The following is a 233,701-nucleotide window of genomic DNA, read 5'->3' as shown; positions in this document are numbered from 1 at the left end:
CTCCCCAACAGCCTTCTAAAGGCATCCTCTTCAACAAGAGCCTGCCTCCTTCCTACCCTCCCTTTCCACACCCCAGTCCCATCCCTGCCTTTTCATGGGCCCTCACAGTCAAGGGCTCTTCCACATCTAATATCAATTCCACACATCATTTTCTCATTAGCCTAGTACACACACTGAGTCTCCTGACCTTCTCTCACTCACTCGGACATCCTCACAGATACCTCAAGACTGCAAAACCCAAATAGCAGCCTTACAGCAGTCTCTGCACGCAGATACTAGATGCTGACTCTGAGACCCTAGACCAGCCCAGTTCCTCAGAATGAGTCTCCTTGGATGGTCTTCCTGTTCCGTGTCCCCCTTTCCGTTTGTCAAAAGTAATACCCCAGTAATGCACACAGCAAGGATCTCCTGTGATAAGAAACTCCACACTGAGCCTTATTCCATTCAAGGTGTGCTGAAGAGACCTTAATGAAATAATGTGGTCATATGTTTATTCACTGAACAAATATTTACTGAGTACCAACTAAGTGCCAGGCATTGGGCTAAATAATGGCATACCAGTAAACCAACTCTCAAAAAAAAAAAAAATCCCTGATTTGAAGCATTAGCCAAATTACAGGGGTGTAAATACTCCCACCATAGTCGATATCAAGCTCTGTGACTTCTCTAACTATGGAATTGGGATAAAATGGGCACAATTGGTTCTTATGAGTCAGTTCAAACTGGTCCCAGAACATCACTGGACAATACACAAGATATATATTGACCCTATGTTCATGACCTTATATTAATAGTATAACAATAACTGAAATAGATGAGGAAATAGTGGAAACAGTGTCAGACTTTATTTTGGGGGCTCCAAAATCACTGCAGATGGTGACTGCAGCCACGAAATAAGGTCTGTCTAGTCAAGGCTATGGTTTTTCCTGTGGTCATGTATGGATGGGAGAGTTGGACTGTGAAGAAGGCTGAGCGCCGAAGAATTGATGCGTTTGAACTGCGGTGTTGGAGAAGACTCTTGAGGGTCCCTTGGACTGCAAGGAGATCCAACTAGTCCATTCTGAAGAAGATCAACCCTGGGATTTCTTTGGAAGGAATGATGCTAAAGTTGAAGCTCCAGTATTTGGACACCTCATGCGAAGAGTTGGCTCATTGGAAAAGACTCTGATGCTGGGAGAGATTGGGGGCAGGAGGAGAAGGAGATGACCCAGGATGAGATGGCTGGATGGCATCAAAGACTCGATGGATGTGAGTCTGAGTGCACTCCGGGAGATGGTGATGGACAGGGAGGCCTGGCGTGCTGCGATTCATGGGGTCGCAAAGAGTCGGACACGACTGAGCGACTGAACTGAACTGAACTCCTTGGAAGGAAAGTTATGACCAACCTAGATAGCATTTTGAAAAGCAGAGACATTACTTTGTCAACAAAGGTCTGTCTAGTCAAGGCTATGGTTTTTCCAGTGGTCATGTATGGATGTGAGAGTTGGACTGTGAAGAAAGCTGAGCGCCAAAGAATTGATGCTTTTGAACCATAGTGTTGGAGAAGACTCTTGCGAGTCCCTTGGACTGCAAGGAGATCCAACCAGTCCATTCTAAAGGAGATCAGTCCTGGGTGTTCTTTGGAAGGAATGATGCTAAAGCTGAAACTCCAATACTTTGGCCATCTCATGTGAAGAGTTGACTCATTGGAAAAGAGTCTGATGCTGGGAGGGATTGGGGGCAGGAGGAGAAGGGGACAACAGAGAATGAGATGGCTGGATGGCATCACCGACTCGATGGATCTGAGTTTGAGTGAACTCCAGGAGATGGTGATGGACAGGGAGGCCTGGCATGCTGCAATTCATGGGGTCGCAAAGAGTCGGACACAACTGAGCGACTGAACTGAACTGAACTGAACTATCTTATGCTACTATATACCAGCTAATATTCTAGTAACTTCATGGTTATAAACCGTTAAATTGTTACCAAAACCCTATAAGGTTCAATTTTTTTTTTTTTAAGATATAGGCCTATTCAGATTGTCTACTTCTTCTTGTGTGAGTTTTGGCAGATCGGACCTTTCAAAGAACTTGTTCATTTCATCTAATTATGGGCACAGAGCTATTCATAATACTCCTTTATTAACCTTTTAATGCCCATTAGTTTTGAGATGATGTCCCCTCTTTCATTTCTGATATTAGTAACTTGTGTCATCTCACTTTTTTCTTAGCCTTGTTAAAGGCTTGTTAATTTTGTTGATCATTTCAAAGAAACAGATTTTGGTTTCATTGATTTTCTTTATTGATTTCTTGTTCTTGTTTTCTGCTTTGATTTTTATTTGTTTGCTTCTTGTCATTTGGAATTTAATTTGCTCCTCTTTTTCTAGTTTCCTAAGGTGGAAGCTTAGATGATTGATTTTAGATCTTTCGTCTTTTCTAATAAATGTATTCAATGCTATAAATTTCTCTTTAAGCACTGCTTTTGCTTCACTCCACAAATTTCGATAAATTGTATTTTTTAGTTCAGAATATCTTTTAATTTACCTTGACATTTCTCCTTTAACCTTTTGTTATGTACAAGTGCATTGTTAAGCTTCCAAGTGTTTTGGGATTTTCCAGCTATCTTTCTGTTATTGATTTCTAGTTTAATTCTATTGGTGTGTGAGAGCAAATACTGTGTGATTTCTATTCTTTTAAACTTGTTAAGATGTGTCTTATGGCCCAGAATGTGGTCTACCTTAATGGATGTTCCACGAGCTAGAGAATATATAATCTGCTCTTCTTGGATGAAATAGTCTATAGGTGTCAATTACATCCAGCTGACTGATGATACTGTTGAATTAAACTATGTCCTTAATGATTTCATGCCTGCTGGATCTGGCCATTTCTGATGGAGGGGAATTAAAGTGTTCAGCTACAACAGTGGACTCATCTATTTCTCTTTGCAGTCATATTGGGGTTTTACCTTATGTATTTTGATAGAAGCATACACACAAAGATCATTGCAGCGTTTTGGAATACTGACCCCTCTATCATTACGTAATGCCCTTCTTTATCCCTGATACTTTTCTTGCTCTGAAGTTGACTTTGTCTGAAATTAGTATAAATACGTTTACTTTCTTTTGATTAGTATTTGCATGGCATGTCTTTCTCCATCTATTACTTTTTAGATAAAAAATATTTTATTGTTAACAAGATATATGCAACAGGGAAGTAAGCGAATCTTCTTCATTTACTTTTAACTTATATATGTCTTTATATTTAAAGTGGGTTTCTTGTAGATAACATACTGGGTCTTGTTCTTTGATCCACTTTGACAATCTCTGTCTTTCTTGGTGTTTTTAGGTCACTGACATTTACAGTGGTTATTAATATAGTCAGGTTAATATCTACCATAATTGTTACTTTTCTATTTGGCATCCTTGTCCTTTGTTCCTATTTTTGTCTTCCACACTTTTTTTGCCTTTTGCAGTTTTAATTAAACATCATATTATTATAACGTTTCATTTTCTCTCTTCTCTTAGCGTATCAGTTGTATTTCTTTTTCTACATTTTTTAACTGTTGCCCTAGAGTCTGCAATATATACTTACAACTAATCCAAGTCCACTTTCAAATATACACAAGAGGTAGCTCGTAATCATAAAATATTCCTAATCCCTCTCTCCTGTCCCTTTTATCATGACTGTCATTCATTTCTCTTACACAGAAGCACATATATACATATTCTTGTGTGCATATGCATGTACAATAATCAAATACATTGTTGCTATTCCTATCATTTTGAACAAAATGTTACCTGTTAGATCAATTAAGAGTAAGAAAACTAAAAGTTTTTATTTTACTTCACTGACTCATTCTCCAAAGCTCGTCTTTCTTTTTATAGACTAGAGTTTCTGACCTATATTACTTCCTTCTCTCTGAAGAACTGTTTAAAACATTTCTTCCAAGGCAAGTCTAATGGCAAAAAATGTCTTTATTTCTCTCTCTCTCTTTTTCTCGTCCACACGATGCAGCTTCCCGGAGCTCAGTACCCCTGCCGCTCTGGGGGTTGAACCTGGGCCCCCTACAGCGGAAGCACGGAGTCCTAACCACTCCTTCATTTTTAAAGGATACTTCGCAGTGTACAAGATACAAATTGTAGGCTGCTAGGTTTTTTCTCTTAATACTAAATATTTCACTCCACTCTCCTCTTGCTCGCATGGTTTCTGAGGAGAAGTTGTGTATCATTTTTATCTTTGGTCCTCTATAGGGAAGGTATTCTCCACCACCCCCATCACAGCTTCAGCGTCTTTCAGGATATTTTCTTTATCTTTGATCATATGAAGCTTAATATCATACGCCTATGTATAGTCTTTTTTGGCATTTTACTGTTTGATGTTCTCTAAGCTTCCTGGATCTTGGCTTAGTATCCGACATTAATTTGGAGAAATTCTTAGTCATTATTACTTCAAACATTTCTTCTCTTTCTAATATTCCCATTACATGCATGTTACCTTTTTGTATTTTTCCCACAGCTCTTGAACATTCTGTTCCATCTTTTTCAGTCTTTATCCTCTTTGCTTTCCTATTGTTGTATTCTCAAGCTTGAAGATTCTTTCTTCAGCTAAGTTCAGTCTACTAATGAGTCAATCAGAGGTCTTCTTCACTTCTGTTACAGAAAATGTGTTTTTGATCTTTCACATTTCTTTTTTAATTCTTTCTTAGAACTTCCATCTCACAGCTTACGTTACTATCATCAGTTCTTGCTTGTTTTCTATTTTTTCCCACTAGCGCCCTTAGCGTAGTAATCATAGTTTTCAAATTCCTGGTCTGATAATTCCAACATTCCTGCCATATTTGACTCTGGTTATGATGCTTATTTGATCTTTTCAAACTGTGTCTTTTTGTCTTTTAGTATGCCTTGTAGTTTTTTGTTGAAAGGCAAACATGATGTCCTGGGTGAAAGAAACTGAGGGAAATAGGTCTTTAGCAACATAGTAGTAAGGTCTGGTCGGAGAAGGCAATGGCACCCCACTCCAGTACTCTTGCCTGGAAAATCCCATGGACGGAGGAGCCGGGTAGGCTGCAATCCGTGGGGTCGCAAAGAGCTGGACACGACTGAGTGACTTCCCTTTCACTTTTCACTTTCATGCATTGGAGAAGGAAATGGCAACCCACTCCAGTGTTCTTGCCTGGAGAATCCCAGGGACGGGGGAGCCTGGTGGGCTGCCGTCTATGGGGTCTCACAGAGTTGGGCACGACTGAAGCGACACAGCGGCAGCAAGGTCTGGTAGGAGGGGAGTTGTTCTGTAGGTTAGGTCTGTCTTTTAGTGAGCCTGTGCCCCGGACTGTGAACTTCACCAGTGTTTCTCAAGTTTTCCCTTCCCTAAAGGGGGCTGGAGTTGGGTATTTTCCCTTCCCCCCAGATAAGTTAGGCTCTGATAAAGCCCCAGTAGGATAAGTCCTGGTAAGATAGTTTCTCCTGAAGGCATACCTTATTAAGACAGATTAGAAAATCCTCTTAGTGTAATTCAGAATGCCTCTTTTTCTGACCCCTAACCCTCTGCCGGAACGCAAGGGGATTTTTCTCCAGTATTCACTGTGAGGATCTAATAGAGTTCCTTGAGTAAAAACTCACAGAAATGAGTGCCCCCCTTCCACCTGTGACTGGGCACCCCTAGCGTCTTTAACTTATGGACATCCACACTGAGCCTGCAGCAATTTATCAATTACAGCTCAGGTTTTCCTACCGCAGCTCTGGTTCCAATGGAAGTTTCTGCTCATGAGTTTCTGCTCTGGTAAGGTGCATCTCTTTATCTATATATCTATTTCTTCAATTGGGTAGAGCGCCAATTTGCCTTGTGATGTCCCTCATTTGGTAGATCTAAGAACTTGATCTTGCCTTTTGTTCCGATTTTACTTTTTTTTTAATTTAAGGTGGAGTGGTGATTTTTAAGCTCCTAACATGCCATGCTGTTTTGGTTTTTTTCCCTCTCATCAAACAAGAGTGAGAAGGGATACGGTGGGGAAAACACCTGAGGCAAGAGGGGAGGTTTACAATAGCTGCTATGGCGAAGAGGGGAGGATTTGATACCTCTCAGAAACACACAAAATCACAGGAATTCGTTGTAAGAGACCATAATCTCTACTGGTGTTACATTTCATGTTTGGATGACTCCCTAGCAGTCCTCAGCAGCACAGATACAGTGTCAGAAAAGAGGAACAGGTGAGCTGCTCTCTGGTTAACGTTTGCAAGAAAGCGGTGCATTTGGGAGTATGGATAACTGAGTTATTGAAGTGATAGTTCACAGATCTAGAACAACTGACTAGAAAAACTGGAGGCATGATAGGGCAGGAAGTTGTAGCCAGGGGTACTGGAAGAATCAGGTGATAATAAGGCCCATGATATGGCCATAAGTGGATGCTATAGAGTAAAAGAAAAAAGGAGTTGAACATAAGAATATCAAAGGACTTAAGAACTTGAATATTGGACAGTCATTATCTTGACCCTGAAACTGTGCAGGATGATGGTAGCATCCACAAAATATAGAAAGACTATGAGCAAGATTCCAGAATCTTAGATATGACCAGTTCCTTGTATGTCAATTTCCTTGTAACAAACAGGAGTATATGGTCATGTAGCTAAAAGGTAAGGGTCTCAAAGAGTATGGACAACTTATGATCATCTCTTTGGGCTTCCATTTTCTCTTCTAGAAAAAAAAAAAAAGGAGGAGGCATTAAATTGAGTCATGTTTAAGAAATTTCACAGCTCTAAAAATCTATGAGCCCCTGAAGATGAGAGCCTCAAGGTTGCTCCCAACCTCCAAGTGAGGTACTCACCGCCTTTGCTGCCCACACTCCACCAGGATTCTCACATATCACTGCTCAGTGTTAGGCACTCCTCAGGCATGACCACGTGATTCCCTGGCCTGTGGGCCAAGCTCTACCACCTCAACTCCATGGACTCAACTCGGGTGCTCCTTGCTGTCTGTGCTAACCTGGCTTAGCTCGCTTGGTCCATCTGCTTAGCACAGCAATGGCGCTTTATTAACTATCCATCTTTGTACCCATAGCCTCCGTATCCTTCCTTCACTCAACTCCACTCAGGTGATTGGTCTTCTGCTGACTTCTTTGCATTTCTCACTGCCACCAACTTGAAGACTTGTAACACCATAAGGAAAGGTCTATGCTGCCAAGGGCTTCTCCCTCACCTACCTGAGAACCCCAGGACTGCCTCTTGTTTGATTAGAGCTGCCCCTTTCATCCAATGCCCATTTTACTCCAATTAATCTCTGCTCCTCCATCTTCATTCACTTTACAACTGAATTTTTGCCTGCCCCACAAATTCATTTTAGAACTCCCAGTTTCGGCTTCAGCCTTCAGCCTATCTCACAACACAGCTGTTCAGCCTCTCACTTTTTCTTCTTTAATATTTATTAGTTGGCTGTGCCGGGTCTTAGTCGTGACATATGGATCTAGTTCCCCCACCAGGGATTGAACCCGAGTCCTCTGCACTGGGATCTCCAAGTCTTAGCCGCTGGACCACCAGGGAAGTCCTCTACTCTCACTTCTGTCCTTAATGCTAACCTACTTTTCAGAAAAGGCTAGGTCTCTCCTCTTCTTGGAGTCCTCATGATCTTGGTGGAGAGTCTCTCCAGTCTGACTGCTGTGTGCTTGCCAGCTGTGAGGATTAGTGAGGCATCAGAATAGTCTGGCAGCCGTGCTGGGCTCTCTCTGCAGCTGCCATGCCCGCTTCTCAGAAACCCCCAGGCAGGGAACCTATCCTGCCAGCAAAGAGCTGCAGGCAGGAGCAGCTCCTTGTGACATTCCTCTCAAAATGCAGGTGGGGAAGGTCATCATGTGTGTCAGTCCTTGTGCAGGACTCCCCAAAAGCTTCCAGTGAAACTCATCAGGTACATAGAGAAGAAGTCATCAGAATATTTGAGTTTTATCCATCCCATTCCACAAATTGCTGCTAGAACTAAATTACCATATTTACCCTTTTCCTTCACCAGATAATATTGCTGTTTCCCTGCTGTCCTATATTAAAATTGAAACCTTTTAAAATATATATGAGATGTTTTTATACTTAATAAAGCTATTACAGAACAGTTGGAAAAAACAAAGTATAAAGATAATGTAAATCACCTGTGTGATATCATGATTTATAATAATACGTATTTAGTCTTTGTCCAGTTTCTGGCACAGAGCTCCTAAAACCCTTGAATATCCTAAGTGATGAGAGCAATAAGTGTGTCTTTCGTTATGTTAATGAAGCGACTTTTAGACCACACCTAAGGATGGGGGCTGGTCGCCAGTGGGGCCAACCTTATGACTAGAGGGTTGGAACTTTCAGTCTCCCCACTTAGGTCCCACTATCTCCAGGGAAAGGAGAGGGGCTAGAGATTGAGTTCAACCATCAGTGGCCGATGAATTAATCAATCATGCCTATGTAATGAAGACTCCATAAATCCCTGAAAAGACACGGTTTGGAGAGCTTCTGGGTTGCTGAACACATGCATGTTTGGGGAGAGTGGCATTCAGAGAATATGAAAGCTCCAAGGCCCTTCCCACACTTGTTGCCTTTGGCATCTCTTCCATCTGGCTGTCATCTAGCAAGTAAATTGTTTTCCTAAGTTCTGTGAGCTGCTCTAGCAAAGTAGTAGAATGCAAGGCACGGGGTGGGGGAGGGGAGTGGTAGTGGGAACCTCTGATTTATAGGCACTCGGTCAGGAGCACAGGACTTGCAACAGGTCAGGACAACCTGGACTTGCGCTTTGTGTCTGAAGCGGAGGGCAATCTTGTGGGACTGAGCCCTTGACCTGCGGAACCTGATGCTATCTCTGGGTAGATAGTGTCAGAATGGAAATGAATTATGGGACATTCAATGGGTGTTGGGCTTCCCAGGTGGCGCTAGTGGTAGAGAACCCGCCTGCCAATGCAGGAGACGTAAGAGACGCAGATTCAACCCTTGGGTCAGCAAGATCCCCTGGAAGAGGACATGGCAACCCACTCCAGGATTCTTGCCTGGAGAATCCCAAGGGCAGAGGAACCTGGTGGGCTACAGTCCACAGGGTCGTACAGAGTCGGACATGATTGAAGCAACTTAGCACACACGCACACAACTGATAATTCCTTGGTGTGTGGAACCAAGCCTACCAGTCCCCCACTTTGGAATAGGGTGACAGAAAGACAATCTGTCATCCCATCTCCTAGAAATATTATAATATTTTGGAATATTGCCTAGCAGCTGTGTGTGTATGTATGGAGGAATATTTGTGTGTTTCTTTAGACAATTAGGATACCTAACACTATTTCAAGATACAGCTGGACTGTAACTCAATTAATTGTTTCATATCAGGTATTTTTTCAACTGCTCCTTACTATAAACAATGGTGTTACAATGAACATCCTTGAGGAATTACTGGATCAAAAGACAGGAGCAATACAACGGAATATTATTCAGTGGTTAAAAAGAGGGAAATCTTGCCATTTGCAATGACATGGATGAAACTCCAGGGCATTATATTAAGTGAAATGTCAGACAGAGAAAGACAAAACTGTATGATTCCATGTATATATGGAGTCTAACAACACCAAACTCATAGACACAGAGAATAGAATGGTGGTTACCAGGGGCTGGGGGGATGGGTAGAGGTTAGTCAAAGGCACAAACTTGCAGATAAAAGATAAATAAGCTCCAAGGATCTAACATATAGCATGGTGACTATGGTCAACAACAGTGTGCAGTATACTTGACAATGTTATTATAGGAGAACTTTTATGTTCTCACCATAACAACAACAACAAAACTGTTACCCTTATGTGAAGCAAAGGATGTGTTACCTGATCTTGTTGTGGTAAACATTTCACTATATATACATGTATCAAATCATCACATTGCACACCTTAAATTTACGGAGCTGTGACTTCCCTGGTGGTCCACTGGCTAAGATTCCTTGCTCCCAGTGCAGGGGTCCCGGGTTCAACCCCTGATTAGGAAACCAGATCCCACACGCTACAACTAGGAGTTTGAATGTCACACCCTGGCACAGCCAAATATATAAAAAATTAAATAAACATTTTAATACATATATTAAACATTACATATACATAAGGTTATATGTAAATCATACTTCAATAAATTTGAGGAAAAGAGATATGTCCTCTTTAAGACTTTTTATTCATTGTACCAAATTGTCCCTCAAAAAGTAAAAATTAATTTTTACTTCATTTACTCAGTGAGTTTTTATTTCACGGAATCCTTCTTTGCCCACAATAGGTAATTTCATTTTTCTAGTGTTTTGCCAATTTGATATTTATAGGTAAACAGAGTATTAATTTGTATTCCTTGTTAGGAATTGTACATTTCTTCATGTGCTCATAGGTCTATCCTATCTCAATTAAACTCATTAGTGCCATCTCACGCCCTTCTTCCACTGCAGCCATCCAGCTTCCTAATTTCACTTCTTATGACTTCCCACCAATCTATAGCCTACACTAGTCAAGCTCATCTTTTTGCACTCTTCATACACACGACCAGCTACCATATAATAATCACCTGCTGTGTGTTAGGCAATGCACAGTGCTTTACAAGTATTAACTTATTTAATCCTCACAATGACCTTATAAGGAAGGTATTATGTTGTTCAGTGTCTTTGTGACCCCATGGACTGCAGCACACCAGGTCTCCCTGTCCCTCACTAACTCCCAGAGTTTGCTCAAACACATGTCCACTGAGTCAAATGGTGTCATCCAACCATCTCATCCTCTGCGGCCACCTTCACCTCCTGCCCTCAATCTTTCCTAGCATCAGAGTCTTTTCAAATGAGTCAGCTCTTCGCATCCAGTGGCCCAAGTATTAAAATGGACACATGGGACTTCCCTGGTGGTCCAGCGGCTAAGACTCTGCACTCCCAATGCAGAGGGCCTGGGTTTGATCCTTGGTCAGAGAACTGGATCCCACATGCCACAGCTAAGAGTTTGCATGTCACAACTAAGCATCCCACATGCTGCAATGAAGACTGAAGATCCTGCGTGCCACAGCTGAGACCCGGCACAGCCAAATAAAGAAAGAATATATAGAATAAATATGCATGTGATAAAAATGTATAATAAACTGAAAGTGTGGACACAGGCATAAATAGATTAATTAACATTCCCAAGGCCCCACAGCTTGAATCTTGGGGCATCCAAAATTCAAATCCAGAGAACTGGCTCAAACACCCACAACAGGCTGCAATGGTAACATGACAAGTCTTCCTTTAATTCCATCAGTGAGAAAATTTTTCAAATGTTAAGTCTAGAGTTGGGATTTAAATTTGAAGATAAAGGGCAAGCCAGCATTTCCACATCTCGCTAAAAAGGTATATACAGGGGCTGAGTTCAGTCGTTTCAACTGAAACAACTAAAAAAACAGACAAATAGAGCATGCAATTATCTTTAAGTTCAGCCGGTGTTTGGGCTTTCCAGGTGGCTCAGTGATTAAAAAAAAAATCTGCCTGCCGAAGCAAGACATATAAGAGATGCGGGTTCAGTCCCTGGGGTAGGAAGAATCTCTGGAGGAGGGCATGGCAACCCACTCCAGTATTCTTGCCTGGAAAATCCCATGGACAGAGGAGCTTAGCAAGCTATAGTTAATGAAGTCACAAAGAGCTGGACACTGAGTGGCAAAGCGTGCACACACACACACAGTATTTACTGCATATCAGCTTTACTCAGGCACTGCCAATCGCATGCTCTACTTCCCCATATGAGTAGAATATTCTACATGGGTTAGCTCAGTAATTTAACACCAAGCTAAATTTTGATGAAGAATATCCTATCATTGATCCACAAATTAAAATTTCTGACATTTCATTTGTACTAACCTGTATTTTATAGAAAAAGATTTATGAGGATAATGAACTACATGTGATAGAAATACAGAATATATAAACTTATATAAACTTTATATATTTTGTAATATCAGTTCAGTTCAGTTCAGTCGCTCAGTCATGTCCGACTCTTTGCAACTCCATGAACCACAGCATGCCAGGCCTCCCTGTCATCACCAACTCCTGGAGTCCACCCAAACCCATGTCCATCGAGTCGGTGATGCCATCCAGCCATCTCATCCTCTGTCATCCCCTTCTCCTCCTGCCCCCAATTTCTCCCAGCATCAGGGTCTTTTCCAATGAGTCAGCTCTTCACATGAGGTGGCCAAAGTGTTGGAGTTTCAGCTTCAACATCAGTCCTTCCAATGAATACCCAGGACTGATCTCCTTTAGGATGGACCAGTTGCATCTCCTTGCAGTCCAAGGGACTCTCAAGAGTCTTTTCTAACACCGTAGTTCAAAAGCATCAATTCTTTGTCGCTCAGCTTTCTTTAGAGTCCAACTCTCACATCTATACATGACCACTGGAAAAACCATAGCCTTGACTATACGGACCTTTGTGGACAAAGTAATGTCTCTGCTTTTAATATGTTGTCTAGGTTGGTTATAACTTTCCTTCCAAGGAGTAAGCACCTTTTAATTTCATGGCTGCAGTCACCATCTGCAGTGATTTTGGAGCCCAGAAAGATAAAGTCAGCCACTGTTTCCACTATTTCCCCATCTATTTGCCATGAAGTGATGGGACCGGATGCCATGATCTTAGTTTTCTGAATGTTGAGCTTTAAGCCAACTTTTTCACTCTCCTCTTTCACTTTCATCAAGAGGCTCTTTAGTTCTTCTTCACTTTCTGCCATAAGGGTGGTGTCATCTGCATATCTGAGGTTATTGATATTTCTCCCGCCAATCTTGATTCCAGCTTGTGCTTCTTCCAGCCCAGCATTTTGCATGATGTACTCTGCATATAAGTTAAATAAGGAGGATGACAATATACAGCCTTGACGAGGTACTCCTTTTCCTATTTGGAACCAGTCTGTTGTTCCATGCCCAGTTCTAAATGTTGTTTCCTGACCTGTATACAGGTTTGTCAAGAGGCAGGTCAGGTGGTCTGGTATTCCCATCTCTTTCAGAATTTTCCACAGTTTATTGTGATCCACACAGTCAAAGGCTTTGGCATAGTCAATAAAGTAGAAATAGATCTTTTTCCTGAACTCTCTTGCTTTTTCGATGATCCAGTGGATGTTGGCAATTTGATCTCTGGTTCCTCTGCCTTTTCTAAAACCAGCTTGAACATCAGGAAGTTCACAGTTCATGTGTTGCTAAAGCCTGGCTTGGAGAATTTCGAGCATCACTTTACTAGCGTGTGAGATGAGTGCAACTGTGCAGCAGTTTGAGCATTCTTTGACACTGCCTTTCTTTTTGTAATATATAAAGTTTATTTTTAAATATCAAGAATGAAGTCAATGCCTATATGTGTATATATGGTTTGTAGATCATACAGGTATGTTATGTACAACCCTTTAGTTGGAAATAGAGTATATATTTTTTAACAAAAAAGAAAATAAAATGTCAAAGTTCATCATTGGAGACGAAACATACAACACAGTTTATTACTTCTCACAAATAGCATCCTAGGCCAGAGTCTCTTGCAAGAATTTGTATTAACTATAACATTTTAAGTAGAGATATTCAACTTTACAGGTTTTTTTTTTTTTTTTTTAGATCTTAGGTAAATTACTTTTTGAGATACGTCTTCTCTGTAAGGAAAGCATGTTGAATACTATAAAACTTTATTTGACTCTATTAAAAATGAAAGTGAAAGTCGCTCAGTCATGTCCAACTCTTTGGAATTCTCCAGCCCAGAATACTGGAGTGGGTTACCGTTGCCTTATCCAGGGGATCTTCCCAACTCAGGGATTGTACCCAGGTCTCCCATATTGCAGGAAGATTCTTTACCAGCTGAGCTTCAGCTATAGCCGAAGCCTATAAAAATATGGGATAAAAATAAAATAAAATATATAATATTGAAAATCATAAAAATATATAATTTTTTAAAAACAGACAAAAATGTATGAAACAATGGTTCTCAAGACATTGGCAACCAGGCAATGCAGGATAGTGATTCCTGGGAAATAAAATACAAATGAGGTGAGTCCTACAGCTGCTCCAGCTTACTTCCTGGACAAAGTTTCCAGGCCAAGGTACAGGAGGGGGAGCCCAGGTGGAGTGCAGTAGTGCCCTGGAGTTGAGGAGATGAAGCTGAGAGTCCTGGAAGGCCAGTTGGTTTGCCAGAGGCCAGAATATCAGAAAGGAAAAAGCTGCATCGGATGAGGGCTCCAGAGATCTGCACGGGCCCTTCTAAAGAATACAGCTGAGCTTAGAAGAGTGCATGTGTAGGAGGAAATAATCCTAGACTGATGAAAGAGCAACCTGAAAGGATTAGAAAGAAGAATCCTTGAAACACACAGGCCCAGGCAAGGTGCCTGTTCCTACCAGGCAGACTGAAAGATCTCATGATTCATAGGACATCCTACAGTCAATTGGAAGATCAAACCTCAGCAGCTGGGGTGGGGGAGATCAACTTTAGACTAAATACTGTCCTTGTTCTGCCTAACAAAGCTTAAATGTAAGAACTGAAAGGGCAAAACTGCTTCCAAGAAACTTCACTGAGTTCTATAACAAAATTTGAGAATATTTACCAGTTCAGTGCAGTTCAGTCGCTCAGTCGTGTCCGACTCTTTGCCACCCCAGGAATCGCAGCACTCCAGGCCTCCCTGTCCATCACCATCTCCCGGAGTTCACTCAAACTCACGTCCATCAAGTCAGTGATGCCATCCAGCCATCTCATCCTCTGTCGTCCCCTTCTCCTCCTGCCCCCAATCCCTCCCAGCATCAGAGTCTTTTCCAATGAGTCAACTCTTCGCATGAGGTGGCCAAAGTATTGGAGTTTCAGCTTTAGCATCATTCCTTCCAAAGAACACCTACGGCTGATCTCCTTTAGAATGGACTGGTTGGATCTCCTTGCAGTCCAAGGGACTCGCAAGAGTCTTCTCCAACACCACAGGTCAAAAGCATCAATTCTTCGGCGCTCAGCTTTCTTCACAGTCCAACTCTCACATCCATACACGACCACTGGAAAAACCATAGCCTTGACTAGATGGACCTTTGTTGGCAAAGTAATATCTCTGCTTTTCAAAATGCTATCTAGGTTGCTCATAACTTTCCTTCCAAGGAGTAAGCACCTTTTAATTTCATGGCTGCAGTCACCATCTGCAGTGATTTTGGAGCCCAAAAAATAAAGTCTGACACTGATTCCACTGTTTCCCCATCTATTTCCCGTGAAGTGATGGGACCGGATGCCATGATCTTTGTTTTCTGAATGTTGAGCTTTAAGCCAACTTTTTCATTCTCCTCTTTCACTTTCATCAAGAGGCTCTTTAGTTCTTCTTCACTTTCTGCCATAAGGGTGGTGTCATCTGCATATCTGAGGTTATTGATATTTCTCCTGGCAATCTTGATTCCAGCATGTGCTTCTTCCAGCCCAGCGTTTTTCATGATGTATTCTGCATATAAGTTAAATAAGGAGGGTGACAATATACAGCCTTGTTGAGGTACTCCTTTTCCTATTTGGAACCAGTTTGTTGTTCCATGTCCAGTTTTAACTGTTGCTTCCTGCCCTGTATACAGGTTTGTCAAGAGGCAGGTCAGGTGGTCTGGTATTCCCATCTCTTTCAGAATTTTCCACAGTTTATTGTGATCCACACAGTCAAAGGTTTTGGCATAGTCAATAAAGTAGAAATAGATCTTTTTCCTGAACTCTCTTGCTTTTTCAATGATCCAGTGGATGTTGGCAATTTGATCTCTGGTTCCTCTGCCTTTTCTAAAACCAGCTTGAACATCTGGAATTTCATGGTTCACATATTGCTGAAGCCTGGCTTGGAGAATTTTAAGCATTACTTTACTAGCGTGTGAGATGAGTGCAATTGTGCAGTAGTTTGAGCGTTCTTTGGCATTGCCTTTCTTTGGGATTGGAATGAAAACTGACCTTTTCCAGTCCTGTGGCCACTGCTGAGTCTTCCAAATTTGCTTGCAAATTGAGTCCATATATATAGGAATACAAAAATATCTAGCATCCAACTAAAAATTGCCAGGTATGCAAAGAAGGGGGACATTAAGACCCATAGTATCAACTGGAATATATCAATCAACTGAACCTGATCCAGAAATGACATATATGATATAATTAGGATACAAAAATAGTTATTATAACTGTAATCTATATGTTCAAGAAATTAGAAGACTGGGCATACTAAGTATAGATATACAGGAAACTTTAAAAAGAATGTAACTGAACTTCTTGGAATGAAAACTCAAATGTTTGAGATGAAAAATATACTGGATATGACTAATGGTAAATCAAAGAAAGCAGAAGAAAAGATTAATGGATTTTTAGAAGAGCAATAGAAACCATCCAAAATGAAACATGAAAAGAAAAAAGGAAGAGTATCAGTGAGCTGTGAGACCCCTCAGTGGCCTAATATACATGTTGTCTTCAAAGGAGAAGAAAGAGATGGGGAACAGACAAAAATAGCTGAAGAAATAATTAACCAATAACTTTCCAAATTTAACAAGAACCGTAACCCACAGATCCAAGAAGTTCAGTGAACCCCAAGCTCAAGACAGTAGAAAAAAAAATTACACCAAAGACATCACCTACACTAGCAGACCTACACAGGAAATAACGATAAAGGAAGCATTTCAAACAGAAAGAATGATACCAGATAAAATTCCAATTTACAGAAAGGCATGAAGGGCATCAGAAATAGTTGCTGTGTAGATAAATACATTAACTTCCATTTAAAAAAATATTTATTCATTTGGTAGCGCTGGTTTAGCTGCAGCCCACAGGATCACTGATCGTTACGGCATGCTGGATCTTCAGTTCCTGTATGAGAGAACCCTTCGTGGCAGCACCTGGGATCTAGCTCCCCCAGGAGGGATCAAATCCAGCCCCCTGCACTGGGAGTGCAGTCTTAGTCACTGGGCAGGGTTTGATCCCTGTGTTGGGAAGATTCTGTGTTTGGAGTAGAAAATGGCAAGCTACTCCAGTATTCTTGCCTGGACAACTCCGCAGACAGCGGAGCCTGGCGAGCTCCAGCCCACGGGGTCGCAAAGGTTCAGACATGACTGAGTGGCTGAGCGCAGACATGCACATCTTCAAGAACCAGAAAACAAAGGGCAACTAACCCCAAAGCTGTGAGAAGAGAAAAATAAAACAGAGAATTTAAAAAACAGACAAAGTCAATGAAACTATCTTAGTCAGTTTGGGCTGCTATAAAAATTAGCATAGACCAGTTTAAACAACAAAAATTTATTTCTAACAATTCCGTAGACAGGAAATCCAAGACAGGAAATCCAAAATCAGAGTACCGGTGTAGCCAAGTTCTGAGACAGATCTCAAATCAAAGATCTCAACTTCAACTGTAAGAAACCAGAAAAAGAGGAGCAAATGAAATCCAAAGCAAGCAGAAGAAAGGAAACAATAAAAATCAGGACAGAAATCAACAAAACAGAAAAACAACAGAGAAACAATTCAGTGAATCCAAAAAGCTGGGTATTTGAGAAGACTAATAAAAGCTATACACACCTGTAGTCAGCTTGGCTGCATCCAGTTGGAAGCCGTGGGAGGAAAGACGTAGAAAAGAGCAAGAGTAAACTTTGAGATAATAAATAGGTTTTGATTTGTGGTGATTGTTTCAGTTCAGTTCAGTTCAATCCAGTTCAGTCGCTCAGTCGTGTCCGACTCTTTGCGACTCCATGAATCGCAGCAGGCCTCCCTGTCCATCACCAACTCCCGGGGTTCACTCAGACTCGTGTCCATCGAGGTGGTGATGCTATCCAGCCATCTCATCCTCTGTCGTCCCCTTCTCCTCTTGCCCCCAATCCCTCCCAGTATCAGAGTCTTTTCCAATGAGTCAACTCTTCGCATGAGGTGGCCAAAGTACTGGAGTTTCAGCTTTAGCATCATTCTTTCCAAAGAAATCCCAGGGCTGATATCCTTCAGAATGGACTGCTTGGATCTCCTTGCAGTCCAAGGGACCCTCAAGAGTCTTCTCCAACACCACAGGTCAAAAGCATCAATTCTTCAGCATTCAGCCTTCTTCACAGTCCAACTCTCACATCCATAAATGACCACTGGAAAAACCATAGCCTTGACTAGACGGACCTTAGTCAGCAAAGTAATGTCTCTGCTTTTGAATATGCTATCTAGGTTGGTCATAACTTTTCTTCTAAGGAGTAAGCGTCTTTTAATTCCCTGGCTGCAGTCACCATCTGCAGTGATTTTGGAGCGCCCCAAAATAAAGTCTGACACTGTTTCCATTGTTTCCCCATCTATTTCCCATGAAGTGATGGGACCGGATGCCATGATCTTAGTTTTCTGAATGTTGAGCTTTAAGCCAACTTTTTCACTCTTCTCTTTCACTTTCATCAAGAGGCTTTTTAGTTCACTTTCTGCCATAAGGGTGGTGTTATCTGCATATTGTTTCATGTATATAAAAACTTACCAAGTTATATACATTTTAAATACGTGTAATTTATTGTATGTCAAATTTTTTAAAGGACAATTTTTTTCAATTTTTAAAGCAGGCTTTGGGGACTTCCTTGGTGGAGTAGCCCCCATTCAACAAAGCTAGAGAGAGCCCAATGCAACTAAGACCCAGGACAGCCAAAAATAAAAATAAATAAATTAAACAGGCTTTGAGTAATTCTTTTTTTTTAATCTTCCTCTTGGTATCACTCTTTTTGTATCTTACATTGGATCCTGGTTACTTTTTCTTATTGGGATTTAAAAAAAAAATAACACACACACCCAACTTCCAAAAATATTAGCCTTCAATCTAAAACTGATTTTCTTTCACACATTTTCCGTTACAGCTTATCTTGGCACCTTCCCGTGTTATTCAGTTTGTCTCAGCTACTAGGGGTGTTGATGGGAGAGAGCTGGTTTCTAAGGTAACGACAGACAGGACGGTACCCCGCTTAGGAGGCTGGAGTGCACACCTAAGAGGTGACACCTCAGACAATGCAGACCTTCTCTCAGTGGGAGTCAAGGAGAGGAGCCCCTTCTCCACTGGATGCCTCGAGATCCTCAAAAGTGATGAGTGAGCAACTTTCAGGGGGTGATATCTCGAGGGACACTGAGAAGGGAGACAGAAGTGAGAGCTTAGGGTAAAATCTCCTGGTCACTGCTTAATGGGAAAAACGACTCTCTGGAGGGCTGAGGAGTTAAACTGCTGACCTCTCCTTCTAGCTCCACGCTCCCCAGTTTCTCCTCAATATGCCCTGCTCTTCTTCTTGCTGATAAGGTTTTGCCTATGTGTTGTTCCTTGCTTTTTGTTTGTTTGTTTTCACCAACGCCTGAAGCATACAGGCAGCGCAACTGGCAGTTAAGCATAGACTCTGCGGCCAGACTGCCTGCTTCCCCAGCTCTGAGACCCTGAGCAAGTTATTTCACCTCCTTGAGCCTCTGTTTCCCATCTGAAAACAAGGATGATAGTAATAACCACCTCCAAAGGCCGCTGAAATGATTTAGTGGTTAACACTTGCAGTTTGTTTAGAAGAGTATTTACCCCGTAAGCACTATGTATGTTTTGGGTGTTATTATTTTTTCACATTGAAATTTTATTGGGAACTCAACAGGTTAAACAGAGAAGGCAATGGCACCCCACTCCAGTACTCTTACCTGGAAAATCCCATGGACGGAGGAGACTGGTAGGCTGCAGTCAATGGGGTCGCTAAGAGTTGGACACAACTAAGCGACTTCACTTTCACTTTTCACTTTCATGCACTGGAGAAGGAAATGGCAATCCACTCCAGTGTATCTTGCTTGGAGAATCCCAGGGACAGGGGAGCCTGGTGGGCTGCTGTCTATGGGGTCGCACAGTCGGACACAACTGAAGCGACTTAGCAGCAGCAGCAACAACAGGTTAAATGATCAGGATGTTCTGAGTGACAATGAAATGATGTCTGTAACAGTTTAATGTTGGTTATTCTGGCTCTCCACCAATATGCTAGAGAAATCTGAATCAGCTAAAAATAAATCACAAAATTTTCTCACCCTTAGGACTAAACAACAACTTAATTAAGCGAACCTGTGCACATCATCTTTCCAACTGATAAAGGTTGAGGAGGGATAAAAGATCACCGATAAACCATAGCATCATGTTTTATTTGCTGGGCCTGTCTCCTAACAGCATCTCAGAAGAATGACTGAAATCCGTCTTTCTGAGTCCATCTTTCTAAGATGATACACTTGGTTTGGACTGAGGATGTCTGTGCAAGAAAAAGTTGCTTCTCTACAACTCACACTGTGAACCATTCAAGTTTCTCCACCACAGCTTTCCCTCAGCTATTCAATTAAATACTAAGTTTCTAGAATCTCTCTCTGTAAAAAAAAAAAAAAAAAAATGAGGTTTTTTTTTCTCTTTGCTTCTCACACCTGAAAATAAAGAGGTATAAACTCAAGCCTAAACAATCAGACTAATGGGATTTCATGCAAATCACCTAAAACCCCTCTCTGCCATAGTTTCCTGAGGTGTAAATAAATTTAACATAACAACTAATGAACAAAACAGGAATGCGCGACCCATCCCACAGCATGTTGGGCAGAGACCGTGCATTTTATTAACAGAGTTCTTGGGAAAAAGGTAAAATAATTATTAATTTAAGATAATATTTTTAAAAGTTTATTCATGTTTTCCTGCCCAGCGCACTCTAGTTTATAGCAGCGTTCCCCAACATTTCTGGTACCAGGGGCTGGTTTCGTGGAAGACAATTTTCCCATAGATTGGGGGTAGAAGGGGATGGTTTCCAGATGATTCAAGAGCATCACATTTATTATGCACTTTATTTCTACTATTATTACATTAGCTCCAGCTCAGATCTTCAGGTATTAGATCCTAGAGGTTGGGAACCCCTGGTTTACAGAGCCCAGGCTTGACTTTATTTAATCCATACAACCTGCAAACATCAGGTTACAAAGCTAGAAAGGGACACAGCCCAGAACAAACTCAGTTCTTTGGAGTCCTAGTCTAGTGCTCTTTTCATTCCCCAACAACTGCTTCCGGACTCCTACAACCTGGTTTGTCTTGGGTACAATCTAATTTTTTTTTCTCCCCTGAACTGAGATTTAGCAGTTCACTTACATGGCCAGCTAACTTCAGGGAGTTCTATCCTGCTAAGGCCACTCCCCACAACCCCACAGTCTTCAAGGTAGTGTAGACAAAGAGAGGCATTGCTCTACAAGAGGAAAATACTTCAGTGCATTCACAGTACCATTTAACTATAGCAAAAACAACTTCTTATTTAAGCTTTATATTAATAATTATTCGGAAAAGGCAATGGCACCCCACTCCAGTACCCTTGCCTGGAAAATCCCATGGACGGAGGAGCCTGGTAGGCTGCAGTCCATGGGGTCGCTAAGTCGGACATGACTGAGTAACTTCACTTTCACTTTTCACTTTCATGCATTGGAGAAGGAAATGGCAACCCACTCCAGTGTTCTTGCCTGGAGAATCCCAGGGACGGGGGAGCCTGGTGGGCTGTCGTCTGCGGGGTCGCAAAGAGTCGGACACGACTGAAGTGACTTAGCAGCAGCATTAATAATTATTAATAATATATTAATTTAAAATATTATTTATATTTAATACACAGACTGACCTAGCACTCTCACAGGATCACTACTTCCGAAGTCATCTGTCATGAGCAGTATGTGAGATGTTTCCAGGAACCAGCCATAATGCCACACACAGTTCAGGCATTCAGTTTCTTTATAACCTATGCCATTCACTGGATAAAAATAAGCCTCTTAAATGCCACAAATGTTACAACTTTTAGTAAACACAGGGAAAATGACCATGAAAATTCTCGTTCTGTGAGATTCATTGGTTATCTCCTGAGAGAGGCCTAAAAAGAGATACTGAGCAAGGCAGGGATACACATTTTCCTTTTACCAAGTTCTATCTGACAGGGCATTTTACAAAGTCCTATCAGAAATGGCTGGCAACAGTATACTATTAAGCATTTATTTTCAAAAACAAAACAAAACAGCAAAAATCCACTTAATCTGTCCCTTCAACATGAAGATGAGAGTCTATTAATAGTGAGAATGTTACTGCTTTTCTAAAGAAACTCATGCTTATAGAGAAAGTATTTTGAAAACCTAACTGAAATGGTTCCAAAATTGTTATTTTTTAATTTATTTTTGGCCACCCCATGTGGCATGTGGGATCCTAGTTCTCCAACCAGGGATCAAACCCACATCGCTTGCATTGGAAGCTGAAGTCTTAACCACTGGACTGCCAGGAAAGTCCCTGTTATTTTTTTAATTATCAAAAAGAATGTGTTTCATCAGTAAAATTTTTGTCTGCACACTTGAAAACTAAGAAACAAAATTTTAAATTTGTTTAAAAAATCTAAATGATACTTCCAAGGGGGTTTGAACCCATTCGCTAAAATATAAAATGTAAAACCTTCCCATCATCCAAGAAGGACTGATTGACTTAAGCTGTAAATTTACTAGTTGAATTTCAATCAAAAGTCTTTGCATCGTGGTGAATGGGACTGGAAGATGAGTATCATAATTTAATAAATGCAATCAAGAATGCACTTCTGCTTGAGTCTACCTCTTTGACAAGTATCTTTTCCAGTCATGATTCATTCCAGTCATTAACATTCAGTCATTAAAATATGATTTTAAAATGTACTTCATCTTTATTTTAAATAATCTTTCAATATTTCTACTCTAGAGCAAGATTTATAAGGTATGTAATAAAATATATACGGGCTTCCTGGTGGTTCAGAGGTAAAGAATCCGCCTGCCAATCAGGAAATGTGGGTTTAATCCCTGCATTGTGAAGAGCCCCTGGAGAAGGAAATGGCTACTCACTTGTTTCTTGCCTGGGAAATCCTATGGACAGAGGAGCCTGGCAGTCTACATTCCATGGGTTGCAAAAGAGTTGGACACAACTTAGGATCTAAACAACAACGATAAATTACATGTAAATAATTGCTTAAAAATATTACATAGATTAAGGAAGCAGGGGAAGAAAAATGTTTGGTGACCACTGATCTTTCACTACAGAGGAAGTGTACACAACTGGACCATTGCTTTTGCAGGTAGTATAGGAAGGGAATAAAGAAGCTCAGTAGCAATTTGAACTGTGTTGCCTGATTTCTGGCAGAACACCTGTCTGTGGGGGTTCTGGCTTATGGGTTGGTACAGATGGGGTGCAAGTCTTTCTTTTATATACCAACTTGTATCTGGTATAATTCAGGTTATTAGTTTCTTTTTTCTCTTGCTATTTGCAAACAGTGATGAGTGCTGAGGTCACTCAGCTCCCTCTTTATGGATGTGCATGGGTAAATACACATATACATGTATTTCACCCCAGAACAATCAAGGGGGTGTGGAAGGGAGAGACCACAAGCAAACACACCACCGCCTGCAGGGTATTTTACAATAGCATTCACCCAGGCGCAAAGACAAAGTTCACTTAAAAAGCTTCCTTTTGGTCTTAATTATTTTTAATCATAACGCTTGGGACCTTCTGACTAATGTCATGTTACTTGGAAAGATTTAGAAACTGTGATTCTATGAGAGAGGTTATGAAAATAGAACTGTCCTTGAAAGGATTTTCCATCGAGTTCAAAAACACTTCACCCAGACTGGTAATAAGATGCTCAAACAATCGGGGCGGCAAGACCAGAAGGGTCTCTTCAGTGGGTCTAAGAAGTGAGGAGGGCCTTCGAAACGGGGAAAAAACTGTTAAGAGAGCTCCTGGCACCCAGGCAGGAGGCCGCGACAAATGTTTGAAAAATGAGAAATGAGGTGGAGGTGAAGTGAGCAGTGGCGGGGGGCGGGGAGGGGGCGCAGAGGTGACGACCGTGCACGCAAAAACTGGTCCACGTGAGGAGGGGGCCTAGGAGCGCCGGGCACCGCAGCAGGGTGGCAAGGGAGGTAAAACACAAAGGTCAGGTCTTGAGAACTCAGGGCAGCAGAAAGGGGAAAAGCACCCAAGGGAAAGCAGCGAGTAGGTGGCCGCAGTGGTGACGGCGGCGGGGACTGCGCGCTGTGATTTTCGGGGTCCGGGCCGGGGTCGCCGGCGAGCTAGGCCGGGAAAAGCCGGGGATCCGGCTAAGCCCGGGATCGGTTAGGCCGCACCAAGGGCAGGGCCGGCGACTGTGGGGCCGCGGAGGGGACCGGCCGAGGGCCAGCGGCGAGGGGTCGCGGCGGCGCAGGGCGCGCAGGGAGACCCGGAGAGGGGCCGGCGGGGCAGGAGCCGCGGCCGCAGCACCCGAAGGGAAGGGCGGTCGGCTTCCCACCCCCGCCCCCTGCCGCGGCGTGAGTGGGGGGGAAAGGCCGGCGGGCCGCGCTGGGAGGAGGGGCAGGCTGCGGCCCCGCCCCCGCCGGAGCGAGGGAAGGAGAAAGGCTCGCGGGGAAGGCGGAGGGAGGGCAGCTCGGGGAGGGGGCGGCCGGCCGGGCCTGCGCCCGAGCGAGCGGCGAGCCGGGGCGGGGGAAGGGGCCCGGAAGGAGGCGAGCGCGGCCGCGACGCCGGGAGCCGGACGCCCGCCGGTGCCGGCCTGCCGCCGCCGCCTTTCCTGCCTGCGCCCGAGCGCGGAGTCTCGCGGCTGCCGAGGCCGGAGTGCGGCGGTCGGGCGTGGGGCGAGCGGGCAAGCGGGGCCGGGAGCCGAGGCCGCCGGCGGTCCTGCGCCAGGCGCGGTGGGCTCTTGCCTGCGAGGTTAGGCGAGGGGCGGAAAGGGAGGAAAAAGAGAGGCCGAGCGAGAGAAGCCAGGCGATCGGATTGTCCAGGAGGCTGGTGTGGAGGAATATCCCACCCCGAACTCAAATCCACAATAATAATCCAAACTATTAATAATAAGGGGCAGTTTTCCTGGCCAGGCGAGAGGGAGAGCAGGGGAGAAACGGGAAGAAGCGACAGCTCCGTTTCATGGAGGCTGAGGCAAGAGAAAATTTCGGAGCCTGGACGTGGAGGAGCAAAACAGAACTAACTCAGGAAATTGTCTTTGAGAAAAAGGCCGAACCTAGGCTGGGAATCAGGCTAGGGTAGGTGGAGAAACCTGCAAGTTTAAAGGAAAAAAAGAAGAGAATATTTTCAGAGATTTTTTTTCTGGTTTGTGGTATTGCTACCATTTTAAAGGTAAAAAGCATTGCATTCAGGTGTTCTTTTTTTTTTTTTTTTTTTTGGTGCGATTGGCTCATTTAAAAATTTCAGAACCTTTTCATCTAAAAGCTTTTTTTTTTTAAGGAAATTTATAATTTTGATTTCCCAGGGTTGCACTGGACTTGTAAGGAGTGCTGTTGTGTACATACTATTGTATGGTTTTATTTATTTTTTTACTGTGCAAATCAGCTGGAAGATTTTTTTCCAGGTGTCAGTTTGGATTTTTTCATCTTTTTTTTTTTTTTTTGGTCCCTCAGTATATCTGTTGTCGTTTTAGGCATTGGAGACCAGAGCATTATTTTTTTCCCCTTTGGAGCTTGAGGCTTTTGCCAACGTAAGGACAGCTGGGAAAACTGGATTAAAAGGATGTTTTTAATCTATATTTTGCAGTTAAGATTGATATTTTGAAGGCACATTCTTTCTGTGATTTTTTTTTTTTTTTTTAAAGCCCACAGCGCTATCCTTGAAGAGATTTGTGGTTGGGTTTTTGGTTTTTAAGAAGGTCATAGTTTTTCTCTTTTTCTTTCTTTCTTTTTGTTTTGTTTTTAAGAGAGGGGAGGGGAAAGGGGGGCTAAGAAAGGAGACCATGTTAACTGGTAGAAGTAGAATGGAGCTTCAGTCACCCGGGTCCTGAGAGCTGGAGGAAAAAAGATTGTCTTCAAGTTGGGAGGCCCTCCTCTCACCTTTTTAAAAATTGCGAGCGATTCAATCCTGATCAAGACATCACAACTACAGGATTCTGAAACCGTGGAGACACCGAGAAACCATGAGTGTAAGGTTACCCCAGAGTATAGACAGGTAAGTTTTCTAATAATGTGGTTTTTCAACACTTACTTAAGGAATGACTGGGAAAGAAGGTGTTGCATTTTGATAAAAGATTGCAAAATAAGGGTCTGGGTGGGCTGTGGGTGTTGGTGGGGTCCCTGGGGACTGTCTGGACATGTATGTTTATGTTCCCTCTGTGTGTGTCCATGTTCAAAACATAATCTGTTTAATCAGTGTTTTTTAAATGCAAGCAGCAGACAGTGACGCAAGGAGTGGGGAAAGAGGGGGAAACGCTTTCTAGCCGCCTTTGACTTTTGCCAGGCCAGAGGCTGAATTTGAGTCCCTAACTTGCCAGCTTAGGGGTGGGAGGCGGGCACAAGCCTGGTCACGTGAGACCCCTAGGGTGATTGGGACTGGCTTTAGGTGTTGGAGCTGCGGGGGGAAGGGCCCTGGCAGGGGCGTGGGCCTCCACCGACTGGTTGTTGTGGAATGGTGGGGCTTGGTGATGGGGTGGATCCCATTTCTAGAATGAGGAGGATGTTCTTGGCCTGAATGATGGGACAGAAACATACTTTGCACCCATACAGGTCTAGATTTTACCAGTGGCTGATAATGGCTTGCAGAATGGCATAGGTCAACCCTAGAATTTCTTCTTCTCCAAGCTTTGGGTTTAAATTAAAATCGGCCAACCAGCTAATGCTCTAGGTTTAATCTGCCAAGCCATTTTAATAAGCTTGACTCTGCAAAATGGGCCTTCCCTCTGCCTAGAGCCGGAAGGATTTGTTTTGGGCTCTTAGGCCTGATATGCAGAGGCACTGGCCGTTAGAGTCTGAGCACAGGATGTCCCACACCAGCCCCCGCCCCCCCCACCCCCGAGTTTGCCCAGCCTCCTCATCAGTACACTACATTTTAACAACTTCGAAAGGTATCTGCCTTTTCCTTTCCTCCCCTTCTCTTCAACCCTTAGAGAACCTAGAGGGAGGGTAGTTTTGTGGGTGCTGCACTCATCCTAACTGGATGGATGGGTGGTTGGAGGACTGAACAAGCAAATGAAAGAACTGGGCCTGGGGGGTGGGGTGGGAATTACTGGAGAGATAGGGAAGAATATTTGCAAAGGAGCAATGAGTTGTTTTCTCCCTGTCCGGTTAACCTTTGATTATCCATGCTGATAATTTCTTTTTGGCGGTGGAATGTGGCCTGAAATGCATATAATCTCTCTCGCTCCCAAACACTAATCTCTGTATTGCCTCTGAGCCCCGTTTAGATTAGTTCAGCAGTCCCTAGACGGGGACCTGACTTGGCAGTGGAGAGAAGGCAGACAACCACAAAGGACAGATAGTGTACGTGACTGCTTAAACCTCCATCTCTTCCCCTTTTTGTGGCTTCTATTTAGTTTGACTTGTCCAGGCAGGGAGTTGAAATGGTTACATGACTGCCCTTCTCTTTTACCCTCTTGGAATTTGAGAATTAACACACTTGCCTTTTTGAGATTGGGGATGAACTGTTCCTTTGAATTCAGAGTTGTGAGAAGGTAGAAACCCAGGTGTTGAGGGTGAAAGAGTTAATGAAGGTTCCTGGGCTGGAGTGAGATGTTCCTCTGGGAGTTTGAACACCCTCATAGTCTTCTCAGGGTGTGTATAGCATGGTTTTTCTGAGTGCTTTCATAGGAATGTATCTGTTTGAACCTCCCAGTATTTCCGTGAGGTAGACAAGACAGAGGTTTTCATTCCCATTTTACAGAAGAGGTGATTGAGGCTCAGAGAGGATACCTGGCTAGCCCAGTGCCATCTTCCCTGACTAGTGGCAGAAGCTGGACTCAGATGCAAGTCTTCTAAACTGGAGGCTCTTATTGTTATCCCACCCTAAGTATTGGGTTGGCCAAAAAGGTCATTCCAGTTTTTCCTTATAGTCTTATAAACCCAAAAGAACTTTTTGGCCAGCCCGAGATTTGTCTACTAGTCCTGTGGAATGGGAGCGGGGCAGTTTTATTCTTTCTGGCAGTAGAGTACGATGCTTTTTGGCACCCCCTTGCACTTGGGATAGTGCAGCTTTGCAGGTTGAGAGCATTCTTCACTTCCACTCCCACCCCAGTTCTGGGGCTTGAGTCCCCTTAAAGGTATTTCCAGCTGCATTGGATCTTTACCCCTTAGCAGTAGGTTTGTTCTGTTGGATCTTTTGACATCTCAGGTTCGATACCCCTGTGGATTTTAAATATTTCACAGTGTTGCACAATTTTATACTGTACTGGAGGGATTGAGTGGAAGGATTTCAGACTGTTGAGGCAGGGACTGTCTTTTAGTTTATTGATTTGCTGTGTAGGGAGCCTAGTGTAAGGTACTGTACTCCAACAGTTTCAGAAAATTTAAATGTGCAGTTCTTGTTTACAAAGAGCATGCAGTCTAACTTGAGAAACTAGGAAAGGTATGAGAGATATAAAAGCAACACTCTCCTATAAACTCTAAAGGCAGAAATTAGGTTTTCTTGGCTCAGGTATATCCCTGCATGCCTGGCTAAGTGCCTTCCATTGGATGAATGCTCACTAAATACTTGACATGAACGAATGTTGCAGTGAATGAATATGTCAGCACGTATACGTTCATCCATTTCAGATTTTTCGAGATTCATGTGTTAATTTCAAATGCAGTCAAAATAAGGTCAATTAGAGAAGGCTTCCTTGATGTATTTTCTAGGACATAAGCAACCTGATGGAGGACCACGTCTATGAAGAGAGATTGTGGCTCAAGGAATAGAAGGCTCTGGAGAGACTTTAATCCCCTTTTGGGGAGTGACTCTTGGTCCAAAGAAACATGAAATATTCACAGCTAATCTTGATCTTGCAGTGTTAATCAGTTGTTACTGAGAGATGGGCTGAATCGTAGCTCTTCATGTCCCTTTCAGTTTTTGCCCATGGACAATTTATTGCCCATTAGTGTGTTCTTCTCAAAAGTTTCTAAAAATGTGTTTGATATTGCAAGCGGAGATAATAATAGTGAATTATTTTTATAGGAATGATAATGAGTTTTGCTATGCCATGTATATCCATTTCCCTAGTTCTCCATGGCAAACGTTTTTGAGATGGCCAGATGGGTTAGGAGTTTGCATCCATAAAACAGCTTTTCTCTGTGCAGAGACAGTTAGCTCATGTGAGGACTAGAGCAGATGGAGAAGTGCTAGATTTAAGCCGAGTTCCTGGTTTGAGCCCTGGCATTCCCCTTAACTGTGTGACCTTGGGCAAGTCACATGCCTCCGTTGGTTTCCTCATATGTAAGGCAATAGCTCGTTTATATGAAATGCTTTCCAGTCACAAACATTTTCACATAGCTTGTCATTTGAGGATTATAATATTTATTGCATCTTTCTCATGGTGCTGTTGAAAGGAGCAGATCAAATCAGGTAATATTTCACATTGCTTTCTAAACTGTAAAGCTCTAGAAAATTTAGATGGTAAACTCAGGGATTTGATTTAGCCTTGGGCACGACTTTCTGAATTGGCCCCAAACGAATTAAGAGTGACCGAAAGGTCTTTCCATTGTTTTGAAGAATTTAACCATAGCGAACAGGCTTTTTTGTTGCAGAAGTACATGAGGTTAGAAAGAAGGCATACTTTTCCAATGGTCAGGGTTGGGTGATGATAGTAGAATATGAGAAGGGGAAGGTTATTGAATCTCGTTCCCAGGAATTTTGATGAATGGGAGAGGCTTGAGCTACCTTGGCTTCCTTAGATGGGGATAGAAAGGGTTTGTTTTATGATCTCTGGCTGTTCCTTGTTTTAGAAGCATATGACTTTCCTAATTCAGAATAAACCGAGACCCAAGCAACTGTTCCTTATCAGGGATCTGAGATTGAATGTAACTTTTCCCCAGCATGTAGCCTTTTTTTTTTCCAGAGGAGGCAAAATCTGGAGTGAGGTGTATGAAGGAGGAGGGGGAAGGAGGTGGAGGAGGGAGGAAAGAAGCTTCAGGCTGAGGAATGTTTGTAGAGAAGAAAAGCTGGTGGCCTAGGCTGAGGAGGAGGTGGGGGGAAAACCCTTTCCACCTCAGGCTCTCCGCTCCCACTTCAGGTTCTTGTTGAGCCCTGGAAACAAGAGTTTAGATGCTGGCCTCCCAGAACAATAGCTTCCCTGGTGGCTCAGACGGTAAGGCGTTTGCCTGCAATGCGGGAGACCCGGGTTTGATTCCTGGATCTGGAAGATCCCCAGGAGAAGGAAATGGCAACCCACTCCAGTACTGTTGCCTGGAAAATCCCATGGACAGAGGAGCCTGGTAGGCTGCAGTCCATGGGGTTGCAAAGAGTCAGACACGACTGAGTGACTTCACTCCCAGAACAATGACAGGGATCCAGAGCTCCAAATAATAAGTCCCCTGAAATGCTGAGTCTTCTCCAAAATGTACCCTGGTGCTCTCCAGGCGTGAGATTAGAGATGGCAATGGATTTGCACATGAAACATTTGGTGATTAATCACCATTATGAACAGGAGCAGTCTAAGCTTACCTTCACATACTCAGAAACATTTCTGAAAGAGCACCCTTTGATGAACAAATTCATTTAGTTTTTTTTTTTTTAATAGTCAAAGTACTGTCAGAGTCCCTTTCCGTGTATTTAGGAGAGTAGACCAAAAAATGTGAAGAGTTTAATGACAATGAGTTCATCAGAAATAAAAATGATTCTGTGAAGGTCACATGGCTAGTCCCCAAATTGGTGCAAAGACAAAGGAGTTCTGGAAGCTTGTAACCTCCATGGAATAGAGTTCAGAAACTTTTGGATAGTGTCCCTTACTGCTTTAAAGGTCTGGGCCTCCGCTGTATGTGAAAGGGCTTTGTTAACACTGAAGTTCCATGAAACCTAAGAGGACTGGTTTTAATCTATACTGACTGAGTCTGCTTCACATCTTCATAGTGGCACTACCTTTAAAAACCCATTTTATTGGGTTATTATTTTTAAAACTTCAAGATTTATCCTGTGGCTTGGAAACCCGTATCACCGTGGGCTGTGCATTCTACTTTTCTCAGTCGCAGTCCTTGGGAAAAGACTCAAGTGCAGACCTGCTTGTAGCCTCCAAGGTCACTCCTTTGCCCCATGGAGGGAAGCAGGACTGCAGAAAGTTGCAGGTTCCGGTTTGAAGAGAAAAAAGTATTCATTACTTTATGAAAAGTTGTGTTAGATCTCTTGTGAAAGGAGACGTGGAGTTCCTAGGGAAGACCCCACACCCCCCCAGCATCTGAGTAAATAGATGAGTAAATTAGGGTAGCCAGCCTCTCCGATTTGATTCGGTCTAGCTGTTAGGTTCTTTGAGCCTCTGAAAACATTAATGCCTGTGCCCTTTCTTTCAGTGAGCCAGGACTTTTTTTCAGGAACCCTATCTGCCTTCCTGAAAACCAGTGAAAAATGAAAGTTTGGAAAAAAAACCCAGAGAACAGAGTGGTCTGATGAAATGGGAGGGGAAATGGAAGAAGTACAGTGATGTAGAAGTGTAAGGAGGGGCCAGAAAATCTGTGGCCCCCAACAAACTTGGGAGTCAGATTTGGAAGACATTTTCAAGGCCTGGAAAAACAGCTGGATTTGTGGCCCTAGAGCAAATGAACAGAGTTGAGGGGAAAATCACAGAAGTCTTAAGTCTTAAGGGATCCTCTTCTTCACTCTTGACTCCAAATAGGCTATCTCTTGAGGTGGTTCAGAAGGTTGAGGGGCTCCCGTTTTCACTGATCCCCTGTGGTTCCATGAGTTGAACACTTGAGCATTCTTTTGATTACCAGATTTTCCTTCAGTACATTTTTTTTTTGGCTGAGCTGCATGGCTTGCGGGATATTAGCTCCCCGACCAGGGGTTGAACCCAGCCCTGACAGTAAAAGCGCCAAGTCCTAACCACTGGACCGCTAGGGAATTTCCTCCTTTGCTATAATATAAGCCCACCTTCCTGCCTTTTACTTCTGATTTCAGCACAGGCCCTAAAGTCCCTTGTATCCCTCTGTCATCTTTAATGACTTCTTCAAGATCCTCCTCTTTCTAAAGGATAGCAAACGAAGTTGTGGCTGTGTGAGAAGAGCTTCGAGAAGGGCAGAGCGAATGGCTTCATTCAGCCTTGATTTTCAGCACTTTCTCCTCCAGTATTTAAAGCTGCCATAAAATGGTGCAGTGAGATCTGTAGTCACCAGTCGTGGCCTGGCATCAAATCACGGAGGAAACAGGGCCAGTCTGACAGCCTTCCAGATGCTGACCTGTGATCAGAGGCACTTAGAGGCAGTCAGTTGGGTGGCAGACAGTTATCAAATAGCTCCATGCTCAGCTCAGTGCTTAGTGTTCTGGGAGATAATTTGCAAGAATGTGGAGCTTACATTCTTGTTGGGAAATGTAGTTAATGAAGCAACATGAAACAATAAAAAGATAGCACATGGTTGCTGACTCTTGATGTATACCGAAAAGGTACATTTAGAGACAAGGAAGAAGTTGGTGCTGATGGGAACAGCCAGGGGAGGGTTAGTTAGATATTAGTTAAGTCAAAGGAAGAGAGGAGGCCGTTTCAGACAAAGGGAACAACAAAAGCAAAGTTCTGGTGTAGAATCAAGCATGAAGGTGGCCTCAGGATGGTAAGAGTGTTGGTCCTTGTAGAGCAGAGAGAAATTAGGTTTGTGTAATACATGGTGATAAAAAGGATGTTTAAAGAAAGAATTCTGATATTATGTAAATGAGAAGACAGCAAAAGATAATGTGAGAGCAAAGAAGAAGGGCAGGATTTGAAAGACATTTTGGAGGGAAAATCAACAAGGTATGGTTGTTAAGGCTGAATCAGATTTGGTTCCGAAGTTTTGGAGACTGGCTCGGTAGAAGGGTAGTGCTATTGCTCAAGAGAATAAGACCATCATTATAAGTCATTCCACCTCCCCTGCTGCTGCTGCTGCTGCTAAGTCGCTTCAGTCGTGTCCGACTCTGTGGGACCCCATAGACGGCAGCCCACCAGGCTCCCCCGTCCCTGGGATTCTCCAGGCAAGAACACTGGAGTGGGTTGCCATTTCCTTCTCCAATGCGTGAAAGTAAAAAGTGAAAGTGAAGTCGCTCAGTCATGTCTGACCCTCAGCGACCCCATGGACTGCAGCCTTCCAGGCTCCTCCTTCCATGGGATTTTCCAGGCAAGAGGACTGGAGTGGGGTGCCATTGCCACCTCCCGTGGGTGCCCAGCAATTCACTGAACACAGCATATCAAATGATACTTATCTTGCTAAGGCCTTTAGTTTAGGCTGTTCCCACCAAATAGTATTATTTATTTATTTACCAAATAGTTTTAAGAGTTCTTCTAAAGGAAGGGAGAGAAGGGAGTGAGTTCTTTGAGATTCCCTTAGGAAATGGGTCATGATTTGAGAAGATTAACATGTATTTGAAATCCTGATTAATTAATCATACCCCACTCACAGCAGACGGTAACAAGACCTACAATTAGTGAGATGCAGGCTGAATTGAAGAAAGCATGGATCCTAAATTGCGGAGTTTGGGCTGGAAAGGAAAGACACTGAACAAAAGTTTCTAGCACACACACACACACACACACACACCCCACGATCTCCACACATACACACACACACACACACATACACAATTTACACACACACACACACACACACACGCACGATCTCCTTGGGACAGAACTCCAGGGCTCAAGGGCTGTCTCTGCAGAAACCGCCCTAGTAGCATGATTATAGAGAGGACGGGACTTGAAGCTAGAAGGGCTTTGTGTGAGCCCCAGCTCAGCCGCTAACTGGCTGTGAGATCAGGACAATTTGTGTAAAAGCGTTTGGTGAATTCTGTAGTGCCAAACATATGGTTAGTGTTGTTGAGGCATCTGGTTTGGCAAGGAACCCAGATTGGTCTGAACTCTGCTCATTTGCCACCGGAAGACCTGTGCTTAGGTGCTGAGACCTCTGCTGATTCTAAACAGGACTGACAGGCATGGCTCTGGAAACATACAGAACACACACAGGACGTACTAGTTAAAACTCAGATGCAGAAGGTTCTGTCCCAAGGAGATCCTTTTTTTGTGTGTGTGTGCTGGGAACTTTTGTTCAGTATCTTTCCTTTCCAGCCCAAACTCCGCAACTTAGGATCCATGCTTTCTTCAATTCAGCCTGCATCTCACTAATTGTAGGTCTTGTTACTCTCCCCTACGATCCCGCTTCAGGTAGGCCAGCCTGTTTCCTAGACTGCATTACTCTTTCCACATCTTTATATGCATCTTATCTTTCCCTTCCCAGCTCTCCTTAATTTTAGTTTCTTCAAGGAGGCCTTTTCTGGTTAGTATCATCAAACTCTGTAGTACGATTATATTATTCAGCATTCCTTTTGCACATCCATATAGCAAGTCAACCTTTCCTGCCTTTTTTTAAAAAGTTATTTATTTTTGGCTGCACTTGGCCTTCGTTGCTGCGCGTGGGCCTTCCCTGCGGGGGCCGCTCTCTAGTTGCTGAGCTCCGGCTTCTCTTTGCAGTGGTTTCTCCTGTTGTAAAGCACTTGCTCTAGGCCACACAGGCTCAGTAGTTGCGGTGCCCGGGCTAGGTTGCCCCATGGCATGTGGAACCTTCGAGGAGCAGGAACAGAACCTGGGCCCCCTGCCTTGGCAAGTGGGTTCCTAAACCTTGTGCCACCAGGAAAGTCCCTCTTAAACACCTTTCATATGTTGACATAAAATACTTCATGTCAAGTTCTAGCAGAATCACTAGCACGTGGTCTACTTTTACCAATAAATATTGGGTGGTTTTCCATTCTCTGCATGCTTTGTGTTGGGTATTGTGTCCTATCCTGTTTCTTGGGGTTCCGAAGCAATGTCTCTTCATTTTTTCATTTTTCTAGATGGTCTTCTAGTGCCCAGTAGAGCTCTCTTTATGAGTTGTGTTCCTCTCTGCAGTTACCTGACTTGAACTGTAGCTCATTCTTGACATTTCCAGCTCCTTCCATGCCTACTCAAGGGATTTCAAGAAAGCAGTACTAAACACGGCTTCCCAGGTGGCTCAGTGGTCAAAAAAAAAAAAAAAAAAATTAGTCTGCCAGTGCAGGAGACACAGGAGACTCGGGTTGGATTTCTGGGTCCGGAAGATCCCCTAAAAAAGGAAATGGCAACCCATTCCAGTATTCTTGCCTGGAGAATCCCATGGGTAGGGGAGCCTGGCGGGCTACAGTCCATGGGATCTTGAAGAGTTGGACATGACTGAGCAGCCAGCACACACTCAACTGGAAACACCGCTGCTAGGCCTGGAGACCGAGAATTCCATGTTCTTATTGGGCGCGAGGTCCTGGGCATTTGGTATTTCTTTTAGGGCCAGAGCAGCCTTGAGTTTGTTTGCCTCCAGCTTCTCCCAGCTCTCAGGGGATTTCCCTACTGGCCGCCTGATTTCAGAGCTGCTGTTCCCTGCAGGGGTCTGACGGCACTGGCCTGCCCTGCCATTGTCCTGCCTGCCCCAGGCTGGCCCCATTCATTTCCCAGAGCACAGCCCTCAGAAGCTTTCCTCCAAGAGACTGCTGCTGCAGAGAAAGGCCACTGTTGTTCTGGGGGGAGGTGGCTGGAGAGAGTGTAGTAAATAGCTTTGTGAATGGGACCTTGTATGAGGCTAGAACCGCAGACCCTTTTCTCCTCAGAGCCCTAGGGATGGGGGCAAAAAGCCACTAGGACTTCAGTGTGTTCACAGAAACAGGGTCTGAGGTTTAGGAATACTCGTGCTATCCCTCAAATAGTGGCATTGGTCCATTTAAGAAGTCTTCACTGGCTGGTGCCCCTCAAGGCACTAGGATTCAATATGCGTAAGTTGCTTACCCTGCCCTCTGGGGAGGCATGAGGGAACAGGAGCTGTATGATACCACCCTGAACTCTTGGGTGATATTGAGGCACGTGGGAGACCATCAAGAAGCTATGCTGGAGGAAGTGACCTTTAATTGAGGCCTGAAAATGAGAGCCAGGCTTGAGTGAGGGAAAGTCTAGGCAGAGGGAACAATGTGTACTGAAGACAGAAGGCAAGCAAGGGCCTGAAGTGGCAGGAGCTGAAAAGAGCTGTGGTCTAAAGAGAGGCGGTGGGCGGGCAGTCTTAGTCATTCATTCGTGTCCGCCTCTTTGCAACCTCATGGACGGTAGCCCATCAGGCTCCTCTGCCCATGGGATTCTCCAAGCAAGAATACTGGAGTGGGTTGTCATTTCCTCTTCCAGGGGATCTTCCCAAACCAGAGATCGAACCCAGATCTCCTGCATTACAGGTGGATTCTTTCCTGCTGAGCAACCAGGGAGGCATTGAGACTTTAGAGCAATTAATTAGATGAAACAGGAGAGTAGGCAGGGAGCTAGGGCTTGGGAACCATGTAATCTTCCTTGTTAGGGGTTTGCACTTTATCCAGAGGACAGTGCAGGACCATAGCAAGACAAGTAGAGAGTGACATGGTCAGATATGCTTTTAAAAAACAACAAGATCACCCCAACTGCAATGTGGATCTTCACATTGAAAGAATGAAGGAACAGAGAGAGGGAAGACAAATTAGGAGCCCTCTGCAGTAATGTGGGCAGGAGGTGAGGGTAGCATCTACTAGGGAAGTGACAGTGGAGATGGAGAAAAATGAAGACTAAGTGGTTGGTTTTGTGAAGGAGAGTTGAGGCACAGATGGCAATCTTATTCTTGGCTTGGGCTGCTGGGTGGTACTGAATAGGGTCTTAGTGGCAGCATGCAGTATCTTTGGCCCAGGGACTCTTGAGTTGTAGCCTGCAGGCTTAGTTGCCTCAAGGCACATGGGATCTCAGTTCTGAGACCGAGGAAACCAGGGGTGGAGCCTGCATCCCCTGCATTGGAAGGTAGGTTCTTAACCACTGATCCACAAGGAAAAGTCCCTGGGTGGTACTCTTCAGTGAAAAGGGGAACTCAAGAGGAAGAGTATGATTGAGGAAAGGAGTCCCTTTTGGGCATGATGATGAGTTTGAAGTGCCTGTGGGTGATCACAGGGAAGGTGTTAAGCAGGCCAGCGGCTGGTTACACAGGCCTGGAGGTCAGGAAGGTGTGCGGGGCTGTGGTCATCAGTATCTGGACAGAATAGTGGAAGTGGGAGGTTGTCCAGGGACAGGGTGTAGAGTGAGAGGAGAGCCTTGGACAGAACCCTGAGGGGCACTGCTTCAAAAGGGAGGCAGAGGAAGAGGATCCCCCACAGGAGACTGGTGGGGAGTGGCAGCAGGAACAGCAGCCAGGGCAGTGTGGAATCTCAGATATGGGGGGGGGGGGAGTGGCCAACGGCAGCAAGTGCTCCCAGGGGCAGAGGGTGGAGAGGATAGAGAAGTGTCTGGATTTAGTAACTAGGAGGCTTTTCATGGCCTTGGGAATGGGGGAGGAGCCAGTTTGGAATGAGTTTAAGAGGGAAGAGGAGGTGAGGAAAGGGAGATATAGTCTGGTCAGTTCCTGTATGAAATTTAGTCAGAAAGGAGGAAAAAATGTAGCCCATTAGTCTTCATTAACAGGCCTTTGAGTTCCTTTTTTCCAGGTAGAACTAGGTCATTTTTCAGTCAGAGTTTGGTGTATATGTAGAGTCAGCCGTGGTAGAGGCAGGAGGGGAGATGTGTGACAGGATTAAAGGAAAGATTAGAGTCAAGAGAAGAAGTCAGTTTTTAAAGTAGGAGAGAACACAACTGATGGAGAAGGATGGAGGTTTTAGGGCCAAGATAAGAGTGCCATAATGATGGCGCTCCTTTGTATTTCTGCCCTATGATGTGGAGTTTGTAAAGTGTTCTTGGTCTGTTATCTTTTTGAGATAGTCTAGGCAAGTATTTGCATTCCCATATTATAGGTGGGGAAACAAGCACAGGGAGGCTTTAATGACTTGTCTAAGTCTGTAAACTAGTAAGTAATGGAGTTGGGATTTAAAAAAAAAAAAAAATCTGTGCTTACAGAGCCCTAGCCTCGTGCTCTTTCCATTTTCCTGTCCCCCTGACCAAGCTCACGGTAAAAAATGTGGGCATCTTTGAGGGAGCCAGACATCAGGTTTGCTTGACACAGATAAAGGGTGCCCTCCAGGAAGATAGATTGGTTGATCAGGAACCAGTCTCCTGAGTGTGTAATCTCTTCCCGGTAAGCTTTCTTGTCCATGGCTCCCTGGTAGGACCTGAGGTTTGCATTCGCTGTTCAAGAGGAAGAAAACTTCCCTCCTTCTCTGCCTCCTGGTTGGTTAATGATGGGGAAAAAATGGCACTTAGGGGCCAGGTAAGTTCAGTGACATTGGGAAGAATAAAATCTCAGAAGTGACTCAGCATTCTTTCACTAAGCAATGTGGCCCCTTTAAGCTACTCAGGGATCTTATCTGTGTGCACCCTGTGGTACTGTGTAGTGAATGGATGCTCAGTGAAGTTTCACTAAATGGATAGATGTGTGTGTGTGCGCCTGTGCGCGTGTGTACACAGTCCAGTCTGACTTTTTTGTGATCCCATGGACTCCAGTCCATTGCTCCTCTGTCAGGGATTTTCAGGCAAGAATCCTGGAGCAGGTTGCCATTTCCTTCTCCATGGCATCTTCACAACCCAGGGACTGAACCCGAGTCTCTTGTGCCTCCTGCCTTGGCAGGCAGTTTCGTTACTACTACCCCACTTGCAAAGCCCCCTAAATGAATGGGTACGATTTTTTAATTAAAACCTTTATGATATATAACTCACATACCATCACTACTTTAGGATATACAGTTTAGTGGTTTTTAGTATATTCACAGAGTTATGCAAACATCTCTATTATCTCATTCCAGGAAATTTTCATCACCCCAAAAGAAACCTCATACCCCTTTGCAGTCATCCCCCTCACCACCCTGCTAGCCCTAAGCAACCAGGATCTACTTTCTGTCTCTGTAAATTTGCCTATTCTAGACATTTCCCCTACATGGAATCATATAATATGTGGTCTTTTGTGCCTGACTTCTTCCGCACATATTTTTCCAAGTTCATCCATGTATGTTGGAGCATATATCAGTGTTTTATTCCTTTTTATGGCCAAGAAACATTCCATTGTATGGATATACTGCCTTTTGTTTATCCATTCATCAACTCGTGGGCATCTGGGCCCCTTCCACTGCTTGGTTATGATGCATGATGCTGCTGTGAACATTTGTGTACAAATTTTTGTGTGGAGGTACCTTTCCATTTTCCTTGGGTATCTACATAGGGTGGGAATTGCTGGATCATATGGAATCTCAGTGTTCAGCATTTTAAGGAACTGCCAAACTCCTTTCCGAAGTGGCTAAACCATTGTACATTCCCACCAACAAACTGAGAATCCAGTTTTCCCACATCTTCACCAGTGGTGGTTTTGCTGTCTGTCTTTTGATGATAGCCATCCTACCAGGTGTAAAGTAGTGTCTCATTGTGATTTTGATTTGCATTTTCCTAATGACTAGTGGAGCTTCCCAGATGGTGCTAATGGTAAAGAATGCACCTGCCAACGTTCGATCCCTGGGCCGGGAAGGTCCCCTGGAGGAGGGCATGGCAGTCCACTCCAGTATTCTTGCCTGGAGAATCCCTTGGACAGAGGAACCTGGCAGGCGACAGTCCGTAGGATCACACAGAGTCAGGCGTGATTGAAGCGAGTACACATGCAGTGACTAGTGATGCTGAGCATCTTTTCATGTGCTTGTTGGCAGTTTGCATATCTTCTTAAGAGAAGAGAAATGTCTGTTCAGATTCTTTGTCCATTTTTATTTGTCTTTTTATTGTTGAGTAATGGATAATTTTTTGCTAAGTCACCTAACCTCGCTAGGCCTCACTCAGTTTCATCAATTGTAAAATGGGAAAGTTGGATTTGGTCTCTGAGATCCCCCCCAACTCTCATGTTATTTAATCTTTGGAACTTCAGTCACTCTTTTAAGGTTCTGCTCACCAGATTGCAGGGTAGACAGTTGTTAGGAGTATGAATTTTGCATCAAATAGACCTGGGTTTCCTGTTACTCAGTCCCTCTCAGCCTCAGTTTCTCCTGTTGGAAAGTATTTTTCTCATAGGTTTCTTGCAAAAAAATTAAGTAGTTTTCTTGCAAAAAACTAATGCATGTAAAGTGCTTAGCAAAATCCCTGACATAGGTAAGAGTTACCAGGTGGTACTAGTGGTAAAGAAGCTGCCTGCCAATGCAGGAGACGCAAGAAACACGGGTTCAGTCCTTGGGTTGGGAAGATCCCCTAGAGAAGGAAATGGCTACCCACTCCAGTATTCTTGCCTGGAAGATCCTGTGGACTGAGGCGCCTGGTGGGCTACAGTCCTGGAGGTCACAGAGTCGGATGCAGCTGAGCACATACACATCTCCTTACTGCCTCACATCTTAGTCTCCAGGTGGATGAGCCAGGTCCTCATTGCTTAGGTATGACTCACCTGTCCTGATCACAGAGGCCCTGCACAGCTCAGTGTTGTTCAAGTCATCCATTGCTGCATAGCAAACCACCCCAAACAGTGACTGAACATAACATTAATTATTCTGCTCACAGTTCTGGGGGTTGACTGGGTTGAGCTGAGCAGTTGTTCCCAATTGGAATCTCTCACCCAGGTGGAGTTATATAGGGCCCGACCTGGCCTGGGGCTTCAAAGGTCTCTTCACTATGGCCTCTGTGTTGGGAAGACTCAAACAGCTGGGAGCTGAAACAGCTGGAGCTCCTCCACTCTGTGTTTCTCTCTCTCGTTTTGTCTCTCTGGAATCTCCAGATTCTCTTTCCACCTGGTGGGATCAGGGTAGCCAGACTTCTTAAAGAGTGACTGCAGGCTCCCAGAGCAGGCGTCCCAAGTCATTTGCAGAGGCTGCATCCCCCTTTACGAGCTAGCCTCGGAAGTCACTTCATGTCACTTTGGCCTTACTCTCATGAGCTGAGGGAGTCACACAGGCCTGGCCAGGATCAGGGAAGGGAATAGACTCTACTTCCTGATGGGAAGTGGCAAGGCTCTGGAAGAGCATGAAGGATGGGAAATTTTGTTGTGGTTACTTTTGAAAAACTCAATTTGCTACAGTTACTTAACTTCTTTACGGTTAATTTTTGTTCCTCCTGTCCTTCAAATACCAGTTCAAAACTTCCTTACTAGTGAAGTCTTACCTGACTGATTCCTTGATCAGGTTTCTTCTTTTTCCTGTATCTCTCACCATATAAATTGCTGTTGATTTTTTTTATGTGCATCTGCTTATCTTTTCTGTCATCTATAAATACTCCCATAGTACGTACAACTGGACTCTGTACTCTTTAAATGGTGTCAGGTGAAAGTGGAAATGAAGTCACTCAGTCGAGTCTGACTCTTCTCGACCCCATGGCCTGCAGCCCACCAGGCTCCTCTGTCCATGGGATTTTCCAGGCAAGAGTGGGCTGCCATTTCCTTCTCCAGAAGTGGTGTCAGCTAGTGCTCTAAGTTCTCCAGTTGGGATTTTTCCAATAACTTTAATCGGTTAGTGTTCAAGTGTTGACTGGTTCTCTCTTGGTTAAAGGTTCTTGCAATTTTTCAGACTAACTGCTAACTCTGATCCATCTGGCTTTTTAGGGAAATCCAAGTTCTGCACCCTTTTGTTCTCTCTTAGGACACTACATCCAGCCGTGTAAGTATGTAGAAGAGTGGATAGGGAAAATCCGTAATAACAGCTGGCAGGTGTCCAGTACTTTACTTTTTTTTTGAAAAGTGCTTTAACAGTCGTTTTGATACACACTTATTACAGTTATTGTTCTCCTTTATATATGAGAACACCGAGGCCCACGGGAGTTGAGAATTGAAATCACCTCTGTAGTGAACCTAGGTCCCTGGCTCTAAATCCTGGGCTTCTTCCTCTTGACTGAGAAGCATGTCTAGTCTGGCGGTGCTGTAACACTCTTAATCACCCAGAGCTCCAGGGAGCCCCGCAGAACTCATCTCAGAAATGAGGACTCTGGGACTGAGTTGTGTTTTCCTCCTGTGGTCTTGCCTCTGCTGCTTTTATTCTTCATACCAGAGATTGAGTTGCTTGGGAGCCCTGTGAGCTTGGTTACTTTGGAAAGGGTGCTCCCAGTTGGGAAGTGTATGTGTGGGTGTCTGTGTGTGTTTGTTCCAGGAGGAGGGTCTGAGACATAGTGCTTACAGGACAGGAAGCACAGAATGATAGGAAAGTAGCTAGAGAAGATAGAGGAAGAAAATCTCTCAATTTAACTGGTTAAGTTTAACGTTGTCTTGTCTTCATTTGGGAGAGTAATGTCAGCTGCAGAACTGCTGCTTTCTCTGCATCTGACCCTGCTGGTGATTTGCCTCTGCCTCCAAATTGATACTTGTGTCATCAGGGGCTCTTCGCTAAGAAACTGCTTCATTTCATTTCCTGTCTTGGTAATCAAGTGCTTGGGGGGTTTTATTAGGGTGCTATTCGAGGAACTGGGACACAAAGCAGGCAAAGGATGAGAACCACTTAATATAATAATCCTTGCAGTACGAAGCATGTACACAGTGTTTTACTCTTCAAAGCACTTTCCGTCTACTGTTGTGCTTTAGCCCCACTGTGTACTTGTGGGGAAGCGCCCAGGGCGTGAGGGGGGCATCTCTCTTCAGTTGCCTTCGTTTCCCTCTCCTTCTCTCCCTCCTTGGTGCTGGGTTCCCCCAGGACACATTGTTTTGATTGCTTTTTCCAGCTTTTGGAATTGCCTCCTTTCTGATATAGCTTATCTCCTGTCTTTCTCATGAATGGAGTGTCTTCCCTTCCTGGTGGTAATTAACAGGGGAGCCTGCTCATCTGTGTGGCCATCCTGTTTGTCACTATCAATCTCATGGAGAGCCTTTTATATGAAAGCTACAAGATTAGAAAATAGATTGGCTGAGGCACAAGGATTACCAACTCAGAGGGCTAAGAACCCGCAGCTTCAGGAGGGCGTGGAGGAGGGGTGGTAAGGAGGGAAGGATGAGAAAGCTAGCTGGCAGCATGAGTCCTACTGGAATCTGAGGCTCTTCTCCCCTCTCTGCCAGACTTTCCCCTCGTCTCATACCCATCAGCATTTACTCCTGCCCCATGTTATGTGCTCATGACTCTTCCAGATGCCTTGGGAAAGAGAATGGAGACAAGTGGTCCCTGACTTTAGGGAACCTAAAGGCTGCTTGGGAAGACAGCTGCAAAAGACCTCAGAACCCTTAAGCAGCATAATACTTTACTAGAATGGGGAGTAAAGGCATCTTAGCCCACCCGCCAAGGAGCTTATTGGCGAAGAAAATGGCAACCCACTTCAGTATTCTTGCCTGGAGAATCCCATGGCCAGAGGAGCCTGGGAGGAGGGAGCTGCAGTCCATGGGGTCGCAAAGACTCGGACACGGCTGAAGCGACTTAGCACGCAAGGAGCTTACTATTGGTAGAGATAAGGAATCTCCTCCGCTTTCTGATCTTACCTTCAGGTCTTATTTGGCAGTTCACTGACCTCCAGAAGAAATGTTTATTGATCCCAAGTTGGTATGTCAGCATTGTGCTAGAGGTTATAGGGATTTAATATTTATCAATAGATATTTTACCTAAGGTATGTGTTCAAAAAATAGGAAATGAGTAATAAAGGAATAGTCACTCTGGATGTGAGAAGTGACATACCTGATATCCTCTTTAAGAGACTTTCTCTGTTATTAAGAATAGGTGTTCAGGAGAGAAGCAGGAAGGACTGGTAAGCTATTGCAGAAACCTAGGCAGATGATGGGCATAAACACTGTGTCAGAAGTCTCTGTGGTTTTTACTGTGGCGTAGATGCAAGCATCTTTTCTCCCCTTAGCCAACACACTGTGCTTTATTTTTTTTAATTATTTTAATTGGAGGATAATTACTTTACAATATTGTGGGTTTTGCCATACATCGACATGAATCAGCCACGGGTGCATAGGTGTCCCTGCCATCCCGAATCACCCCCACAAGCCTCCCCCCCGACCTCATCTCTCTGGGTTGTCCCAGAGCCCTCGCTTTGAGTGCCCTGCTTCCCGCATTGAACTTATACTGGTCGTCTATTTTACGTATGGTAATATACATGTTTAATTGCTAGTCTGTGGTTTAGTAAATGCTAAATCGTCCCACCCTCGCCTTCTCCCAGAGTCCAAAAGTCTGTGCATTGAACTCCAAAGTCTGAACTCCAGAAGCCTGTTCCTTACATCTTTGCCTCTTTTGTTGCTATGCGGATAGTATCATCATTACCCTCCTTCTAAATTCCATATGTATGCGTTAATATACTGCATTGGTGTTACTCTTTCTGATTCATTTCACTCTGTATAGTAGGCTCCAGTTTCCTCCACCTCATAAGAACTGACTCAAATGCAATCCTTTTTATAGCTGAGTAATACTCCACTGTGTCCATGTACCACAGCTTCCTTATCCATTCGTCTGCTGATGGACATCTAGGTTGCTTCCCTGTCCTGGCTGTTATAAACTGTGCTGCGATGAACACTGGGGTACACGTGTCTCTTTCAGTTCTGGTTTCCCCAGTGTGTATGCCCAGCAGTGGGATTGCTGGGGGTTTTATTTTTAAAACTGAGCTAAAATTAACATAATATAAAATTAACCATATGAAACGTACAGTTCAGCGGCATTAGGTACATTCATAGTGTTGTATAACCATCACTTGTTTCTAGTTCCAAAATGCTTCATCTCCCCAAAGGGAAACCCCTTACTTATTAGGGATCATTCCCTATTCTCCCTTCTCCCCTACTTCTACAAATATCTTATAGTTGGGAATAGGATAGGTTTCAATGGGGTTTTGTTTGCTTCCCCCATATGTCTTATCTTTAATTATCTTCATTGGTCAAAGATAAAAAGGGGATTGTTATAAATGTACCTTAAAGTCAGATAAAAAAATACATTCTGTGTAAAATACATAATAGGCTGGGCATCTCCCATACCTGCAGACAAGATTTTTGAGGATTAGTGAACTAGCTGATTTAATTGCTACTTCATCTAACCTTCATGACTTCACAATCCACAGCCATTTATTTGTATCATAATAATCCCTTGTGTTTGTGCATTACTTTGCAGTTTTACAGTTTGAATACTTTTATACATATGCCTTTTTTTTTAATAACAGCTTTATTGAAATACAATTCACATGTCATAAAATTCACCCTCAAGTGTGCAACCATCACCACTGTCTAGTACCAGACATTTTCATCACCCCAAAAAAACACCTCACACCCGTTAGCAGCCGCCCGCCATTCCCCTCTCCCCACAGCCTCAGGCAACCACCCATCTACTTTCTGTCTCTATAGATTTGCTTATTCAGGACAGGTCATGTAAGTGGAGCCATACAGTATTTGTTCTTTCGTATCTGGTTTATTTCACCCAGCATATTTTCAGGTTTCATCTATGTTGTAGCATTTATCAAACTCTTACTCCTTTTTATGGCTGAATAATACCGTATTCCATTGCGTATATGTACCATCTTTTTATCTGTCCCCTGCTGGTGGACACTTGAGTTGTCTCCACATTTTGGTGCTTGGTGAATAATACTGTTGTTAACATTGGCACACAGGTATGTTTGAGTCCCTCTTTGCAGTTCTCTTGAGTACATACCTCACAGGAGAATGACTAGATCCTATGATGGCCCTGTATTTAGCATTTTGAGAAACTGCTGAACTGTCTTCCAAAGTGACTGTGCCATTTTTACATCCCCACCAGCAATCTGTGACGGTTTCTATTTCTCTGTATCCTCTCCAGCACCTGTCATTATAATCCCATTGTTTTGATTTGCATTTCCTTCATGACTAATGATGTTGAGCATCTTTTCGTGTGCCTGCTCATTGTATATTTTCTTTAGAGAAATGCCTTACCAGCCTTGCATTCCTGGGGTAAGTCCCACTTGGTTGTGTATAATCCTTTTTACATGTTGCTGAATTCTGTATACTAATATTCTGATGGTAACCTTTGTACGCAGAGTGTTATTTAATCTTTGGAACAGATTGTGAGATTAGGGTTCTCATGAAAAAACTGAAGGTTAAATTAAGCAGTTTTCCTGTGACTGTGTAGTGTCAGGAATAGAATAGGAAAGCAAGACTTTTTGAATTCAGTCTAATTTTCTTACCACTGCTTTACTTTGCCCATCTTTTTAGCGTAGATAACCAACAGTTGTTTTTGGACTGATTTTTCTGTTTTGAAATCCTATCATGGTCAGTCAGATTTAAAACTCCCATTACACGGCCACACAATTAAGGCTTAATGTTAGGTGCATTTTGAATGATAGTAAAGCTTATATCGGTGGTGGCTATTAATTTGACTTTACATGTGTCCTTGTCACTGAGCATTGCTGAGCAAGGATGCAGGTGTGATTCTTCTTTCTTTTTTAGCGCTCAGCATGCGCTGTGCCCAAATAAATACTCAACAAAGGCTCCAGGACTGGAAGCATGCGTCTATGTAGCACCCCTCTGAAAGCATCAAGAACAGCATACTCTGCTGGCCTAAAGTCCTGGTGTCCTCTTGAACAGTTCTCTTCCACCTGAGCGGTGTACCCCGACCACACCTGGCTCTCTGCCTCCTTCCTAAATAGCAGCTGGAATATCAGGGATTGTAATTGCTGAGAGTTTAGTGACAGAATCTCAGCATTAGACCTTTGCTTTTTCATCTTTTCTGATGTGTACATAAGCAAGCTATAGCACATTCCACATTGAAGTACAAGCATTTAGAGACCCAGAAAAGCTCCTCTGGAGCGCTAAGGAGAGTGAGTGGGGAGCATGTGGGCAGACGTTTACTTGTAAGTGTATAACACTGGTGGATATGTATCAATGCTTTTGAGTTCTAATTGTCCACATGTGATTCAACTATTCTATCCATGTCATCTGGAGAAGGCAGTGGCACCCCACTCCAGTTCTTGCCTGGAAAATCCCAGGGACAGGAGAGCCTGGTGGGCTGCCATCTATGGGGTCACACAGAGTCAGACACGACTGAAGCGACTCAGCAGCAGCAGCAGCAGCAGCATCCATGTCGTCATTGTAATTTATTCTACCACCTGTGAACGCCTTTGCTCCTGCTCTAGTATAAAATGAGGGGAGAGGAGGAAGAATGTTTAACGTTAGCCAGAGCCCAGCATCCCTAAGCATATATCTTCTGTAAAACAGGGCCACATGTTAAATTACAAAGGGAAATGAAAATGCTTTTTGGATTATGTATTTTTGCTGATTATTTGTGCGGCCTCTCCAAATGTGGGTATTTGGGACTTGCCTGTGCATCAGTTGATTAAGTAAGCATTTGTTGTATAAACAGATAAAATTGAAGAGTGTACATATTGTGATTTTCTCCTAGTTTAAGTCCAGAAGCCATTGCCTCATTTTAAGGTCTAGCAGCACTGTGACACGAATACCAAACAGAAGGTCTTTGGATAGACTTGTGTTACCAGTTAATAGAGACTGCCCGCATGTCTGTCATTGAAAAGAGCAGTGTTTCGTTTCCAGTGGACCCAGAATATTCTTCCCCCACTTAAATGTCTTTGTTGAGGCGTTGTTGTTTTGTTTGTTTGTTTAATAGCTTTGTTCTGGTGTATTTGGTCCACAGTCAGTGCACACATTTAAGGCGCATAACTCTGTGCATGTTGACGTTGTGGACATCTGTGACGCTGTCCCCACAGTCAAGAAAAGGAACATGCCCATCAGCCCCCAGAAGTTTCCTCTTGCCCTTTTGTAATCTCATTCATTCTTTTCTCTTCCTTCCCATCCCCAGGAAACTGCCCTTGGGGATTTCTTTCACTGTAGATTAGTTCACATCTTCTATAACTGTATAAGTGGAATTAATTATATTTTATGTCCCTCTTTCTTGCCTGACTTCTTTTCACTCAACACAATTATTTGAGGTTAATCCATGTTTTTGTATGTATCAATAGTGTATTCTTTCTATTGCTGAATTTTATTCCATTGTGCTGAGTTTTAATCCATCGTATGGATAATTTGTGTATCCATTCTGTGGATGGACATTTGGGCCACCACAGGTAACACTGCCATAAATAAGTATGTATGATCCTTGTGCCGACACCTGTTCTCGTGTTTCTTCTGTGAACCCTAGGGAAGGATTGACTGGGTTGTATCTTAAGAAACTGCCAAACAAAATGAAAGAAAAGAAATTGCCAAATTGTTCTCCAAAGTGGTTTTACAGTTTTACTTTCCCACTGGCAGTGTATGAAAGTTCCAACTGTTCTGTGTCTTGGCCAGCACTTGGTATGGTCAGTCTTTTTAATTTTAACCATATTAATGTGCATGTAGTCGTATCTTATTGTGGTTTTAATTTGCATATCCCTGATGACCAATGATGCTGAACATTTTTTACGTGCCTGTTTACCATGCATATGTCCTCTTTGATAAAGTGTTTGTTTAGATCTTTTGTCCATTTCTTAATTGAGCATAATTGCTCAGTATTAACTCAATTATTAAATTGTAAGTTCTTTGTATATTCTAGATACAATTTCTTTGTCAGATATGCTTTTGTAACTATCTTCTCCCAGTGACCTACTTTTTCATTTTTGTAACAATGTTTTTTAAAATTTGTTTCAGATTTACGTGCAGCAAAATAATGTCTTTGAAGAGCAAATGTTCTTAATTTTGATAAATCCAATATATCAATTTTTTTGTTTTATAATTTATACTCATTGCATTTATTAAGTAAATCTTCGCCAAATTAAAAGTAAGATTTTCTCCCAGAAGTTTTATGGTCCTGACGCTTACATTAAATCTATGCCTTACTTTTAATTATTTTCAGTAAGGTGTGAGATAAGTGTTGAGGTTATTTGTCTCTTTTGATGTATGAATGTCTGGTAGTTCTAGCGCTGTTTATTGAAAGGAGTGTTCTTTCCTCACTGAGTTGCCTTGGAACCTTTACTGAAAATCAGTTGATCATATATGTGATCTGGACTCTACTTTGTTCCATTAATCTGTCAGTAACACTAGTTTGGTTATCATAATTTTATAGTCTTGGTATCAGAAGATACAAGTTTTGTAACACTCTTTTATTTTCAGAATTATCTTTTCATTTTCATGTAGATTTTTAAATCAGCTTGTCAGTTTTTACAGAAATGCCTTTTGGAATTACAGTTCAGATTGTGTTGAATCCTGTAGCAGTTTGGAGGATTGACGTCTTAACAGTATTCAGTCTTTTGATCCATGAACACTGGGTGTTTCTCCGTTTAGGTCTTTAACTTCTCTCAGCAGTGTTTTTTAGTTGTTAGTGTACAGGTGCTGCCCATCTTTTGTCAGATTTACCCCTAAATATTTCGTGTTTTGAATGCCACTTTAAATGGCAGTTATTAAATGTCAGTTTTCAGTTAATTTTTTGTCCGTATGTACAGATACGGTTGGGCTTCCCAAGTGATGCAATGGTAAAGAATCCACCTGCCAATGCAGGAGACGAAGGAGATGCAGATTTAACCCCTGGGCTGGGAAAATCTCCTGGAAAAGGAACTAGCAACCCACTGCAGTATTCTTGCCTGGAAAATTCCTGGCACAGAGGAGCCTGGTGGTGTGCAGTCCACGGGGTCACAAAGAGTCATACACGACCCAGCGACTGAGCATGCACACAGATACAGTTAATTTTTGTGTATTTTCCCTGAATCCTGCTACCTTGCTAACCTCTAATTCTCATAGCTTTTTTGTTAATTCCTTAACATTTTAGAACCAGCTTGTTTGATTCTAAATCATGTTTGTGTATAATGAGCTGGCCTCTTCATTTTTTAAAAAATTTTAATTTATTTATGGCTGTGCTGGGTCTTCACTGTCGCATGTGCTTTCCCTCTGTAGTTGCAGTGAGCGGGGGCTACTGTCTGGTTGCAGCACACAGACTCCTCACTGAGCTGGCTTCTCTTCCTGCAGAGTGCGGGCTGTAGGGCTCCTGGGCTTCCACAGTTGTGACACACGGGCTTGGTCACCCTGCGGCATGTGGGATCTTCCCAGACTAGGGATTGAACCCGTGTCCCCTGCATTGACAGGCAGATTCTTAACCACTGGTCCACCAGGGAAGTCCTGCCTCTTTATTTCTAATCTGTATGTTTTTTGAGTTTTGGAGGAAATCTAGGAGTTTATAACTTTTCGCTAGACATGTGAAGCAGATGTTGGATTCTCCCTCCCTAGGAATTCTTTAAAAATAAAAAGGAGATTATTAAATCCTCCTATCCATTCCTTTATTCATCCAGTGAACATTTAGTATCCACTGTGTATCAGTCAGTATCTAGTGACTGACAGAAGAGAGGGAAGTATAAACAAGTAATTTTTTTAAAAATTATTTGTTTGGCTGCACTGGGTCTTAGTTGCAACATATGGGATCTAGTTCCCTGACCAAGGATTGAGCCTTAGCCCTCTGCATTTGGAGGCTACAGTCTTAACCACTGGGCTACTAGGGAAGTCCCCCTGAACAAGTAATTTTAATTTAACAAATAAGTGTAGTAAGTGCCATAGTAGTTACGATACAGGCGCTCCAGTGCAAGGTGGTTCAGAATCAGGGGAAAGAATGAACGGTCTCTACAGGCCTGCTGCTCTGGATGAGTATGATTGACGAAGGAATGCTCAGAGACCACTGATAGGAAGACATTTAAGCTACACTCTCCTGAAAAATTAGATACCTCCCCATCCTGATTGTTAGTTGCAGTTCGCCCTCCGTATCCTTGGTTTTTGCATCCATGGGTTTAACCAACGTTGGATCAAAATTATTCAAAAAAATAAAATTCCAGGAAGTTCCAAAAAGTCAAACTTGAATTTGCTGTGCATCAGCCATTATTTGCATAGCATTTACATTATATAAGGTATTATAAATAATGTAGAGATGATTTAAAGGATGCGGGAGGATGTCAGGGGATATATGCAGATACTCTGTCGTTTTATATTAGGGACTTGAGCTCTCATGGATTTTGGTATCTGCCAGTGTGGGTAGCAGGTGGAAGGGCCCTGGAATTAATCCCCCATAGATACCGAAGTACAACTGTACTCACTTTATTATTATCAAGAGTCTGAATGGACTGCATCTTTATCTATAGTTGTTTTGCTCTTTCTTCCTTTTTTTAATCTTAACATGAAGGCAACAGTCTTTGCTTCCAGCCTCAATCTCACTGACCAGGAGCAGTGGGAGTAGAGATGTTTGATGCCATGGTTCTCTTCTACTCGTGTATTTCTGGTGTGCTGGGTCTTTCCTGCTGCTCAGGCTCTTTCTGTCGCTGCCGGGCTCCTCTCTAGTTGCCTCGCGCTGGCCTCTCACTGCGGCGGCTTCTCCCTTAGAACCCAGGCTCTGGGCACGAGGGCTTCGGGCGCGGCAGCTCCCTGGCTCTAGAGCAGGGGCTCGGGGTTTTGGCACGTGGGCTTAGCTGTGCCGTGGCATGTGAATCTTCCCTGACCAGGCGTGGAACCTGTGTCTCCTGCATTGGCAGGCGGATTCGGGGAAGCCCAATATCATGTTATTCTTAATATTAAACTATGCTGTGTATTCTTAAGAAACCTATGGTTTGGTACTATTGCCCCATTTCTGCAGTTTTGTTTTTTTTTAAGCATTTTAGCATGTATCCTATTATTTTTTAAAATTCTCATAGCAACTCCCGAGGTCTTTGCATTTCACCTGTCATATGCATTGAAGGGGAACTATGCTTCTGACTTTGTAGCCCCAGCATATTTCCCAGAATCTGGTGAGTGGGAGGTGCTAAATAGACACTGGTGTGTGTGTGTGTGTGTGTGTGTGTGTGTGTGAGCATAATTTCTCTTTAGTATAGTTGTCATGCTTTGGGCTCCTCTGAATAATATAGGATTATTCCCTTTTTACGGATAAGGAAAATTTTCCAGGTCACCAGAGAGTAAGTGATTGCAGGTACTTTTTCTTTTTGGTAGAGAATTTGGTATTTTACTGGTTTGCAAAGTGATATAATTTAAGAAATACTAACAGCATTTTTCATTTTAGAGGTGAGAAATTATGCTTATCATCATAGAGGAAGACTAAAAACTTAAGAGATCCACACTCCTTACTTGTTTCCAAAATCTTGGTAGTCGTGATCTCTTTCTTCCTGTCACCTTTTTGCAAAAAGAATCTCTCGCTTTCCAGAACTGAACATTCCCAGAAGGCAGGGACCAGCATAGGAGAGTGACTGGCACATGGTAGGACCTGAGTGAACAGTTGGCTGAGTGAGTGAGCGCGCACAGCTCACGGTGGAAACATACCCGTCGGGCCAGTGCACTAATAATCTGGCGGCCGATTTTCCCTCCCGGTGCTGCTTCTCCTTCAGGGCTAAGAAGTGAGCCGCACAGGCGTGTGCTGCATGTGTTAAGGCCCTCTGTGAGCTTATGGTTGTTAACACTCACACCCTGTGCCTTGTGGAGGGCTGCAGTGCGAGTGTGACAAGAGGCCTTGCTGCAGGAATGAAGAAGACGCCGCCTGCCTCACGGACTGTTAGACAGCTCAGCGCAGGGTGAGTGCAGCGCTGCGGCGTGCGCTGCAGGGAGGGGCGCAGGGCAGAGAAGACCGACCCAGTCAGGGGAGCAGTGAGATTGCTTGTTTGTTCTGTGTTGTGTTGTTTGTTTGTTTAAAGAAAACTAGCACAGTGTCTGTTGTGTACCAGGCACCGTTCTGCGCAATTTGCACGTAATAACTCCTTTACTGCTCATAACAACCCTGCAAGTTAGGTACTGTCAGTGTCCGCATTTCACACTGAGGATGAGGAGCTCACACAGTTGGTAAGTGGTGGAACTGGGATTCAGATCCAGGCTCTGTGGCTCTGGAGTCTGTGCTCCTAAGCACAGTGCCGTTTGGTCTCTTGTAAGTCCTAAAGTAAAGGCGGGGAAGGAATGAGAATTATAAACATTGGTATCAAATGGGCAGGATTTCTTGTTGAGCTGCATATGTGGTTAGAAGGAAGAGTCAGGGTTGATTGGTGGAATATCTGTGTCGGGTGAAAGAGAGAAGACAGGAGGAGGAGAGAAATGGGATGTACAAAGATGAGGGTTTCCGTGCTTTGAGTTTGAGTGTCTGTAGGTCACGGTGTCTCCCAGAAAGTTACATAGGAAAGTCAGAAACTTGAGAGAGCCTGAGGGCTGAAAACAAGCTTCGGGAAGTCATCAGTGTTAGAGGGGCTGCTCAAAGCACTGGGATAGACACTGTCCCCTGTGAGGAGAGTGCAGGCCCAAACAAGGGAGATCAGCACTGTCAGGGACAGAGAGAATTCCAGTGAAGTGAGATCTAGAAAAGACACCTTCAGACTTCCGGTTACAGGACTGTTAGCAGTTCAGGGTTAGCAGTCTCACCGAAGACAATCTCACCAGCGTCTGGAGGCAGAAGTCAGATTACGGTGGGTTGGACAGTAAGTGGGAGGTGAAAACGTGAAGAGAGTATGTGTAGACTCCTCTAAACTTTCCAGAAGTCTGGATCAGGAAGGAAATTACTTGGTAAAAGCTGAAGGAGCTTTAGGGCAGAGGAAATACTTTTTCTTCAGGTTAAGGGAGCTTTGCATAAATTTATAGGTTGAGCTCGTAGAGCCAATAGAAGCAGAGGAATGCTGAAGATTTAGGAGAGGAGGAGGGCCTGAGGAAGCAGAGAGGATGGCGGGAGGGGCCTCGTGAGAGGGTCCTGACTAGTGGAAAGCAGCTAAGGTGTGTGTGAAGGCCAATTGAGGAGCTCACTAGTAGAAGTAGGATACTGAAGCAGATGCCTAAGGACTCTGGTTATTTCAGTGAGGTCAGAGGAAAAACAATCTCATGTCAGACTGAGGGCAGACTTCAAATATGGAACTTGGGGAGCGCCATAAATGTTTGGAGTGTTGGTGGAAGGGATGTGAAAGAGAGAATTGGCCAAGGCCAGTGAAGCCCTGGCTGGAGGCACTAAAGGCCTGGCAAAGGCTGGAGACCTGGGGTCTGCACTCAGGACCACGTGGCAGTGTGGTCATTTTCCCATCTGAGTCCTCCTGACTGGCAGTAGGAGCAGAGGCCACAGATGGGAGCTTTGCTGCAGTGCTGGTTTGCTGGACAGATCTGAAGGCGTCTCGGGGGTACAAAGGATTCAGGATTGTGACTTTAGGTGATCAACTACAGGAGAGAAGCCAAGAGGCGACTGACACCGGAAGGAAAATGGAAGGGTCTGGTGAGGTCACTTACAGTGGAAAGAGCAGACCTAGCAGGACTGAATGGGAGCGAGAGTGAGGGGAGCTGGTGTTCGTGTCCTCGAAGATGGAGCATTCTGAACATTGTTAGGCTCCAAAGTGCGTAGCTCTGGGACTGAGTCGAGGAGGTGGAGTGGAGATGAAAATCATAGGAATTAAGGGATAAAGAGAAAATATGTTCAAGGAATTCCGTGTGTTGTAAGAGACCCATAGACAGAGCTTTGCTCTATAGAGTAAGGGGTGCTACAACCGAGGGAGGGAGAGTGAGCGACTGCTGGAGAAGAGACAGGGAAATGCTTCACTAGAGCGTTAGCGTGTGTTTGATATAAAGCTTGAGGAAGGAGCAGGAGTTTGCTAGGCATACAAGGAGTGAGCATGGCAAGCATGGCTGGGCTACTCAGAGCAGGAGAGGGAAAACCAAAATGACTGTGCCTTGGAAATAAACCCACCCCCTTGGACAAGGCTCCTGATCTGTGTGGGTTGGGATGGGATATGCAAGGAGTTGGAAACAGGCCCAAGTACAGGTGATGGGAGGGAAGTGGAATTCAGTCCTGGAAATAAACACGATTTCTCTAGAGTAGAGCAACCATGGCCAGTGGTCCAGGCCTGTAGTCAGTTATAGATGTTCAGCACTAGATAGCAGAGCGTACGGAGAAGGCAGTGGCACCCCACTCCAGCACTCTTGCCTGGAAAATCCATGGATGGAGGAGCCTGGTGGGCTGCAGTCCATGGGGTCACTAAGAGTCGGACACGACTGAGTGAATTCACTTTCACTTTTTTCTTTCATGCATTGGAGAAGGAAATGGCAACCCACTCCAGTGTTCTTGCCTGGAGAATCCCAGGGACGGGGGAGCCTGGTGGGCTGCCGTCTGTGGGGTCGCACAGGGTCGGACACGACTGAAGCGACTTAGCAGCAGCAGCAGCGGCAGCAGAGCATAGGATTAGGCGTCCACATAATATTGACCTGTGACGTCCACGTTCCCTCTCCCATGTCACTGTCCCATCAACCCCCCAAAACGGCACCCTTATCTGAATGAAGGCCCTCAATGACTGCGTCAGACAAGGAAGGAGAATCTGACTTGTGTCTTATTTTGCTTTTCTCCATGAAAGCTAGCAGTGCTTCTTCATACACGTTAGGCACTCAGTACATTTTGTTGAATGAATGGCTCAACAATTATAATGATGGTGATGATGGTGATGATAGTAACTAAAACTTAAATAGCATGTACTGTATACCAGGCACTGTTCTAAATAGTGTTCAATAGTTAACAACAATACTGTGAAGTAGATTCTCTTTTTCAGCCAGGTTCAACATAGATAACTGGGCAAAAATATCAAACTGATAACTAGACAGAGAAACTGTTTACTTTGGATACGTGAAGGATAGGTGTCCATCTGGAGTAGAGTATGAGAGAGGGAGGTAGGCAACTCCTCGTGTGAGTGTTCTAGGAAAGATCTTTGCTTCTAATGAGTGAGACCAGGAAAAGATAGGGGTGGGTGGCTCTTTGTTTTTTTGTTTACTCTATTGAGATACATTTCACATCCCGTAAATTTGTGCTTTTAAAATATACAATTAATTGGTTTTTAGTTTATTGACCGAATTGTAAGGCCATCACCATAGTCTTATTTTAGTATCTTTTCTCCCCAATATTAGCAGTCATTGCCCTCGCCCGCTGCCCACCCTTTGCCCTAGCTCCAAGAAGCCATGAGTCTGCCTTCTGTCTCTATGAGTTTGTTTTTTCTGAACATTTCACATACACGGAATCATACAACATGAGGTCTTCCATGTGACTGGCTTCATTCACTTAGCATGTTCAGCCATGTTGTAGCGTGTATCAGGGCTTCATTCCCTTTGTTATCTCTAGTTAATATGTCATTGTGTGGATACACCAGCTTTGTTATCACCTTACCAGTTGATGGACATTTGGCTTGTTTCCTCTTTTCATTTTTTATGAACACTGGCTGCTATGAACATTTGTGTACAGCTTTGTGTGTAAATATATGTTTTCAGTTCTCTTGGGTATATACACCTAGGAGTGGAATTGCTGGGTCATATGGTATTTCTGTGTTTAATATTTTGAAGACCTGCCAAGCAGTGTGTTAACGTGGCTGCACTGTTTTACATTCTCACCAGCAATATCTGAGGGTTTCCGTTTCTGCACATCCTCACCAATGCTTATTATTTGCCATTATTTTGATTCTAGCCACCAGAGTGTGTGGTGGGTGTGAATTATTGTAGTTTTGATTTGCATTTCTTTTATGACTAATGATATTGAACATCTTTTTTTGTGCTTATTGGCCATTTGTATTTTGTTAGAGAGCTGTCTATTCAGATTTTTTGCCCATTTTTTAAATTGAGTTGTCTTATCTTTGGTGGGATTCCCTCAAGCTCAGTCAGCAAAGAATCTGCCTGCTTTGCAGGAGACCTGGCTTTGACTCCTGGGTGGGAAAGGTCTCCTAGAGAAGGAAATGGCAATCCACTCCAGTATGCTTGCCTAGAAAATGCCATGGACAGAGGAGCCTGGGGGTCTACAATCTATGGGATCACAAGAGTTGGACACGACTTAGTCAGACATGATTTTTTTTAACTGATAATTTATATGAGTTTTTAAAAAATATATTCTGGTTACAAGTCCCTTATCAGATACGTGATTTGCAAATATTTTTTCCCATTCTGTGGATTGCATTTTTACTTTCTTGTTGTTGTCCCTTGAAGCACAGGTTTTTAATTTTGATGAAGACCAATTTATTTTTTCTGTTGTTTCTATTGTTGCTTATGCTTTCAATTTTATATCTAAGAAATCATTGCCTAACTCAGGATCACAAAGATATACTCCTGTTTTCTTCTGACAGCTTTATAGTTTTAGCTCTTACATTTAAGTCAGTGATTCATTTTGTGTTAATTTTTATATTCAGTGTGAAGTAGGGATCCAACTTCATTCTTTGGCATGTGGATTTCCAGTTCTAGCACCATTTATTGAAAAGACTGTTCTTTCTCCATTGAATTGTCCTGGCACCCTTGTCAAAAGTTGACTGTAAATATGGAGATTTAGTTCTGGATTCTCTGTTTTGTTCACCTAAATGTCTGTCTTTATGCTGGTCCCATTCTGACTTGTTTACTATAGATTTTGAAATTGGGAAATATGAATCCTCCAACTTTTTCAAGGCTTCCCTAATAGCTCAGTTGGTAAAGAATCCACCTGCAGTGCAAGAGACCCCGGTTCGATCCCTGGGTTGGAAAGATCCTCTGGAGAAGGGAAAGGCTACCCACTCCAGTATTCTGGCCTGGAGAAGTCCATGGACTGTGTAGTCCATGGGGTCGCAAAGAGTCAGACACAACTGAGCAACTTTCACTTTCACTTTTCACTTCCAACGTTTTCAAGATTGTTTTAGCTGTTTATTTTCATGTGAATTTTAGGAATAGCTTGTGAAGTTCTGCAAAAAAAAAAAAAAGACTTGGAACTTGGATAGGGATTATACCAAATCTATACATCAATTTCTGGAGTATTGCCATTTTAACAATCAAATTTTTTAACCCACAAACATGGATATCTTTTCACTTAATTCCTTTCAATAATGTTTTTTAGTTTTCACTTTATAAGTCTTCCAGTTCTTTTGTTAAATTTCAGTTCAGTTCAGTTCAGTCGCTCAGTCGTGTCTGACTCTTTGGGACCCCATGAATCGGAGCACGCTAGGCCTCCCTGGCCATCACCAACTCCCGGAGTTTACCCAAACTCATGTGCATCGAGTCGGTGATGCCATCCAGCCATCTCATTCTCTGTCGTCCCCTTCTCCTCCTGCCCCCCAAAAGCATCAGGGTCTTTTCCAATGAGTCAACTCTTCGCGTGAGGTGGCCAAAGTATTGGAGTTTCAACCTCAGCATCAGTCCTTCCAGTGAACACCCAGGACTGGTCTCCTTTAGGATGGACTGCTTGGATCTCCTTGCAGTCCAAGGGACTCTCAGGAGTCTTCTCCAACACCACAGTTGAAAAGCATCAATTCTTCGGCACTCAGCTTTCTTCACAGTCCAACTCTCACATCCATACATGACCACTGGAAGAACCATAGCCTTGACTAGACGGACCTTTGTTGGCAAAGTAATGTCTCTGCTTTTGAATATGCTGTCTAGGTTGCTCATAACTTTCCTTCCAAGGAGTAAGCGTCTTTTAATTCCCTGGCTGCAGTCACCGTCTGCAGTGATTTTGGAGCCCCCCCAAAATAAAGTCTGTTTCTACTGTTTCCCCATCTATTTCCCATGAAGTGATGGGACCAGATGCCATGATCTTTGTTTTCTGCATGTTGACCTTTAAGCCAATTTTTTCATTCTCCTCTTTCACTTTCATCAAGAGGCTTTTTAGTTCCTCTTCACTTTCTGCCATAAGGGTGGTATCAGCTGCATATCTGAGGTTATTGATATTTCTCCCGGCAATCTTGATTCCAGCTTGTGCTTCTTACAGCCCAGCATTTCTCGTGATGTACTCTGCATAGAAGTTAAATAAGCAGGGTGACAATATACAGCCTTGACGTACTCCTTTTCCTATTTGGAACCAGTCTGTTGTTCCATGTCCAGTTCTAACTGTTGCTTCCTGACCGGCATATAGGTTTCTCAAGAGGCAGGTCAGGTGGTCTGACATTCCCATGTCTTTCAGAATTTTCCACAGGTTCTTGTGATCCACACAGTCAAAGGCTTTGGCATAGTCAATAAAGCAGAAATAGATGTTTTTCCTGAACTCTCTTCCCTTTTCGATGATCCAGCAGATATTGACAATTTGATCTCTGGTTCCTCTGCCTTTTCTAAAACCAGCTTGAGCATCTGGAAGTTCACAGTTCATGTATTGCTGAAGCCTGGCTTGGAGAATTTTGAGCATTACTTTACTAGCGTGTGAGATGAGTGCAATTGTGCGGTAGTTTGAGCATTCTTTGGCATTGCCTTTCTTTGGGATTGGAATGAAAACTGACCTTTCTCCCGTCTTGTGGCCACTGCTGAGTTTTCCAAATTTGCTGGCATATTGAATGCAGCACTTTCACAGCATCATCTTTCAGGATTTGAAATAGCTCAACTGGAATTCCATCACCTCCACTAGCTTTGTTTGTAGTGATGCTTTCTAAAGCCCACTTGACTTCACATTCCAGGATGTCTGGCTCTAGGTGAGTGATCACACCATCGTGATTATCTGGGTCGTGAAGATCTTTTTTGTACAGTTCTTCCATGTATTCTTGCCACCTCTTCTTAATATCTTCTGATTTCTGTCTTTTATCGAGCCCATTTTTGCATGAAATGTTCCCTTGGTATCTCTAATTTTCTTGAAGAGATCTCTAGTTTCCCCATTCTGTTGTTTTCCTCTATTTCTTTGCATTGATCGCTGAGGAAGGCTTTCTTATCTCTCCTTGCTATTCTTTGGAATTCTGCATTCAAATGGTAATATCTTCCCTTTTCTCCTTTGCGTTTTGCTTCTCTGCTTTTCACAGCTATTTGTAAGGCCTCCTCAGACAGCCATTTTGCTTTTTTGCGTTTCTTTTCCAGGGGGATGGTCTTGATCCCTGTCTCCTGTACAATGTCATAAACCTCCGTCCATAGTTCTTCAGGCACTCTATCTATCAGATCTAGTCCCTTAAATCTATTTCTCACTTCCACCGTATAATCATAAAGGATTTGATCTGGTCATATCTGAATGGTCCAGTGGTTTTCTGTACTTTCTTCAATTTCAGTCTGAATTTGGCAATAAGGAGTTCATGATCTGAGCCACAGTCAGCTCCTGGTCTTATTTTTGCTGACTGTATAGAGCTTCTCTATCTTTGGCTGCAAAGAATATAATCAGTCTGATTTCGGTGTTGACCATCTGGTGATGTCCATATGTAGAGTCTTCTCTTGTTAAATTTATTCCCAGGTATTTTATTTTTCTGCTATTATTAAAAAGGAAATGTTTTCTTAATTTCATTTTTGTATTGGTCATTGCTAGTGTATAGATATATAAATGTTTTATATCAACTTTGTATCCTGTGACCATTTATTCTGTAGTTTTTTTGTGAATTCTATAGCATTTTGTATATACAGGATCATGTAATCTGTGAATAGAAATAGTTTTACCTCTTTCTTATCAATCTGAACGCCTTTTATTTCTCTTTCTTGCCTGATCGCCCTGGCTAGAACTCCCCATTCAGTGTTGAAAGGAAGTGGTGAGAGCAGGTATCTTTGTCTTGCTCCTGATCTTGGGGCAGAGGCAGTTGGTCTTTCACCTTTGAGCATGATATTAGCAGTGGTTTATTTGTTTGCTTTTGAGGGAAGGGTGAGATAGAATTTAATAGGTGCTCCAGGCAGCAAGTTCATGTTGGGAGAAGGTAAGAGAGGTTCAAAGTGAGAGTCAGCCGCTGAATGCTGACCTGGGGAGATGGCATGCTCTTATAATGGGATGGAATGGCTCAGAGCTGGACCACTTAGTGTCTTGCAGACTTTGCAGCCAGGGAGACTAGCTTCACCCTTGTAAAAGTTTTCCACCAGCTAGCTTAGACTAGCCAATGATTTGCATTGATCAGGAGTCCCCTTGTATTTAGGTCAGATCATGGTCACTTGGGTTTAGAAGCTAGGAGAAACAGAAGGAGGGCGTTTATCCCTTCTGGCCGCCCTGTAAGAGCTTAGTGCAACACCAGTGACCTCAGGATCGCTCTTCTTGAAGAGCCCCGTCCTCCAATCACTGTATTTGTTAGTGCTATTTGTATACAGTTGGCTCTTTGTGGATTTGCTCTTAACTTTTCTCTTGCCTTAAGTCTCTTTTGCCTTTGTCTTCCTAACTCCTTAAGATTGTAAATTTCCCAAGGATAGAAATCATGCCTCTACCATAATAATAATGCCTCAGATGTGTTACTCACTTCTGTGTACCAATAAGTAGTTATTAACTATTGATAAATATGATCATAAATACAAAGATTTCTGAACTGTTGGGAAGTTGGTAATAGTCAGGGAAGCCTGGCATGCTGCAGTCCATGGGGTCACAAACAGTCGGACACGACTGAGTGACTGAACTGAGCTGAGGAAGCATATTAAGTGTAACTCCCATTTTATACTCGATAAGCAAACTTTTGAAATGAAGAGGTTCCCTGAAAGTCATGATTTTAAACTTTAATATACACCCACTTGAGTTCTTATATATGTGCAGGAGTGTTAGTTCTAAACTGCCCAATAATTTATTTTGATTCATTCTACTTACCTGTAGGTGACATACCAGGCAGTCTGACTTTTCACTTTCTGGGGACTTCGTCTTTATTCCCAGTCCTGAGTGCGTCTTTGTGACTCAATAGCAGCTAGGAGGAAAAGCCTTTGAAAGCTAAGCCTCGCCTTGCCTGTTGTTTCTTTCCCCACTTTGCAAAGGCATGAAGCTGGAGAGTAGCTCTCATTGTATCTCTCCCAGAGGCAAAGCTGTCAGCTCCAAGTGTAGAGTGAGAAGCTCTGAAGAGTTGAATAAATGATGAGATAGAGACACTGAACCCATTTTTCCAGCTTCTCCCAGTGTTATTATCTCCAAAATGGCCAACACTCCTACACTGATGTGCAAACACATTCCAAGGCCTTGGGGTAATAGAAACGTCACCAACCTGGGAAAGGAGCCCTGTCACTAGAGGGCCCTGAAAGTTCAGTTAAAGGCTTCTGACTCGGCATAGGCTGCCATAGCAAATACCGTAGACTGGATGACTCAGTGGAAATTTATTTTCTCACGGTTGTGAATACCAGGCTGCCACCATGTTGGGCTCTGGCGAGGGCCCTCTTGCTGGCTTGTAGACAGCCAGCTTCTTGCTGTGTGCTCACATGGCCTTTCCTTTGTGTGTGCTCTCAGAGAGCAACTCTCTGGTGTCTTATCTCATAAGGGCACAAACACCATTACGAGGGCCCCACCCTCATGACCTCATTGAACCCTCTTTACCTCCCGAAGGTGCATCTCCAAATACCATTACACCAAGTGTTAGGGCTTCAATATAATGGTTTTGAGGGGAATATGGACATTCAGTTCATAATAACGGTTCTGATCCTCGGTTTTCTTGTCTGTGAAATAAGGATGTGGAGATTCTTTCCAGCCCCTTAACATTTATGATTCTGTGAGAAGTGCATTTGCATTATCTAGTTTTTAATTATATTTAATGCCCCCTGCTACATTCTCTCAGGCAGCTGAGAATTGAATGGGTTTCGATTCAAATGGAGTTAGGTTTATTCTTTAATAAGTATTTTTTGAGCATCTGAGCATCTCCTTGGTACCAGGAACTATTGTAAGCACTGAGACTGTAGCAGTGAACAGAGACAAAAATCCTTGCCTTCCTGGAGCTTACATTGTAGGTGAATTAAATAAAAATAAAGCAATAGTGTATTAGGTAATAATTGCTAAAGAGAAAAAATAGGAAGTTATCAGAAACCTGGGGTTACAGTTTTAGATATGGTGGTCGGAGAAGACCACCTTCAGTTTAGTTCAGTTGCTCAGTCGTGTCCGACTCTTTGCGACCCCATGAATCGCAGCACGCCAGGCCTCCCTGTCCATCACCAACTCCTGGAATTCATTCAGATTCACGTCCATCGAGTCAGTGATGCCATCCAGCCATCTCATCCTCTGTCGTCCCCTTCTCCTCCTGCCCCCAATCCCTCCCAGCATCAGAGTCTTTTCCAGTGAGTCAGCTCTTCTTATGAGGTGGCCAAAGTACTGGAGTTTCAGCTTTAGCATCATTCCTTCCAAAGAAATCCCAGGGCTGATCTCCTTCAGAATGGATTGCTTGGATCTCCTTGCAGTCCAAGGGACTCTCAAGAATCTTCTCCAACACCACAGTTCAAAAGCATCAATTCTTTGGCGCTCAGCCTTCTTCACAGTCCAACTCTCACATCCATACATTAGGTGGTATATGAATCAAGAGGGGAGAGAGTGTGTTTAATTCTGCATGGCCAGGACTTCCCTGGCGGTCCAGTGGTTAAGACTCCACGCTTCCAGTGCAGGGGGCACAGGTTTGATCCCTGATCAGGGAACTAAGGTCCCACATGCTACACGGTGAGGCCAAAAAAAAAAAAAGCAATTTTGCACAGTCACTTTGGAAACTGAGACCTTCCTCAGGAAAGCTCCTAATCCAGAAATCCTGCAGCAGTCCTGGTTCTTGATTGCCAGCTGCCCAGTTCTCTCTCCACTAACCCTTCTCCCCACCACCCCATCATCCTGTTTTGTGCCAGACACTGCACTAATTAATGATTTCACAGCGCTTTTCTAAATCGCAACCCAAAGACTGTAATAAGAAGTTCCATTTAACACCCCTGCTGTCAGAGACAGGGAGAATCTGGCAGGCTTAGAATCTGCACCAACTCCTGAGCTAATTTGAAGTTTAAATAGGTCTACAACTCCTTTCTCTACCTTTCTGAATGCTTTTCCTCTTTTGCTTTCGTTTTCCCCCGCCTTTTCCCACATCTTTGCAGTAGCCCTCGACCCCAACTCTTTTTATTCTGTCATGTCTTGCTTTACTCTTCCCTTTCTTTGTGACTTCCCTACTGCCTCCCCTTCTTCACTTTGTTCATCTCATGTCTGTGCTTATTCCAGCTCTAACTCTTCTTTTCTGCCCTGTATCCTTTCCATCCTCTCATTCTCCCCATGTCCTGTGATATGTGCAGAGAACAAGGTGAGGAGCTCTCTCCTTTCTCCACAGAATAAGTCACATCTTAGCCTATCCCTTTATCTTCTCTTAACTGCTGCTGAGCGCACAAAACCCCTTAGGGGAGAAATTCTAACACAGGTTGGTTAGGATTTAGAGGGCTGCTTAGTCTTGGCTAGGCTGGCCCTGCAGGAGCCCCATCCTCACCAAGCCTGTGGCACAGGCCTCATGCTACAGGTCTTGGGTTGCCACTTCATCCTCTGGCTCTGGCCGTTGGCACACTTACCGTTAGTGGATTATGGGGATGGTTTCACATACCAGTCAGATCACTAACGGTCCAGCATGATCCAGGCAAGAAGGCACCTGTCGGTGGTGGAGCCATTCATTGCTCGCTGCCACCTTTCCACGGCCTTTCTGACCTGACACCTGTCCAAGTACCTCTTGACTTCCCCTGTGTTACCAGGGATGGGAGCCCTGAAGCCCGTTCCAGAGCAGCCTTCTGCGCCAGAAGGCAGGCAGGATCAGAGAGCTGTCCCCTTCTTGCCCTCAGAAGCTTTTCCTCTAGGCCCTGGAAGGAGCGACAGAGAAACGAAATCCTACCATTTCTACCCTGCGGTTGCGGTGCTTTTGATGGGGTGGATCCTTGCTCCCTCCCTCCCTCAGTCCAACTTTGTCTTTAAATCAGAATCACCCCCAGGATTGGAAGGCATCTTGGCAGGCGTCTGATTGATCCGACCCTCTGACTCTTAGCCCATGTGGCTGTGTGGCTCCATCTTGAATGTCTCTAGTTTCTCTTTGGCTATCTGGTCCCTTAGATTTGTGACTTGTGTCAGCGGCCGTTTGTCAGCTGATTCGCTGAACAAGTGGACCGAACAGTGCTTTGTAGAATCCTGTATTTCACAGTGGATGCAGTGTGTGTGCGTGTGTTTCTGTGTGTGTACATATGTGCCTGTGCAAAGAAAAAAAAAAACTATTTTATCCAGGTGGCCAACAAGGGGGGAAAGAATGCAAAAATATTTCAGAAGTAGAAAACATGTTCTTTCCTCACAAGGAATTTACAGCTTAGTTGGGGAAACCAGAGATGTGGAAGTATATTGATTTAAGAATACTTAGAAAAAGAGTGTCAAAACAAGTGCCATTTAGTGCACAAGTCAGGTCTTTGTAGAATGAATTCCAGAGACGCGTTCATCTTTGGCCATGCTGGGTATGTCAAATATAACCTAAATGGTTTGAATGGCTATTTGTTTTTCACTGAGGTTGTTGTAAGTAACTAACCAGTAATACAGAGTGAATTTATGAGGGCTGAGGTTGTGCCTGCCTAGGGGGAGAGGCTGGTTAGGAGAGGCTAAATCAAGGAAAGCGTCTTGGGGTTAATACGTTTTAATTAAGATTTTGATGGGTGGAATTGGGTCGGTACCGGTCTGCTTTGGGGCCTTTCTCAGTTTGCTCTGTCAACCACAATTCTGGGGGTTCTGGACGGGCCTCAGGAAACTGCCATGACAGCCTTCAGGCCTGAGCCTTGAGCTATAACTGTTCAAAAGCCTTCTAGGATGTTGAAGTCCACTGCCTGTCTGGGATGCCACCCCATCCCTATCCTCTGCCCGATCCAACATTCACTTTACCTGCTGAGAGTTCTGCAGGTGATTCTGGGGTGCTCAGACTCACTGGAAACCTTCAGCATGGTGGGGACAGGAGGTGCGGACAGCCCTGAGGCCACCGGGAGCAATAGAGGACAGCGTTCTTTCCGTAATGCTGTATCCAGAGCGCTCATGAGAGCCTCACTGAGCAGGTCTGCCGCCCAGGCAACAGACAGTGGGCCCTGGAATGGGGAGGAAAGGCACTGCACAGAGTGCCCTTACGCTGGAGTTTGAAATAATCAGAACCTCAGTCCCACGTTTCAGGGTGGAAGAGCAGCACGTTTAGGAGAGAAGGCAAGATCTGCCTTCTTTCCTGTTTGCCATGATTAGGAGGTAGTCTGGGAGGGGTAGATGCCCTACAAGGCTCTGCTGGGACCTTAGAGATAGGAGAGTTCTAGAGCCCTTTGGCCTTCTAATGTCATCTTTTCTCCATCCCATCTCCAGCCAAGATTGTTCCATCTGGAGAGACTGAGGTTACTGTTTGCCATTCCACAAGATCCCCTTCATTTTCACATTTGGGAGGGTCTCATCTTCCCAGCATCATCCTTCCCAATGTCATCTTTGTGGGAAATAAGGGATGGGATGAGGGGAGGGGCCTCAAGAGTGCTTCTCCTTCTGTGAAGATTACTTCAACTCTTGCTGCCATTCAGCATTAGTTACATCCATGAGATGGCTTCTTTCCCCCTTAACCCCACCCTTCTTCGGTTTCCTGGAAATGGAGCAGGGCTGGAAGAAAGAAACGATGGAAATTCCCATTGCATCTCTCTCTGCTGAGCAGTGGTTGAGATGGGATTTGGATGAGGGGGATGGGAGAGGCAGAGAGATGGAGTCAGCCCTGGAGGGAGAGGCCAAGAGACTGCTGAGCCGATGGTATGGGCCTAATTACTCCTCTGCCTTGAGCTTGCCTGTAATTGTGGTTTCTGGGAGCCAGCGCGTCCTGGAAATCTGCTGGAACAGCAGAGATTTGGGGTTTCCGCCTGGGATGGAGTTGAATTTTCCACTTGGAACAACTTGCCCAGCACTCGTTTTTGGTTGGGGGGCAGGGTGAGTCCCTATAGCTCTAAAGGGGCAATTAGGATAGTCTTAAGGACCCCAAGTCTCAATTCCTTTGGAATTGAGAGAGGTGTATTCTGAAATTCTGGACATTTTGGAAAAGTGTAGAGAGGCAGCAGATAGCCAGCTCTGGTGAAGAGTTCTATCCTTAAAGTTAGGAGATGGACTCTATTCCTGCCCTTGGGTAAGGGACTTAATGTCTCTAGACCTTAGTTTCCCCATCTGTCATTTGATTGGAACATCTGTCTTTTTTTTACAGGAATTTTCCTAAATAATAGATGAGGAAATGCTAGACTGACATAAGGGAGCAGCTTAAGTCCCTTTCCCTGTGGTGGTGGTGATAAAATAGCTAATGCGCATTTTGTGTATTTATTGTGTGCCCCGTGCTGAATGTTTTAATGAATAGCACCGCATAATCTCACAACAATCCAGCAAAGTAGTTCCTAACCTCTGCTACCGATGGGAAAACTTGAGGTTGAGATTAAATATCTTGCCTGAGGTCATAGAGCCAGTGTCAGCGTCAGATTATCAACCCAGGGATCTGATTGCCAAACCTGTGTGTTTGGCCGGCAGGAGTATAAATGGTAATCCACATCGTGTTCTACACTTGTGCCAGGAAAAACCCAGAGCCAGCCAGGCTTAGTGAGGACTAAGCTATTGGACTTGGAGGCTGGGAATCTGAGTTCCAGGACTGGCATGAGCGATCATTAACCCTGGGACCTCAGGCAAGTCCTTTATCTTCTCTGAACTGCAGCTTCCTCATCTGGAAAATACATATGTTCAGAGCTCTGAGAATCAGATGAAATACCACTTAGCACTACACCTGCCACCTGGCATATGCTTAATGTTGGCAGAATCTGAGTTCATATATATGAAAAATAAGCGGCCAATCTCTGTCATCTCAAATCTGTGATCTGAGATTTCAGGGGAATACTGATGCAAGTTAAGGATAGATCTACGGCAAAAACAGTGTTATGGTCACTAAAAGCAGGGTAGGGCTAAATTAGGAGTTTAGGATTAGCAGATACAAACTATATAAAATAGATAAACAACAAGGTCCTAGGGTAAGCACGGGGAACTATAGTCAATATCTTGTAATAAACCATAATGGAAAGGAACGTGAGCAGAATATCTCTATCTGAATCACTTTGCTATATGTTATTGTGTCTTGACTCTTTGTGACCCCAGGGATTGCAGCAGGTCAGGCTCCTGTGTCCTCCACTATCTCCTGGAGTTTGCTCAAATTCACGTCCACTGAGTCGGTGATGATATCTAACCATCTCATTCATCCTGTGCTGCCCTCTTCTTTCTCAACATCAGGATCTTTTCTAGTGAGGTGACTCTCCATATCAGGTGGCCAAATATTGGAGCTTCAGCATCAGTCCTTCCAATGAATATTCAGGGTTGATTTCCTTTAGGACTGACTGATTGGATCTTGCAGTCCAAAGGATTCTCAAGGATCTTCACCAGCACCACATCAATTTGAAAGCATCAGTTCTACAGCGCTCAGCCTTCTTATAGCTTTGACTATACAGACCTTGGTCTGCAAAGTGATGTCTCTCCTTTTAACCTGTGGTCACAGCTTTCCTTCCAAGGAACAAGCGTCTTCTAACGTCATGGCTGCAGTCACCATCCGCAGTGATTTTGGAGCCCTAGAAAAGACGATCTGTCACTGCTTCTACCGCTTCCCCTTCTGTTTGCCGTGAAGTGACGGGACCAGGTGCCATGATCTTAGTTTTTTTTTTAATATTGAGTTTTAAGCCAGCTTTTCCATTCTCCTCTTTCACCCTCATGAGAGGAACGCCTCTTCACTTTCTGCCATTAGAGTGATATCATCTTCATATCTGAGGTGGTTATTTCTCCCAGCAATCTTGATTCCACCTTGTGCTTCATCCAGCCCCATTTCGCATGATGTACTCTGCATAGAAGTTAAATAAGCAGGGTTACAGTATACAGCTTTGTTGTACTTCTTTCCCACTTTTGAACCAGTCAGTTAGTTGTTCCGCGTCTGGTTCTAACTGTTGCTTCTTGACCCTCATGTAGGGTTCTCAGGAGACAGGTAAGGTGGTCTGGTATTCCTGTCTCTTTAAGAATTTTCCAGTTTATTATGATCCACACAGTCAAAGACTTTAGCATAGTCAATGAAGCAGAAGTAGTTTTTCTGGAACTCCCTTGCTTTGTCCATGATCCAACATATGTTGGCAGTTTGCTCTCTTTGAAACCTAGCTTGTACTTTGCTGTCTGGCAGGAAGTGAGTGTTGGTTGCTCAGTTATATCTGACTCTGCAAACCCATGGACTGGAACCTGCAGGCAAGAATCCTGGACTCTGGGGGGTCTTTCCAGCCCAGGGATCAAGCCTGCCTCTCTCGTGTCTTCTGTATTGACAGTCAGGTTCTTTACCCCTAGCGCTAGTGGTCACGTTGTAAGTCAACTATACTTCGTTTTTTGTTTTTTTTTTTAAAGGATGGATCTATGGCAAAGTAAAACGGGTGGTTAGAACTCTTCCTAACCTAAGAGAGCAGAACAGTAACAGAGAACGGTTTCTGAAGTTAAACCATTTGGGTTCAAATACCAGCTCCATCTCACTCACTGGACACATGAAATTAAGCAAGTTACTTAACCCCCCTGTACCTTAGCTTCTTACTGTAAAACTGCCACATTAATAGTACCAACTCATGGGGTGATGGTGGGAATTAAATAAAATAAATAAGAATGGCTAATATTTATTGATCATTCTTACTGAGGCCAGGCCCTGGCCTAAGCATTTTAGTTTTACATGTTTTAAATAATTCAAGCCTAACAACAGTTCCAAGAGCTGGGTCCCATTACTATCCCCATTTTAAGGATGAGGAACCTGAGGCACAGGTTCAGTAACTTGTCGGGTCACACAGCTAACAAGTGGCAGGATTTACAGCATTTACATCCGAGCGAGGGGCTCAGAGCCTGCAGTGCTAATCGTACTGGCTTGTCTCAGTAAGTGCTTGAGGAACGTGCTAGCTGTCATCATTGTAGCCATCATTGAGTATCAATCAGTTACTTCACAGTATTTGCTAAGTATATGCTTAGTACCGTGCTAGATATTGTGGGCTCTGTCAACAAAGAATGTAACAGCCTTTCTGCTCTTAAGTTTATTATCTGTTTGGAGGGAGACATGATGAATATGGATGAACGAATCTGGAAACAGTCAAGCACTAAGTGACAGAGTATGGACTCAAAATGCAGCATCAATGCACTGAGTGATGAAGAAGGCCCCTGGAGAAGCAGCGCTATTAATAAGAAAGCCTCCTAGAGAAGCTAGGACTTGACTTCAGCCTTGGAAAACTGGACCAGAGGCAAGGGTGCTGGGGCACTGGAGTTTGTTAAGAGTTAGAACTGCAAGGTCAGTCATTCACCATTCAGCACAGTTTTGTTGAGTATATACTATGTGCCTGGACAAGATCAACGCAAGCACTCCGTTGCCGTTGTTTCTCTCTTAATCAATCCAGGTTGGATTCCTAAAGATTATGTTTTGGAGACTGGCAATTTCCAAGTTGAAATACTGTTACTGCCGCTGCTCGAGGTGGTCCCTTGTTGATGTAATAAACCCTCATTATAATACGATTTGTGCCTGGATAGAATAAGAGTGTGCTTTCCAGTCCCCGGAAAGGAGCTGCAGGGACCATCAGGTTCATCCATTCCTTTCTCCGTCACTGCCCTCTACGCGTGCACACACATACCACCACACTCTTTGCTTATAAGGAAATTAAGGCTTAGAATTAGGGTTATAATCCAAAGGTCCAAACCCTCAGGACATTTTATTTAAAATACCTTACACTGCTTGATAGTAAACTGAGCCAGATTACGTGCTCTAAAATGTAGCTGCACATGCTTAGCATTTCTGCTTACCTACAGAGGGGGTTACAGTTCCATCTCCCAGCGCCAGTTATTTTTGCTTCTGGTGTGGTGGTGTTTTGGCCGAGCTGCGTGGCTTACAGGATCTTAGTTCCCTAACCAGGGATCAAACCCAGGCCCCCAGCAGTGGACGCACAGAGTACTACCACTGGACTGCCAGGGAATTCCCAATAATTCTTATTTTCTTAGTATATCTTTCACTGTGGTGCAGCCCCCCCACCCCCCACCCCAATATGAAAGGTTTCATTCCGTAGGAAAGTTATAAGAGACAGCACTTACTAGAAGTGGTAGCAGCCCTTGCTCTAAAAGCCCTTGTTTTGGGGACTTTGTTGGTGGTCCAGTGGCTAAGACTTCATGCTCCCAATGCAGAGGGTCCGGGGTCTGATCCCTGGTTGGGGAACTGGATCCCATATGCTGCAACTAAGAAGTTTGCATGGCACAACTAAAGATTCGGCATGCCTCAACTAAAGATTTGGCATGCCTCAACTAAGACCCAGTGCAGCTAAATAAATAAATTAAAGATAAAAAGCCGTGTTTTCCCACAAAACGGTCTGGCATCTCCCCTCAACAGAAAAGACAGTGGCTGGCTTCCTCTCTTGACATGTACGAGCTAGACCTGCAGACTCGAGAAGTGCCCGTCCAGCTGGGCAGAGCCAGGAGAGGGTTCCTTTGGTTTGTGGCCTGCCCATTCTGCCTGTTAGGCAGGCATATGCCTGAGTTGGTTGCTTGGAGTTGTCTTAGGCCAAGTTTATGTTTTAATGCCAGTGGCCTGTCCAGCCATCCCAGTCTCACCGGTCATGACGGGAGGGAGTGAGGGTCAGAGAGGTCCAAATGGATCACTTGGCAGTGAAACTGCGAGGAGAGCGACAGGGGGTCTGGCTACTGGAGAAGTTGACTCAACGTTTCTCTGGCTGGCTTTCTGTCAGCTTCCTAACCAACTATGTCTGTAAAGTATCCTTTGTGGAGCTCAGGTTATTGGTTGAGGGGCCCAGGACAGGTGACTGGAGATGAAGTGCTAAAGAAACAAGAAGACAATGAGTCCTTCTTTGAGACAATGAGTCCTCCTTATTAGAAAAAACACAGTCCGGTTTCCGGCGGAGCCCTAGGCGGACCGGTGCAGCAGTCATGGCAGCGGAAGAGAAGGATCCTTTGAGCTATTTCGCTGCTTACGGGAGCAGCAGCTCAGGCTCCTCGGACGAGGAGGATAACAGCGAGCCGGAGGAGACAAGTCGTAAGGCCCAAGATCCAGCGAAGTCGGCCGGCGGCAATGGGAACAAGGTGGAGAAGCGGCTGCCTGGACCAGACGAGCTGTTCCGGAGCGTGAGTCGCCCGGCCTTTCTCTACAGTCCGCTCAACAAACAGATAGACTGGGAGAGGCACGTCGTCAAAGCTCCAGAGGAGCCTCCAAAGGAATTCAAAATATGGAAGTCAAACTATGTACCACCTCCGGAGACGTACTCTACAGAGAAGAAACCTCCCCCTCCAGAGCTGGATATGGCAATAAAATGGTCCAACATATATGAGGACAATGGTGATGATGCCCCACAGAATGCTAAGAAAGCTAGGCTTCTACCAGAAGGGGAGGAGACAGTGGAATCAGATGATGAAAAAGATGAGCATACTTCTAAAAAGCGCAAAGTAGAACTGGGAGAACCAACAAAGAAGAAAAAATAGACAAGAATGACAAGAATCTTTGGACTGCAAAACTTGTGGGTCTTTTTGGCAAATTAAGTTGATACTATAAATTATTATGAAACAACGTCTCCATGAAAATATATGTTAATTAACTAATGAGTATTCCTGCTGGAACGTTCCACTGTAGAATTCATTTTTTATTTAAAAATATGTATTTAAAACTGAAATGGTGACTTGTGATTGTGTAATTGACAATGCTTGGAAGCATTCTTGCTACCGCAGAATTGGTGACATGCTTTGAGTTTCATCCCAAGTTGACATGCCAATGTTCTGTGAACCTTTTATAAAGGAGTATATTTTTAAAGTAAATACATTGTAATGTACTGTGAACTTGTAGGGTGCTTTTCAACAGTGTTTGTACAGTGTAAATAGATCATGAAAATAAATTTACCGATATTACTGCATAAAAAAAAAAAAAAAGAAAAAACACAGAATACTTGAGTTCCCTTTAAAGTGGTATGGAGGCAAGGGTCTATGTGTTTACGTTGCTGTCGTTCAGTCGCCAAGTTGTGTCCAATTCTTTGCGACCTAATGGACTGCAGTGCACCAGGCCTCCCTGTCCCTCACCATCTCTTGGGAGTTTGCCCGGGTTCATATCCATTGAGTCAGTGATGCCATCCAACCATCTTACCTATGTCGCCCTCTTCTTCTGCCCTCGGCCTTCCCCAGTGTCAGGGTCTTTTCTAATGAGCTGACTCTTTGCAGCAAATGGCCAGGTATTGGAATTTCAGCTTCAGCATCAGTCCTTCCAGTGAATATTCAGGGTTGATTTCCTTTAGGATTGACTGGTTTGATCTCCTTGCTGTTCAAGGGACTCTTGTGTGTTTATAGCACAAGTCAAATGCTTAAGGGCTGCTAGTGCTAAGTCGCTTCAGTTGTGTCCGACTCTGTGTGACCCCATAGACTGCAGCCCACCAGGCTCCTCCATCCATGGGATTTTCCAGGCAAGAGTACTGGAGTGGATTGCCATTGCCTTTTCCTGCTTAAGGGCTAGCAGGATGCAAAGAATAGAAATGGTCATCATTCAAGAATTAGTTGAGGAAAAGATTCTGGAAGGAGGGGAGTCTCCTGGCAGTTTTTAGAAGGAGAAACAGGAATTTGTAGGGAGCCTGTTGCAGGCTGGAGAGGAACCTCCCCCACCCACCCTTCTGTCCTCCTGAAGTCACTGGCTAAGAATGTGGTGGTGATGTTCTGGGTCCTCTCCCCCCATTACAGTTGGTAGCTTAGATGCGGTGGCTAGGTCTGCATCTTCCTTCAGTACCTCAGTGGAAGAAGAGGACACCCACCTCCTTGAGGAAGGAGGGGGATTGCAAAGAAGAGCACATGCTCTACTGTCAATTTGGGTGGCCCTTGCTAGTTACTAATTTTATGGTTTGACCTCAGCAGTTTGAAAATCAAAGACTAACTTTCTTCCGCCACCAAGTACTTTCCTATCAATTGTGTTTTGAACTCAGGAAGGTGAAACCACTAGTTTAAAGCCCACCTTAACAAAGTAAATCACAAAGGTGAATCTTCTGAGACAAATGGCAAAAAAAAAAAATGGAAGCAAAATGAAGACTTCTTGGATTGGCTGTTATTCTAGGTTATTCGTTTTATGATTTGTCCTTTTTATGCCAACAATTTAAAAAATTGACTCAAATAACACTTCTATTTTTATGATGTATAAAGCAAGGTATCCCTTGCTTTAAGAAAACCCAGGCATTTGAAAGTTTGTTTTGAAAGTATTAGCATCCCCTTCAGGAGGATTTACTTCAGAACACATTTGTTTATCTTTCTAGGAGAATTTTAGGTGAAACGAGATATACCTGTAGAGTGATTTTTGGTTCACAAATAGTTTAGTTATCACAGCTGCCTGTGAGGAGTGCAGAGCGTGGCCCTCCCATTTTATCAGTGTGAGAGCTGAAGCGTGAGGTGTTACGTGGCTTGTCCACCGTCACACAGTAGGCGTGACGCAGGGTGAGGAAGAAACTTCATTCCTCTTTTCCACTCCACCCTCCTAAGCCTTGAGCCTCATGACAGATGCTTACTCTTTATCTTGTGAATTCTAGGCTTTGCTTTTTATTCCTTTGCTTTTGTTAAAATTGGGAAACCAATAAAAAATATTCTTAGCCATCTTGTGGGCCTTACCAGTACAGTTCCTGAAGTGCTTCAAGACGATTGCTGGTGAGGCTGTCTACTGTTCTTTCCCAGTCAGATGAATTTAGTTCTGCCTGAGCCCCTCTGCTACAAAGACCTCATATGCCAGAAAAGCACTGTGAGAGACAAAGAATTACACGATGTTAGTACAGGAAAGGACGAGAGGTACTGTAGTCCGGCCCCTTCATTGCAGGACATTGATCAGGCCAACTTAAGCTCATGTCCTCACTCTGCCATTTAAGACCTGTGTGTCTTTCAAACTGTTTAACTTCTCTGAATCTCATTTTCTCATCTGTTAAGAAAAATAACAATGTCTACCTCACCAGGTTATTGTGAGGATTAAATGAATACCTGTACATATTAGGTGCTTATTCTATATAATTTTCTTCTCATTTTTCAAGGGTAAACAAAAAAAAAGGGCAGATTTGATCTAGAACTCACATGTCTAGACTGTCAGTCATGCCTTCTCAATACCTTGGCCTGCCCCCCCCCCCCCCCCCCGCTACTGTGGCAGTATCACTGATTTCTTTTCTTGTGCCCCTGCCCCAAACACATGCACACGCTGGGTCTTCCAGAGACTTGTTTTCGTTATTATCTAGAGTTTCACAGCTAGTGAGTGGCAGCATTGGCGCTGGGATCCAGGTCTCCTGGGTTTTCTCTTTGTGTCCTGAAGCACACTGTTTTCATCAGAAGTAACGTCTGAAGGATATTTAGACAAAAGCAAATGAATGTGAACTAAATAAAATAGTGGTAGGTCCTTTGCTTCAGAGGAGATCTGTGGGATGGTTGCCCCTGCATTAGATAACTCAAAATTTGTTTGTTTTGTGTTAAGTCTCAGGATATGATGGCTTTGATATAACTTACTGATTATGTTTGACTTAGGGTCTTACAAATGACAAGAACAGCGATCACTTTTTGAACATTGCTGTGTGCCAGGCATTGTGCTAGAGACTTCACATACACAACAGTTGCAGTTCTTACAGCAGACCTGCAGGACGGGTAGCTAGTATTCCCACTTTGTAGATGAGAAAACTGAGTTTCCCAGGAAGTAATTTTCCCTCAGCCACATGAGTGATCAGCAGCAGCCAGGTCACATACCCACTCTTGTTTAACTCTGCACTCCCCCCACACTGCTCCTGAGTGTTAGTTTGAATTCCTGGGCATAACCCGAGCGCTGAGCTTCCTCTGAAGGATATGTGACAAATTAGAGACATCAGTTGTGTGCATATACCTATGCTGGTAGAGCCTGGGGGGCTAGTGGGATGTTGGGTTCTGAGTGAAGAGAAGGGTGCCCAGCCAGGGTCGTGTGGCAGTGTTCTCTGCTCAGCACTGCCCATGGCCGCCCCCCGGAGTGGGGCCCACTGCTTCCTCCCGGGGGCTCCAGAGACACTGTGGCATGCCTGCAGGGGCTTACAGTCCAGCAGACGCGGAGAAAGGACAGCACAGTGTACACAGTGCTTAGGCAGAAAGGTGGACCGTGTGCTCTGAGGGGCAGAGAAGTTTGGGAGGCCACCTCTGGGCCGGCTTCTGGCTTCCTTCGAGTGGTCTGAGGGATAGGAGGCCCTCCGCGGGGGAGACGGCGCAGTGTGGCGAGGCTGGGCCAGTGCCGTCCAGTAGCAAGAGAGTGCAAGCATTTGTGTCGTTGAAAATTTTCTAGGAGCTGCCTAAAAGGCAGGAGAGAGAAGCTGGTGAATTCATTTTAATGTGTATTCCATTTAACTCAATATATTAAAAATATGTTATTTCGACATGCAGTCAATATAAGAAGGTACTCCTGAGGTCCGCTGCCGGCAGCCCATTCTCAGTGGTCTGTCTCCTGCCTTTGCTGTTGAATTCCAGCAGCTGGGCTCCCTGTGTGTGCCCCATTCAGGCTCTGGACCTCCAGCCTTCGCGCTTCTCATCCTGCAGTCAGGCCTGACTTTTTAGAGGCTAGGTCTGACCCTGTTAGTCCTTGTAGAAAGCCCTCAGCAGCTCCCCTCTGTAAAGAATGGAATCCGTAACCGGCCCTAACCTTTTCCTCTGCCCCTACACTTGCTAATGTGAGTGTGTTGTTTTAGTTCCCAAAGCCTTTGATGTTCCTTGTGTGCTGCGCGCAAAGTTGCTTCAGCTGTGCGACTCTGCACCCGTTTGGACTGTAGCCCGCCGGGCTCCTCTGTCCGTGGGGATTCTCCAGGCAAGAACACTGGAGTGGGCTGCCGTGCCCTCCTCCAGGGGATCTTCCTGACCCAGGGATTGAACCTGCATCTCTTACGTCTCCGGCCTAGGCAGGCAGGTTTTTCACCACTCGAGCCACCTTATCTCACTGAATTCTCACAGCAGCTCTGAGATAGGCAGAGCAAGGCACACGAGTTGTCCGCATTTTTCAGGTGGAGAAGCTAAGGCTAGGAGAGTTTGAGAGGGCTTCCTACGGTCCACCAGCTCTTCAGCGGTAGAACCAGGATGAGAACCCGTGTCTTTTCCGTTTTCTTTCCTGCTCGCACCTCTTGTCTGGCCCTTCCCGCTCTTCTCCTGTGGTGCATTGACAGGCTCAGCAGATACTCTGTGCTCTCAGCCTCCTTCTGTGCCTCAGCTTGTCGCCGTTTCCTCCCCTAGCACCATGACCTTGCACAGCACAGCTTCCCAACGGAGTTTGCCTCTCCCCCCGCCTCCCCCTCCAGATTCCTTTTAAAAGCCTGTCTCCTTTCTGATTCTTCCTTTGGCCATCCCCTCAACCACATCTACTTTGTAGTCACCAATACCAACTTAACATGCATTTTCTTTTTTTTTTATTGATTTATTTTTCACTGAAGGATAATTGCTTTACAGAATTTTGCTGTTTTCTGTTAAACCTCAACATGAGTCAGGTATACATATGTCCCCTCCCTTTTGAACCTCCCTCCCATCTCCTTCCCCTCTAGGTTGATACAGAGCCCGTTTGAGTTTCCTGAGACATACAGCAAATTCCCGTTGGCTATTATTTTACATATGGTAATGTAAGTTTCCATGTTACTCTTTCCATACATCTCAGCCTCTCCTCCCTTCTCCCCATGCCCGTAAGTCTATTCTCTATGTCTGGTTCTCTATTGCTGCCCTGTAAATAAATTCTTCAGTACCATTTTTCTAGATTCCGTATATATGTGTTGCTGCTGCTGCTGCTAAGTCGCCTCAGTTGTGTCCGACTCTGTGTGACCCCATAGACGGCAGCCCACCAGGCTCCCCCGTCCCGGGGACTCTCCAGGCAAGGACACTGGAGTGGGTTGCCATTTCCTTCTCCAATGCATGAAAGTGAAAAGTGAAAGTAAAGACGCTCAGTCGTATCTGACTCTTAGCAACCCCATGGACTACAGCCTGCCAGGCTCCTCCGTCCATGGGATTTTCCAGGCAAGACTACTGGAGTGGGGTGCCACTGCCTTCTCCAGTATATGTGTTAGAATACAGTATTTATCTTTCTTTTTCTGATTCACTTCAATCTGTATAATAGGTTCTAGGTTCATCCACCTCATTAGAACTGACTCAAACACATTCCTTTTTGTGGCTGAGTAGTGTTCCATCGTGTGTATATACCACAGCTTCTTTCTCCATTCATCTGTCGATGGACATCTAGGTTGCTTCCGTGTTCTAACTATTGTAAATAGTGCTGCAGTGAGCAATGGGATGCATAACATGCATTTTCTTGTTTGGTGGATGCTTCACTGCCTGTGTACAAAGCTGAATTCTGGAAATCTGGGAGATTGGAAGACTTTGTGAGCTTAACCAGTTCTTATAGCCAGGTCGATGTCACTCCCTGCAGTAAGTCCGTAGAGAGGCTGTCACCTTCCTACTTCATTTAGCTGTGTTTTGCAACCATGAAACTGAATTTAACCCTAACAAACGTGTGTTAGAGGTTACTCAGAGCTCTTCCTTTTGATGAGGTGTGTGTGTTTACAATATTTTGGTGTCTAGAAGATTCCTTTGCGTGTATTGTCTGGCTGCATCCTTCAAAATATATTTATTAAATGTCGACTGTGTACTGTGTTCTGAAGCTGCTGTGTGCTCTAGAGAATAAGAGACAGTGAAGTTTATCATTAAATGAGGAAAGTAGGTATTAAACAATCAGGAAAACACCCAAATAACTAGTTACTGTTGAGTTAGGCATTGCAATGGGAAATTTCGGGGGAGATTCAGCTTATTGAGTATCAGAGAAAACTTCACTGAAAAGAAGCGTTTGTTTATGGAGAACCGTGAAGAAAGTGTGAGTTAGCCTGGCCGAGGTGGGTGAGGAGGCCCCTGGGTTTGGAATGTAGTAAGCAAGGTGGGTGTGGGTCAGGGTGCTGAGTGACAGGAGGTGAGGACCTGCCAGGCCCATGCTGCAGGCTTGGAGCGTCATACAAGAACAGTGGGAGACCACTAAAGGGAGGTGTGCATTCTAAGTTATCTTTTGAAGAAACCCCTCCCAGCGTGTGTAGAGAATGGTTGGCTTCTGGAGGAGTGGAGGCTGGAGGAGATGTGAGGAGGCCAGTTGTTCTTCTACCAGTGTGTGTCAGGGCAGAAGCAGGTGGATCCCAAAAATGACGGTGAAGAAGGGCAGTGTCAGTCACTCAGCTGTGTGTGCCTCTTTGTGACCCCATAGACTGTAGCCCCCCAAGCCCCTCAGTCCATGGGATTCTCCAGGCAAGAATACTGAAGTGGGTTGCCGCTTCCTTCTCCAGGGGACCTTCCCGACCCAGGGATCGAACCCAAGTCTCCCACATTGCAGGCAGATGCTTTTCTGTCTGAGCCACCAGGGAAGGCCAGCATCTGTCAGGAAGGAGCACAAGTAGGTGGATTCCAGAAATAATGGTGGGTAATACCAATAGGACTTCATGGCTGATTAGACTTGAGGGAGTGTCAGACAGCTCAGGTTTCTGGCTTGAGCAACTGTGTGGCCCGGTCTCCTGAGGAGAAACTATTTGCCCAGGAACCAGGGTTAGGCTTAGGCTGGGGAGATTGATTTCAGTGTGAACATTTTAGCTCCGAGGGATTGGTAACAGGGATTTGGTCCTCCCAGTCACCCTTTGAGGAAAGTGTCATTATCCACATTTGTTACTGAGAAACTGAGGCATGGAAGGTCGGGTGACTTGCCTGAAGCTACACGGCCAGGAAAAGGCTAAGTTGAAGCTGGAGCCCATAGTTTACCCCTGAGGCTATGCTTTCCAGCCCTTACCGCACGGGCCGCATGCTAAGTCTGAAATGAGGAACCATGCTAGGCAGCCCTGTCACACCCCAGTTCTCTGTCTCCCTCCTCCACACACACTGTCTACCAAGTGATCTGCTCTGATTATTCAACATGTCCCCAGATCTCTTATTCTCCAGAATCCTTCTAAAAGTGGAAAGGAGAGCTTTCCTGGCCCTGCCTAGAATCAGAACACGGCGGGAGTCATTCCCACTTCTCCGTGTGTTGTCCACTCACTCTTGTCCTGCTCCCCTGACCTCTGACACATACTGAGTGTAGGTCACCCAAGCTGGATCTGGGCAGAAAACGCAATAGAACTGTTTGCAGAGGACTTCGCACTTCCAGAAACTTAGCCAACATCACATCTTTGACCCTCACTTCAGCCCTGGGAGAGAGGAAGGACATGTGCCTTCCCTAAGCACACATTTTGGATCACGTGTCCTCCACGCGCCGGACACTGTGCTGGACCTTGGCTGGTGATGCAAGGTTGAGTAAGATGCCGTCCTTCTTCTCAAGGGGTTTAAGATCTAATAGAGAAAGCAGACGGCATGGTGCAAGGAGTGTCTGTGTGCGCTCAGTCGCTCAGTTGTATCCGACTCTTTGTGATCCCATGGACTGTAGCCCACCAGGCTCCTCTGTCCGTGGGGAAATCAACCCTGAGTATTCGTTGGAAGGACTGACACTGAAGCTCTAATATTTTCGCCATCTGATTCGAAGAGCCGCCTCATGGGAAAAGCCCCTGATGGTGGGAAAGATTGAAGGCAAAAGGGAGAGGGACTGACAGGATGAGAAGGCTGGACAGCATCACTGACTCAGTGGACGTGAGTTTGAGCAAGCTCTGGGAGATGGTGAAGGACAGGTAACAACGGAACACGGGGAAACCAGGTGATAGACTCAGAAGCTACGGGACTTGTTTTGAGAGTTCCTCGAGGTTACGGTCCTCTGAATAAGGAATCACTTGAAATAGTATTCACACCACAGACCTGCTGAGTTGAATTCTTGGGGTTGAAGCCTCGCATAATTCATATGCTGCTCATCAGCTAGTTAATGATCCACTTGAGATGTGAGCCTTCTCTGGCTACATTGCCAGACTCTCCCACTCCATTTTTTTGCCCTCTACTTTTACAGAAGAATTGACATGTGAGGAAGTCAAGTGGGTGGTGGCCCACAGTGACTTAGAGACAGAATTGGAATTAGCACCTGAACTTCTCTGATTTCCAAGCCCAGCTCTTTTTGGCAATATCATTTCAAGTCTTAACTTTGCACTCTGGTTCTGATTGAAACCGCTGCTTTTATTTGATCTGTACCCTTTTCTACGTCTAAATGTCTTCAGTTACATAAGCTGTTAGTGAGCATTTGTGTCGTATTCTGTCAGCAAGGGCTGTCTGCAAACTGGCCTTTTTTCTGTGCTATAGGCATGTGCTGTGTTTCCAGTCTCAGACCGCAGGGAAAGTTCTACCCAGAGGCAGAATCCTTGGAAAGTTAGGGTGCCAGGAAGCTGCCTAAAGCTCCACCCTGGCAGATAAGGGAAGCCAGACCAGTAAGACCAGGTCAGGGTTCAGAGAGTGTGGACTTTATTTAGATCTAAGGTCCTGGCGGGGTAGCTCTTTCCTGGTTTACTATTCCTCACTCTGGGCAGGGATTCAAGATTACTTTGCCCCAAACTGAAAACACCTAGGTCAGCCTATGTATAGTGTGCCGTTTATATCTGTCATGTATTATAGCTTTATATACATATATTTATATATGTATTATGTATCTATATTTCATGTATATATCTTGTCACACATATTCGTCTGCACATGTGAGGTGTATATATGTGTGTTTATACATTGTATGGGGTTCCCTGGTGGCTCAGACGGTAAAGCGTCTGTATGCACGCAAGCATGTAAAAAGGAAAATAAAGCCCAGTAAAGACCAATTGGATCTGTATTTGGGCATAGCTTTTTGTTTAGGAGCACAGACCCTGCAGTCAGATCAACTTTATGCACATTTTATCTTCGTTTACTTAAGCTCCCTGTTCACTCACCTGAGAATGGAGATGTGCTGCCTGCCTCACCAGGCTTCTTATGGTTATTAAGTAGGATAATGTATGTCAGATGTTTAGCACAGTACCTGGTAGGTAATAAGAGATAATTATTATCACAGAACAGGGATATTCTCAGCCTTGTGCTCATTCTCACATTTGTGGTGGGACGGGGATGAGGATGAAGAGACCAGCAGTCTTCCGTCGGAAGGGGGTGCTGCCACGCAGCTTCAGCCAGTTGTCACTGCATGAGACTCAAACCCAGCAGTGCCAGAACTTCGGCCTTTTCAAGAAGAAACAGAAACCTGTATTTTTAAAGATGAAATTGCCTGACTTTTAAAGTTTTTAGCAGTTAATTTTAAACATATATATACAGATCAGTCATTAAGTCATGTTTGATTCTTCTTGACCCAATGGACTAGCATGCTAGTCTCCTCTGTCCTCCACAATTTTCTGGAATTTGCTCAGATTTATGTCCATTGAGTCGGTGATGCTATCTAACCATCTCATTCATGCTCTGTTGATGGCCTCTCCTTTTGCCTTCACTATTTCCCAGGCATCAGGGTCTTTTCTAGGTGGCCAAAGTATTGGAGCTTCAGCATCAGTCCTTCCAATGAAAATTCAGGGTTGATTTCCTTTAGTATTGATTGGTTTGACTTCTTGCAGTCCAAAGAACTCTCAAGAGTCTTAATTGGAAAGCATCAGTTCTTCGGTGCTCAGCCTTCTTTATGGACTAGCTCTCCCATCCATATATGACTACTGGAAAAACCATAGCTTTGACTATATGGACCTTGGTCTGCAAAGTGACATCTCTGCTTGCTAATATGCTATTTAGGTTTATCGTAGCTTTCCTTTCAAGGAGCAAGTGTCTTTTAATTTCCTGGCTGTGTCACAGTCCACAGTGATTTTGGAGCCCAAGAAAAGAAAATCTGTCACTACTTCCACTTTTCCCCCTTCTATTTGCCATAAAGTGATGGGACTGGATGCCATGATCTTAAGTTTTTTTCAGTGTTGAGTTTCAAGCCAGATTTTTCACTCTCCTCTTTCATCCTCATCAAGAGGTTTTTTAGTTCCTCATCATTTTCTGCCATTAGAGTGGTATCATCTGCATATCTGAGGTTGTTGATGCTGCTTCTGGCAACCTGAATTCCACCTTGTGAGTCATCCAGCCCAGTGACTTCACATGATGTACTCTGAATGGAAGTTAAATAACCAAGGTGACAATATTCAGCCTTGTCGTACTCCTTTCCCAATTTTGAACCAGTCAGTTGTTCCATGTCTGGTTCTACCTGTTGCTTCTTTATCCTTGTACAGGTTTCTCAAGAGTCATGAAAGGTGGTCTAGTACTCCCATCTCTTTAAGAATTTTCCAGTTTATTGGGATCCACACAGTCAAAGGGCGTAGTAGCAGTCAGTGAAGCAGAAGACGACGCTTTTCTGGTACCCCCTTGCTTTCTCCATGATCCAGCGAGTGTTGGCAGTCTGATCTCTAGTTCCTCCGCTTCCTCAAAGCCCAAAGTGCACATCTGTAAGCTCTCAGTCCACACTGGTAAAGCCGAGCTCAAAGGATTTTAAGCGGAACCTTGCTAACCTTGCTAATATGTGAAATGAGCACAACTGTGATAGTTTAAACATTCGTTGCCATTGCCCTTCTTTGGGATTGAAATGGAAACTGACATTTTCCAGTCCTGTGGCCACTGCTGTGGTGGTGGCAGTTTGACTCTTGCAACCCAGTGGACTGGAGCCCGCCAGGCTCCTCAGTCCATGGTATTTCCCAGGCAAGAGTACTGGAATGGGTTGCCATTTCCTTCTCCAGGGGATCTTTCCAAGCCAGGAATCGAGCTCGTGTCTCCCACATTGCAGGAGAATTCTTTACAGCTGAGTCACCAAAGAAGCCTAGTGGCTACTGCTGAATTTTCTAAATTTGTTGGCATATTGAGTGCAGCACTTTAACAGCATCATCATTTAGGATTTTAAATAGCTCAGCTGTAATTCTGTCACCTCCACCAGCTTTGTTCGTAGTGATGCTTCCTAAGGCCCACTTGACTTTGCACTCTGGGATGTCTGGCTCTAGGTGAGTGATCATACCATCATCATTATCCGGGTCATTAAGATCTTTTTTTTTCACTTCTCCTCTTTCCTCAGCTATTTGTAAAGCCTTCTCAGACAACCACTTTGCCTTCTTGGATTTCTTTTTCTTTGGGATGGTTTTGGTCACTGCCTACTGTACAGTGTTACGAACCTCCGTCCAAAGTTCTTCAGGCACTCTGTCTACCACATCTAATCAGTCCCTTGAATACACACACACGCACACCCCCCCCATATCCATAGTTGTTCGAGCATTCTCTCTACCACATCTAATCCCTTGAACAGACACACACACACACACCCATCCACACACAAATACCATAGGCCAGTAGAATGATATGTGGGCTGGTCACCGCCCTTCAGCTTTGCTGTCTGAAAGATCACCAGCCTTTTCTTGCTTCATCACCCACCCTCTAAGCTCGGATGAGGAGGCTGTTTCTCCTTATTTTCACAGAGCACCTGTCCTGTGTCTGCTGCTGGGGAGCATACTGGGAAGAACACCCTGTAACCTTTGCCCTCTGGCAGGGCTAACACACCAGATGCTCAGGAGCAGGGAGGAACATCTGTGTCAGAATGTGGGTTGCGTTGTAAAGAAAAGGATGAGGAAATGGAAGATTTCTGGGAACTGATAGGGAGTTTCTTTGAAGGTCTATTAAATGAAAAAAGCAAAGTGTAAAAAGTGTAGGATACTACCTGTTGTGGAAACAAGAAAGGAAAATAAGAATATTTATATGTGTTTATTTAGTTTTTACAAGAAGAAACACAGAAAACCAAAAACAAATGGAAGTGGTTTCCTGGGGAGGAGTGGGATGAAGGGACAAGGACACTTCTGAATGTGCCTTTTAAATTGCATTTTGAGTTTTCAACCATGTAAATGTTTGACAGATTTAAAAAATAAATAACCCTGAAAAAGCAAACCCTGAAGTTAAGTACAGATATAAACAGAAACCTAAGGACTTCCCCGACGGTACAGTGGTTAAGGCTCCATGCTTATCGTGCAGGGGATGCAGTTTGGAGCCCTGTTCAGGGAACTAACATCCTGCATGCTACACAGCGCAGCGAAAAAAAAAAAAAAAGAACGAAACCTAAATGCATTTCAAATTGATAGCATAAAAAATTCATCCAAAGTGACTTTCACAAATAGTACTGGCTGTATATACCTAGTGGGATACAGTCTAAGGAGGAGAAGAATTGCAAACTCTAACCTCTGCCTAGTTTGCCGTTACTGGTGTTACCGGGACAGTAAGTCTGGAAACAATCTTTGATGTGTAATGGAGAAGAGCAGATGATTATATTATAATAAATATATAAATATATTACTGTTGTTTGTGAACAAGGTTCTCACTGTGGGAAAAGAAGGATAAAATACGGAATTGGGGGCGATGAGAAAGAACCCTGTAGTGTTGGAGTCAAACAAGATTTCCTTGTAAACTCACAATTTCTTAATATGTCCTGGCTCTGTCCATTGAACGGGCTGGGAACCAGTGGCAGCTTAGCAACAATGAGCGCCTAGCACCCAGTCTTGTTTCTACACACATTTCCTACTAAAAGGAACCAGGGCTCCTTAAAAAAATGTTTGAGTCCAAGTCTGACATAGGGAATGTACAAGGTGAGCCTGGAGTGTTTTTGTTGTTTTTTGTGCCAGAAAATAAGGCAGATGGTGACACTTTAAAGAACACAGGAGCTGGCTTGTAGAAGCTCCCACCAGCCAAATTGAGACAACTTATGGCAACCCACTCCAGTACTCTTGCCTGGAGAATCCCATGGAGGGAGGAGCCTGGTAGGCTACAGTCCACGGGGTTGCAAAGAGTCGGACACAACTGAGCGACTTCACTTTCACTTAACGTTTTTAGAAAAGTAGTAATGGATTCTAATGTATTTGCATTGGAGGGAAAAAATTCATGAGTTCATAGCACTGTTTCAGAAGAGGGATAAAATGACCTTCTTCACAAGATTGCCAGCTAATAGATGCAGACGGAATGATAGACTTAGCAGAGTGCCGTTTGCAGCCTCCAGTGCGGTAAGTGGTTCAGGCAGGGACCTTTTGGACTGTCGCCTGCCGGGCTCCTCTGTCCATGGTATTCTCCACGCAAGATATACTGGAGTGAGTTGCCATGCCCTCCTCCAGGGAACCTTCCCAACCCAAGAATCAAACCCGAGTCTCCTATGTTCCCTGCATTGGCAGGCAGGTTCTTTACCCACTGAGGCATCAGTCAGTCCCCAGGGAGCATCAGTAGGTAATAAAACTGTTGTGTGGGAAGCTGTTGGACAACAGGATGGTCATACAGTCTCAAAATAGCACTCCACCCATTTCCCACTAGTTTAAGTGGGAAAATGTAGTTTTGCCATTGAGAAATCTTAGGAGCACCAGCTCACCTAAGTAATCAAACCTATGCTCACCAGAAATGGGCGAGCTGTGCCACATCGGATACCCAACACTCTTTTAGAATGCTTAATTTGGACCTGATCCTAAAGAGACAGACAAATCTGCTATAGGCCGTTCAATAAGGCAACCGGCCTGAACTCTTCCGCATGTTGGTGTTAGGAGAGAGCAAGAAAAGTAGGTTGGGGTGGGGGAAAGGGGGTGATATTCTAGATTAAATGAATCTAAAAGCTATGAATAAATGCAGTTCTAAGATCTGTGACTGGATCCTGTATTGAGGCAGTTGGGAACAACTGTATAGGCAATTAATAAAAGAATTAGGGAAATTTGAATACAGACTATATACTAGATAATATTATATCAAAGTTAAACTCATTGGGTTTGCTGTTGGCATTGTGGTTATATAGAATTTTAGGGGTCCCAGGGGATATATGCTGACATAGTTAGGGGTAAAATGTCATGTCATCTGCAACTCTCAAATGGGAAAAAGTGTATAATCATAAAAAGATAAAGCAAGTGTGACAGATGTTAATTGGTGAATCTAGATGAAGGGTATGTACGTATTCATCATGCTGCTCATTTAACTTTAATATGTAGGTTTGAGATTTTTCCCAGAAAATATTGGGATAAGTCAAATGCTAGCTGCAGTGGTCAGGGAAGGCTTCCTAGAATCAATGCCATTTGACCAGAGCCTTGAAAAAGGAGGAATGAAGAGGAGAAGGGATGCAGGCCATGATAAAGCAGAGGCAAGAATGAGCGCAGCATCTTTTAAGATCCAATAGAGGCAGGACAGAGTGAACAATAAGAGTGAATTTGAAAAGGTACTTGGATCCACTTGATGGAAAGCCTTTAATAGTAGGTGACATACATATCTGATCATATAGAGAGTAACAAGGGAAATCCTAGGTTCTTGATCTGAGGGGACCCAAAGAAATAGTGTTTGGGAGAGTTAGTCCATTGTGGTAGAATACTGGAGGAACTGGAGAGTGTAAACAAGAGCTGTTTTTTTTTTTTTTTCTTCTTATTTTTTTTTAGTAATTTGAGGCAATGGACATATGGCTTAAAGTGATGGATAGCAATGATAATAAAAAGGAACGAGCAACTCTGGGAAAACATAAAAGGACTTAGCAGTCTCTGACTGGATAAACATGGGGCTTAATGAGACGTTGGATCAGCAGATCTGTCTCAGTGATGCCATTTAGAGGGCCACAGATTTGGGGGAATTTCTCTACTTTCCGGGGCCTCCTGTGTTCCCATCGGGTTTAGGCTGGTTGGAGTCTGATCTCTGCTGCTGAATTTTAATGGGAATGTCATCACGAAGGGGAGAACCTGCATGATAGTCTCAATCTGCTAACACAAGCGTTTCTCCCTCCTCTAATTCAGTGGTGGTTTTTCTTCCTTTAAGCTCTAAAAGAGGAGAAAAAAAACCCTGCACCTGTTACAATTATGTTGTAATCCCCCTTGTCCTCCACTGTCTCTGCCCTATGCTGTGATTTTTTTTCTTTTTTTTTTGAGAGGAACTTTCCATGGCTGCTGAAATGATCCTTGTCTTTGCCCCAACAGTCCTTTACAGCCAGGTGCATAAACCTTGGCCTAGTGTGCCCTTAGTTACGTTGAACAGTTCACAACCCAGCCCAAATGCAAAACCAAACCAGGTTAAGTTACCAGACCATTCATTCCTTCTAAGCTTTAATGTGGGCATAGGAAACCAGTCTCTCACAGAGCCAAGCAGAACAAGGCAAGGAGGAAGCCCAAGCTGTGCTAGGATGGGATGGGTTTCCTTCTGAGGTAGTGAGCAGGGAGGAGTTCAGGCCCGTTCTGGGTAACCCAGTGATGGGATGTGATGGATCTGGCCGAAGACAGTAGATGAGCAGCTGGAATAAAAGACCTTTAAAAGTTTACTCTATGAATCCCTCATTGCTGTGGGAAGTAGATCTGCCCCTTGGCGTTTGTACTGAAGTTCTGCGTGTTCGCCTTATCCATTCCCTGCAAGTGCCTGTGTCTTGCTCATTTCTGCACCCCCAGCACCAGCGTAGTATCTAAAGCAGCACTGTCCAATAGAACTTTCTTCAGTGAAGGAACTGTTTTATTCTGCACTATTCTATAAGGTAGCCACTAGCTGAAGTACAACTGAGAAACTGAATTGTAAGTTTTGTTTTAAATTTACATATCTGTGTGGCTAGTGGCTATTGTATTAAATAACACAGGTTTGGATTCTGAGACTCTCCCTCCCCCATTTTATTGAGATCTAATTGACATATGCTGCTGCTGCTGCTGCTAAGTCGCTTCAGTCGTGTCTGACTCTGTGCGACCCCAATATAGCTCTACCTAATTTTAAGATGGACAGCATAAGGACTTGACACCCGTGTGTTGCAAAATAATTACCACAGGGATCTTCCCTGGAGGTCTAGTGGCTAAGACTCCATGCTCCAAATTCAGGGGGCCTGGGTTCAACCCTGGTCAGGGAACTAGATCCCCCATGCAGCAACTAGGACCACCCCTCCACACAGCCACAGTTAAATAAAACGATTACCACAGTAAGTTTAGCTATCATTCAGAGATTCTAGGACATTTACTCAATGATAAGCTAAGTTGAATCTTTACCTTGGATGAGGAGGTGGAGGTCAGGGCGGGGCATGATAGACGAGAATAATTTGAAGATAGCCAGAAGTTGTAGCTTCTGGAAGTTTCCCTTGTCCGGTTGACAGATGTAGTAATGGGGAGGAGAGAAGAAAGAACATCTAGGAAGAAGGAGCAGTATGTGCCACACGTAACATGAGGCGCGGGAGCCAGAAACCGTGGCAAGTGAAAGAACAGGGAAGAGCGGGGACCGCAGTCAGGACAGAGCGCTTACCGTGTCAGGCATGGGGCGTGCTGACCAGCAGGACCGCCGTGACCTGGTGGTCCTTAAGCCCAGAGACAAACGGACAAGCAGTCCCATTGGGTGTTCACGCTGCAGTTAGGATTGGCACTGGGAGCTGCGGAGACGGTGGAGGGGCCAGCTAACAAGCGCTTCCTCTTTGCTGCCGCGTCCGTGACCTTTCTCCCAGGTGCAGTGGTGAAACTCGAAAAGGTTTCAATCAGCAACGAGGTGCAGGTGAATCTGCAGTGTAGCAAGCTGGACCTACTGCACTGTGGCCAGCTTCCACCCCGGGTTCTTCTTAGCCTGCTAGTGGTTTTTCTTCTGAACCAGCCGTCTCCAGTGTCTTGTCTGGTTTATGTCTTGTTTTGTTTTCCTTTCTTCCCCTTCTCCTGCGTCACTCTCTCCTGGGCCCCACGCTTTCTTCTTCCTTGATGTCCTTCTGTCTCTGATCCAAAGATCAGCCAGTAAAAAGCAGTCTCACCTGTCCAGGTAAGTGGGGTGCCAGGGTGAGGGGGGAGGAACCGCCCCCTTTTATATGTGAAACTTATGTACTTGTATTGTATGTATTAGTTGAATAGTTAATACTTTCACGTGACTTAGAGTTTAAACGGTAACAAATGAGAAGATAATGGAAAGATTCCAACTCCATCCCTTTGCCCCGGCAGTTTTCTCCCTCAGAGGCAGCCAGGGATATATGTTTCTTTTGTACCCTTCCAGAGATATTTTGCACGTTTTATATATATATGTAAACAAACACATAAGCAAATCATTTTCTTCTCTCCTACCATCTACATAATTCTGCATCATGTATTTTTCAATCAACAACGTTTCTTGGAGACCATTCCTTATCATATATAAAGAGACCCCTCATTCTTTTATAGACTGAAGGCTGTGTCATTATATTGATATCCTGAAGTTTATTTAACCAGTTACCCACTGCAGACACTTAGATTCTTTGCAGTGTTTTGCCTCTGCACAAGGGCCTCCGTGAAGACCCTTTTACATAGTCATCTGCTGGATATGGCTAGGAGACGCCCTCTGAAGGGGCAGCGACTATTGATTAGAAACTGGCAGCTCAGACGCTTTTCTAAAAAGGAGAGGCATAGTAAATCTCTGAGCTTCTCCTGTTCCTGCAAGGTCCTATTATTAGATCTGGTTTGGTGATCCCTGGTACTTTGAGATTTTAGGGCTGTAGTAGTTTTTAAGCAGGGTGCCCTAAGCTGGCTGTAGGAATGGGATTGGAATACTACCATGAAACAGACCCGATTTCTGTTCTCCGTCGTACACACGAAATAAATGGAATCTCAGAAGCTTGGGTCATCATTCTACTCCACCTTTCTAGAAAAGTGTTCAAATTGCCAGTTATCCAACAGGTGAAGTTGCCAGTTACCCAACTAAAGGCCTGGTCACCCTCCTAGAGACACTTGTTCTGGAGAGGGACGAGGAGACGAAGCTAGTAGAGTGAGGGCTAGTGTCTCTGCTCCTGCCCCTTCCGTCCTTGGCTGTGCCCTGCAGGCCTGTCTGTGGTTTTGACCCTCCCATCCGTGGCTTGCAGTCTCCCCTTCCTCGCAAATCATCGCCTAAAACTAACTAGCTGTTTGTTTTTTCCTATCTTTTTCTCGCATTCATTTTCTCCGCCGCGTCCGTTCTGTTCCATCAGCCCCATTGCAGCCTGGTAAGACCCACCACGTGTGTGTCTGTGCACACCCTGTTCTTGCTATTGTCTCTTTGTCTCCTGACTCCAGGAAGGGCTATTTCCCTTGACGCCTTGCTGGGTAATAAAGAGATCATGTCTGCTCTGCCCGCCTAGCATTCCAGATAGGTGGTATTGCCCATGGTGCAGACATGGCCAGTCTCCCAGCAGATGGAGCGGGGTACAGAGTGAGAGGGTCAGTCTCCTGTTACCCAAGACTCAGGGCCCCTGTCGACATAGCTTCCTTCTGCTACAAGGGTGGTCCCTCCCTGCGCACTTCGTTGATATGCTTTTCTTACTCTTTCTCCAGGTTAAGTAGCCTGTCTTTGGGAGATTCAGCACCTGAACGCAAGTCCCCTTCTCACCACCGCCAGCCCTCTGACGCATCTGAGACAACAGGTAACCTTCTCAGGGCATCAACACATCGGCACAGAGGTGTTCACCCTCACAGACAGACCTGCATACCCTAGATACAAGACGACTGAGCCTTTATATTGAGCTCATGATGTGCGCAAGGCATTGTGTTATGGTTTTACCGATTGTCTTATTCAGTCCTTTTATCAGTGGTAGAAAGTAGATTTTATTGTCCCTCTTTTACAGATGAGGGAGCTGAGACACAGAGTGGTTAAGAAATTTTCCAAGTGTGCAGACTTGTAAGACACAAAACCAGGACCTGAAACCAGCGGGGTTTTAGCACTGGAGCCCCTGCTTTCTACTGGAGCCCCTGCTTTCTCCATTAAAGGAAACAGCACCACACACCTTCACAGTGTACAGTACCTAACACATGCCCGCAGGGATGGAGTCTGCGGGCAGTTACAGCCTGGCTGTCCTTTTCCCTACATTCTGTGTGTGCTTGTGGCAGAAGGGGTTTGCTCTAGTCGTTTATCCTTCCTTGAATTTTGGCACAGGGCCAGCCTTCAGTTGCCCCCATGAGTTATCTCTGCAGAGTCAACACGCAGTGGTGACCCACCTTCTGTATTCGCTGAACGTGATTGAATGGAAAACTTCCAGGGTCACTTAGGCTTTGGTCCCAGGGTTGCTTCTCTGAGACATTAGTCTTCAGCCTAGAGTTGGCCAGGCCCCTTTTTTGGCCAGCGCCACCCAAACAAGCCTAAAAAGAGAAGCACGCACAAGAGAGACAGACATCTCAACACCTCAAGAGGGGAGTTTCTTGTATAGAATACAGAGTAGGTGGCAGGGCTTTGTCGATTGCTGAGAGGGCTTGCATTGCAAGAGTGTGTTTGGACAGGCTGTCTAGGGAATCTGGAAGGGCTTTCTGGAGGAAGAAACGCACTAGGGCTCTGCTTGTTTGGCCCTGGCTTGTGTGCACTGACTTCCCAGTGACAGACCCAGCTGAAGCCCCTTCTCCTTCTCCCCCCCTGCCAGGTCTTGTTCAACGCTGCGTCATCATCCAAAAGGACCAGCATGGCTTCGGCTTCACAGTCAGCGGGGACCGCATCGTGCTGGTGCAGTCTGTGCGGCCTGGTGAGTGTTGTGTCTCCCTCGCCAACAGTGGACAGTTCTTAGAAAGTCACCGAGGATGTAACGGTGCCGCATGTGCTTTTACTAGAGGATTAAGCGTCCTGTGGCGTGCATGGTTCATTCTAGAACTGGTTCCCTGAGCGCGTCTGGGGAAGCCTCCACAGTACTAAGCGTTTCTAGGGATCACACTCCTGGCTTGATTCCCTGTTGGAATTGTGAAAAAGGCAAAATAGCCCTCAGGTCATCAGGCAGGTGCCTCACTGCCCTCCAGGGGAGCTCCTCGTCCCGGGTTGGAAGATGCCATGGAGAAACCGAAGACCCACTTCCCTCTTCTCACCTTCACATGACCTCGCTCCAAGCATAGACGGTTGCTGAGCTGCAGCAGTTCACAGTTGAGGCAGGCACTCTGTTCCCGATGTCTTCACAGATACAATTACACTAAGTAATAAATGACTGAAAGATGTGTGTTGGACAGTACACAAGGAGAAGGGGTACTTGGAAGGTTGTGTTGAGCTAGTTTGTTCGAAGCATAGTATCTCCCTTCTTATTAGTTTGGGGAGCCTTCTTAGAAAGGAGATTTCAGGAGTAAATCAGATCTGATGGAAAATCAGATTTCAGGAGTAGTTTGAAAGATGGCCATAGAGAACACATTGCCGAGATGGGAATTTGGTGGGAAGACAGGAGAGAGTGGGTGGGCATTGTAAGCAAATCAGTTGTGTATGGAAAAGCTTCAGGTACTTCAGAGCTCTGTAATGTCCGGTGGTAGAATCACTGCTGTTAAGTGACACAGACTGAAGACTGTGAGCAGGAAGGAGATGGGAGTGGTGAAGAATATGAGGCAAGTATCTCCAAAAAGAGTGAACTTCATTGTAGCAAATGGGATTGGGCTTGGCAGCACTGGACATCCCAGGCAGGAAGAAGAGTACAGGAAAGGGGTAGGTAACTGGCCAGCATTTTCCTACTAAGTAGAGTGCAAAATGGAAAGGATATGTGCTTTATATAACTTTGGAAGAAATATCTGGAATTTATTTACATGAAAGGTGAAAAGAAAATTTCAAATTCATGACCAAAATGAGGTATGTGGGCCATATGAGGATATAAATAATTAGCACCCCTTATGTTTGGGAGTTAACTTTTATCGGGGGGAGGTTTGTTTTTCATATCCTAGGATAGAACTCTGAAAAGAAATTTCTTTGCTTCCGTATTCTCTCAAGGTTCCTGGACTAGGGTGAGAGAGCGCGTGGGCCTGCCAGTAACTTGTACTTTGCCTCTGTGATCTCTTTGATACAGAATGTATGAGGATCCGCTCCAGTGAACTATGAGTTCAGGGCTCCTCCAATTTTTACCCCCGTCTTAGGCCTGAGCAGAGTCAGACTCAGAGAGGAAAGAACAAAAGGATGGCTTGCAGTGAAATATGAGTTTTGGAAAATATGCGTATGAATGTGTATTTTGGGCAGGAGAGAGGAAGAGACCTCATTTGGATTGGCATCGAAATCACAAGAGCCACAGCGCAGCTGCTATTATCTTTCCCAGAGTGTAGGGTTCTCAGGCCACTGCTCCCCAAGTGCAGTCTGTGCTCTGCTCCGTCAGAATCACCTAGGCCCTTAGGGTGATGGAAATCCTCATTCCAGGGCCTGAGTCCCGAAGCGCTGGGTCACCCTCTCACAAGGGGGCCAAGCAGTATGCTTTCTGACAAATTCTTTTGGTGATTCTCATGCTTACTGAAGTCTGTAACTTCTCTAATTCCTTTACTCTGAAAAGTTTAAATTTTTTTAAATCACTAAGTTATTAGTGTTTCATGCATTCAGGCAAAATCACTCTTCCTCTCCACCTTTAATTTTTAGATGACAGTGTAAAAGAGAGTTTTCAAGCTAGTACTTTTCCCACAAATAGCACACTGTAGATTGGGTAGTCTGGGTCCCAGTACCGAAAAGCCAAATTGGAATGTAGTCATCACTGTAATTTCTCTTTTTGGACTAGAAACATATAGATGTGCTTTGTGGGAGTTTTGTTTTGATCAGACAAATGCAACTTACGGATTTAATGATCATCAGGGTAAATTTACAAAAATCATAGTTTTTATGCTTCTCACAAACTTATTTCAGCAGAAGTGTTTCCTGTGCTTTCTGAGTACTACTTAACTCATTTAAAACGACATTTTGCCCTCCACATCCGTGAGTTTCGAATCTGAGAATTCTGCATCCATAGATTCAACCAACTGTGGCTCAAAATTTCCATCTGCAGTTAGTTCAATCATCAAATGTGAAAACGGAAGGTATTGTACTATGCTGTTTTAAGTAAGGCACTTGAGGTCCTAGAATTAATCCCAGTGGATGCCCAGGGATGACTATACATGGTGGTCAGAACCGCTGTGGCTACAGAACCATTTTTTAACAGAAAATAAAGCATTATCTTCCTTAATGCTAGGAATACCCAGAATGTCTTTATGAACCTCTCAGGGCTTAGGGACCATGATTTGAAAACTCTTGTTGCAATTCTTTTCTCATATTCCTCTTAATAATTACTTCAACAGTTATTTAATACGGTAAACTCATTCTTCCCACTGGATAATAGAAATAAACTCTTATTTGATCTTGGAACATATCCAGACACATTCAAATAAAACACACATTGCTCTCCCCGGAGTCTGGGCCCTGCCTCTCCGCCAGTGTGGCCTGGCGCTCAGAGGAGAAGTCTGCTTCTGAGCCAGGTGGCGAGAAGAACAGGAGATGTGACCTCGGACAGTCCAGTCTAGCTCAAAGGTAGTTGTGGCACACTGGAGCAGAATAGGATACGCACCCAACACGTGAAATGCTTAACACAGAGGTGAGAAGAAATTTGAGGGGGAAGGTGATTTGGCAGGTTCATGGTTGGAGACTCAGTGACCTCTGGAAAGGTGGTGGGTCTCCTCTGACCGGGCCTTCTGCTTCCTCACAGGAGGTGCAGCCATGAAAGCCGGTGTGAAAGAAGGTGACCGGATCATCAAAGTGAGTGAAGTTCCCTCTCTGGGCAACCCGCCCCCCTGGCGGGGGAGGGGGAGTGCAGGGTCACTTCCGTTTCCATAGCGTCTGTCATCAGCCGCTGACCAGGAGGGTGGTACCGTGAGAATGAGTGGTATACCGTGACAGAGAGTGGGGCCTAAGATAGCTGGATTCCATAGTCTAGGTCCGTCTCGACTGTGGCTAAGTTCTATGACAAGCTTCACTGAAGAGCCCTGATAAATGGCTCCCTGAAGAATGGCTTTGACCTCAGAACACGGCCCCCTAGGCTCCCACTGCCATTTCTCAGTCACGTCATTTGTCCCCCAACAGGTGAACGGCACCATGGTGACCAACAGCTCACACCTGGAGGTGGTGAAGCTCATCAAATGTGAGTCGGAAAGAGGTGCCAGTGAGAGAAAGTCGGGGAGCAGGTGCATGGGGGCACAGGGGGAGCGGGCCTGCTGACCCAGCAGGGTTCCTCTGTAGACGTGGGAGGCGGCTGAAGTCTTCTTCTTGGCCTGGTCATCATGGACTGCCCCGGTTCCCTCCTGTCACTTCAGGTGGAGACGCTGTTAATCTCTCGTCTGAAATGTTCATTTTTCTGCCCGTCTTTGCACTGCCTTTTAGATCATGTTCTCCTAAGACCAAGTCTCACTCAAATACCACTCACTCCCCTCTCCCAGTCCTGGGAAGCGAGGGACTGGGTGGGCAGCTCCCGAGTACTGGTGGGTGGGGCTTTGGTTGAGGCCTCTGCCTGAGGAAAGGGAGGGAAAGGAGCCTGGTGCCGGTGCAGGATGGAAGGGCAGGAATTAGAGAACAGGGGGGGCGTTAACCGTGCGGAGAACTTGACCTGCAGAATTACAAGCGTAATGGAAGGAGAGGGGAGAACTGCCTCCTTTGTGCCTGAGTGTCTGCTGTTGCAAACAGCACCACTTGAGCAGCCCTCTGTTTGTCTTCCTCCAGCTGGGGCCTATGTTGCTCTCACCCTCCTGGGCTCTTCGCCCTCATCCGTTGGTGTCTCTGGGCCCCAGCAGGACCCAGCCCCAGCAGGAGCTCCCCGAGTCGCCCCCGTGGTCCCCCCACCGCCACCTCCTCCACCTCTGCCACCTCCACAGCGCATCACGGGACCCCGACCTCTGCAGGTAACGGTCCTCCTGCTCCTCTCCTCATGCTGGTGTCCCTTTAGAAGAGCTGCCCTTGGATTGGAAGCAGGTTAAATCGAATGGCATGCCAGTAGGAAGAGACAAGAAAAAGAACTCTATGACGGCCATCAAAAAAGTGGAACAAAATGAGAACTGCGTTAAAAGGGCGTTTCACGCCGTAGTGCCCTCTTTCCACGTGAGCGCATATGCGGTTTATCAGGCAGCGGCATGCAGTGTTTCCTGTGTGTGCAGGACTCTGAAGAGGCCCTTTGAGAGTATTCCTCTCCATCAGGGCGAGGGTGCACACCTCCAGGCGTGCTCAGAGGAGTTTGTAAAGACTGTTAGCAGTCACTGTTGCAAAGGGGTGGAATAAGGTAAGGAGTAAAAGAGAGGCTTCCTGGGGAAAAAGATGGCCTGGAGGAATGAAATATGGAGCCCAGTCTATAGGGAAGAGAATCAGGAAAGAGCAAGACTACTAGGGGGAGAACCCAAGGACCTGGATAACCTGTGTGAGGAGTTAAAAAAGGACTAGAGGCAGATAGTAATAGTGAACAGGATTTTCCGATTGGAAAGAAGACTGACCAGCAAGTCCCGGAAGACTTTAGAGAGCAATTTGATACCAGATGTGATTATAGTCAGGGTTTCTAGGAAGGTAGGCTGAAACCAAAATAAGATTTCACGTTTATTGAATTCCAGTGAGATAGTGAGTGTTATACAAAACATTCTTACAACCCAGGCTGTCCCGTCATAGCTCTCCTTGCCTAGGAATCACCTGGTGGAGGAGAATAAAGCTGTTGATTGGGTCCCCAACTCTGACCACCATCGTGTTTTCCACTCTTAGGATCCCGAATTTCAAAAACATGCCACCCAGATCCTTCGGAATATGCTGAGACAGGAGGAAAAGGAGTTACAGGTAAGGTCGCTGCTGTGGGTAGACTGGCTATTGCCTTCATGAAATAATACTTTATCAAAGCAATCTACCAACGTATACAACTTAATTTGCAGGCCATACGCTATCACAGGAACCTTAATGTCAAACCTCAGGACCTCTAAAGAATTGTCATAGGCCAGTGGAATCTGTTAAAGCGGATTTGACCGATGCAGAGAGATTTCCAGGCCTGGGCAATGATGTGCAGGGAGAACAAGAAGTTTAATTTGGGGGAAGGAAATGACCAGATTCTGATAATAGCTGTGGCTTACAGCGAGCTCCTGGCCCCTTCATTTCAGTTCTGTTGTGCCCACTGTATGTAAAGCATTGGTTTAATTCCTAAAAGATTAGATAGTTCTTGCCCTCAACATGTTTATAATCTCATGGGGAAAATTCATATTACAGTAGGAAAGAGAATGGGAGGGACAAGGAAGAGAACAGATTATTATTATTAATTAATAATGGGAGATGTGAGGGAAACTTCACTGAGAAGATTGTATTTCAGCTGGGCCTTGAAGAGTAGGGCTTCAATAAGCAAAAGGGATGGGGAAGAGAATGCTGAGAATGGACAGCATAGCTCCAAGGCACCAAGACATGAAAATAGACTCATTTACTTAACAAACATTAAGTTCCTGCTGTGTGCTAGATACCGTGTGTGCTGCAGTGGAGTTGGGGACCAGTGCTAGGGACGAAGGTTAGAATGGTTATAGAGATAAGGAGAGATGAACCTTTCCTTTAAGGAGTTTATAATCTGGTAGAATATCAGTGGATGAATGAAGGAAGAGTTGCATTGCAGTATAATAAGTGCTGATACTAATATTTTGACACATGTCATAGAGTAATCAAGATAGTGTGGTACTGGTATAAGGATAGGCCTGTAAATCAGTGAAATAGAATTCAGAGTCCAGAGATTAACCCATATATCTGTGGAAAAAGTGTCAAGATAGTTCAGTGAAGAAAGTACAGTCTTTTCAACAAATGGTTCTGGGACAATAGGATATCTGTGCAAAGAATGAGTTTGGATTCTTATTTCACACAGTAAGTAAATTTAAACACAGTAATAAAATTTAAGTCAAAATGGATCAAAGACTTAAATATAAGAGTTAAAACTATTTTTAAGGACTATAAAACTCTTAGCAGAAAACATGGGTGTTTATTCCTTGATAAACCACTTAGACTAAACAGTGGTTTCTTAGCTGTGATACCAAAAGCATAAATAACCCAAAAAAAAAGAAAAGATAAATTAGACTTCGTCAAAATTGAAAGCTATTGTGCATCAAAGGACACTATCAAGAAAGTAAAAAGACAACCACAGAAGAGGAGAAAATATTTGCAGCTCATATAGATCTCAGTTCATTTCGGTTCAGTCGCTCAGTTGTGTCCAGCTCTTCACAGCCCCATGGACTGCAGCACGCCAGGCCTCCCTGTCCATCACCAAATCCCAGAGTTTACCCAAATTCATGTCCATTGAGTCAGTGATGCCATCCAACCATCTCATCCTCTGTCGTCCCCTTCTCCTCCCACCTTCAATCTTTCCCAGCATCAGGGTCTTTTCAAACGAGTCAGTTCTTCACATCAGGTGGTCAAAGTGTTGGAGTTTCAGCTTTAGCATCAGTCCTTCCAATGAACACTCAGGACTGATCTCCTTTAAGATGGACTGGTTGGATCTCCTTGCAGTCCAAGGGACTCTCAAGAGTCTTCTCCAACACCACAGTTCAAAAGCATCAATTCTTTGGCACTCAGCTTTCTTCACAGTCCAACTCTCACATGCATACATGACCACTGGAAAAACCATAGCCTTGACTAGATGGACCTTTGTTGGCAAAGTAATGTCTCTGCTTTTCAATATGCTATCTAGGTTGGTCATAACTTTCCTTCCAAGGAGTAAGCGTCTTTGAATTTCATGGCTGCAGTCACTATCTGCAGTCCCAAAAAAATATTTTGGAGCCCAAGAAAATAAAGTCTGACACTGTTTCCACTGTTTCCGCATCTATCTGCCATGAAAATGAAGTTCTGCTGCTGCTGTTGCTGCTAAGTTGCTTCAGTCGTGTCCGACCCTGTGCGACCCCATAGACAGCAGCCCTAGTACCTGAATATGTAATAGACACTTAAAAATCAACCCAGTTTAAAAGTTAGCTAAAGATTTGAATAGACAGTCCAATAAAGAAGACATACAAATGGCCAGTAAACACATGAAAAGATGCTCAGTATTATTAGTCATTAGAAAGAGGCCAACCAATGCTTTGAGATACCACTGCACACCCACTCTGATGGCCAGAGCCAAAATAACAGTTGTTGGTGAAAATGTGGAGAAATGTTTGTTTATATTTTGTCTCCGTATTCACTATCCTACTCTACTCCCACCGTTGATGTGAAAATGTAAAATGATGCAGCCAGTTTGGCAATTCTTCAAAATGTTAAACACAGAAATATGATCTATCAACATGAACCTAAGTATATGCACAAGAGAATTCAAGGCATAGACCCTCTTATGTGAACATTCATAATAGCATTTATTAATTGCATAATAGCCAAAAGGTGGAAACCGCCCAGGTTCTCATTAACTGGTGTGTAGATGAACAAAATATGTTCTCCCCATAAAATGGGATATTATTCAGCCATATGAAACAGTGAGGGACTGATGCATGCTTTGACATGGAAGAATCCTGAAAACGTACCAAGTGAGAGAAGCCAGACACCAAAGGCCACATATTGTATGATTCCATTTATGTGCAAGTCCAGAAGAGGTAAATCCATAAAAACAGAAAATAAATTAGTGGTTGCCAGGAGATGGAGGAAGGGAGAAATTGGGAGTGACTGCTTTCTTGTAGGGTTGAAGGAAGTGTTCTGGAATTAGATAGTGGAGATGTTTGTACAGCTCTGTGCATATACTAAAAATCACTGAATTATATATTTAAAATGGTGAATTTATGTGAATTACATGTCGATAATAATTTTTAAATGATTTAAATTATAAAGAGGAGGGATGATTAATTATACAATGATCAGAGAAGGTTCATGAGATGACACTTCAGGTGGGCTCAGTCTGTTTCACTCTGGAAAGTGCTTTGGGCCTTCAGTAACATGATGAGCTTGAAGTTTATTCTGAAAGCAGTGGGAAGTGATCCAAGGATTTGAGTAGTGGAGTGATCATATCTTCAAAACAGTGTTCTTTAGAAAAGTATAGTAAGTGGACTGACACCTAAGGAAACCTTCTCGGAGGCTGTACAGTACATAAGAAATTTATCAACTAGAAGGGAGAAGTAAAGGAAAGGAAAGAAAGGATAGCCCCAAGTTTGGCTGCCTGGATAGATGGTGACGCCACTGATGGAGTGAGACAGAGGAGAGGAGAAGGATTTAGGGGAAAGAAATGGCGGTCAGCTTTGGATGGACTGAGTTTAAACCAGCCATGGGAGGTTCAGGTAAAAAGACCATCCTCCAGGCACATGGAGGTAACAAGGATGAACCTCAGAAGAAAAGATTGGATTTTGAAATACTGATAAAGATCCGGGTAGCCTCAGCATACAGGTGGCAGTTGAAATTGGGGACTAGATGATATCACCAAGGACAGAGAAGAGGAGAGAGCTGAGGGTGGAATTTCAGAGCTGCTGTGCTTCTGTGACACACTGCATCAACCTCTAAACAGCCGCTGCTGTATTTGTATTTTAATTATTTGTTTGTCCTCCTCTATTGGACTGAGTTCCTGAAGGCTGGGAGCATGCCTACGTTGGCATATTCCTCCTGCACAGCTGGCACAGGGCCTGGCATGTGTCAGCTCTCTGTAGATGTTTGCAGAGCTGCAGGCTCACCTAGATTTAAGAGAGGCAGGGGTAAAGCTACAGCTGGGGGGAGGGGTGTGACCCAAGTCAGTGTCAAGATGAGAAGTCAGAAGGGGACAGCATTTTGAGGAGGTGGGTATTTAAAGAGCTCTGGAGAGAGGACTAAGAAGTCGCTGGATTTCAGAAGAGCATGGTGATGGAGGAACTAAACTGTGTGTGCTGGTGAGTGATGAGAAGACTAAGAAGCCTGGGCTCTACATAGAGACTCCTGTTGGGAAGCATGTTAGCTGTAAAAGGAGGGAGAAAAGAATGAGGCGGTGGCTTGAAGACTGATCAGAGTTGATGGAGAAAGTTTTAGTGTAGTAGTTTGTTTCGTTTTAGGACAGGAAACTTGAGCTTTTTTATAGGATGAAGGGAAGGAGCCATTAGAATGAGGAAACTTTGAGGATATGTAAATGATGCCCAAGAGGAGCCCGAGGCTGTTGGAGGCCCTAACACTGTACAGGGATTAGATGGAGTTTCTCTTCTAAGGCAGAGGGTAAGGGTAGCTGCGGATGCTTTGAAATGGAGTGAAGTTGGGAACATTCTTACCAGATGATATTATCTGCAGAGACTAAGAGGAGGGCTGAGGGCTTGAGAGGCATGGAGAAGATGAAACAGTAAGTATGAGGGGTTGCAGGGAGGTTCCAGATGAGTTTGGAGAAAATGTGCCCCCAATGTCTATGTAACTATTTAACCTACCAGCTTCACTGAGCACTTCCTATTATAGTAAAATAATAATAGCTGCCGTGCATTCAGTCAAGTAGTTAGGCACGAGACCTTCTGCTGAGCACTTTACATACATAATCTCATCCATAGCCTACATCCATCCCCAGAGGCAAGGACCACATCTCCATTTGATCTATGAGGACGTAGTCAAGCTTGCCCAGGTCTACACAGCTAGTAAGTAGAGGTGCCAGCGTTCAGAGGCAGGCCTCCCTGATGCAAAGCCCAAGCTGTGTGCTAAAAGGATTCTAGATAAGTGTCAGTGGTTCCCAGCTGCAGGGCTGGGGGACGGGGGTGCTGGCTTCCTTGGTCCACGCTTCTTCGTCTCAACTCCTGTGGTTCTCGCTGTGTGTGTGTTTCCTCCTTAGCATTTTCTGTGTGTGCTGCTCTGGCCAGTCTCTTGAGTTGCAGTCAAGGAAGACCTCATTTAGCATGTAGGCCTTAAGAGCAGGTCAGATCAGGACCGGCCTCTGTCCTGTCTTCTCTCTGCCATCGCCTCCTGTGTTCTGTTCTTACCACGTGTACCTCTTCTTGCTCCTGCGTGATGGTCAAATGACACACACCTCCTCAGAGGCAGTGATCTCCTTTCTCTCCCCTTTGTTTCGGGATAACTGCCTACTCTCCCCACTGGTGAGTCGTCCATTCTCTACTAACCGCTCCTCTGCCTTTTCCCCTCCTCCTTGTCCTCCTCGCCCCCTGCCCACCCCACCCCCAGCGTATCTGTGAGGTGTATAGCCGGAACCCCGCCAGCCTGCTGGAAGAGCAGATCGAAGGCGCCCGGCGGCGAGTCACTCAGTTACAGCTGAAGATCCAGCAGGAGACTGGTGGCTTAGTGGTGAGTGACGGCAGGCTTAGCTCTAGGAAGGGCTCGTGCAGGCGGACGGAGGGGAGTGTGAGGGAGGAGCCTAGGACAGAGGCTTCCTGAGTCACACAGGACCCTGGGGCTGAACCAGTGTGTGTTGTGTTTCACAAAGCAGCAGAGGGCAGCAGCTCCTCATTTAGCACCGTGGAGACCGAGCGCTGTCGGACCCTGTGAGAAGGGGTGGCCTGTTTCTCGCCCTCCAGCAGCTTACAGTTGCAACGGAAATGGAAAAAAAAGGCAGTAAATCAGACTGCCAGCTTTAATTTGCTGATTATCCATCCCCTGCTGGGTAGTTGCCTCATAGCTTAGGTATATTCCAACACTAATCTTACCCATTATTCGTCTGGTAGCTTTTCCTGTCACCTCGCCCTCCAGTAATAGGTCTTCTCAAAGTAACGCAAGCATTTTTAAAAGTCAGCCTAAGGGACCCCAGGCAGTTGAGAGGGATCTGTAGCGGCAGCCAGCCACACTGTGCAGGAAATCCTAAGGAGGAGATGCCTCCTTATCTGTCCTAGTCAGGGACTTGACGCTTCATTAGTGCCTTACTTCTGTCCATCAGGCCTTCATTCTTGGGGTAAATAAGTAACTCTCCAAACACTTTAAGATCTCCGAGAACAATATTTGCCAAAATCAATAGAAATTATTTGAGGATTATGCACTTTCTTTTTTAGACCATCCAGATCAAAACAGTCTGAGAAACACAAGCTAAACAAATTTAAACTTTACTTTCTGAAGAATTTCTCAGTATCACATGGTTGATAGAAGCTCAGGTTTAGGATTTAGACCATCTGGATTCACTTCCCAGCTATAGTGCTCACCAGCTTTAAGACTCTTGGGCAGGTGACTCAGTGATTCCCTGGGAGGTGACTTCCCTGACAGTCCCGTGGTTAACCTCCCAATGCAGCGAGGGTACAGGTTCAACTCCAGGTCAGGGAATTAAAATCCCACATGCCCTGTGGCCAAAAAACCAAAACATGAAACAGAAGCAATACTGTAACAAATTCAATAAAGGCTTTAAAAAATAAAAATAATAATCCCTGGGAGCCTTGGTGTCCTCATTTATGAAATGGAGATACGGCAGGATCTGCCTGATGGCGTTACTGTCGGAATTAAAGGGTGCCCTCAGGACGGGGCCAGTGTGTGTCTGCTGCTGCCGCTGCCTCTGTGCTCACGTGCTGTGTAGGTGATGAGTCTGAAACACTCAGCTTGGAATCTAGGGGTCTGAGCGTCAACCCTTGCTTTATAGTTTACCTGCTGTGTAGCTTGGGCAAGTTACTTAAGATCTCTGGGCTTCTGTTTCCTCATTTATAACATGGGAGTACTATACCTGCCTCCGAGTTGTTTAAAAAAAAAAAAAACTAAATGAGATATAGACAAGAGTGCTTCATAAACAGTAAAGCATTAGCAACATTATTCCCTCCGCAGTGGCTGGTCAGCCTCAGGCCAATGCCTGTCAGTCTTCAAAGATGTTAGAGGCAGAGTTTGCATCCGCAGGAGCTTTTCATACTCCTTGATGGTTCGGAAGTTCTTTCAGAGACGAGCCCAACTGAGGCAGTAGATGCTTTGAGGTCCAGGGTGAGAAAGCAAGTAAGTTTTTGGAAATTTTATCACTAGTAAAGCTCCCTTTTCACCATTAGGGGTCACCATTCACCTTAAATTGTACAAATGAAGCAATAGCTCTTCTAACTGGGCATTTGTAAGGCAATGAAGCAGAAGAGGCCACTAATTGTAAGCAGATGTTATCTGCTGAGACTGAGGGAAGGGTTGATTGGAGGAAAGCAGTAGGGGGAGAGGTTCACAGCATCGCCCTCCCTCCGGACCGCTCTTCTTTTTAGGACATACTCCCAGTCTATGGGGACGCCAGCCAGAGATCGTCGGAAGGTGAGTCCCCTCAGCACCCCTTTTTCCTCTGGCACCTCTCTAGTTCACACCTCTTATCTATCGTCCCCTCCCTCTGGGGCAAATTCAAGGGGGGAAATACAGTCCCTGCCTCCAAGAAATAAAGTAATAAGAGAAGGCAGTCCAGGTAACAGGGAGACAAATGTGTAACCCGTAGCCCTGGGTAGAGAAGTGCCGAGGAGGTGCTCGAATGGTGGTGGTCTAGACAGCAGCGTGCCTGCCAGCGCCTGGCGGCTCGGAGCCCAGGAGATGCTGTCATGAGAAGAAATGGATGGGAACCAGGAGAGGGTGGGGATGAGCTGAGGGCCAGGACTTGCTGGGAGGTAGAGCTATGGAGGGTCATTCTGGAAGGTGACAGGGCCTGGGCACAGGTGTGTGGATAGGGGAAAGCTAGATGTCAAAAGTCTCAGGAGAGCTAAAAGGAAACTGGGAAAGAGAGGCCAGTGGCAGCTTCGCCCTCCTGCCCTGGGCATAGGTTCCCGGAATAAAGGCCCTTCTCTCCCCCAGGCCACAGCTCCTTCCTTACCATGTACACTGTTTCCTTCCCAGGCCGACTCTCTCTAGATTCCCAGGAAGGGGATAGTGGCTTGGACTCCGGCACAGAACGCTTTCCTTCCCTCAGCGAGGTGAGTGCCAAGGCGGGGGTTGGGGGGGAGCCCCATTTGAAACCAAGCGTTCAGTGTTCCTTCTCTGGGCGTTGATAAGTTCTCTGCTCACCGCATGCACCGAGGCCTCTAGCTTGTCATCTGGGCCCTCTGCTGTAGTTCTAGTTCCAAGGGTTTTAGTTCTAAAGAAAAGGGGGGGTTAAATGCATCCTATATGCAAGATCATCAAATCTGGCTTCTGTTTTATCATAGTCAACTCTGTTATATAGAGTCGGGTGGAGAGAGAGGCTGTAGCATTAATCGTAGCAAGCCTTGTTTCAGTGTAAGAGAGCAGAGACAGAAATTCTGTACAACAGTAACTGGACCAAAAACATATCTCCACCTGGCTGCAGATAGCATCATCTTGGGGTAATACAGCAGATCTGGCCTAATTGGAAGTGGCAGCTCCTCTTTCTTAGTCATAGATCTTTCACTTGAACAGCTTGTCTTCTCTGGAGTGGTCAGAAGAGCTTCAGGCTTTGGCCTCAAAGGTGGGCTTCTTGGTGTTCTCAGGCTGCATATATTAATTGCAGACATGAACTAGGAATATAAAAATTAGAGTGAATGAAAGAAGTCAGAACAGTGTTATCAAAATATTTACTTAGCCAGCTTAATGAAATAAGTAAGTAATTGAAAACATGTTTAAAACCTGATTTTAAATAATGGTTGGAATTTTATTTCTTTACTGCTCCTTCCCGTTGGTGGGAATATGATGAATGTATGTGGAAGGCTCAGTATGTCGGAAAGACACCAAGGGCGAGGAGGGTCCTAAATAAGCCGCAGTAGGCATGCCCCTGCTGGCTCCATGCCTGGAAGCAGGGGGCCTAGCGGGCAGTGGGGTGAGGCTGCCTGGGGAATACCGCATTACTGACTATCCGATCTTCAGCAAGTCTCGGAGCCCCTCCAAGGCTTAGTTTCTTTGTGCGAGAAGTGGGAGGAACAGTAGCTTCTACCTCGGAGGGCTGCTGTAAGCATCTAATGAGGTAATACACAACCAAGGGCTAGTATAATGCCAGGCACAGAGTAAGTACTAAATTTTTATTAGCTGATGAGCAGACCCCTGAGGATCTCCTGGGCGAGTTTCTTTCTCACGGAGTCCTCTGTTCCTCTAGTCCTTGGCGAATCGGAACTCGGTGCTGTCAGACGCTGGGCTGGACAGTCCTCGGACCTCCCCTGTGACCGTGGCCCGGCTGGCGCAGCGCCACCGGCGGCAGGGCTCCGACGCACCGGTTCCCCCCAGCACCGACCAGGTGGGTGACCAGAGCCACGCTGGGCTTTCTCCTTTCCCTCTTTTCGGACCTGGGCTCCCCATGCATGGCCCAGGATGATCAGACTGAACCCTGTTTAGACTGACTAAAGGACAGATAGTGAAGGAAGAACCTGGTATAAACACATACACAGGAGAACGGCTGTCTTGAGTTTTTGGGTGAAGAGTCAGTGAATACATCTGTAGGGAAGTGATGTCCAAGGGACAGATTGCTGCTCTTTATTTTATTGTCTGTATAGAACAGGAAATAGATTTGTTCAGTGTTTCTCCAGAATAGTAACTTTCAACCTTCTGTTTCTTTAGCAAAGTTCCTTTCTTGAGCAAAATCTTATTATTTGGCACCCTGATATAGAAACACAGTAAAGCTCACTACCTGGAACTTTTCCTAATCAGCCACCCCACTTTGGCCCCCGACCGCAGGAGTACTTCTCTGGAGCCCTAAGGTTCTGCAAAACCTGATTTGAAAGCTACTACTTTCAAGGGTAACTAGGTCCAGGGGGAGATTTCAGGGAGACAAGTTTTGGCTCCATGCAAAAAGCTTGCAAAGAATCTGAGCTATAAGACAATGGAATGGTCTGACTTGAGAGCCAGGGAATTGCCTGTCATTGTTCAGACAGGAGCTCAGTCATTCCCTGTTAGAGACATTGGCAAGAAAGCTCTGAGTTTTGTAAAGCCTCTTAAAATTCTTTAAAGGTTCTTAAAATTCATATGCTACCGCCATAATTTTTTTCCATATTCTCATACTAACTGTATAATGTTACTTAATATTTTTCTCTATGCTGCTAAGTCGCTTCAGTTGTGTCCGACTCTGTGCATCCCCACAGACAGCAGCCCACCAGGCTCTCCCATCCCTGGGATTCTCCAGGCAAGAACACTGGAGTGGGTTGCCATTTCCTTCTCCAGTGCATGAAAGTGAAAAGTGAAAGTGAAGTCACTCAGTCATGTCAGACTCTTGGCGACCCCATGGACTGCAGCCTACCAGGCTCCTCTGTCCATGGGATTTTCCAGGCAAGAGTACTGGAGTGGGGTGCCATTGCCTTCTCCGTTTTAAAACTTGTTTATTTTTAAAGGAAATCTGTCATTACCTTATGTTAAACATCAGACACGATTTGATGCTCTAGTTCTCCCTGTAGAATAGGGTGTAGTTACTTTACAGGTCTTGGAGGGGAGAGCAGGGAAGTGGATTGCGCATGTATTGAAATGCTTAGTGCACCAGCTGCTGTGCTATTTCCTTTAGGAAAAAAAAATTCTAACTTAATTGTCCCCACCAGAAAAGGAGACAGGCATGAGAATCTTCATTCAGTGAGAGACTGAGACAGAGAAAGGCTAAGGGACCATCCAAAGACTCAGCTTGCTAATGGCAGCATCAGACTAGAATTTGGTTTTCCTGAGCCCCAGTGCAGACCTGCCTCCTGTCCTGGATGCTCTTTGAAGACCTCTCCCACTTCTGCACACCCCATCCCACCCCCCCTTAGTAGTACTACAGGGCCAACCAAGGAGGTCCGGCGCACATCCTGTTCTTAAAGGAAGTTTTGCTTTAGGTGGCTAATAGGAGCAGGTGTGGAATAATTGGTCCCAGAGTCCTTTTCCTCCTCCTCTGAACTTGTTTCAACTTGGAAAACTATTTAAATTGTTATTTTTGAGTGATAAGAGCACATATAGTATAATTCCAGTTGCTTAATAACAATTTATGTTCGTAAGAACACAGGTGCAAACGTATACCATCCATGAAACTGTCAGCAGCTAGAGGGTAGAATCATAGGGAATTGAAACTTTGTTATATAATTCTGCAATATTTGATTTTCTTAGGAAATGGCAACTCACTCCAGTATTCTTGCCTGGAGAATCCCATGGACAGAGGAGCCTGGCGAGTTATGATCCACGGGGTCAGAGAGTCAGACATGAATAAGCGACAGAACGCACACACAGCTGCCTCTACAGTAGGTTCAGGATGAGCTGCTCAGCCGCTGCTTTCCTTGGAAGAGGCTGACAAGCTCTTAGATCGAATCCCCAGCAGTTTTCACACCACCTGAGTACCACTGCGATAGAAACCCCAGGTGGCACTAATGGTAAAGAACCCACCTGCCAATGCAGGAGACATAGGGGACACAGGTTCCATCCCTGGTTCAGGAAGATCCCCCTGAAGGAGGGCATGGCAACCCACTCCAGTATTCTTGCCTGGAGAATCCCACGGACAGTAGAGCCTGGTGGGCTGTAGTCCATAGAGTCGCAAAGAGTCAGACACAACTGAAGTGACTTAGCATACACGCACACATGATAAATATATTCTGCTTTTGCAATCAGAAAAACTGTAAGGTTTGTAAAGACTTTAAAAAAATAAATCCTTCTCCCAAACATGCAAAAAGCTAGTGCTTTCAGACTTCACTAGAGAGCCAAGTAGAGCCAGAAGCGGTCATCCAACACCCCCTGGAAATCCTGGACCTCAGGGGAGTGAGTGTCAGGGGAGAGGAGGATACTCAGGGTGTGTCTGAGGAATACAGGTCCAGCACATGAGGCCTGACTCTGCAACTTCAAACATGCCTTTATAATTGGGTGCTAGACTCTGATCTCTAGATGTATCCTGAGTCTCTCGTGTTCTATACTCAGTCATTCTGAGCGCAGAGTCTGTAAATATCCAGGAGAACAAAAATGAGTGAGGAGTATTGGGGAGAAACTGTCAGGAGAAGTCTCTCAAGAAGGTGGAATAGGAAGGTATCTTAGACCTGAGAAAAAGGAGGCATGAAAAGTGCCTACTCTAGACGGGTTCCAGAACACAGACCTCGTTAGGGAATCACTGAATATGAGGGAGAGTAAATTGAGTGAAAAGTATAATTGGGAGGAGAGCTTTGAGAGCTCAAGTCACCTTTAGGAGAAAGCCTAAACTGAAGCATCTGAGAAGTGTGCAGTGTGAAATCTCTCATAGACCTAATTGGTGGCGGAAGAGGGGAGGCTAGAAAACCCATGCTGAGAAGCTTGCATTTTAGACAGGATGTGGGGGTTTGGCCCGGGAAATGATGGCAATGATGTTGGAAAAGGATCGGCTCCATCCCCTTTCACTCAGGGAGGCGGAGAGGGACCACAGGGCTCTCCTCCAGCAGAGGCGGAGGGCACCTGGAGCGCGTGGAGGCAGTGGGTTTGGAGGCTGTGTGTCTGGGGAGTGGGGGCTGCTGAGGAGAACAACAAAGCCCCCAGCCCACCCGTCCAGCAGGAGCTCTAGGTTCTTACTTTGCAGGCTGACACTCCCTCCTCATATCTTTCACAAACAGGAAGTGAGCACTTTCTCTCGCTTCCCATCTTCATAAGTCATGTGACCAGGCTTCTCTGAGTCTGCCCTGCCCCACCCAGGAGCAGTTGCCTTCCTGCAAGTAAAAGTCATTGATTCTGTCCTCTGAGATTTGGGGGAGGTGGGGAGGTGCCGATGTGGAGCAGCCCTGTGTGGCTTTCCTTGTCAGCCCTATGCCGTCCCTGAGCAGACTCCACCGTGGAGGCCAGATTCCTGTCCTCTGCCCTCTCATGTCTGCAACTTGACTCTCTCCCCCAGGGTGTAGATCAGAGCCCAAAGCCTTTAATTATTGGCCCAGAGGAAGATTATGACCCGGGTTATTTCAACAACGAGGTAACAGTTTCCTGATTTTTCTCCTTTCATCATTCTCTGTCATACCCGCCGCTCTGCACTGGCACCAACTGGGAGGGAGCGTGGGGGAGGGAGCCACGCTTATCCGGCAGGGACCACGGGAGCTGAGCTGAGGCAGGCAGCGCCCTCCCTCTGCGCCCTCCAGCCCTGCCCATCCTTCTGCCTTCCAGAGCGACATCATATTCCAGGACTTCGAGAAACTCAAGTCGCGGCCAGCTCACCTGGGGGTTTTTCTGCGGTACATCTTCTCTCAGGCGGACCCCAGTCCCCTGGTAAGTCGCAGGTGTCTGTCTCAAATGAATGCCTGCTTGTGCTTGGCCTCTGTCCCTGCGCTCTAGATATGGTCAGTCAGATCCGTGGGCACGACCCAGCATCACGAAGACAAGACAAAATAGAAAAGAAGGGGCAACCTAGGTGAAACAGACTCTTGCTGCTAGCTGTATCCATAACACAAGGAGAAGGAGGGAGGGCTAGACTAAGAAAGCGGTCATTCTGAATCTGCTTGGAAGAGATGGTCTTTCTGGGTTTTTTGAATGAAGGTGGATACAGATGAATCATGGGGGATTTAAAGAGCACCCCTTGTAAATATACAGTGTTGCCACAAGAAAGCTTGGCAGACAGGCAAGGTGATAAAATGTCTTCAGTCTGAAGGTGATGACAAAGAGGATCGATCATGAAGGGTGGAGATCAGGGTCCCCGGCGACAGTGCTTTGAGCCAGCAGCCTTACCAGGTTCTGTCATTCTGCTCAGCTGCTCATAAAGGAAGGGAGAGGAAGGAGAGAGACTGGTGTCGTGTTCTCCAGAATAAGCTTCTTGCCCTTGGCACGCACTGCCGTCTTTCCTTTCCGCGGCTGTCTCTGTTAGAAGCCGGAGTCAGCATCCGTCTGCTCAGCAGGTGTTCTGTGAACACCCATGTGTACGTCCCGAGCACTCGTATCTCAGGAGCGTTCCTGAGGGAAGATGAGGTACAACAGAGAGAAACACAGGCCCTTAACAACAACAGATGAACAAATACGAGACAGAATGTCACGTGAGGAGAGGAGTCAGAGTGGGGGAGTGATCGTGTTGGGGGAGGCGTGTGCACACCAAGGGCTGGGAATGATCAACCACAGGTTTCTGAAACACTCTCAGCCAGGGCTTCTGAACCTCATCACCACTGACCTTTTGGGGTGCTGGCGTGTGCGTTGCAGGATCTTAGCTGCATCACTGTACTCCACCCACTAGATGCCAGTAGCAGACGTAACAGTCAAAAATGCCACTGGACATTACTAGGTGTCTCCTGGAGGGCAAAAAGACTCCAGGTTGAGAATCACTCTAACCCATTTTCTCTCTCCTAGCTTTTTTACTTGTGTGCAGAAGTTTATCAGCAAACAAACCCCAAGGATTCCCGAAGCTTGGGAAAAGACATCTGGAATATTTTCCTAGAGAAAAATGCGGTAAGGCAGTCATAAATTGGACTACAGTTTGGTTATATTGTTTCGACCACTCAGAAGCAGAGGGAAAACTAAGCAAAGCATTCAGGCCAAATTTAGACAGGTTCTTAAAGAGGATTCCTGGGTTCTGCTCCTAGCTGTAGTCTCTAAAGTTTGATCTCCTCTTGTACCTGTTTTGTTCCACATGTGGCAAGGTAGAATGCACATTGCCTCTCTCTGAAATGTTTAGAGAAGAAAAGAACTTACATCATGTCCTAATTGGTCTCCTCTGGATCAGTGCCCTGGTTTCCTTCAACTCTCCTTGCCTTGCTCATCCCTGGGATGAAGACATCAGATGATAGAAATCAGTGAGCCAAGAGGCGAGCCCAGATTGCTGAAGCTCAGCCTGACTTGCTCTTAATGCCCAAAGGCAGAGTTCAGAGGGAGGGGACCCCAGAGCGTCTGGGGCAGATGAGCACTCTCCCTCTGGACGTAGCTCCCAGGGATGTGTCGGGGTTACCTGGTGGCAGTGCCCTGGCCTGCAGAGGGTCGTTCCCATCTTGGACTTTCTAATCTGATCAACTAAAGTAATTCCAAAATGAGTTTGTTCATCTGGCAGTAAGCTACTGAGACTAATGAGATTGGGAAATAAACTGTTTTTCCTCAAGATTTTTATTTTTGTTCCCTTCAGCGGGTCTTGAGTAAGGAGGTCAGAGCTGCCAGTTGTTCCCTGTTGGTTGTTAGGGAACCGCCTGAGGATCGAGCTGTCAGGCACTTGTAGAGCAGAGCCAGGCAGCGCACTCATGGGAAGACTTGGTAACAGAGGCCAGCTCTCCTTTGAGAGTGAAAGAAACGGGAGGCGGTCAAATCGCCTCATAAATATTTCTCCCTCGCGGCTAAACTGGTCCCAGGTCACTTTTTTGGACCTTTCCATTCTATGCACCCTGATGTCCCTGAAATAAGAGTGGGGAGAGTACAGGGGCCACCCTAGAGTGTGGCCCTAGCTTGCCTTGCCACCTCAGAGACCACTTCTCACATCGCTAGCCTAGAATTCAGTTGGCGGGAGGTGAGGAGGGCGTGGTGGTACAGGGAGAGGGGAGCGCAGGTGATGTTCCGAAGCCCCTCCGACCCTGCATGGCACCGCCCACCTCCGCTCGGGTGTGTGTGTGGACCTCACCACTTCTGCCCCCACCTCTGTCTTTCAGCCTCTGAGGGTGAAGATCCCAGAAATGTTGCAGGCCGAAATTGGTAAGTTGGCTCCTTGGTCAGTTCGTGTCCTTTTGGGTCCGTCTTGTGCTGGCCCCTCAGGATGGGGCACAGGGAAAGGAGGGGACGCACACAGTCCCTGCCTTGGGCAGCTGTTCTCAGATTGGAGGAAATAAGGACAGTTCCTCCTCGCAGTCGTCCATGGACACGCACAAATAGAGGACACACCCTGCCTGGAACTTGTCATGGGGAGTCACGACTTCATCAGGAGACCAAGGTCTTTTCTCCCAGCCTTCCCTGTGACCTGTCTGGGCCTCAGTTGGCTCAACTGTTCCAAGAGGAAATTGGATTGCTAGACCTGGTCACTCATCAGGATCCCTTGGGGAATTCTTTCTTAAAAACACAGAAACCAGGGCCTCACTCCACCCCACCTGCAGTCAGAACCCTGGAGTGTTTTTGTTCTTTTGTTTTGCTTTGTTTGAGTCCCTTAAGTAACACAGTGAGGAGCCAGTGCACGAGCTGGTTGCTCCGTTGCCTCCTCACTCAAGTCTGAGTAGAAGAGCTGAGGGGGCAGTGTGGAGAGGATGTCAGTCTGAGAGGCGAATCCCAGGAGCTTTCTGGAGGGTAGGAGTTTGAAACCACCCTCGAAAAGAGGCACTTTCCAGGCCCGGGTGACAGGAAGCTTGTGGGCACAGGCAGAGGGCGAATGTAGGGCCAGGAAAGGCACCGTCCAGTTTCTGGTGGGGAGCTGGGGCAGCCTTGCTTTTTCAGCTTTGCGAGCTGGGCCTGGGGCCATGGAGGAAGACTGGGCCTCTTCGAGGTTTGCCCTAGATGTCAGAGCACAGCGTCTGGACACATCCAGAGACGAGCTTTAATGCTTCCCCACTTAATGAGCGTAGAACACCCCGAAAATACTTTAGTCCTTGAGGCTTGGACATCAGGATTCCAGTCCTGAGTTGAGAGACCTGGTAGGTCCAGGCCTCCCTTGCCTTAGTCAGCAGGAGGACAGAATACCAGCTTGCCCTCTGGGACCACAGGGGACTTGGAGGTCCTGAGCTGATGCAGCCTCCTGCTCCCCACCGCCCCTCCCCATGCTGTCTTCCCTCTGCCCCGCCACAGACCTGCGCCTGCGAAGCAGTGAGGATGTGCGCGCAGCTCTCTGCGAGGCTCAGGAGGCGGCCGTGCCCGAGATCCAGGAGCAGATCCACGACTACAGGTACCCTGCGCGCCCCTCCTGCGCCCTCCCTGCCTCCTCGCCCCTTTTCTTTCCCCTGGTGTGTGTGTGCGCGCACCTCACTCCCTGTCCAGTGTTGAACGTTGGTATACACTTGTTTCTCTCTGTGTGTCTGGCTCAGAACAAAGCGTACCCTGGGGCTGGGCAGCCTGTACGGTGAAAACGACCTGCTGGAGCTGGATGGGGACCCTCTCCGTGAGCGCCAGGTGGCCGAGAAGCAGCTGGCTGCCCTAGGAGACATCCTGTGAGTCTCCAGTACACTGCCACCCCCAGACATGCTGCACAGATTGATGTGGTCCCATGGGTCTGTTCCCCAGCCTCTCCCCCTCTTGCGTTGCTTGCCTGACCCGTCTTCCCCTGGAAGATGGGGAGAGTCCCACCCTCCTACTTCATGTGCCAGGCTGGGGCTCCTGGCAGCAATCCAGTGGTTGTGACAAACCACAGGCTCCAGGAACGCAGGGAGCCTCCTGCTCCCTTCGGAGCCTCCCCCTGACGGTTCTCTCTTCTTGCTCGAAGGTCATATCTGGCACTGAGTGTGAGAGCTACACTGTGATTCTCCGGGGGATGAAGTTCCTTCAGGAGGCAGATGGCTCATGGGAAATGGAACCATTCTTAACTAAGTACACCAGAGTGCTGAGCTAACTGAACTTAGGCACTTCTGGAACACCTGCTGTGGCTATCTCTTTCCAGTCCTGTTTTCTGAACATGTCCCAGGCTCCTGGAATGACTTTGTGGGGATGCTCCCAGGCATAGACGTAGATTTTCACCCCGCTACTGCTTCTCCACTCAGTAGATGTGCGGCTTGTTTCGTTTTGGTCACACCATGGGCATGGAGGGTCACCTGTGGCCCCTGCAGTGGAAGTGCTGAATCTTAACAGCTGGACCGTCAGGGGATTCTGAGTAGTTGTCTGACCTTGATCAAGCCATTTCATCCACCTTGAAAGTGAAAGTTTTAGTCATTCAGTTGAGTCCTACCCTTTGAGACTCATGGACTGTAGCCCACCAGGATCCTCTGTCCATGGGTATTCTTCAGGCCAGAATACTAGAGTGGGTGGCGATGCCCTTCTCCAGGGGGGATCTTCCCAACCCAGGGGTCAAACTTCAGTCGCCTGCGTTACAGACAGATTACTTAGCGTCTGAGCCAGCAGGTCTCATCTAAAATGACAAAAGTTGGGCTAGAGGATCTCTGCTGATATTTCAATTCAGCAAATATTTGTGGAGTCCCCACTGGTGCTAAGCACTGTCTAGGCTCCTGGGATACATCAGTAGACAGCAGCGCTTCTGGAGCTTATGCTATCGTGGGAAGAGGATGCAGTGTATAATAAGTAAACTGTACCTAGTGCAGGCTGAGGGAGGTCAGGAGCACCTAAGCCAGTGGGTTACGATTTCAAATAAAGCCTGATCCAGGAAGAAAACGGGGACATCCTCCTTGGAAACGTCTTGGGGGACGAGCACCCCAGGCAGAGGGAACAGCCAGGGCATATTTGAGGAACAGTAGATGAGTGTGGCCAGAGCAGATTGAGAAACTCAGTGCTGACATCAGAGGTAACTGGAGGTACAGCCTCGCAGAGCCTGTTGTAACTCCTTTGGTTTTTCTCTGTTGGTGAACAAGAGCCACTGGAGCGTGAGGCTCGAGTGTGGGTGGAGGGTGGTGGGAGAGCATGGAGGGGTTCCAAACAGGGAAGTCAGCCACTGTAGCTCACACAGTAGGGCTCAGGCCGGAGCCTTGGTGATGGGGGCTGTAGAAAGAAGTCAGCTCCAAATGTGTTTTGTCTGTAGAACCAACAGGAGAAATTTCCTAAAAAACGATGTATAGGATGTGAGAGAAAGGAAAACCAGGGGAGACTCCGTAGTTCTTGCCTAACCAACTGAAAGGACAAAGGAGCCATCAGCTGAGTTAGGGACCGCTGTTTGGGGGACAGTTTGGTGGCAGAAAGTCGGGGGCTCAGTCTTGCAAGTGTCAGAAATCTCAGGTCTTTGCAGACATCAGACTGGAGATTTGAATAGGCAGCTGAGTGTGTGAACCTGGCGTTTGACAAGAGGTCCGGGTTGGAGATGAGACTAGATGAGGCCCCGTGGGGCGGGCACAGTCTAGAAGCAACCCTTGGGCCTCAGCCTGAGTCTTTCTGGGCCTTCGTTTCCCAAACCACAGCCAGGCGATGGCCGCCACCCCAGTGATCCAGGGGCGGAGGCAGAACGCAGCCCAGCCTGTTCTGAGATCGTCGGCACCACAGAATTGCATGAAATGATTACTGACAGCACAGGTACCCTACTTACAGCGGCTCCTGTTTAAAAGAATGAAGCCTTTGCCTCATTAAATGGATATATAATACTGACTCATGGGTTATTTTGAGTGTAAATATTATACATGTAAATAGCTTAGAATCGTGCCTGGCCCATAGTGAGCACACAGATACTAGTTGCTGTTGTCATTTCTCTCTTGTAAATGGGTCCTGTGAATCAAGTTTCAAGGTATTATCTCTGCTTCCTCACCTTCTTTCCTCTTGCCTCAGTGCCCACCCAACCCTTCTAATTAGTCCTAGGTAGACACAAAGAGGAGCCTCTTCCTCCGTAATAGCTGCAGAGGCTGAAACAGACACCAAGCAAGAGGCTGTATTTGCCACAGTCCCCGTTCCTTTTAGCCAGAAGGATACCATCATCACTGTCACTCTGCTGAGTCTCTCAGAGGAGTGAGAACCCCCACCTTCTGAGCCCCAGGCTGGCTCCAGAGCTGAGAACAGGGGTCTGAGTCTGACCTTTCATCAGCTGGCTCCGCTCCCAGACACCCTCCCTTCCTCTAGGAAAGGACTTACCTTCCTCCCAGTCTTGCACAGGCGGACGAGCCTCTGTCTTTGCAGTCTGAGTCATTTGTTCTCTCTTTTGTTCCAGGTCCAAATACGAGGAAGACAGGAGGTGAGTGAGTCTGTATGGTTTCAAGGTGGAAGGAGTGGGGCTGAGCTACTGGGCGGTGCGTCTCTGCCAAGGACAGGGGACTCCCTAGCGTCAGAGCTTAGTTCCCACGTGTCTGTGTCACATAACACAGGGGGGGTCACAGGTCCAGGCCTGACTGCCAGGAACGTGGGCCTGCTCTTCAGTGTGAGGACACCAAGCTGCCAGCACCCCCATTCCTGGCCTCCTCTTTTCCACCTACATCAGCCCTGGCTCTGCCTCCACTTCTTTCTCGTAAACCGCCGAAAGAGGGAGCGGTGATAGGATCAGCCTGTGTTAGCAGTACCTACAGAGGGGAGCTGGGGTACTCCGTTGGCACTTTTTTTTTCCCTTGCAGCCTTTGTTTCTCAGCAGCCAATGTTAGAATGAGTATGCATTCCTTGAGCATACATACACACATTTCATAAGGGAGAGAAGATGGGGATAGAAGTCTTGTTTCAGAGAGGAGGAAGGCCAGGGCTGAAGCATTTGCTTCACTGAATCCACAAAGTGGATAATCTCTCTACTGCGTTGAGAGACAAATACATTTTTAAACACAGAACTCTGGACAGTTTCATTTCTGGCAGTTGGAAGCAACCGGACAGATCCTTCCTAGTCTTTACTCCTTGTGCTTGGGGTGGGTGGTGGCCAAGCCAGCTTACCTGGACTTGCCGGGGCCGGGTGGCTTTTCTTCCCATCCGTCTGCCATCCCAGCCCTGAGTATATGCCCGAGGACCTTAGCTGTGAGCTTCCGCCATCCTCCAGGCATGCCTGTGGCTTATTTGCTTTTGTTTTGATGAACTGATACATCCTTCCACTGCCCACTCTCCCTTGGTTGGGAAGAGTTCTGCATAGGAAAAGAATTCTGACTTCTTCTGGGAGTCATGCAAGTCAAAACACCACCAGCACCCCACGCTCACACTCACCCTGCCCACAGAGTCCCAGCCCTTCCACCGGCTTCCCATTCACCGCCTGCTCCTCTCTTACAGCGGCCCCATGGGCTTCGCCCTCAATACCTACATGAGCCATGCGGGCATCCGTCTTCGAGAAACACGACCTCCCAACACGGCTGAAAAGGCCCAGTCCGCTCCTGACAAAGACAAGTGGCTGCCCTTCTTCCCGAAAACCAAGAAGGTGATGGAGCTCCCGAGACAGGAGCATCTCTTGGCGAGATCCCTGCACTGAGGCAGCTGGGAGACCCCTCTCCGGTTGCCTGGCTCGTCCTGCTGCCTTTGGACATGGAGTCATTGAGAATCGCCAGACTAGATCTCTCTCTCCCTCCCTCCAGTCCCTGGCCAGAAGCAGATGTGCTAGTTAGGGTACAAGCATGAGTCTTCCACCAGCTACTTGTTTAGGGCCAATCTTAAGGGAAGTGGCCAGGTGATCAGGGCCCAATCTGGCTCCCGAGGCCTTCTACAAACCCTAGTGTTTCTTGTCTCAGCAGAGCAGCAATTCCAAGAAAGACAAGGATGCCTTGGAGGACAAAAAGCGAAACCCCATTCTCAAGTACATCGGGAAGCCCAAAACCTCTTCCCAGAGCAGTGAGTATTCGGGGAGCAAAGCCTTGGGCAGGGGCCCCTGGCCCTTCAAGGCCAGCACGTTAGCAGAGGGCCTTCCTGTGCTCTGGGAGCCAGAGGCCTGAACTCCGCGGTCAGCTTCCCCAGTGCTCCTGCATCCTTGCCGCACCCAGCACAGGCTCCTGAGGTGCAGGGAGCTGCTCCAGAGCCACGGAGCTCGCGCCGGTGCCTAGGTCTAGGAGCTCAGAGATACCGAATAGCCATGCAGAGGGGTATCCCCGCCTTGGAAAGACTGCCCTGTTGACAGTCAGGGCCTCCTTCATCTTCACCCATGGACTTATCTGTCCTCCTGAGGGCCTGTATGTTGGGAGCAATTATAGGCCCTTGATGGAGGGTTTCACTGACTGTTAAGCTGAACTGAGTGGAAAGAGGGCAGGTTTGGGACCCAGAGGCTCCCTCATGCCGTCAGAAACCCAAACCTCCATGGATCCCGTCACCGATCTCTTCCCAACTGTGTGTCGTTTGTCTGGACATTGCTGCTGGCGCTCCCAGTTATTATCTTAAGATCCCCATGTTAGTCTTGGAAATCTGGGAAGGACCGTGGTGCAGGCCTCCTGCCTTTCCTGAAATCGCTGCCTGAGGAAGGCGGGGAGGAGGGGGCTCTACTGGACCAGTCCTGGTTTTTGCCACTACCTTTCATTTTTCCAGCTTGATGTAATTTTTATTTTGACTCTTGAAACATTAATTCGATTCTTCATGGTTTGCTTTTGTTTTTGTTTGTTTTCTTTTAGCATTTTATATCCCCTTGTCCCCTGTGGAAGGTAAAAGGACCATTTTATTTGGGTTTTTCTTTTCATTAGCATTGAATTTCCATTTTCCAAGTCCTGTCTGCCCTCCTTCCCCTCTCCTTCATCTTCTCCCATTCTGCCCATCCTTCCTCCCTTTCCGCACTCCATTGCTCCTGTGTGTGGCTCCATGCTGCTAAAGCTCCCCAGGACAAGCCCCTGCCAGGGCCTCCTGCCCTCACGCTGGGCACAGGAGTCTGCTGCCTGATGCAGGGTGGGAGGGGCCGGGCCGCTGCCCCCCAGGTACAGCTCCTCCTGGCGGTGCTGGCAGAGGCCAGCTCCTGGGCCCTCCGGGATGTTCCGCGACCTGAGGCCTTTCTCTCGTTCTGTCACCTCCCTGTGGGCGGCTCCAAAAGTCCAGGCTCTGTGTAAGTGAGGGGAGCTCTCACACTGAAATGTCCTGCACAAGCTCCCCAGGTTTTCGTTCTCAGTTGCTGTAATAAAATCCTCATTTTTTGAATGTTTTATGTGGGGTTTTTTGTTTGCTTGTTTTTCAGCTGCTAATGGGTCTTCGGCAGTTTCACCCTGAGGCATTCTAATTTCTGCCACCTCCTTTGCCTAAGCCCTTCTGTGCAGCACTTGCATCTCTTCTGACTCTTTAAAACTCTGTCAGTGTCGCTGCACCATTTAAGAAGCATGACTTTGATGTATGTGTATTAGAGGACCTAATACCTTCTAAAATCTGTGTATTTTTAAAGATAAATACATATATAATTGGCATTAACCCAAAGAAACTTAGAACCTGGAGCCAGACAGGTTCTTTTCCCATCCGTGAAGTCCATAGGCTTAGATTTAATTGAGTGATTAATAGTCTCTAGGTTCGGTAGTAAATCAAAGGGAATAAGAGCAGTGAGATGCAATCAGAAGTTTAATCAATTGCTAGAATTCACTTTATATAAAATGACGATTTAGAATAATGATTTGCAAAGTTATTTTTAAAGTTAAATCCCTAGCCTTGTTATGCTATTTTAAACAATAAAAGTAGAGAATTATTGGGACAGGGGGAGGGGGGGAGTCTGTAAAACAATGGAAAAAATGAAAGAATGGCCTTGAAACCCAGACTTTTATTTCTTAGCACATACTTCCTCCCATCCACCCTCCTTGAGGTGGGCATGAGGTAAGCAGCATGCCTAAGACCTGCCCCGGCTGCTTGCTTTGAGTCAGCCTGAGAGGGGCCAGGAACACCCAGGGTGGAGTTGCTGATCCCAGGAGCAGGATAAGGATGCTGGGTATTCACCATCTCTTTGAGTCAGATCTTTCTGTTGTCATCGCATGATTTGATTTGATGTTCTCAAGTTCCCAGGACATCAGACAAATCTGTATGCGCATCTGAAACCAAACACCCACCAAAGCTAGAAAACCTCGTTTACTGAGAAACTTGCCATTTATGATCATCAGCTGTTAGCCTGGTTTATTAGTTAATGTATCTGATTGTTAGTGACAAATAATTCACTTTTACTTTGTTTCATTGTTATTCAAAGAATGGAGGAAGGAGAGCAAAGGCTGCTGGTCAAAACTTTGGTCTTTTCAAAAATGCGTTCCTTTCGACGTGTTTTTTCCCCTGTTACTCTGGGTTATCCAGTTATACCAAATCTCAGGGCCACACCTGCTCCTTGTCTGGGGTGTAAGCTAGGGTGTAACTATATCCTAAGAACTGGGCCTTTTCCAGGTGGCCCAGGGGAGGGGGAACAATGGGCTCTGCCCAGAGTTGCTGTGTTCTAGGACGTTCGCAGGCTCCCGCATCATCCCTCAGCCAGGGATGCTCCGGGCTGTGGCTGCACAGCTGCCCCTGGCTCCTGCAGTTGCCCCGGGGCCCAGGTGCACATTCATTCTGGGACAGGCAGCTCTGACTGTAACCTCCAAAATGAGAGTGACAGCAACAGCCTCGACTCCTACCACATACACACAACCTCCTATTCTGCAGTTTCAGAAAAGCGTTGCCTCTCTAAAGGGTGTGGAATGGTGAGCTTTGAAGAGCCCAGTTAAATGTTTTCCTGTTTCTTCTGGCTTGGAAATTTTCTTATGAATCTCAGGTTTAGATCCACAGGGAGATTTAGATTTGTGTATGTCAATGGCAGAGTCTCTGGTTAGTACAGATAGGATCAGGGCCTGGTGCCCAGGGATATTTGTCTTGCCTTCTGCATCCCACTTATTTCTCCTGTTGGTCCAGGCAGAGTGGCATCTTTAGCCCATCTCGTTCTGACAGCCTGGACCTGGAGCTTAGCAGATCCTCTTTGAAGATGGGAGCCACTGAGCCCCCAACCTGAGCTTTCTTCTCCAGGGTCTCCATGTGGTAATACCACCTATGCCTTTTTGCTCTTAACCTGCCCTCTCTACTTGGAACACAGACAGCTCTCTTTTGTCTTAGCTTTGAATGCCATAGCGTGACATCTGTCCTTCTAAGACCCACTCCCCACCCACCACTGGTAATGAAGTGTCTGATTCTTTAATGATAGAGATGAAGAGGCAGGGGTGGAGGCAGAAAGGACAGGAAGGCAAGTCGAGGAAAAACACAATGGCGAACTCTAAAAGTGGTATAAATTTGAAAAGTGCTTGGTATAATTTGGCAACCTCGCCAAATTACAGGTAGATGTGTTTTTGGTCTTCCTGGATATTTTTTAAGCCTGTATATGGCTCTTGGGAAAAACCTAGAAATCTAGTAACGATTCTTAAGTGTGAGAGTCATTGTAATAAAGAATGTGCAAACCAAAAGAAATACGCAGTGCAAATGTATTTCCAAAGCCTCTTGTTTTGCACCTGAAGAAAGAGTAACCCCAGAAAGGTGGGGGCGCTGCGTGCGCCACACCCCACAGTGGAAGAGCCAGAACTCGCACCGTGTCTCCTGACTCTCAACCCCATACTGTTCTCATCCATGCTTACTCATCCCTGTCTTCTGGGCTCGAGGGGAGTGAGGGCTCTGAGGAGTCGTCCCTGAACCAAAAGCAGAGTATCTTTCATTATCTTTCTGCTTACAGTCAAACCCGGCAATGTGAGGAACATCATTCAGCACTTTGAGAACAACCAGCAGTATGACGCCCCGGAACCCGGGACACAGCGCCTCTCTACAGGAAGCTTTCCCGAGGACCTGCTGGAGAGCAACAGGTAACAGTGGCTGGACGGGGCCTGCTGGCTGCCCAGAGAGGGGAGCGCTGGCAGGGCCGGAGCAGGGCTCAGTGTCAGCTGCTTTACCCCCACTATACTGTAGGGCTCCTGCTGTAGCGCCCTCTCCCTCTCCCCCAACCTTCCTGCCTGGATATCTCCAAAAGAAGACATACCGTGTGCCGGTGGTCAGGCCAGCAGGCGAGAGAGCAGGGCCCCTGACCTTCTGGCAGGAATCATGTGCCTTTAAAATTCCTTTGGATTCACTCCCTGGCCACTCAGCAGCCTCCACACTAAGAATGAGCTAGATTGTGTTATAAAGCGACCAGTCAGGAAACCCTAAATGACACAGCTAGAAAAGAGTCCAGGTTAGGGGTTGAGGGTGTGGAGGGGGCTGGCGAAGGGGAATCTTGGAAAATAAGGAAGTTGAGTTAAGACAGTCTTTGGTGCCCATGAAGAAGAGAGCTAAAGATGAGGTTCTGTTGGGTGCTATAAAGGCAGATAGCATAATGGGCATCAGATATCCACCTCACCAAAGAGATACAAAGGCCATTGATTCAAAATGAACTGTTCTAGAGGAACAAGGGGAGCGGAGACTGTGGTATTGCTCACGTTCTCCATCTTTGGCCGGGTTCTAGGAATCCTTCTCTAGCATTGACACGTATTCTTGGACTTGCTCTTGACTGACGTGACAACCGTCAAGTTAGGTCTAACATTCTACAGCCAGCCTTAAAGTAAAAACTGCCTGTAGTCAGAAACATCCTTGCACCTTCCTTAAGTCACGCTTGAGGTACAATAAATGTGGTCTGTGTGTCCAAAACTAGTTCTTGTGTACACTGCTGAGCTGCACTATACGCAGGCCCAAAGGCATGAATCAGCCTGCACAATCAAACCATTCATTTTACCCCTGAAAAAACTAGTTATCAGAATTCCTGCTTGTGCGCAGGGCTACTCCATTCTGTTTATACTAAGCCTCTACAAGCTTAATATATGTTAAAAGGTTTTGCCATAGTGAGAATTAACAAAGATTTAGGCAAAATAAAGGTTAGATTTGTGCCTGGGTCAGAGCTGAGATCCCCTGGAGAAAGAAGCAGCAACCCCCTCCAGTATTCTTGCCTGGGGAAGTCCCCTGGACAGTGGGCTACAGTCCATGGGGTTGCAAAGAGTCAGACAAAACTTAACACCTAAACAACAAAACAACAACAGAGGTTGAGTTCTAATATTATTGAGTAAGTTAAGTATACAAATTATATGATTGCTGAGGTAGGTGTGATCTTATAGATGTGTCAAATATACAATTATAAGATATATTGTCAGCACTTTGAGGAAATATTTGAGACCATTTGTCAACATATTCTTAAAGTTGTTAGGTAAATTTGCCCTGAGACATTGGTGAGGATCCTAAATCCACTCTTAGCAGAAGCATTTGGATTTGACGATTATAAATTCACTGGCAGTCTTGGAAGAAATGACATCGGCAGCATAGTGTGTCACAGGTTTTTGTAGAAACTAAACAGGTATAGTGAAGTGAAGTCGCCCAGTCATGTCCAACTCTTTGCAACCCCATGGACTAGTAGCCTACCAGGCTCCTCCCTCCATGGGATTCTCCAGGCAAGAGTACTGGAGTGGGTTGCCATTGCCTTCTCCAGGGGATCTTCCCAACCCAGGGATCGAACCCGGGTCTCCCGCATTCCAGGCAGACGCTTTAACCTCTGAGCCAAAAGAAGCCCCCAATTCTAGACAGCAGTAACCTAGGAACTTTTGGCTAGAGAAGGGTTGTATGCCTTCCTTCTTCTTGGGATCGTTGCTCACTTCTGGGTACTTGAAAGAAGCCCCAGGAACCTCATTGCACAAGGTTTGATGAGACGCTCAAGTGACCCATTGTAGGGCACTGGCGCAAGTGTTTTGAGGTAGTCTGTGTTGGCATTGTTCTGACAGGCTTCAAGGAGTGAGTTCAGTAGGGGATCAGCTGACAGTATGGGTTCTGACCCTACAGGCAAACTGTGGGGACCCAGAGGGAGCGGCATTTGGATCCTTTGGCAGTTCAGAGAGACTTGATGAATGGAGACCAAGCCATTTGGCTCCTTCTCTGCAGCAGTCTGCTGTGCTATTAAGAACTCTCCAGACTCCCCAGGCCTTCTGTGGTCCTAGATGCAGAGCAGGAAATAGATTAGCAATAATGTCAGCAAAGAACCAGCCCAGCAGGGCCATGGGGGGAGGCGCCATCCTGGGGCAGCTAGGGGTCAGAGATGCCAGCTGTCACTGGGCTGATGCACTGCAGGACTTGGAGAAGAGCAGCACCCAGTCGCCAGCATCTCAAGCCCCACAGACACTCAGTGAGCAAGAATGGCAGGCCAGAGAGCAGGTTTCTGCCCATCAGTAAGCATGCCCCTGAAGGACCCTTCCAAGCTGCTCTGCTCCGAGGGGGCTGGAAGCCTAGAAGGGATGCTCTCAGGATAAGAACAGAAGAAATCCACAATCCACATCACAACTGGAGGCATGGGAATTCAGATAGACTTTTCTGACAGTATGGAGAATGCTAAAGAGTATGTTCAGGGGGTGCTTGTACTTCCTTCTTAGAAGCAGAGTCCATGGTGGGCACCAACCCATTCCAGAGCAGAGGGCCAGGTGGGCCGGCCAGGAGATGGCGGGGGCAGGGAGGGTAGGACCTCATGGTTCCTGGTGTTAGACTTTGGTGTCCACAGCAGCCTGATGGGGACTCGGGGTCTTTGGCATCCAGACACCCCACAAGTCTGATTCTGTTAAGTCCCAGACTTTAATTTCCTTTGGGTATCCCTTTCTGATCAGTCAGGAGGAAGATGAAGGCTTCCCTGGCGGCTCAGTGGTAAAGTATCTGCCTGCCAGTGCAGGAGACGCGGGTTCGATCCCTGCTCTGGGAAGATCCTACACGCGGCAGAGCAGCTAAGCCCGCGGGGGCCACCACTGTTGAGCCTGGGAACCACGGGTGCTGAGCCCAGGTCTGAAGCTCCTGAAGCTTGCATGCCCTAGAGCCCGTGCTCTTCAACAAGGGAAGCCACCACGATAAGTAGCCCACGCACACCGCAGCTAGAGAAAAGCCCGCAGAGCAATGAAGACCCGGCACAGCCAAAAGATCAATAAATAAAAATTTTTAAAAAGAAAGAGGAAGACGAGAGGCTCTGTCCATCGAGCCTCGCTAGGGAGAGGAAGGAGTCTGTAGTAAAAGCAGTTTGTCACTGAGCAGCGGTTGCCGCCGGGAGTTTGGGCACATTGGGTCTGGTGTTTGGAGTGGACGCCTACAGAGCAGAGGCAGGCCCTGAGAGGGAGTAGCAGGTCAGAGCTGGTCAGAGGTGAGACCCCCACATCTCTTGCTATTTCCACCCAGTTCACGCTCAGAGATTCGCCTGGGCCGCTCTGAGAGCCTGAAGGGCCGGGAGGAGATGAAGCGGTCCCGGAAGGCGGAGAATGTGCCCCGCTCTCGCAGCGACGTGGACATGGACGCCGCCGCGGAGGCCGCCCGCCTCCACCAGTCAGCCTCCTCATCTGCCTCCAGCCTCTCCACCAGGTGGGCGGGGCTCGGGGAGGGCTCCGCCCACTGGTATCTTGGGGACCAGGCAGCAGAGGGTGGCTGAGAGTTGACATTCTCTCCACAGGTCTCTTGAGAACCCAACCCCTCCCTTCACCCCCAAAATGGGCCGCAGGTGAGTGATGGGTGTAGCAGCGTCTCTGTTAGGTGTCCCTGACCCAGCCGTGCCTTCTGCTGGCCTGTTGGTGGTGCAGCTCCTCTTCCTGGCCCCCTGGTTTCCCAGGGCCCAGGACAAGCAGGTTGGGCAGGAGAGTGGGGGACACACCCCACGTTTGCCTCTTCCTCCGTGTGGCACTGAGCCACCACCTCTTTTACCCCAGGAGTATCGAGTCCCCCAACTTGGGGTTCGGCACAGATGCCCTCCTCCCTAACCTGCTAGAAGACGATCTGGGCCAGCTGTCTGACCTGGAGCCAGAGCCAGATGCCCAGAACTGGCAGCACACAGTGGGCAAGGATGTGGTGGCCAGGCTGAGCCAAAGGGAGATTGACCGGCAGGAGGTCATCAATGGTGAGACCAGCTGCCTCTCCCTACTTCCACGCTGACTTGTGTGGTAACAGGTGCAGAGCACCTCGGACACAAAGGGTGGTAGAGAAGAGAGGGTGGGGCCTTAGGGGCACAGCCGGCCCATGCTGTGATTCCTGTGAGGACCGCCTGCATCCTGGCCTTCAGGAGAGGTCCCAGTATAGCCTTGCTGATGGCTGTCCCGCTGTCTCTCTGGCCCTCCTTATCCCTCCACCTGCTCAGAGCTGTTCGTGACCGAGGCGTCCCATCTGCGCACACTCCGGGTCCTTGACCTGATCTTCTACCAGCGGATGAAGAAGGAGGGCCTGCTACCCCGCGAGGAGCTGGCCCGGCTCTTCCCCAACCTGCCCGAGCTCATCGAGATCCACAGTGAGGAGCCCCCAGCCTGCCCCCACCCCCGGCCAGATTTCTGCCCACATGCCAGGACCCCCGAGCACACAGCCCCTGCCTCTCCTCTTTGGTGGGAGAACCTGATGCCCATCCTGAAGCCAGCATTCCAACTCCCCCACGAGTGAAGTGGCTCCCAGACCCTGCCCGGACAGCACGACCCTCAGAGCCCTCTTCCCCCGTCACCAAGGGCCTGGCCACGCAGCTCAACCCCAGGCGCTTCTGTCTTCTCTCCTTGCCCCAGATTCCTGGTGTGAAGCTATGAGGAAGCTCCGGGAGGAGGGCCCCATTATCAAAGAAGTCAGTGACCTCATGCTGGCTCGGGTATGGCTGCCCAGGCCCCGGGGAGGCCTTGGAGGAAGAGGGGGAGAGGTTCCAGGCAGGGGTGTGAGGTGGGCTATATGGTGTCCGTTCTCCCTGTCAGTTTGACGGCCCTGCCCGGGAGGAGCTCCAGGAGGTGGCCGCACAGTTCTGCTCCTATCAGTCCGTCGCCCTGGAGCTGATCAAGACCAGGCAGCGCAAGGAGAGCCGGTTCCAGCTCTTCATGCAGGTACGCTTGGCCTCTGCTTGTCACCGCTGAAACCAGCCAGTCCAGTCTTGGTTCAGTGAGGCTGAGGGGGAGAGTTTACCAGGTCGACCCATGATCTCCCAGACTGCCCCGCTGGCCCCCAGCTCCAGGCACCCTGGCCTCCTCTCTCTACCAGGGTCGGTGACCAGCAGTTCTGCTCGATCCACACCGTCCCCGGCCCCTTCTTCAGAAACACCGACATATAACTGCTCTCAAGACAGAGACACCAGACTTGCCATCAGATGGCCCTGCTCACCTACTAGTGCCTGTATTTACTCAGATGGATCTCAGTTTTTTTGTCTATAAAGTGGGAATAGTCCTTGCTTTACGTGGTTTGACCATATCCCTTTCTTGGGCTGTTGTCCCCCCCCCGCCCCCGCCGCCCAGCTTTTTCCTAAATATCAAAGCAAGAAGCTGCCACCACCATTTCTGAGTGACTCTTCTGGAATTAGGACCTATTTAGCATCTGTCCCATCCTGTGGGTCCTGAGCCCACAAGCCAACTCCTAACCCGGGCTGCCGTCTTCCTCTGTGTGCCCTTCCACGTAGGAGGCCGAGAGCCACCCTCAGTGCCGGCGACTGCAGCTGCGGGACCTCATCGTCTCCGAGATGCAGCGGCTCACCAAGTACCCGCTGCTGCTGGAGAGCATCATCAAGCACACGGAGGGTAGGGCCCACGGGCGCCTGGCCCGCAGCCCGGCTCGGGCACAGACCTGCTCTGTGGCCTTGGCAAGGCACTTGACCTCTCTGGTCTTGAGGGTCTCCATCCCTGTGTTCTTACGGTCAGTCTCAGAGAAGATAACCATTGTAACGTGCTTTGGCAATAAATAAGGTGCTTGGCACAGGAGGAGGTACAGGCTGCCGCCGGCCTATGTGGGGCCTCTGTGCAGATGGGAGTGAAGCCTCTGATGATGTGGGGTTGGCACACAGGGCACCTTGGCTCCTCTGAGGGGCATGGTCCTGCACCAGAGGTTGTGACTGGATTTCAGTCCCATTCATGCCCCCTGCTGGACTTCTCTGGGGGCGTTGTGATGCACAAAAGATACAGCCGTGCGTGGTGAGTTACTCCAGAGGAGTAGGGGACCAAGCTGAATAGGGAGTATAGCCCCAGGTCGTCACCGTCCCTGGGATCCCGAGCACCTTTCACCACCCTCAAGTTGGAGACGTTGGCGTCAGCATGGAGAAGTGGGAAGGACCCGCAACCCGCTGTTCTTAGAGGGAGGCGCCATCGCTCCCTCAGTCCCTATCCGTGTCCCCACACCTGTAGAGCCAGTTGTAGCTAGGCAGGAATTCCCAAGAGCCATCAGTGTCTGCAGAGCAGAGGTCTGAAGCCTATGGATCCTCAGAATATGTCATCCTTATGTTTGAGGTCCAAGTTGGCCAGGTGGCATATCTCCACCATGCCCGTGATGTGTGACTAGCTGGCCCTGGTGGCCCGCTAACGTCGGTCGGTAACCAGCTCCTGGCAAGCTCTGGCAGACTCATCTGGCAGGAGCCCTAAAAACCCCTTGTTACCCTGTGGGCAGGCGGCACCTCCGAGTACGAGAAACTCTGCCGGGCCCGGGACCAGTGCCGGGAAATTCTCAAGTATGTGAACGAAGCGGTAAAGCAGACAGAGAACCGGCACCGTCTGGAAGGCTACCAGAAGCGCCTGGACACCACCTCCCTGGAGAGGGCCAGCAACCCCCTGGCAGCAGAGTTCAAGGTCAGGGCCCCACAGGCACACACACTTCTCAGGCCTCCTCAGGAGCAGCAGTCTGCTCAGACCTGGAGAGTACTGGGGGGACGAGACCTGTGCCCATTTGTAAAAGGATGTGTGATGAGAGCCCTGGAATTACACAGCACCGGTTACTGTTGTCACCTTGTCCCTAGACAGACAAGGGCAAACAGCCCGACTACAGAGGCTGGATGTGAGAACTCAGCCTGGGAGAGCAGGAGGTGGGAATAGACTCAAGGTAACAGTGAAGGCCGTGTGGGAGGAAATAAAGCTGAAGGCACGGGCAGGACCCCCTTAGGAGGATCAGCAGCGTGGGGTAGCGGGTAGGGAGACCCCCGCCAGGGCCACCAGTGTATCCCCCGGCACAGCACGTGGCCCGTGACCTTGCAGTTGCCTTTTTACTTGTCTGCATCCCCCACAAGAGCGTGAGGGCAAGGGACTAGTTCTTGTTCACACCACCGATGCCCAGCACCTTAGCATAGAGTCTAGGTTTTCAGATGCTTGTTGAATGAATGGTGTCTCTTTAACAGAGTTTGGATCTTACAACCAGAAAGATGATCCACGAGGGGCCTCTGACCTGGAGGATCAGCAAGGATAAGACCTTGGGTAAGCGCCAGGGGCCTGGGGCCAAGAGGGAATCTAGGGCATCACCCGGGCTCTTCCTCTCTGGATCATCAGCCCTGTACCTGGCGCTCTTAAGGTAGCTGGGAGGCAGCTCCAAACACCACTGGGGTTGAGAGCTCAGGGCACCTGGAGCACAGCATGGGGAGGGAGGACCAAAAACTAAGCAGGTCACCAGACTCCAGGGCTTCGCAGACCCTGAGGATGACCATCCAGGAGCCTCTGGTGTCCCAGGTGTTGGTGAGGGCGGAGCAGGCAGCGGGGAGCCCCTCACCAGCACCGCCCTCCTCCAGACCTCCACGTGCTGCTGCTGGAGGACCTCCTGGTGCTGCTGCAGAAACAGGACGAGAAGCTGCTGCTCAAGTGCCACAGCAAGATGGCCGTGGGCTCCTCAGACAGCAAGCAGACCTTCAGCCCCGTGCTCAAGCTCAACGCTGTGCTTGTTCGCTCGGTGGCCACAGGTACCCACAAGGAGACGGCCCCAGCTGGCCCAGGCCCCAGGCCATGAGCCCTGGTACTCACGTCCAGTGAGCGCTGGGCGATGAGCTTACTGGCCTGCCTGTGTGACTTTCCTTCTACCCTGACTCGTCTAAGCAGGAAGATGTGGTTCAGTATGGGGTAGGTTGGGGATGAAGGGGGACAGCCTGGCGCAGACAGGATGGGACGTGAGCACCGAGGGCGGCCTGAGGATGAGGAAGCAGAACTGGGCAGAGACGAGTAGGACACGCCTTCCTGCTGCAGGAGGGACAGGCAGAGTTCACACCCACAGGCCAGAGCCCAGCCCCGTGCTCGGAGCACGTTAGTGGGAACCGGAGCATGTACAAGAAGGGCTCTGGGCTCGCTTTCCTCAGCTGTAGCGTGGGGAGTGATGCAATGCCTGTCTCTTGGGGAAGGTGGAAAGGGAGGATGGGTGTGATGTGGTTTTATAACCCTCAGCCCTCACCGTGAGGAAAGCGGGAGGCAGCGACTGTGAAAGTGGCATTAGAGGAACCAGAATGGCCTCTGCCCTTCTGTAAGTGGAACCCAATGACCTAGGTCCAGCTAGCGCTGCATTCTCCATCCGGTTGAGGGTCAGGGTTTCAAGTCCACACTTTGTCAGCCGACCCAGGCTGCAGTCATGCCTCTGCCGCCCCCAGTACAGACCCTTCTGCTTCTGTCTTCCGCACAGATAAACGGGCCTTCTTCATCATCTGTACCTCTGAGTTGGGCCCACCTCAGATCTACGAGCTGGTGGCTTTGACATCATCAGACAAGAACACGTGAGGATTGCTGGGAAGCGGGGCAGTCCCGCGTAACTGCCATCCCCGTGGGACCAGGGCGGTGTGTGAGGACTTGGACAGTGAGACCAGGCCTGGGCCCAGAGTGGTTAGAGGATGGGGCCTTGACACAGAAGAGGGAGATAAGACAGACGCAGAGAGGCTTTTGGGATCGCCATCCCTGACCCCATGAGCGGCCTGTCCGAGGAAGGAGGCGCCACTAGCGGTCTTCCAGCCAGCCCGCTGCGCCTCTCCTTCCTCTGGCCCTCTCCCTTCCCTTGGGTGGTTCTTCTCTTTCTCTATCAAGTGTTTTAAATGCCCGCATTCTTCAGAGGTGTTTGCCTCCAGAACTCTCATCTCCACCCCACGGCATCCACCCGCCTGTGTTCCCGACAGTAGCCAGCCTCAGTAGTAGCCTGTCTGACCCAGAGGCCAGAGACAGCTTGGGTCAGACAGTTTCTCGGGGCGTTCATCTGTGACTGCGGATGGCGCTGCCTCTTGGGAGTTACATTGAGCGAGAACAGAATGCAGAGCGCAGAGCCTAACAGTGTTGGTGTTCAGCAGTTGGTAGCTGCGAGTAACATAGACCCGCCCCAAGTGGGGCAGCCAGTCAGAACTGCACGGGCGGCGGGCCCCCCGCTGGGCAGAGGGTCCTCAGGGCAGGTTCTGGCAAAGGGCCTCACAGCTCTGACTCGGGGTTGGTGGGGGAGACGCTGCTCCTCTGTCCTCTTGTCGCCACCAGACCTCTCTTTTCCTGCCGAGCAACAGGTGGATGGAGCTCTTAGAAGAGGCTGTTCGGAATGCCACCAGGCTCCCCGGAGCTGCCCCGACACCCATCCACCCCCCGCCCCCAGGCCCCCAGGAGCCAGCCGACCGGAGCCCCACACCCAGCAGGTACGCAGCCCTCCAGGCCCGCTCACCATCCCCACTCCAGGCCACTCATGTGCTGCTTCTGAGCACTTCATCCCTGGGCTGGACAACCTCAGCTGCCAGGTGTTAGCGGGCAGGCGGAGTAAGGCACGCCTGCACCTCCACCTTCTGTCCCTGCCTGGCCTTCCCCCCATTGCCCTGCTCAGACTGTGCCTGAATTGTGGGTGTGAGGGGGCAGAATGCACCCACCCTGCTCTCCAGGTTGCTCACCAGACAGCAGGTCTGAAATCTAAGCCACTGCGTTCCTGGGCCCTGCTCCTGCCTTGCCCCTGTGAACTCAGGCGGCCAGAGTGGAATTTCATGACGTGGCCACCTCCCAGCTGGCAGAGAGCCAGAGTTCCAGGCAGGCAGGCCTCTCTCACCGTGGCGGTTTCTCCCTGCAGGGCAGGACCGGATGACTCCGAGGTGTTCCGTGGTGAAGCGGAGCCTGAGGCAGCCCCAGGAGGTAAGTCCCTGAGCTGTCTCTGTGGGGGCCCGATCCAGCTCACTCTCTGTAGGCACAGGTAAGGAGGTGGCTGGGGTGGTGGGAGAGAGCTATAAAGGGCCATAAGAACAGAGAAAAGCAGAAGGAGGAAGGAGGGCTGGAAGAGGAAAGAACAGGCTCAACTGAACAGAGCTTCCCCCTGAGGAGGAAGAGGGGGCAGTCGGGTAGAGTCTGGCGGCTCCTGATGGAGAACGGGATGCTCTTAGAGATGAGCTGGCACGGGAATCCTGCGGGTGGGGGTGGGGAGTGGCGCTCAGAGGGCTGAAGATACAGTCAGTAGGATGGGGTCGACAGGGGCACGAGGGTCCCCAGCAGAACTCTTGTTGAGTTTTTAGTGTGAAGTAACTTACCGCCTCAAGTTTAGAGAGGACTCTCCGTGAGCAGGCCCCCTGGCTGGGTCTGTGTTCGCTTTCCTTCTGCTGGAATGCCTCTCTTAACTCCCGCCCCACTTCAAGTGTTCGTGCAGATAGATCGTCAGCTTTGCACCTAGTGCCTTCGTTGACCACTCGGCTTAATACCAGCGTTCCTGATCTCCCATACCCCGCGTGTGGTTTTTTCTTTCCTATCGTACTTCTTAGCTAATTCATGTAGTTAATTTACTTATTTTCTTTTTCTCTGTGTTCGTCAATTAGAATTTAAGTTCCACAGGGCAGGGACCTCTGTTTTTTTCTGCTGATGTGTGCCGGGAGCCTGGGACGGTGCCTGGCCATGATTGAAGCTCAGTAAACACTGTGGAATGAGTCAGGCAGTGTTCCTAGCCCCTTGAACCCGAAGCTGGACCTGGGATCAGCCTGTACATGCCCTCCCTCTTTCCCGGCTTCACACTGTCCTCCCATCCGAAACAGGCATGGGGTGCCCGCAGAGGGTCCAAGGGAAGCACTCGGCCCTGCTGGCAGATGCTGAGCAGGAGGGCAGCGTGGAGGAAGAGGAGCTGGGGGCGCGGCCTCACTCTTCTGCCTCGCTGGACAGCGAGCACAGGGGAAGCAGGACGAGGGACCCCATCCTCCTGCCCCTCCCAGGCCCTCTGTTCATGGAAGGACTCGCCGACGCAGCCCTGGAGGACGGTGAGTGCCTCCTGGCCCTGGCTGTCAGCCCGCAGTGCCCCAGCAGCTTGGCCAGCGTCAACAGGCCCGTACCCAACTCGGCCTGCTCAGAGGCTCGCCCTGAGTTGTGCTCGAGGAGAGAAGGATGCAGAGAGACCATTGTTGTTCCTGTGCCCCCGCCCCAGCCTTCAGCCCGCCCCCCAGCTGGTTGGCCAAGGTCCCCCAGCTCCACCCTGTGACTGCAGAGGCAGTGTCACTGGGGGGGGGGGGCGGGCAGGGAAGGGAGCAGCAGCCCCCCACCTCCTCTGCACCCACCCCTGCCATGGCCAGGTGTGCGGTCCTGTGTCCAGGAAGCCATCCCCCCGTTTCCCCTCCAGTGGAGAACCTGCGGCACCTGATCCTGTGGAGCCTGCTGCCTGGTCACCCCATGGACCCACGAGCTGCTGGGGAGCCCGAGGACGACCTGACCCCTACACCCTCCATCAACAGCATCACTTCGCACCCCTGGGACCCAGGCTCCCCAGGGCGAGCTCCTACTGGGGCTGAAGGGGACAAGGCCCCACTCTCGGGGCCAGAGTGGAGCCAGCCAGGGCAGGAGGACATGGCTTTGCGTTCTCTGGAACAACTGCCCCCAAGGACCAGGAATTCTGGGATCTGGGAATCTTCCGAGCTGGATAAGAATCCGGAGGAAGAAGCTTCAAGCACAGAGGGCACAGGAAGTTACAAAGTTGTAAGAAAAGGTAAAGTAAGTTGGGGTGTCCCCTGGGGGGCACATGGCCAGCTTTGCTAGGGGAGCATTGAGTCTTCCAGCTGGCTGCTTCCCGCGCCCCTGTCTGGAAGCCCTGTGTGCAGAGGTTTGTCCCGATCCTGGGCAAGATGACACGCTGACATCGTGTAAAGGCTTTGGGGTCAGACAGCCAAGGTGCAGAGTCCTAGCTCCGTTACTTAATACCCCTGTGACCCTGGGAGAAATTCTAAAGCCCCTCTGGACTTCATTCATTATGAGGATATCACTGTGGCACAAGTCAGCTGCCAATAAGTTTCTGCTAGCGTTCTTTACTGCTCTTGCAGTCCTGAGGAGAAGTGGGGTTCTTCTCAAGGTCTTCATCCCCAGAAAGACACAGGCAGAGGGCTCCAGCTGGTAGCTTTAGAGAGCAGCAAGGAAGCGCTGATGTGTGAGGCAGAGGCGGGGTAGGTCTGGAGGCAGAGCCAAGAGGAGGGGCTGCAGGACAAGGCTGGGGAGCCGTGTGAGACTGGGGGCTCTGGTGAATGAGCAGGGCGCTAGGCGGCCCTGGTTTTAAGACGGGAAAAGCCAGGACTGGCTGGGGCGGGGGTCAGGGCAGGTTCGTCTGGCCAGAGCTCAGAGGACAGAGGGAAGAGTCAGCTGAGGAGAGGGCAGCCTGGTCTGAGGAGTGCAGCAGGGGAGGAAGTGAAGCGCAGGGTGCTCTTGAGGGGTGGGGGGCGTCCACACCAGTGCCAGGGCGTCTCCTTTCCTCCCCCAGTGCCCAGCTCTGCCTCCTTTTCCAGGAGCATTTTTCTCTCCACCTGCCCGAGGTGTGCGCTCTTTCCTGGGTTTCTGGGACCTGGCCTTCCTTCTCTCTCCTCTGGTGAATTGGTGAATTGGTGAATTGGTGAATTAGTGGAGCGGTTCTCTGTGGCTCCGCGGGGTATAATCATGTGTGATCGTGTGTTTACTTTGTTCTTCCTTTTCTCTTTCTCTTCACCCCCCCGCCCCGCCCCGCCCCACACCCGCCCCGCCCCGCCCCACACCCGCCCCGCCCCGCCCCACACCCGCCCCGCCCCGCCCCACACCCGCCCCGCCCCGCCCCACACCCGCCCCGCCCCGCCCCACACCCGCCCCGCCCCGCCCCACACCCGCCCCGCCCCGCCCCACACCCGCCTCTTCTTTCTCCCTCTCCTTCCGGCTCGTCTCCCCTCCCTTTCCTTCTCTCTCGGTCTCTGCTCTCCCTGGTGGTGGTGTTGGTGCAGCGGAGGTGGCAGGCAGCAAGGTGGTCCCTGCACTACCAGAGAGTGGCCCGTCAGGGCCTGAGCCACCCGAAGCGGAAGGCGGAGCAAAGGCTGCGGGTAACGAACCTCTCCTTGGAGCCAGAGGCAGGCAGGGCTGGAATGGGAGCCCTTGAAGGCAGAGCTGGGCTTCCGGGGTTAGACCCCTGCCTGCAGTCACGTGGACACGCACCATATACACACTCCCTCAACTGTCTGGAATCAGAGAGAGTAGGCCGTGGGCCTCAAGGTGGGGGGCCCCCTTTCAGAGCAGCAGAGTGAAGCAGCTGTGCTGAGTCACAGGAGGTGGGGGAGGTGAGCGCAGTGTCCTTAGCCTGACCTTCTGAGCCCCCTCTCCCCCAACACCAACCACCACACTAGTCAGTGTCACTGTGGAAAAGGGCTTGCGAGGCCTTCCAGGCTCCTGGACATCTACCTATGCTGACTGTCCTGTCAGGGACCCTTGGCATCTTTCTCTAGCTGTCCCTGACCCCCTCTGATGAGTTGAGGTATCTCAAAGATCACGAAGTAATTGGCCACTGGGGAGGGGGCTGTGCTGAAGTTGAGCACAGCCTGAGATGGGGCAGAAGAAGGAGGCGCCCAGCTACCTCTTTCAAAAGCACCTAAAGCCCTTACCCCCCTCGTCACCCTTCCTTCAGGGAATGGGGGCCACTGCAGTTTCCCAGAATAAACGCAACCGCCCTGCCCCTTCTCCCTTAACCTCCACCACTAGCTCCTTAGTCTTCCTCTGGTGTGGGCCCCACTGGGCAATATCACCATCTCAACGGTTCTCAAGGCGAAGGGTTTTGGGAGACTGGTAGGCAGCTTGAGGCCAGCCTGCTCTGAGCTCATGTGCAGTGGCTTCCCTGGGCCCATGGGTCAGCCTGGGAGACACTGAGGGAGCAGAAGACGGCTTAGACTTCCTCTGTTTCCCTCCTAATCTCTTTGTCTTGCTGGGGACAGGGAACTGCTTTTACGTCAGCATGCCGGCAGGACCCCCTGACTCAAGTACTGACCCGTCAGGAGCACACACGAGCCCTTCCCAGCCCGACGGCCTCCCTGCCTGGCAGACAGAGCCTCAGCCCCCACTTCAGGGAGGCCATGGAGATCAAAAGCGCCCCAGCCGCTCTCCCCCAAGTCTGGCCCTCAGGGATGTGGGCATGATCTTCCGCACCATCGAGCAGCTTACCCTCAAGCTCAACCGGCTCAAGGTAAGGGCTCGGGTCCCCAGAGCACAGTCCATCCCCAAGACCTGTCACCCACAAGAGCTGTCTCCGCAGGAGCCCTACGTCCTGGCCTGGGGCTCTGGCCTCAGCCCGCCCGCCACCCCCAAGCACAGCCTCTTCCCCAGAGGGGCTGGAGAGCAGATGTCCCTCTGCTCCTCTTCCAGGACATGGAGCTGGCCCACAGAGAGCTGCTCAGGTCCCTCGGGGCTCAGTCATCTGGCGGCACCACACCTGTGGGCAGTTTCCACACAGAGGCAGCTAGATGGATAGAAAGCTCCCTCTCCCCTCCAGCCAAGGAGCCCCCAGCCTCTGACTCCACGGACAGCCGCGACCTGGGGCCCTGTCCAGAGGACGGTGAGTGAGGTCCTCTGGGGTTGGGGGGTGGGTGCGTGGAGAAGGCCGTTGGCTCCTGAGGAAATATCACCACACGGCTCTGAGAAGATGGGGGAATTCTGAGAAGGGGCCCCGTTTTTTCCCCCTCAAGTACAATTCATTCACTCATTTCCTCAGCTTCAGGAGGAGGAGGCTCCCCTAAAAGTGGGAACCTTGGAACTGAACCCTCTTTTCTCCTTGAGTTCTGGAAATAACCAACCCGGAGGAACCTAGTCTCACATCCGAAACCCATCCTTAATAAGTGGTTCAGAAGCAGATTCTGTGGGCTGGGGCCGCGGCTGTGCTCCCACTAGACAGGCAGACCCATACCTACTCATGGGTTTGGGGGCGAACAAAACAGAAGTGGGATTCAGCAGACAGCCCTTTCCAGGCCCCACGGGAACTCTGAGGTTTCTGGTAGAGAACGCCTGTCACGGGAGGATGGCACTAAAAAGCTGCTCTCACAGGCCTGAGGACTGGCCAGGAGAGACACGGGGGAGGGCCGTCTCGGAGGCCAGCTCCTCACCGCCGTCCCCACTCCCCACAGGCCCCACTCCAATGGAAGACGGCACGGCAGACACAGCCACATCCCCAGGACCGTAGCTGTCGGAACCACTGAGTCCTCACAACCCCACTCGTCCGCTAGGGACTGGCCTGAGGCAGGGCGCAGGGTGGGGAGACCCCAGACCTCCTGCCCTGGTGAGGCGGTTGAGGAGAAGGCTCCAGCCGAGACCCTGGGGGAGATCCGCATGTTGCTTGGTCTGCTCAGATTGGAGTCAAGTGTCAGTGTCTTTCCCCCCTCCCTTCAGCCCACCCCTTCAAGGCCTCCTGTCTCCTAAGCATGCAGACTGCATCTGAAAGGCCCTCCTCGTCCCCACGTGCTTGTGCGCGCCTGTATGTGTGGGTGCCCTCAGACGAGCCAGTGTGAGTGTAAGGAGGCAGCTCCGGTGTAAATGCACTTTCTCCTTCCCCTCCCTTCTCCACAGGACCCCAGGCTGGGGTGGGTGTCTCCACCTCCTCTTTGTCACTTTGGTCTCCTATAAATATGTATGTATTGTATGTGTATCTCTGCGATTGTAAATAGCTTCACCCTGTTTTGTTTCTGATCCTGGAGCACTGGGGGCAGTTACAGAGGGGCTGCTTAGGGAACAGGAGGTTCACTTGGGCCTCCTAGTTGGCGGCCCAGCTCCAGGATCAGGGCCCAGAGGTGGAGCCATCCCTGAGGCCTCCAGCTTCCAGCCTCCTTGGCCCGGTGCTGAGCTCCTCCCTCCCTCCCAGGACTTCTCATCTTCAGGGGAACTTCTTACCCCACCTGTGTCCACCCTTCCCCACCCTCTCCCTGTAGAAAACCAGTGTATCAGGTACAGAGCTGAAAACTGGGCCCCAGGACGGGGGGTAGGGGGTTGAATGCTGGAGTCCCTAAACTAACCTAGGACCATCCCCAGGGGCTACCACAGCCTTGGCCCCCATTACCACACCCACTCCACCCCCCACTGACTAATAGAATATACACACTGTGCTAGGTGTATATATACATATATATATATAAATATATATATAATATATAAAATATAGATATGGAAATGGCTGTTTTGCTGTTAAAATAATGTATACTCTTTTATTTTCTTCCTTTCATGGTTAAGTTTTTTTTTTCTTTTTTTTAAGAAAAGTTAAATATTCTTCAACTGTGGTGGTATGTGTGTGATTCTTGGAACCACTGTGATCAAAGATACTGTAGTTATTCCCTCTGAGACTGGTTAGCATTGGATAGAAGGAATGGAACGCAGCCCCCAGACCCAGGCCTTGCCATATTCTCTCCCGAAGCTCCAGGGCGCACTTCCTGAACTTCAGCTGGGCAAACCAAGTGACACAGCCCCCACAGCCAAGACATACAAAGACACTTAGCTCAGTCTAAACACACACGCACAAAGGAGCAGTGGTCCCAGAGTCAAGAGCCCTCGTGGGCTGCCCTCAGTGAGCTTTAGGACTTTAAAGGCAACACACAGGGGAGGGTCATCTCAGAGGCCTGGCCAGATGCTGTCCGAGTCCTCTGGCAGGCTCTGACACCCTCCGGAAGCAGCTCGTCAGACACGGCCATGCCCCCAGGACTGTAACCATTCAGATCTCCTCTCTTTGCTCTCATTGTTGGACTAAGGGACAGATTCTCTTTCCCCTCTGTTTTTTTACCTCCTAAACCCAGAGAGCTTACGGTCTGGTTGGGCATCAGAATGAATACGTGACCCATTCTTGATAAAGTGTAGGGATGAGGACATGGGCTGTAAGGCTCCACGCAAGCTTTAGAAGGCTTCAGACTTACCTCAGTGTTTAAACTGAGATAAGTGTCTCCTGCCACGCACAGGAGAGGCTGGAATGACAGGTCATCGCCAAGCACCTGTGATGTCCTCAGCGTTGCAGATTCAAAGAGCTGCTCCTGCACCCTGCTCCCTTCAGCAGCCAGCTGCCAAGAGGCCAAGCAGCAGTGCTGGCGGCTGGAGGCAGAGAAGGGACTGTGGGGGCCACAGAGCCTCACAGAGAGCAGATCTCTGTTGAGGCAACGGAAAGCGGAGTGGGGGTCGAGAGGATGTGACCAGGTTAGACGTGCTCAGAGGTGAAGAAGGACACTTCTCGGGCAGCTCCCAGAAGAGTGAACGTCAGCTCCCCAGAAGCCAGCCCTGGGCTCCGGAGGCATGGTCAGGCCATCGCGGTGGATGCAGCACTGAAGGGTGCAGTCAGGGCCCCCGCCTCTCCTGCCCCGGCACCGTCTGGGTGGCTCTGGTTTCAGGTTGCTGGCGGCAGTAGGCAGTGTTGTCAGGGTCCACGTTCAGCGCTCCGCCTCTGCTACAGACGTGATGAGGGACTCGGCACCCTCTCCAAATGGAGCAGCGCACTAGCTCAGCATGCTTTCACAAGCTGCGCCCTTGCCTCTCCAAACCAGTCCAGAGGGGGACGGGGTCTGAGAAAGTGGAATGGTGGAGCCTGGGCTCCATGCTTCTGCCCCACCCACTCTTCCCTCCCACTGTGTCTGTTGGCTGCTCTCCCAAGACTTTTCCTTCTGCCTCTTAAGTCCAGAGACACTGCAAACCCTGGCATATCACATGTCCTCTGGTGGTGGAGGAGGGGGTGACCGTAGGCTGGGCAAGCGAGAACTAGGTCCTGAGGAGGTGGGAGAGCAATGCCCCTGGCCCGCCACAAGCAGAGGGGCTGAGATCACCCCCCACCAGAACCATACAGCGATTTGGCCATTTCTGGCCATATTAACACACTTTCAACAGGCATAAAGTCTAAATATTCTGAGCAGTTCTGGGACAGAGCTTTCAGACAACCTCAAGGAAAGAAGTACAGCAATAGACTTTGTTAATGATCTGAGCTTTCCCCAGGGAGGTCCAGCCCACTCGTGGAAAGGAGGCACTTCCGGGGCCCAGAATCTCTGGGGGAAAGCAGGGGGTGGGGCTAGGTGGAACAAGCCACGGGCTCCTCCTCTCTGTGCTTGCATTTACTGATGGGGTCCCTTGGCAGCATCAACTCCTGGATCATAGTGTACGTAGGACATTGTGGGGAGAAGCAGTTTTTCTGAAAGAAGAAAGGGCACGCTGATAGCTAACAAAAGCAATGAAGGTGAATCATCCGAGGAAAAATCATTTCCTAGGATAAGGTGGGTTAGGGGCTAGGGGCGGGGGGCACGGAAAAAAAGGTGAAAAGGAGCCTGACTGCCGATCTCAGGGCGAGAGGGATGAAGGCTGTGTAGTGATAAAAGGACAGGGAAGCTACAGGGCCTGCCTTGGGAACAGAGAGCAGGAGAGGTTGATGGGGACTCACCGCCAGGGACAGCCACAGCAGCCCCACGGGGCCCTTGGACGCGCTCTTGGATTTGGCGAATTGCGCCTGGTACTGCACCACGGTGAGGAAGGCCTCCAGCCCCACCTCTGTGATGCGGTTTCCTGGCGGAAGGAGTAGACAGGTGGCCTCGGGGCGCCAACCACCTCCTTGCCGACACCCTACTAACCCCTTGCTCCTCCAGCTCACTCGCCCAGACTAGCACCCGACCTGGTCCTTCCCCCGAGCTCTCCTTTTTGTCTCACTTCCCTCAGTCTTTCATCTTGCTCCTCTCTGCTCTCTAATCGCCTGACCCAGAGCCCGGACCCGCCCCCGCCCCAAAGCCCCATGCAAGAGGGCCTTCAGGTGATGCCCAGCCACTGGAGAACCAGGTTCTGCCCCATGGAGCTCCATGGGGCCACCTAGTGGCCGCCGGGGGACCAGCCAGCCTCCTGAGGAAAGCAGGGGGCACTGGCAAACGTACGGAGAAGATTGAGGTGCAAGAGGATCTTGTTCCCAGGCATGAAAACTTTGCCATCGCGGTGCTCCACAGGCTCCAGGAGCGGGTTGACCATCTCAGCACCTTCCCCAACCAGCTGCTAAGGCAGAATACTAATTGCAGCAGAGGAGAGGGGAGCTGGTCAACAGGCCATTCATTCATTCATTCAACATACATGTTTTGAGGGCCGGTTATAGTCCAGGCTTTGTCCCGAGTGCTGGAGATACAAAGATAAATTAAGCCCATACCCTCAAGAAGCAGCTCTGTGCGGGGAAGCCAGAGAGTTGAGACTAATGCAGTATGGTGCTGGAGCTGACAGAGGGAAGCAGAACTGGGCAGGGGGTGGGGGCGGGCAGACGGGAGGGACAGCTAGCCAGGCTTGGGAGCTGTCTATCCTGCAGGAGATGGCCTGGGAGCTGGCGTCTTGGTCGTGTGTGGTCCTTAGAAAGGAAGAGGGGAAAGTGCCAACAGGTGCAGAGGTGTGAAGTAGTGTTGGCATTCAAGTTCAAGATTTTCTAACAGGGAGATCAATGAGGATAAAGGACTGCAGGGAGATGGAGCTGAAGGCAGGATGAGAGGGAAATGCAATCATCCTGGGGAGAAACAGCAGCTGCTCCCTGCCTAGGGTGGGGAGGTCTTGGAACACAGGCATACATCGGAGATGTGGGTTCGGTTCCAATAAAGTGGCTTCCCAGTGCATATAAAAGTTACGTTTATATTACAGTCTAAATGTGCAATGGCATTATGTCTAAAAAAAGCAAGGTATATACCTTAATTTTAAAATACCCTTGCTAAAAAAAAAAACCTAACCATCATCTGAGCCTTCAGAGAATCAGGGTAGTAATATCAAAGATCACTGATGACCATAACGACTGTAATAATAATGGAAAAAACCTGAAATACTAAGAGAAGTAGTATCAAAAGGTAGCCCAGAGACACAAAGTGAGCAAGGGCTGTTGGGGGAAAAAATGGCACTTGCTTAATGCAGGGTTGCCACAAGCCTTCAATTTGTAATTTAAAAAATGCAGTATCTGAATCGCAGTGAAGCAAAGCACAATAGCCCATGTGTGACTGCGTAAGTGCACACAGCCCTTGGGCAGCTGACTCCACTGTGGCGGGCAGTCGCTACGGAGTCAGCAGTCCAGGAAGGTTTTCAAAGCAAGGGACAAGTTGGTCCATGTTGAAAGAGGAAAGGGAGGCTGCAAGGGCAAAGGGGAGGGTCTCAAGTTGCTGTGAGGGCAGTGCCACAACCAGGAAAACACCCTGCCCCTCCCCGGGGAGCTGCTGGCAGGGCCAAAGGGCTCTGTCCCCTCTGCAACTGTGGGTGTGGTGGAGACGAACAGATGGCATTTGGGGAGCAGACTGGAGGCAAGGATCAAAAATGGGGCTCCTAATAGAAGGCGAGGGGCACTGAGCTCTGTTACCCCCTGCAAGCCCAGGCTGGGATAGGAAGCAGGCAGGATCGAGGGCACAATGCCAGGTGAAGTGGCTGCTGCCACAGGACAGGACTGGAGACTCCTTCCCAGGAGGGGCTGGGGGCCTGGACCCCGGGGACGTGCTCCCCACCCCACTTCTCCCAGCCTACCTCAGACTCCATGAGGATGCTGCGCTTCTCTTTGCTCCCAGTCTTGGCCCCCTTTCCCTTGCTTAGTTTCTGCTCAGGGATGGTTACTTCTAGAGTAGGAAGAGGAGCCAGAATGCACAGGGCAGACCTCTGCCACCACCCAGTTTCCCCAGAGAAAGGCTGGGGCGAGGAAAGGGTCTCCTCGCACTGTGGGCTCGGGTACAGTAGAAATAGAGCCGGAGGGGGGCTCCAGCCAGGCAGGGTGGGGGATTCCTCCTCCGAGAGCGGAGCCACAGGGGTCCAGCCCAGGGAACTGGTGTGGAGTGCAGTGAGTGGGGCTGGTTGGGGTTTCCAACAGCATCCACAAGAAGGCTAGCTCAGGGCAGGCGGCTCCTCCTGCCCAGGGCTGCGCCTTCATCCACAACCTGCAGGCGGTGCCAGCACTTACTCCCCTTGCCTGCCTTTGCGGAGTCTTCTTTCTTAGGGGTTCCTTGTGTAGGTGACTGCCCAGGCCCTGACTTCTCCTCTTTCTTCACCACTTCCTGTGGAGGAGGTAACAAGAGAGATGAGAGTCCTGCCTCTCTGGGGGATGGGAAGCAGATATGGGAAGAGGTCGGCACTAGGACCCTGGGCCTGAGATGGACCTTCAAAGGCCTTCCAGCCTCCACCCCACTTGTTTATCAAGGGAAGCTTCCTCCCCTATTAGTCCAGCGCCCAAGACTCTGCTGCCCCCACCCAGCACACCTACCCCCGACTTCTCCTTTTTCTTGCCCAGACCCTTGGGTGTCTTCACTGTCTGCGTCTTGTCCTTCTCCACCAGTGCAAAACTGCTGACCCCCATCAGCTGGTTCTTGTCACGCTCTGTTTTGGAGTCCCCGTGCCGAGAGGTGGAAGGCTGTGCTCACAAATTGGGGGTGGGGGGGGGGAGGATGGAAGAGGAAGAAGGCAGTGTCCCTTCCCTTGTGCCTGGGTGGCAATCAGGCTGGCAGCATCCCCATCCAAGTCTCCCTGCCTAAATGCTAACATAATTTGTTTGGGACTCTTACAGGGCATTTTGGGGACAAATAGCAGAGGGATCCTGGGATGAGTTTGGGGGTGGGGGTGGGAGGGTAGGAAAGGCATTTCGACTCATACTGAGGGGAGAAAACTGTAGCTAACATTTTAAACTAAGTGCTAGGCACTTTTCCAAGTGCATTAGCTGAATTTATTCATTTAATCCTCTCAACAATCCTATGAAGTAGACACAGTTATCCCCATTTTACAGATGAGGTCTCTGGGGCCCTGAGAGGTTCAGTCACACGCGCAAGGTCTCAAGCTGTTTCGTGGATGAGCCAGATTCCAAGTCCCTGCGGTCTATAAATCTAGTCCTTTCTCTTAACGAACACACTCTGCCCTCAACGGAGTGGCTCTGCGGTTAGAGACCAAACTTTTGTTAGATGTGTGCTGAGGTTGGAGAGAAAAACGGTCACAACACAGGAAGAGAAGACGGGTTAGGACATGTCCAGCCGTCTGAAAGCGGCCGACCTGGGAAGCAGTTCAGCTCTCCGGCTCGGGGCGCTCCTCACCGATCGCGAGCGCTCCTGCGAACCTTTCTCCAGCAGGAGGCGCCGGCGCTCCACCACCTCGGTATGTGTCAGCTCGAACGGGCGCAGGACCTGGGGTGGGACGGCACCTCGCCATCAGCCATCCGGGGAGCGGGGACTGGGAGCCGGGGGTCTCTCCCTGGCCCCGCCTATCCCGTACACCCACCTCAGCCAGCTTCAGGGCGCCCTTGTCCTGGATGCGGTTGTGGGCCAGGGACAGCCAGAGCAGGGAGCGATTGAGCCGGAGGCCCTGCAGGGGTGGGGAGGGGCAGTGAGCCAGCCGGCTGGTCCCGGGCGCCGCAGCTCGCGTGGGACCCTGCCCGCTGCGCACGCACATCTGCGATGTAGCCCGCGCCCTCGTCCCCGATGTGGTTGAAGCCCAGGTTGAGCGAGACCAGGGTCCGGTTGCAGCTGTGCAGCGTAGACAGGGCCTGACCCAGGAGCTGCGCCCCGCGGTCGTCGATGTTGTTGTTCCGCAAAGACAAATGCGCGATCCTGGGCAACGGGAGGGAGAAGGCGGGTCTCGGGAAATCTGGGATCCTGGGCGGTTCGGTAACCTCGGAAAACTTGGGGGCATGAGGAGGGCCATTCGGGTCTGAGGGTGGAGGAACTGAGGGTTCTTGGGGAGGTGCTAGAGAGACAAGGCAGGGTGGGAACTAAGGATGACGGGATGGGGGACGAGCCCAGAGAAAGGGGGTGAGGGGAAGGAATCTCACGTGCTGTCTGCTGCCATGAGCTTGTGGTAGGACTGCTCCGGCAGTGGGTTCCCCTCCAGAGACACCTTCCTGAGGGTGGGGGAGATCTGAGACCCAAGAGACACCACTGAGGCCAGGTGAGGGGAAGGGACAGAGGGAGGGTGGGGTTCTGGCGAGCAGCTTGGGAACATGCCCCACCCCCCAACTCCCTGACACAGGAAATTATCTGTGACCCTTCTCCAGACTAGAAATCCAGAAGTGTGCCATGTGAAGGGGTTGCTCTCCAGAGTTAGTGACAGGAGCCTCTAAGATGGTACAGGAGCCCCTCAGATGACCCCAGTGATCCCCACTTCTTGGTATCCATGCCCCAGTGTAACCCTCTCCCCTTGAGTGTGGCTGACCTAGTGACTCACTTCTAATGAATAAGCAAAGGGCAAAGCGATGAGAGGTCACTTTCAAGTTTAGGTTACAAAAAGGCTGTGGTTTCCAGCTGGGGTGCTCTCTGGTACTAGCTGCCGGGTGGTGAGAGCACCCAGACAACCTACGGAAGGCTCACAGGTGGAGGCACTGCAGCCAATCAGCTGCTATGTAAGTGAGCCTGGCTCCCGATGCCCCACCACCACCACCCTGCACCCCCCAGAATGACGGCAACCCCAGCCAACAGCCTTACTGCAACCCCACTGAGACCCTGAGCCAAAGGCGCCAGCTAACCTACACCTGGATTTAACTCACAGAAACTGTAAGATAATAAACGTTTGCTGTTTAAAGCCACTATAATTTGCGGTAACTTGTTACACAGCAACAGTTACCCAGTACATGACCCCTCCACAGGGCAGCGGCTTCTCCAACAGTACTGACAGGTTGGAGGTCTTTTTCCAAGTCACAGCAAACATGGAACTAACGGCTGTAAATTCCTCTGTTAAAAAATTTCTCCCATGGAAAAAAAATTCTTTCATATCTGCCCAACATTTCAGCCTGGCTCATCTAGCATCTGAACCTGATTGCGTTTATTTTTTATTATTTTATTATGTTGATCTGACTTATTTTTACATATTAAGATGAATTCAATAGTTTTTTTTTTCTTGCTGGCTAAATTGTTTCTAATTACCCTGATAGAATGAACAAACAGCTCCAGCTGAAGGAGACAAAAGCCCTGCCCTCAAGAAGCATCCCTTCCATCCACGGAAGACAAGTGGGGAGCCCAGCCAGTGATGGTGGGAAGGTCTGTAAAGCAGAAGTCAAGGGTGCAAGGGGAGCCTCAGTAAAGAGCAGCCAAATCAGCTGTGTTCTTTCTACAACAACCACGCCTGTAGTCATTACTTCACACTTGGCTCTGACTCCCTCCTATACAGGAATGCCCCTTCCAGTTCCCTGCCTGGCCTCTTCCTATTCCTCCTTCAAGGCTCAGCTTAGTAACCGCCTCCTCCAGGCAGCCTTCCATGTCTCCCATAAAATATCCACCACTACAGTCCCCACACTGCCCTGCAGTATTCATTGCTATGCCCTTTTCCCTCCCTCACAGGACTGCTAGTTCCTGTAGGAGAAGAACCAGTCCCTGGTTCAGTGTCAGAGCCCAGGCAGTGAGGAACCAGGGAGGCAGGACTGATGAACAGGAGATGAAATAAGGCCCCAAAGGTAGGCTCTTTAGGTGCTGGTGTAGACAGAAAAGGGGACTCTACGGCTTGTCAGATGGGAACTTCAGAACCCCCACAGACACTAGCAGCACCCTCTTTCCACAGGGATGCCAGCCCAGGCCACAGGAGCTGGAACTTGTCCCGCTTGTTCCCAAACTGCTCCCTTTGGACCACCCAGCCAGCCCGTCTACCCAGGTCTCCTCCCCGCTTGCCTGTTCCCCTCTGCTGACCTGAGCGTGGATGAGCAGAGAGGCAAGAGGGCGATGAAGGTAGTCAGGGTCTTATCAGTCAGCCCCACCTTCCACAAGCTGGAAACGGTGGAAAGCACAGAATCGCAGCTGGAGCATCACCTCCTTCCCATTTGTCCTTCCCAGTCGCTGTGATAATCCAGCCACACCCTTCCTCATTCCCCTCTTCCCTCAACTCCCCAGGGTCTTCCATGCCCCTTCCGTTCTTTCTCCCATAGGAGCCTGCCGCCCCCACTGGCCTCCTGCCCCTTCCGCAGCCCCGGTCCCCTACCCCTATGCCCCCTCACTTGATGGCCTGCAGCTGGCTGAGGGAGGGCAGACACTTCGAGAAGATACCCAGGATCCGCTCCTCAACCTTCCAACCTGCGGAGAGAGAAGGAAGGCACCTCGGGCCGGAGGGGTGCGGTGGGGTGGGGACGGCGGGTGGGAGGGGCAGTGCGCGGAGGAGGCCTCACCGCGAATGTAGATTTCCTTCACGGACTTGTCCTCCGGCTCCAGCTCCACCTGGATGGTGGGCCGGAAGAACACGTATTTGCTCTCCAGGCTGTTGAGGCTGCAGGACCCCGACAGCCGCTGGTCATCTGGAAGGCAGGGAGGGGTGCGAGGAGCCGGGGAAGGAGGGAGAGGATAGAGTCACCGCCCCGGGCCCCACGATCCGGCCAACCTACCGGTGCAAGAGAGGCCGGGACAGCCTCCACGGAGAGACAGGAGAGCCCCCGCAACAACCCCCCCACACCTGCCTCCCCACCCACCCCCTTGAATTCCACCCCCTCAGTCACACGCACAATGCCCTGCGTCCCCGCCGTTCCGCCCGCCGTGCCGTGCCGTGCGATGGGAGGCTGGGGATGGACGCGGTGGCCCTGGCAGACACCCTGGCGGCTCCGCTGTCACTCACCTACTGTGGGCTTCTCCGACGTAGAGGCCGAGGGGGCGAAGGTCGGCTGCGGGCGGGGTCGGGTGACCACTTTGGGGAAGTCCGTGTAGCCCCACCGCGTGCAGAGCTCAGCGAAGTCCACCTCGAGGATGCCAGTGCACTGGTACTCCTCTGCCGGGGCGGGGCGAGAGTGGGCGGGAAAGGGCCGAGCCGCGCGGAGCTCGCCGGCTGGAGCCCAAGGCCGCCACCAGAGGGCAGCAGAGACCAGAGGACGCCCCACCCAGCCCCGCGCCCCTCCCGCCTGGGATCCGGGCCCAGCGCCGCGTTCCCACGCTCGCCTGCGCGGGGCTTCTGGCCTCGGGGCGGCCCGGAGCCCCTCCATAGAGGCAGACATCCTTACGGCCATTTTTAATATGTAAGATGCGTTCTAGAGACCGACACTGAAAACACTTGGCAGGAAACTGGGAAATCGAGACCTGGAAGAAGGGACTAACGGGCTTGGAATGTCGACCAGGCGGGCGCCTCGGCTCCTCCTCCCACCCCGTGGGTCAAGGCCGCTTCCAGAACTCCGGCTCTCCGCTCCCTGGGGTTGGGGGGAGGGGACCTCTGCCTCCCGAGCCCAGCCACCTCCCCTGTTGCTTTCTTGTGGGGACTGCCCAGGGCCACACGAGGAAAGACGGCCCAGGCCTGATGTGAGAAAAGGAAGGAACCCACAAGGACCTCTCCATCTCCCCACCCCACTCCCCCACCCCTACTCCCCCCACCTGACGCAGACTGAGGCCAAGCAGGGCGGTAGGCTTTATTTAAGAAACATGGATAGAGCCCCTACTCCTGTCTCACACTGTTCTAAGTGCTTTGGAAATCTTAACTCGTTCAGGAGTTGTAGTAATTCAGGCAGATGCCCAGCACTTCCCATCCAAAGGGGTCTGCAGGCCTGAGGTGTCAGTACCCAAAGATGCCTGCTCTTCTCTGCTCCTACATGGGCCTCCCAGCAAGAAGTGGTTCCTTTAGATGGGAAGGGGTGTCCCAGCAAAGGGGAGACTCTGGAGGCAGAGGGTGGGCTTGATGCCAGCCTGAAAGGCAGCCTGGAAACTCTGCAGCAACATCACCCAGGCCACAGGCTGCAGGGGCTGTGCCCAGAGAATTCCTGCAGCTGACAGCGGGGATGCTGCGCGCAGGGTGTGGGCCACTGGGAGATTATGTGCTCAGCACGGTGAAGGCAAATGAGAGGAGGTACAGAAACATGGAATCATTCTTGCTACCTCCCTCACTTCCCCTCCCCCCACCATCCACTACTTCACCTACTCTTTTTCTACCATGGAAGTATTTTTTCAAGAAGCCTAACCCAGCTCCCCATCACCTTCCTCCAGCTACAACTGTCCCTCACCTGGGCTATTAAAATGCCTCGTAACTCATCTCCCTGCCCCCATTCTCTCCCTCTGCTACTCCATTTCCCACACAGCAGCCAGAGTGGGGTGTGTATGTGGGTGTGTGTGTGTGGGTGGGTGGGTGTGTGTGAGATGTGGCTGGGTTCACATCAATAGGAGATTCTAAACTGTCTTGTTTTTCCTTCTAGAAAATGCTCTTTCTCCAGCTCCTATAGCTCCCCTCCCACAGCCACCAGCACTGACAAGGAGATGGCACCTGACCAAGGTCTGATATCAGAGCGTTTTCTCCAAGTTGTTTTTCTGTGAGTCCAGAGATCGCAAGTTCCTGTCTGTCTTCAATGCAGAGTGGTGGTTTGAATCAAGAAGGCTTCCAATCAATTCCCCTTTGTGGATAATTAGTTTGGGTTGGGGTTCTATCACTTGCAACACAAAAAGCCACACTCATATGCATACTTTTCCAATGATGTTTGATTCCTAGAGAATGCATATTCCATTCCAGCTGGACTGTGTCCATCTCATTCTGTCTCTATCGGACCTGGCTACAGAGCAGACATCAAAAAAGTAATTGTTGGAATAAATGTCTATAAAACTCAAAGTCACTCTTGGCAGTGCCGCTGCATCTTCCCATCACTCCCTGGACCCTCTTCTCTCATACAGATTGGCACATCTTATTTTATTTGTCAGCATCCCAAACCAGTGTGGGTTCTTTAAGATCAAGTTCAATACAAACATCTGCCAAACTGGGTTGTAGGAACTGTGCTGGGACTGAAACTGATTCATATCCCAGGATGGAGCAGGGCGCTTGAAATGGGTGTGCAATGTATGTTTGTTGAGTGAACAAGTGAATTTGCAGTTTATAAAAATACTCTCACCATCAACTCTATTGTGCCTCCTCACAATAGGCAGGGCAGGACTCCACAGTACAGAGAAGAAACAAGCTTAATAACACGTGAACACCCAATAGTGTGACCACTTACAACACTCTTACCACGTGCCAGGAGCTATTTACATTCACATACCAAACTCTATTCTGAAGGAGATCAGCCCTGGGATTTCTCTGGAAGGAATGACGCTAAAGCTGAAACTCCAGTACTTTGGCCACCTCATGTGAAGGGTTGACTCACTGGAAAAGACTTTGATGCTGGGAGGGATTAGGGGCAGGAGGAGAAGGGGACGACAGAGGATGAGATGGCTGGATGGCATCACTGACTCGATGGACGTGAATCTGAGTGAACTCCGGGAGTTGGTGATGGACAGGGAGGCCTGGCTTGCTGCGATTCATGGGGTCGCAAAGAGTCGGACACGACTGAGCGACCGAAATGAACTGAACTGAACTGAACGGAACTTCCCGCCTGTGGAGTCCTTTTCCACACAGCACTCCTTAGCACTAGAAATTCTATTATTATCTGCCAGTATTTGGTAGTATATTACTACTACTTCGCCCGCTAGTGCCTGACACAACGACGACGCCCCATCCAGTCTGGCTAATCCGAGGGACGAGGGGCTGGTGGGAGTCCGTGGAGCCGAAGCCTAGAGGCCTAACCCCCCAACCCCGTCACCAACGTACCAGGGTTTTTGGGCTCCTCCTCGCCCACCGGCGGCAGGACGGTCGCCGGCTTCTCCTTGGCCCCGCGATCCCCCTTCTTGGTCACTGCACCCGATGATTTCTGGATCCCGGGACGCGGGGCCCTGGGTGAGGTCGCGGGTGGTGCGCTTGCCTCGCCCGACATGCCTCTGCCGTCCGCAGCGACTCTGGGGACCCTCACGGGGGCGAGGAGGCAGGACCAGACCCTGTGGGGCTTGCCTTGGAGGTGCCTGAATCAAGGGTCTCTACTTCCGCCTGCACCAGCTGGACCCGCCTGCGGTGGCGTCGCCTCCGCGTCCCTCTCCACGACAACCGCGCGAGGTGGGCCGGCCCGCGGGCAAAGGGCAACCGCGGAGCGCACGCGAGGCCGCCAGAGGGCACCACAGAGTCACTAGTAGGAGGCGGGGCCCGGAGGGCGGAGCCACGGAGGAGGCCACCCAGGAAGGGCGGGGTCAGGGCAGAGTGAGCCCGACTGGGCGGCAGGGGGTCACAAGAGCAGAGGAGCCCGGGAGGGCCGCGGTGAGAAAGGAGACGAACCTGGGCGGGGCTGTGGAGGAGGGAGACGAGTGGATCCCGGACTGGACCCGACCGGACCAAAGGAGGGGGCGGGGCTAGGGCAAGATCAGGGCGGAGAGGTGGGGCTGGGGGGGCGGGGAGGTGGGGCTGGGGGGGCGGGGAGGTGGGGCTGGGGGGGCGGGGAGGTGGGGCTGGGGGGGCGGGGAGGTGGGGCTGGGGGGGCGGGGAGGTGGGGCTGGGGGCGCGGGGAGGTGGGGCTGGGGGCGCGGGGAGGTGGGGCTGGGGGGGCGGGCTAGGAGCCTTCCAAAGTCATCCGCGAAACTGACCCAGGGGTCAACTCAGCGTATTAGGGGTCATGGCTGTCGGAGGAACCTAGGAAAGAGTCCGGGCAGGGACAGATCCAGTCTCCGGGGTCCGTCCTCCTCTCCTGTAAGGAGACGGCCCTTGGTGGACGAGTCCCAGAGAGACCCGCAGAATTGGCGAGTTGGCGTGGCTCTTGGTTTGTAATCTCGACCCCATATATTTAGCTTGCTGGAGGTCTGGAGACTTAGTTGATCCACTGAGTTAAGGAGGCGGGTCACGCTTCCTAGAAAGTTGGATTCGAAGTCCTCGGGTAGTCTAGACCCTACCGGGCCCCCGTCTGAGTATACCCTCTCCCTGTCCCCTCTGCTGTCCTGCCCACTCCATTCCATGCCCCCACCCCCACCCCCATTCCCAGACCTTCCCACCTTTGAGCCTTTGTGCTGTTCCACTGTAGAAATTCTACCCTTTGGGAAAGGCTTCGACCTGCCCAGGCTTGTAGCTCTCAGAGCAATTTGCCCATCTATCTTAGCATTTGCCAGTATTTACCATTGGTACCTTTAACTCACTCAGCCACTCAGCCTTTGGGGGAACATTTATTGAGTGCCTACTATGTGCCAAGGGGAACCAATGTTGAACATAAACATGGGATTCCTGTTTTCAGGGAATTTACAGTCTGGTGGGGAAGGCAGAGAATAATCAAATAATCACATTAAAAACCAACACATTAGAGAAGTGCCTGGCACCCTGTTGGCCTTTTGCAGGTATCTGGTGTATAAATACATCTGTCATCAATGCTATGAAAGAGAAAACGGGATGTGGAGTACAAGCAGGAGTTAGCAGGTGAGTGGGGCAGGAAGAGCATTCCAGATGCGCTAAGTCCCTGTCATAGGAAGCCATGTCACTGCGAGAAGGACACAGAGGCCAATGTAATTGGAGCAGGGAGAAGGGAACACCGTTTAGGGTAAGGCTGAAGAGACAGACAGGCCAGGCCAGCAAAGCCTTTAAGGCCTTGGACAATTTTGACTGTAGCCCAAAACCCATGGGCCACCAATGGAGACTTTCAGGCAGAGGTAACCTAAAACCAGCTTGTATTTTGAGCAGCTGATTGGAGGGAGGACCACATGAATGCAGGGATGCCAGTCAGGCTATTTCTAGAGCTAACTGGGTTTGGGCTGCCTCTCCATTATAGTGAGTGTCCCAAGTCAGGATCAGTGCCTGGTACCCCTCTGAAACCACACACACATACAAACACACACCCCTACACACACACACACACAGAGCCTAGGCCAGGAATGCACAGAAAAGTTACCCAATATACATTTTTTACATTGATTTGAAATCAGTTATCCAGCAACACTGAACCCAGCAGTTTATGTACACAGGGCCCTGGGGGCCATTGGGGAAAAGGAACACAGACTTCTTGCTGACTGTGTTCCCATGATAGAACCTGGGAGCCAGGCTCCCATCTCCTCTCCATTCACTTCTTCTATTAAACATGTTCATATTCATGGCCGGCCAGTCCCCTCCCTGCTCCTGGCAGGGTACAGTGGGCTCTGTCCTCAGCCTCAAGCAGCAAAGAACAGGTACGCTGACTTCTGCACACCCTCTGGGCTCCTCAGCGGTCCTGGCGCCGAACTGGGGGTGAGGGGGGGTGCCGAACTGGAGGCAAGTCGTAGTGTACAGGGATGTGGCTGTTCTTGGGGGAGTCATAGTGTCCAGCAGGCAGGCCCGGGGGCAGAGGGGGCTGGGACCCCACAGAGTCTCGGTCTAGAGACAGAGAGGGGGACGACAGAGAGGGAGGTGACTCCTCCCCTCCTACCACCCTCCTCCCCTCTCCAGCGGCTCCTGCCCAAAGCCGATGAATGGTGCCTGGCTATCCGTAGCTCCTCAGATGCCAGTGGGGAAGGCCACCTCAACCTGCCCACCTCACAAGATAGGAAGACACTCTGTCACCTGCCTTGTTCCCAGCTTTTCTGGGTATCAAGTTTACAACTCAGGTGCTGTAAAACCACCATTTCAAATCTTTAGCGCTGTGAGGTGGGTACCACCACCTACAGGCTCTAAGAGGCAGTATGACTTCCCAAACATCACCCTTGGTTTAAGCATTAAGTCTGAGCCCCAAAGAAGGCTTTCCTGATAGCTCAGTGGTAAAGAAGCTACCTGCCAACACAGGAGATGTGGGTTCGATCCCTGGGTGGGGAAGATCCCCTAGAGAAGGAAATGGCAACCCACTCCAGCAGTCTTCCCTGGGAAATCCCATGGACAGAGGAGCCTGGTGGCTACGGTCCATAGGCTTGCAAAGTCGGACACAACTTAGCGACTAAACAACAACTGATGCCGAAGACCTTGCTCTTGCTACCACTTCATGCCACCTCCACATTCTTGTCCCGTCCCTTCTCTTTGCCCTCGTCCCTGTTCTCTCTGCTCCAGTGGAAAAGGAGGGCTCACCATGGACCAGAGGGCTGGGCTGCTCATAGGTACCACTGTCTCTCTGTGGCTGGGGGTGTCGCCGCCTCTGGCTGTCCGGGAGCTGAGGAAGCTGCCTGGGGGGAGACCCTGAGGAAGGGCCTTTCATCTCCACGTAGCTGCTCTCCCGGGGGCTCCCTAGCAGGCTGGGCAGGTCCCGGATGGTGGCATAGGGGTTTTCACTGCTCAGGGAAGCCATGCTGGCCCCCAGCCCCTCTTCAGAGATGGGTCCTAAAGATGGGGGAAAGAAGTCAGGCTCAGTGGAGGCACTGGCTCCTAAACCCCAGGGCAGCCCCCTCCCACCCCCACCCCCGTGCGCTCACCTTTACTGTAGAATGGGCTGGGGCCATTACTGTTGCTGTAGCTATAGCTGTAGCTTCGGTCCAGGTGGCTGCTACCTAACAAGGAGAAAGCAACCCGCAATCAGGCCGCTGGTCCCCACCCCAGGGTCCCCTCCTCTAGAACTGGGGCCCAGAACCTCTTCTATAGACATGCGCACTCAGATGGAGCCAGATGCTGGGCTGCACACGTCCACCCTCACCAGAGGCCTTGGCCCCCAGGCTTCTACCTCTGTCCAGAGGCCCTGGCGGGGGCTCCCGACGGTGCTTCCAGTCTGCAGGTAGCGTGGCATGGTTATCAAGTCCGTGGGCTCCACCTGATCGCTCAGAGGCTTGGAGGCTGGCAAAGAGCTGACTGCCTGGAACCTGGCAGGGGAGGAGGGGTGGGACAGGAACACACAGAACTGGAGCTCTCCGGAAACCTGGAGATGCACCCACCAGGCACCCACCGTGCACGCCCACCCCTAGCACCGACCTTCTTAGCGGGCGGGGGGTTCGGTGAGCACTGTGATAGGGTGTGGTAGCTGGGGTTGGAGTAGTAGTGACTGTAGCTTGGAGGGACATCTGCACAAACAGACACAGGTGCGGGGTGGCCTGCCAGGTCAGACACAGGCCTGGGCCCAAGACAGCCGTTCTGTCCCAGGAGATCCGCAGTCGGCCTCGCTGACCTCCCTTCCTCTCTCCAGCTCCCCGCTGCCCATCTCCTAGGTCCAGGGAGGGAGGCAGAAGCCCCGCATCCCATCTGCCCTATGCCGAAGAGTCAGCCACGCACGTGAGTCCCACCCCAGGCCAGCTCACCTGGCATGACATACTCAGAACCATCCAGTCGTCCGCTACTGTAGCCCACTGCCAGGTGCTGATGCTCCTTGCCCTTTTGCCAGTGACGGTAGCCAATGAACAGCGCCACCAGAGCCACCACCAGGGACCCCAGCACCGCGATGCCAATCACTGCCCCGAGCGAGTTATAGGCCACTGGAGGGGTGGGCATCATGGTGAACGGCTCCTGGCTTCCTGTGTGGGATGGAGTGGTTGCTCAGGACAGAGTATTGGCCCTGTTGGTGAGCTTTGGATGCATGGATGGGAGAGGCCCCAGTAGGAAGCCAGGGTGATACAAGAGGACCACTTACCACTGGACAGGTACCTATGTCCTGGTTCCCTGGGGACAGTGCAGAGGCAGGGGCTAGATGAGAACTCACCGATCCTGCAAGGGGCACCACTGTGCCCTGGAGGACACACACAGGCCCCAGTCTCCGGGTGGCACCTCTCTCCAGGACCACAATGACATGGTTGGGAGCAGTTAGCACCAAACATCCCTGGAGAACAGCCTGGGAGAAAGTGGAAGAGGAGGTCAGAGGGGCAAGGGAATGGCAGTCCCCTCCTCGGGCTGGGGCTGGCGGTCGGGGCATGGAGTTGCCCTTCTGTTGGTACCTTCCAAGCAGAGATGTCCGGTCCAGCCTGGGGGACAGAAACAGCTCCCATCCTGGGGGTGGCAGGTCCCACCGTGGCGACACTGGCAGAGCTGGGCACAGTTGGCTCCCCAGTGTCCCAAAGGGCATGCTGCAGGAGACAAGGTTGGAGCCTGTCTGGCGGGCAGGGCCAGCATCTCCTGGGGGAATTCTCAGTCCCCAACATTGCTGAAGCCTTCCACTCAGCTTTGGTCTCCCCAGAGACACCAAGGCTTCAAACAGTATCTACACACTGATGACTCACAAATGCTTATCTGCAGCCGTGTCTCTAGCCTGAATTTCAGTCCCACATGCCCAGCTGCCTGCCTAACCTTTGCACCTGCCTGTCTAACAGCCTTTCAAAATAACATGATCAGGGCCAGACAACCAAAGGCTTCCAAACTACCCTACATCACTTAGCTCTGGACTTCTTTTTTTTTTTTTTTAATATAAGAGAGAAGTAAATGCTCACACTATTCAAGGCATAATTTTTATGTATATGATACTAGCAGATAATTTAATAGTAGTTACCAAATTCTATGGAAAAAGTCATCTCCAAGATCACTTCCCTCTACCCTGCCCGTCTTTTTCACGGTAACTGCTTCTCATTTTCCCTTTTCAAAATTTGCTTTATTCAGTTTTTTGGACTAATCTTTTCCATGATGTTCTTCATATGTTTATGTGGGAAAGAGGCCATTATAAATAAATAAAAAATAAATTGGCAATGCAAAAAAAAAAAAAAAGTCCGCAACTGAGCTTATGGTTTTCCCATTTTTCCCATGCAGAAGGGCAGGGACCTTTCTTCCCTGACCCGTTCATTGCTGCTTCCTGAGCATCTAGAACAATACCCAGCATGCAGGTGATGCCCAATACATATTTGCTTATTGTGTTTACATCAACGGCCGAATCAAGGTGGGTCCAGAGGCTTTTATGCCCAGGATCAGGGGAATGGAAGCCTCTCGGTCCTCAGCCCATCCCCTCGGCATGCACTCAGACACACGGGCCGCCACATACGTTGAGAGCAGTCAGGGCTGGTCCAGCCAGCCAGGCAGTAGCAGGTCCCATTCGAAGGGTGGCAGGAGGAATGGTTGGCACACTTGCAGGGCACACAGCGTTTGCCATAGCGGCCAGGCTGACAGGCTGGGGGAAAGGGGCTCGTGGTGACTGGGGGCAGGGGCCAACCCTCAGTCAGCCCTTGACTCCACCCTCTCCCTGCCTCCTTCCCACTGTGTGCAACCACCCCATAGACTGGAGTCAGCAGAGCAGATCAAGAGGGGAAGAGTGGGGGCTTCTGGCATCTGACACTGGACTGAAAGGCAGGGGGAGGGGAGGGAGCCTCACATTTCTGGCAGAAGGGGCCTCGGAATCCGGGTGCGCAAACGCAGTTGCCATTCTTGGGGACGCAGGTGCCCCCGTTCTTGCAGGTGCAGGTGTTGCTACAGTTGGCTCCCCAGAAGCCCTCAGGGCAGGGCTGGTGGCAGCGGGTACCTGTGAGAGGAGAAGGCTGAGCCTGGCCTGTGTCCCCTCTCCTCATCCTTAAGGATTCTCTGCATGCATGTCCTGTGGGATACATCCCCCCACCTCCACGGTAAGCCTGGGGCCTGCCCACCATAAGGCTCACCTGTCCACCCGGCCTGGCACAGGCAGTGTCCATGAACAGGATCGCAGCCGTCAGCATGGTCACAGTCACAGCGACTGGCACAGCCTTCGCCAAACTGCCCCTTCTTAGAGAGGGAGTGGGGGGTAGGGCAGGCCCGTAAGCTGGGGGATGTGGTGCCCTCCCTTCCACCCAGGCAGGCAGGCGATTGCACACTTACTGGGCAGGGGAGCTGGCAGTGGGTCCCATGCCACCCGGGGGTACAGGTACAGGCTCCAGTCTGGGGGCTGCAGGCTGCCTCATGGGCACACTGGCAGCTGGCATTGCAACCGAAGCCCCAGGTTCCAGGTGGGCAGGGCACAGAGCAGTTACCACGCTGCCAACCTGGAAGAGGAACTTGTAGGTAGGCATGGGGACCCAGCTGCCCTCCTGAGCAAGCACACACTGGGCAGTGACTGTGCCAGACTCTGAGCTACCAGCACGGGGTGGGGATGGGGGTGTTCACGGCCCCATAGAGGACAAGCATATGAATCATTGGATGTTGGACAGAAGGCTGAATGACCATGGGGGATGCACCACCCCCTTCTGGGTCTTGGTTGCTTCTTCTGCCAAAAGAAGGGGGTTGGCAGCAAACCCAAATGCTTACCGAGGCCCCATTAAGTAACTAAATGTGTTCTCCAGGTCATGTGTAAGACAATAGGGAGGAGTGGGGACTGGAGACTGGGAGGTTTGTTAAATATGATGGAGAGCTAGTCAAACAAAACGTGTGTCAGAACCCAGCCCTAAAGACTGCCAACGGGCCACTCCTGGTAGATCTGGCGCTGGCATTCTGTGATTCTGTATGACTGAGGATGAGGAATGTTCAGCGAAGAAATGCCTCTGGCCTGGGCCTTTAAGGACAATTGGGATTTTTGTGGTTGAAACAAAAGCAAAGTGGATATTCCAGGAAGGAAGTAGCCTGGCTACTTTCCCGCCGTCCAGCTGCTGCCCAGTGATTCCGCCCTTACCCTGCAGCCTCTCCCCTACCCTTGGCCTGCCCCTGCACTTGGACTCTCCCTTCTTCCCATGGCCCCGCCCCCAAATCGCCCTTCCAGGAGACCCCAACCCAGTACCTTCCTTGCAGACGCAGGTGCCGTCGATGGGCGAGCAGGCGATGGCATTTTCGCAGGAGCAGCGTGCGGAGCAATTGATTCCGTAGGTGTCAGGGGGGCAGAGGCTAGCGCAGTGCGGTCCCTGAAAGTGGGGGGTGGGTGGGCGCACTCATGAGAGGGGCGGGCGGGCTCCCTGGGCCTCTTCCGCACGTCCCTCGCGGCGGGGCTCGACTCACCGTGTAGCCGGGCGCGCACCGGCAGAGGCCGCTGTCGGGCTGGCAGACGCCGCCGTGAAGGCAGAGGCAGTGCTCCTGGCAGCCCGGCCCGTGCGTGTCCTGCGGGCAGCTCTCGTTGCAGTGGAGGCCCGCCCAGCCCGGCAGGCACGAGCACTCCCCGCTCATCGGGTGGCAGCTGCGGGCGGAGGCGCGGGCGCGGGGCTGTCTGAGCCGGGTCCGCAGGCCGACCTCCCCCCGCCCCACCCCCGCCTCCTCGAGGTGGAGGGGGTCATCAGGGAGGCTCCGCGCCGTTCCGAGGGCGGCCCCCCGACCCCCGTCCCCGAGGCCCCGCCCGGTTCCCCTCTGCCACATCTGTGTCCCGCCCCCGCCCAGGATATGCCCCCGTTGCTTTCCGTGACTCCGGTGGCTTCAGCACTGAAGGTCTCTCCCACTGGCCTCCTGACCCCTTGACCACAGCGTCCCACGGCCTACCTGAGGCTGTGCTCCGGGTCGCAGGTGCAGGGCACCTGGCAGCTGAGGCCGTAGAAGCCGTCGGGGCAGAGGCGCTCGGCGCAGCGGTCCCCGGTGAAGCCGTGTTCGCACAGACACGCGCCGTTGGCCGGGAAACAGCGGGCGCCCGGGGCGCAGTCGCACGTCTCAGCACAGTCCTGCCCGAAGCGGCCCACGGGGCACTCCTCGCGGCACCTGGGCGCCTCGGGGGAGTGAGCCTGGCAGACGCCGTCCACAGCTGCCCCTGCACCCCTCATGCCCAGGCTAACACCACTCACCGGTCCCCCGTGTATCCCGGAGCACAGCGACACTGCCCGGTGAATCGGTCACAGAGGCCTCCGTTGTGACAGCGACATTCCTGGGAGCAGTTGGGTCCATGGAAGCCCTCGGGGCAGGGCAGGGAGCAGATGGTGCCCTGTGGGGGCTGAGAGGTCAACAGAGCCCCAGGAGCCCAGCCCCCTCCCCATGGCCAGAGGACCCACCAATACCCTATACCCACAAACACTCAAACCTCTCCAGGGCCCCCAGAGCCTACCCCCCTCACACACATCCCCCTCAGAAGCCCTGGAGAGAACCACCCACAGAATTCATACCCATAGGCCCCACCCTTCATACCGTCCAGCCAGGTGGGCAGCTGCAGGAATCCTCAGAGGCCTGGAAGATGCCCCCATTTTGGCAAGGCGGAGCGCTGGGGCAGGAGAAGCCAGCGCTATGGGGTGAACAGGACACCTCGCAGCTGTTGAGCAGAGGGGGTGAGGTCAGTCTGTAAACAAGCAGTACCTACGGAATTCCCCCTTTGCCTCCCAGGCCCTCCGGACCCCAGGGTTCAGGGAGCCACACCCACCCGTCTCATTCCCCTTCCCTGTTGGGTAGGGCAGGGATCAAAAGTTTCCGGGACTGGAAGTGGCAGGAACACACAGCCCATCACACGGGACAGAGTGAAGAGCCATGGGTGGTCCGTCTGCTCTCCACATGCCCTCCACTCCACCTTTGCTCATGCTGGTCTCTCTCTGGGGGGAACATCTCTGCCTGCCATAGTTTTCATCCCAAGGGCTCAACCCTGGAGCTCCTCCATGAAGCTGGATCTTCGATCTCCAGCGAGATGGATGGTCTCCCTGCTGTGACCCCCCAGCGCCCCCTGCACCCTGCCTTGCAATAGGCTCTCTGTGACTCTCAGCGCCACTTGGGGACATACTTTCACTCACATACTGGCTCATGTTATCTTCACAGCAACACTTTGAGATGGACAATACTGCTCCCATTTTATAGAAAACCAGCTCATGAAGAGATAGCAATGTGTTCAAGGTTGCTCCTCCAGGGAACAGCAAAGCTGGGGCCAGGATCTTGGCCCCTTGGTTGCACCCCCAAACTGAGGATCCTGAGTCCCCGGGTTTCCCCGTATGCGCCCATGCATCCGGGCCTGCGATCCCATCAGTGCGCATTCCTCCCGTTACATACGTGGGCCCAGCTCTCTCTGGGGGGCAGAGGCAGGCTCCGGTCTGGGGGTTACAGGGTGCCCCATGGCACTGGCAGCTGAATTGGCAGGCAGGGCCATAGAGGCCAGGGGTGCAGGGCTGAAGGCAGTGTGGGGGCTGCAGGCCAGAGGGACAGGAACATGCCCCACTCTTGGGGTCGCAGGAGCTGCCGTTGCCGCAGTTGCAGGGCTTGTCACACTTCGGCCCCCACACTCCTGGGGCGCAAGCTGGGGGATGAGAGGGTGGAAGGGGGTCACCAGGGGTCTTGCCCCTCCCCAGCTCCTCCAGTTAGCTCCTGTCTCTGTCTCCTGGTCCCCACACATGCCCCCATGCCTGGCTTTGGCCCATCCGCTGCACCACACCCCCAGAAGAGGCAGCTGGCTGCAGTGGGACTCTGCTGGGTGGTTGCCCTGGAGTCCTAAGCACCTGTCCCCTGGTAGGGAGGGTGTGCCTCCTTGGAGGCACAAAAGGACTCGCCCTGCAGTCACCAGCCACTCACCACTGGAGCAGTCGTCACCTCGCCAGCCTTGCACACATTGGCACTGATTGGGTGCCACACAGCGGCCGTGGACACACTCCTGAGCACAAAGCGCTGGGGCAGAGACGGGGGTTGGGAGTGAGAAGATGCTTCCATTCCTGCCCTACCCACCTTTTATCCTCTGAAGCCCAACCCCAGCTTCCTCCCATACCAGGGACCTGGAGTTAGCCTGCCAAGCAGCATTTCAGCCTCTCAGGTGCAGAAAGACTGAAAGTGAGCAACTCAGGTCAGAGCATGCCAAGACCTCAGGGTTCTGGACTCCCCAGCTCCTGTCTGTGAACTTCTCAAAGCACCTTGCTGGGAAATGAGCGTGGGGGTGAGGTTCCTCACATAGGAACCAGATATGGATGCTGTCCAGACAGGAGCTGGGGTGGTCAGGCTGGGGAGGAGTCTCTGTAGCGGGCTGGTGATGGTCCAAGCTGAGGAAAGGGGAGAGAGAGCGAGCAGGCTCCGCTCCGGAGATTTCAGGGTACCGGGGACAGGGGACAGGAGAGACTGGACAGAGACAAGTCAAAACAGATAGGGACAGGCAGAGTCAGAGAGAGAAGCAGACGCCAAGCCCGGAGACACAGGGACTGAGAGACCCAGGCGGCCCCAAGACAGAGCTGCAGAGCCAGAGCCAGCTGATGGACGTGGGAAGACGGAGTCGGGGAGGCCTGGGGTCAGCTAAAGGCAGAGGTCTGAAGTGGCAGCTCTGTCCCTGGAGACAGGGCCGTGGAGGCGGGGGGCAGGGGAGCAGCCCCAGGACTCACGGACACAGGCCCCGCGGCTCTCATAGAAGCCTCGGCAGCACTGCAGACGCATCCGGTGCTCCGTCTTCACCACTTGGCGGTACACGGTCCGGTAGACAACACTGGGGAGACCCAGAGCCGGCCCTCAGTCTCCCCAGCAGAGGCCCCGGCCTCCACCCCGCCCCAGCGTGGCCCTGGCAGGGCCTGGGGCGCCTCCCAGCGCTCTACACTGGCGGAGCAGAGGAAGAACACTCTCTTCGCCTCCCGCCCAGCCATACACCCACACAACACACCACGCCTGCCCACGGAGGGGGCCGGGCACTCACGTGGGCCGGGGACAGGTGTGCGGGCTCTCCCAGGGCCGGCCGCAGGGCTCCGAGGGGAGCAGGCTGAAGGGGCGGGAGTGCGACTCCTTGGTAGTGGTGGTGAAACTGCAAGGCAGGGGTCAGGGTCAGGCCCAGGGCAGGGAGAGCCTGAGCTGGCACCCAGGGGCGGGGGTGTGGGGGCTGAGCCACAGTGGGGAATATTCAGCTTTGCTCCTCCTAGCCGAGGATGGAGCCCCATGCTGTCGTCCTTCGATCTAGAGGGATCCTCCCTGAGTTGGAATATTCCTGAGAATATGCCATTCCAGCCTTCCATTCTCTACCCCTGCCCCCCGGCCTCCTTCTCCCTATATGGGGAGATTGAGCTAGAACTGACTTCTGGGCCCAGAGGATGGAGATAGGTTGAAGAAGCACTTCTGGCCAAATCTGGCCTTGTTCCCCAACCCCGTCCCCTTTGCTCTCCCTGGGCGAGACCCTCTGCTTGCCCCATAGTGAATAGCTCCTCCCCTGTGCTTTGTCCTGCAGCCAGCCTCACACAGGGACCAAGGAACCAGAATAAAGAGAGGACAGGGTCAGAGCTGAGATGAGAGAATGAAACGATCAAGATGGGGATGGAGTCAGAACATCCCGGTGAGGGGGCAGAGGTACTAGATGCAGAAATAGGAAGGGGGTGAGGCTGGAGAGAGGGAGGTGATGAGGAAAGAGGAGCCCCAGCGGGGAGAATAAGGAGCAGGGGGCTTGGGGCCCTCAAGGTGCAGCAGGGGCCCTCTCTCACCTTTCCCAGAAGCTGCAGGTGTTGGGGTCCTTGGGGTTGAGGGTGGCAGCCAGCCCCAGCTCCAGGGCCAGGAGAAGGAGGGCCCGCAGGGGTGGTGACATTGCAGGGGCCTGTGACAGGGCCAGGCGCAGAGCAGGTGAGGGGCACTGTAGCCACAGACCTGGAGGAGCAGGTCTCTGCAGAGACAGAGCCAGGCTGAGAGCGGAGATGAGGCTGCTGCCTCTGGTCCTTTGAGCCCTGCTGCCCGGGCTCCACTCTTGCTCCTGGCCGCGTGGAGCACTGCCACGCTTCTGAGTCTTTCTCACACAGCTTCCTCTGTCTGGACATCCGCCTCTCATTCTTCACCTTGAGCACTCACCTTTCAAGGTCTAGCCCAAGTATCACCCCTCTTTCCTTGCCCTGCTCCTCAGCTTCTGCTGGCAGACAGCCCCCACCCATTCTTTCAGGGACCCCCAGCACCATTCACCCACATACCGCTGTTCTGGTGCCTGTTCCCTGACCACGACTTCTGGAGGCAGGGACCTGTACGTGAATTCCCAGGCCCCAGCCCAGCCCCTACCTAGGGTACCTGGATATTGCACCAAGGTTCCCTGGTGGCTCAGACAGCAAAGAATCCCCCGGCAAAGCAGGAGACCTGGGTTCAATCCCTGGATTGGGAAGATCCCTTGGAGGAGGGCATGGCAACGCACTCCTGTATTCTTGCCTGGAGAATCCCCATGAACAGAAGAGCCTGGCAAGCTATGGTCTAGGGGGTCGCAAACAGTCGGACACGACTGGGCGACTAAGCACAACACAGTGAAATAGGAGCCGATGAAGGGAAGTTACAAGAGAAGCCGGCCTGGGCTCAGTTAGGGAAAGAACTTTCCAACAGTAGAAGCAGTTCTGTGACAGAATCAGCAGCCTTGCATGGTGAGCTCCCCGTCCCTGAAGGTAGGCAGGCAGAGGCCAAAACCACCCTGTTTGGGGGCTTCCAGCAGTTAGGGGCTTGCTACTGGGGAGGAGTAGCACTGGGTCCCAGTGACCCTGAAAAAGGCCCCTCCCACCACTGCCCGGGCACAGCTCCTACTGTCTCCGGGGAACCAACGGTGACTTCTCTTCCCAACTTCTTGATCAGTGCTATCACATCACTAGCGTGAAACCAAGCATGGGGGGATTATTTACACCACAGAAATCGGCAAACACCACAAATCGGGGCCTGCACCCCTCCCCACCAGAGCCGGTTGTTAAAGCCCTGCCAGCACACCCCTGCACCCAACTCTAGGCACTGTCACTGAGGAGGTCCCCAACCTGACCTCAGCCTTGAGAAGCCCCCAGCTCCCTCTGACCACCCACTCGCCATCTGGAAGTGGGCTCCTCCCCCTCTTCTCCACGCCTGGCCTCACCCGGTGGGCGGGAAGCGGCTCAGGACCTCAGAGGAGTCTGTTCTGGCCCCTGAGCTCAGAAGCAGCTGAGCCCCTTGAACAGCCACCCCCGCCACTGGTTTCAGATTCTCTGTTCAGTGTTCCTAAAACTTGCCCTGGCTCCCTCCTCTACACCTCCCTGAGGCACCCACATCTGCTTATAATTTTCCCTGGAAGAGAGAAAGGTCATGGTAGCTGGCCCCTTCCCCCTGAGTATCTCTGGAATGCCTGCCGCCAGCCCTGGCCCCACCCCAGGCCCCCCACCCACACACTCAGCTCCCAGCACTCTCAGCTCCCATCAAGGCAGCCTCCTAGGGATGCTCCCCACCGTGCGTTCTGCCCCACCAGTAAACCCTCCAGCGGTCTGTTCACCACCTTCTCAGCTACAGGGCTGGCCCACCTCTCTTCCCCAGGTTTCCTCATCCCACCCCCTCCAGCCTTGCAGAGCTGTTAAGGCCCTCGCAGGACTCTGGTTAGAGGCCCCATCCCAGCTCCCCCGGGGCAGATCTCCCACCTCCAGTCCCCTCTGTGTTCTTCCTGGCCACCCTCAGTCCCCAAGTAACTCACCAGGCCTCTACGGCATCCTGGGGCCTGAGAAACTCAGTTGAGCCAGGGACAGGGTGTCACGGTACTCAGGCCCCAGGGCCTGGGGGCATCCAGAGAGGATCCTGGGGGTCCCGGTGCTCAGGATATGGAGCCTGAAAACAAGAAATGGAGCCCAGCTAGAATGTGTGCATATGGGGAGGGCAGCGGGGAGCATGATCGTGGGCTGAGCATGGGGTGGCTCCATCCTCCCACCATCCTGAACTCAGAAGGTAGGATGGGGAGAGGTAGGGGGAGGGCCAGAAGCCACCTTCCCAGCCCACTCTGAGGAGGTGAGGGAGGGACCCAGCCTGGCCTCAGAGTGCCAGGCTGCAGTTAGGAGTGTCCTTCAGGTGACCCCCACAGTCTGCCCCCCGACACACACAGCCCCCCAGCTCCCTCCCCAACAGATTTGGCTCCTCCTCCCAAGGTTCCAAAACTACAGCTCTCCTCCAGCCCCCCTGTCTGGTCCCAGCTGACTTTCTCCCCTTCTCCCTCGAGTTTGCTTGGCAGCAAGCCCAGGGACAGGACCCCGAACCTTCCATACATCTCCCCCTGGTCACCTGTCAGTTGGTCCACACTCCCCTCTTCCTGGAGCCTGGCCTGGGGTCCCGTCCTCCAACTGGAGCCCAGTCTGCCTGGATGGAAGGTCATCACCATTGTTCCTGGGTGAGCCTCATCTCCAGCCATTCAGGGACCCTTCACTTCACCCCCAGGCTTCCCATGGCCTGGATCCATCTCCAGAGCTCAAGGCTGCAGTGAGGTGGACAAGACCTGCAGCACGAAGGCCCCAGGAGGTGGAGCGGGGTGGGGGCTGCCCTCCCAGAGAGAGAGAGTCCTTCCTTTCACCTACATCAGCCCCGTCCCACCGGCCACCTCCTCTTAACCAGCTTCCAGAGGAAACTGTTCAAGGGAGCAACTGGAGGTTTAGTCGCTAAGTCATGTCTGACTCTTGGGACCTCACGGACCATAGCCCACCAGGCTCCTCTGTCCATGGGATTTCCAGGCAAGAGTACTGGAGTGGGTTGCCATTTCCTTTTCCAGGGGATCTTCTCCCACATTGCAGGCAGATTCTTTACCAACTGAGCCACCAGGGAAGCATGAGGGGGGCTTAACCCTAACCCTAGGGGTTGACTCTAATAACTAGAGGGGTGGGGTGATGCCCTTTTCCCAAAGGGCCTCAGGGCAGGACTGGAGTGCCGAGGAGGCGGGGCTGGAAGCCAGGGTGGGGCGGGTGAGATCAGTGGGTGGTCTGCAGGGAAGGGAGAGATGGGATGCAGATCCTGGCAGGGAGGGGCAGGGTTTGGTCTCACCAGCCTCAGCCCCTGAGGAGGGAACACAGGCCAGACCCGGAGCCCCCGCCTGGCACCATAGGGCTTGTCTACATCTGAGCCTTTGTCCCTGAGGGGCTGGGGAAACTGAGACCCTGGCCACTCTCCCCCAGCACCTCCAAGCCCAGCAGCACTGGGGTCCATGTGCCCCTTCAAGGGGTTTAAATCAAACAACTACCAGCTCCCCATTTGAGCCCAGAGCCCACACTGCAGGCTCCCTTCTTCCCATACAGATAACCTCCCCCTCCACCCCCTTTCCCCACTTCACTTCTGGACTGAGAGACCCACACATCTTTCCTCACAACTGGAATACCAATGTGACCCCATGGATCATTTACCATGTTGGCACAAGCAGTGGGCTGAACAGTTTATATGGATCATCTCGGGTAGAGCTTATGTCAACCCACTGTGGTGAGGAGGGCATGGCAACCCACTCCAGTATTATTGCCTGGAGAATCCCATGAACAGAGGAGCCTGGGAGGCTACAGTCCACAGGGTCACAAAGAGTCGGACACAACTGAAGCGACTTATCACGCATGCAACCCATGGTGGTAGCTATTGTTATTCACTTTACAGATGAGGAGACAGGCAAGGACAGGGTAAGTCCCTTGCCCAAGGCCACATGGAGAGCAATGTCAGAGCTGGGATCCAAACCCAGACCAGAAGAGCCCTCCCCCTGCGGTTCTAGTCTCTCCCGAGCCCAGGCAGGAATCCCCGGGGCTTTGCATCTCTCTTTAGTAGCCTTGATTATGGTGGGGGGATGCCTGGCAGGGGTTGGACAGGGAAGGGGATGGAGGGGGTAGTGGGCTGCCGCAAGAACTTGATCAGAGGCGTGGGAACCCGGATGTGTTTACAGTCAAGAATGAGCTGACATTTCTCTCTCCTCCACCTCGAGATGCAAAGCAGCTGGGCGCCTGGCCAGGCCTCCCAGTCCCCAGTCCCGCCTGCGAGGGCCCCCCAGCATCCCTGCCCTCTCAGCCCCCAGGCCCACGCAGGGCCCAACCCAGCTCGTCCTCCCCTGCTGTTCTATTCAGAGCAGTCCCCTGATCCCCTCTGGTGGGAAGCCCTTCCACCCTCACTGTGTTCCAGCCTCTGCTGGAAGGAGGGCAATGGGTCCGAGGCCTCTTGGAAGGGAGTGGAGCTCCTAGTGGACCGGAGATGGTCCATTTCTATGGAAGGCAGAGAGCAAGAGTGGGGCTGATGGAAGTGAGACAGCAGGAGGGGCTTCCCCACCAGCTCCCTTCCAGCTGCTCTTCTCTGGGTGGTGGTGCAGCAAAAAATACCGTCTGAACTCTGCAGCCCCCGCCACTCTTGTTCAAACCTGGGTTCGAATCCCAGCTCTCAGTTCTCTCATCTCTAAAATGGGGAGGGTGATAGTGCTTGTCTTCATAGGGTTGTGCGGAGTCATAAATGAGTTCATGCAGACAAAGAGCTTAGAGAACTACCTAAGAAGCTCAATGAACAGCCACTGTTCGCTATAGCATCCTTAGAGCCAGTCCTCCTGCACCCAGAGTGGCCCCTTCCCCACTCCACCTGGCACTGTCATACTCTTTGAGTATAAATTCCAGGAAAAACTGTTTCTCTTTTTTTTTTTCCTGCCAAAGAACCCCTAGGATGATCCAGGAATGGGCCCTAGATGCTGACAAAGAGAAAGGATGTGGGGAGGGAAGGGGATCACGCTTCCCCCGAGAACTCTATCCCCCAGAATGATGGGCTGCCCGCCAGTCTTCAAGCCAAAGGCGGTTGATGAGGCAGGACGCCTGAGTTCTGTTTCCCGCTGCCCCAGCTTTCAGCTTGAGCACCAGCTCCAGCTCTTTTTCTCGGCTCCACTGCCCCCCACCCACCCACCTCCTCTCTTCTCTGTCTCTCTCTTCCCCTTTCCCATCTTGGAGACCAAAGTTTCTAGTACTTACAAGCTGTACCATCTCAGGCACATCACGTGAGCCCTGAGAGCCTCCATTTCCTCATCTGTAAAATGGGAGAACAGCCCCGCATCTCCCAGAGTTCAGTGGGAGTTGGAACTGCTGGTTCCAATAACCATCCTAGAACAGAGCCTCAGGCCACAGGCTGCGCAGTGGAGGACGCAAGAACAGAATCCCCCAAGTTCTGGCTCTCTGCCTCTTTCTTTTTGTCTTTTCTTCATCAGAAACCCTCCGCTTTCTGTCGTTTTTTCTTTCTCCGTCACTTTCTTGGTCTCCTTCTGCCTCTCTCCTTTCTTTCTGTTTCAAAGCTGCCATGTACAGTCATATAGTGTGTTCACTGCGCTAGGGAATCTGCCTTCAGGTATGGAGTGGAGGCTGACGCCAACCACGACCCACACACTGAGCCCTCGGTGCCAAGGTTGCCTCGCCCTGTGGCTCTCTTGTCTCCCAGGATCTCCCCCTTGTCTGTCTGTTCTCTGTGCCCCTTCCTGACCTCTCTTTGCCTTGGAGACAGGCTGGCTTGGTCCTTCCCACTCAGCAGAGAGATCTGAGTCCAAAGACTTCCATTCCCTCCCCACACAGCGATGCCCTCTGACCCAGCTCTGCCAGCAGCCTAGACTGCTCTGCTCCACGCGCCACTCAGAACACCCGTGTACACACTCGTACACACACGCATAAAGCCCCTCCTACATCCAGCCAAGCCAGGCCCCCCGGCACGCCAGGCATGTCTGCCGGATGGAGGGACAGGAAGCCTGCGCACTCCTCGTGCTCCAAAGGCTGGGCGGGAAGCAGGGGTGAGGGGCCGGTCTTGTGTTCTCTGTGGCTCAGGAAACAGAAGCTAGAGGGTCCTCAGCCCGACCTGTTTACTCATCAGGAAATAGAGAAACTGCAGGAGTTCTGATTCACCAAACATTCACCACATGCCTGCTGGAGGCTGGAGCCAGTCCAGACCCTCACCATCACCCACAGGTGGAGTGACCGTCACCCCCGTGTCACAGAAGAGACCAGGGAGGGTCTCTGGTAGAAGGACTTGTCCAAGGGCCAACCTATCAGCAGAGGTGCCAGCAGGATTCAAATCTGCTTTAAAGAACAAAGCAGTGGAGGGGTGGGGGTGGGAGGTGACCTCTGGGGTGACCCAGACAGGGAGTCGCTCCCCCTGCACGTCGCCATCCCCAGATAACCCCACAAAGTGCACCTCCGCTCTGGCCACTGCCCCGCTCTAACGCCTCTGGGAAAGGGCACCCAGGGCCCAGTGGCCGGCCTCTGCTCCTGGGCTCCCATCACACTGGACGTGTCTCTCACCACACGGTCACCTCCGCCCAGGCCACCTCTGGAATATCCAGGTCCTACCCCTCCTTCCAGGCCAGCCTCATCCAGGAAGCCCCCTCAGTGACTCCACACCTCCGCTGTTTTCCCCTTTCCTGGGACCTTCCTCCAGGCTCTTAGCACCTTCACCGCTGTGGCCCAATGGAGCCCTGGGTTGTTCCCCAGTTCTTCCCTGAGGCCAGCTTCAAGCTGGACATGGACCAGTCCCCAGCGGCCAACACTCCTCAAACTCCAGCCAGAGAGACCAGTGTCCTTCCTCTGGGGCCAGGTGGGACTAACCTGGGTCAAGCCAGGAGTTCACAGCCCCCGGAACCCCTCAAGTCTGATGACCTGATGAGGTAGTGGGGACCCCATCCTGTGACCGCCAGCTTGTGAGTGAGGCTGGTTTCCCCGCCAGACTGGGACAGCCTCTAATTCCAGTCCTGTCTGAGGCTCTAAGAGTGGCTGGGCTGCCCCCCGAATGTTCCCTCAAGGCTCCCATCCCCTGGTCATTATATTCTTATTAAAGGCTGTCTTCCCCACTGGAATGGAGCTCCGTAGGGTCAGGGCACTTCTCTGCCTGCCTTACCACCACGTCCCCAGCTCTGGCCAGCACCTACAGGCACACATCCAGGGTGTGTGGCACCCAGCGAGTGGTAACTGAAGGTTGCGTGGAGTGGATGGACTGATAAACTCTAAACCCTTTTTGACTTGGGTAAGCCTGACCTTACTTGGTGGGAAATGGGGGAGAGGGAGAGGCTGCAGCTTGTTCCTGGCTCAGCAGACACCAGGGCCTCCCTTCCAGGGCCTTTAAGACCCAACATTGCTAAGTCCATGGAAGGTGGAGTTGAGAAAGAACTTCCCAACATTACAAAGTGAAAGGCAGCTCCAGACCTGCCCTCCTGAAGGCAGCGGGCAGGAATTCCTCAGGGCTGGCCTCCAAGTTCCTCTGGGATGAGGCCACCGGAGTGCCGGGCACTGAGTCACCTGGAGAGGAGGGGGTGTGTGCTTATCCTGCACTTCCACTCAGGGACCACGCCCACCCCTCACTGTCTAGCCACACACCTCCTTCTACACAGAGGAGGGCGCAGATGCTACCAGGTGGGGGTGGGCTGGGAGGCCCAGACGGGAGAGGAACTCAGAAGGCTCCATGGCCCAGAGCCCAGCTGTGTGCTAGAGACCCCCATCTCGCCATGTGCGGGCGCTGTGACACCAGTTACCACCCCTATACGGTGAGCTGGATCCTTTCAGTTCCTTCTCTCAGTAACCCTAGAAAGTAGGTGCTATTACACTGCCTGTTTTGCAGATGAAGTAATCCCGCTTTCACTGCCCAGGGACCGGGTTCAATCCCTCACTGGGGAACTAAGACCCCACAAGCCATGCAATCCCCCAAAAAACAAATCCCAAAGAGGGTTAAGTAATTTTCCTAAGGGCACACAGCCAGTCACGGGCAGGGTGGATATATGGACCAAGTCCATCAAGCTCTAAAGACAAGGCTGCCCCGTAGGTCCTTCTGTTTGGTCTTTAGACGCTGTCTCTCCTATTTCTACCTTCTCTACCTCCTTCTTGCTCTTTCTCTCAGTCTCTGCTCTGTTTTTCCAAATATTTCTGCCTGCATTTTTCCATCTGTTGGTCTCTGCTTCCACATTCCCGATTCTCCTTATCTCTGTCTTGTCTTTCTCTCTCCTTCCCTGTCTCCTCTTGCTCCTCCCGCTAGCTTCTCTCTGCGAGGTTAGGTGACTGGACTAGTACCAACACCCTCCCCAGAGCTAGGATGGGCCCCAGGGCCCCTCATGCACTCCAGGAAGGGTCTTTTTCAAGGCTTTCAAGGCTACTCAAAGGAGAAGTTCAGAGCGCTGTGGTGGAGGCCCTGCCGGACCCAAGTCCCCTCTCTAGCAGTGTGTGTTGATGGCAGGGAGGCAGACAGCGGCCCAGCGACCAGGTTTCCGAACTGTGGTCGGGGCTGCCTAGAGAGCCAGTTTCCTCTTCTGGGAACGTCTGATAGGGAATGGAAGTGGGGGCAGTGGGTAGTGGAGAAACAGATGCCAACCCTCAGCTTCACCTCCCGGTGAAGACTGGAAGACAGAGGGGAGCCTGGCCAAACCAGCTCCTAGGTGGCAGGGAGGGTAGCCCCAACTGCAATGGCAAGTTTGCTGGGTAGGCTTTGGGAAACCGAAAAAACAGCAGAGACAGCAGCAGGGGACAAATGGCTAGAGAGAGGAGAGTGGTCCCACACCTGGCCCCAGGGACTATCGCATGGATTGGGATGGAATGGGATTCAGACAGCTCCCTGACCCCGCAGGCCCAGTAAGCTGTAAGGCCAGTAAGCCCAGTAAGGCCAGGGTTGAGAGCTGACCCCTTGCCCAATCCTGCCTGGAACTGGGGTCTGGCTGAGCTTGGGAGCCTGGGAAACTCGGGCCAGCACAAGCTGTTCCCATCCCCGGGGACTAGGGTCACAGCCCAGCCTCGGGAAAGGCCACTCATAAAAGGCCAGAGCAGGACAGCTGAAAGTTCCCTACTGGAGGCTAGAGATGCGGCCCCCTCTGGGACCCCCTCCCCCTCCTCCCCCTCACACACACCAGCCCATAGGGCTTTCTGAGGATCCACACGCCTGAGATCTTTGGCCAACTCCCTGCTCCTCAAACCAGCAAAGCTGTGAGCCCCAGGGACCTGAAAACCTGGGTCCCTTCCCTCCATACTCCTCAAAGACTTCTCCTGGTGGGGAGAGGAGGGACCCTGTAATAAACACGGAGCAGGCACAGTTCTAAGCAGGAGACATGTGTTTGCTCTCTAAACCTCACAACAATCCCATAAGGCAGGCACTGTATCTTATCACTCCCCTTTTAGAAATGAGAAACCAAGACACAGGTCCTACAGCTAATACGGGGACAAGTCGAGATTCGAACCTGGACAGCCTTGACTTCAACGTGGGTGCTCTTTAACACTAGGCATCCCTTCAGCCAAGAAGAGGGCCTGGTAAGTGCTTCTCTCTCCAGCCCTCAGAGGGGGCCAGTGGGGTGGTGGCTGCCCCTGGACTCACAAAGTCCCATACAAGGGGCTGGGAAGCGGCCTGACTTGCATGTCATTTACATGCAATTTCATTATGGATGGCAACCCCCAATCCCCTTTGGCCCATCTCCACTGCCCCATCCCCTTCAGGTCTCTCTTCCCCATCACACACTCCACCCAGAGGCCCCCCAGGGCAGAGTGGTCGCGGGACCAGGGCGGCGCCATCACTCACCTGCCTCGCGACCTTATTTCTCCGTTTGCCTGGGATGGGGAACGCCCAGGTGGGCCCAGAGGAGGACAGGGCAGGGGTCCCTGCGTGGAGCCCCAGCCCAACTGCGGGAGCGGCGAGGAGGTCGAACGTTGTGGATCGCTGGGCGGGGAGGGGCGCGGAGGGGCGGGGGGCAGGAAAGGGGTGGGAACTCGGGCCCTCGCCAAGGCAGGAAGTTTTGACAAGGAAACCGGGAGCCGGGGGAGGGGAGATCCAGAGTGCCCGGGGAGGGAGGCTGTGTAGGGGTGGGACCACGGAGGCCAAGCGGCGGCAGGGACGACCTGGCAGCCTGGACCGGGTGCAGAGAGGGGACGAGCACGGGACAAGAGCAGGGGTCCCGGCCCGAGTCCCTCCTTGGCTCTTCACCAGCTGTGCGGCCAGGGAGGACTCTGCCTCTCGGGCCTCAGCTTTCCTGTCCGTAAAGTGGGGTGGCGGAGGGAAATTAATGAGATCGTCTACGTCGGGCACCTTCCCAGTGAGGCCCAACAACTGTTATCTTATTAGAGGCAAGACCCGGGGATCGACCGGCGCATCCCAGACTGGGAGAGCCGCGACGGGAAAATGTCTCTCCTCTTCTCCGGCCTGAGGAGGGTGTGATCCTGGGAAGCAGAGTTCCGCGGAGTCTCCGCCTCTGCCCGCCCCCTCAGTCCAGAGCCCGGGCGCTCGGCTGCACGGCGCGCGACGGACTCTGCGCAGACCCGACACGAGCCGGGCGCCACCTGGCGGCCAGCGCCCGCTTCCGCACAGCCCGCGATTCCCGGCCTGGGAGAAGTGCATCGCCTCCGAGGTGGACAACCTGTATCTCATCCTTCTTAGGGCACTTTTCTCTTCTCAGCCTCTGAGAGGACAGAGGCAGTTTTCGTTAACAACTAATATTTGTTTTCGACGTCGTTAGATCTTTAGGAATTGGTTCACTTAACCCATCGGTTCTATTTACATGACGATGTTCATGTAATTGCTATTGCTAAGTCACTTCAGTCGTGTCCGACTCTGTGCGACCCCATAGACGGCAGCCCACCAGGCTCCCTCGTCCCTGGGATTCTCCAGACAAGAACACTGGAGTGGGTTGCCATTTCCTTCTCCAATGCATGAAAGCGAAAGGTGAAAGTGAAGTTGCTCAGTCATGTCCGACTTAGCGACCCCATGGACTGCAGCCTACCAGGCGCTTCCATCCAAGGGATTTTCCAGGCAAGAGTACTGGAGTTCATGTAATTAGGCACCAGCAAGTGGCAAAAGCAGGATTTGAACGAGGTTCTTTGGTCCGTCTGATTACAGGGCTCTCTCTACAAACCCCCGGCCCGGGGCAGAAAAAGATACAATAGTTCAGGAAAAGCAAGACAAGCACATTCCTCTTTGGCGACTTCAACTTTATTAAGGTAATATGACTGACATACAAGTTTTAAAAACACCCACTTAAAAGTGTTCGATGAGGTTCTTTTACATTTTTATGGTGGCAAAATATGTGTAATATGAATTTTATCATTTTAACCATTTTTAAGTGTACAGTTCAGTGGGCATAAATTACATTCATATTGTTCAACCATCACCACCAGCCACTTCCATAAGTTTTTCATCATCCCAAACTGAAACTGTGTACCCATGTAGCTATAACTCCTCATTCCTCCTCCCCATCCCCTCTAATTATACTTTCAGCTTGCATGAATTTGATTCGGTACTTCATATAAGTGGGATCATACATTATTTGTCCTTACAATAGGTATCTGTCTTGTTCACTTCATTCAATGTCTTAATGTGATTATGTTTTGGTTTTGGGTTTTTTTAATTTGTTTTTGTTTTGTTTTGGCGTGCCATGGGGCTTGTGGCATCTTAGTTCCCTGACTAGGAATTGAGTCCAAGCCATTGGCCTGGGCTGTGAAAACACTGAATCCTAACCACTAGGACTTTCCCAGGGAAGTTCCCCAAGTTTGATTAGTTTTGACAAATGTGTCATCTGTCAAAAACTTTTTCTGAAAAACGTTTTCCTCTCTCCAAAACTTCCCTGTGCTCCTTTGCTGATAATGTTCCACCCGCTACTCCATCCTCACTACCCAAAGCCAGCCCTATGAAATCTCTAATCTGCTGTCACTGTAGATTTTTTGTTCTAGAATTTCATATAAGTGGACTTATACAATGTGTATTCATTCATGTCTAGCTTCTTTCATTTACCATAAATTTTTTGTTCCTTGCTTACCACTGAGTGATATTCCATTGTACAGATATATCACAATTTGTGCCTACACCAGTTGATAGGCATTGAGGTTTTTTTTTCCAGTTTTAGGCTATTACAAATAAAGCTACTATGAACAATCATACACGAGTCTTGTGTGAACATGTTTTCATTTATTTCTGTAAATATTTAGAAGTGGGATTGCTGGGTTATAACAATTATGAATTCTTCGTGTATTCTGGTTTCAAGCCCTTTGTCAAAAATATCTATCGAGAATATTCTCTATCAGAGAGAAAGGCTAGTGTCGTTTAGTTTGGTGCTTCAAGTGATGGGAGGTGAAGGGAAGGCTTGGATTGGACAGTGCTGCTCTCTTTGGGGAAAGAAGGCAAGGTTGGATGTTGCTTCTCCTGACTCCAGAGTTACCAAAAGTCTCCAGCAGGGGACAGCAGAAACCAGAGGACAGATTCCGGGTCCGGAGGCCAAAGACCATAGAGTGGCAGTATGTCTGAGGCCAGAGGGGCTTTGAAGGTCCTTTGATGGATCACTTTCATGGGGTAAATGGGGAGACAGAGGGCTAGAGAGGAAGACTCTGGGCTCCTCCCTCCTTCACCTGGCTCACTTGTGTGGTGACCCAAGGATGAAAGAGCAGATAACCAAGGAGGGTCTTGGAATGCAGGAATAGAAAAAACAGACCCTTATCATCCTTCCCTCCCCTATGTTGTAACTATTAATGGAACAATATAACCTGTCTCCCCTCCTACCCTATAGGGAGGAGGTATTTGCCTTACTCTACCCCCACCCCCCACCCAGTACACGCGCCCCATCCAATCAGCAAATGACACGCAAGACCCCACGCCTTGTACCCTGGGTATAAAAGTGGATTAAGGATCCCCATTGAATGTCGGTTCTCCCTTGAGCTGGCCCGCTGTTCTAACAGCGTCTCCCATTCTGATGAACTTTATTTCCCTCTCATTCTGTCTCATGTCTGGAAAATTCTTTTCCAACATGCACCTGGACCATGACAACTTGTTCTCATCTTTTCACATTCAGCTCGACTGCGCTTTCTCTGGGAGACTTTCCAGCTTCTCCCCATCCCAGTCCTGTTTATGAAAGCTTAACTTGCCTCTCTTTCGCTAAACTCTTAGTTCTTCAAGTACTGGGGCCAGGTTGCTATCGTCTTTGAGATCTCAGGGCCTGGTACAAAGTAAGTACTCCATGAACTTTAGAGTGAATGGCTGCCACCCTGTGCAAAGATCTTCCAAGCCTCTGCACCAACTCTGCCTCCTGGGCCCAGCCCTGTAGCGAGAAGGATGGAAGTTCCCTTGTTGCCTCCCTGGAAGGTACAAGGGAGTCTAAGGTCCTCATTTACCCTTTTGTTCAATAGCACCAGTTTTTGTGTGTTCCCATTGTTGGGCTGCATACCACAGGCCTGCAAACCCTGTCATTTCCCAGCCTCAAGATCAAAGAAAGAGCCCAGAGTTATTGATAAAGACAGCGGTGGTTTAATAGATGGAGGATCTTACACATCTGAAGCAAAGTCTTGGAGCCACTGGGGAGGTGGATGTGGTTCCAGTTATAGAGGAATTGACGTCAGGTTGGTTCATGGGTTAGCAGGGTAGCCAGCAGAGGGGCTCCCCTTTTGATAAACTACCACAGTGAAGATAGTTCTGACCTAAAGATTAGAACAATCACTATCTGGGGCCAGAGATGAGTATGTAGCCGTTTACTGATTAGGCTCTATGATTAAGAGGAAAGGTCAGTCATAGGAGCAGGATGTAGGTGAAGCAGGGACTGGTCAAGCAGATGTACAGAGAGCAAGAGAACAGCCAACTTGGGTGGCCTGATACTGGCGCCTAGTGCCCAGAATACAGAGGAAATGACATCATGATGATGTTGAAGGCAACTACTAACTTCTATTAAACAAACCCTACTGATTACTAGACACACTTAGAAGACCTTTTCATTTAATAACTTACTAAGAGGAAAAGAGTTTCTCCCCTCAGAGAGCTCACATGCTAATCCAGGAGTTAATTATTCCTTCATTCATTCATGAAAAAAGATTCGGTGAGCAACCATTATGCACAGGCATAGGGTCTAGAGATATGAACAAGACAGGCAGAAACCTCTGCCTAAATATGAAAGGGAATAAAATGAAGCTTTCATCCCAGTAATAGTGCCAGTGAAGAGCTGAGAACAAACTCAATAAAACCGTGATGCGTCAGAAGACAGTGTTATTACAAACAATAAAGAAAAACAAAACAGGAAGAGCCATAGGGAGCAGTGGGGGTACAGTTTTTTTTTTGGAAAGGTGGTCAGGAAAGTCCTCACTGAAAGGGTATCCTCCAGGTGAAACCCCAAATGAGGTGAGGGAGGGAGCCATGCAGATTTCTGGGGTAAGGGCATTCCAGACAGGGGAAGAGCATGTGCAAAGGCCCTGGGGCCAGACTAGCTAGGAGACTGGAACCTAGTGAGTAGCAGGAAGCCTGCTGGGAGTTGTTGAGAACAGAGGAGCCTGGAGGTCAAATCTGCAGGCCCTTGTAGGTTGTAGTAAGGCTGTTGATTTTTCTCTGTGTAAGACAGAGGTTATGAGACAGAGGAAGGACGTGATTCAACTCAGACTTTAAAAAGAATGACTGTTGTGTTAAAAAAAAAAAAAAAAAAGCCTGTAAGGGGCATGGTTGGAAGCAGGGAAACTGGGGAGGAGGCCCCGGCACTGATGCAGGGAGCCGTGTGATGGTATGGATGAGCAGAGGTGTCAAGAAGCGTGTGAGCTCAGAGCACAGTAGCAAGTGCTAATAAAGGGCATGGGTGCCTCTTCCCTCCAGGATGGGGAGGGACTGCTGAAGCACTCCAGAGGCCTTAAAAGAGTTTGGAAAGGGCTGGAGAGGGCTCCCTGATCCAGCTTGGAAAGAGGGGCTGAGAGTTGACTCTGGGCTGGTCCCACGGTCACCTGGACATACAACTCATCTCAGGCCACTCTCTGTCTCAGCCACAGCCACACCGAGGTGCTCCAGATCACACAGACACAGGGAAGCAAGGGGCCTGCGGTTCTGCCCCAAACACAGCCCATGGGAGCGGAAGGGTCCCTGAGAGCCTCTCGGGAAAACCCGAAAGAAGAAAATACAGCAGGCTCTAGCTGCTCTCCCTGCCTCTCCAGCCGAGCTCGTTGTAAACAGTTGGCAGCGATGATGATGACACCGGTTAGGACGACCCCCTCATAGGGCATGTGCCCGGCTGACCCTTTTCCTCTCCTTTCTGGATGTTAGTGGAGGGGAGGCTGAAATACAAGCTGTGGCACACACACCCCACCCATTGCCCGCCTTCCGGCCTGAACTTCCCTCCTTATTTCGGGCTCCCATGTTCCTCCCTGGGTAGTCTCTGACTTGAATCTGCGCAAAAGTCCCCAGCCCTATACTCCTCCTCCCAGCCCTGCCTACGGCCTGCCCGCCAGGCTGCCTGGCACTCAAGCTCCGTCCCTCACTCCCTCCACTCTAGCTGTAATCACAGCTCAGCCCAGACCGCCCCCCCTCTTGTGAATAATTGGGGCTGATTTAGGGGCTATCAGGGGAGAGAGGGGGGGCTAATGGAGTTCGTGGGGGGCCGCCCTGGTGATGAGGGGAAGGTTGAGAGGCAATTAGCAGGGCTGACAGCCTCGGGAATCACCTAACGTGCATGCCTGCCCGCAATAAGGGCTAGTGGAGGGGTGGGGGCGGGGGCCTGCTCCACCCCCACATCCCGGGGTGGACTTGGACTTAAGAAGGGAGCTGGGCCATCCATCAGCAGGAGGTTGGAGGACAGACAGCAGAAGGGACTTCCAGAAAAACAAGGGCAAGGGAGGTGGGGGGCACTATGGGGAGGGAGGGAGGCTGATGGGATGAGCCAGGAGCTTCTGGTCCTCCATTGCCCCCCACTTCCCAACACACACACACACACACAGGGCCCAGGCTGAATCCTATCCGTCGCTGGGGACCAGCTCCTGATTAATACCAACATTAGTCCTGAACACTCTCCCCTCCTGGCCCCCCTGTCATTAATTACCTCCTCTCCCAGCCCAGCGCAAGGGAAGCCAGCTCCTTCGGGGGAGAAAGAACAGAGTCTGCCCCCCTGCCCAAGAAGCCACCCTTGCCCCCTCCTCCCTGCTGCTGGAGAAAGAGAAGAGAGGAGTCTGGAGGGAGGGACGGAAGGAAGGGAGGGAGACTGTGCCCCTCTGTCCCCAGCACCCCCACAGCGTCCTCTCATCCTGGGAGTCTAGGTTTCGCCCCCACCTCTGCAGCTGGCCTGCCAGGAGCTGAAAGACCTCTGGCTGGGAGAGAGGCCCCGTGGATGAGGCGGACAGTCAGATCCCCGAGCTCCCTGCCCAGCTACATCTGGTGGTGTTTCCTATTCAGGAGCAAGACGCTGCACAGATGTGGGCAGAGAGCCCAGCTGACACAAACCTTCACACAGGGATGGCCACATACAAACACAACCCCTGACACACTGGGGCCAAAGTCGCACTGAGTGTGAAGGGGCTCACACACTCTGCTGCGGGGACTGCCCTCCACCACACGCAGAATCACACCAGGAGCGTTCAGTCAGCTGTGTGGAGAGGGGCACGTAACGTGTCACAGAACATTCGAGTGTCAACGGAGGAGGCTTTGCCTCACGTGAAAGTGTATGAGCCTCAGAAGAAGGGATGCCAGCCTTATCCTCCCTCCCTCCCTCTCTCTTACACACGCGTGCACACACACACACACATACACCTTAAAGCAAAGGGTAGTGAACTGAAACCAAGCCCACATCTACCCCAGCTGTCCAGCCCAGGGCACCAAACCCTAACTCCCCTCTCAGCCCTTGCCCCCCAAACTGTGTCTCTGAGTGCTTCCTTTGAGAAACCCCAGGCAGCCCAGTTCCCACTCAAGGATAAGGGGTGCAGTGGCTTCATGAGATTTTTTCTGAGGCCCTCCCAACACCCCCGTGAGCCCCGTTATAAGACTGAGTGAGCCTGGAGACTCAACAATCGATATCCCTCAAAGATGAAGATGCTAATAACTTTATCCCCTCTTGTCCTCCAACTCCCACCTACATTAGCTCTGACCACAGGCCCCAGGCAGCTGGGACCTGCAGTGGGCGGGCCTGGAGCTGAGTAACCCCTTCAGATCCAGGTGGGAAGCAGGAGGGTAGACCGCTGAAAGGACTTCCTGACACTCAGGATCAGAAGGCCACAGGGATAACAGATAGAAAGCCTCAGAAGCATGTTTCCCATCCCTGGTTGTATACACTGGAGACTCTACTCAGAGTCTGGGAGGATTCATGGCCTCAGAAGCACCCTACAGAGGTGCCAAGGTCTGAGTAATCCCTGAGGGCTGCCCAGAGGAGGTGAGCCAGGAGGGGAGTTCCCACCTGGGAGCTGACGGAGTGGTGAATGGGGGCTGCTCTGACCCTGCTCTCCCTGCAGACCTGGCGCTCAGCCTTCACCAGGGCTGGAGACCCACAGCCCACGGAGTTTCGGGGAAAGAGAGAAGCCCCTTCCTCCCTCACACACTTCACAGCCAGGCTGGATCTCTCTTTAAAGCTGCTGCAGCTGGAGGGGGTGGCTGGGATCAAGGGACAAGAGCTCCTTTTTGGTGAGCACTATCCCCCCAAAAGGCTCCCCAGGTGGTGCCAGTGGCAAAGAACCCACCTGCCAATGTAGGAGACATAAGAGACGCAGGTTCGAGTCTTGGGTCAGGAAGGTCCCCTGGAGAAGGAAATGGCAACCCCCTCCAGTATTCTTGCCTGGAGAATCCCATGGACGGAGGAGCCTGGCGGGCTACAGTCCACAGGGTCGCAAAGAGTCGAACACGACTGAGCGTCTGAGCGCTCACCCACACGCGTCCCCCCAAAACATTCTTCCTGCCAGCCTGGCCTATCGCACCCAAAGACCAGGGCCAGGCCTGGGACTGGGGGTGCTCAAAACCTGTCACAGCGAAGAGAGGAGGAGGCGGAAAAGGAGGAAGAAGGGTGTTGGGAAAGGGAAGAGTGAAAACAGCAGGCACTCACAGAGCACCTCCCACCCGCCGCTCAGGCCCCGCTGGAAGGGGCGGTTTGAACCTCGTAACGAGCCTAGGAGATTGGCGCTGTTATCATCTGCATTTTGTAGAGGAGGACGCTAAGATACAGAAAGCCTGAGTAAGTTACTCAGCATCACCCAGCTGGTAGGTGCAGAACCCGGCATTCTGGCAGCAGAGTCTACAGGGGAACCAAACCCTGGAAAAAGAGGAAGGGACCCAGCTGAGTGGAAGGGGAGCTGAAGAGCCTTAGTCCAAGGCACCATTAGAGGCAGGGCTCAGAATAAAACACACTGCCCCGGGACTCTGGCCCGAATCTGGCGCTCTCTGGCTTTTTTCTCTGCCCCATGCGTGCACCTCTTGTTTCTTTGCGTGGCTCCAGGCTGCCTCTCTGTCTCCTTGGCCCTCTTTGCCCCCGTGAGCTCCACCAGCATCTCTGGCCCCGTCTTATCTCTGTCTCTCCTGGCTCCAGGGCTCTCTTCTCCCTACTGCCCCAGAGCTGAAGCTGCTCAAACTTTCCATCTCAGCACTGGAGTCCATCAGAACTGGGGTGGGGGTCTGGGGACAGAGAGAAACGGTCTGGGAGGGAACTGATGCTTAGAGCCTTGGAGTCACCTCACTCCTCCTGGAGGGAGGCTGAACTGCCTGGTGGTTCAGCCTGGCTAGACTGAAAGTTGGTCTTTCTGAGTCCTGGCTCCTCCTGGGACTGTCAGCCTTTCTCTCATCAAGCAGGTCACTTAGGAAGTGGGCAGGACAGGCTTTCTCCAGCTGGTACTTGGAGAGTCCTTGGCCTGTGGAGTCCGGAATTTTCTCTAGGCTCTCTCTTCAACTTGGGGGTTCAAGCAGACCCAGGACAGGACGCTGCCTACCCAGGCTGCCCCAGCACTCTGCCTGCACTGTTCCTGGAAACCTAAACGGATGCCCTGTTCTCCTGTCGGGAACCTCGCCCCCGAGGGAGCAGGCAGGAAGGAGGCAGAGGCTGGTTGGGAAAGCTGGAAGTCTTGGACACCTGGGTTCTGTAGAGAGCCCATCCCCCTGCTGGGGCGCCTGGGGACCCACGCCGGCTGCTGCACTGCTGTTTTCTCCTCTCGGTGGTGGATTTGGCAGAAGCCTCCTTAGAGAAGGGAGTTCTGGGTTCTTTCCTCCATGCTGGGTGTTCTTGTAGGACCCACCAGCTCATCTGAGCCTCTGATTCCCAACCGAGACAGCTCTCCATGAGAGGAAGGGGTAGAGGGGGGAGCCACGAGAGATGCAGAGGCCTCAGATGTCTGATCCCCACAGCCTCAGGTGGCTGTCCCTGGCCCAGGTCCCCATGGGGTCCTCAGGGCCCCATTCCACTGACCCCCTGTAGGCGCTCATCTCATCTGGTGCTCAGCCCTTGGTGTGTGTGTGGCAGCAGCAGGGGTGGGCAGTTAATGGACCTGGCACAGTCAGGAGGCGATTAACAGGGGACGGGCAAGTGTCATGTCATGGTGGGTGGAGGGGGCACCACTGAACACAACGGGATCCAACAGCTGGGGCAGCGGGAACTGTGTGCCTCCCAAGTTTGCAGGGACACGCGTGACTGTGTGGAGCAGGCAGCTGTGCCTGTCAAAGCACTCATCGGCGAGTCCATCAGTGAAGGGGAGGGACTAGGCGGGGCTCCCTCCGCACCACCCAGGACAAAGCCGCAGACCCCAACTGCCCAAAGGGATCAGAGTGACTGGCTTCACTGGCTTCAGCGCCTGTTCCCAGATTGATAAAAGCTATCCAGTGCCCTCTCCCACACCGTCACAGAAGTTTCCTTTTCTTGTCTTAACCTTGTTCCCAGAACCCCTCGCCTCACCTGCCCAGCTCTCCCAGCAACACCTCCAGCTGTGGTATTAAAAGCCTCTGATGCTCTTAACCTTGGAAATGCTCCACATGCCCTGGCAGGTCCCTTCTGCTACCTGACCTCCATCCCCTCTGCTTTAGCAATGCTCAATGCCAGCCAACCCCAGGCCCCCTATGCCTCTACGGGCAGAGTCTCCAAGGCTGGAAGTGTGTCCTACCTCCCTCCCCAGCCTGGAAGAGAGGCTCAAGGGGCAGAGGAGGTGGGGGTGATGGGAGTGTGGATGAGCCAGAAGGCGTCCCCCACCGGAGGCCGTGCTGTTCCCCAGGACTGCCTGACCCAGCTGCTCGTCCCACCTGCGTCTGCTCGCGCCACTCCTCTCGCCTCTGTCGCTCCACCTGCGTCCATCCAGCCGTGTCTCTTTCTCCTTCTCTGCAGTCTCTTGGCCTGTCTCCACGTCTGTAGGTTTTCTCCCTTTGTTTTTCCGCATGGTCTCTCTCTTTGCACCGTCTCTGGGTTCACTTTTTGGATCTGATCCTCCGACCCTGTCTCTCCCAGCATATTTCAACCTCCTCTCCTCCCAATCACTTCTGCTTAAGCCCTCCCTCCCCAGGAGTGGTGCCTCGCCAGCCCCACCCAGCCCAGTACATGAGAAGAGGGCTTTTGAACTTGGCCTTCAGGGACCAGACCCCCCCATCAATCAACCTGCAGCCTTGGGTCAGACCTCCATTAGCACTAACCAGCCTGGACAAGAGGCAGACACCATCGGGCTAGGCCTCGGGGTGATAAGACCCAGATTGAATCACCAGGTGGGGGGAGCTGGACACCCAGGGACAAGAGACAGCCATGCTGTCGGCCCTGAGGAGCCATGGAGAGCGTGGGTTATTGCAGGAGCTGGGCAGGTGATTGGAAGTGATGGGGCTGGAGTAGGGGGGTGGAATTGCTTCTCCCTGCTCCTGGGTGAGGAAGATGGGGACAGGGCCCAGGTCCTGGGGTGGGGGACCTCACCCGGCCTCGGAGTTGATAGAAGCCTCAGGCCACTCAGTAAGACCAGTGGCATTCCAAGGGACAGAGGGGCAGGGAGAGCACACCTCCTCCCTCAGGCAGAGTGGAACGGGGAGATGGCCCACCTGGTCCTTAGGAAATAGCCACCTTGCTCAATCCCTGCCCTCCAGGAACAGACCTCAAAGCACTTAGAGCCAAAAGGCTTGACAAAGCGGAAGGAAGAAGGGGTCCTGCTTCCCTCAGCCACCCCTTTACCCTACTCCTTCCCTGTCCCAGCCACACGTACACACACGTGCATACATGCACCCATATATGCAGGCTCTCCCCACCTCTCCTTCTTTCTCAGCCATTTCTTGTATTGTGTGCTTGCTCTGTTCTAGGAACTCCAGTACAAGGAAGACTCACCCCAGCAACGCTTCCATCCTGTCCACCACCCCATCTAACTTCAATCCCTCCCACTGCAGCCCTCCTGAATGAAATACAGAGACAGGCAATTGGGGTCTGAAGGTCTAAGAAACTTGAGCCAAGGCTCCTTCACCACCACACAGACAAGATGGCCATGGTGCCAGGAGGCAAACCACAGCCCCAAGACAGAGGTGACAGCTGCACATGGCAGGGGCGGGCGGCTGGGGTTCACCAGCTCAGGGGAGATCCCACAGAGTCATCCCCTTCCCTGAACCCCAATAACCCCCTCCCAGAAGGACGTCATCCCAAGAACTGGCAAGAGACACAACCAAGGGATAATAAATATAATTGCTATGACGGAACCCTGCCTAGAGAAGCAGGAACATCCTGCACTCCCAGACCCCACCTGTCCCCTCCCGCATGCTGAGGGTGAGTTAGATGCTTTGAGATCACCCTGGGGCTGCTGGGAACCATGGCAGTTGCTGAGGGCAGGCTGCAGTACTCCGCATTTGGCTACCCAGCCCCAGGCCCTGGGCCAGCCTCCTAGCCCAGGACATCCAAGTAGACAGGAGGCGCCTGGGCCAGGGCTTGCAGCCGGGCATGCACTTCCTTGATGCTGTGGCGTTGTTGGGGCTCCCGCTGCCAGCAGCCCCGCATAATGGCGTAGACCTCCGGCGGGCAGGCACGCGGCCGCTCCAGCTCACGTCCCTGGGTGATGCACTCGATCGCCTAGGGCCACCAGAGGGAGAGAGGAGAGGGCACACTGGGCTAGGGGCAGGAGAGTGAGGCCAGACCCAGCACTGCCTCTGCCTCACTGAGGCTCCCAAGGCAGCCCATACAATATGTCTGGGCCTCATGGCACCCAATAGTTTAAAAGGAGGCAGTGAAGCCTAAGATTCCTTTCCACTCCGACTCTGAGCAGTGACAGGGATTCGAGCTAGATAGACCCTGTGAAGGCTGGACTAGGGTAGAATTGCATCCCAAAGGGCTGGAATCAGACCCTCAGAAGACTTGCCAGGTGGGTTGAGGAAGGAGAGGGGCCAAGACATTTGCCAAATCCATCAGCTAAGTGTTGAGGGCTGCCTGGAAGAAGGGAAGGGTTCTCCATCTCTCAGCTCCAGAGGGCAAAAAGAAAATAGAGCAGGGTTGCAGGTAAAGGACTTGAAAAGTGGATCTCTTGCATTTTAAGGTAGAGGGCAAGGCCACTTTTTCCCTCTTCTGTAGGTACCACTCTGTGGGGACCTAGCTCCTCTGACAAGACACTGCAGCGGGAACGCTCAAAGTCTGGCTCCAGGAAGGACTGCTAGAGAAGCTGAGGGATCCAAAGGAGAGAATGTGGCAGGGAGATGGTTGAAGGGCTGGAGCCTCTTCATCCCCCGCTTCTTCCCTCCCTCCCCATTAGAGGACTTGGGTTATGGACGGCACTAATTCCATTCCTTCTCTCAGTGCTTGAGAAAATTAAAATCTATAACCCTCTCCCCCACCCCACCAGCCTCCAGGGAGCAGACTGCATTAGGAGGAGAAATGGAAACTGACAGCTGCGAGCCAAGGAGCGGGTGAGGGGAGCTGCTCTGGGAGAGGGAACACCTGGGCCCTGCTCTGGCTGTGTCCAATCCGGGGGGCTAGGGGAGGCGGGGACTGTCCTTCTTACAGTCTAACCTCCAGCCTTCCTGCTGCAATGTCAGGCGCGCCCGGGCTATGTTCCTCTTTCCACGCCTCTCCCTTTCACTCCGATAATGCCTACTAGGTCTACAAAATGCAGCGAGGGATGGGGGTGTGGGCTCCATTTATAAAGTGCTTTGAGGTTCTCCCAGGAGCCGGTTAAAATAGGAGAAGGTGTCCGAGAATAGGGTTGGGATGGAGGGAGCAGGGCTGGCAGGATGCCGGATGAGTGCCGGCGGCGGTGGGACGAGGGGCAGAAGGGGACAGAATTCCCCAAAACAGGAACCCAAAGGGACAGGGAAGGGGTGGCAGGCAGGGAGCGACCTGCGGAGCGGTACTGACCTCGGTGTTGGAGAGCTGGTACCAGGGTTGCTTGCCGTAGGTGAAGATCTCCCAGAGCACCACGCCGAAGCTCCACACGTCGCTCTCGGTGGTGAACTTGCGGTAGAGGATGCTCTCGGGCGGCATCCAGCGAATGGGCAGCATGGTGCGGCCTCCCACCTGCCGGCGGGCCGGCGGACGCCGCGTCACCTCCAGGGGGCGCCCGCCCCGCCGACAGCCTCTCCCGGCGCAGACCCGCCCCCCGCCCCGTTATTAAAAATAAATAGAAGCGGCTCTCCCTCCCAGGGCTAAGAGGGAAAAACCGATGGTGCCGTGTCCGTCCGGGACAGTGGAGACAGACCCTCCTCCACTGAGGGCCAAGGGAGTAGGAGGAGGATTAAAAAACCAGAATCAGAGAGTCTCAGACCCCACACCGCCCGAGGAAGAGGACGGCGTGGCCAGCAAGGGCAAGCCCTCTGGGGTACGCGGCCACGTGTGTCTACCGTTTGGAGGCTGGGGGAGGGTTTGGGATGAAAGACCCTTACGCGGTAGTAGTCGGTGCTGTAGATATCCCGGCTCATACCGAAATCGCCGATCTTAACCACTAGTCCCTGACCCACCAGGCAGTTGCGTGTGGCCAGGTCCCGATGCACGAAGTGCAGGCCTGCCAGGTACACCATTCCCGCAGCGACCTGGCTAGCCACGGCCAGCAGCTGCCCCAGGCCCAGGGGTCCCGGAGCCACGTCCTCCCCGCCAGCCAGCAGCTTGGCATCAGGCCCGTGGGACCTTCGTGAAAGAGTGAGGGAGAAGGGATGGGCTAGGAGGAGGCAACCTCGGAGGAGCCTGAGAGTGAGGGTGGGGAGGAGCTGGGGGAAATGCGGGAGGGACTCAGGGAAGGTAGGAAGGAGAGAACAGGGGACGCAGGTGTCTGGAGGGGCTTGGTGGGGGCCGGCTGGCGTGCCCACCTCCAGAGCATACACTAGTGCCCACATTTCCCAAGTGCATGCCTTCCTCTCAGGCAGCCACCTTAAACTCCAACCTCAGCATCTCGCTGCCCACTGGCTCCTACACCTCTTGCCCAGCTACATGTCCGACTAAACCCCTGCCAAGATGCTCAGCATCCTCCCCCAGGTGTGGCCCTGACTCATGGAAGGGAATGTCCCTCACCCAGGCTGTGAGCCTGAAACCCGGGAGTCCTCCATTTCTGTCTTGCTCACCTTTGCCCTTAGTATTCAGCCATTCCTGAGGGATCTGCCCTCCTTCCCACGGCTTCCAGGATGCCCTCCTCCTCCCCACACCTACCCCTCCAGACCATTCCCCAAATATTCCTTCTGAGGCTGTGTGAGCTGGTGGTTTTGTCATTTTTGCCCTTTTCCTACTGGCCAAGCTTCTCCTCATCCATCTATTTCTTCATTTATTCCAGACATTTGGTAAACACCTCCAGTGTGCCAGGCACCAGAGCCACAGTGGAGGGTAGGAGGCAAATAGACGGGTTACAGCAGTGCAGTGTGAGGGGCGCCTGGGGGCACTCAGGGTGGGGATGGAAGAAGTTAGGGAAGGCTTCCTAGAGGAAGAGTCATCTAAACAGAGACTCAAGCCCTTAGGAAGGGAGGCTGATAAACCACTCGAAGGGATGGGAGCCATGAGTGGGTTATGCGGCTGGGAAAGGAGGCCCCGTGCACCAGGCAGAGATAGAAACCCAGGGGCAAGGAGAGGCAGACGGCCCCTCCTGGGGAAGTCTTCAGACTCATCTAGGAGCTTTCATGAGTCCTTCCTCTGGTTTCCTCGTGTGCTGTCTACCATATAAAACTGCTCTCCCCACATCCTGGGCCCCAGATGGGTCCTCGCTGATATCCAGTCCCTAGCAGGGAGCCCACACCATGTCTAGTGAGCAAGGGGAAGGGCTTCTCTCTGGCCTCCTCTTGACCTGGATTCCTCTGAGCCAATCCACCTCCACACATAACCTCAGATCTGACCTTACCTCCCTCCTGCTCCACATCCTCCCGGGGCTCCTCCCCATCCTCAAGATAAGCTCAGACTCTGAGGTCTTTTCCAGCTGAATTCTGCAGCCTGGCTACGTGAATGACCCAGCACTCTCAGTAGGGATGTTTAGAGACCAAATCACAACCATCAACTGTACAAAGACACTCATTCAAAACCACAGTCCCCCATTGTCCCTCTTACTGGTGGGGAAACTGAGGCCAGAGAGGGAAGCTAGTTGGCAAGGAAGGCTCAGTTAACAAGTCACGGTTGATCCCAAACCCTGGCCCTTTCTGCTCCATCCTGCTCCGACCTCAGGGGCGGAGGGGGGGGGTGGTGTCCACCTCGTCAGAGAAGAGTTCAGCAAATGGAACACGTGACCATCACACATCTGGATCATTTGTTACCTGTGTGTCTTTGGGCAAGTCACTGGACCTCTCTAAGCCTCATCTGAGAAATGGGTACATTTCTAGAAATTTAAGTTATTAAACCTATCAGAGTTGTTCTGTCTCAAGCCAAAGAAAGGAAATTTGGGGGAATTTTCCTCAAGTATAAATTGCCATATATGTTAGGTTACTATGAAAAATAAATATCCATTTAGATTATTACAGATATATAGGTAAAAGCACATACAGTCATAAATGAATCGTAAAATATGTAACATAGCACCTGGAACATGGCAAGTGCCTGATAAATGTTTGTTATTGCCGTTATCATCGTGATCCACATTGCCTCTCCTATGGAACCGGCTTCTGTGCGCCACACACAAGTGCACACACACACTCCGCAAAGCCCAGCCATCCTGCAGCTTCAGCTCATGGCTTCCACTAATGCAGTCTCCCTGACAGTCACTCTGCTCTCCACACGGACTCTCCCCACATCCACACATCTGCCTCAGAGCTCCTTGGGGACAGGAGCTGTGCCTTCCTGCTCCTTCCTGGTGTTCTCCCCACAGTTCAGCAGACAAGCCAGGATGTGCTTGTAGGGAAGGGAGGACAGGCCATGAGCCGGGGGCCAGAGCCAGGGCCGGGCGGGCCCTCATACCGGAGGAAGCGGTTGAGGTCACCATGCCGCATGTATTCAAAGACCATGAGCAGCGGGCGGCCCTCAGTGCAGACACCGAAGAAGCGCACGATGTGCTGATGTTGAAGCATGGTGAGCAGCTCGGCCTCGCGCTGGAAGTCCTGCCGGGCGCTCTCAGACACCTCCTTCAGTGCCTGGATGGTAGGGGTCGGACATCCCTGGATGGGGGCCCAGTCTTGACCACCCCACATCCCAGCTGACCCAGCATCCACCCCCAAGTCGTGAACTAGGCCAGGTCCCAGCTTCTCCCCTCTCCCCCATCTTAAGCACCCTGTCCTGGCATGACAGTGCCCTGGGAGTGGGCCCTGGACCACCAATACTTCGTGGCCAGGGTCTTACCTTGACAGCCACTAGCATCTTGTCCTTCTCGGGCAGTAGGTTGTGGCACTCGGCAAGGAAGACCTTCCCAAAGGCACCCTCACCTAGCTCCCACTTGAGCACAATATCTCGGCGCTTGATGTGATGAACACCTGGGAGGGGGGGCTTGCAGGATCAGCCAAGATCCCCAGTCTTGGAAGAGGGATGGGACAGGGGCAAGGACAGGACTGTCCCGCTGGGTTGTGCTTGGCACAGGGGGTGCCCAGCAAGAGGGAGGGTCACACTGAAAGTGAGCCTTCACCAAGTCCCATGATGTGATGGGGATGTGGGTAGTGAGGGGCTGGGAGGAAAGGCTTGTTCAGGCATGGGGTGGGCAAAGGCAATGACACACAAGAACCTCTGCACATGCACACACATGTACAAACACACACAGGCTCGCCCCCACCCTTGAACCAGCCCCTCACAGGCATCACTGAAGTATTGTGGGTTCTCAATGATGTGGCCTTGGAGCCCAGAGCCTTTGCCCTCGGTGGGAGACAAGGAGCTGCCGCCCAGAGTCATGAAATGCAAGGACATGGCCAATCCATCCTCTGGAGCCAGCACAGCGGGGCCTGGGAAGGACACAGTCACGTGGAGGGGTCACAGCCCAAGCACACACCCTGGCTCCTGCTAGCTTGCAGGGTGCCAGGTAACCCCACCTCCTAACTTGCACGGGAAGAAGGGAAGAACCGAGGAGCTAGGAGGCAAGACAGTCGCAGGGGGAAGGGGAGGCACTCCAGCCATTCTCTTTCTGGCTCCTGTCCAATCCCAGGCCCCGCGGGCCACCAGAGAACTCCCCCACTGCCCCCCCGCAGAGCTCAGACCTCCCAGATCCACTTAGCGTTTGACTACAATCCAGCCACCAATTAGCAGCCGCTACTTCTGAAACTACCCTGGCTTCAGCACCGACACACTCATACTCACGCGTCCTCATGGATCCCAGATACCCACTCTCTAGAACCCCATGTGTGCCCAGGCCCCCACACAGAGGACAGAGTCGGGAAGAACCAGGAGGAAATAAAGCCAGGGAGACAGACTGATGGCCCCTCCGCAGCCCCTCTACTCACGGTTGATCCCAAACTTGTTCCTGCGTCCACATTTGTTGAGCACAAGAAATGTTGTAGAAAGGAAGAGGCAGGCAAAGACGGCCAGGCCCACGGCCATCGAGACCTGGGGGTATGGGGTGGTTGGATCTGGGGGTCATCCTGAGCCCTCAGAGCTCCCCACTAGTCAGCTAATTCCCTATCCTGCATAGATGCCCAGAGCCAGGCCCCCACACCTGCCTTCTCCTCCCCCCGGCCCCCGAGTCCTGGCTGTGAAGGTGCTGATGGAGCTCAGGCCAGCCTCTAGTGCTCTCTGTGCTCTGACTGGAAGTGACATACAGAGGAGCCTCCAGCCCAGCCTCCTGTCCTAAGTCCCAGACAAGCTTCCACTTCCCATGCTCACCCCAAAAGGAGTCTCATCCTTCTCCACTGGGTCTCCGGAAGTGCTGTTGGTGTCTGTGGGGACACAGGGTAGAAAGGCTTTGTCACAGGTTGTATCTCCTCCACAGACTCCCCACCCTGGCCCCAGCTGAACCCTCAAGGGTCAGGTTAACTGTGGCCCCTGCCCCAGCGGTAGCTCCCAGCTCCAGGGACCAGAAAGAACCTGCCCTCTGGCCTGGGCTACTCACCCACTGGCGAGAAGGAGACTGCAGCAGGAGGGAGTAGAGAGAGCGATCACATGGAGGAAAAGAGCAGTGAGTCCCCTTCCCCCTCTGGACTCATCCCTTTGTGGGTGGGAGTGGGAGGGGGAGGCAGAGTTGCTCCAGCTGGGCCAGGGATGCCCTGGTTCATGGCTCTCTCTTCAGCCAGCCCTAGTGAATGGAATAACTCAGGGGTGCAGGACTCCTGGGGCTGGGGAAGGCTGGGGCAAGGAAGCCAGCACAGAGCTGGACACCAGAACTCCAGGCTACTTTCCATCTGGGACCAGGCCCTCCAGCTTCCAGGGTCAGGATCTCAGTGGGAAGTGGGCCAGGCCTCCGCGGATACCTGGATCTGCACCCGGTTGGGGCCCAGGGAGCGGGAGCAGGGTTCAGGGTGGCCCTCACACCAGGAATGGGGTCCTCAGGGTTGAATTCGAAAGGGTTGTCCATGAAGGCAGCCATGACCCAAGCGGCGGCCCGGCCCAGCGGGTTGGTCGCCAGCAGCGTGTAGTTGCCGTTGTTGACGTGGGTGGGCTGGTTGAGGCGCAGGCAGCCGTGGCGCACCGTCTCGTTGGCCGCCAGCTCCAGGAACTCGGTGAAGATGAAGCTGGTCTCGTTGAGCGCGGAGCCATTGAAGAGCCAGCGCAGAGAGGGCGCCGGCTGCCCATCCACCGAGAAGGGGATGCACCAGTGGTGCTGCTCCACAGCGGGCTGCAGATGCACGCTGGCCGGGACTGCGGGCCAGAGGGGGTGGCAGTGAGAGTCGGGAGGCGTCCCGGGGAGGCGGAGGGTGGGCAGTCCAAAGGGGGCAGGCCTAGGAGAGACTGGTCAGTGGGCTCCCAGAAATTCACAGGGAGAGATGTTTGGAAGAAAGCTGACAGCAAGTCTTAAATAAAGTCAGGCAGCGGGTGTATACATTCAGAAGCTTAAAGAATTTAAGTGGTGGGTTTAAAGCAAATAAGTAACAGTCCTAGAGAAGTAAGGCTCCAGCTTATGGAAATCAGACATGGAGTCTTTGGGATGAGGGAATCCAGAAAAATTTAGTGCAGTCAAGCTTAAGGGGATGTGGAAGGGGCCTAAAAGATCAAACAAGCAAATATATATATATATAATTTTTTAACTTTTTGGAAAAAGATATGGGTTTAAAATAGGCCCAACCTGAAAGAAGTAAAAGACCTTCAATAATAGAAAAAAGTATATATATACATATATATGTGTGTGTCACACACACACGGGGGTTCTCAGTGGACAAGAACTGGGTGAAGCACTACTGCTAGAGAATCCACCTGCCAGCGCAGGAGCTGTAAAAGACACAGGTTCGATCCCTGGGTTGGGAAGTTCCCCTGGAGAAGGAAATGGCAACCCACTCCAGTATTCTCGCCTGGAGAATCCCATGGACAGAGGAGCATATATACACACCGCTGACACTGGAATTCCAGCCAGCATTCATACAGTGGCATACTATTCAGCAGTGAAATGAATGAACTAACTGTTACTCCAGTTAACATGAATGAGTCTTACAAATATAATGCAGAGCAGAAGAAATGAGACACAAAGTAATATATGAGGTATGATTCCATTTCTATAATATATAGGATCAGACAAAACTCAACCGTGCTGATAGGGAAGCATATGTGTGTAAAATTAGTTTTAAAAGCAAGGAGATGATTGTCACAAAAGTCAGAATGGGGTGGAGGAGAAGGATGGGGTTATGAATGGGAAGAAGAGGGTATCTTCTGAAGTGTCTGTAAGCTGAATTATTGTTTAAAGTGTAAATGTTTTATGTACATATCTACGTACAATATGTTTCCCAAGAAAAGAAGAAAAATTTATACAATGTAGATTTTAAATAATTTGTTGGCAGACCTAGAGAAATTAGGCAGTGAGCCTAAAGAGAAACGTGCATGGAGAATTTCTTTTAAAACTAGGAAGTAGGGCAAAAGTCCTACAGAGGAATGAACGTGAAGAAATACAAGGGAGCAGAGAGAATGGATGTAGCTGGTGTTGAGGGCCTCAGGTAGCAAGACTTGGGCAGGGGGCCAAAAGAAATCCCTCTCCATCCCTCTGGCCTTGACGAGCCCCCAGGACTTCCCTCAAAGGATCAGTTCATGGGAATCTGGAAACAGCTGGGAGGGAGCAGCTGTGGACGCACGTACATCCCACCCCTTTCCTGTAGTCCCCGACCCTCACATCCTCTTTTCAGGAAAGCAGGGACGGGGTGGCCGCAGAGGCAGTCACTGGCACTCACAGGAGACATTGACTTGGACGGAGACTTCAGCCCGGCCCACATCATTGTCCGCCCAGCACGTCACGTTCTTCCTATTGAGGTCACTGGTGACATTGGCCAGGGTCAGCCCCAAGGACGGCAGACTCCCAGATTGCTGCGTCAGGGAAAAGAGGGGAAAATCAAGAAGAGCTTCAGCTGGCTTCGGGCTGGAGGCAGCTGGGCAGGGGGCTGGGGGGGCAGAGCTGATGTCTTTGGGGAACCCCTCTGACTCCAGGTGGAAAAGAGAGGGAGGGACGGGAATGGAAGAGGTGTGGGAGAGAATATGGCAGAGAATGGCCCTCCTTCAGGGCCTGTTTACACCTTCTCCTGGATCACTGATTCAATGATCTGAAAAATCCAGAACACAACCAGTAACCTCAAAATAGGCGCAAAGTCTCCCAAACCATAAAACCACCCATCTGAATAGCTGAATACATGTCACAAATCCCAAGTATACAAATATACACAACCAATTGGAAAACCAGCTAGGACCTCACCACCTACTCATTCTTGTTTAACACATAATTCTAAGAAATTTAGTCTCAGCCCAAGGAAAATCAGAAACAAAGAGATGATGCTGATAACAGGGCAGCAGTTAGAAGCAACAGTAGAACCGTGATGAATACCTTCGGCAGATGGAAAAAGAGGGTGAAGTTAGAGAGAAGCTAAGTGACTTGGTTCTGAATCATCATCGAAAGATTGACTCAGATTCAGATTCTCTTCCTGAGACACCACGGACGTTATATGGCCCTAAGACAATTTTTAATCTTGCTGAACGAAGATTTTCTTATTTTGTAAACCAAGAAGGTAGACAAAATGATCTTTCGACATTTTTAGAAAGTTATTTTCATAAAATGATGAAAATAAATGAAGTAGTGGGCAAATCTGATTTTTCTGGAAATTTCGTGAATGTGGAATCCCTTGAATAAATGCCAGGGAAGGTGAAGTTTCTCTGGGCTTCGATTGGAATATGTGAGTTCAAAGACTCCAGAAGAGCTATCCAGCCTCTTGTGCAAGCCCTGAGTTTCAGCCACTTGAAGGGGAAGCCCTGCCCTAAGCGTCTCTCGGCTGTTTCATCTCCTCTAAGTCACCCTGGAATATGGTATCCCATGAACTCTTCCCTTTGAGCTGTTCTGCCACTCTCCTGATGGTAACCTGATGGGGACCAGCCTCCCTACCCCCCTCTATTTAAGCTAGGGGATGGCTTTTCTACAGGATGTCTCTAGAAGACAGAAGTGAAGCTCCCAAAGAGAACAGCAAAAATCTGGAATTTCTCCAAACATATAGCTTAGCAAAGGTCTCTCCACTGATGGTCCTGGCTAGCCTCTTGCTTCTGCCTTGTCCACTATTCCATTACTCAACCTTAGAGGCTCTGATCTATGGGGCAGGTGGGGCTCCTCAGTGGTCACTGTCCCCCTTCCGTGTCTAGACCTCCTGCTCAGGACTCCAGCGGCCCCTCCTTCAATGTTGCTCCAGGTTGTTGCTGTTTAGTCACTATGTCTGGCTCTTTGCGACCCCGTGGACTGTAGCCCGCCAGGCCCCTCTGTCCGTGGGATTTCTCAGGCAAGAGTACTGGAGGGGGTTGTCATTCCATTTTCCAGGGGATCTTCCAGACCCAGGGATTGAATCCGCGTCTCCTGCTTGGCAGGTGGATTCTTTACCACTGAGCCATTTGGGAAGCCCAAGGGACCACCAGCAATTCTGGGGTTGATTGCCTTTCCAAAGCGAGGGCCTCCAAACTAGACACCACACCCTGCTTTCACTGGCCTGACTCCTTCCAGGGACTGGACTCTGTGTGTCCACCCACGCGGGGCCAGCCCAAAGTCAACCCCTGCTGTCCTTGTCCATGAAACCTCCTGAGTCAGTTATGGCTACTCTTGGCTGCCTGTTGCCAGCCTAAGGACAAAGGGCAGGATCTGGGAAGATGCCCAAACTGGATAAGAGAGCTAGAGGCCGGCAAGTGCCCAGAGGCAGGCAGAACACCTGAAGGCCATCATGTCCATCTCCTCAGCTGACAGATAAGAAACCCAAAATGCAGGCGGATTTTTCCAAAAGTCACTCCAAGGATTAATTAGTGAGAGAGCTGAAACCAGAACTGTGTCTCCCTTACTAACACGCTCATCACACACCCAGGAGGATGCTGCTTCTGGATTCTCTAGAAAATGACTGGAAGGGCCTGAAGAACTGGCCTGGGTATAGGACCACAAATGTTGCTCCCTCTCCGTGGTCCTCAGTGTCCTTATCTAGTAAGGCAGATTGGAGAGCTGGTGTGTTGGGTTCCCCGGGTCAGCTCCAATATGGGAGGGCTCTGTGACCCTCTCTCTTTGCAGCCAGCATATCTTCCCAGAGTGGGGACCTAAGCTCTAGCTGATCAGTGGAGCCTGGGGTTCCTGCTGGACCAAGGTCTGCCCTGAGGGCATGTGGTGTGCCTGTAGCTACCCAACAGCACAAGCCTGAATCCCAAGGGTCTAAACCATCTCGGTCCATCTCTCATCCTTTATGTGCTTCTTATTTGCTATCTCTCTTTCCCTGTCTTTGTTCCCTGTGCTTGGATGCATCAGGAGGGGGGGCATGGGGGCGGGGACAGTGGAGGGCTTCTCACCATCACTGTGGCTGACCCGTCCACCTCCGTGAGGATCCAGCCAGCCTGCTCCAAGTCCTGCCCCTCCACCTGGCACTGCAGCCACACGTCGGCCCCCACATCCACAGAGGCATTGGACATCTGGATCTTCAGCGTGGGCTCACCTGGTGCCCGAGGGGTGTTAGAGCTGAGAGAGGCTTCTGAATCCTGCCTGGGGATACTGATCCTCCCCCCACCCTCCCCAGTGACCCTGCCCCTTGCCCCTCAACCTTCAGTTTCCCCCAGCTCTCTCCCCCAGTCCCTCCTTCGGGGCTCGCCCCCTGAGCCCTGCCCAATGCCCTCTCCCCAGGTGTGCCCCTCTTTCCTAGGCCCTCACACCACCTGCAGCACCTACCGCAGCTGGCGTTGGACATAAGGGCAAGGGGCCCCTGCCCGGGACACTGGAGCTTCTGTTCCCGCACTCCTCCCCGCCCCTCCTCCTCCCAGCGCTGCAGCCAGAGCAGCGCGCAGGAACAGTGCAGGGGGTTCCCCGACAGGACTCTGGTGGGTGTGAGAGGAAGAGAGAGAGTCGGGGGAAGGGCAGATGTGAGGAAGTTCTACAGCAAGAGGGAGTGCAGTTAGATAGCGGGGTGGACTGTCTAGAGGTGAAGGGCGGGGTGGACTGTCTAGAGGTGAAGGAGGGGGGACATGGGAGAAGTTCCTCTCATAGACCCCCTTTCACGAGACATTGAAAGAAACAGAATGTCCAAAATCAAAGACAGCCAGCTATAGGCTATACAGAATTGCCCCACCCAGGCTCCCCAGGGTGGCAAGCCAGGTGAGGGCTCTGAGTAGGGTGGCAAGGAGGGAAGGGCACTCACTGCTTTCTGGAGTGACCCAAAGGCCTCAGGTGCCCACCAAACACATCCCACTGCTGTCCACCCACCCCACGAGCTTGGTGTGCTAGGAATGTGGGCAGATATGCCCTTGTGCACAGGCCCAGAGAACTGTGCCAGCCCCCGGCCCTGAGAACACACAGTTCTCCACACCCCCACCCCCACCCCCACCCCAGATGTGCCCAGAGCAATAATCCCCTCAGTGGCTGCAGGGACCCCCAGCCTCTGCTTTGATGCGGGGAGGGGGGTTGGTTCACAGACACGCGTATGGACAGCCAAACATGCCATCCCCACAGAGAACCCCCTGCTCCCCCTCAACAGTTCCATACAGACACAGTGACATACCTTCACAGAGACGTACAGGCACTCGAGGGCCCACACAGAACACACACACACTCACACACTTGCTGCCCTTGCCCCTGGAAGCTCCCACACTCACAGTTCCTGTAAGGAGAGGCCCTGGACCGTTTTCCAGGAGAGAGACTCCAGAGCGTTGAAGGAGAGATTCCTGCAGGAGTTGAGACAGAGCAGACAGACCCCTTGAGTGACCCGACCTCGGTCTGACCCAGTGCGAGCGAGGGGAGGAGCCAGGAGGAAGTTGACATCTGGCTCCCCCACCCTGGCCACAACCACAAGTAGCCCGTGGGCGAGGCCTTGGGTGGGGGGGGCTGGTTAGGCTCTTTGAGTCCCATCTTCTCCCTGGGACAACAAGGGTTAACCCCACTTAACCCCCTCCCAGACCCCAGGGAGGAGGGGGTCTGAAGGAACAGCCGCTCCCCCTCCCCCACCCTTGGCCCCAGCTGGCAAAGTGCTGAGGCCCCAGCTGGGGGCAGGGGCTCCATCTGTGCTCCCACTGAGCCCAGGACCGGGCCAGCAAGGAGGGGAGGATGGGCTCCCACACTCGCTTGCCCTCTGCCGGATGCCTTGGAACTCAGAGTCCTTCCTCAGGCCCCCTCCCCATGCCTCCTTCCTTCCCCTCCTCAAGGACTAAGGAAAGGGACCCCAGGCCGCCAGCCCCTAGCTGCAGAGACAGAGAAAATGAGTTTGTCAGCGAGGGGCCGGCTCCAGGACTCTGGAGCTGCCACACCTGCGACCTTCTGCTTCTGAGGGGCCTGCCCTGACCCTTCTCCTTGCCTGGCTGTCTTCTGGTTTGCGGGGGCTGAGTTGGAGAGTAGCCACTACACAGGGGTCATCAGCAAGACCCATTTTAACGCCAGGCAGAGCTGAGTGTACTTCTGTCCTGCCGCTTACAGTTATATGACCTCAGCCCAGAAACTTAACCTGGCTGGTTCTCTGAATCCTCATCTACAAAATGGGGATGACGCTACCTCTCTCACCAGGCTAATGGTGAAGATTCACTGACAATAAGTATTGTGAGGTGTCACTGAGTAAGCATTTTTAACTGAAGCCCCCACACCTAGTCAGGGAGGTAACATCACCTTATCCTGTCACTGTTGTTAAATCACAGGACACAAGAGTTTAGAGTCCCCAGCACAACTCCATGAGTCAGAGGCTCCCACCACACTTCCCATCTCCCCACCTGCCCCAGGTGCGAAGGAGGAGCTGAACTCCTACCCTCAGGAGGCCAGGGGATGGTTTACCAGGGACTCTAAGGGTCTTGCCTTTGGAGGTCTCTCTCGCACACGCCCCTTCTCTACAAAAGGGGTGCCTGTGACTCCCAGGGGAGTGTGCCAAGTGACTGATCTGATCCCCCAGCTCCCAGGACATCCCAGAGGTCAGGAAATGGTTGGGAGACAGAGTCCTAGTCAGAACCCAGGGTCCCGCTCGCTCCTGATCCTTGCCCCCTTTGGACTGCGTGTATCTGAACCCTGGGAAGAAAACCGAGGCAGACACCTATGAGAAGTGTCCTGCAGCATGAAGCATGGAAGCGAGACAGCAAGAAGGACCTTCTAGTTGGCAGGGGCAAGAGCTGAGAGGATCACCATCCCTGAAGTGGATGAGAAAAAGGCCCAGGAGAATGGGTGGGATGACTTCCCTAACCAGGCTGGGGCCGTCCTCAGAACAGTGCCCTGGGGAGGGCCAAGCCCATTAGCCGCCCAAGCCTAGGTGTCTCCCCAGCCCGCCCTGCCCAGCCCCGGTCACTCACAGTCGACTGAGCCGCGGAGTGAAATGGAAGGCATCTGGCGCCACAGAACGGAGACCGCTCTTCACGATGGTGCTGGGGAGGGCACAGCGGGGTCGACACTGAGGGGAGCAGTTACCTGGGCTCCTGCTCTCGGCCCATGCCAGCCCCCCAGTCTCTAGTGCTGAGCCCCAAATACCTCCTCGGCAACCCTGGACCCGAGGCCACCAAGCTCTCTGGCCAGCCAGCCCCTCAGTCCTCAGCCACCCCGCTCCGCCCAGGCCCCTCACGCCCTCAGGCCTAGCACCCTCCCTGACCCTCTGGTCCCCCAGGCCCTGTGCGGAGCCCCTCACAGTTTCCTCAGCTCCCCCAGGCCCCTCAGGTCACTGGGCTTCAGCTGCTGCAGATGCTGCTGGTTCTCGATGTAGCTGTGGGGAGAGGGGATGGGAATCACAAGGGCCCAGGCCCACACTCGAGTCCCCACACTCACCGGCCTCCCTCCCTCCCTCCCGACCACATGCACCCACAGGCATCCAGTCACACAGAGACCTGTTCACACGTGTAACCATGCACAGGCAGGGCCACACACACCCATCCACATACGCACAGAGACCCACGGCCTCGCACAGTCCCATGCCTGCATCCTCACACTCTCACACATGCATGCTCTCACACATTCAAGCACACACACACAGATGTGTAAAGACATACACAGAGATGCACCTCCTCACATACACCAGCATATGCATGCGTGAACCCACAGATGTCCCCATGAGCACGCTTACACTCTCCCATACAGACACACATAGCCACATAGCTCACGCATGCACACACATGTACATGCATGTGAGAATGTGTGGGCATTATTCACATGCATAGACACACGAGTCCATTCGCAGCCCGGTGTCCTGCTTTTAAACACAGAGCCTCTCCTGCACATGCTCAACAATGGGGGGTCATGCTCAAACACTCACTTCCACGAGGGGCCTGCGCTCATCACTGCCACTGCCCCACCCAGCACAAAGGAAGGCCTGGGGCCATGAAAATACGGGCTCCCAAACACACCCGCTCAGAGACCACTGTCTGGGCTCACCCATACTACCGGGCATGTGCTCGAGGGCACACTCACACACACACACACACACACACACACACACACACATGCCACCCTCTCCTCCTCAAAGCCACTGGCCCCTCCCCAGACTCAAGTATAAAGCCCTCCATTCTCCGCCCCCCACCCTGGCATCTTTCAGCAAAGCAAGTGACAGGCATACAGGCTGTCAGTCAAGGACCCCTTGAGCCCCTCCCTGCCCCAGAGAGGAGAAAGGGGCCACGAGAGAAGGGAGTCAGAGTTGGGGATGTGAAGAGGCATCGACTGGCCGTCTCACACAGTGAGAGAGCAATGGGAAGGCTGGGGGGTGGGGTGGGGGCGGGGGGTGTGCAGAAAAACAAAGAGATAGCGGAACAGAGACACCTAGGAAGAGGAACTGACAGGAACAGACTGGCAGAGAGACAGAGACAGACGAGGAGAAAGACTGATAAGCAAAGGGAGACAGAGAGATAAGCACAGAGAGCCAGAGAAAGCAAGATAGGGGGGAGAGAAAGAAAGAAGTAAAAGCAGGCATGCGGGGCTGGGGGATTTCTGCTGCCCTGGGGCCCTGCCCAGCTTCTGGATCTCACTCACCAGGGAGTTCCTGAGAAGTCAGCTGCCCTTGCAGGGGCACGTCGTGTCCCCCCACAATGCCCCCCACCCCTGCCGCACACACACAGGGGCTCCTGACTCACTGCCTGTTCTCAGAACTCTCTCCATCTACCCTGTGCTTCCTCAGCCTGTGGGAACCAGGGCCAGCCTGAATGACCACTCCCCGCACATACACACACTGCCTGCCCTTCCCAGACTTGGCCTCCGCAGGACACCCAGGTGTCAGGTCATCAGTCCCCTGAGGTCTAGGGAGTGAATTCCAGTGACTCTGAGAGTTGGTCCCTGTCCTACCCACTCACCCCCCAGCTCCTGCCAAGAGAGCCTAGAGGTGTAGGGACCTCAGGAGGGGCTGAGGGACCCGGGGAGGGAGTGAGAAGGTAGGGTGGCCAAGTGTGTGCAGACTGTCAGGAAGCGTGCTCAAAGCTGCCTCATTCGTTCGGATTCATAATCAATCTGTCTATTCGAGTCCATTATCTCCTCGTTAGCTCTGCGGGTGAAGGAGGAGGAGGGGACCTTGCAGATGGAGGCAGGGGTTAGACTGCTGCCCCACCCAGAGGGGCAGCTCCACTCACACCCTGCATGGCTTCCAGCCCCCGGCCCCGACCTGCCCACACTCCCCACTCCCACTTCCCCCCTGCTGGACCCACGAGGGGCTTGAAAGGGAATCAGGAAAAGAGAGTGCTGATGGGGACCATTCCAAAGCCTGGACCCTGCTTTGCAGACCCAGAGTGATAAATGCACAGGACTGGGGGTGGCAGTCTGGACTTCGGGCCTCCCTCCCATCATGCAGAAACCTAGGTCCAGACCAAGACAAGGCCATCTCTCCTCCTGGCCTCCCTAGGGCCATTAGGGAGCAAGATGGAGTACCTTCCCGTTAATTACCACAAGATACCCGAGTAACTCAGTGCCAATTATCGTAGGCTGCTCAAGTCACTTCCAGACATTGATGGCCCCTGCCACAGATACCTTTCAGCCTATTACTGCATGAGGCCAGGGTTCCTTGCCCACTGTCTAACCCCAGGCCCAATAGGAGGAGGATATTCTAGCAGGTCCTTTCTTCTTCTAGAAGTCTTGCTGGCCCCACCAGCCACATAGAATACTCAAGTATTTTCCAGACACCATCATATGATGCTTGAGTATCTCTAAGCCAGTTATTATAGAATACTCCCATAAGTTTCACCAGTTGCTAAAAAGTACTTGAGTATTTTGTAACCAATTAATGCAGGATGTCAGAGCACTGCAAATGTTGAAGATTCCTCCCAGTTTCAGATCTGGAAGGGAGGAGAATCTCTCAGCAAGGGCCCTGTCTCCCTATCCAAAGTAGGGAGAAAAGGGTGGTGAAGGAGATGGGGATGGGAGAGGGGAGCTTGGAGGGGCTCTCATTTCCTACCTCCAAATCAAGCTGTGGTGGGGAGGAGAGATGGTGGAAATGGGGAGAGGAGAGCTCAACCACCAAGCTATGGCCCCTCAGCGCCTCCCACCTATTTCAGTTCAATTTCCAATTCAAGAGAGAAGAGCTGACTTTGCCTGGTCATGACAAGGAAGGGGGTACGGGAGGATTTATCCCTGGGAAAGGAAAATGGTAAAGGTACCATACTGGGGGTGGGGAACGTTCTCTGTAGATAACCGCCTTCTGTATAGGGCAGAGGGTGGGCTCCTGGCTGAGCTCCAGGAAGCGATTTCTAGAAGGCTGGGCTCTCTCGGATCTGGTCCACAGAGAGCCCCGCTTCCTCTCCTCGAAGCTAGCACCTAAGCTGCCCTGAGCCCAGCATCCAGGCAGTAACTGCGGAGGCTGTCAGGGCAGCAGAGGAAAACCAAGGCACAGCCGAGACTGGCTTGTGTTATCAGTCTCCCGCCGCACCCGCCCCTCCTGATATAGCACGCAAGCGGTGAGTCCGCGCCCACGGGGCACGGCCATGCCCGCCTGTCCCCGCGCCCCCTGGCTCGCCAGACACTCACAGCTCCGTCAGGTTCTCGGCGCCTGGCAGGTGGCGGAGGTTATCCAGGGCCCCCGGCCGGGTGCAGCGCAACCCCGAAGGGCCGTGGGGGCAGCAGACATCGGGGCAGGATGCAGCGCCCGCAGATGCCAGCATCAACCAGGCCAGCAGGCTTCCCGGCCCTGTAGCCCGGAGGTGCCCGCCAGGTTGCCCGCCCCGTCCGCCTCGTAGCATCGCGACGGCGCCCGCCTCGCCGCGGCCGGGCAGCCGTCTGTGCGCTTGCAGCTGCCGCTGCCGGGCCTCCCCCGACATGTGCGCTGGGCGGTGTTAAAGACCAGCCGCCAGGAAAGGGCGGAGCCAGAGGCCCCCGCCCGGCCTCGCCCCGCCCCTTCTGTCTCCAACCCCGCCCTCTCCTCTTCTAAGTCGCGAACTCTGCCCCAACCCTTTTTCGAGGCCCCCTGCTCCAGCCTACTCCCCCAAGGTCCCCCCAGCTCCAGTAGATGCGGAGGGGCAGCTTCAGAAAGCCTCAGAGGTGTCTGCTGGGAATGGGGCTATGGGAAGTTGATACATTATTTTTCCCAGCCTAAAGCCGCTGCATTTAGCCGGGAGGGGAGATGACTGAGCTTGGAAACCGTGGTAGCCCAGGTCATCCTAGCCAGCCCCCGGCCTCAGATCTCACTACGCATGGTGCGCGTACCTGAGGAAGTGTGCATGTCACTTGGGATAAATTAGGGGAAATACTCCCTAAACCCTAGAAAGAAATGGGGAGGGACTCCCAAGAAACCAAACGCAGGAGCTGGAGAAGGAAAAAGAGAAGAGACAGAAAGGGATGATGTCGCCCCCAAACAGCCGGAGAATGGAGAGTCGGGAACGGAGACGCCGATTTCCAGGAGAGACCACAGGGTGGCGCTGGCGGCCCGCGCGCAAGGGGTGAGCTCCTCCGGAGTTGGGTGGGTGGGGGCGCAGTCTGCAGCCCCTCACTGGGCTGCGCCTGGCGACCCAGCGTCAGCAACTGACCCGGGCCAGCCAGCACTGGCCCTCAGGCAGGGTAGGGCCAAGCTGGGCTGGGCAGGCATCGATCGCCGCTCTGACAAGAGCATCGATTTCTGCGCGGAGAAATTAATAGATCTTCTCTTAGCTCCTCGGACTCGGGAGCCGCCCGCGGGCGGAGCTGGGGACACGTCGGTCCAGGGAGGCCGTGCACCCGGAAAGCGCCCGGTCCCTAGCACCAGCCAGAGGACGGGTCCCAGCCCCTTCACCCCGCGGGCCTCATGCCTGGGAAAGGGGAAGGAAGAGGGGTCCTGGGGGAGGGATTCTAAAGGAACCCACGAAGGAAGCCCTCCGAGGGGAGAATTTTCCCCACCAGGGCCCCAGAACACATCTTCCCCCCAATTCCCGAAGAAAGAGACAGAGACCGACCCACCGAGCAGCCCGAATTCAGGAAGGTGGCGAGACAGAGGCGGAGCCCACGGGGTGACTGCCCTTTCCACGACGATTTTGGTTGGAACCAAGAGACTTAACTGGGACAGAGCCTAGCGCCAAAAACCTCCTAAGGAGGCTGCGAGGGCCTCGGAGAAGCGAAGGGCTTGGCTATTCCGGAGACGGGTCGTATAACCGCCAGGTTTCAAGCTTAGTTTGTTATCCCGCAGGTGTCAAGGCAGCGGGTAGCAGAACTCAGAACCACCCGTTCCCCGGGGGTGGGGGCTGCTTCCTGCCGCTCCGGCTAGCCGTGCACCCCACCTGGGAGAAGTCCTCAGGGGCGGGGGTGGAGGGACCCACCGCTGCTGCAGCGGGGTTGGGGGGAGCCCTGTTCTAGGCCTACCATCCCCCGGTATTTGGGCCTTATTTCCCCAACAGAGCTGTCCACCCTTGAGTTGTCAGGCTAAATATTTTGGTTGGCGGGAGAGGCGGAGAGAGCCGAGAGGTCCCAGTAAACCAATCCGTTGGGTCTGGGGCGGGGAAGCGGGAGCTGGGCGCGGCCCCTGCGTGCCGCCCTGGGAGATATCGCGGCAGCGCGGCCAGCTGGCGCTGGGGAGGCGAGCGCGCACGGAGGGATCCGGGGAGACTCTCCCCAGAGAGTCCCGCGCGCCCCGGGAGCCCCACCTGCTGTCCTCGGCCTGCTCCCGGGCTTCTGCCCCAGCCCTTGGGGTTGACCAGGCCTCTGGCGCTGTCTTTTGCTCAGCACCCTGCGTGACTTTTCTCCCCTGGAAGCTGGAGTCGCCCGGTTGCTGTCTGCGTCTCCATCCTCATCTCTCTGTCTCCGGGTGCACACTGAGTCTCTGGCTCCAGCGGCCTGCCACTGTCTGTGTCTCTGTGGCTCTCATGACTTCTTTTCTGTCTCCTGCCATCTCTATGCAGGATTCTTTGTGGTTCTGCCCCTTCCCTTCCCTTTCCCTCTGAAGCCTGCCTCTGTGTGTCCCTTAGGACCCGTCAGACCCTTCTACTCCCTGGAGCCATCTGGAGAGGAGCCAGGACTGGGCACAAGACAGGACCAGAACAATGGCAGTGCCTAGTCTGTGGCCATGGGTAGCCTGCCTGCTTGCAGTCCTCCTCTCCTTGGGATTTGGCCTGGACACAAGAGAGGGTGAGTCCCCAGCCCTGTCTCCTGGAGCCCCATCTCCCTCCCAGCAGACTGGGAGGCCAAACGCTGAATTTCCACCCAGAACGTGTCTATTTCCCTACTGGGACATGAAGACTGGGGGTAGCTTTCAGAAGGACTTCCCACCAGGGAAAGCAGTCAGTTTCCCACATTAAGGGTGTTTTCCTCTCCGTTCCCTGGGAAATGAGAAGGACCTTGAAACAGAAGGATGGATAGATGCCCTCCATTTCTGCTTATGAAACAGCAATCTTAATCCTAGTAAAGCCTGAATGAGAACCAAAGTGGGGGGAGGGGTAGTCTTAGAGGTCATTTCTAGAATCGCTGAATGGGAAAGGGGGCCAGGATGGGAAGGAGCTGAGAACTAGGCACCATTAAGTAACTGAACCCACTGTGCAGATGGGACATTGAAGCTCAGAGAACTGAAAGGTCAAGCTAGACTGATGTCCTGAACTTCTGCCTCTGGGTCCTGTCCTGTGTCCCCCACTTTGAGGGCCCATCCACTGGGCTAGGGGGCTGCTTCAAATTAGTCCCCAGGCTAAACACTGTGTAGTTTGGGGGGATGGGACACGTAGACAAATTGGCTCTCCTGGAGGTGCTGGGGACCTGGCAGGGAGAGGAAAAATATGCTGAGAGTGGAAGATTCAGAGGCGGAAGGAGTAAGAGATGTCCTTCTCCCCAAACCCACCATTCCCTTCCAGACTCCCTTCCAGACTGAGGGAGCTCAGGAATCCAGTGCTCTGTGCCTCAGGGGTCACGTGATGCCCTCAGACTGGGGGCTTCCAGGGCAGAGCGGAGTCTCCCCTTCCTGTAGAGACAGAGGGGTGACGTGAATGGGTTGGGGTACAGAGTCCCCAGAGGCACTGCCTGCAAGGCATAGCCCCACCGCCTGCACCCCTCCCCTCCTCCACTGCTGCACCAGGACAGGGCACAGCAGATGCCAGCCAGGAGCACAGTTGTCAGGACAGGAGCACGCCCCTGGGGTGTGGGGGAGGGAGGTGTTTGGTCAGGGGACCCAGATGTCTGGTTCCCAGTGCAGCTCTGCACAGGGCCAGGTCTGGAGGGGAGGCAGGCAGGGGTTAACCTGTGAAGGTCGGTAGATTTGTTTTTCCAAATGACTCCCATCAGGGGAGCCCTAGAGAGGCCAGGGCATGATGGGAAGTGGCATGTGGGCTCCTGAAAGAACCCCCCATCTGCCTGCAGAGCCTGATTGGCCTTTGCCTAGAGGGACTAGAAGTGCTTTCTCATCCCTCTCTCTTTGTGTGTGTGCATGTGTACGTGCAAGTGCTCAGACACACACACAGTTGCTGGGTAGAGCTAAGCACAGGGACCATTAATGACAACAGGGAGAAGGTATGAAGTAAGCCCCAGGGAGCCAGCCTAGCCTGCCCACCCCCTTTAAAACATCAGGGGATGGGCCTGGGTATCTAAGATGCCTGCCATGTTGCTTGAGGGCTGGGTAGGAGGGGAGGGAGTGGACGCTGGAGACGTTAGCAGGACTTGACTAGCAAACCAAAAGATTCAGACCTGAATCTTCTGAGTGAGGACCGTGTAAAGTACCTTGGGAGAAGGGAGTGCAGGAACCAGGTATCTAACCTATTAGGGGAATCGTTCTAGGTGACTTGGGGAAAGAAAGAAAAATGGGGCCAGGTTCCTGGGACCTGAAAAATCCAAACACACCCAGTTCCCTGAGGGAGGAATTGACTTGAGATCCAGATGCCATCTCAATTCAACTCACAACCCCTGAGTGCCCAGTGATTCTGCCCTGAACTGGGCACCGTGGTGACTGACAAGGGCCCCAACCACAGGAGAGTCCCTTCTTGGAAGTGGTGACAGAGAGATAGAAAGCAACGTTGCAGCCATACCCTAGGTGTTCTGGTGTGAGTGCTGGACTAAGCTCAGCAGAGCCTGAAGGGGAAGTGATTAACTCAGGGTCAGAGCGTCAGGGGAGGGGGGCTTGACCTGAGGCTTTCTGGACAAGAACTGAGGGGTTAACAGGCCAAGGAACTTTTCTAAGGTACTAGTGGGGCCCAGTTTATCAACGTCCTGGAATGTCAGGCTGAAGAATTTAAACTTGAACTTTTGGCAACGGGGAGCCATGGAATGTTCCTTCGAGAGTAAACAGATGCTGGGACCAAGGTTCTAGCTTCCTTAAGCCTGGGAGAGAAGGGGAGTGTGTGAAGCTCAGACTATCACTTCTTAGTCACAGAATTCATTCATTCATTCCTTCAGCAAATATTTACTGAGCACCAATTTTGTGCCAAGCACTATATCAGGCACCAAGGACACAGCAATGAATTACATGGTGATCCCTGCCCTTCTAGAGCTTACAACAAACAAAATAAAGAAGTAAATTGTATATTAGCCAGTGTTAAGCATTTGAAAAAACACTAAGTAGGAGAGGGAGTAGGAGGTAATGGGGTGATCAGAGAAGTCCTCACTGAGAAAGTGACATCTGAGCAGAGACTTCAAAGAGGTGCAGAGCCATTGCGAGGGAAGAGTGTTCTAGCCAGAGGGAGCAGAAGGTGCAAAGACCCCAAGGCAGCGGCTTGGCAGGCTCGTTTGAGAAACCACAAGACAGCCGGTGTCTCTGAAGAAGAGAGGAAGAGGGGATAAAGTGGGAGAAGTGCAGAGGCCATGTAGACTGTGGTGAGGACTTCAGCTTTTCATCAGTGATGGAGGCCGTTGGGGTGTTGTGAGCGGTAGAGGAGTGTGTCTCCACTCTGGCTGTGGAGTGGAGGATAGAAGAGAGAGGGGAGAGGGCGGAAGTGGGGAGACCATTTAGGAAGCTGTTACTGTGAAGTCAGGAGGAGATGACGGTGAGAGCAGTGAAGGTGGTTCTGGGTGTATTTTAAAGGTGGAGCTCGTAGGGTATGGGCGTTAGAGAAGGAAAGGAATCAGGGAGGCTTTCGCTTTGGAATCTGACTGCAAGAAGAAAGTTGCAGTCAACTGAGAAGGGGACGTGAGTTTGGGAGGGAAGGTCGGGGGCTCACTTTTGCCCAGGTGGGCTTCTCTGGTAGGGATCTCTAAGCTGCAGATGAAGCCTGTGAGGCCCAGAGAGGAGGTTCCCCCCACATCCACAGCAGAGCCTGACTCTGCCTTAACGTCCCCTCCCAATATGGTTCCCTCCTCCCCAGATGCCAGGGCAGGATGGGGTGCTTGGCGCAAGCTGTACTGATGGCTACCTGCCACTTGTACCCACAGTGTGCCCCAGCCTGGACATCCGCTCAGAGGTGGCAGAGCTGCGGCGGCTGGAGAACTGCAGTGTAGTGGAGGGCCACCTGCAGATCCTGCTCATGTTCACAGCCACCGGCGAGGACTTCCGTGGCCTCAGCTTCCCACGCCTCACCCAGGTCACCGACTACCTGCTGCTCTTCCGGGTCTATGGCCTGGAGAGCCTGCGTGACCTCTTCCCCAACCTGGCGGTCATCCGCGGTGCCCGCCTCTTCCTGGGCTATGCGCTGGTCATCTTCGAGATGCCACACATGCGGGATGTGGGGCTGCCGGCGCTGGGGGCCGTGCTGCGTGGGGCTGTGCGTGTGGAGAAGAACCAGGAGCTCTGCCATCTCTCCACCATTGACTGGGGTCTGCTGCAGCCTTCACCTGGTGCCAACCACATTGTGGGCAACAAGCTGGGCGAGGAGTGTGCCGATGTGTGCCCCGGCCTGCTTGGCGCCACCGGTGAGCCCTGTGCCAGGACCACATTCAGCGGTCACACCGACTACAGGTGCTGGACCTCCAGTCACTGCCAGAAAGGTGGGCACTGGCACAGAATAGGGCCAGGGAGCACAGGGAGGGCAGAGGCAGATGGCACTGGGCAACCATAAGATGGTATGTGTCCGTACTTTGCTGACACTATTTATTTTAACTCTCATTCATCCTATGTCTTTATTTCCGTTTTGCAGATGAGGCACCTGAGGCTCAGAAAAGTTAAATAACTGATGTAGCATCAGGTAGTCAAGGGGTCGGCACAAGACAGTATCAGGTAGTCATGGAGACAGTAAAAGAAAGTAAAAGTTGAATATGGGGGAGAAGAGTAGCTTGAATGGATACGAGGCAGCTGCATAAGAGGCAGTATGAGGCAGAGGTCGAGAGCAAAGCCGACTGTCCTGGGTTTGAATCTCAGCTTTACTGCTTACTGGCCGTGTTCATTTCGCCTCTCTGTGCCTCGGTTTCCTCATCTGTAAAATGATCGTAGCACTGTGATGAGGAACAAACTGTTCTGTAAAACATTACAGCAGTGCCTGGACCATGGTAACTGGGTCTGTTTCTGGTGCAAACCGCCACAGTACAGGCTGGCAGTACTGAAATGGGGAGGTTGGGAGCTGGGCGGAAGAAGAAGGCAAGTGACAGATGAAGAACAGGACAGGTGAGGACAAATATGTGATGTGGGATCTTTTTTAGGAGGTAAGGTGCCTGGAGGGGAAGCGGAAGGGAACAACGGAGAAAAGGAGGGGTGGCATAAGGTGGGGAAGGTTGGAGGAGGAGGTGAAGGTTGTAGAGGAGGGAAGGGAACCTTGAGAGGTTGGGAGCAGATCTGGGGCCCCCAGGCTGGGGTTCCTTCCATACAGCCCCTGGAGGTCAGCTCTCTTCACCCCAGTGCCTCAGCATCAGGGCAGAAGAGTAACCGGATCCCTGCTGTATCCACGGTGCCCCCACCCCCGAAGTCTCCCTGTTGGCTGTAAACACAGCTGCTTCATGTCCTCTCTCGTGTATAGTGTCAACATGCCCTGGCTGACCCCTGCCACACGCATCGCTCCCACGGACACATCCAGCTGCCACTGTGCAAAGGAGCCAGGCTCCCGGCACCCAGCCCCAACCCCTCCACATCTGCTTGGGGCTCCCTTCCACCCGGGGCAGAGACTGAAGAGGGAGGAGGGATGGGCAGAGGCCTGGGTCGAATGACCAGGGATGGCCCCTTCTCCCACACACTCCCAGGGCCACCTTGCCCTAGTCCTCACTCCTCAAGAGCAGCGGGCTGGTTCACCTTGGCCCCGTGCCCAGCGATGATCTGGGCACCAGGCCTAGACAGGACAGCAGGCGGGGGAGCAGGAGCCCTGATGGACAAGGTCGCTGCCTGGTCCTGAGTTCCAGTACCCCCGACTAGGCACTGTGGGAGGCGGGGAGGCACAGAGAGGGGCCGTGGCCGTATCTTCAAGAGTCCCCATCTGAGGAAGAGTTGGCGACCAGTGTCATCTGCATTGGACAGATCTGGGTGCAGACCAGGACTGTTCGCCCTTGGGGAGAGGGTAGGGAGGACCAAGGAGGTGCAGGTAAGGCCTAACGCAGCACTCTGCCCGCAGTGTGCCCCTGTCCTCGTGGGCTGGCCTGCACAGTCAGGGGCGAGTGCTGCCACACCGAGTGCCTGGGAGGCTGCAGCCGGCCAGAAGACCCCCGAGCCTGTGTCGCCTGCCGCCACCTCTACTTCCAGGGCGCCTGCCACAGGGCCTGCCCGCCAGGCACCTACCAGCATGAATCCTGGCGCTGCGTCACAGCGGAGCGCTGTGCCAGCCTGCGCTCTGTGCCTGGCCGTGCCTCCACCTTCGGCATCCACCAGGGTAGTTGTCTGGCCCAGTGCCCTCCAGGCTTCACCCGTAATGATAGCAGGTGAGTGTCGGGCGGGTGGGGGGCACCCTTGGAGCAGCGAGGAGGCCCACACTGGTCCAGGACTCATGCCACATCCTCTGCTTGCCCCTACTAGCATATTCTGCCACAAATGCGAGGGGCTGTGCCCCAAAGAGTGCAAAGTGGGCACCAAGACCATCGACTCTGTCCAGGCAGCACAGGATCTGGTGGGCTGCACCCACGTGGAAGGGAGCCTCATCCTCAACCTCCGCCAAGGCTGTTAGTGCCTTCCAGAGCCACACCCTTCCTCCTGGCCACACCCTTTACAATGACCCAGCTAAAGCACCACTTTCCATCATCCTGGGTCCCTGCCCTGAGGGCCCCCTTCCCTGGGCCCCCAGCCAGCTCCCCCACAATGGACCCATCACTTCCCTTGCCCTGGCTCCAGTCCTGTCTTCCCCATCCCCAGATAACCTGGAGCTGGAGCTGCAGCGAAGCCTGGGACTGGTAGAGACCATCACTGGCTTCCTCAAAATCAAGCACTCCTTTGCCCTCGTGTCCCTAGGCTTTTTCAAGAACCTCAAACTTATCCGGGGGGACACCATGGTGGATGGGTAAGGGATCAGAATTAGTTTGCTCTATCATATCTCCTCCCCAGCATTCCCCAAACTGTAGTCAAGTGTGTGGGAACCAGCTCTGCCACTTACTAACTATGTGACTCTGGGTAGGTTAACTTCTCTAGTCCTCAACTTTCTCATCCATAAAACGGGGTTAACATAACACTACTTATTTATTAGGGCTGTTGAGACTATTACTGAAGCTGTTATGTATAAAGCACTTAAAACAGAGCCTGAAACAAAATATATACAATTACATAAAATTGCATTTACATATCACCCTGTATGGATTGCCTATAATTGTTGTCATCTGATCCTCTTAGCTGCAGAGCAAACTGCCTGGGTTTGAAACCCATTCCTACCTCTACCAGTCGAAGCTTACCCTTAATGTAGCCAGGATTTTTCAAAATAATGTTTTAAATTATCAGCCAGCCAAGTGGTTTCTCACGTACCCCCCAAGGGGTCCCCACTCCAGCTGGAAAGGCATAGCCCCAGGCTGAGTCTTATTCCGCCCTGTGTCCCCAAAGCCAGGACAGAGCCTGGCAGAGAGCAGTGCTCAGTTAATGTGAGATGCAGGAAGGAAGAAGGTGGAAAAACTGTTGGCCCCATTTCACTGATGAGGAAAACACAGAACGTGGGTGCCTTGCTGGACGCCACACTCCTGGTCAGTGGCACAGAGTGGGTGTGTACTAGTGCCCCACGTGGACCGGTGTGGGTGGGCTGCTGTGTGCCCTGCCTCCCTGGTGCCCCTAGTCCAGCCCCGTCAGGAAGAACCCGTAAGACACGCCCTTCCTCATCCCTTGCCCCCACCTGCCGTGCAGAGCAAGGTCCCCTGGCCTCCCCCAGGAACTACACCTTGTACGTGCTGGATAACCAGAACCTACAGCAGCTGGGGTCCTGGGTGGCTGCAGGGCTCACCATTCCTGTGGGCAAGATATACTTCGCCTTCAACCCACGCCTCTGCTTGGAGCACATCTACCGCTTGGAGGAGGTGACTGGCACTAAGGGACGGCAAAACAAGGCTGAGATCAACCCCCGCACCAACGGAGACCGCGCTGCCTGTAAGGCCCGACACCCCAAGCCCCGGCACCTTGGCAGTGAGAGAGGGGACCCCAAGGAACACCCAGACACACACACACACTAGAGCACACCAGACACGCCCCAGGGTGGAGCGGAGGCTTGAAGGGAACGATGGGATAAGTTCCCTTCAGAGGCCACGTTAAGGGTAGGATGCCGCGGGGTCAGGGTCGGGGCTTGGGAGTAGGCGGCTCAAGCAGGTGCTCTCAACATGGTCAAAAGCAGGTGTTCGCCTTTTACCCCACCCAGGCCAGACTCGCACTCTGCGCTTTGTGTCCAACGTGACGGAGGCCAATCGCATCTTGCTGCGATGGGAGCGCTACGAACCGCTTGAGGCTCGGGACCTACTCAGCTTCATCGTGTACTACAAGGAGTCGTGAGTGGCGGGGGCGGGGCCAGATGGGGTAGGGTCTGAGAGGGGCGGGGTCAGTGGGGTGGGCGCGGTGGGGCGGGGCGGGGCCAGAGCGGGGGTGGGGGTCAGAGCCTGACCAGGCCAATTTGTTGACCACACGTAGGTGAGGGCAGAGCCCTGCGGGGCTGTGGAAAGCCAGAAAGCCAAGAACCCCGAGTCTCACTCCCTATAGGGCTCACGTCTGGCTCTCCTCTCACCTTCTTCATCCCTCCGTGCCTCAGTTTTATCTCACCCAGTGATGAAGAGGACAGTCAGGATTTCTGAAAGCCCAGGAGAGGCGCCCTGCTGGGAAGACTTGGATAATTAAAGCTCAATTCACTATGCTAATGTTTTGTACTGACCACATGCTCCTGCCCCAGCAGCGGTTTGGGAAGTACCCACTAATTTGGCCAGTTTTATCCACATCTTTGCCAGCATTTCATTAAAGCCTGAGGAAGGGCGGTAGCAGGGACAACCAAGAACCAACTGCTCTTTTCTTTGGAGAGAATGTACCGACGATAGCAGGATGGATAGTGGTTAGACCACAGGAAGGACTTCTCCAAAAGCATGGCTAGAATCAAAAATAGACATCTTTAGAAGAGAGAGATGGAGTGAAGAGCACTGTCGCCCTTTATGGTAGATGGAAGACGGGAGCTACCTGGATTGGAATCATTTCCTGTGAATTAAAATGGAGGGATCTTAGTTGCTCACTAGCACAGGGCCTAAGGGAACCCAGGTGGCACAGTGGTAAAGAATCCACCTGCCAGGCAGGAGACACAGGTTTGATCCCTGGGTCGGGGAGATCCCCCAGAGTAGGAAACAGCAACCCACTCCAGTATTCTTGCCTGGGAAAGTCCATGGACAGAGGAGCCTAGTGGGCTACAGTCCGCAGTCCATGAGGCCACAGAGAGTCAGAACATGGCTGAGCAACTTAGTACACACACACGCACACAGGGCCTGGCCTGGGAGTGGGGGAGAGATCTACTCACAGGGCCAAGGCTCTCCTAGGCCTCAGTAGAAGATGAAGGACTTTGGCAGGACGAACTGGACAGTTTGTTAAAAACAGATTCCTGAGCCCCACACCCATAGATTCTGATTCCATTAGTCCTGGGCAGGGCCTGTAAATCTGCATTTCTAACAAGCTCCCAGGTAATGCTGAATCTTCTGGTCCACATATTGAGGAGTGCTATCATGGACCGCAATATAAACCCACCCCCCAACCTCTGGCTTGTGCAGCTCACATTCTGCATGACTATACATGGCTGTCTTTGGACTCAAAGGGCAAACAGTCTTAGAGGTTTTTCAGGAAACTCCCCTGGCATCTGCCTTGCAGTGTGGCTATGGCTATGCTCCCTTAGAGATATATACTGTGGGGTGTGTGCATGCGTGTGGGTGCATGCGTGCGTGGGTTAGTTGCTCAGTCACGTCTGACTCTTTGCAACCCCATGGACTATAGCCTGCCAGCTTTCTCTGTCCATGGAAATCTCCAGGCAAGAATACTAGAGAGGGTAGCCATTCCTTTCTCCAGGGGATCTTCCCAACCCAGGGATGGAACCCAGGTCTCCCACACTGCAGGAGGATTCTTACTGTCTGAGGCACCAGGGAGGCCTTATATACTGTGGATCATGGCTCAGTTTCAGCTCTGAGCAGATCCATTCAGTGAGTGAGTCATGCCCACAGGGCACCTGCCCCAAAGGGCAGACCCACATCTGCTTCTGAATGCCCTTGCACACACCGGGAAGAGAATGACCCTGCCAGTCTTGCAGTGCTTCAGAGAAGAGGGGGCAGGGCTAAATGAGCTGCCCCTCAACTCCAGGGATGGGTTGTTCAGCCCATTCCAGAATGCCACAGAGTACGTAGGTCCAGATGCCTGTGGGGCCCAGAGCTGGAACCTGCTGGATGTGGAGCTGCCCCTCAGCCGCACCCAGGAGCCGGGGGTGACCCTAGCCCCGCTCAAGCCCTGGACACAGTATGCTGTGTTTGTACGGGCCATCACACTGACCACAGCGGAGGACAGCCCCCACCAAGGAGCCCAAAGCCCCATCGTCTACCTCCGAACCTTACCGGCAGGTAGGCTGAAGCCTTTGAAGGGGGTGGGAGCTAGATGCCTGGACCCTAGAGAGAATGGAAGAACACGGGCACTGGAAATAGAAAAGCTGGGTCACTGAACACCTGGTCTACAGAGGCTGGGAGGCCGGACCTCAGAGAGAAGGGCCCATTACCAGACAGTATTTAAAAGGGGGATCTGCAGTCCCTGCGTTGTACCCTCCTCCCACCCTCAGCGCCCACAGTGCCCCAGGACGTCATCTCCACGTCCAATTCCTCCTCCCACCTGCTGGTGCGCTGGAAGCCACCGATCCAGCGCAACGGAAACATCACCTACTACCTGGTGCTGTGGCAACGTCTGGCAGAGGACAGCGACCTCTACCTCAATGACTACTGCCACCGCGGTGCGCAGGGAGGAGGCGCGGGCCGGAGGGGTTGGGGTGGCGGGCTGCGGGCGCGGCCAGTCTAACTACTTCCTTGCCCGCCGCCCCTCCAGGCTTGCGGCTGCCCACCAGCAACAATGACCCCCGCTTCGACGGAGAAGACGGGGAACTCGAGGCCGACAGGGAGCCTGGCTGCTGCCCTTGCCAGCACCCACCTCCTGGGCAGGTCCTACCACCGCTGGAGGCACAGGAGGCGTCGTTCCAGAAGAAGTTTGAAAACTTTCTACACAACGCCATCACCATTCCCAAGTGCGTCTCGGCGAGAGAAAGCCAGGCGGGAGTCCAGGGTGCTGATGGGCGGGGTTTGTGAGGGGAGGGGCGGGGTGGGTGGGGGGTTGTGGGCGGGGCCTGAGGTTGTCTGTGGGTTAGGAGGCGGTGCGCCCCTGCAAAGAGCACTGAGGCGCGTTCCAGGCGAGCCTGACAGGGCCCTCTCTGGTCTTCCCAGATCCCCTTGGAAGGTGACATCCATCAATAAGAGCCCTCAAAGGTGAGCGGGGACGGCGCAGGGGCCGAGAAGCGCGGTTCCCAAGGCGGGGCCATGGCTCTGACTTGCGCCCTCTCTAGGGACTCAGGGAGGAGCCGACGGGCAGCCGAGGCCCTCCGGCTTGGGGGAAACAGCTCGGATTTCAAGATCCAAGAGGACAAAGTGCCTCGGGAGCGAGCGGTGCTGAGTGGCCTGCGCCACTTCACAGAGTACCGGATCGACATCCATGCCTGCAACCACGCGGCGCACACCGTGGGCTGCAGCGCGGCCACCTTCGTCTTTGCGCGCACCATGCCCCACAGTAGGTGACCCTCCCCCAGCTCTACCCTGCCCACACACCGACCCCAAGGATCCTATCTAATTAGTGCTCTAACTAGCCAGTTTGACAACCTCCCACCTCCCTGCCCGCTCCAAACTCAGGGCCTCTCCTTGCTCACTCCTGCCGGTCCCCATAACCCCAGAGTTTCCTCGAACCTTCCAGTTTAGCCCCCTGGGTCTGAGCATGAAGGTGAGAAGAAATAATTGTAGTCAGGTTGCCTGATGGCCTCTCCTGCAGGAGAGGCTGATGGTATCCCAGGAAAAGTGGCTTGGGAGGCAGCCAGCAAGAGCAGTGTTCTCCTGCGCTGGCTTGAGCCACCGGACCCCAACGGACTCATTCTCAAGTATGAAATCAAGTACCGCCGCCTGGGAGAGGTAGGCAGCCCAGGAGACACGCTAACCTAGCCCCAGTCTGTCCCTCCATCCTCTTCCTAGCCAGCTATTCTGTGCTGCCCTCAGGAGGCCACAGTGCTGTGTGTGTCCCGCCTGCGATATGCCAAATTTGGGGGTGTCCACCTGGCCCTGCTGCCTCCTGGAAACTACTCTGCCAGAGTTCGGGCAACCTCACTGGCTGGCAACGGCTCCTGGACAGACAGTGTCGCTTTCTACATCCCTGGCCCGGGTATGCTAGCCTCGGTCTCAGACCTGTATTCCCAAACAGCCCCACCTGGGCCCCCACCCACATCTCCCACTGTGGAAACCGCAGGCCCCTCCACCTTCCACCCCATCCGCCCCGCATCCTCATCTCCCACTGTGTCCTTGACCCCCTGACTTCACCATCTTTTTACAATTATTATTGTTTTTTTCTTTTTTCTGACTTCTCCATCTTTGACCCTCTGCTGTCTTCTGGCCACCAGAGGAGGAAGACTCCGGGGGGCTGCACGTCCTTCTCACCGTCACCCCTGTGGGGCTCATGCTGCTCATCATTCTTGCTGCCCTTGGTTTCTTCTACAGCAAGAAGAGGTGATGATGAGTCCCACTGATTCCCAACCCCCTTCTTCTCTGAGCCCTCATCATAACATCAGTGCAATCAGATGGTAGCAGATGAGACAGCAGAAAGGACTTCCTTAGAAACAGTAACTCTTCCCCGGAGGCATTGACATACCTGGAGAAAAGAGACATGTTTTTTAATTAGGGTGACCAACTTGTCCATGTTTGCCCGGGACTTTCCTGATTTTAGTAGGAACAGTCCTATATTCTGGGAAACCCCTCAGTCTGGGCATCCTGGGACTGTTGGTCACCACACTCTCAGCCTGAGAGCTAATGAAACTGGTCCGATCATAGCAGAGAAAGAAGCAGGAAATCTCAGGATGTGTCCTGGGCTTCTTGATGTCAGATCCCCCTGGAGCTGAATATGACAGGGAACTGAGGACAGGGCTTTGATTTGCTGGTTCTGAGGACTAGCTGAGGAGACCAGAGCCTCACTACTCTTGTCCTCCCTATTCCCAGCCTGTCAGACCCCAGATCCCAGGACTAGGACCAAGACTAGCTTGGGAAGTCCTTGGGGTTCCCCAGGGGTCACCCTGACCAGAGCTAAGGTAGGATCATAACCTCCTTCCTCCTTGGAGTACCCCTCCTCCTTGTCCTCTGACATGGCTCCTTCCTTCCCGAGGACCCTTCCAGGCTGACCCCCCTCACCTCCCATTGCAGAAACAGCACCCTGTATGCCTCTGTGAATCCGGAATACTTCAGCGCCTCTCACAGTAGGTCTGGGGGTGGCTGGACAGGTGGTGTGGGGAAGGGAGACAGGAGGGGAGAAGAGACAGACTTCCAGGTCATCTCGGAGAAGGCAGCCTTGGAACCCGAGTCCTTCAGAAGGAAGAGGGTGGGTGGAGGTGTGGCAGAGAGCAGTGTGCTTGCTCATGACCCCCACTCCCTCTCAGTGTACATCCCCGATGAGTGGGAGGTGCCTCGGGAGCAGATCTCCATAATCCGAGAACTGGGCCAGGGCTCTTTCGGGATGGTATACGAGGGGCTGGCACAAGGACTGGAGGTTGGAGAGGAGCCCACGCCGGTGGCCCTGAAGACTGTGAATGAGCTGGCCAGCCCACGAGAACGCATTGAGTTCCTCAAGGAAGCCTCTGTCATGAAGGCATTCAAGTGCCACCACGTGGTAAGGAAGGGTCAGGTCCAAAGTCAGGGTCAAAATTAGGATGAAGGTCATGTGGTTAGAGGGGAAAGATCAGAGATGAGGTCAGGGCAACATCAAGTCCAGGACTGGGACTGTGGTTAGGATCCTCACTGGAGTAAAGGTCATGGTAGGGCTATAATAGGATCATGGCTAGGGCTGAGATCAGTCATGGCTGAAGGTCAATACTGAGTTTTCAGAGCATTCTTAGGAGGGTGACTGGAGTCAAGGTCAGAATTGAGCAAATCATGAAGACTGAGATGACAGATACAATTACGGTCATGGATTAGGGAGACTTCCCTAGTGGTCCAGTGGCTGAGAGTCCACACTCTCAATGCAGGGGGCCCAGGTTCGATCCCTAGTCAGGTAACTAGATCCCAGATGCCACAGCTAAAGATCCTGTGTGCCGTCAACTTAAACAACAACAACAAAAAAATCCCACGTGCCACAACTAAGACCCAGCGGCAACCAAATAAATATATTTTATTTTAAAAAGGTCATGGGTTGGGGTCAAGGTCATTGTTAGGTCAAGATGAGGGTTATGGTCATGGCTAGGGTTAGGAGGGTTGTTGTCTGAGTCAGGTTGTGGTCACAGCAGAACAAGGTTTTGGCCAGGTGGGTCAAAGGGAGCTGAGTAGACCCGCAACCAGGCTCTTTCTCCATGCCAGGTGCGTCTCCTGGGCGTGGTGTCTCAGGGCCAGCCAACCCTGGTCATCATGGAGTTAATGGCCAGAGGGGATCTCAAGAGCCATCTTCGATCTCTGCGGCCCGAGGCAGAGGTGGGGACCAGGAAGCTTCTGGGTGGAGGCGCTGGGGAATTGGAAAGGACTTGGGCAGTTGAAGGCATAATCCTTGTGCAGGAGTCCAGCCTCAAGTTCTTGCTTCACCAGCCCATCTCTTGGTTCTAGAACAACCCTGGGCTCCCACGGCCAGCACTGGGAGATATGATCCAGATGGCTGGTGAGATTGCGGATGGCATGGCCTACCTTGCTGCCAACAAGTTTGTGCATCGAGACCTAGCGGCCCGGAACTGCATGGTGTCCCAGGACTTCACTGTCAAGATTGGGGGTACAGAGGGGGCCAGGCAGGTGGGGCAGCCTGGGTAGAGAGACTCCCCCAGCAAGGCAGGAGAAGACCGAGGCCTGTCCCTCAGCTCTGTTCCTGATCGCCCCCTCACCTGGATCTCTGTTTCCCCGTCTGAGGACAGCAGGATTTGGATGGGGTGATCTCTGAGGTCCTTGGAGCCCGTACAGTCCAGGATCCTTGGAGACTGTGGAGGTGGAGGGGGTTGGGAGAGATACTCCTGGGGCAGGAGCTGCTGACTGGCTCTGCTGCCCCACAGCCCATCCACCCTCCCTTTCCAGACTTCGGGATGACTCGAGATGTGTATGAGACAGACTACTACCGCAAGGGCGGGAAGGGGCTGCTGCCTGTCCGCTGGATGGCCCCCGAGTCCCTCAAAGATGGAATCTTCACCACCCACTCTGACGTCTGGTGGGGCCTGGCTGGAGCAGAGGGCTCAGGGGTGTGGAGGCAGGGTCTGGCATGCACTCCCTAGGGTGTACTGAGCTGCATGAAGCATGCGGGGCTCAGGCCCTCCTCCCTGTCCTCCCAGGTCCTTCGGCGTGGTGCTCTGGGAGATCGTGACCCTGGCTGAACAACCCTACCAGGGCCTATCCAATGAGCAGGTGCTCAAGTTTGTCATGGACGGTGGAGTCCTGGAAGAGCTGGAGAGCTGTCCCGTTCAGCTGTGAGTCACCCCAGCCTGGCCCTGCCTCAGCCCTGCCCTGTCAACATCTGCCCCACCCCTGGGAGTCTCTGAGGCTTCTACCTATGCTCATCCCCAGCTCTGAGCCCTCCAACTTGAAATCCTGCAACCCCCATTTACTCCCCGGTGACCCAAGCTCAGTTGGTAAAGAATCCACCTGCAGTGCAGGAGACCTAGTTTCAGTCCCTGGATTGGGAAGATCCCCTGGAGAAGGGCATGGCAACCCACTCCAGTATTCTTGCCTGGAGAATCCCATGGACAGAGGAGCCTGGTGGGCTACAAGTTCATAAGGTCACAAAGAGTCGGACACGACTGAGCAACTAAGCACAGCACAGACCTGAGCAGACATACTCCCCCCATGACCCCCTCCATAACCCCGTCCATAACCCCCTCCCTCGCACTGATTGGCCCTCTCAGTGCAGGAGGCAGGAGGCGTGCACCCCTCTGACACTGCCCCCTGCCTCCACCAGGCAGGAGCTGATGCAGCGCTGCTGGCAGCAGAACCCACGCCTGCGCCCCACCTTTACCCACATCCTGGACAGCATACAGGAGGAGCTGAGGCCCTCCTTCCGCCTCCTCTCCTTCTATCACAGCCCAGGATGCCGGGGGGCCCGGGCCTCCCTGCCGCCCACCGATGCAGAGCCTGACTCCCCCCGAACCCCAAAAGAGGCCTCTTCAGACTTCAGCCCCCAGAATGGGGGTCCAGGACATTGAGGGGCACTCCGTTCCCTGGCTGATTGGCCTCCCATGGACAGAGAGGAAGGGACCTAAGCTTTGCAGCTGTGAGAGGCTGAGACGTTCACACCCCAGCCCCATGCTGAGACAGCCGAAGGAGAAACAGAGCAGAGCAGGACAGGTTGGGGGGTGACAGGGAGACCACAGCTGAGTCATGGCGGGGAAGATTTCCTCAGGAATCTGAGTTCTCCGTGAGAAAGTAAGCGAAGCCACAGCAGCAACGGAGATTAGATGGTGGACAAGACGCTCTGAGTGAGAGAGCCTACTCAGACTAGAAAGAGAAGCTGGGCTGCTCTGAAGGCAGGGTCTGGGGACCCCACCGGCGGTTTTGGAGCTCCTGTGGACACCCGGGGCCATCAGCACGCTAGAAACCAGATGAGCCACCAGACTCGGGCCTGGAAGCCTCTCTGTCCGCGTTTGGGATGCTGGGGCTGAGCGTCCAGATGACCGTTGTTTGTACCGCTGTGTCTCACCTCCTCCCCTACCCCAGGCCATAGTGCGTGTGGGGAGAGCGCAGGGACCTGGCTGAGTGGCTTCCCAGCCTGGCCTCGGGGCCTGCCCTCTCCCCTTCCTCTCCTTTACCTCACCCAGGGACCCCAAGCTTGGTGCTCCCCCTTCCTCTTCTCCAGGGCCTTCCCTCGGTGCAGGCTCACCCCTTCTCCCAGGCCCTTCCCCTCAATCCCCCCCTGCCCTGGAATTATTAAGGCCTTAAGAGCCTTGCTTCCTCCCTGCCCTCACGCCTGCCCTCCACCCCCGCCTCTCATGGGAAGGCTGGAGAAGGCAGAATAAAGGCCGAGGTCTGTCTGTACCCTGGTCCCGGGCAGCCCATTATCTCTCCATCTATATGGTCTTAACATTGGATGAACTTCCTCCCTCCCTCCTTGGGGACCTGAGGTGGTGACCCTGAGGCAGTGATAAGGATAAAACACTGCTGTCAAACACCACCTCCATGAGGCCCTGAGCAGCCAGGGCTGCCACGGCAGCGACGCAGGACAGCCCTGCTATTATCTGCGGCTCAGGCGGCCAGAAGTGGTTGAGCCCGGCAGGGGAACCTTTGTATCCGGCCTCCCAGCCTCACCAACCCATTCCCCTACACCTCATCTTTAGGTCATCTCTCACTGTTTCCACTGGATAGACATTTCCTGGGGTCTCCCAGGACAGACGTGAGGCGGGCAGAACGTGGGACGGGGGAGGAGGGGTCTTGATGACATTACCAGTCCCTGCTGGATGGCCCCCTGCCAGGGCAGGGAACACGTCAGAGCAGAGTCTTTGTGTCTGGCGCCCTACTGTTCTGCCATCCCTGGAGGCATGTTAAAGGAACACTTGGGAGTTGGCTTCCAGGTTCTTATGGCAGTGCCATCAGGGCATCTGAAGGGGAGGAGTTGCAGATGAATGACTTAAAACCTTGCTGAAGGGAGTGGTAGCAGGAGGGGCTGGGCCTGACTCAAGGCTTTTTAGAATCCTGTACCAGTGTTTCCTGCATCCAGGTCCCTGGGGCCAGAGCTCCCATGCCACATGCTGCCACACACACAGCAGGTCTAGGGAGATTTATACTTCTAAGCGCTTGCTCACTCCAGCAGCTGTCCTGCAAACCACAGCTCCTTAAGGCATGACTGGAGTGGGTATGAGTCTGTGCAAGGCCATCTCTATATAACAACCACAACTCACGTGCACCATCCTGACATGGGCAGGAAGGACCTCGCATCCCACCGCACCCCTGCCCTGCCTGTCATTGGTGACTAAGGCAACAGTGACCCCTAATGGTTGCTGGCAGAATCACAGCTTAGGGAGAAAAGAGTGGGGAAGGTTGTTCTCGCCTCCCCTGAGATGCTGGTCTCAGAGAGGCCACTATCGAGTACAAGGGAGGAGAGACTCCACACAAGAATCCTGGATCGGAGACCTGCACACTCGCACAGATCACACCGGTTACCCCGCACTTGCACAGGCCCAGAGAGGGCAGCACTGGGGTCCAGCTCTCTCCCCACTACCCACGTCCCCTCACCTCCGCAGGACGAGCATGGCATGCTCAGGAAGTGCTGGCCATCTGAATGGGGAGGGGTTTAAAGAAGGGATTGGGAGCTGAAGAGGGCTTCAGAAAAAAAGTGTCTGTGCTTTACCTCTAAAGATGAGTAGCTGGTGGCTGACCCAAAAGAATGTTTGGGAGAAGGATGTAGGGATACTGGAAGACAAACTCTACTGCCATCTGTACCCTAGGAAAGAAACGAATGTATATTGTAAATAACTAGACTCCAATAAAAAAAAAAAAAAAAACCTGGATGTAATAAGGCAGCAAGAAAGATGGTGGTTAGATTTCAGAAGGGACTTCCCAACTATACAGAGAAGCTTTGTGGGGGTGAGGGGGAGGAAGTGTCTCCGCTCTCAGAGACAGCTAGAGACAGACAATAGGCTGACTTGGCGAGGGAAAGCAACAGACGCATGCCGAAGGGTGAATGCAGTGATTAAAGGGTCCAGCGACGCCCTTGATTTTCTCCTCTCCCCCAGACTCAGGCAGAACTTCAGTAAAAATCACCTGCAGCTGGCTGGGAAGGGAAGAGAATGGAGTGGAGACAGATTGGCATAAAAGAATGAAATGTTTGGGACCTCCCTGCTGGTCTAGGGGTTAAGAATCTGCCTTGCAATGCAGGGGGTGTGGGTTCAGTCCCTGATCCAGGAACGAAGATCCCACACGCTGTGGAGTATCTAAGCCCAGGTGCTGCAACTGGAGAGCCTGCGCCCTGCAGTGGCAGATCCGGCATGCAACGAAGACCTAACACAGGCAAACAAAGTGAAAGTGAAGTCGCTCAGTCGAGTCCGACTCTTTGCAACCCCATGGACTGTAGCCTACCAGGCTCCTCCGTCCATGGGGTGTTCCAGGCAAGAGTACTGGAGTCGGCTGCCATTTCTTTCACCAGGGGATCTTCCCAACCCAGGGATCAAACCTGGGTCTCCTGCATTGCCGACAGACGCCTTACCGTCTGAGCCACCAGGGAAGCCCTCAAATAAATAAATATGTAAAAAGGAATCCCATGTTTACCAACTACCCCTTTGGAACTGTTCTTATGCCCTCGACAAGTCCCTCACTTGAGCAAAGGGATGCTGGAGGCTATGGGTCTGGTGTCCCACCCCCTCCAAGCTCAGGATCGATTGATGCATCTTCGTGTGGTAGGAGATAGGTGCCTTCTACAGTGAGGGACCCTGAGGCCTGGGCTAGGAGGTTTGAGATCAAGTGGTCGAGGGTCAGGAGAGCTGTACCACTAGATCAGGCCGAGGTGGGGGCAGGACAAGTTGGGTTACAGTTCCTCTTCCTCTAGGCTCTGGGCATAGGGCAGTAGACTGCAGCCAGGGTGGCTGCTGGGTGTCATCACAGGGGGGAAGAGCAGTGTTCAAGGACAGGAGGGCCAGCATCCTGCTCCTGCTCCCAGGCCATCCCTAAGCCCCATGCTCCCTCCAAGTCCTGGGAACTTGGATGGCAGGGCACCGGGTCTTAGCTGCCCAGCCGGGGGCAAATGCGGAGTAGAAACTTGAACCTTCCACTCGGCGGCAACGCTGTGGAAGCCCCTCCCCTGGTCGAGCAGTTGTCTGTCTTCCTCTCCAGCCTTCAGTTGTGACAAAGGGCAGGGGAGATGTTAGTCACAGCCACTGCCCCACAGCAAGAGGCTTCCAGCCAGAGGCTTCAATGCACAACCCCCTGGGCCATCAGCACCCACCCCCAGGGCAGAAAGGGGAGTTTGGGGGGTCCTCTCATCCCTGTAAGGCTGATGGGCAGCGTGCTGGCACCTCCTGCCAACTCTTGATCTTTGCCTGGGAGTTAGAGGGCTTGAACACCCAGGGCTTCTCCTGGTCACCTTCCATGAACAGGAGCCCCTCTGGGTCACTCACCTAAAGATGCTACCAGTGAGTGGACACTCGGGTGGTATTATCTGTCCCCAGAGAGCGAGGGAAGTGACCCTGAATGTGTGCCGAATTGGGAATCCGGGCTGGTAGCCCTGGGATGGAGTCAGAAGGGAGGCACTTGGTGAGCCCAGGGACATAACATCAGGAGCTTGAGATCAAGTGCTCAGGCACCCCTGATGCTGGCTGAAGGAAGGCACTTCTAAGGGGCCACAGAGCTGAGAGCTGTGGTGTGCTTGCTGTGGAAAGGAGGCCTGAGGGCCAATGGGCAGGCATTCCCAGTGGGTGTGGTGAGGGCTGGCGTGCTCATCCAGCCCGGATATCTGGGTCACCAAACTCAGGGCCACCTGCCCTTCTCCAAAGCCAGGCGATGAGGCCCCTGCCCGGGATGGTCTTGGACTGAGCAGGCCGGGAGCTTCTCTTCCCATCTTCAGTCCCGCTACAGGGGGCAGAAAGGAGCGATGGGGGGTGCGGTCAGTGTGGGATGGGCAGAGGGAGGCACTCCCAGGATAAAGATGTCAACTGGAACCCTAGGACGGAGAAGGGGGCACAAGATTCCTTCCTGCCTCCGTCCCCACCTCCACCCCCAGTGGCTGCAGCTCTCCAACCCCAGCGCCATGGTCAGATGTCCAGCAGAGGGAGGGTAGGAGAGGATGAGGGTGCTGGGGAGGGGGTGAGGGGAGGGAGCCGGGCAATGGCAGGGGGTGTGGAGAGGAGACCCAGGGAGACGGGCGTGCCTCTCCACACACGTGCACTGGAGGCTCTGCAGACCCTCCACCCCTCGGCTCTCTGTGGGTCTGCCCCACTTCCCCACTCATAAGCAACAACAGGGAAACTTGGTGTTTAGTCGTATCTGGAGGTGAGGGGGGGTTCACATCCTGAGGGAGCAGAGGGGGCCACCTAGGTTCCCGCCCTCTCAGGTGGTGTCAAGTTGGTCCTCAAGCAGCACTGGACAGAAGAAGGGAAGTGGGCAGCGGTGCAGGGGAAGAAAGGGGAAGGGTGACCAGGGTGGCCGCAGGGAAGACATTCTGAGACTATGCAGGAAGATTCTCAAGCCAACGAGACAGAGGCCCCTTCCTCTCTGAGGGGCAGAGAAAGGAGAGGGGGCGAACAGAAGGACAGAGGTTGACAGCTGGGTCAGGCACAAAGACGGAGAGAGAGAGGGGTCTAGCCAGCATCCATCTCCTCAGACGGCAACTGGAAATTGACTCCTGCCCAAAGCAGGAAGGATGCAGGTAGGGCTATAGAGAGGCTTCTGGGGGGCAGGGGTGGGGGAGGCCCAGGTGCCAAGGAGGCAGAGGTGGCCTCTTTTGGAAGCAGAATTACATAAGGGAGAGACCTCCCTTAGGAAGGCCAAGGGCTGAAATAAGATAGTGGATGCCAAGTGCTTCGTAAGCTGTAGAGCACTACACAAATGATTGTTGTTGTTATCTAATTGTAATATCATTTAAAAGGTGCCTCAGAAGTACATTTAGTGCCATGGAAAGATGGCCGCGATGCGCTGAAGAGTGGCAAGTGGAGGTTTCACGCAATATAAATGCAATTTTTTGCATTTATATGTACAAACCCAGAGAAGTATCTGGAAGCATAAACATTCATCTGGGAGGTGAGGTTATGTGTGATTTATACCTTCTTTTTGCTTATCTGTATTTTCTCTTTATGTTTCTTAAAGAACATACATAATTTATGTCATGAAAAACAAGCAGTTTGCTTTGAAAGGAATGAGACTTCCTCCAACTTGGGCTCAGGAATGCTAAAGTCCCTGGCTCTGTCCTCTCCCAGCCTGGTTGGGTACTTCAGGGTCTGACCCATACATATTCTCCAAGAACATTTTTCCTCCATGCTGTAGGCTGGGCCGAAGTCAGTTTTCATGAATTTAGGACTGGCAGTTTGTTTTCACAACCCCACGATGTTTCCGGCTGGGAAGATATAAAACAGGGGGAGGTCAAGGAAGCAGAGATTCCCAGCAACTTTGGGCCCATCCGAAGGGAGGCCCACAGCCCGCTGCTTGTGGTGTCTTTAGGGCCACCTCCCCCACCCACCCCCGCCGGATCAGCCTTTACTTACAGTGGCTTCCAGGTGGCGGCAGCCTGGGTTCCCACACCCCCTCATTCCTCAGCCCTACCCACGTACCACGGTAATGCCCAAACATGGCTTCCTTTTGCATCCCTTCCTCTGCCCTCTGCCAGCCTCTCCTCCCTGTCAGAGTGTGGACCATCACAGCCCTGGAGTCCTCCCCTACACACATTTTTCCCTGCTGGACTCTCACCTCCTCTCTTTCCCAGCCTCACAATATCCTCCTCCCTCCTGCGAATCCCTCCCCCAGAGCTACTCAGAATACTATCTAACATCGATAATGTCTTCTGCTGGCAGAGCTTTCGGTTTCCAAAGCGTATGGAAAGCCCACTTTAGAGAGGATGGCATCAGTGATCTGAGAGGCGAAACGACTTGTCTAAGACCACACAGTCAGTTTCTGGAAATCCAGCCCCTTCCGCCGCCCACCATGCCTCCAGGGCTGAGAGGAAAGTGATTGTCCTCTCTTGTCCTTCAGTCCATGCTTTATCTCAAATCTTCCCTGGCATGTCAGCCTTCCATTTCTAGCTGCAACTTACTTTTCCAGCATCATGATCCATCCCAACCTAAAATAAAGTCTAAGCTCTGATCAGTCTAGACTTTTCCCTATCCCCCAGCTTGCACCATGCTGCCCATCACCCAGCCTGGCTCTACTGGGACTTGCCTCTGCATCTGCCCCACCTCCTTCCCCATGTTTGGTCTCTGAGGCTCCCTTATCACACCATCATCCACAGGGCACTGGATACAGGCTGCCATACATAGCCACGGTGTTATGTCAGGACTCCCCTTAGGAAAACTGAAACCTCATAGGTATTTCCACAGAGAGTATTGAACATAAGGCATTGGCTTTACTGGTGTGGGAGGACTCAGCAAGAAGGGAACAGTAAGTAACACAGAGCAAACAGCAGAAGGAAGCTCCCACCCCTGACTTGGGAGAACACGTGGTTGAGGTTGGGGTTGTCAGAGGCTAGAGTCTCAGGGAAGGGATCCCTCTGGAGGTGGGATTCAGATCTTGGAGGAAGTAATGTTGCCCAGTTGGTGCCGGAGTAACATTGAAAGGAAGCAAATGGAAGAAGCAAGTCCTCCCCTCTCTCCTTGTAGCCAACCTCCCTGTTGGCAAAACCTAATAAGAACCCACTGGAAAATATGCTCTGCAAAATACAGTTTGCAGAGTCAGGCCAAGCCTCGCAGAGCAGAGTATAGCATTAGAACTGAGAGATGATAGGCAAGTGACCAGCACCCATGATGGCCAGTATTTATTATGATTATTATAACTAAAATGTATTGAGCACTTTCTATAGATATCTATATTTGACATGCACTCTAACATAAAGAATAATCTGGTAGGCTTCCCTGTATCACTGACATTGGACGAATGAGGGAACTGAGTCTTCCGAAAGTTAAATAACCTGTTCAAAGACCTACAACTGGTAAATGACAAAGCTGGGATTCAAAGTCAGATCCATCCACACTTAAAAAAAGAAAAATCTCTATCTCTATTTCCCGAAGATGCCCTAAACGTCTTTTTTTTTGGCCACACTGCTCAGCACACAGGATCGTCCTCTACCAGGAATCAAACTCATACCCCCTGCAGTGGAGGCACCCACTGTACCACCAAGGGAGTCCCACCCACACTTTCCCTGCATCATCCTGTTGCCTACAAGGTGCCCACACCAGGCTAAGAGGGCCCTGGAGAGGGGTGGGCATAAGTCCTCGTGAGCAGGATGGCAGATTGTACAGCGGTCTGACTGCAGCACCAAGCCCCCCCAGAGCATATCGTGCGTGCGGAACCTCTGCTTACAGCAGGGCCTGCACTGAGTGAAGGAGCCACGTGCGTGCTCCGTCGCTCAGTCGTGTCTGACTCTTTGTGACCCTATGGGCCATAGCCCACCAGGCTCCTCTGCCCATGGGACTCTCCAGGCAAGAATACTGCAGTGGGTTGCCACGCCCTCCTCCAAGGGACCTTCCTGACCCAGGGATCAAACCCACGTCTTTTACGTCCCCTGCACTGGCAGGCAGGTTCTGTACCACTAGCGTCACCTGGGAAGCCCACAAAGATGGACAAAAGCCAGGCCCTGCCCTTGCACGGGGCACTGTCTCCCGGGCAGGAAGGCATGCAGACAGATCACTGCAGTGCACCATGGCAGCCCCCCAGAGCTGTGCAAGACCCGGGGCTCTGCGAACCCCGTAAGTGACGCTCAGATCTCATCATCTCCCTGCTGAGAGTCCCCCAGGGGCTCCCCAGAGCCAATCAGCAAAGACAAAGCTCCCAGGCAGGCTCATTTCTCAAGCTCTCTGCCCCTCACGGCCATGCCATCCCCAGAGGGCCCTGCAGCTCTAAGCCTCTATATCTTCACTCACTTTGCTCCTTCAACCCAGAATCTCCTCCACTCTCCCCACCCTCCCCTTCTGTGTATCCTGAGGATCCCCTGCTCACCCTTTAAACCAGCTCTCTCAACTACCAATGCCTCTCTGAAGCCTTCTTGACTTCCTTCTGCCATGCATCCTTATCCTGGGCAACATGGACCACTCCTTCCTACATCTCCCAAATCTCTAGCTTCTAGTTTAGCTCCTGTCACTCTGAATTATCTGGGTTTGTTTACCCATGCATCTCCCCTGCCCTCGTGTCTTATTTATCTTTGTAGCCCTTGAAACTATCACACACTCCAGCACATAATACATTTCTAATAGATGCTCCATGAAACCATGATAACAAACCAGCCAGGGGCGAAGAATGCAGAGAGGAAAACATACTGCCTTTGGAGCCTGACTTGAACTGAATCTTAGCTAAGCATACTTACTAGTTTGCTTGAGCAAGTTGTTAGTAATTTACTGCACCCGGCCCTTGTCAAATGCAAGGTCCACTGCACTCTCACAGCACGATGCCCAACACCTGCAGGGCCATCTGCCTTCCCCTTCAGGTGGTCGTGGGTGAGGTTCAGGCCACGTGTGAGGGCCTTGGCCCCAAGGGCTGCACCAGGGAGTATGCAGGTCTGACTGCCATAACACCTTCCCAGCCAGAGTCTACACTCTGGACATGCTGGAAGAGAGAGACTGTGAACCCTAACTCTCCCAGGCCCCCTAGACCTCAAGTTCCAGCCCCCAGTGTCTATGAGATCCCAAACTCGCTGAACATCTTCCTGTGCTGACCTTTAACCCCCCTGGTGCCTTCAGCGGCCCCCAGCTTCACAGGTCCCTCATCGCGTCTGGAGCTTCCTCTGGTGGCCTGGGGTCCCTGGACATCACCAGGATCCTCTACATTTCTCCACCGCTGTCCCTTCCCGAATACCTCCAAGTAGTCCGGGGGCCTCTCTGTCACCAAGAACCCTCTCTGCTGGCCCTCCAGACTCCCCAGGTCCCTCCTCTCCGACCCTCTCCATCTCTGCTAAGCTCTAACCCTGCGCCATCTGGCCGCGCAGCCAGCCGGCTGGCACAGGGGCTCGGGGCTCGAGCTGCTGCAGGATTCCTTCCGCTGCACTGCCATCACCGCTGCCCGGCCAGCTCTTTCCTTTGCTGGGTTGAAATTCGCTTTAACAGCACATTCAGCCTGAGCAGACTTCTGGCAGCACAGACATTCCCCAAGTACCCACAGCAGGGGAGAGAAGCAGAAGAGAATTGGGGAGGGCAAACTGATCTGACCTGGTGTGCTCCTCACAGGGCCCCAGGTCTTTGCCCAGACTTCCCCGGGACCTGGCAGCCCTCCCCACCCAAGACTTCTTATCAAGGTCCAGCCCAGATGACCCACATTGCTCTCTCCCCTGGGACTCCCTCTGTCACTCCAGTCAGAAGAGAGCTCTCTCCTCTGAGGTCTTGGAGGATGCACATGGCTCTGGGCTTGACTGCTTCTCCTCTGCGGTCCTAGCCACCTTGGAACCCTTATCTCCTTGAGGGGAGATATTTGGTATATGGTTTGATATTTGGTGTATGGACTGAATTGGGCCCCCTCAAAATTCATATGTTGTAGTCCTACCCACAATGTGACTATATGTGCAGATAGAGTCTTGAAAGAACTTGTTAAGGTCAAAGAGGGTCATAAGGGTAAGGCCCTAATCCAACAGGATTAGTGTCCTCAGAAGAAGACACACCAGAGACACCTCCCACCCCCGGCTTCCCCATGTGAGCCCAGAGGAAAGCCGGTGTGAAGGCATGGTGGAAAGACATCCAAGCCAGGAAGAGAAGCCTCGCCAGAAACCAATGCTGCTGGCACCTCCATCTTAGACTTCCAGCCTCCAGAACTGTGAGAAAATAAATTTGCATTGTTTATCCTGCCCAGTATGTGGTTTTTGTTATGGCAGTCAAGCAGACTAATACATCCAGGAACTCAGGGAAAGGGTTCTAGGAAGGGAACATCAACAGGCAAGCCATCCCACACATGCCCATGAGCCCTTCCCGTCATCAGTTCAGCTGCTCACAGGACTGAGCAGAGGGACCAGCCCCAGTTGCTAGGAGTCCAGCCAGAGGGAGGACCTGAGGCTGCCCCTACACCCCAGCCTTGAGAAGGCTGTGGTTAAACGTCCCCATCACGGGGCTAGGAACTTATAGAAAAGAAGGGAACAAAAGACCCGAGCTCCTCCTACAAACCAGCGGACCCTTTGCTGGGCTCAGCACCCATCTGCAGATGGAATCCCCAGACCACCTTTCCAGAGAAGTGTTCTTCCTCCAAGTTTTGGACCAGGCAACCGAGGCTTGGAGAGATCAAGCAACTCACCCAGGTTGACCTTGGCACAACGATGGAGGGGGATGAAAAGTCACAGCCTCAGAGAGGCTAAGGCTCTTCCAAGCACACCCACCTGATGACATGGTGAGGAACACGTGGGATTTCGACGGCAGACCTGGAACCTGGTCTGTGTTTTTGGGAGGAGTCCACTGTTTCTGGGTTTAAGAGAATTCTTCCCCTGCCAGAGCTGCTGGCCTGGGCCCAGGCCTCCAGACAAAGAGAGTGAGTAATTCCATTTTAAAGGTGAAAAATGCTTCCGTTGCAATTATCACACAGTATATCAAAGCAGTGGGCATGGTTTCCAGAAACGGAGGGAGGAGGGTGGTTACTGTGCATGCCGAGCGATCAGAGCAGAGCCCTGGCATCGGTGGGGCTGTGCCAAACCTGCCCCCCTCCCAGCCTGATGACCAATTAAACAGCAAGTTTGGAGAAGATGGCGATCAGGTGTTTGACTACTGAAAATCAGACTTGGGGGTCTTCTGTTTGATTCTTCTCAGATACAAAAGGAGATGATTGATGTGAGGGGAGGGTAAGGGGTAGATACTTAATACCAAGCAGTGAGCATTCTCATAGTGCTCCCCTGTGTGGGGGGGAAGGAGGGTATGCGGTGTGTGGAGAGACAGAGTCCATCCCTGGGGTCCTCCTTGTCCAAAAGGCCAGGATTGTGGAATTTTCTGCTGAATCTCTGCAGCAACCAGGCCAGGTTAGACTGACTTATGGGCTGGAGAGACCATGGCAGAGCCCCCATCACTCCTTTCTGCCTTTTGACTTTGTTTCCAACTCCCCCAGCACCTTTCAGGCCTGCTCTGCCCCACTCCAGGCCTGGGCCAGCCCTCCCTGCTTCCCAAGGAAAGAATATTACGGGAGAATTGCAATTCCCTGGTGGTCCAGTGGTTAAGAGCCCACTGCCAATGCAGGGGACATGGATTTGATCCCTAGTCTGGGAAGATCCCACACCCTACAGAGCAGCTAAGCCTGTGAGCCACAACTACTGGGCCCACACTCTAGAGCCCGGGAGCCTCAACTACTGAGCCGCCTGTACCCTGGAGCCATGCCCTGCAGCAAGAGAAGCTACAGTAACAAGAGGCCAGCGCGCAGCAACCAGAGAGCAGCTCTGCTCGCCGCGACCGGAGAAAGCCGGCGCACGGCAACGAAGACCCAGTGCAGCCAAAAATAAACAAGTCAGTGAAATTACCAAAAAATGCTCACAATAAAAAATAAATAAAAAGAATACTACGGGAGGTTGTAACTGAGCCAGTGATTATGTGGCTGGTGTGGGAAAGGCCTGCCAGGGAGCTGTGCCGGCCCCACCTGCAGAGGGCTCTCAGGAGAGGTCAGCAGCCCATAGACAGGCAGCTGCTTCGGGGGCCCGGCCCTGTGACAGGCTCAAGGTCCCAGGTCTTTGCACTCTTGTTCGGCCTGTTTGGGACACTTTCTGTAGACCTTGAAGGGCTACTCCTTCCCACCTGGTCAGTGGGTTACCGTGTCTGTCACCTCCTGGGAAGCAGCCTTAAACAGCAACTTCTGTGTGTGTTAGTCACTCAGTCATGTCTGACTCTTTGTGATCTCATGGACTGTAGCCCACCAGGCTCCTTTGTGCAGGAGAATTATCCCAGCAAGAATCCTGGAGTGGGTTGCCATTCCCTTCTCCAGGGGATCTTCCCGACCCAAGGATCAAACCCAGGTCTCACATATTGCAGGCAGATTCTTTATCATCTGAGCTACCAGGGAAGCAACCTCTACTGTGTGTCTAAAACCCTGCACTATCCTCTTATTATTGTCTCGTGATCTGAAATTATCTTCCTGGTTTGCTACAGACTTCTTCTCCTCTCCCCTCAGGAGAATGCAGGCTCCCGGAGGGCAAGGGCTGTGCACTTCTTGCTGCTGCATTTCCATTACCTAGGCTGCCTAACACATCCTGGGAGAGTTCAGCTCTGTTGAACTGGCCAACTGAATGAATCTCCATTTCTTATTATCACACTGCTGATAAAACAAAACAGTGGCACCCGAATGCAACAGCCTTTTCCAGTCCATGAATCATCTCATGAGTCACAGCACATTTTCTGCATTCAGTGGCTTAGTCTGGGTTATCCCCGTTTTACATGTGAGGCAACTGAGGCCCAAGGGGCCTGCGGATCTGCCCCAGGTCACAGGGCCGGAAGGTGGTGGAACGGGGGCTCCAACAGACCCAACTTCTATTCTCCTTCCACAGCACCCTAGTCTCCTCTTCCCCCGACACGCTCACCCACACAGGCGCAGGTGTCCAAGGAGAACAAGTCTGCACCGTGACAGAGGCAGTCCTGCGATTGTGTGCAAGGAGGCACATGTGGAACTGCGGGAGAGCGGCCTATGAAGGGGACGACTGCACAGTGAGGAGGCGGGGAGGTGCCAGTGTGAGCCACCTCTGCCCGGAGGGGCTGCTCTTTAAATTGAATTATAGTTGATTTACAATGTTGTGATAGTTG

General features: G+C 50.8%; 5 protein-coding genes and 1 pseudogene across 21 annotated transcripts; 3 read left to right on the top strand and 3 right to left on the bottom strand.

The window, feature by feature from the left end:
- Positions 24,438-137,476, top strand: ARHGEF11 (Rho guanine nucleotide exchange factor 11). Of its 10 annotated transcripts, none has more exons than XM_018046318.1 (42): positions 87,955-88,894; positions 90,066-90,080; positions 90,409-90,497; positions 91,485-91,583; positions 94,518-94,567; positions 94,892-94,949; positions 95,525-95,703; positions 96,545-96,616; positions 101,891-102,010; positions 103,873-103,918; positions 104,486-104,562; positions 105,693-105,830; positions 109,389-109,463; positions 109,652-109,753; positions 110,819-110,917; positions 112,099-112,141; positions 113,219-113,315; positions 113,455-113,577; positions 116,223-116,246; positions 117,251-117,395; positions 117,703-117,802; positions 118,570-118,599; positions 121,599-121,725; positions 125,087-125,266; positions 125,355-125,402; positions 125,608-125,795; positions 126,033-126,179; positions 126,442-126,521; positions 126,622-126,747; positions 127,314-127,431; positions 128,291-128,469; positions 129,012-129,087; positions 129,396-129,563; positions 130,271-130,361; positions 131,127-131,252; positions 131,672-131,733; positions 132,618-132,836; positions 133,193-133,555; positions 134,805-134,900; positions 135,783-136,030; positions 136,210-136,399; positions 136,965-137,476. In XM_018046318.1, the coding sequence occupies exons 1-42, from the start codon at positions 88,761-88,763 to the stop codon at positions 137,018-137,020; spliced, it is 4,803 nt and encodes a 1,600-aa protein (XP_017901807.1). In that variant the 5' UTR covers positions 87,955-88,760; the 3' UTR covers positions 137,021-137,476. The 10 variants fall into 10 exon arrangements, with proteins under 10 accessions (XP_017901813.1, XP_017901816.1, XP_017901812.1 ...); XM_018046319.1 differs by having other exon boundaries at positions 87,956-88,894; positions 117,706-117,802; XM_018046324.1 differs by lacking the exons at positions 87,955-88,894; positions 90,066-90,080 and adding an exon at positions 24,438-25,873 and having other exon boundaries at positions 117,706-117,802.
- On the top strand, positions 71,134-72,271 carry LOC102171748 (annotated as a pseudogene). The gene has a single exon (XR_001297531.2). The product of XR_001297531.2 is annotated as a UPF0690 protein C1orf52 homolog pseudogene (transcript).
- Positions 138,055-150,658, bottom strand: LRRC71 (leucine rich repeat containing 71). 4 transcript variants are annotated; one of them, XM_018046330.1, is made up of 16 exons: positions 150,283-150,658; positions 147,349-147,498; positions 146,909-147,034; positions 146,741-146,816; positions 146,436-146,513; positions 144,593-144,661; positions 144,212-144,371; positions 144,043-144,126; positions 143,859-143,948; positions 143,042-143,188; positions 142,742-142,835; positions 142,315-142,403; positions 140,905-140,946; positions 140,715-140,829; positions 140,234-140,355; positions 138,055-139,987 (listed from the first exon to the last, which is right to left on the bottom strand). In XM_018046330.1, the coding sequence occupies exons 1-16, from the start codon at positions 150,443-150,445 to the stop codon at positions 139,868-139,870; spliced, it is 1,725 nt and encodes a 574-aa protein (XP_017901819.1). In that variant the 5' UTR covers positions 150,446-150,658; the 3' UTR covers positions 138,055-139,867. The 4 variants fall into 4 exon arrangements, with proteins under 4 accessions (XP_017901819.1, XP_017901820.1, XP_017901817.1 ...); XM_018046331.1 differs by lacking the exon at positions 140,905-140,946 and having other exon boundaries at positions 140,715-140,826; XM_018046328.1 differs by lacking the exon at positions 150,283-150,658 and having other exon boundaries at positions 147,349-147,996.
- Positions 151,694-172,551, bottom strand: PEAR1 (platelet endothelial aggregation receptor 1). 3 transcript variants are annotated; one of them, XM_018046317.1, is made up of 25 exons: positions 172,405-172,551; positions 165,169-165,243; positions 164,591-164,721; positions 162,624-162,799; positions 161,852-161,956; positions 161,547-161,647; positions 160,756-160,848; positions 160,240-160,483; positions 159,397-159,517; positions 159,060-159,196; positions 158,764-158,976; positions 158,293-158,467; positions 158,078-158,198; positions 157,186-157,349; positions 156,990-157,092; positions 156,710-156,856; positions 156,383-156,508; positions 155,352-155,480; positions 155,120-155,248; positions 154,722-154,934; positions 154,399-154,487; positions 154,154-154,289; positions 153,909-153,983; positions 153,568-153,816; positions 151,694-152,886 (listed from the first exon to the last, which is right to left on the bottom strand). In XM_018046317.1, the coding sequence occupies exons 4-25, from the start codon at positions 162,722-162,724 to the stop codon at positions 152,735-152,737; spliced, it is 3,123 nt and encodes a 1,040-aa protein (XP_017901806.1). In that variant the 5' UTR covers positions 162,725-162,799; positions 164,591-164,721; positions 165,169-165,243; positions 172,405-172,551; the 3' UTR covers positions 151,694-152,734. The 3 variants fall into 3 exon arrangements, with proteins under 3 accessions (XP_017901806.1, XP_017901804.1, XP_017901805.1); XM_018046315.1 differs by lacking the exon at positions 165,169-165,243; XM_018046316.1 differs by lacking the exon at positions 165,169-165,243 and having other exon boundaries at positions 162,624-162,733.
- Positions 184,186-202,740, bottom strand: NTRK1 (neurotrophic receptor tyrosine kinase 1). Of its 2 annotated transcripts, XM_018046313.1 has the most exons (17): positions 202,410-202,670; positions 199,102-199,176; positions 198,773-198,844; positions 197,105-197,173; positions 196,185-196,330; positions 195,812-195,954; positions 193,192-193,324; positions 191,351-191,677; positions 190,932-190,949; positions 190,706-190,758; positions 190,327-190,429; positions 189,685-189,831; positions 189,242-189,372; positions 188,864-189,036; positions 186,385-186,625; positions 185,861-186,019; positions 184,186-184,585 (listed from the first exon to the last, which is right to left on the bottom strand). In XM_018046313.1, the coding sequence occupies exons 1-17, from the start codon at positions 202,619-202,621 to the stop codon at positions 184,400-184,402; spliced, it is 2,388 nt and encodes a 795-aa protein (XP_017901802.1). In that variant the 5' UTR covers positions 202,622-202,670; the 3' UTR covers positions 184,186-184,399. The 2 variants fall into 2 exon arrangements, with proteins under 2 accessions (XP_017901802.1, XP_017901801.1); XM_018046312.1 differs by lacking the exon at positions 190,932-190,949 and having other exon boundaries at positions 202,410-202,740.
- On the top strand, positions 204,416-221,363 carry INSRR (insulin receptor related receptor). Its single transcript, XM_018046311.1, has 22 exons — positions 204,416-204,971; positions 208,188-208,739; positions 210,287-210,590; positions 210,685-210,827; positions 211,018-211,162; positions 212,012-212,226; positions 212,492-212,618; positions 214,465-214,703; positions 214,916-215,083; positions 215,176-215,371; positions 215,568-215,609; positions 215,687-215,907; positions 216,163-216,299; positions 216,384-216,546; positions 216,782-216,887; positions 217,575-217,627; positions 217,808-218,037; positions 218,721-218,831; positions 218,961-219,120; positions 219,417-219,546; positions 219,668-219,802; positions 220,291-221,363. The coding sequence occupies exons 1-22, from the start codon at positions 204,887-204,889 to the stop codon at positions 220,532-220,534; spliced, it is 3,906 nt and encodes a 1,301-aa protein (XP_017901800.1). The 5' UTR covers positions 204,416-204,886; the 3' UTR covers positions 220,535-221,363.

The sequence above is a fragment of the Capra hircus genome, chromosome 3, assembly GCF_001704415.2.
Source record: "Capra hircus breed San Clemente chromosome 3, ASM170441v1, whole genome shotgun sequence".
In the NCBI taxonomy this organism is placed as follows: Eukaryota; Metazoa; Chordata; class Mammalia; order Artiodactyla; family Bovidae; genus Capra; species Capra hircus.
Note: the sequence above shows the minus strand (reverse complement) of the source record. Positions and strands in the feature narration are given on the sequence as shown.

Excerpts from the sequence above, each read along its gene's own strand:
- ARHGEF11 (XM_018046318.1), top strand. The coding sequence starts at position 88,761 with ATGTCTTGTTTTGTTTTCCTTTCTTCCCCTTCTCCTGCGTCACTCTCT. Across the intron at positions 116,247-117,250 it reads AAATACGAGGAAGACAGGAG|CGGCCCCATGGGCTTCGCCC; the intron begins GTGAGTGAGTCT and ends CCTCTCTTACAG. Across the intron at positions 128,470-129,011 it reads CCCTGGCAGCAGAGTTCAAG|AGTTTGGATCTTACAACCAG; the intron begins GTCAGGGCCCCA and ends TCTCTTTAACAG.
- LRRC71 (XM_018046328.1), bottom strand. The coding sequence starts at position 147,733 with ATGGCCGTAAGGATGTCTGCCTCTATGGAGGGGCTCCGGGCCGCCCCG. Across the intron at positions 146,817-146,908 it reads GAAGGAAATCTACATTCGCG|GTTGGAAGGTTGAGGAGCGG; the intron begins GTGAGGCCTCCT and ends CTCTCTCCGCAG. Across the intron at positions 144,127-144,211 it reads GCGCGGGCTACATCGCAGAT|GGCCTCCGGCTCAATCGCTC; the intron begins GTGCGTGCGCAG and ends CCACCCCTGCAG.
- PEAR1 (XM_018046317.1), bottom strand. The coding sequence starts at position 162,724 with ATGTCACCACCCCTGCGGGCCCTCCTTCTCCTGGCCCTGGAGCTGGGG. Across the intron at positions 158,977-159,059 it reads CCGGGATACACGGGGGACCG|GTGCCGCGAGGAGTGCCCCG; the intron begins GTGAGTGGTGTT and ends CGAGGCGCCCAG. Across the intron at positions 155,249-155,351 it reads CGGACATCTCTGCTTGGAAG|GCTGTTCTCCAGGGATGTTT; the intron begins GTACCAACAGAA and ends ACTTTCTCCCAG.
- NTRK1 (XM_018046312.1), bottom strand. The coding sequence starts at position 202,699 with ATGTCGGGGGAGGCCCGGCAGCGGCAGCTGCAAGCGCACAGACGGCTG. Across the intron at positions 190,430-190,705 it reads AGGATGAGACTCCTTTTGGG|GTCTCGATGGCCGTGGGCCT; the intron begins GTGAGCATGGGA and ends CCATACCCCCAG. Across the intron at positions 189,832-190,326 it reads GAACAAGTTTGGGATCAACC|GCCCCGCTGTGCTGGCTCCA; the intron begins GTGAGTAGAGGG and ends TGTCCTTCCCAG.
- INSRR (XM_018046311.1), top strand. The coding sequence starts at position 204,887 with ATGGCAGTGCCTAGTCTGTGGCCATGGGTAGCCTGCCTGCTTGCAGTC. Across the intron at positions 215,908-216,162 it reads TGCGCGCACCATGCCCCACA|GAGAGGCTGATGGTATCCCA; the intron begins GTAGGTGACCCT and ends CCTCTCCTGCAG. Across the intron at positions 218,038-218,720 it reads CATTCAAGTGCCACCACGTG|GTGCGTCTCCTGGGCGTGGT; the intron begins GTAAGGAAGGGT and ends TCTCCATGCCAG.